General features: G+C 44.1%; 1 protein-coding gene across 3 annotated transcripts; it reads left to right on the top strand.

Moving 5' to 3' along the window:
- The first annotated feature begins 107,305 nt into the window (after nt 1-107,305).
- Nucleotides 107,306-262,762, top strand: TJP2 (tight junction protein 2). Of its 3 annotated transcripts, XM_077249082.1 has the most exons (24): nt 107,306-107,506; nt 145,059-145,179; nt 190,096-190,149; nt 191,952-192,076; nt 193,585-193,687; nt 196,909-197,509; nt 198,268-198,371; nt 202,421-202,574; nt 204,104-204,209; nt 217,040-217,191; nt 217,828-217,894; nt 218,527-218,677; nt 219,008-219,116; nt 232,207-232,417; nt 238,271-238,461; nt 240,141-240,236; nt 240,316-240,395; nt 247,313-247,523; nt 251,639-251,739; nt 252,916-253,125; nt 254,886-254,993; nt 256,908-257,240; nt 261,432-261,517; nt 261,615-262,762. In XM_077249082.1, the coding sequence occupies exons 3-24, from the start codon at nt 190,105-190,107 to the stop codon at nt 261,778-261,780; spliced, it is 3,510 nt and encodes a 1,169-aa protein (XP_077105197.1). In that variant the 5' UTR covers nt 107,306-107,506; nt 145,059-145,179; nt 190,096-190,104; the 3' UTR covers nt 261,781-262,762. The 3 variants fall into 3 exon arrangements, with proteins under 3 accessions (XP_077105197.1, XP_077105198.1, XP_077105199.1); XM_077249083.1 differs by lacking the exons at nt 107,306-107,506; nt 145,059-145,179 and adding an exon at nt 153,876-154,112; XM_077249084.1 differs by lacking the exons at nt 107,306-107,506; nt 145,059-145,179 and adding an exon at nt 154,445-154,528.
- The last annotated feature ends 526 nt before the right edge of the window (nt 262,763-263,288 follow it).

The raw sequence follows: 263,288 nt of genomic DNA, 5'->3' as shown, positions 1-263,288 counted from the left end.
AGACTTATAGTTGCATCTAAGGTGGGCTTCCTCTGTTTGCTGCGGGCTCCGGCGATGAGCCTGCAACTTTTGCGACACATGTCAGCTGATTTGAACAGCCCCTAACAGCTGCTTGTGGAATCTCGATCCACCCGCAGCTGTTGACATGTTAAATGCCCCCGTCCGTCTCTGACAGCGGCATTTAACATGCTCTCGCCCGAAGTGCGTTCCTAATCCCTCCCATCGGCGCTCGTGTCTTATGACTACTGGTCGCTGATGGGTTGGCATGACAACCCGTGGTCTGCACCAGATCCCTGTGATTGTCATTGCCAGATAGCTATCAGCGCTGCCCAGTGATCAGCCCTCATAGCAAGTGAGCATTTTAGCTTCATAGAGCAGAGCTGAAGCCCTACTGTGCGTAGCACAGGTGATCAGATGATCAGTTTCTAGTCTCCCATGAAGACTATTGAAGCAAGTAAAGTTTTTAAAAATAATAAGTAAAATAAGTTGCCCTCCATTCGCCCCATTCAAAACAAAACAATAAAGAAAAAAGAAAACACACATTAGATATCGCCAAATTTAGAATGGCTCAATCTATCAATATAAAAAGATCGGTAAACGGTGTAACAAGAACATGACGCCTGAATTACGTTTTTTGTGGTCGCCGCAACATTGCATTAAAATGCAATAACGGGTGATCAAAAGATCGTGTCTACACCAAAATGGTATCAATTAAAATAACAGCTCGGCATGCAAAAAATAAGCCCTCACCCTGATCATGAAACATGGAGATGCTATGGGTCTCGGAAAATGCAGACTTTTTTTTTTTTTTAAAGAAATTTTGGATTTTGTTTTCACCACTTAAAGAAAAAATAACCTAGACATGTTTGGTATCTACGGCCTCGTAATGACCTGGAGAATCATAATGGCAGATCAGTTTTAACATTTAGTGAACATGGTAAAATAGCAAAACAAAATAAAATTGTGGAATTGCACTTTTTTTGCCATTTCACCGCAATTTGATTTTTTTCTCCAATACAATATATGTCAAAACCAATGCTGGTATTCAAAAGTACAACTTGTCCCACAAGAAAAACAAGCCCTCACTTGGCCATATTGATGGAAAAATATAAAGTTATGGCTCTGGAAAGAAGGGAAGCAAATAAACGCAAACGGAAAAACCCAAGGTGGTAAAAGAGTTAAAGGGGTTGAACAAAAATATCCTGTGAAACGTTTAGGAATTGTAATTATTTCTCTACAAAGCCTCCTCATTTCAGTGGCTCAAAATTAGTTTGATAAATTAACTTTATTAATTAAAACTGAACATTTTATTTATGGTACTTTTGTAGAGAATCCTTTGCAGGCAATGTTTGCCAGAGGTCTGGAAGCCATGGACATCACAAAATGCTGGGTTTCCTCCTTTGGGATGCTTGCCAGGTCGTTACCACAGCTGACCTCAGTTGTTTGCTTGTTTGTGGGTCTTTCTGCCTAAAGTTTTGTCTAAAAAAAATAAATAAATCTTGGCACTCAACTCCAAGGAATTTGTTAAAAGAAAATTTTAATACAGTCACAAATCAGGTACAGACGTTTCGGTCATAAATGGACCTTCATCAGTAAACTTCAAAGTAAACATTACAAACTTATTTTAAATCATGATTAGATATAAGGAAAGAATACTAATAAAAAAGTTAAGGAAACATTATTTACTCTAATGTCTATCTACAAGAAAAAAACTGAACTGATTAATCACCATAATTGTGAGGGAGGTGGTTAAATGAGGAAAAAGAAAAAAAAGAATAAAGGGTTACCTACCCGACTGCTCAAATTCGGTATATAGAGAACACTAAATGGATATAAACCTACAAAAGTTAGAATGGTACTGTAAGTGTTGGGTCCAACAATACAAAGAGTAATTAGAAGTTTCTTATGTGAATAATGACTTATATTACTTATAAAGGTGATACCTGTTAGAGGTAGATAGTACCATTATAAGAGAAATGTACGTATTTGAGAACACAGGTATATACCGTATTTTTCGCTTTGTAAGATGCTCTGGATTATAAGACGCACCCCAAATTTTGAGGAGAAAAATAGGAAAAAACTTTTTTTAATAAATTGGTGGGGCGTCTTATAATCCATGCATCTTATTACTTACCAGGGGTTGTGGCTGCGGTGGATCAGGGTCCCAGGGTCGTTGCTGGAGGCAGGAGTGGAGCATTGCTGCAGGCTGGGATGAGGGGGTCTGCAGGGGGGCTCCTGTGCTGCAGGGGGGGGCGCCTGTGCTGCAGGCTGGGATGAGGGGGTCTGCAGGGGGGGCTCCTGTGCTGCAGGGGGGGCTCCTGTGAGGCAGGCTGGGATGAGGGGGTCTGCAGGGGGGCTCCTGTGAGGCAGGCTGGGATGAGGGGGTCTGCAGGGGGGCTTCTGTGCTGCAGGGGGGCTCCTGTGAGGCAGGCTGGGATGAGGGGGTCTGCAGGGGGGCTCCTGTGAGGCAGGCTGGGATGAGGGGGTCTGCAGGGGGGCTCTGGTGCTGCAGGGCTGTCTCCAGTGCTGCAGGGCTGTCTCCGGTGCTGCGGGGGGCTCTGCCGACATTTTGTGAAAGGCCAGAGCCCCCGGCAGTTCGTCCATGCGTTCCTGTATGACTGACTTCGGGAAAATGGCCGCCGGAATCTCGAGAGATGAGATCTCAGCGCTGAAATCTCATCTCCCGAGATTCCGGCGGCCATTTTCCCGGAGTCAGTCACACAGGAACGCATGGACGAACTGCCGGGGGGCTCTGGTCTTTCACAAAATGTCGCCAGAGCCCCCCGCAGCGCCGGAGCCTCCAGCATCACCCGGGGCAGCAGCGGACAACTGCGGCAGCGGTGGCGGCTGACATTGGTGGTGGGCGGCAGCGGACACCCCCTCATCCCAGCCAGTAACGATAAGCGGTATATCCGCTTTGTAAGACGCACCCCCATTTCCCCCCCAAATTTGGGGGAAATAAAGTGCGCCTCACAAAGCGGAAAATACGGTAAGTGCTGGAGACAATAAAAATGAAATTGGCATTATACGAAAGCGGTATATAAGGAAGCTAAGAAAAAAAGTCATTGATCCTACTTACCAAAGAATGGCAGGAAATATACCAATGGAAGAGGGGACAAAAAAATTCGGGGATGGCAGGAATAATAACTTTAAAATGTGTAAAACGAGTATGTCAGTAATGGACCATGGTAAAATCAATTACATATTGTGCTCACCTGTACTGTGGGTTCATAAGAAAGTTATTGAAGATGTGGGGTATCAGCCAGAAAGAAGGGTAATCTATAATGTAAAAATATGGGTATAAAGAATGATCAGAGGATAATAATGAGGTACGGGGTTAAGGGGTAAGAATACAGAGTAAAATATTGCCGATAGTGGCTATATGCCCATATGCTATAGAATATACGTTGTTATAAGAGATGTTAAAAAGTGTCACCACAGTTGGATTATAGATTAAACAATAGTGTGGGGATTATAAAAAGAATTCTTACCGATGGCGGGTGGTGGCTATTGTGCCCCTGTCCAACACAGTATCCGCCGCTGGTTGGATGGAGGGCAGCGTGTGTGAGAGCAGCTGAAATGATCGAGAGTCGGGATTAGCGTCCGCGCCAAGACTGGAAATGCGACACTGGAAGTGACGCGGCTATGTGTTCCACTGGGCAGCGATGTATGCGTTCCACTGATAGGAAGTATACGTTATGTAATACTAATGATATAAAAGGACGTGTAAAAGAAAGAAAAATGTTTGGCTGCGGACTGCTATTAGAATCCTATGGCAGTCGAGCAGGAGGGAGGATATAGGACAAACCTACAACCTGCAGTAACCACCGATCTACCAAACCGCTGCACGACCAGCTCTACCCTCGCCTACTGTATTCTCACCCATCCCTTGTAGATTGTGAGCCCTCGCGGGCAGGGTCCTCTCTCCTCATGTACCAGTTGTGACTTGAATTGTTCAAGATTATTGTACTTGTTTTTATGTATTCCCCTCCTCACATGTAAAGCGCCATGGAATAAATGGTACTATAATAATAAATAAAATAATCCAAGGGGAAAATTCGAGTAGTGAATTGCGAGACTTAATCAGTATAAACTGCTCTGTGGGGAAAAAGACAAATTGATTAATAAAAGTGTAATGCTTGAAATACAGGTCCTTCTCAAAAAATTAGCATATAGTGTTAAATTTCATTATTTACCATAATGTAATGATTACAATTAAACTTTCATATATTAGAGATTCCTTATCCACCAACTGAAATTTGTCAGGTCTTTTATTGTTTTAATACTGATGATTTTGGCATACAACTCCTGATAACCCAAAAAACCTGTCTCAATAAATTAGCATATTTCACCCGTCCAATCAAATAAAAGTGTTTTTGAATAACAAACAAAAAAACCATCAAATAATAATGTTCAGTTATGCACTCAATACTTGGTCGGGAATCCTTTGGCAGAAATGACTGCTTCAATGCGGCGTGGCATGGAGGCAATCAGCCTGTGACACTGCTGAGATGTTATGGAGGCCCAGGATGCTTCAATAGTGGCCTTAAGCTCATCCAGAGTGTTGGGTCTTGCGCGTCTCAACTTTCTCTTCACAATATCCCACAGATTCTCTATGGGGTTCAGGTCAGGAGAGTTGGCAGGCCAATTGAGCACAGTAATACCATGGTCAGTAAACCATTTACCAGTGGTTTTGGCACTGTGAGCAGGTGCCAGGTCGTGCTGAAAAATGAAATCTTCATCTCCATAAAGCATTTCAGCCGATGGAAGCATGAAGTGCTCCAAAATCTCCTGATAGCTAGCTGCATTGACCCTGCCCTTGATGAAACACAGTGGACCAACACCAGCAGCTGACATGGCACCCCACACCATCACTGACTGTGGGTACTTGACACTGGACTTCAGGCATTTTGGCATTTCCTTCTCCCCAGTCTTCCTCCAGACTCTGGCACCTTGATTTCCGAATGACATGCAAAATTTGCTTTCATCAGAAAAAAGTACTTGGGACCACTTAGCAACAGTCCAGTGCTGCTTCTCTGTAGCCCAGGTCAGGCGCTTCTGCCGCTGTTTATGGTTCAAAAGTGGCTTTACCTGGGGAATGCGGCACCTGTAGCCCATTTCCTGCACACGCCTGTGCACGGTGGCTCTGGATGTTTCCACACCAGACTCAGTCCACTGCTTCCTCAGGTTCCCCAAGGTCTGGAATCGGTCCTTCTCCACAATCTTCCTCAGGGTCCGGTCACCTCTTCTCGTTGTACAGCGTTTTCTGCCACATTTTTGCCTTCCAACAGACTTACCATTGAGGTGCCTTGATACAGCACTCTGGGAACAGCCTAATTGTTGAGAAATTTCTTTCTGGGTCTTACCCTCTTGCTTGAGGGTGTCAATGATGGCCTTCTTGACATCTGTCAGGTCGCTAGTCTTACCCATGATGGGGGGTTTGAGTAATGAACCAGGCAGGGAGTTTTTAAAAGCCTCAGGTATCTTTTGCATGTGTTTAGAGTTAATTAGTTGATTCAGAAGATTAGGGTAATAGGTCGTTTAGAGAACCTTTTCTTGATATGCTAATTTATTGAGACAGGTTTTTTGGGTTATCAGGAGTTGTATGCCAAAATCATCAGTATTAAAACAATAAAAGACCTGACAAATTTCAGTTGGTGGATAATGAATCTATAATATATGAAAGTTTAATTGTAATCATTACATTATGGTAAATAATGAAATTTAACACTATATGCTAATTTTTTTAGAAGGACCTGTAGATGTCTGAGATACAACTCTATGAGAAATAGCCAACAACACATGGTCAACATAAAACAAAATAAGTCAAGCCGAATGAATGGAATGTATAAATCATATTTATACACACATGTACACATAGTTAACCCTCCTGTGGAACCATGGGGTCATATAGACCCCAGCGCTGAATAAATTGAAATATTTCTAAAACTGGTCAATCTCAAACATTGACTTTCTATGTATTTAAGTAACATATTTCTGCTTATGTTGATGATATTTTGAATTTGTTTTTCAGTTTTGATCCAAAGTTATTTTCAGTTTTCTGTGTTTGGGACTCTCCTGACCCCATAGTACCTTTATTGTCTGACATTTTTTCTTAATATATTGTTTATTCACAAGTTTTGTAATATAATTGTAAATAAACAATGGCTAGTTCCAAGAGACACCAGCAGTGTTACAGGACAGCGCAAACAGCGTTATGTTTGTCCTCGGTCGAAGGACAAAAAGACGAGATTTGTTTGCAATTACTGCAAGAAGTTCATTTGTGAAGAACATGGCACTATGACGTGCAGGGAATACAAGGGCTAAATCTATTGCCAGATCATTTGTTGTCATTATATTTTTACTAAAATCCACACCATTGCAGTTTTTGTGCATTTTTTTTTTTAAATTGAATTTGAAAACTTTTAATTAGTAAAGCATTTGCGTATAAATTTCAGTTTGTGTTCAATGATGACAAATCACTTCAAAGTTACGTTTGATTTCATAACCGTGTTCTGAAATGATGACAGAATAAAACTTGATTATTCTGAACAGCCAGCATGTTCATTTTAATGAAATATGACAATTTTGAGCCTGGGGTCATATAGACCCCATGGTACCAAAGCAGTGATTTTTTTTTTTTTTCATGGTTCCACTGCAGGGTTATTACATAAGCACCATGTAGATTTTTGATATTACGAAAAAACAGAAACAGTGGTTCATAAGTCAGAGGGAATGTATGTTATAAAGTAAGATGGTGAAAGATAATATCAGAATGAAGTGACATCAAATAAAATTAAATAAATGATATCAAGTTGTATTCCCTATTAAGACCCCTTGGTGATAGTGTAGTGACCCATTCCTTCCTAGTCCTTCCCTTTAAGTAATTCTGCATTGGGAGTAGCTCCAAGAACTATTATTTGCATTATTTTCTTATGCAGCCATGGATTTATTATGGACGGTTTGGTGCCATTAATTCGGCTTGACTTATTTTGTTTTATTTTGACCATATGTTGTTGGCTATTTCTCACAGAGTTGTATCTGAGACATCTATTTGTCATTACACTTTTATTAATCAATTTGTCTTTTTCTCCACAGAGCCATTTATACTGATCAAGTCTCGCAATTCACTACCCAAATTTTCCCCTTGGATTTCCCTATATCCTCCCTCCTGCTCGACTGCTATAGGATTCTAACAGCTGTCCGCAGCCAAACATTTTTCTTTCTTTTATACATCCTTTTATATCATTAGTACGACATAACGTATACTTCAGTGGAACTCATACATCGCTGCCCGGTGGAACACATAGCCGCGTCACTTCCGGTGCCGCATTTCCAGTCTCGGCGCGGACGCTAATCCCGGCTCTTGATCATTTCAGGCGCTTACACACACGCTGCCCTCCATCCAGCCAGCGGCGGATACTGCGTTGGGCAGGGGCACAATAGCCACCACCCACCATCGGTAAGAATTCTTTTTATAATCCCCACACTATTGTTTAACCTATAATCCAACTGTGGTGACACTTTTTTTACATCTTATAGACATATTCTTATAACAAGATTCTATATCGTATGGGCATATAGCCACTATCCACCACCAGCAATATTTTACTCCGTATTCTTACCCCTTAACCCCATACCTCATTATTATCCCCTGATCATTCTTTATACCCATATTTTTACATTATAGACTACTCTTCTTTCTGGCTGATACCCCGCGTCTTCAATAACTTTTTTATGAACCCACAGTATAGGTGAGTATAATATGTAATTGATTTTAGCATGGTCCATTACTGACTTACTTACCCACTCGTTTTACACATTAAAAGGTTATTATTCTGGCCGTCCCCGGATTTTTTGTCCCCTCTTCCATTGGTATATTTCCTGCCATTCTTTGGTAAGTGGGATCAATGACTTTTTCTTAGCTTCCTTACATACCGCTTTCGTATAATGCTAATTTCATTTTTATTGTATCCAGCACTTCTATATCTGTGTTCTCAAATATGGACATTTTCCTTATACTGGTACTATTTACCTCTAACAGGTAGCACTCAGGCACGATTTCTCACAAAAACAGTCTATTTGGTTTATTTAAACCACACCGTAGGCCATGTTGCACGTCACAGGCCTATACATATTCCATAGCACTTTAACTCGGCGAATAGTTTATTAACGTCAAAGGAACACATAAACCACTGACAGTCTGTTCCAATGGCAGATACTTCTCTGCCCGTAACCCCCTTTATCTGGAGTCATCTAAGGGTATGTGCACACGTTACGGATTTTGCTGCGGATTCGATGCTGCAGATTCGCAACTGTTTTCCATGAGTTTACAGTACCATGTAAACCTATGGAAAACAAAATCCGCAGTGCACATGCTGCAGAAAAAAAACGCGTGGAAACGTAGCGTTTATTCCGCAGCATGTCATTTCTTTGTGCGGATTCCGCAGCGGTTTACACCTGCTCCAAAATAGGAATCCGCATGTGAAATCCACGCAAAAAAGCAGTAATTCCACCGGTAATCCACAGTGCTGTTTACCTGCAGATTTACCAAAATCAGTCTGCAAAAATCCGCAGGACTTTCCGCAACGTGTGCACGTAGCTTTACAGGAGCTCAAGCTCCACACGTTGACTCTTGTCAGTCCTGGTTCCCAGGGAAGCTGCCAAACTGGGATCACAGTCTTTGTGACCAGGGCACTTCAGATAGTCCAGACCCGCAGACGGAACTGTAGCTTCCCCAACACAGTAGCCATCACAGTCTCTGCAGATACGGCCTCTCTGTGTGCTGTTCAGGAAGTCCAGTCCCAGGCACTTCCAACACACATGCCTTCAGTCCATAGCCTCACCAGGTGCTTCCAGGAATCCAGTCCACTCCAGGACATTTCAACACAGGCCATCCAGAACTTCACTCTGACCATTCAGGTCCATACACTCAACATGTGACCCAAACCCTGGTCACATTATGTACCTGTAACCATCCCCCATAGGTAGGAGGTGTGTGTGTGGTTAGCCAGTCCCGCCCAGCTCTCCGACTAACACTGCAAGCCTCCCTTTTAACTATACAAATACTTGTGGGACTACAGGTCCCAGAACAACAATACTATAGGCTTACAGCGCAGACTCCCTCTGTGACACATACCGGCCATTTACAATCAAGCCGGACACTGTTTCATTATCACCATTACAGATATGCCTCCATGCGTATCCTGAGGAGCACATACAGCGCCCCCTGCCTGTAACATGGGTCACTGCATCACAGTAATATAAGACATTATTCACATATGAAACTGCTAATAACTCTTTGTATTGTTGGACCCAACACTTAACAGTACCATTCTAACTTTTGTAGGTTTATATCCATTTAGTGTTCTCTATATACCGAATTTGAGCAGTCGGGTAGGTAACCCTTTTTCCTTTTTTTTCTTTTTCCTCATTTACCCACCTCCCTCACAATTATAATAATAATAATTAATAATAATAATTTTATTTATATAGCGCCAACATATTCCGCAGCGCTTTACAACTTATAGAGGGGACTTATACAGACAACAGACATTACAGCATAACAGAAATCACAGTTCAAAACAGATACCAGGAGGAATGAGGGCCCTGCTGCTCGCAAGCTTACAATCTATGAGGAAAAGGGGAGACACAAGAGGTGGATGGTAACAATTGCTTTAGTTATTTGGACCAGCCATAGTGTAAGGCTCGGGTGTTCATGTAAAGCTGCATGAACCAGTTAACTGCCTAAGTATGTAACAGTACAGACACAGAGGCTATTAACTGCATAAAGTGTATGAGAACATGATGGAGGAACGTGATTATGTTGTTGTTTTTTATTAATAGGCCACACAGGGATAATTAGGTTAATGCGTTGAGGCGGTAGGCCAATCTGAACAAATGAGTTTTTAGTGCACGCTTAAAACTGTGGGGATTGGGGATTAATTGTATTAACCTAGGTAGTGCATTCCAAAGAATCGGCGCCGCACGTGTAAAGTCTTGGAGACGGGAGTGGGAGGTTCTGATTATTGAGGATGCTAACCTGAGGTCATTAGCAGAGCGGAGGGCACGGGTAGGTTGGTAGACTGAGACTGGTGATTTCAGTTCAGTTTTTTCATGTAAGGAGACAATAGAGGATATAATTGTCTCGCTCGCGCCCAGACTGGTTGGCGCGGGCGTGTGGGGGGAGTGGCCCCACTGGACCACAGACCAAACTTCCCTGGAAGGGGCGTAACTAAGTAGCTTCCTAGGTGTTCGCTGGAGCCTCTGATGGTGAGGTCAGACTTGTGCAATAGGAAGCTACCAGGTACCACTCCAGGGTGGTGTCTGGCTGTGGCTGCTGATCCCACCGGGGAACGGAACATAAACAGGCAAGCGGGCATGGCTGGCACTCTGGCAGACAGGCGGGCATGGCTGGGACACAGGCAGGCAGACGGGTACAACAGAGACACAGGCATGCGGACACGGCTGGCTCTCAGGTAGGCAGGCAGGTACGGCTGGCTTTCTGGAAGGACAGGCGGACAAGACTGGTACACTGGAAGAAGGGACCGGTCTGCAGGCAGGTATGTAGAACAGGTAAGAACCTGTTCAGACAGGAGGACTAAATAATAGGTAGAGAAAGACCGCAAGAGCAGATGCAGAGCGAAAGCACAGGAACTAGATCCAAGAACAGAAACGCAGGAGGCAGAGCCAAGAACAGGAGGCGGAGCCAAGTGCAGAAACGCAGGAGGCGGAGCCAAGTGCAGAAACGCAGGAGGCAGAGCCAACTGCAGAAACGCAGGAGGCGGAGCCAAGAGCTGGAGGCGGAGCCAAGTGCAGAAACGCAGGAGACGGAGCCAAGAGCTGGAGGCGGAGCCAGGTAGAACCGCTAGGAGCGGAGCAAAGTAGAACCACAAGAAGCGGAGCGAGAGCTGAGCAGGGTCACAGAGTGCACAGCAAAGTCAGAGTACAGAACTAAGCTACAGAGAGCTGAGAGCAGAGCAAAGTCGGAGTGCAGAGCAAGACACAGTGCAGAGCCGAGAGCAAAACACAAAGTGCAGAGCAAGATCACAGAATGCAGAGCAAGGAGCAAAGCAAGGTTGCAGAGAGCAGAGCCAAAAGCAGGGCAAAGCAAGACACAGAGTACGCACAGCAGAAAAGGCAAACCAAGACAGGGATATAAACGGGGACAGGAACGGGACTAGACTAAGACAGAGTTAGGAACGAGACTAGGCATAGAGACATGGACACAAGCCAGGGTATGACGCCCCTCTGGGTGGCGGACATAGGCCAGGGTACGAAGCCCCGCTGGGTGGCTACACAGAAAACAGACCAGGGTACAACGCCCCCCTGGGTGGCGGACATGAGAGTAAGCAAGACAGGGCCTGGCAGCTAAGAACTGACTGAGGGAGTAAGTTGCACAGGCCCCCACCAATGGGTGGGGATGTCTTAAATACAGGAAGCCTCATGGCGATTGGCCAGGGACACCTTAGCAAGGTGCACAGAGTCTCTATAAGAAACAGGAGTTGCCACCCCCTATGCTCACAGACAGAGCATGCACAGATCAAACAGCAGACATGAGGCACACAGCATGGAGCTGGCAGCAGAGAGAAGTCACAACAAGGCCCAGAGAAGTAAGTGAGTTTGAGTGTAATGCAGGTGGGGGATGGGAGGCCATGCAGTGATGCCAGCAGAGTTGTTACAATAATGTTTCCTTAACTTTTTTATTAGTATTCTTTCCTTATATCTTGGTTGTATTGTTTACTTTGATTATGTACTTTGCAGTTTACCGATGAAGGTCCATTTATGACCGAAACGTCAGTACCTGATTTGTGACTGCATTAAAATTTTCTTTCAACGGATTCCTTCAAGTTGAGTGCCAAGCTTTATTTATTTATTAATTTATTGGTTTGGGATCCTACTTGAGCTGTGCCACGATATACTCTATTAAAGTTTTGTCTAAGGCTGGTTTCACACTTACGTACAGGAGGGCTGCGGATGGCAGCGTACTTCCTCCCTGAAACCCCACCTACGCTCCGCCTACTTCTCCTTGCGTCCTGCGTTGCCCTGCGTATCTATCATTAACATTGGGTACGCAGGGACGTGCGTTGTTTGCGGATGCCTCTGCATGCGGCAATTTGAGGTTTGCGGCGACCGCATGGAAACGCAAAATTTTGCTGGCCAGACACACCACCTATATAGCCTCTGTATGTATATCCGTAACCAATAGACTTTATTGTACTAATAATACAGGAAAGGGGCCATGCGGTAACCAACAAAAAGGAAATCGCTGCATGTGTTGCGGCTGTCGAACAGCTGCGAGACATGCAGCTGCCAGGACTCAAACATATTTTTCGAGCATAGCAAAGTCACTAGGTTAGCACCCGAGCATGTGCGGATAACACCTTGTCCGAGTACGTTTACTTATCACCAGTGGCGTAACTACAAAGTTATGGGCCCCGGTGCGACTTCCAAATGGGGCCCCCCCCCTGCAGCCCTGCCATACAACTCAATGTAACCCCCATAGAATACAACGCAGCCCCCCTCATAGTATAATGTAGCCCCTCCATACAGGGGCAGTGAGAAAGACACGAGCAAATGGTGACGAGGGGGCAGGGGAGAGGGCACAAGGGGGCTAGGGGAGACAGGCACAAGGGTAACATAGGGGGGCTAGGGAGCAAGGAAGACAGGCACAAGGGGACACATGGGGTCTAGGAGGCAGGGGAGAAGGTTACAACGGGACTAGTGGGCAAGGGAGACTGACACAAGGGGACAAGGGAGACTGACACAAGGGGACTAATGGGCAAGGGAGCCTGACACAAGGGGGACAAGTGGGCAAGGGAGACTGACACAAGGGGCACACGGGGACTAGTGGACAAGGGATACAAGCACAAGGGGACACGGACAAGTGGGAAAGGGAGACTGACACACAGGGACTAGTGGGCAAGGGAGACTGACACAAGCACAAGGGGACAAAGGAGACAGGCACATGGGGACACAGGGACTAATGGGCAAGGGAGACTGGCACACGGGGACAAGGGACACAAGCATAAGGGGACAAGGGAGACAGGCTCAAGGGGACACACGGGCCCCTGACCTGCCAGAGCCGCTTGCGACTGTGGTAATTACGCCCCTGCCACACACACACACACACACACACACACACACACACACACACAAACACACACTACAGATAACACACACACACACACACACACTACAGATATCACACACACACTACAGATATCACACACACACACACTACAGATATCACACACACACACTACAGATATCACACACACACACACTACAGATATCACACACACACACTACAGATATCACACACACACACTACAGATATCACTCACACACACTACAGATATCACACACACACACACTACAGATATCACACACACACACACACTACAGATATCACACACACACTACAGATATCACAGACACACACTACAGATATCACAGACACACACTACAGATATCACAGACACACACTACAGATATCACACACACACACTACAGATATCACTCACACACACACACACTACATATATCACACACACACACACTACAGATATCACACACACACTACAGATATCACACACACACACACACACACATACAGATATCACACACACTACAGATATCACACACACACACTACAGATATCACACACACACACACACACACACACACACACACACACACACACACACACACTACAGATATCACACACACACACACACACACACTACAGATATCACACACACACACACACTACAGATATCACACACACACACACACACACTACAGATATCACACACACACACACACACTACAGATATCACACACACACACACACACTACAGATATCACACACACACACTACAGATATCACACACACTACAGATATCACACACGCACACACACACTACAGATATCACACACACTACAGATATCACACACACGCACTACAGATATCACACACACACACTACAGATATCACACACACACTACAGATATCACACACACACACACACACACATACACACAACAGATATCACACACCAGATACCAGCTCATATACATAACTCACAATCAGGGGTGGCTGATGTAAATCGGCTGCAGCTTCTCCTGACTAAAGCGGCTCTGTCCCGCACCTCCCCCCTGTTCTCACCTTCTGTGTCCTGGGGCTGCAGAGCAGAAGCTGACAGTCTCACCATGATGACTGGAGCTGCTTCCTGTCTCTCACGTGCCCCGGCTGCCCCCTCCCCCTAGATATGCCTCGGACTGTTGCCGTGCAGGAGGAATCTCCTGCACTGCAACATGGTGTTGGGGGCCTCTGACCTGCCGGGCCCGGTCGCACTGGCGACCCCTGCGACCGCGGTAGTTACGCCCCTGCTTATCACTAATTGTGATTTTTCTGAAAGGAAACAGACATGTTTTTCTAGTTGGGGACAACACCATTAATTGTGCACAGTAAATGCTGTCAGAACACAGAGTGCACAACTGCCTGCTTTGTAATCACAGACCACTCATTGTCTTTGCTGACAGTTGTCCAGTACAGAAATCATCTATGAAGTGCTCATTGGCATCAAGGCTGGACCACAAAACAATGGAATAAGTGGTCCTGGTCTGACGAATCGTGCTTTTGATTACATTTTATGGACAGTTGGGTGTATGTACAATTCTTATATGGGTAAGATATGGAGTAAGATGTGCTATAGGAGGAACGAAAGATGACCGAGGCAGTATAATACCCTGCTGGAAAACCTTGGTATACATTGTAAAATGTATCTACACATTGTTGCAGAACCATTGACAAAAGGATTCCTTAGTATGCCATTTATAAGCAGTGCATTGTGCCCTACGAGCAACAATTGTTCATAAAGGATTTGGGAAACCTGTCGACAACATCAAAGTGCTAAATTGCCCTCTACATTCTCCAGATCTCAATTGAACATCAATAAGATATGCAGGGAAAATGCACTTCATCCATGGAGGCTTGATGCCACAACTTACAGGTTTTTAAGGAAATGCTACTACTATTTTGGTGCCAGATTCCACAAGACACCTTTTAGAGGTAGAATCCTTAGCCTCAATGAGTTATATCTGTCGTCGTGGCATGAGGATGGCCTACAAAGTATTTGGTAGGTGGCTGTAATGTTATGACTAGTTGGTTTTCATTTGCCTTTTTTTTCTGAAAGTAAACACCTAGCACATTGTAAAAATGCCAGCCAACTGTTTTGACCACTTCTATCTTATTTTGCATCAAGTCTTTTACAAAATCAAAACCGTAACTTCTTAATAAAAGCAGAATTTTTACATGCCTCTTAGGCCATATTCACGGATCTGTATATCAATGTGCGTTTCATGAACTAGCCACAGGTCTCCCAACCCAAACGCAACAGCCTCATAAGCATATACAAGTGTTTCTCACTAAATTAGAATATCATCAAAAAGTTAATTTATTTCAGTTCTTCAATACAAAAAGTGAAACTCATATTATATAGTTACTACAAACAGAGTGATCTGTTTCAAGAGTTTGTTGATGATTATGGTTAAAAACAATGAAAACCCAAAAGTCATCTCAGTAAATTAGAATACTTTATAACACCAGCATGAAGTGCTCTAAAATTTCCTGGTAGACTGCTGCGCTGACTTTGGTCTTGATAAAACAAATTGGACCTACACCAGCAGATGACATGGCACCCCTAACCATCACTGATTGTGGAAACTTCACACTAGACCTCAAGCAGCTTGGATTGTGTGCCTCTCCACTCTTCCTTCAGACTCTGGGACCTTTATTTCCAAATTAAATGCAAAATCTACTTTCATTTGAAAATTACAACTTGGACCTCTGTGCAACAGTCAAGTTCTTTTTCTACTTAGCCCAGGTAAGACGCTTCTGACGTCTATTGGTCGTGAGTGGCTTGACACAAGGAATGCGACCCTTGTAGCCCATGTCCTGGATACATCTGTGTGTGGTGGCTCTTGAAGCAATTACTTCAGTAGCAGTCCACTCCTTGTGAATCTCACCCAAATTTTTGAATGGCCTTTTCTTAACAATCCTTTCAAGGCTGCGGTTATTCCAGTTGCTTGTGCACCTTTTTCTACCACAATTTTTCCTTCCACTCAACTTTCCATTAACCCCTTCATGACCCAGCCTATTTTGGCCTTCATGACCTTGCCGTTTTTTGCAATTCTGACCAGTGTCCCTTTATGAGGTAATAACTCAGGAACGCTTCAACGGATCCTAGCGATTCTGAGATTGTTTTTTCGTGACATATTGGGCTTCATGTTAGTGGTAAATTTAGGCCGATAATTTTTGCATTTATTTCTAAAAAAATCAGAAATTTTGTGAAAATTTTGAAAATTTCGCAATTTTCAAATTTTTAATTTTTATTCCGTTAAACCAGAGAGTTATGTGACACAAAATAGTTAATAAATAACGTTTCCCACATGTCTACTTTACATCAGCACAATTTTGGAAACAAATTTTTTTTTTTCTAGGAAGTTATAAGGGTTAAAATTTGACCAACGATTTCTCATTTTTACAACAAAATTTACAAAACCATTTTTTTTAGGGACCACCTCACGTTTGAAGTCACTTTGAGGGGTCTATATGAGAGAAAATACCCAAAAGTGACACCATTCTAAAAACTGCACCCCTCAAGGTGCTCAAAACCACATTCAAGTAGTTTATTAACCCTTCAGGTGTTTCACAGCAGCAGAAGCAACATGGAAGGAAAAAATGAACATTTAACTTTTTAGTCACAAAAATGATCTTTTAGCAACAATTTTTTTATTTTCCCAAGGGTAAAAGGAGAAACTGGACCCCAAAAGTTGTTGTCCAATTTGTCCTGAGTACGCTGAAACCTCATATGTGGGGGGGAAACCACTGTTTGGGCGCATGGCAGGGCTCGGAAGGGAAGGAGCGCCATTTGACTTTTTGAATGAAAAATTAGCTCCAATCGTTAGCAGACACCATGTCATGTTTGGAGAGCCCCTGTGTGCCTAAAGATTGGAGCTCACCCACAAGTGACCCCATTTTGGAAACTAGACCCCCCAAGGAATTTATCTAGATGCATATTGAGCACTTTGAACCCCCAGGTGCTTCACAAATTGATCCATAAAAATGAAAAAGTACTTTTTTTTCACAAAAATTTTATTTTGCCTCAATTTTTTTTCATTTTCACATGGGCATCAGGATAAAATGGATGCTAAAATTTGTTGGGCAATTTCTCCTGAGTACACCGATACCTCACATGTAGGGGTAAACCACTGTTTGGGCGTACGGCAAGGCTCGGACGGGAAGGAGCGCCATTTCACTTTTAGAATGAAAAATTAGCTCCAATCTTTAGCGGACACCATGTCGCGTTTGGAGAGCCCCTGTGTGCCTAAACATTGGAGCTCCCCCACATGTGACCCCATTTTGGAAACTAGACCACCCAAGGAACTTATCTAGATGCATATTGAGCACTTTGAACCCCAAGGTGCTTCACAAATTGATCCATCAAAATGAAAAAGTACTTTTTTTTCACAAAATTTTTATTTTTGTCTCAATTTTTTTCATTTTCACATGGGCATCAGGGTAAAATGGATGCTAAAATTTATTGGGCAATATCTCCTGAGTACACCGATACCTCACATGTGGGGGTAAACCACTGTTTTGGCGCACGGCAAGGCTCGGAAGGGAAGGAGCGCCATTTGACTTTTTGAATGAAAAATTAGCTCCAATCGTTAGCGGACACCATGTTGTGTATGGAAGGTATGTAGTGTATGTCAGGTTGGTGTGTGTGGTGTAGTATTCACCACACACACACACCAACCTGATGTACACTATACCACACTACACACCAACCTGACGTACACTACGCCATACACACCAACCTGACACACTATGTCAGGTTGGTGTGTGTGGTGTAGTGTATGTCAGGTTGGGGTGTGGTGTAGTGTACGTCAGGTTGGGGTGTGTGGTGTAGTGTACACCACACACACCAACCTGACGTACATTATACCACACCACACACCAACCTGATGTACACTACGCCGCACACACCAACCTGACACACTACGTCAGGTTGGTGTGTGTGGTGTAGTGTATGTCAGGTTGGGGTGTGGTGTAGTGTACGTCAGGTTGGTGTGTGTGGTGTAGTGTACACCACACACACACACACACCAACCTGACGTACACTATACCACACCACACACCAACCTGATGTACACTACGCCGCACACACCAACCTGACACACTACGTCAGGTTGGTGTGTGTGGTGTAGTGTATGTCAGGTTGGGGTGTGGTGTAGTGTACGTCAGGTTGGTGTGTGTGGTGTAGTGTACACCACACACACACCAACCTGACGTACACTATACCACACCACACACCAACCTGATGTACACTACGCCGCACACACCAACCTGACACACTACGTCAGGTTGGTGTGTGTGGTGTAGTGTATGTCAGGTTGGGGTGTGGTGTAGTGTACGTCAGGTTGGTGTGTGGTGTAGTGTACACCACACACACACACCAACCTGACGTACACTATACCACACCACACACCAACCTGATGTACACCACGCCGCACACACCAACCTGACACACTACGTCAGGTTGGTGTGTGTGGTGTAGTGTATGTCAGGTTGGGATGTGGTGTAGTGTACGTCAGGTTGGGGTGTGTGTGTGTGTGGTGTTGTGTATATCAGCCTGGTGTGGGTGAGTTCTGTAGTGGAATATCAGGATGTGGCTAGTCCACGGACGTGTGATGAATTCTGAAGCATTCATTCAAACACAGTGCAGGTTTGTCGGGACACGTTTCACATTGGAAACGAGTTTCCCTTCTTATCCCCCTTTTATAGCACACCCGACACCTTTTTTTTGCTCTCCCCTCACAGGGAAAATGTTGCCCTGGTACCATACGGGATCCTTGAGTTCCAGGGGTGCTGGGGCCCGCTCCTTCCACGCCTCCAATCAGGGCCTTTATCACCGCCTCCTGGAACTGAAGGAAGGTGTTGTTGGTCTGACCTGCACATCGTGATAGCACGTATGCATTATACAGTGCCATTTGTACGATGTGCACAGCCAGTTTTTTATACCACACCTTCGTCTTCCGCATGGCACTATAGGGCTGGAGGACTTGATCAGAAAGATCAACTCCCCCCATGTGTTTGTTGTACCCCAGGGCACAGTCCGGTTTGTGGACCTGTGCTGGGGTACCTCGAACGGTGGTGGCCGTGGTGCCGGGACCATGGATTGTGGTCAAGAAAAAGACGTCCCTTTTGTCTTTGAACTTGACCGCAAGCATGTTGCCGCTACATTGGGCCCGGCTCTCACCCTTTGGGAGAGCCTGCTCAATTAGCGACAAAGGGAGACCCCTCTTGTTTCTGCGCACAGTACCGCAAGCGACGGTAGCTCTGGCAGAGAGGGATTGAAAGAGTGGGATGCTTGTATAAAAGTTATCAACGTACAGATGGTAACCTTTATCAAGCAGTGGGTGAACCAAATCCCACACTATTTTCCCACTCACCCCCAGAGCGGGTGGACATTCTGGGGGCTGGATACTGCTGTCCTTTCCTTGATAAACTCTAAAGCTGAGAGTGTACCCTGAGGTACTCTCACAGATCTTGTAGAGCTTTATCCCGTACCTCGCCCTTTTGCTTGGCAGGTACTGACGGAACTGAAGCCGCCCTTTGAAGTGGACGAGGGATTCATCCACACAAATTTCTCTTTGGGGAATGTACACTTCAGCAAACTTGTTGCTGAAGTGTTCGATGACCGGCCGAATTTTGAACAGTCTATCAAAATTCGGGTCACCGCGGGGAAGGATGTCAGTGTTGTCCCTAAAATGAAGAAATTTATGAATCGCCTCAAAACGTTTGCGATTCATAACCATGCCATATATTGGAGTTTGATATAAAATATCAGTACTGCAGTATTGGCGAATTTCTGGTTTCTTCACAATCCCCATGTGAAGGACCAGTCCCCAATATTTCATCATTTCTACGGAGTCAACGGGATTCCAAGTAGTAAATGATGAACTTGGGTTTTGGGCAAAAAATTGCAGGGCATATAAGTTTGTTTGCTCCACCATGAGACTGACAATTGACTCCGAAAAAAAGACTTTGAAAAAGTCTATTTCCCTGAGGTTGGCAGTCTCAAATTGGATTCCTGATTGGGGAATGAAATCAGGAATCCGTGGAGCAAAATTTTCAGGGACGGGGGTCCAGGTGGGGGCACTAGTGCTAGGTTGGGCGTGACTAGCACTAGGTTGGGGGATACTCACCCTTGGCTGTGTGTCTTCTCCCCTGGGCTCCGGCTCTCCTCCGCTGGGCTCCGGGCGATTTCTCGTCCTGCGACATCTTGGGGGTGGCGAGTCCGTGTCACTGGAGGAGGAAGAGGGGGAGGAATACAGAAAAGTGGGGTCCTCACCCTCACTATCAGCTTCGGAGGCAAGAAAGGAATATGCCTCCTCAGCTGAGTACAGCCTTTGTGACTGGGATGAGCGGGACATTGTGTGTGTGGTGTGTGTGCGTGTGTAAAAAAAATCTAAACTTTATTATAGTGTTGCGTGTGTATGTGCGAGTGTTTGGTGAAACTCTTCTGCAGGAGGCTGTCAGGCGCGCGGGGGGGGCTGTCAGGCGCGGGGGGGCTGTCAGGCGTGGGGGGACAGGAGGGGGCTGAGGAGATGCAGCATCAGATGGAGATGAAGCTGGCAGCAGCAGGTGATCAGGGGGGGCAGGGGGTGATCAGGGGGGGGCAGGGGGTGATCAGGGGGTGATCAGGGGAGGCAGGGGGTGATTAGTGGTGATCACTGAAGAGGGTGATCACCAGGGGAGGAGGGGCTGACAGACGCAGGGGGCGGTAGGAGAGATGAAAACGCAGCAGCAGGTGATAAAGGGGGGCAGAGGGGTGATCAGGTGGATGGGGGGCAAGGGGTGATCAGGGGGGCAGGGGGTGAACAGGGGGGGCAGGGGGTGATTAGCGGTGATCACTGAAGAGGGTGATCACCAGGGGAGGAGGGGCTGACAGACGCAGGGGGCGGTAGGAGAGATGAAAACGCAGCAGCAGGTGATAAAGGGGGGCAGAGGGGTGATCAGGTGGACGGGGGGGGGGGCAAGGGGTGATCAGGGGGGGCAGGGGGGGCAGGGGGTGATTAGCGGTGATCACTGAAGAGGGTGATCACCAGGGGAGGAGGGGCTGACAGACGCAGGGGGCGGTAGGAGAGATGAAAATGCAGCAGCAGCAGCAGGTGATAAAGGGGGGCAGAGGGGTGATCAGGTGGACAGGGGGGGGGCAAGGGGTGGACAGGGGGGGGGCAAGGGGTGATCAGGGGGGGCAGGGGGTGATTAGCGGTGATCACTGAAGAGGGTGATCACCAGGGGAGGAGGGGCTGACAGACGCAGGGGGCGGTAGGAGAGATGAAAACGCAGCAGCAGCAGCAGGTGATAAAGGGGGGCAGAGGGGTGATCAGGTGGACAGGGGGGGGGGCAGGGGGTGATCAGGGGGGTAGGGGGTGATTAGCGGTGATCACTGAAGAGGGTGATCACCAGGCGAGGAGGGGCTGACATGCAGGGGGCGGTAGGAAAGAAGAAAATGCAGCAGCAGGTGATAAAGGGGGGTGATCAGGTGGACAGGGGGGGCAGGGGGTGATCGGGGGGGTAGGGGGTGATCAGGGGGGCAGGGGGTGATTAGCGATGATCACTTTAGAGGGTGATCACCAGGGGAGGAGGGGCTGACAGACGCAGGGGGGCGGTAGGAGAAAAGAAAGTAGAGCAGCAGCAGGTGATAAAGGGGGGCAGGGGGGGTGATCACCGGAGCAGGGGGTGATCAGGGGGGCAGGGGGGAGGGAGCAGAGGTTGGGGGGAGTGGAGGTACCTGTCCTCAGCAGCAGCAGCGGTGGTGCTGGCGGTAGCAGTGGGGGAGGCGGCAGTAGCGGCAGTAGCGGCAGCGCTCTGAAGCGGTATGCAGCAGCGGCGGCAGCGATCGCGGTGTCTGGGGGGGCAGGTGAACAGTCGGGCACCTCGCTCCTCAGCTTCCACGGATGGGATGAAGCTGAGGAGCGAGGCAGACACTGTTTTTCTCCGCCCCTCCACATCTGATTGGAGTGCAAGCGTCACATGGACGCTAGCTCCAATCAGAGCTGGAGGGGGTTAAAAAAAGGTCGCCAGGAGCGATCGTAGACCCGAGGGGGCAAAGCCACCCCCCCCCGGGGTGAAGTACAGGTCCCCCTGCACCTGCGGGTACGGTGACATTTGAATGACCCCGGTCACCGGACCCGCAGGGAAGCATTCCCGCCATGACGCCACATAGGCGTCATGGGTCGGATTGGCACCGACTTTCATGACGCCTACGTGGCGTCATGGGTTGGGAAGGGGTTAATATGCTTGGATACAGCACTCTGTGAACAGCCAGCTTCTTTAGCAATGACCTTTTGTGGCTTACCATCCTTGAGGAGTGTGTCAATGACTGCCTTCTGGACATCTGTCAAGTCGGCAGTCTTCCCCATGATTGTGGAGCTTACTGAAACAGACTAACAGACATTTTTATGCTTTTGAAGTTGTTTTTTTAATTATTCTAATTTATTGAGATAATGACATTTGGATTTTTCCATTGGCTGTAAGTTATAATCATCAACCTTAACAGAAATAAACACTTGAAATAGATCACTCTGTTTGTAATGACTATATATAATATATGAGTTTCACTTTTTGTATTGAAGAACTGAAGTACATTTACTTTTTGATGATATTCTAATTTAGTGAGCAGGACTTGTAGGAGTCTGTCATGTTCATGTTCCTTCCCGGTGAAAGACCTGGCTATTCATTGCTTGCGTTGAGAAACACGTGATGGTGTCTCCGCGGCTTTTCTACATGCATTTGCATATTTCCCATTAGGGATGGGGGCATGTCATGAATCCCAATGGCTAGGGATAGCACAGGACAAGCAAAGTACAAATATATTACGGACGAGCTCTAGGGTGATGGAACCTGGGCTGACCGCTGCCCTACGCCTGACAAACGCAACTAGAGATAGCCAGGGAGCGTGCCTACGTTGGTTCTAGACGCCACGCACCAGCCTAAGAGCTAACTAGCACTGCAGAGAAAATAAAGACCTCACTTGCCTCCAGCGGAATGAACCCCAAAAGATATAGTTGCCCCCCACATGTATTGACGGTGAAATGAGAGGAAGGCACACACATAGAGATGATATATATAGTTTTAGCAAATTGAGGCCCGCTGTAAACTAGAAAGCAGAACGATACAAAAGGGGACTGAGCGGTCAGCAAAAAACCCTAATAAAAAAAAAACCATCCTGAGATTACAAGAACCCATGTGCCAACTCATGGCACATGGGGAGAACCTCAGTCCACTAGAGCTACCAGCTAGCATAGAGACATAACAAGCAAGCTGGACAAAAAAACCAAACAACTGAAAATCAGCACTTAGCTTATCCTGAAAGATCTGGGAGCAGGTAGGCAGGAACCAAACAGAGCACATCTGAATACATTGATAGCCGGCAAGGGAAATGACAGAAAGGCCAGGTAAAATAGGAAACACCCCGCCACTGATGGACAGGTGGAAACCAAAGGCCGCAACCCACCAAAGTCACCCAGTACCAGCAGTAACCACCAGAGGGAGCCCACAAACAGAATCCACAACAGTACCCCCCCCTTGAGGAGGGGTCACCGAACCCTCACGAGAACCCCCAGGGCGATCAGGGTGAGCTCTATGGAAGGCGCGGACCAAATCAGTCGCATGAACATCGGAGGCGACCACCCAGGAATTATCCTCCTGACCATAACCCTTCCACTTAACCAAATACTGGAGTTTGCGTCTGGAAACACGAGAATCCAAGATCTTCTCAACAACATACTCCAATTCTCCCTCCACCAGCACCGGAGCAGGAGGCTCAACCGAAGGAACAACGGGCACCTCATACCTCCGCAACAACGACCGATGGAACACATTATGAATAGCAAACGATGCTGGGAGATCCAAACGAAAAGATACAGGGTTAAGAATCTCCGAGATCCTATAAGGACCGATGAACCGAGGCTTGAACTTAGGAGAAGAGACCTTCATAGGGACAAAACGAGAAGACAACCACACCAAATCCCCAACAAGAAGTCGGGGACCCACGCGGCGACGGCGATTAGCAAACTGCTGAGTCTTCTCCTGAGATAACTTCAAATTGTCCACCACCTGATTCCAAATCTGATGTAGCCTGTCCACCACCACGTCCACTCCAGGACAATCCGAAGGCTCCACCTGACCAGAGGAAAAACGAGGATGAAACCCCGAATTACAAAAAAAAGGAGAGACCAACGTGGCAGAACTAGCCCGATTATTAAGAGCAAATTCGGCCAGTGGCAAAAAAGCAACCCAGTCATCTTGATCAGCAGAAACAAAACACCTCAAATAAGTTTCCAAGGTCTGATTAGTTCGCTCCGTCTGGCCATTCGTCTGAGGATGGAATGCAGACGAGAAAGACAAATCAATGCCCATCTTGGCACAAAACGTCCGCCAAAATCTAGACACAAACTGGGATCCCCTGTCAGAAACGATATTCTCCGGAATCCCATGCAAACGAACCACGTTCTGAAAAAATAAAGGGACCAACTCAGAGGAGGAAGGCAACTTAGGCAAGGGCACCAAATGAACCATCTTAGAAAAGCGGTCACACACAACCCAGATAACGGACATTTTCTGTGAAACCGGGAGATCAGAAATAAAATCCATGGAAATGTGCGTCCAAGGCCTCTTCGGGATGGGCAAGGATAACAACAACCCACTGGCCCGAGAACAGCAAGGCTTAGCTCGAGCACACACTTCACAAGACTGCACAAAGGTACGCACATCCCTAGACAAGGAAGGCCACCAAAAAGACCTGGCCACCAAGTCTCTAGTACCAAATATTCCAGGATGACCAGCCAACACAGAAGAATGGACCTCGGAGATGACTCTACTGGTCCAATCATCCGGAACAAACAGTCTTTCTGGTGGACAACGATCCGGTTTATCCACCTGAAACTCCTGCAATGCACGTCGCAAGTCTGGGGATACGGCGGACAATATTACCCCATCCCTAAGGATACCAGTAGGCCCAGAGTCTCCAGGAGAGTCAGGCACAAAACTCCTGGAAAGAGCATCTGCCTTCACATTCTTTGAACCTGGCAGGTATGAAACCACGAAATTGAAACGAGAAAAAAACAACGACCAACGAGCCTGTCTAGGATTCAAACGCCTGGCAGACTCAAGGTAAATGAGATTCTTGTGATCAGTCAAGACCACCACACGATGTTTAGCACCCTCAAGCCAATGACGCCACTCCTCAAATGCCCACTTCATGGCCAAAAGCTCCCAATTACCCACATCATAATTGCGCTCGGCGGGCGAGAATTTTCTAGAGAAGAATGCACATGGCTTCATCACCGAGCCATTAGAACTTCTCTGTGACAAAACCGCCCCCGCTCCAATCTCGGAAGCATCAACCTCAACCTGAAAAGGAAGTGAAACATCTGGTTGACACAACACAGGAGCAGAAGAAAACCGGCGCTTAAGTTCCTGAAAGGCCTCCACGGCCGCAGGAGACCAATCAGCAACATCAGCACCCTTTTTTGTCAAATCAGTCAAAGGTTTAACAATACTGGAAAAATTAGCAATGAACCGACGATAAAAATTAGCAAACCCCAAGAACTTCTGAAGGCTCTTAACAGATGTAGGTTGTGTCCAGTCACAAATCGCCTGAACCTTGACGGGATCCATCTCAATAGTAGAAGGAGAAAAAATGTACCCCAAAAAAGAAATCTTCTGGACTCCGAAGAGACACTTTGAGCCCTTCACAAACAGAGAATTGGCCCGCAGAACCTGAAACACCTTCCTGACCTGTAGAACATGAGACTCCCAGTCATCAGAAAACACCAAAATATCATCCAAATACACAATCATAAACTTATCCAGATATTCACGGAAAATATTGTGCATAAAGGACTGAAAGACTGACGGAGCATTGGAGAGTCCAAAAGGCATTACCAAATACTCAAAATGGCCCTCAGGCGTATTAAATGCGGTTTTCCACTCATCACCCTGTTTTATCCACACCAGATTATACGCACCGCGAAGATCTATCTTAGTGAACCACCTAGCCCCCTTAATGCGAGCAAACAAATCAGTCAATAATGGTAATGGATACTGATACTTGACTGTAATCTTATTCAGAAGGCGATAATCTATACAAGGCCTCAGGGAACCATCTTTTTTTGCCACAAAAAAAAAAACCTGCTCCCAGAGGGGACGAAGATGGACGAATATGTCCCTTTTCCAAGGACTCCTTAATATAATTCCGCATAGCAGTATGCTCTGGCAGTGACAGATTAAATAAACGACCCTTAGGGAACTTACTGCCAGGAATCAATTCTATAGCACAGTCACAATCTCTATGCGGAGGGAGCGAATTGAGCTTAGGCTCCTCAAAAACATCCCTATAGTCAGACAAAAACGCAGGGATCTCAGAAGGAGTAGATGAAGCGATAGAAATCGGAGGTGCATCATCATGAACCCCCTGACATCCCCAGCTTAACACAGACATTGTTTTCCAGTCCAGGACAGGATTATGAGTTTGTAACCATGGCAGACCAAGCACTAGTACATTATGTAAATTATAAAGTACAAGGAAGCGAATCACCTCCTGATGAACGGGAGTCATGCGCATGGTCACTTGTGTCCAACACTGCGGTTTATTCATAGCCAATGGTGTAGAGTCAATTCCCTTCAGAGGAATAGGAACTTCCAGAGGTTCCAGACTAAAACCGCAGCGTTTAGCAAATGACCAATCCATAAGACTCAGGGCAGCGCCCGAATCCACATAGGCATCGACGGAAATGGAAGACAGTGAAAAAATCAGAGTCACAGACAAAATGAACTTAGGCTGCAGAGTACCAATGGCAAAAGATTTATCAACCCTTTTTGTGCGTTTAGAGCATGCTGATATAACATGAGCTGAATCACCACAATAGAAACACAATCCATTTTTCCGCCTATAATTTTGCCGTTCACTTCTGGACTGAATTCTATCACATTGCATAGTCTCAGGTGCCTGTTCAGAAGACACCGCCAACTGGTGCACGGGTTTGCGCTCCCGTAAACGCCGATCAATCTGAATGGCCATAGCCATAGACTCATTCAGACCTGTAGGCGTAGGGAACCCCACCATAATATCCTTAATGGCCTCAGAAAGACCATTTCTGAAGTTTGCAGCCAGGGCGCACTCATTCCACTGAGTAAGCACCGACCATTTCCGAAACTTCTGACAATATATCTCCGCTTCATCATGCCCCTGAGAGAGGGCTAATAAAGCCTTTTCAGCCTGAATCTCCAGGTTAGGTTCCTCATAGAGCAATCCCAATGCCAGAAAAATGCCACACTGAGCAATGCAGGATCCCCTGGTGCCAATGCAAATGCCCAATTCTGAGGGTCGCCCCGCAGGAAAGATATTACAATCTTGACCTGTTGAGCAGGGTCTCCAGAGGAGCGAGATTTTAAAGAAAGAAACAATTTACAATTGTTCCTGAAATTCAGGAAGGTAGATCTATCTCCAGAAAAGAACTCTGGAATAGGAATTCTAGGTTCAGACATGGGAGTGTGAACAACAAAATCCTGTATGTTTTGAACTTTTGCCGCGAGATTACTCAGGCTGGAAGCCAAACTCTGGACATCCATGTTAAACAGCTAAGATCAGAGCCATTCAAGGGTTAAGAGGAGGTAAGAAGCAGCTAGACAGCAATTAAGGGCTAGGCAGCAAAACTCTGAAGGGAAAAAAAAAAAAAAAAAATTCCCTTAAACACTTCTCTTTCTCCTGCTTCAGCCCAAACAATTAACACTTTGTGGGCCGGCTATACTGTCATGAATCCCAATGGCTAGGGATAGCACAGGACAAGCAAAGTACAAATATATTACAGACGAGCTCTAGGGTGATGGAACCTGGGCTGACCGCTGCCCTACGCCTGACAAACGCAACTAGAGATAGCCAGGGAGCGTGCCTACGTTGGTTCTAGACGCCACGCACCAGCCTAAGAGCTAACTAGCACTGCAGAGAAAATAAAGACCTCACTTGCCTCCAGCGGAATGAACCCCAAAAGATATAGTTGCCCCCCACATGTATTGACGGTGAAATGAGAGGAAGGCACACACATAGAGATGATATATATAGTTTTAGCAAATTGAGGCCCGCTGTAAACTAGAAAGCAGAACGATACAAAAGGGGACTGAGCGGTCAGCAAAAAACCCTAATAAAAAAAAAAACCATCCTGAGATTACAAGAACCCATGTGCCAACTCATGGCACATGGGGAGAACCTCAGTCCACTAGAGCTACCAGCTAGCATAGAGACATAACAAGCAAGCTGGACAAAAAACCAAACAACTGAAAATCAGCACTTAGCTTATCCTGAAAGATCTGGGAGCAGGTAGGCAGGAACCAAACAGAGCACATCTGAATACATTGATAGCCGGCAAGGGAAATGACAGAAAGGCCAGGTAAAATAGGAAACACCCCGCCACTGATGGACAGGTGGAAACCAAAGGCCGCAACCCACCAAAGTCACCCAGTACCAGCAGTAACCACCAGAGGGAGCCCACAAACAGAATCCACAACAGGGGCAGTGTTCTGGATCACTGCGTTGAGAAACACGTGATGGTGTCTCCGCGGTGTTGGATGTTTTGATCTCCCCGAGGTCATTCACCCTTATGTTTATGTTCGGGTAGGGAGACCTGCTGCCAGTACGGACATCACCGCCTGTACTCGGACCATGTGAGAGATGGTGGGGAATATGCTGCTGATCATCACCTACGATTACCCATTTGCATGTAATTTGCAACTGCTGTTCTATTTTATTAGTAATATATATGGACATTGAGAGTATTCTTGCCTGCAGTACTAATCACCGGCCATAGGAGGCCAATGTTTCTCCTGTAACTCCACTATGACCGCGGCTTAAAGGGAATTTGTCACCCCCTGGAACGTATATGACCTATTAAAATGGGCATACAGGTGATAGAAATGTTAAAATAGTCCTACCTGTATGCCTCATTTTTTTAATGCTTATTATTTCTTCCAGGCTCTAGGGCGTAAGGTGCCTGGAAGAAATCCCTGCCTCCTGTCTTCATTATAATATCACTCCCTTCCTATGCACATCACATTCTGTGCAGAGAAATGATGGCAGTATCCTCTCTTCAAGGAGGGGCTACTGGACCCCAAGGTTTCCCAGGAAACTCACGATGAAAAGATACGTCAACCGAGCATGTCAATCAAAGCACTGGCAGCTCAGCATGCCCCAGCACAGGATAGGATGACAAAGCTGTCCATCACTGAGTCCCAGACATATTGAGCAGATGAATTGTGACCGTACCCCTTCTTCAAGAATGGGCCAAAGGACCCCCAGGTTTCCCAGGAAACCCAAGAAGAAAAGCGAAATGATCAGCCTTCACTGAATGAGCCAGAACCCAGGATCTCTCCTTGTGTCCGTATCCCCTCCAGTGCCAAGATATAGGAAGGATTTTTGGACCCTCCAAGAATCCAAAATCCTTTGCACCTCGTACTCCAAATTTTCAAAAATAGAGACTGGGGGAGGAGGAGAAGAAACCGAGAACACAGAAGGAACAAACTTCTTTAATAGGGATTTGTGAAAAACATTGGGGACATGAGGGACTGTGTAAGCTTTAATCTAAAGGCAACTGGATTTACTACCTCCAGAATTTCATACAGGCTAATGAATTTCAGACCCAACTTTGCCAAAGGTACTTTTAACCTTATATTCTTGGACGATAACCAAACTTAATCCCCAACTTTAACCCCTTAATCCCGTATGATGTACTATCCCGTCAAGGTGACCTGGGACTTAATTCCCGGTGACGGGATAGTACGTCATACGCGATCGGCCGCGCTCACGGGGGGAGCGCGGCCGATCGCGGCCGGGTGTCAGCTGCCTATCGCAGCTGACATCCGGCACTATGTGCCAGGAGCGGTCACGGACCGCCCCCGGCACATTAACCCCCGGCACACCGCGATCAAACATGATCGCGATGTGCCGGCGGTATAGGGAAGCATAGCGCAGGGAGGGGGCTCCCTGCGGGCTTCCCTGAGACCCCCGGAGCAACGCGATGTGATCCTCCTTCCTCCCTACAGGTCCCGGATCCAAGATGGCCGCGGCATCCGGGTCCTGCAGGGAGAAAGGTGGCTTACCGAGCGCCTGCTCAGCAGACGCTGGTAAGCCTGCACCGATGTAAGTGAGATCGGTGATCTGACAGAGTGCTGTGCACACTATCAGATCATCGATCTGTGATGTCCCCCCCTGGGACAAAGTAAAAAAAAAAATTTTCCACATGTGTGTAAAAAAAAAAAAAAAAAAAATTCCTAAATAAATAATAATAAAAAAATATATATTATTCCCATAAATACATTTCTTTATCTAAATAAAAAAAACAAAACAATAAAAGTACACATATTTAGTATCGCCGCGTCCGTAACGACCCAACCTATAAAACTTCCCCACTAGTTAACCCCTTCAGTAAACACCGTAAGAAAAAAAAAAAAAAGGCAAAAAACAACGCTTTATTACCATACCGCCGAACAAAAAGTGGAATAACACACGATCAAAAAGACTGATATAAATAATCATGGTACCGCTGAAAATGACATCTTGTCCCGCAAAAAACATGCCGCCATACAGCATCATCAGCAAAAAAATAAAAAAGTTATAGTCCTGAGAATAAAGCGATACCAAAATAATTATTTTTTCTATAAAATAGTTTTTGTCGTATAAAAGCGCCAAAACATAAAAAAATGATATAAATGAGATATCACTGTAATTGTACTGACCCGAAGAATAAAACTGCTTTATCAATTTTACCAAACGTGGAACGGTATAAACGCCTCTCCCAAAAGAAATTCATGAATAGCAGGTTTTTGGTCATTCTGCCTCACAAAAATCGGAATAAAAAGTGATCAAAAACGGTCACGTGTCCGAAAATGTTACCAATAAAAACGTCAACTCTTCCCGCAAAAAACAAGACCTCACATGACTCTGTGGAGCAAAATGTGGAAAAATTATAGGTCTCAAAATGTGGAGACGCAAAAACTTTTTTGCTATAAAAAGCGTCTTTTAGTGTGTGACAGCTGCCAATCATAAAAATCCGATATAAAAAACGCTATAAAAGTAAATCAAACCCTCCTTCATCACCCCATTAGTTAGGGAAAAATAATAAAATTAAAAAAATGTATTTATTTCCATTTTCCCATTAGGGCTAGGGTTAGGGTTAGGGTTAGGGCTAGGGTTAGGGCTAGGGTTCGGGTTGGGGCTAAAGTTAGGGTTAGGGCTAGGGTTAGGGTTAGGGCTAGGGTTGGAGGTAAAGTTAGGATTAGGGTTGGGGCTAAAGTTAGGGTTAGGGTTTGAATTACATTTACGGTTTGGATTAGTGTTATGATCCTTAGTGGTTGAGGATCACGAATTACTCCAGCTAAGTAACAAACATAGGACAAGCTCTAGGGAGGTGGCAAACTGGACTAACCGCAAATCTGAACCTATCCAAACACACTAGAAGTAGCCGGTGAACGTGCCTAAAAAATCCTAGACGTCTCGAGCCAGCCTGAGGAACTAACTACCCCTAGAGAGAAAGAAAGACCTCTCTTGCCTCCAGAGAAATAATCCCCAAAGATATAGAAGCCCCCAACAAATAATAACGGTGAGGTAAGAGGAAGGCACATACACAGGGGTGAAAACAGATTCAGCAAATGAGGCCCACTAATACTAGATAGCAGAAAATAGTAAGGGGTCTGTGCGGTCAGTAAAAAACCCTAACAAAATATCCACACTGAGATTTCAAGAACCCCCGCACCAACTAACGGTGTGGGGGGAGAAACTCAGTCCCCTAGAGCAACCAGCAAGCGAGGAGATCACATCTTAGCAAGCTGGACAAGAAACATGATGAATGCTGATAATCAAAAAATGAACGGACAAAAACTTAGCTTGTCTTGGAGAGGCTGGGAGCAAGGTAATCACAAGGAATCTGAAGAGCACTGAATACATTGATAGCAGGCAAGGAACTGAGTATCCAGGTGAGTTAAATAGGAAACGAACCAAGGATAACGAACCAGCTGATGCAGCCAACCTGCAGAAGACAACACTACACAGTACCGCTTGTGACCACTAGAGGGAGCCTAAAAATAGAGTTCACAACAGATTAGGGTTGGGATTAGAATTATGGGTGTGTCAGGGCTAGGGGTGTGGTTAGGGTTACCGTTGGGATTAGGGTTAGGGGTGTGTTTGGGTTAGGGTTTCAGGTAGAATTGGGGAGTTTCCACTGTCCAGGCACATCAGGGGCTCTCCAAACGCGACATGGCGTCCAATCTCAATTCCAGCCAATTCTGCGTTGAAAAAGTAAAACAGTGCTCCTTCCCTTCCGAGCTCTCCCGTGTGCCCAAAAAGGGGTTTACCCCAACATATGGGTTATCAGCGTACTCGGGACAAATTGAACAACAACTTCTGGGGTCCAAGTTCTCTTGTTATCCTTGGGAAAATTAAACATTTTGGGGGCTAAAAATCATTTTTGTGAGAAAAAAAAGATGTTTTATTTTCACGGCTCTGCATTATAAACTGTAGTGAAACACTTGGGGGTTCAAAGTTCTCACAATACATCTAGATAAGTTCCTTTGGAGGTCTAGTTTCCAATATGGGGTCACTTGTGGGGGGTTTGTACTGTTTGGGTACATCAGGGGCTCTGCAAATGCAACGTGACGGCTGCTGACCAATCCATTTAAGTCTGCATTCCAAATGGCGCTCCTTCCCTTCTGAGCTCTGTCATGCGCCCAAACAGTGGTTCCCCCCCACATATGGGGTATCAGCGTACTCAGGACAAATTTGACAACAAATTTTGGGGTCCAATTTATTCTGTTACCCTTGTAAAAATACAAAGCTGGGGGCTAAAAATCATTTTTGTGAAAAAAAATATATATATATTTTCACGGCTCTGCGTTATAATCTGTAGTGAAACACTTGGGGGTTCAAAGCTCTCAAAACACATCTAGATAAGTTCCTTAGTGGGTCTACTTTCCAAAATGGTGTCACTTGTGGGGGGTTTCAATGTTTAGGCACATCAGGGGCTCTCCAAACGCAACATGGCGTCTCATCTCAATTCCAGTCAATTTTGCATTGAAAAGTCAAATGGCGCTCCTTCCCTTCTAAGCTCTGCTATGCGCCCAAACAATGGTTTACACCCACATATGGGGTATCAGCGTACTCAGGACAAATTGCACAACATTTTTTGGGGTCCAATTTCTTCTCTTACCCTTGGGAAAATAAAAAATTGGGGGTGAAAAGATAATTTTTGTGAAAAAATATGATTTTTTATTTTTACGGCTCTGCATTATAAACTTCTGTGAAGCACTTGGTGGGTCAAAGTGCTCACCACACATCTAGATAAGTTCCTTAGGGGGTCTACTTTCCAAAATGGTGTCACTTGTAGGGGGTTTCAATGTTTAGGCACATCAGGGGCTCTCCAAACGCAACATGGCGTCCCATCTCAATTCCAGTCAATTTTGCATTGAAAAGTCAAATGGCGCTCCTTTCCTTCCAAACAGTGGTTTACCCCCACATATGGGGTATCAGCGTACTCAGGACAAATTGTACAACAACTTTTGGGGTCCATTTTCTCCTGTTACCCTTGGTAAAATAAAACAAATTGGAGTTGAAATAAATTTTGTGTGAAAAAAAGTTAAATGTTCATTTTTATTTAAACATTCCAAAAATTCCTGTGAAACACCTGAAGGGTTAATAAACTTCTTGAATGTGGTTTTGAGCACCTTGAGAGGTGCAGTTTTTAGAATGGTGTCACACTTGGGTATTTTCTATCATATAGACCCCTCAAAATGACTTCAAATGAGATGTGGTCCCTAAAAAAAAATGGTGTTGTAAAAATGAGAAATTGCTGGTCAACTTTTAACCCTTATAACTCCGTCACAAAAAAAAATTTTGGTTCCAAAATTGTGCTGATGTAAAGTAGACATGTGGGAAATGTTACTTATTAAGTACTTTGCGTGACATATGTCTGTGATTTAAGGGCATAAAAATTCAAAGTTGGAAAATTGCGACATTTTCAAAATTTTCGCCAAATTTCCATATTTTTCACAAATAAACGCAAGTTATATCGAATAAATTTTACCACTAACATGAAGTACAATATGTCACGAGAAAACAATGTCAGAATCGCCAAGATCCGTCAAAGCGTTCCAGAGTTATAGCCTCATAAAGGGACAGTGGTCAGAATTGTAAAAATTGGCCCGGTCATTAACGTGCAAACCACCCTCGGGGCTTAAGGGGTTAAAGTGGAACCCGCCGAATATTTCCTATCGGCCTTACGTTTTTGCCGAAATTGAGTCACCCAAATAATCCTCTGAACCTCCCTCCAGACATCCCCAAGTTTCTGAATGGTCACCTCCACTCCAGAGCATTCAGAACTCCTAGAGAATTCACCAAAACGAGGATGAAAACCATAATTACAAAAGAAAGGGTAGGTTGCAGTGGACTGATTGACCTGACTGTTAAAGGCAAACTCAGCAAGAGGTAAAAATGAGGACCAGTCTTTCTGCTGAGCCACAAAACATCTTAAAATTTGTTCTAGCAATTTGATTCGTTTTCTCTGACCGTTTGTTTCAGGGTGATTAGCAGAAGAAAACAACAAATCAATCCCTAACGTCCTACAAAATGTCCTAAAGAATTTAGAGACAAATTGCACCCCCTATTAAATACAATGTTTAAAGGAATACCCTGCAATCTCACCACATGACTGATAAATATTCTGGAAAATGTTTCAGCATTAAGTAATTCAGATAATGGAACTAAGTGAGCTTGTTTAGTGAATTGGTCAGCCACCACCTAAATAATCATTTTTCCACCAGATAAAGGCAAATCCGTAATGAAATCCATGGACAAATGAGTCCATGGTCTTTCTGGAATAGGCATTGGAGCCAATTTCCCAGCCAGCCGGTTATGACAGACTTAGCGCGTACGCAAATCTCACAAGCGGATACAAATTACTTAATATTGTTAAACATAGATGGCCACTAAAAGACTCAAGCAACAGCTTTCTGTATAGCAGTGACTCCCGGGTGACCACTTAAGATGGAGTCATGAAATTCCTGCAGTAGATGTAATCTAAGATACACCGGCACAAATAATTTAAATTCAGGAGTAGCGGATGGGGCCAACGACTGGACCTCATGAATTTTGGCTTAGAATTCTGGGGATATCCTACAGATCACAACTCGTAAAGGAAGGATGGACGTTCTGGAGGAGAAACGGAATCAAGGCTGCGTGACAAAGTGTCAACCCTAACAGTCTTAGACTTCGGTCTGAATGTGATGGAAAAATTAAGTCTAGAGAAAAATAAGGACCATCTGGTGTGTCTAGGGGTTAAACATTTAGCAGATTTAATATAAACTAAATTTTTATGATCTGTCACCACAGTAAAAGGATGAATAGCGCCCTAATAGAAGCTGGACTCTATATAGTACAAGAACCAAGGTATTATCTCAAACAAAAAAGCAAGTTCCTGAATATTAAATCTTAATTAAGCTTTTAATATGTTTCTAAAAAAAGTGCGAACATATAGTGCTGACACAAAGTGCTAGGTGCATACAGACAAACACAAACGCATAAAACAAAGAGAGAATGTCACCGCCAGAGGGTAATCTCCAATTTGAAGTCTGACAATTGGTCTCTCTTAAATGTCGAACCAATACTTCTGGATGAATAACCCCAATAGTAATGCTTCTGGGTCAGTAAACACAATAACCGATCTGTCATCTTCCGAGACCGATTTTTCGGATTCGGAAGTTAGGTTTAAAAACCAAAGGGGCAAATCAAAAGGAAGAGGAGGTACACAAGGAGGAAGAGGGGCTAATAGAGGTTCACCTCAAGGGGATCGTTTTTTAGACCTCAGTTATCCCCTGAGGAACAGGTTTAATCCTCGAAACCCCATTTAGATAAAAACGTGATTAATCTGTCCTCCAAACCTCTTAGTAGTGAACAAATGTCGGTTTTAAGCAAAGGCCTGTCTTTCGTCCCCACAACAGACTATGAAAGTTTTGAGGCAGTAAAAGACCTTAACCTCTTCGTCCGACGGTTAAAATGGAAAACATTTTTCATTAGTGAAGACAAAAAATGGTGTACTGAGCTAGGTATAGATGAAGATCTCCTAAGCGATGTGAGATTTCTATTACATTTGGGAGACATCGACCCGAATGATATGGGAGAGGGACCATTTACAAATCTCAAAAATAAAAGTAAACGTATGCCCCCTGTTTCAGGGGATTTGGGCCCTATCGATGTGTTCCTAAACGTGGTAACTAATGAATTAATTGAACTTGAATCGAAAAACCGTAAGAGACGCCCATACAATCTGACCAAAAAAGAGATGGAGGGTCTGTGCGACCTGGAGAATGATCATGAAAGGGTAATAAAACCCTCAGACAAAGGGGGTAACGTGGTGGTCATGGACGTCACACAGTACAGGGCCCTATGTTACTCCTCTCTTCATAAAGAGATGGACTATGAGTCACTCGAGTCGAACCCCACCATGATGTATCTCGATCAGCTCAAAAAAATGGTAATGGAAGCTTTCCATAAGAAACTCATTGATGTAAATGAGAGAGATTTCCTTATACCTTCCCATCCGGTAGTCGCTACATTCTACTGTCTACCGAAAATACATAAGGGGACCAACCCGCTTAAGGGAAGACCTATAGTTTCTGGAATTGGGAGTCTTACCCAAAATTTGGGCCTTTATGTAGATCGTATTTTGAGACCTTTTGTGGTCTCTTTAAGTTCCTACACACGTGACACAGCGGATCTTCTTTTGAAATTAGAAAACGTTGAACTGGATGCTGATATGTTGCTATGTTCTATAGATGTAGAAGCTCTCTGCTCTTCTATCCCGCACAGTAAAGGTATCATGGCTGTGGACTATTACCTGGGGATGAGAGGGTGTCAATATATAGAACACAATAGCTTTGTGAAATAAGCTTTAGAATTTTGCCTTACCAAAAACTATTTCCTGTATGACGGGAAATACTTCCACCAGCTCAGGGGCACCGCGATGGGGAGCCCTTGTGCCCCCTTGTATGCAAATCTGCTCCTGGGCTGGTGGGAGGAGAACGTCGTTTTTGGGGATACTCCAAGATTTAATATTCAGGAACTTGCTTTTTTGTTTGAGATGAATAGCGCCCTCCAAAAAATGTCTCTATTCTTCAAAAGCTAACTTGACAGTGAGCAGTGATTCCCAACATCATAATTTCTTTCAGCAGATGAAAATTTCCTGGAGAAAAATGCACATGGACACAAGTTGATCAGAGTTTTGGAACTTTGAGACAAAATAGCCCCTACTGTCCCTAATCTTAATTTAACAACCAGTCCAGAATCAATTAAATTGGCGGCAGATCCACAGTCAATGAAAGCAAGGGCAGATAACCACAGGTTCTGAAAACAAAGTTCCATGTTCAGCAATACTTTATCTGAGTAATAGGGTACCTGGAAGTCTGGGTGACCTCCTTGAATATCACCCAGACTTCGACGTTTCCCAATGGCTTGGGGGCTTGAGGTGTATGGAGCAGTCTTTGAGAAAATGTCCTGCACAACCACCAATAAAGGCAAAGTCCAAGACCACGCCAACGCCTCCTCTCCACAACCCGAGAGTGGGCTGCTCCCACCTCCATTGGTTTTGTCTCTGGCAAGTGAACAGACTTGGACAAGATGACTGAAACCTGCTGTTCACCACGTCTCACACAAATTCAGAGATCCATTCGAATGGCCTGGGTCATGGCCTCCCCCAGGGAACAGGGTGGAGTATGCAAAGCCAGAGCATCCTTTAGAATATCAGAAAGGCCACATTGAAACTTACATCTGAGACCTGCAACATTTCACAAAACCTCATAGGAACATTGCCAGAACTCAGAGCTATAGTCCTCTTGCGGTGTGGCCCCCCTGCGTCCGGTTCATGACCTTAGCTTTTGCGACCTGGGCCTTCTCAGGTTCGTCATAGATCATCCCTAAGGCATCAAAAAATACATCAACGGAAAATTGTTCTTGGGCTAGTGGGGACAAAGAAAATGCCCAAGTTTAATTATCCCCTCGCAACAGGGACAAGATTATTCCCACCCACTGGGACTCATCCCCTGAATACAGGGGTCTTAAGGTAAAAAAAAAAAATTGCAGCTCCCCCAAAACAACCTAAACTGATCCTTCTCCCCCAGAAAATTTGTCAGGAAGTGCCACTACATGTTCAGGAAATACCAACTGCACATCAGAAGGTACAGGAGTCATTGCTACAGTCGATTGTGGAAAGCTTTGGGAAGTATTGTTGAGGGAGGATCTAAAGTGACCCTTCACGGTTGACCTTAGTGATTTTCAAATTAATTAACAGGGTGTTGCCGGCAACTGACAATGACCAGACGGAGACGTAGCTCTGTTTGGGAGAATCAAAGGAGATTCCTAGCCCCCGTTTATTGTGTTGTACTTTTATCATGTTAGCAAATTCTACTTCAACCAATAGTATAAAAACACACTTTCAGCACTTAACCTATAAAAATGCAGGAAAAACTTAACCTATGAGGATACAGAAAAAACAGAAACTACATATATGGTCGTGTCTTTTTGACATAAAACAACATGTTAACAGGTGCCTCAAAGTCTTATCTAGCGGTACACCCCCCAGTCCCTTCCCTGGTCGAGTTAGAACACTCAAGGTCTTTACACCAATTATAAACCATAGCCTAATTAAGTAACAAAATGTTATCTTTGTGAGAAACAGGACAGAGTTTCAAGCAAAAAAATGAAGCCTTTAGTTTTGATCTTAGTTTAACCCTTCACAATCCCCCCTAGATAAATTTTGTTAATTAATGTCCAGCATCAGAGGTACTATCCCAAGCTATAAGCTCGAGGGGTACTGGTCTTCACATGACTGGTGCCATGTTACCAGCCATGGCTGTTGCGGCGTACCCGTCCCCCCTGTATGCTAGAATTTACGAATAGCAATTGTTGATGACAATGGTGGGGATCTTTTGAAAGTAGCCATGTGCTTGGCTTCAACATCTTCATCAGATAACTTTGTGAAATCGGTGTAGAGAAGAGCAGGGGTGGCAGCGCTTTTGGTATCATCATTAGCTGTCCTAGTGCAGAATTTCCTAATACATACAGGAATACACCAAAAAACAAGTTTTAGTATTACATACATAACAAGGATAAAGGCAGCAATGTGTATCAAACTTTGCAAGATTCCAGCTATCCAGCCCCCAAGTCCCTTAAACCAATTGGCTGGATTAAGAAAGGAGAAGGTGTCTGTCCACCAACTGTCCTTATTACGGTCATTGTCTTTATCATATTGATCTCTAAGTCTTTGAATGTCCTCTAACTTTAACTTTAACTTCATAGTACTATTGGGATCTATATAATGACAGCATGCGGGTCCAAAAACCTGACACATACCACCCTGTGCTGCTGTTAAGTAATCCAGTACTACAGTATGTTGATTAGTGACTATAATAAGTTGGTTTTGGACAGCAACAGTAGTATTAAGTATATCCAATATATCCCAAATTTGATCATCTAGATAGTCTGTGGCCCTAACCAATTTATCCCACATTTGTGTAATCATAGGGTAAATGAAAATAGAACTGACAATTTTATTGGCTATACCCATCTGTACTACATGTGGTCTTCCCGAAGGGCGGGGTGAGTTATCTGCAGCTCTTTTATACAATGTATGTTTGGGTATAGCCTGTGTATCCAACTGTTTACTTGAGAGGACAAAGGTGGCCGGGGTCAATCAACCTATAGTACAAGTGCCCTTTACCCCTACTGGCAACCATTTATAAGCATTGTCTCCACACACCCAGAACATATCAACAGGTAAATCCCATAAGGCTGAATGTTGCAGTACCAATCTATGCACTAAGTCTATGAAGGCTGAGACATTCTGGAGCATGCACCAAGGTGGAGACTGTCCTAGAGGACTACAATAACCTACATTAGGATTCCCACAAGTGGGGGTTCCTGGCACATATCCAGAGGACTCATTGCAAGGTATATTGCCAGGAATGCTAGCGCAGATATCTTTAGAACCTTGTAAAAACAGACTAGAAAATTTCCATGACGTATTATGTATCATTCTTTCTAACATTATTGGTTTGAAAGCATCAGTAGAGTATGAGGTCACATCAAAATTAATTTGTAAACCATACGTTGGAACTTGCCCTAGATTGGTTAGGCTAGTCTTATTCTTAGGTACCCAAGTCGCTCCTTTATAGGCTAGATATTGAAGGTGTGTATCGCTTCCTGAAAGGTTACCTTGCCACCAGGGGTACCCCACCCATCCCACAATAGGTATACCGACAGTAGTATTCCATAATTTAGCATTATCTGTGGCATTGTTAGCGAATGTGTCAGAACAGTTAGTCCAGGCAAACAACTCCTCAGGTGGGACGGGAATAGCCAAAAAAGGGATACTTGTGGCTGACACTGGTGAATGAGTGCAAATCCAGCAATCTGCCAGAGACTGGGAATTATTCAACAAATGTCTCAGTAATCTTTCATGATGTTGTACAAACTTATTATTCAAGGAAGTTGGGGAATTTAGGCTGTCCCATGCGGTTACCAATAATAATATGGAAAATGCGAAAAAACCAAAACATTATGTTCTCTTATTTGCTACTAGTCTGTTTGACCAGCTTGCAGTGCGATGCGTGGATCCACGTCGGCCTCCCTTCCAGTTTCACTGACGTAGGGGTGATGAGGAGGACTTGGTAGGGACCGTCATACAAGGGTTCTAGTCCGTGTTTTATGACATGCCTTTTCACGACCACAAAATCACCAGGCTTCAAGTTGTGACAAGTGTCCATTTCTGCTGAATCTGGAAGGGAAGAAGAAACTAGAGCATGGGTGTTAGCAAGATTTCTACTGAGCTGAATAACATATTGAACAGTACGGTCAGTTTCCTCTGACAACTGCTGAGGCTGGAAATTTGCAACTGGGGGCCTAGCACCAAACAATATCTCATATGGGGACAGGCCATGTTTTGCAATAGGGGTAGAGCGAATGTGGTACGTACTGGGTAGGAGCTCTGGCCATGGAGCCGTAGTCTCCTGCATCATTTTGGTCAATTGTCCCTTCAGTGTGCCGTTCAACCTCTCAACCTTCCCACTGGATTGTGGATGGTACGGAGTATGGAGGGCTACAGTGGATCCAAGCATTGTCAGAACCTCCTGATACACATGAGAAGAAAAGGCCGGGCCTTGGTCACTTTCGACGACTTCTGGAACACCATATCTGCATATAACTTCCATCACCAGTTTCTTCGCTGTGGTCTTTGCAGTCATGTTGGTAACAGGGAATGCTTCTGGCCAACTGGAGAACATGTCGACAACTACCAGACAATATTCATACCTTCCAGACTTAGGCAACGTGATGTGGTCCACCTGGAGCCTTTGGAAAGGATAGTCGGGCTTAGCAAGGTGTTTCGGGGGTACACGTTGAAGTTGACTGGGATTGCAGGTCTGACTGATATTACATGCACGGTTGAGTGCTGTCAAGTCTGTAGAAATACCTGGAGCCCAGTAGAATTTTTGTATCAGGGCAAGGGCCTGGTTTTTTCCTCGATGTGTGGGCCCATATGCCCATGTGGCAATAGCAGGGTACATCCGCTTAGGGAGACACACAAGTTGGTCCTTTTTCCAGAGACCATTGTCCATACATGCTCCATCAGCCTTCCACTGCTTCACTTCTTCCTTTGGAGACATTCTCTGCATCGTCAGTAAGCGGTCTCGTGGGGTCCGGCAGAAAACCTCAGTCTGTCGTGGATCATCAGGTTCCTGTAAAGTCAGTGTTTCTTGTAACTGTTTACGCTGAGAGCGTGTGGTCACCATAGTTGGTATGGTCAGTTCAACAGGCAGAAGAGCAGCGGCTTTTGCTTGCATATCCGCAAAAGCGTTACCAACACTCTGTGGACTGTTCCTAGGACCGTGTGTGTTATGATCCCAATGGCAGAGGATCTCAGAGATTACAGCAAAGTCTGCAAACATAAATACCAGCTCATAGGGAAGTGGTAACTAGGCTGACCATATACCTGATCCTAGCACAAACAACTAACAGCAGCCGGGGAACGTGCCTACGTTGATTCTAGAAGTCTCGCGCCAGCCGGAGAACTAACTAACCCTATCAGGGAAAATAAGACCTCTCTTGCCTCCAGAGAAAAGACCGCAAAGTTATAATACAAGCCCCCAACAAATAATAACGGTGAGGTAAGAAGAAAAGACAAACGTAAGAATGAACTAGATTTTAGCAAAGAGAGGCCCACTGACTAATAGCAGAAGATAGTAAGATGACTTATATGGTCAGCAAAAAACCCTGCAAAATATCCACGCTGAATATCCAAGAACCCCCGAACCGACTAACGGTGAGGGGGGAGAATATCAGCCCCCTAGAGCTTCCAGCGATATCAGGAATCACATTTTGTACAAGCTGGACAAAAATATGAACAATGCAAATAAACAAAAATAAGAAAGCAGGACTTAGCTTATCTTGCAAAGAACCAGGACCTGAAGACAGGAGCAAACAGAAATGAACTGATTACAACGATGCCAGGCACTGGACTGAGAATCCAGGAAGTTTAAATAGCAACACCCCAGGCCTAACGAACCAGGTGAGTACCAACCTGGGAAAAGACAATCCAAGTGCCAAACCACTAGTGACCACAAGAGGGAGCCAAGAAGTATAGTTCACAACAGTACCCCCCCTTTAAGGAGGGGTCACCGAACCCTCACCAAGACCACCAGGGTGATCAGGATGAGCAGCGTGGAAGGCACAAACCAAATCGGCCGCATGAACATCAGAGGCGACCACCCAGGAAATATCCTCCTGACCATAGCCCTTCCATTTGACCAAATACTGAAGCCTCCGTCTAGAGAGACGAGAATCCAAGATCTTCTCCACCACGTACTCCAACTCGCCCTCAACCAACACCGGAGCAGGAGGCTCAACAGCAGGAACCACAGGCACAACGTACCGCCGCAACAAAGACCTATGGAACACGTTGTGAATGGCAAACGACACCGGAAGATCCAAACGAAAAGAATCCCGCACCAAGAGGGGAAGAGGATGGACGAATATGCCCCTTCTCCAAAGACTCCTTGACATAAGAACGCATCGCGGCATGCTCGGGTACAGACAAATTAAATAATCGTCCCTTAGGAAATTTACTGCCAGGAATCAAATCTATAGCGCAGTCACAGTCCCTATGAGGAGGAAGAGCACTGGACCTGGACTCACTGAATACATCCTGATAGTCACACAAATACTCAGGAACTTCTGAAGGAGTAGAAGAAGCAATAGACACCGGCGGAGAATCGCAATGAATTCCTTGACAACCCCAACTCGACACAGACATAGCCTTCCAATCCAAAACTGGATTATGGGTCTGTAACCATGGCAGACCTAAAAAGACCAAATCATTCATTTTATGCAGAACAAGAAAACGAATCACCTCCCGATGTTCAGGAGTCATGCACATGGTCACTTGTGTCCAATACTGCGGTTTATTTTCCGCCAGTGGCGTAGCATCAATTCCTCTGAGAGGAATAGGAACTTTTAAAGGCTCCAGGACAAAACCACAGCGCTTGGCAAACGACAAGTCCATAAGACTCAGGGCAGCACCTGAATCCACAAACGCCATAACAGGGTAGGAAGACAATGAGCAAATTAAAGTCACAGACAAAATAAATTTAGGCTGCAAATTACCAATGGTGACAGGACTGACAACCTTGGTTAGGCGTTTAGAGCATGCTGATATAACATGTGTAGAATCACCACAGTAAAAACACAGCCCATTCTGACGTCTATGATTTTGTTGTTCGGTTCTAGTCAGGATTCTATCACATTGCATTGAGACAGGTGTCCGTTCAGACAACACCGCCAGAGGATTAGCGGATTTGCGCTCCCGCAACCGCCGATCAATCTGAATAGCCAGCGCCATAGAATCATTCAGACTTGTAGGAATTGTGAAACCCACCATCACATTCTTAATGGCTTCAGAAAGGCCATTTCTGAAATTTGCGGCCAGAGCACATTCATTCCATTGAGTAAGCACGGACCATTTCCGAAATTTTTGGCAATACACTTCAGCTTCATCCTGGCCCTGAGAGATAGCCAGTAGGGCTTTTTCTGCCTGAATTTCAAGATTAGGCTCCTCATAAAGCAATCCGAGCGCCAGAAAAAACGCATCAACATCCGCCAATGCCGGATCTCCTGGCGCCAACGAGAAAGCCCAATCCTGAGGGTCGCCACGCAAGAAGGAGATAACAATTTTAACTTGCTGAGCTGAATCTCCAGACGAACGAGGTTTCAAAGATAGAAACAATTTACAATTATTCCTAAAATTCCTAAATTTAAATCGATCTCCAGAGAACAGCTCAGGAATAGGTATCTTAGGCTCTGACATAGGACTGCTAACAACAAAATCCTGAATGCCCTGCACTCGTGTAGCAAGCTGATCCACACTAGTAATCAAGGTCTGAACATTCATGTCTGCAGCACAGCTTCAAGCCACTCAGAGAAAAAGGGGAAGGAAGAAAGAGAAGAAAAAAAAACAAAAAAAAAAACTCAGAACTTCTTTTCTTTTAATCCCGCTTCTGCAATGCATTAACTATTCACTTGGCCTGGCATACTGTTATGATCCCAATGGCAGAGGATCTCAGAGATTACAGCAAAGTCTGCAAACATAAATACCAGCTCATAGGGAAGTGGCAACTAGGCTGACCATATACCTGATCCTAGCACAAACAACTAACAGCAGCCGGGGAACGTGCCTACGTTGATTCTAGACGTCTCGCGCCAGCCGGAGAACTAACTAACCCTATCAGGGAAAATAAGACCTCTCTTGCCTCCAGAGAAAAGACCCCAAAGTTATAATACAAGCCCCCAACAAATAATAACGGTGAGGTAAGAAGAAAAGACAAACATAAGAATGAACTAGATTTTAGCAAAGAGAGGCCCACTGACTAATAGCAGAAGATAGTAAGATGACTTATATGGTCAGCAAAAAACCCTGCAAAATATCCACGCTGAATATCCAAGAACCCCCGAACCGACTAACGGTGAGGGGGGAGAATATCAGCCCCCTAGAGCTTCCAGCGATATCAGGAATCACATTTTGTACAAGCTGGACAAAAATATGAACAATGCAAATAAACAAAAATAAGAAAGCAGGACTTAGCTTATCTTGCAAAGAACCAGGACCTGAAGACAGGAGCAAACAGAAATGAACTGATTACAACGATGCCAGGCACTGGACTGAGAATCCAGGAAGTTTAAATAGCAACACCCCAGGCCTAACGAACCAGGTGAGTACCAACCTGGGAAAAGACAATCCAAGTGCCAAACCACTAGTGACCACAAGAGGGAGCCAAGAAGTATAGTTCACAACACGTGTGCCTTGACCTTGATAATGGCCACCTGGGTAGGTAATTTGATTGAGTCCATGAGGGTTTTAACAGCTTCAGCATTCTTCACTGGAGTTCCGGCAGTAGTAATAAACCCTCGATTGGCCCATAGAGCCCCAAAATCGTGAGCAATACCAAATGCATACTGTGAGTCCGTGTATATATTAGCCCGCCTGTCTTTGGCCAAAACACATGCAGTAGACAGAGCCTGAAGTTCTGCTTCTTGTGCTGACTGTGAGGGAGGGAGTGCAGCTGCGTGCACCACAGTGTCTTCTGTAGTAACAGCGTATCCGGTGTGGAATCTGCCAAACTCATCAGCATATCTTGAACCATCCGTGTATAACACCAGATCAGGATTTGGAAGTGGATTTTCACTGACATTTAGCAGAGTAGCTGTTTCTTCAGTCAGAAGTTGGGAACAGTCATGTTGGAGGTAATCCTCATCACTGCCATCCTTCTTGGGGACCGGCAGTAAAGTAGCAGGGTTGATTGTAGTACAGCGATGCAATTTGACATAGTCAGGCAGAAGGAGTGAACACTGCAGCCATAAGTGTCGTTGTACGGTCAAATGTCTTGGCTGTTGGAGTGTCAGTATTGCTGCGATATTATGCGGGGCAAAAATGTGCGTCTCATGTCCAAGAATTATGTCTGCAATCTTGTCAAGCAACGAGTGAGTGGCGTGAACTGCCCTCATGCAACTTGGTGATGCTCGGGCCACGGGGTCGAGGTGGGCCGAATAATAGCCCACTGGTCGTTGCCTATTGCCATGCGACTGTGTGAGTACCCCTGCTGCGTGTCCTTCATTCTCAGACACATACAAATGGAACGGTCGAGTATAGTCCGGGATGCCCAAGGCAGGGGTGGAGGCAATAAGTCGCTTTAATTCAGAGAAGGCACGATAAAGGCTTTCCATACAAACCGGTGATCTTTCCTTATAGTTCATTATACCGTCTTTTAAGGCATTGTAGAGAGGTTGCATTATGCGGGATGCATCCAGTATCCACTGACGACAATAAGTACATAGTCCAAGAAAACGCTGGAGTTCAGTCTCATCTTTTGGGAAAGGAAGGGAGCTGACGGCTATTTTTCTTTCTTCTGTAAGGTGTCTGGCACCCTGAAGGAGACAGTGACCCAAAAATATCACTTGACCAAGGCAAAACTGAAGTTTCGAGGCCGAAACCCGACAGTTCAGATCTGCCAGATACCTGAGGAGGCTAACAGTGGCAGCAATGGCTTCCTGCTCTGTTCGTGCACACAACAAAAGATCATCCACATGCTGAAGCAGCGTGACATAGGGGTGATCTAACTGCCAGGGTAAAAGACACTCGCCCATATTTTTTGTAAACTGATTGGGACTGTTTTGGGCCCCTTGTGGCATAACTGTCCATGTCAATTGTCGTCCCTGATAAGTGAATGCAAACAGAAACTGGCAATCTAGGTGTAATGGAATGCTGAAGAAGGCATTGGCAAGGTCGATGACTGTGAACCAAGCAGCATCCTGAGGTATCTGGGACAAGAGAGTATGTGGATTAGGCACATCCGGAGTTTCTAGAACAGTAACTGCATTAACTGCCCGTAGATCTTGTACCAGCCGGTACACAGGGGGTTGGCCGGGTAGGGTCTTTTTCTTAACGGGAAACAAGGGCATGTTACATGGGGAAACACAGGGTACCAGGGCACCATTATCGAGTAATGTTTGTATTTGCCCCTTGAGGCCCTGCTCCTGATCATGTTTCAAAGGGTACTGATGAACTTTGGGAAAAGGGGCACCAGGTTTGAGAAACACTTTTACTGGTTCTACAGGCATTTTTCCTATATCATCTGGCCCTTTTGACCAAAGTTTAGGTGGTATCTCTGAGAGATAGGGGGCGAGTCGCTGGTCCTCAGGCATGATTGGGGGTGGATCTGGGCCTATCAGGGCCATCATAACCGTAGGAAGGGCATGTAGGATACAGATCTCCTCACTATCTTTATCTGCATAGGGGTTATATAATGTGAGGACCATCTGACCATCATCTTGGAATTGTATTCTGGAGCGGAACTGTGATAATAAATCTGCCCCCAGTAAATTTACAGGACATGTGGGAGAGATTACAAACTGAGCAGTAACTTCAGGGAAAGGCCCCACAGGAATGGGTTTTGTAAGAGTATGTTTATTGGGTCTGCCATCTACTCCAATTAAAACAAGCTCTTGGTCTGAGAATTGAATAGGGATATCCGTAGGTACATCTGATGACTTGATTATAGAGTTGGCCGCCCCAGTGTCTACCATGAACTTAACAAGGGTGTCCCCGACAGGAAGCGTGACAGATGAGCATGCCCCAGGTTTGGTGGAGGACATTGTGATGGCAGACCCTGGTTGGCCACCCCTTCAGTATGGGCGATTATCAGGATTTTGAGGCTGTCTGTCTCTGGGGTTCCCTGTATTCAGGTTGTGACTGGAAGGGGGAACTTGAGGGTAGCATCTGTCAGCAGGGGTGTGACAATCTCTCTGAAAGTGACCGGGTCGGCCACAGCGCCAACACTGCAAGCGAGAACTGGTGCGGCGGGGCTGGGGAGCGATACTTCCAGACATAGGGTTAAAAGGGATATTTGAGTAGGGGACTGAATTCGTATAAGGCGGGAGGGCTGGAACTGGAGTTTGCTGCTGGGCAGGCCACTGATAAGGAGCCAGCTGCGTGCTTGTACCTGGGGTGGGGGCTGGAATTGGAGCAGAGATTGCTGCAGCTACAGTTTTAACCTTTGATTTTCCTGTTGATGCAGAACGTGCTAAATTTTTCAGAAAACTTTTAATTACTTTTAATGCATCATCCGGAGTGGAATTCTCGATGTCAGGTCTAACTAACATTATTGCCTCTTTCAATTCAGATTTAAGGCCAGACATCAAAGCTGCCACAAAAAGGTGTGAATGGGCTTTATTATACAATGAGAATCCCAAATCTTTAAACACTACCATAAGACGTCCATAGAACTTCTCGGCACTCTCCCCCTTGTCCTGTGTGACATCTGTGAGGGAGGTAGCTTGGTCCGCTAGTCTATCTTGTGCCCAAACCTTTAAAGCATTACAGAAATCAACACCACTCTCATAGGTTCCCCCATCCAGGTTCACATTATACATTATGCCACCCTCAATAATTGGAAAATACCCCTCTCCAGCCTTCACCTGGAGTAAGTGTAACAGATCTCTTCGGGGAGTGGAATAAATCTCTCGATTCGCTGCTATTTGTCTATAGAAGGCCATGGGGGATGTTTCTGGATCGGGTAACTGGTTACAAAGGGTGTCTATCTGGGATGGAGAAAAGGGGGTATACTTTGGCCTGTCAGGAGTAGTTTCCACATCATCCTCTCCAAACTCTGATATTACTGACTCGGAGGCGGGAGGAGGTGGCGGCAGTACGGGTACAAGAGGCATCTGCTGCGGAAGCGGGGCAGGAGGCTCTGTTACAGTTAGAGATTGTATTGCCTGATGGGCCGTTAGGCGGCTGTCAAGGACAAATCGGACCTCCTCCAATTTTATGTGGTTTTCCTGTATACAGCGCTCTATTGCTGATACTATGATCATGGCAGCATCCTTCCTGGAATATTGAAAGATACCGGCAGAGATTAATGGTATGGCCATTGTACGTTGAGGCATCGTACTGGGGGGGACAGAGGAGGCATACAAGATTGCATTCTGGATAGCCTCAGTAAGTAATTGTTGGCATCTTGGGATATTGGTAGGATCATATCGTGGTCCCACTGCATGTATCACATATTGGCACGGCAGCTGTCCTGCTCTGGTTGCTGCGACCTGTCCTGTTTCTACCTGGCCATAAGTTTGTATATATGAATTAGATTCTTCCTGTATCATGGGTCCGCCTTTCTGTGAAATTGTTGCGGCCAGTCCTCCAGCATGGTGGAGTTGATTATTTGCGGCATTTACTATGGCCCCAACGTGCTGCTTCGTAAGATCCCCTGTCCCTATCCTAAAGAGCACATCATGATGGTGGGGTCCAGGAAATTGGAATACATTTCCTGGAAATCTTCTGTCTCCTCTGTATATCCGGTCTCCGAGCGGGTGACCAAAGTAGGAGGGGGTGGAAACTCATAACCACTAGCAATACTAGGCATAGCAGGGACCGGTGCTGGCGGTGGCTGATAATAAGTGCCGTCAGCGTTTAGCAAGGGAAAGGTGAGGGCTACAACTCCGGGTCTTCTTGCTTCACAATTGTAACAGACCTGTCTCCACTGAGAATTAGTAACTCTGCATACATCACAAATCCACCCAGCAGGATCATAGGGTGGGGGCGCACTGAGTTTTGACAACCCAGGATATATTGGAGCTTTGGGGTTAAGGGGCACAGAGCTTACAGTCGGGAGAAGAGGCTTGATTTCCTGGGGAGGGACCATATCATCTAGCAGGGAGACCCCCTGTTCCAGATCATCATTTTTAATTGTTTGTCTTTCTGACACATTATTCTCAATCGCTTTCTCAATACCTTCCTGCACCACAAAACATCCAGACTTTATCATAGGAGTAGACAGCTTTCCTTTTTCAATGTAGCAATAACAGAGACAATCAGAACTCACTTCCTCTTCTACCTCCACATACCCTTCGTCACATAATTCATGTGCCAGACCACGGAATTCCACAGCATCTTTAAACAAACCATTATCAATCAACCTTCCCTTGTTCTTTCTGATACCTTCGTCCCATAACATAGGCTGTAACCTCCCGCCCTTAGGAAAACCCATAATTGAGAATATTTTTCCTGCATTCCTGACAGATTTCTTTCCCCGTCTTTGAATCATAAGACTAACGGTATCAGATCCATCACGCAAATTCAAAGTCTTCTTTTTGTTCCACGGAAACATGATTCACCTTTTGAGCTAAATATCCTGACTTTACTTGTGCACAATACCGAGTGGCCTTACGGTTGTTCCACGGGTCTCTCTGTCCCCCACTGGGACAACCCAAAAACGCGGTACTCAGTGAAAAGAGGAGGGCGTCTTAGACTTCCCTCCGGACACCTCCTGGATATATACTGTATACTTCTATATATTCCTGAGTTACGTATCCTACCCAATCTTCGATCACCTCACCACGCCTGATTCTAACAATGATCAGGAATTCAGGATATTTTTACTAAAAAGAGAATTACAATCACTGGTCAATCCGGGGTGTCCGTCCCTTATGAGGTACGGTTCGAGCACTGGGCCCCCAAAGGAACTACACCTCTATATGATTCCACCCAAGAATCACCCCACCATAGGGGACAACCTCAGATCCTCTTTGCAGCAACAAACACAGGAAAACCACACCAAACGGTCAGTCTGAACAGTATAACTGCCAACTTACTGTGGTTGTCGTGGGGGATGATCAGTCCCAATTTTCCAGTGCCTGTGTCCGGTCCGAGGGTCCTTTGTCTTGTTGTCCTCCGGGGAAGAGGAGTCCCTAATTGGGAGCCCCACGTATGGGCACCAAGCTGTTGAGGGAGGATCTAAAGTGACCCTTCACGGTTGACCTTAGTGATTTTCAAATTAATTAACAGGGTGTTGCCGGCAACTGAGAATGACCAGACGGAGACGTAGCTCTGTTTGGGAGAATCAAAGGAGATTCCTAGCCCCCGTTTATTGTGTTGTACTTTTATCATGTTAGCAAATTCTACTTCAACCAATAGTATAAAAACACACTTTCAGCACTTAACCTATAAAAATGCAGGAAAGACTTAACCTATGAGGATACAGAAAAAAACGGAAACTACATATATGGTCGTGTCTTTTTGGCATAAAACAACATGTTAACAGGTGCCTCAAAGTCTTATCTAGCGGTACACCCCCCAGTCCCTTCCCTGGTCGAGTTAGAACACTCAAGGTCTTTACACCAATTATAAACCATAGCCTAATTAAGTAACAAAATGTTATCTTTGTGAGAAACAGGACAGAGTTTCAAGCAAAAAAATGAAGCCTTTAGTTTTGATCTTAGTTTAACCCTTCACAGTATCTATAGTTCTAGAAAATTGACCCTGCAGCTGGGATTGTGAAGATTCTAGTTTTTGGTGTTCCCTTGCCAGATCCTGAATCATCTGGGTCAAATTCCCCACCTGATCACAGAGTGCACGAATGGGTTGCATAGGTGAAGAGAGAAAAAAGGGCACTTTTGTGGCCAGTCAAAATGTGACCCTAGTCACAACCCACGGCCAGGCCATGAGTCAGCAAAGTCAGACGTTCCGGGGTCAATACCAAAAGAGCATGTAGTAAACTAAGGGAACATACAAAGTTGTAAGTCAGGTCACATGCCATGGTCAGAATACCAGAGATATAGGGGATAAGCAAAGGGGCAATAACAAACGGGTAGTCAGAACACGGTGCAAAGGTCAGCAGCAGAATATCAAATGCAAAGGGGCAATAACAAATGGGTAGTCAAAACATGATCTAAAGGTCAGCAGCAGAAGAACAGAACTTACAGCACAGGGAACAGGCAAACACACACCAGAGAGAACAAGCTTTTAACTGGCAGTGATATGGGACAGACAGCTCACCTACATAGCACTGCAATTAAAAAGTGAGTAACTGTGGAAATCTCTGCACCTCCCAGTCAGATCGGTCAACCAAGCTGTGCAGGGCTGACCGCCTGATGGCCGTGCACAGCAAACTGCATTCGGCCGTGTCTGCTGTGCTGTGATGTGGCCGGCAGCAGACATGGCCACACGCATCAGTCTGTCTCATAAGCTGCAGACTGCGGCTATTGAGACCTCAGTATGCTCATACAGGGTGTGCAATGACATCATCGTCTCGCGCCGCTCTTCAGGCTGGAAGAGAAGACTGAGGCTGCCTGATGTGTCTGGGGGCTGCCTACTGCATTGTGTGTAGGGGGTTTTCACCTTCTTTCCCCGATATCACAACTGGCAATGGCTGGACTGTGCCAGGGACATTGAAGGGGAACCTTGTGCTATAAGCACCACATTGTTTGAATTGGGCATTGGCCCAGCCGGCAACTAAGAAGAAGGAAGAAGGAGGAGGGGTTGATGAAAAGAGTATAGGATGAGGAGTGAGGAACAGAGGGAGGAGAAGATGGCAGGTGTGGAAGAGAGATAAAAGGAGGAGAAGAGCAGGAGGAGATAGGTGTGGTGGGGGAGTGAAGAAGGAGGAGAGATGGAGGGTTAGTGAAGGAGGAAAGAGGTGGAGAAGTAGGAGAAGGAGGTGTAGAGGAGAGAGAGAGAGAGAAGGAAAAAAGGTGTGGAGAAAGAGGAGAGGAAAGAGTGAGAGAGAAGGAGGAAAGAAAGAGTGACAGAGAAAGAGGAGGATAGAGAAAAGAATCCCCCCCTCCCCCTCTGTGCAGTCCAAGATGGCTTGGTTGGAATAATAATGCCCTCTCCCTGTAGGGAGGGACGGGACGTGCCACATACTGTACAAAAAAAAAAAACTCCCTATACCATGGATTCTGTTGAGAGCAGACTGCACATGCCCAATATATGGGGAGGCGCTGATGGCTTAATACCTTTCCCCATATTATACACACAAAAATCACTTCCTGGTTTGCTCACATATCTTTCTGTACCACCTAAATGATGTAAGCTCTGCTGCTACTTCATACCATGTATTAGTATTCAGCAATTTAACATCAGCTAACTTCCCTTATTTTCCTTTCTACGTCATGCCATTCCGCAGCTTGAAGTCTGCCATTCTTATGGATTTCACATACTTTATACCTTCTAAAATTTTTCACATACTTAACACCTTCGTGTTCTGCCACTATCTGGGGGGCTGTTTGCTCTCCAGGAAGTAAAAGACCCTCCTGCTGCTTGGCCACCTTATATATATATATATATATATATATATATATATATATATATATATATATATATATATATATATATATGTATATAAAAACACAAAAACCAAAAGGAAAAGAAAACTGTCAAAAACTTGGTACACAACCAAAAACTTAAAATTTTGATACAGAAGGAAAAACTTTGGAAAACTTAAAAAAAAAAAAAAAAAACTTAAAAAAACTTAAAAAAACTTTAAAATGTAAAAACACAGAAGGAAAACCTTCAAAAGAGTAAAAAGTTAAAACGGCTTTTTTTTTTTTCCCTCCTTCCCTCTCTGTGCTCAAACGCAGTCATACACACACTTCCTCTTTTCTTATGCTGCTGTATCCAATGTCACTAAAATCACGTATCTGAAAACACGTATGTCACATCAAAAATGATAGATACCATTTAGTTTCACTTCTTCAAAAATTGCTACACCATAGCCAGCATTGCAGAAACAGGAAACTTAGCAAAAAAAGAAAAAAACAGATGTGACAGTGTGATTTACAATGCATATATCTCTGCTAGCAGCGTGGAGAAGGGGAAAGGAAAAAAAAAACTTCTCTATACAGTTGTATGCACTTAAAGCAGCAATATGTGACACAAACAGAACAGATACAGATGTCCGGGAGAACCAACCGATGCCCTTTTATTATTCTGTGGCAGGTGCTAACTGCTCTGGGAAACAGACTACTGCCAATCGCACTGGGCACACATATGCCCGGGCCGCCTGAGTGAGGAGCACAACAAGCGGGAATTCTACCACCCTCTGGCCCGGTCGTCCTGACTGGCTCGCCGGCTAAGGGAATCTGTGGCAGCCCTCTAAGCTATCACCATCCAAGCCTGGAACATGGGACTACCTGTCCCGGGACCACCTGTCCCTCCTGCTGCATGGGAATCTGTGATAGCTTATCAAGCGATTTGACTTCCTGCCGTCTGTTACCCAGCCACCACAAACAATCCAACTGTCTCCCGGATCTACACAAACACAGAACACATACACAGCACACAGCAGACACCTTGACTTATATCCCAGGATTTGGATACAGGCTCGGACTTTTTACACTACCTGGGAAAGCGGTGGTGACCACACCTGACCTGCAAGAGGTATAGACCCAGACTGGGCACAGGGGACTTTCAGGTAAGGTGATAACATTTTCTTACCTTACTTATGGAGCTGCGCAGTCTCCGTCCCATGAACCAAGGCCGTGGCCAACACCTCCGTCTCTCCGGTCAGCAGGGTCCCCTGTGTGTTTTGTCCACGCCTCGTGGTAGGCGCCAGTTATTATGGAAATTTGGTTTGGATAAATTTATCCCTGTGTGCTGCGGCCGTTCCCAATAAGACTGAGTATTTTGAGCGCTCATCAAGAATGGACTGTACACCATTGTGACAGAAAAACATTCCATCAATACTGATGATTTATTGTACATACATAGTTTTATAATTGCATATAGAAAGGAGTGGTTAGGGGTGGTTAGTTAATTACCATATTGTCTAGCTACTCTGTTATTGGTTATCTAAATATATATGGAATATTGTGATTAATGCACATATGAATGCAGATTAAGCAACTAAAATGTAGCTCTTCGCATCTAGGACAAAGTTGAGACATCTGATCATCACTTAATACATCTGGCATTGTTCTGCTTTTGCCTGGAAAACCCCCATACAGTCTGTCTGGCTTATATCAGTTTATGTCAGCCATTCTAAGCCATTGATTATAATGTATATATTAGCTATGAATATATATGATTATAGAGGAGTATACATGCAAGTGAGATCTACATGATATATGGGGCCATAATGCTATATATATATGGAGGAACTGGGGCCATAATGCTATATATATGGAGGAACTGGGGCCATCATAATATATATAGGGAGAACTAGGGCCATCATACTATATATATAGGGGAACTGGGGACATCATACCATATATATGAGGAGAACTAGGGCCATCATAATATATATATATATATATATATATATATATATATGGGGGTACTGGGGGCCATCATACTATATACATGGGGGAACTGGAGCCATCCTACTGTATACATGAGGGGAACTGGAGCCATCCTACTATATACATTGGGGAACAGGAGCCATCCTACTATATACATGGGGGGAACTGGGGCCATCATACTTTAATAATGGGAGAACTAGGGCTGAAGTTCTATATTTCTATGCAGCCACACACTCCGGTCCGAGTGCCGGTGGCAGTGCCGGGTATTAATGTGGATTAAAGAGACTCACGCAAGTTTCTTGCATTACACTCGCAAGTGTGACCCCGGCCTAACTGAAAAAGTGACTGAAACAACGAGAACTAGTCTGAATAGGTGCACTCCGCCCTTCATCATGCGGTGATTTTAATTACATCTGATCACATCAGGTTCTGACCAACCCATAAATTTAGGCTTTACCAAGAGAGGTCTTTATATTCACCCATACATTCAGAGATTAGTGATAGGTAAGTGTTCACACTAGGCAGTTAGGTCGGGGACCCATCCAATTCATGAGATTACCTTGACGATGGTGGATGGGCTCACATTATTTGGGCAAATTTTGTGCTAAGCATCTCATGTGTACTTTTCCTAAATTTCAAAAGCCATATTGCTATTCACACTTTATGTATTTCACGTTGACATGCTTTAACACTATTGAGTGCAACCATTTTTCGTATTTTGATATACAAGTCGTTTTTTGGTATGCACCTGTTCAGACTAGTTCTCATTGTTTTAGTCAGTTTTTCTGTTACTTTTATCCCTCCCAGTGGATGGCCATGTAGCAAGGAGGTGGAATAAGATTCTGCAGGTGAACAACTGGCTACGTCGATGGTGCCATCAGCAAGGATTTGGATTTCTGGATCACGGAGCGAATTACCTATAAGATGGACTGCTTGCAAGAGATGGGGTCCACCTTATGAAGACTGGAAAACATGTATTTGGAAGTTGCCTTGCTACACTCATCAGGAGAGCTTTAAACTAGAACAATGTGGGAAGGGAAGCAAAAGGCCAGAAAAAGCCATACACCTGGTAAATACTATTGAGAACTCTGCTAATAGAAGTGGAAAGGAAGAACAAAGACAAAAAAAATCTAAATAGTAAAAATATTGGAGGAAAAGAAACCAATCACAAACTAAAATGTTTCTATACAAATGCACAAAGCATGGGCAACAAACAAGGAGAATTGGAATTACTAACACAAGAGAAGAAATATGATGTCATTGGAATCAATGAAACTTGGTGGGACGATACACATGATTGAAATACAAGGCTAGAAGGATACAACTTATTTGCAAGAAACAGACTTGATAAATGAGGAGTAGGTGTCCCATTGTATGTTAGAAAAGTGTATATCTGCACAGAGACTGGGAGTTCTGTGGAAACTGGGTAAGAATACAAGGAGAGAACAACGGAAAGGACACCATTGTAGGCATTTACTACAGGCCACCTGTGCAAGCTTAAGATATGGATGAACTCTTTATGCATCAAATGTCCAAGTTCTCCAAAAAATATGACATAGTGGTCATGGGAGATTTCAACTATCCAGACATTTGTTGGGAATCTCTCTCAGTTAAAACTAACAGGTCAAGCAAATTCTTATCCTCTCTTGCTGAAAACTTTATCTTCCTAAAAGTAGGGGAGAAAACAAGGGTTTCTGCTACCTTGTATCTAATCCTTATAAACAGGGAGGAAATGGTTGAGGAGGTAAGAGTGGCTTGGACCCTAGGAGGTGGCGACCATGCTATTTTAGAAAAATATTTAGAATTGAGAGTCCTCAGTGGTTGATACCTTTTATTGGCTTACTAAAAAGATAGTAACAAATTGCAAGCTTTCGAGACTACTCAGTTCTCTTCATCAGGCATGCTATTTTAGAATTTTGGAAAACTAGAGGAGGAAGACCTGTGAAGACTCAGACTTCAAGGTTAGATTTCAGATAGGCAGATTTTAATGGACTCAGAAAGAGAATCAGAGGGATCCAATGGCTGGATAACCTTAAAGACAAAAATGTCCAGGAAGGTTGAGAAATCTTGAAAAATGAGATTCTCAAAGCACAATCGTTAACAATTCCAAAAAGAGGGAAGAATACAAAGCATTTAAGGAAACCAGGATGGATGAACACGGAACTTAAACACATGCTAAAAAGAAAGAAATGTTTATCAAATGGAAAGAGGGAGGCATATTTACACTGTGTTCCAAATTAATTATGCAAATAATATTTCCTCATATTTTCTCTAAATTACCTATCTGAATTGCAGTCATTGTTATTTTCCAGTCATCTACTATTCTAGTATAATTGCAATGTTTTGGAACAAACTGCCTATGAAAACAGTATCTTTTAAAAAAAAAATAAACACTCAAAATGCATGTTCCAAATTATTATGCACAGCAGAGTTTTCAACCTTTTTTTTTATTTTGACCAAAAAAATGATCAATTGTGAAGTTATAAGCATTATCAGCTTATTACAAATGAAATCAAACAGTTTTCAAGTGAAAACTTTATTCTAGGTGATGTTACATTTGCACATAGGACCCCTTGTTCGAAAGAAGCTTCTGAACTCTCTCGTCCATTGAATTTGTCAGTTTTTGGATGGTTTCTGCTTCAATTGTTTTTCATGTGGACAGAATACCCTCCCAGAGCTGTTGCTTAGATGTGAACTGCCTCCCGCCATCATAGACACTTCTTTTGATGATGCTCCAGAGGTTCTCAATGGGGTTGAGGTCAGGGGAGGATGGTGGCCACACCATAAGTTTGTCCTCTTTTATGCCCATAGCAGCCAGAGATGCAGATGTGTTTTTTGCAGCATGAGACGGTGCATTATCATGCATGAAAATGATATTGCTGCGGAAAGCACGGTTCTTCCTCTTGAACCATGGCAGGAAGTGTTGTTTTAGAAACTCCACATAGATTATGCAGTTCATCTTTACCCCTTCAGGGATCATAAAGGGGCCGAAAATCTCTCTCCCCATGATTCCAGCCCAAAACATTACTCCACCTCCTCCTTGTTGGCGCCTTAGCCGTGTTTTCATGGGGTGTCCATCAACCAGCCATCTTCCACTCCATCCATCTGGACCATCGAGCGTTGCACGGCACTCATCGGTGAACAAAACAGTTTGGAAGTCAGTCTTCATGTATCGTTTGGCCCACTGGAGCCATTTCTGCTTGTGTGCAGTGGATAGAGGTGGTCGACAGGATGGCTTACGCACCTCTGAAGGACCCTGCATCTTGTTGTTCTGGGGACGTTGGAGGCACCAGCAGCTTCAAAAACTTGTCTGCTGCTATGACAAGGCATTTTTGCAGCTGCTCTTTTAACCTTACGCAATTGCCTGTTGGAAAGAGTCCTCAATTTTTCCTTATCAGCACGCACACGTGTGTGCTGGAAATCAGCTACATATTTCTTGATTGTGCGATGATCACGATGAAGTGTCTTGGCAATGTTGATTGTAGTCATGCCTTGACCTAAATACTTCACAATTTGTTGCTTCTCAGCCGCCAACACATCCTTTTTCTTTCCCATTTTGGCAAAAAATGTAGGCTGCTTAATAATATGGAACAGCCTTCTTAAGTAGTCTTGCCTTTATTTGGACACACCTGCCAAACTAATTTGCACAGGTATCTGCAATTGCTTTCAGTGATATAAAGAGCCCTGACACACATCACCATCAATGAGTTTAAATGACAAACAAAAAAATTCTAACCTTATCACTCCTAAACTCTCTGTGCATAATAATTTGGAACACAGTGTAGAAGAAGAATATAATGCTAATCCAACTCAAAAGAACAGTGCTCCAGCCGGGTGTAGTAATCAAGTAGAAAAGGTCTTTATTCAGCCATGGTATAACGACGTTTCAACCATAGATCGGTCTTTTTCAAGCATACAAAATGGTGTCATGGGCTGTCTTAAATAGTGTGGATACCACGCAGGGCAGAAATATAACAAATAACAAACATCAGACACTTGTGTATAAGCAAATCTCATATGGACATGCCACCACCGCATAGATCAATATAATAATCAATATACAAATATAAACCAATGCTTTGTTTTATCATATAGTCCGCAATCCACTGGATGCATCTTCGTTCCCATAGAGATCTTCCACCAATGGGTTTCATCCTGTTGTGAACCTCCTATTTAGTTAGATCCAATAGAGACTAACGGCGCCAAAAAGACAAACAGCCTATCCAACATCTTCATATAACTTGGGGCTTCTCTAATAACCAATCCAGCATATTTACTTATAATTAGCATGCTTACATCATTGCCAAGTTCCCTCTCTCCAGCATCACCGCTGCGCCGCAGATCATCATATAGACCATAGAGTGTGAGCGTAGCCGCACCACGTCCCAGCCACGCTCCATCACATGATCAAAATGGAGCCACGCCCAGATGTGACGCCTATCTGCACCACCCAACAGCGGTCACATGTGACCGCCACTCAAACCGGATACCCGGGGAACGCAAGTAAACAACATGGCGCTTCCCTAGTGACCAATCCGGTACACCTACTTACATTTAGCTTGCCTATATGGCTTAATAAAGACCTTTTCTACTTGATTACTACACCCGGCTGGAGCGCTGTTCTTTTGAGTTGGATTATCTAGATTACCCAGGAGGGTTCCCTGGACATGAAACGGGCGCCCCAATAAGTGAGTGCTGTCAGCCACCTTTCTATTTTGCATATGTGTGACTGAACCCAGACTGACGTGCACCTAAACCATAAGGATGGATGTTACTACTAATATAGAGATGGGTGACTCTGATATTGCCATGACTTTTTCATATACCGATGACGACGCAACACGAATACTATCTGGCTCTAATATGGATATTACATTTCTGAGTAAACCAACGAGTGATATGTTGAGGAGGAAATGGGAGAATGAAAAGAGGAGATTTCTCATTTGAACTCCATACCATGACCTTGACAGAATATTTCAAGGCTAGAAGGATCCCACGTGGGTTGCGGCCACATTTAAGGCCAACCCTTTTTCCTGACGGCACACAATTCTGTACGAAATTTGAGGCCATCTCTAATAAATTTGCATTTGATATTATGTTGCTCAATATTGAGTTTTTGAATAAAGAATTGGACATAATATAAAGAAATATCACTGAATGGGAAGATCAGTTGAAGACAGCTGACAGCATGGGATTGGGGTTCCCTTAAAATTAAGACTGATGAAAATTTGGATAAATTTAGAACTGACATTGAAACCACTAAAAGAACTAAGTGGTTTAGAGACATGGAGGACTACAAGGTGGGCCGTGTTTTCTCCTGGCACATGGGGCCCAACCAATTCTCCAGTAATACCAGTAGAGGTAAATCCATGACGTCCAGGAGGCGTAAGAAACCACAGGAGAGGAAATATTCTAATTTTGGGTTTACCACAGCCGAATCTGACTCCACAGATGATTCCAATTTGGGAGGAACGAAATTTGGGAGGAACGAAGGGAGCTCATTTTTTAGAGCCAGAAAGGATGGACAAAACTACCCCAGGAAACGTGGTCGGAGAGGCGGCCGTAAGCACAGGAACCAAGGGACATCCCAGAGAACAGAGAAGGGAGAACAGCCACAATGAAAACGAGGATTCCAAAGAACAATAACAGAGAATTGGTGGTAAATATTTCTTCTGTTACGTTGTCTGAGATTGAACTTAAGATATTATCTAAGGGACTGTCTTTTTGCCCATCAAATAACCCGGATTGGTTTGGAATAGAGATTGACTTACAAGCTTTCTTTAGGAGGTTGAGATTGTCATCCTATTTCTCTGATAAAACCAATATTACAAATGTTGATGACAGTAATTCTACACAAGGTTTTTCTTTAAAGGAACTAGGATTATATAACAGGAGTAAGTTTCAGCCACCTATTAGAAATCATTTTATTGAGTCGTATATTGAATTGGTACATAGTGAAGTTGAAAAACTAAAAAATACCTATAAACCTCCAGTGTATCAAATATGACATTGGCTGAAAGGAAGGCTGTGGGTAGTTTGGCAGACAACACTGCGTTAACCATCAAAAGAGCCGATAAAGGTGGGGCAGTGGTTATTATGGATAGTTCCAAATATAAAGCTGAGATACTTATTCACGTTTCCAAAAGGAATTACAGCTTGAGATCAGTGACTCCCTAGCCATGGGACTCATTGACCACAAGCTGTCTGAGTTCTTGATTGTGGATGCACCAGTTATACTAGTGCTATATGTGTTACCTAAAATCCACAAGGATTTATTCAACCCTCCTGGTAGACCGATCGTTTTGGGTAGGGGTTCATTGTTTAATAAGACCGCCATCTTTCTGGATCGAGTGTTACGCCCCTTTGCTGTGTCAGCGCGGTCTTACATCAGAGACACAAATTATTTTCTTGATAAAATTGATGAGGTGACAATTTCAGATACTTCCATTCTGGTATAGTTCGATGTGACATTGTTGTACACATCGATAGAACATGATAAAGGCCTTGAGGCTGTCTGTTGTGTGCTATCGAGCTCTGACGTGGCCCCAGAGTGTGCACAGCTTGTCCTCACACTGTTGGAGCTCATCCTCAGGAGGAATTATTTCCTCTTTGGGGATGAGTATTACCTTCAGTTGAGAGGTACCGCCATGGGGTCCAATGTGGCCCCAACTTATGTTAACATCTACATTGCGGTATTTGAGGACAGGTTTGTGTACCAATCCAACCTCTGGCACCACGTCAGAACCTGGTGGCGCTATATTGATGATATCTTTGTGATATGGGATGGTAGTTTGATGGAATTTGGGGCCTTCCATGATAGCCTTAATGGAGTTTATTCAGAATTACAGTTTGCGTTAGCACACTCAACAGTCCAAATGCAATTTTTGGACACACTGGTTTACAAAGATGGAGATAGATTGAAAACCGATATTTTCGTGAAAGAGACGGATAGGAACAGTCTGTTGTTTTTTGACAGTAATCATCCAAGGAGGATGGTGGATTCACTTCCTTGGAGTCAACTATTGAGAGTACATAGGATAGTGTCCGATGAGAATATGGTTGACCAACTGTTAAATGATATGTGCTCTAAATTTATAACAAGAGGGTATCCTAAAGAAGGAGTGGATAAGTTCAAAATAAAGGCACAAAACTCTTCACGAGAAAGTGTCTGAAAGAAAACCCCATGAAACGCTCTTGTGAATGTATCCCGTTTGTATCTACGTATAGTTCGGTCAGTAACCATATTATTAGTTGGATCATAAAAAAACATTGGGCACTTTTGCAACGTGGCTTACCCCAGGTCTCAGGTTTTAAACCATTTCCCATGATGTCCTATAGGAGGGGAAGGAATCTGGGTGACAAATTGGTTAGATCAGATTTTGGTACATCAAAGGTGTCATATCAACAGACCTTAAGCGCGCCAAGAAATGGGAATTTCCCATGTCTTGGCTGCGCCTGCTGTAACAATATGTTGAAAGGAGAGTTTTTTTCCCATCCCCATACTGGGAAAAAGATTTATTTAAAGGAAAGATATACCTGTACATCGAGCTATGTCATCTATATGATTACCTGCCCCTGTGGCCTTATGTATTTTGGGGAGACCACTATGGAAGTGAGGGCCCGCATCAGTAAACATAAAAGTACCATCAGGACGGGACTTACTGAATTGCCGGTCCTTAAGTATTTCTTGGAGAGTAAGCACTCGGTAAATCAACTAAGATTTAGAGTCATAAATAGAGCTGACAATAAATTAATGCTTGCAAGAGATGTCAAAAGCCGTAAAAAAGGATTTTGTGGATATATCAAAAGTAAAAGAAAAGTCAAAGATGCTATAGGATGTTCACAGGATGAAAATGATGAAATGGTAAGAAAGGATGTTGAGAAGGCCGAACTTTTAAATTCCTATTTTGCATCTGTTTTCTCTCAGGAAATGTACCATCAACTGATCTTCACTGTCCCATTAAAAGAGAAGAAGAATCCAATATATCTATAAACAGAAAGATAGTGAGGAAACACTTAGCTGACATAAATGAATTCAAGTCTCCAGGTCCAGATGAATTACACCCCAGGGTACTGAAGGAGATAGCAGAAGAAATTTTTGAACCACTTTCCATAATATTTGAAAATTCTTGGAGAACAGGAGAAGTCCCAGAAGACTAGAGAAGAGCAAATGTTCCTATCTTCAAAAAGGGGAAGAAAATGGACACAGGGAACTATAGGCCGGTGAATCTGACTTCCATACCAGGAAAGATATTTGAACAAATTATGTATGTAAGTACCTGGATAAGAATGAAGTGATTAACCAGAGTCAGCATGGGTTTGTAACTAATAAGTCATGTCAGACTAACTTAATTTCCTTCTATGACAGAATCACTGACTGAGTGGATAAGGGAAATGCTGTAGATATAGTATATCTTGACTTCAGCAAAGCATTTGACAAAGTATCTCACACCATCCTTATTGAAAAAATTACTAAGTATGGAATGGACACGGCAATTGTTAGGTGGATTCATAACTGGCTTAGTGATCGGACCCAAAGAGTGGTTGTAAATGGCTGCACATCCAGTTGGAACAATGTCTCAAGTGGAGTACCACAGGGTTCTGTCCTGGGCTATGTATTGTTCAACATCTTTATCAATGATTTAGATGAAGAAATTGAGGGTACACTAATTAAATTTGCTGATGACACAAAGCTAGGAGGGATAGCTAATACTAGAGAAGAGAGAGGATTCAAAAAGATATAAATAAACTGGAGCTGTGGGCAGCAACTAACAGAATGTTTTTTAACAAGTAAAAATGCAAAGTACTACATCTGGGCAATAAAACTGAAAAAAGCATATATGAAATGGGAGGAATAGGGCTAAGCAACAGCACATGTGAAAAAGACTTGGGTATAGTAATAGATCATAAACTGAACATGAGTCAACAGTTTGATGCAGCAGCAAAAAAGGCAAATTCAATTCTGGGATGTATTAACAGAAGCATACAGTCTAGATCACGCAAAGTCATTATTGCCCTCTACTCCTCTTTGGTCAGACCTCACCTGGAATACTGTATCCAGTTTTGGGCACCACATTTTAAAAAAGACATCAACAAACTGGAGCAAGTTCAGAGAAGAGTGACAAGAATAGTGACCGGTCTACAAACCATGTCCTATGAGGAACGGTTACAGGATTTGGGAATGTTTAGCTTGCATAAAAGAAGACTGAGAGGAGACTTAATAGCTGTCTACAAATATCTCAAGGGCTGTAACATTGCAGAAGGATCATCTTTATTTTCCTTTGCACAAGGAAAGACTAGAAGCAATGGGATGAAACTGAATGGGAGGAGACAGATTAGATATTAGAAAAAACTTTTTGACAATTAGGGTGATCAATGAGTAGAACAGGCTGCCACGAGACGTGGTGAGTTCTCCTTCAATGGAAGTCTTCAAACAGAGGCTGGACAGGCATCTGTCTGGGATGATTTAGTGAATCCTGCTTTGAGCAGGGGGTTGGACCAGATGACCCAGGAGGTCCCATCCAACTCTAACATTCTATGATTCTATGACTGTTGCAATTTAAATGTTGTTTAGTGAAAAAATGCTTGGATGCATCAGCATCCTGCATCGGTTCTCTCCACATCTAAAAAATCCCTTATCTTCAAGTCAAGTGTGCCTGTCATGTTTTATAGTACGTGGGTTAGATAAAATATTACCCATAGTCCGGGCTCTTTTAGCAACAACCGCACGACCTGAGCTTAAAATTTTAGACAGAACATTATCCTCTTCCAAAATAGGGAGATATATATAGATATATATATATATATATATATATATATATATATATATATATATATATATATATATATATACATATTCTATAAGGGATTTTTTAGATGTGGAGAGAACTGATGTAGGATGTGTAAATTTGTATAATTGGTAAAAACCTTCAGTAACTCTGATGCATCCAAGCATTTTTTCATTAAAGGGAACCTGTCACCATTTTTTTTGTCTATCAACTAAAAATATCATCTAATAGAGTGTGAGCTATACATTCCCCAACTACTTGAGAACCCCCCCGACTCCTCATGAATCCCCCATAAGAACCTTTTATATTGCTCCCGTGCTGTATGGAAATATCCTCGGTCCGGTCCGATGGGCGTTGGTTCTGACCCCTCTCCCCACCCCAAATTGGCATGCTGTATGCATTCCGTTATGTACAGGTCCCGCGCGTGTGCCTTCAAATTGCCTCTTGCGCGTGCGCAGTATGCTTTGCCCAACTGCGGGCAAAGCCGAAAAGCATTAGTGCGCATGCTCCGGAAGTACTATGTCCCTGAAGTCTTTTGCTGTGTTCCGGGACGTAGTTTACCGGTGCATGTGTACTAATCCTTTTCGGCTTTGCCCGCAGTTGGGCAAAGCATGCTGTGCACTCGCAGGAGGCAATTTGAAGGCGCACGCGCGGGACCTGTACATGAACAACGCTATTCACAGAACGGAATGCGTACAGCACGCCGATTTGGGGTGGGGAGAGGGGCCAGAACCAACGCCCATCAGACCGGACCGAGGAGAATTTCCATAAAGCGCGGAAGCAATATAAAAGGTTCTTATTGGGGGATTCATGGGGAGTCAGGGGGTTTCACAAGTAGTTGGGGAATGTATAGCTCACACTCTATTAGATGATATTTTTAGTTGATAGGCAAAAAAACTGGTGACAGGTTCCCTTTAAACATTTAGATTGCAACAGTGATAATGTATATATTATTCATTGTTCTATCTGTCATAAAATGTATGTTGGATGCAGAAATCTTAAAAAACACATTTCGGAGCATTTGACTGACATCTATAGTAATTCTGAATCATTTCATGCAATGTCATAGGCTTCCAGACATTTTATACATGTGCATGGACGAAGTACATCATTTTTTCATGTATATGCCATAGAGAAGATCCATTTGATATGAAGGGGAGGTGATATTAGGAAACACCTCTGTGACCGGGAAGCATATTGGATGTTTTACCTTAACACTTGCAATCCTGCAGGATTGAATCTCCGCAAGGAATTATTTCATTATTAATTCGCCATTGTTCTTGTTTCTTGTTTGTGATCAATTGTAATGTTGCGATTTTACAATCTTTTTGTCAGTTTTATATCACATGACTTTTTTGGTAGGTGTGGTTTATGCACCAGTGTATAAATTGTTGGTCAGTGGTGTGCTTTGAAGCTTTGACAGAACACAGCCTGTGTTTGAAACGCGTAGCTGCGCTATCTTGGTGCCATGTAACCATTTTTACTATTTTGGAATAAAGAATAGCCTTTTTTATAAGCTGGACTCATCTTCGCTAATTTCATTCATTACTCAAGTGGTCCGCTTGTAGTCCGTGCTGTAACACATCAGCTTGGTAAGCTGGCATTTTCTCTTTTGTCATCAGTATTCTATGCCTCAGGTGCATACAGATTGGGGAGTTTTTGTAGGTTGGGAATAGATGTGAGAAGTCAGATGTGTTTTTGTTGTAATCTGTGCAGACGAGTTGTGGCTGGAGAAGTGGTAATTAGTGTTGAGCATTCCGATGCTGCAAGTATCGGGTATCGGCCGATACTTGCTGTATCGGAATTCCGATACCGGGATTCCGATACTCTTGTGGTATCGGGTATCGGGTATCGGAACAACATTAATGTTAAAATGTGTAAAATAGAGAATTAAAATAAAAAATATCGCTATACTCACCTGTCCGACGCAGCCGGGACCTCAGCGCAGGAACCGGCAGCGTTGTTTGTTTAAAATTCCCGCTTTTACATGGTTACGCGAAGTCCCGGCTTGTGATTGGTCAGGGCGGCCATGTTGCCGGGCCGCGGACCAATCACAGCAAGCCGTGACGAAAATACGTCACGGCTTGCTGTGATTGGTCCGCGTCCCGGCAACATGGCCGCCATTAACCAATCACAAGCCGTGACGTCACGGGAGGCTGGAAACGCGCTCATTTTAAAAAGGGCGCGTGTCCAGCCTCCCGTGACGTCACGGCTTGTGATTGGTTGCGTCGCGGTCAACCAATCACAAGCCGGGAGGCTGGACACGCGCCCATTTCAAAATGAGCGCGTCCAGCCTCCCGGCTTGTGATTGGTTGATCGCGGCGCAACCAATCACAAGCCGTGACGTCACGGGAGGCTGGACACGCGCCCATTTCAAAATGAGCGCGTCCAGCCTCCCGGCTTGTGATTGGTTGATCGCGGCGCAACCAATCACAAGCCGTGACGTCACGGGAGGCTGGACACGCGCCCATTTCAAAATGAGCGCGTCCAGCCTCCCGGCTTGTGATTGGTTGATCGCGGCGCAACCAATCACAAGCCGTGACGTCACGGGAGGCTGGACACGCGCCCATTTCAAAATGAGCGCGTCCAGCCTCCCGGCTTGTGATTGGTTGATCGCGGCGCAACCAATCACAAGCCGTGACGTCACGGGAGGCTGGACACGCGCCCATTTTAAAATGAGCGCGTGTCCAGCCTCCCGTGACGTCCCGGCTTGTGATTGGTCAGGGCGGCCATGTTGCCGGGACGCGGACCAATCACAGCAAGCCGTGACGTAATTTCGTCACGGCTTGCTGTGATTGGTCCGCGTCCCGGCAACATGGCCGACCTGACCAATCACAAGCCGGGAATTCACGTAACCAAGTAATAGCGCGATTTTTAAACAAACAACGCTGCCGGTTCCCTCGCTGAAGTCCCGGCTGCGTCGGACAGGTGAGTATAGCGATATTTTTTATTTTAATTCTTTCTTTTACACATTTATATGGTTCCCAGGGCCTGAAGGAGAGTTTCCTCTCCTTCAGACCCTGGGAACCATCAGGGATACCGTCCGATACATGAGTCCCATTGACTTGTATTGGTATCGGGTATCGGTATCGGATTGGATTCCGATACTGTGACGGTATCGGCCGATACTTTCCGATACCGATACTTTCAAGTATCGGACGGTATCGCTCAACACTAGTGGTAATGGAGGTATGGGTGAGATGGAAAAGATGGGAAAAGTGAGCAACCCAAATCAGAAAGATCGTCAGCTGTAAGTCACTATATATATATAAAAGTACTGTACTCATGTGTATGTTCTACTGGACTGGTATCTACCAATATATGGTGACAGTAAGGTGGGAATATTGCTTTTTTTTAGTAGTCTTTTTTTGTTTTATTTAGTAACAGCTAATTTTGTTTGTCATTATGTAGTAGAAGGTGTATGGTGATGTCATTGGTCTCTGGTCATATTATATTATGTATTCACTGTGTAGTGGTAATGGTGGTGGAGATTGAGTAGTTTTATTGTTTTGGTCTTTTATAGTAGTAATTTTGATAATATTGGTCTTTGCATTGTATGTTTTTGGTTAACAACAGTGGTATACTGTAATTATATATGTAAAGATGCTCTTTTAATTGGCTATAGGGGAGACATGCACTTTGGGGCTTAGACCCCTGATCTTTTAGAACCCTAACAATGTCCCTTCCGTACTGTTTGTTTACTTGTCAGTGTTTCTATAGATATATGTATGTTTGTAAGTAAGCTCCGTTATAGTACCATACTTAAGCAGTAAGCTTGATTCTGGTACTGTATTGATGTAGTAATCTAGATTCTGGTACAATATGCATGCTGTATGCTTTGTTCTGTTCCGTATCTATGTAGTAGACTTAGGGTACCGTCACACAGTGCCATTTTCATCGCTACGACGGCACGATTCGTGACGTTCTAGCGATATCGTTACGATATCGTAGTGTCTGACACGCTACTGCGATCCGGAACCCCGCTGAGAATCGTACGTCGTAGCAGATCGTTTGAAACTTTCTTTCGTCGTCTAGTGTCCCGCTGTGGCGGCATGATTGCATCGTGTGACACAGGTTGTATACGATGTGCGCACAGTAACCAACGGCTTCTACATCGCAAATACGTCATGAAATTATCGCTCCAGCGCCGTGTATTGCAACGTGTGACCGCAGTCTACGACGCTGGAGCGATAATCATACGACGCTGCAACGTCACGAATCGTGCCGTCGTAGCGATGAAAATGGCACTGTGTGACGGTACCCTTAGTAAGCTTGGTTCTGCCCCCTTATCTCTGTAGTAAACTCGGTTCTTCTCCCACAGCTCTGTAGTAAGCTCTGTTCTGCTCCAATATTTCTGTAGCAAGCTCAGTTCTGCTCCCATATCTCTGTAGTAAGCTTGGTTCTGCTCCAATATCTCTGTAGTAAGCTCTGTTCTGCTCCCTTATCTCTGCAGTAAGCTCTGTTCTGCTTCCTTATCTCTGTAGTAAGCTCAGTTCTGCTCCCTTATCTCTGTAGTAAGCTTGGTTCTGCTCCCATATGTCTGTAGTAAGCTCCGTTCTGCTCCCATATCTCTGTAGTAAACTCCGTTCTGCTCCATTATCTCTGTAGTAAGCTCTGGCTCTGCTCCCATTTCTCTGTAGTAAGCTCGGTTCTGCTCCCTTATCTCAGTAATAAGCTCGGTTCTTCTCCCACCGCTCTGTAGTAAGCCCTGTTCTGCTCCCTTATCTCTGTAGTAAGCTCTGTTCTGCTCCCTTATTGCTGTAGTAAACTCCATTCTGCTCCATTATCTCTGTAGTAAGCTTGGTTCTGCTCCCTTATCTCCTGTAGTAAGCTCGGTTCTGCTCCCTTATCTCAGTAGTAAGCTCGGTTCTGCTCCCATATCTCTGTAGTAAGCTCTGTTCTGCTCCCTTATCTCTGTAATAAGCTTGGCTCTTCTCCCATATCTCTGTAGTAAGCTCTGTTCTGCTCCCTTACATCTGTAGTAAGCTCGGTTCTGCTCCCTTATTGCTGTAGTAAACTCCATTCTGCTCCATTGTCTCTGTAGTAAGCTTTGTTCTGCTCCCTTATCTCTGTAGTAAGCTCAGTTCTGCTCCCTTATCTCTGTGGTAAACTCCGGTCTGCTCCCTTATCTCTGTAGTAAACTCTGTTCTGCTCCATTATCTCTGTAGTAAGCTTGGTTCTACTCCAATATCACTGCAGTAAGCTCTGTTCTGCTCCCATATCTCTAGTAAGCTCGGTTCTGCTCCCATATATCTGTAGTAAGGTCGGTTTTACTCCCTTATCTACGTAGTAATCCATCCTTCTCATGTCTATGTAGTCAGCTTGCTTCTGTTACAGTATCTATGTAGGCAGTAAGTTGGTTCTGCTCCCATATCTATGCAGCAAGCTCCTTTCTATTTATATATCCATGTACAAGCCTGTTTTTAAAGCCTCTTATCTCCAGCAATAAGTAGGGCAAAAGTGTGGGTGACTGCAACTCGAGGGCCACTGCCTTGTGATTGCCCCCCAGGCTGAAAAGTGCCAGCCAGCACCTGGTCCAGACTCTTTACTGTACCCCCTTCTCACACTTTCCCCCCTCTGCACGCTGTCCCACACACTGTACCCTGGCAGAGTGCTCAACAGCACCCCTCTGCTTTCTGCACCAAGAGCAAATGCCCTGCCTGACTCCCCTAGTTTAGCATCTGACCAAGGTACTCTTTGTCATTTTCTTAAATTTGTCCAGTGTGGAAAATTAATTCTGCCAAAACACAAAATAAGTGTAGGGCTACACAGCGACATGGAACATTGCATCTAACAATTTTTTAGGATTTTGTTTAGTGACCTGTTACTTACAACTGTGGCACAGAGTCGTAATGGTGTTTCGGAGCAAAGCCACAGCACTAAAATAAAATAACCGCAAAACAGCAAGTAGCAAACAAGTTGCACAAATGTCCTTGGTTGAACTTGTCCGAGTATAAGGCTGTGTGCCCACGTTGCATTTTTTATGCATTTCTGCTGCATTTTTTTCCGCAGCGGTAACGCAGAAAAACACTTAAAAACGCATTCCCATGCAATCCTATGGGATTCTGCAGTTGCTGTGCCCATGCTGCGGATTTTCCCACTGCGGAATCGCATAGCTGTAAAATCTGCAGCATGTTCATTATTTCTGCGGAATCGCGGCGATTCCGCAGCCATAGGATTGCATTGAAATGCTCACTTTATGCATGTGGCTATGCCCAACATGCGTAAAGTGAGCGCTTCATGTGTGGATGGTACCCAGTCTGGAGGAGAGGAGTCTCTCCTTCAGGCCCTTGGGAACCATATTTCTGTAAAAAAAAAAAAGAACTAAAATGAAAAATAAGGATATACTTACCTTCTGATGGCCCCCGGCGTCCTCCCGCCTCTCAGCGGTGCACGCAGCGGCTTCCGTTCCCAGGGATGCATTGCGCGAATCACCTGGGATTACGTCGCGGTCACACAGCTGTGACGTCACAAAGGTCCTTCGCACAAAGCATCCCTGGGAACGGAACATACCGGGAGCACCGCTGAGGAGATGGGGGGGCCGTCGGAAGGTGAGAATAACCATATTTTTTATTTTTTTTATTACTTTTACTATTCTATCTTTTACTATTGATGCTGCATAGGCAGCATCAATAGTAAAAAGTTGGTCACACTTGTCAAGCACTATGCTTGTGTGACCAACCTTTCAATCACTTTTCCAAGCGATGCTTCAAATTGCTTGGAAAACGCTAGCATTCTGCAAGCTAAAAACGCTTGCAAACCGCTTGCGTTTTACCCGTGGCAGAGAGTTGCGGAAATGCTGCGGACATTTCCGCAGCATTTCTGCAACGTGGGCACATAGCCTTAATGTCATCTGACACATGAGCTCTGTGTAGCCCTAGCCGAAATGGTACATCTAAACATACCATACTTCTTTTCCTGTGATATCCTTTACTTTCCTCATCATCCAAGTACAATACTGTTATACTGCGCCCTCTTGTGGTTATACATCTGTACAGCTCACTGTTGCAAGTGTTGTGTTGGTGAATATTAGAATATATACAATGCCTTGAAAACATATTCATATTAGCATTCATAGTATTCAAGTATTTTATCACATGACACTCACAAACTTAAATGTATTTTATTTGGTTTTATGTGATTTACCAACACAACATAGCAAGAATTTGTAAAGTGTAACGTAAATGATACATGGTTTTCTAATTATTTTAAAAATATAAATCTGAAAATTGTTACGTGCATTTGTATTCAGCCCCCTGAGTCAATACTTTGTAGGATCATCTTTCACTGCAATTACTGCTGCAAGTCTTTCAAGATCTGTCTCTACCAGCTTTGCATTTCTAGAGGCTGAAATTTTTGCCCATTCTTTACAAATTAGCTCTTTTAAAAACTGCATCCCTGGAAGTATTAAAAATTGCATTCAGGAAGTTTACTAACCCTTCAGTTGATTCACAGAAACTATTGCAAAGTGTAAAAATTAAAAATTACATTCTTTCAAATAAAATGTAGCTTTTACCTCAATTTTCTTCAAGTTCACGTGCTGTAACAAATGAAAATGGATAGAAAAAATTGTTAAGCAATATATTTTAACCCCTTCCCGACATGCACCTTACATATACTGCTCTGCGGTAGCTGCGTTCCCGCAAAGAGAAGTATAAATATGGCGATCGGGTGCAGGTGTCAGCTGTACGTGAGACCTGACACTGTGCAGCAAAGCCCATGATCAGTGCTAGCACCGATCGTGGGCATTTAACCCCTCTGATGCCTCTGTCAATAGTGATAGTGATATCGAGGAGCATAGCACAGGGAGTGGGCTCTCTGTGTGCTCTCATTAGCGCAACTCGATGCGATCGCATTTTGCTGATGGTCTCCAAGACTAAGATGGCCATGGGGTCCTTCAGGGAAGATGGCTTGTCAATGCCTGCTAAGAGCTGATCTTATGCTCTGCAATGCAGAAGCATTGCAGAGTATCAGACCAGTGATCTGTTAAAACATAGTGATGTCCCATAGTGGGACAATGTATAAAAAGTAAAAATCCCCAAATAAAGAAAAAAATACTAATTAAAAAAAATAGTTTTTAATGTGTGAAAGTGACAAAATATGAAAAAAAAACAATATAAATGGAGCATCGATGTAATCGTACTGACCCGAAGAAAAAAAGCTGCTTTATCAATTTTACCACACAAGGAGCGGTATTAAAAAAAAAAAAAAAAGAAAAACAATAACTGACTTGGTATTTTTTTTAGTCCTACCTCCCAAAAATCAGAATAGAAAGAGATCAAAAAATGTCATGTTCCTGAAAATGGTACCAATAAAAACGACAACTCGTCCGGCAAAAAATAAGCCCTCACATGACTCTTTCAGCCGAAATATGGAAAAATTATAGCTGTCTAAATATAGCAATGCAGAAAGAGGGATTTTTGATACTCACTGTGAAATCTTTCTTGGAGCCTTCATTGGGGAACACAGGTAACCATGGGGTGTATGCTGTTGTCGCTAGGAGGCTGACACTAGGCAAAAAAGGAAAATAGCTCCTCCTCAGCAGTATACATCCACTGACTGGCACAAAGAACCTCAGTTAGTGTTAAAGCAGTAGGAGAAGCAACCAAAAAGCTCAAAATATTTACCAACCCAACCATAAAGGCACATAGGCCCAAAAGTGGTACAAACAGTTAGGGAGGGTGCTGTCCCCCAGTGAAGGCTCAAAGAAAGAGATTTTATGGTGAGTGCAAAAAATCCCTCTTTCTTTATTGCTTCATTGGGAGACACAGGTAACCATGGGACATCCCAAAGGTATGAACAGAAACAATGCAAAAAAAACAGACTTTGGTCGGCCGATGCGCAACCGCCGCCTGCAGCACCTTCCTAACCAGGCCGGCATCAGATGAGGCATGGGTATGAACCCTGTAAAACCTCGCAAAGGTGTGCAAGGATGACCAGGTCACAACCTTACAAATCTGTAAAGCTGAGGCCGGTGACGAACAGCCCAGGAAGCACCCACGGGCAGAGTGGAGTGAGCCTTCACCCCTGGAGGAGGCTGTTTGTCCTTAACGCGGTATGCCTCCAATATTGCCGAATGAATTCAACAGAAAATAGTGGACTCAGAAGCTGGGAGCCCCTTACAATGACCTTCAGAGATGAAGAATAGGGCATCGGATTGAGGAAAGGAAGCAGTCCTTGAAAGGTAGACACGGATAGCTCTGACCAGATCCAGCTTTTGGAGGGAATTCTCCAGGGAATGGACCAGAGAGGGACATAGAGAAAGAAGGCCAATGTCTTCATTGATGTGAAATAAAGAGACCAACTTAGGTAGGAAGGAACAGGTCTGAGAACTACCTTGTTCTGATGTAGAATCAGGAAGAGGAACGGCAGGATAATGCCGCTAACTCAGACACTCTCCTGGTGGACGTAATGGCAACTAAGGCAACTTTCCATGACAGGAGAGAAACCAAAAATCTTGAATGAGATCAAAGGGAGCGTGCTGGAGAGCGCCATGGACAAGGTTAAGATCCCATGGGTCTATCAGAGGACGAAAAGAAGGTGCCAGGTGGGCGACTCCTTGAAAAAAGGTCTTTACCTGAGAAAGAGAAGCCAGATTTTGCTGGAAAAGAATTGACAGAGCGGAAACCTGCCCCTTAAGAGTACCCGAGTCAAGACCCACTGTAGAAAACCAAGGATGGAAGGAAGAGAAAAGGACATAGGGACCAAAGTGTTGTTATCACTCCATCGGTAGAAGGCCTTCCAGTATCTGTGGGAGACACACAAAGATGCTCGTTTTCTCGCCTGAATCATGGTCTGAATGACCTGGTGGGAAAAACCAGCCTCCCTCAGGACTACGGCCTCAACGGCTATGCTGTTAAACTCAGAGAATGAGAACTATGGTGGAAGAGGGAGCCTTGTGAGAGAAGATCTACACGGTCTGGAAGACTCCAGAGGGCATCCATGAGCATGTTCACCAGCTCCGTGTACCAGGCCCGTGTTGGCCAGTCCAGAGCTATCAGGATTACTGATGATCCCTTCTGCCTTTATCTTTTTCATGACTTTAGGAATCAAGGGGAGAGGCGGAAAAAGAAAACAGTCGTAATTGTGACCGATAAGTCCAGAACTCGTCGGTGACTCCTGTTATGATCCGGTGACCTTGGAGCCGCATGAGAGACTTTCTCAGGAGTAGGTGGTACCTGTACTGACCGCAAACCCTAAACTAACACCGCAACTAGAAGTAGCCGTGGGATGTACCTAACACATCCTAGACACCTCGACACAGCCGGAGGACTAAATACCCCTATAGATGGAAATGGGAATTCTATCTTGCCTCAGAGCAGAACCCCAAAGGATAGGCAGCCCCCCACAAATATTGACTGTGAGTATAAGAGGAAAGACACACGCAGGCAGAAAAACAGGATTTAGCAAAAGAGGCACTTCTAGCTAAATAGAAAAGGATAGGACAGAATTCTAAGCGGTCAGTATTAAAATCCTAAAAATATCCACAGCAGATAATACAAATATTCTACATCTAACTAAAGACATAGAAAGTGTATCTGCATCTCCTGAGAATCCAGCATGACCGAAAAATCCAAACAAAGTCTAAGCTGGACAAAAACACAATGAATTGCACTGAATTGCAAAGCACACTGCATGTGTGCACAGAGACAAAAAACCAGACACTTATCTTAGCTGAATTGGCAGCAGGGCATGAGGAACCAGAGAGAGATGCAATCCCTCCCAGAACAATGGACAACTGGCAAGTAATCATGGATCCTGCACACCTAAATACCTAGTAGAGCTGCAATCAGCAGAAACACCTGCCCTGGATTACAACCCCAAGACAACTGCACTACCACCAACAACCACCGGAGGGAGCCCAAGAGCAGAATTCACAACAGTACCCCCCCCTTGAAGAGGGGTCACCGAACCCTCACCAGAGCCCCCAGGCCGATCAGGACGAGCCAGATGAAAGGCACGGACCAAATCAGCAGCATGGACATCAGAGGCAAAAACCCAAGAATTATCCTCCTGGCCATAACCCTTCCATTTGACAAGGTACTGAAGCCTCCGCCTCGAAAAGCGAGAATCCAAAATCTTCTCAACCACATACTCCAACTCCCCATCAACCAACACAGGAGCAGGAGGATCAACAGAGGGAACAACGGGCACCACATATTTCCGCAATAAAGATCTATGGAAAACATTATGGATGGCAAAAGAGGCCGGAAGGGCCAAACGAAAAGACACCGGATTGATAATCTCAGAAATCCTATAAGGACCAATAAACCGAGGCTTAAACTTAGGGGAAGAAACCTTCATAGGAACATGACGGGAAGACAGCCAGACCAAATCCCCAACCCGAAGCCGGGAACCAACACACCGACGACGGTTAGCAAAACGCTGAGCCTCCTCCTGAGACAACACCAAATTGTCCACCACATGAGCCCAAATCTGCTGCAACCTGTCAACCACAGAATCCACACCAGGACAATCAGAAGGTTCAACTTGCCCCGAAGAAAAACGAGGATGAAAACCAAAATTACAAAAGAAGGGCGAAACCAAAGTAGCCGAACTAGCCCGATTATTAAGGGCAAACTCAGCCAATGGCAAAAAGGCCACCCAATCATCCTGATCAGCAGACACAAAGCATCTCAAATAAGTTTCCAAAGTCTGATTAGTTCGCTCGGTCTGGCCATTTGTCTGAGGATGAAATGCGGAAGAAAAAGACAAATCAATGCCCAGCCTAGCACAAAAGGCCCGCCAAAACCTAGAAACAAACTGGGAACCTCTGTCGGACACAATATTCTCTGGAATACCATGCAAACGAACCACATGCTGAAAAACAATGGAACCAAATCAGAAGAGGAAGGCAATTTAGGCAAAGGCACCAAATGGACCATCTTAGAAAACCGGTCACAAACCACCCAGATAACCGACATCCTCTGGGAAACCGGAAGATCTGAAATAAAATCCATAGAAATATGCGTCCAGGGCCTCTCAGGGACCGGCAAAGGCAAAAGCAACCCACTAGCACGGGAACAACAAGAATTGGCCCGCGCACAAGTCCCACAGGACTGCACAAAAGAGCGCACATCACGCGACAAAGAAGGCCACCAAAAGGACCTACCAACCAAATCTCTGGTACCAAAAATACCAGGATGGCCAGCCAACCCAGAACACTGAACCTCAGAAATCACTCTACTAGTCCATCTATCAGGAACAAACAGTTTCCCCACTGGACAGCGGTCAGGTTTGTCAGCCTGAAATTCCTGCAGAACCCGTCGCAAAATAAGGGGAAATGGCAGAAAGGACCACCCCTTCCTTCAGAATGCCGACCGGCTCAAGTACCTCAGGAGAATCAGGCAAAAAACTCCTAGAGAGGGCATCAGCCTTAATATTTTTAGAACCCGGAAGATATGAGACCACGAAATCAAAACGGGAGAAAAACAGGGACCATCGAGCCTGTCTAGGATTCAGCCATTTGGCAGATTCGAGGTAAATCAGATTTTTATGATCGGTCAAGACCACAATACGGTGCTTGGCTCCCTCAAGCCAATGTCGCCATTCCTCAAACGCCCACTTCATAGCCAACAACTCCCGATTGCCGACATCATAATTGCATTCAGCAGGCGAAAACTTACGGGAAAAGAAGGCACATGGTTTCATCAAGGAACCATCAGAATTCCTCTGAGACAAAACGACCCCTGCCCCAATCTCAGAAGCGTCAACCTCAACCTGAAACGGAAGAGAAACATCTGGCTGACGCAACACCGGGGCAGAAGTAAATCGGCGTTTAAGCTCCTGAAAGGCAGAGACAGCCACAGAGGACCAATTCGTTACATCAGCACCTTTCTTCGTCAAATCGGTCAGGGGTTTAACCACACTGGAGAAGTTAGCAATGAAACGGCGATAAAAATTAGCAAAGCCCAAAAATTTCTGAAGGCTCTTCACGGATGTGGGCTGAATCCAATCATGAATGGCCTGAACCTTAACCAGATCCATCTCTATAGATGAGGGAGAAAAAATGAAGCCCAAAAAAGAAACCTTCTGCACTCCAAAGAGACACTTAGACCCCTTCACAAACAAAGCATTATCACGAAGGATCTGAAATACCATCCTGACCTGTTTCGCATGAGACTCCCAATCATCGGAAAAAATTAAGATGTCATCAAAATATACAATCATGAATTTATCAAGATAATTCCGGAAGATATCATGCATGAAGGACTGAAAAACAGATGGAGCATTAGAGAGCCCGAATGGCATCACAAGGTATTCAAAATGGCCTTCGGGCGTATTAAACGCAGTTTTCCATTCGTCACCCTGCTTAATACGAACAAGATTATATGCCCCCCGAAGGTCAATTTTAGTAAACCAACTAGCCCCCTTAATCCTAGCAAAGAAATCGGAAAGCAAAGGTAAAGGGTATTGAAACTTGACTGTGATCTTATTCAAGAGGCGATAATCAATACAGGGTCTCAAGGAGCCATCCTTCTTAGCAACAAAAAAAATCCCGCTCCCAACGGTGAAGAAGATGGCCGAATATGCCCTTTCTCCAAAGACTCCTGAACATAACTCCGCATGGCATTATGTTCAGGCACAGACAGTTTGAAAAGTCGGCCCTTAGGAAACTTACAGCCTGGAATCAAGTCAATCGCACAATCACAGTCCCTATGTGGTGGAAGGGAACTGGACTTGGGCTCATCGAATACATCCTGAAAATCAGACAAAAAATCTGGAACTTCGGAAGAGGAGATTGACATCACAGGAACGTCATTATGAACCCCCTGACAACCTCAACTAGTCACAGACATAGACTTCCAATCCAACACAGGATTATGTATCTGCAACCATGGAAAACCCAGCACAATAGCATCATGCAAATTATGCAACACTAGAAAACAACAATCTTCCTGATGGGCTGGCGCCATGCACATGGTCACCTGTGTCCAAAACTGGGGTTTATTTTTAGCCAAAGGTGTAGCATCAATGCCCCTTAAAGGAATAGGGTTCTGCAAAGACTGCAAGGGGAAACCACAACGCCTGGCAAATTCAAAGTCCATTAAGTTCAAAGCGGCGCCTGAATCCACAAACGCCATGACAGAAAATGACGACAATGTGCAGATCAAGGTCACAGATAACAGAAATTTAGGTTGTTCCGATGGTAACTGAACTAGCGATTCTCTTTGTACGCTTTGGGCAGACTGAAATGACATGAACCAGAAACACATGGGCTACTTGCACACTGAACAAGTCTGTAGGAACCTGTTCACACCACCAGAAAACTTGAAGACACAAAAAAGCACAGTGAGGTCAAAAATACTCTGTTGTAAAAAAATCACAGTAATAAGCAAGTGCTAGTCAAAAGATGTAAAGAAAACAGGGTATTTAGTTGATACGTTTTTTTGCAAAAAAATGAAATGACATGAGAAGCATCGCCACAATAAAAACACAACCTATTCTGATGTCTGAATCCTTGTTGTTCCGTTCTAGACAGAACCCTATCACACTGCATAGGCTCAGGCATCTGCTCTGAGGACAACGCCACAGCGCACACAATTCTGCGCTCCCGCAAGCGCCGATCAATCTGAATGGCCAGAGACATAGAATCACTCAGACCAACAGGCGTGGGAAACCCCACCATAACATTTTTAACAGATTTAGAAAGACCCTTTCTGAAAATTGCCGCCAAAGCATCCTCATTCTATTTAGTCAGCACAGACCATTTTCTAAAGCGGAGAAGGCCAACAAGGTCTTCTCCGCTTGATCCACAGAATTTGGTTCATCATATAATAATCCTAGAGCCTGAAAAAAGGCATCTACATTAAGCAAGGCCGGATTCCCAGATTCCAGGGAAAATGCCCAATCCTGAGGGTTGCCACGCAGCAGGGAGATGACAATTTTAACCTGCTGAATGGGATCACCAGAAGAACGAGGCTTCAGAGCAAAAAACAGTTTACAGTTGTTTTTAAAACTCAAAAATTTGGACCTGTCCCCAAAAAACAAATCAGGAGTAGGAATCCTAGGCTCTAAAAGCGGAGTCTGAACAATATAATCAGAAATACCCTGTACCCTAGCAGCAAACTGGTCTACACGAGAAACTAATCCCTGAACATCCATGCTAGCACAAGACTCCTCAGTCACCCAGCGGAAAAGAGGGAAGAAAAGACAAAGCAGGCTACAGAAAAAAAAATGGCTCTTTCTTCCCTTCTTCTGAGACGCATTTAACTCATTGTTCGCCAGTTGTACTGTTATGATCCGGTGACCTTGGAGCCGCATGAGAGACTTTCTCAGGAGTAGGTGGCACCTGTACTGACCGCAAACCCTAAACTAACACCGCAACTAGAAGTAGCCTTGGGATGTACCTAACATGTCCTAGACACCTCGACACAGCCGGAGGACTAAATACCCCTATAGATGGAAATGGGAATTCTATCTTGCCTCAGAGCAGAACCCCAAAGGATAGGCAGCCCCCCACAAATATTGACTGTGAGTATAAGAGGAAAGACACAAGCAGGCAGAAAAACAGGATTTAGCAAAAGAGGCACTTCTAGCTAAATAGAAAAGGATAGGACAGAATTCTAAGCGGTCAGTATTAAAATCCTAAAAATATCCACAGCAGATAATACAAATATTCTACATCTAACTAAAGACATAGAAAGTGTATCTGCATCTCCTGAGAATCCAGCATGACTGAAAAATCCAAACAAAGTCTAAGCTGGACAAAAACACAATGAATTGCACTGAATTGCAAAGCACACTGCATGTGTGCACAGAGACAAAAAAACAGACACTTATCTTAGCTGAATTGGCAGCAGGGCATGAGGAATCAGAGAGAGATGCAATCCCTCCCAGAACAATGGACAACTGGCAAGGACTCATAGATCCTGCACACCTAAATACCTAGTAGAGCTGCAATCAGCAGAAACACCTGCCCTGGATTACAACCCCAAGACAACTGCACTACCACCAACAACCACCGGAGGGAGCCCAAGAGCAGAATTCACAACAGACTCCCCTCTGTTATCCAGGTCGGGTCTTCTCTTCTTGTCTCCATTTCCTCTAGACGCAGACTATACCGCCGCAGCTGTACACAGGGTTTTCTTCTGGGCCCCACCCATTCCAGGGTGGGATCGCTTCCAGCTGCTCCACCCATCTTGCAGAATTCGATGAAGGAGGATGAGGTCTCTAACTTCTCTGGCATGCCCACCATGGGCGGACCGGGGGATGTCGCCAGACAACTTTTCTCGCCATTTCAGGGCTGTAACTCCCACGAAGGGTGGGATCACTGTCATCATTCTCCTTCTTGGCGCCATCCTCCGCCATCTTCACAGCTGCCTTCTGTGTCATCACTGTGTCAGTCACATTTAAGGTTTAAGACATATCCATAATATCAGTCACACCAAGCATTTTGGCAACATTCACAATTTCTTCATCTTCACTCTTTCTGGTCACGTCAATAACATCTTCCACGGCATTCCCATGCTGCACGGTTGTGGGATCCTGCTGACTACGCCAAGTGTGAGAGAGAATACAAATTTCAAAAAACTGACCGTCACATCCAAACATAGACTAAGTGTGAACAGGTGCTGAACCTAGAGTCACCAACTCATATATAATCAAACAAATATGGCAGCACTCTGTAGCGCCACAGCTTGGAAACATGAAATATGAAAATTGAATTGCATTACTACACTGGAAATATGAAAAATTTTGAAAGCTTAGTGCATAAATTGGCCAATTTATATCGTGGCTACCAGGTACACATGAATTGGCCAATTTATGCACTAAACTTTCTCAATTTTTCATATTTCTAGTGGAGTAATGCAATTCAATTTTCATATTTCATGTTTGCAAGTTTTGGCGCTACAGAGTGCTGCCTTACTTAAGTGTGAGAAAGAGTCAGGGCCATAGTCATAGCCGAGGATTGCAGTATATCAGTGCCATGACCTCCCCCCATCACACCATCACATATACAGTGGGGCAAAAAAGTATTTAGTCAGTCAGCAATAGTGCAAGTTCCACCACTTAAAAAGATGAGAGGTGTCTGTAATTTACATCATAGGTAGACCTCAACTATGGGAGACAAACTGAGAAAAAAAAATCCAGAAAATCACATTGTCTGTTTTTTTATCATTGAATTTGCATATTCTGGTGGAAAATAAGTATTTGGTCAGAAACAAACAATCAAGATTTCTGGCTCTCACAGACCTGTAACTTCTTCTTTAAGAGTCTCCTCTTTCCTCCACTCATTACCTGTAGTAATGGCACCTGTTTAAACTTGTTATCAGTATAAAAAGACACCTGTACACACCCTCAAACAGTCTGACTCCAAACTCCACTATGGTGAAGACCAAAGAGCTGTCAAAGGACACCAGAAACAAAATTGTAGCCCTGCACCAGGCTGGGAAGACTGAATCTGCAATAGCCAACCAGATTGGAGTGAAGAAATCAACAGTGGGAGCAATAATTAGAAAATGGAAGACATTCAAGACCACTGATAATCTCCCTCGATCTGGGGCTCCACGCAAAATCCCACCCCGTGGGGTCAGAATGATCACAAGAACAGTGAGCAAAAATCCCAGAATCACGCGGGGGGACCTAGTGAATGAACTGCAGAGAGCTGGGACCAATGTAACAAGGCCTACCATAAGTATCACACTACGCCACTATAGACTCAGATCCTGCAGTGCCAGACGTGTCCCAAGCCAGTACATGTCCGGGCCCGTCTGAAGTTTGCTAGAGAGCATTTGGATGATCCAGAGGAGTTTTGGGAGAATGTCCTATGGTCTGATGAAACCAAACTGGAACTGTTTGGTAGAAACACAACTTGTCATGTTTGGAGGAAAAAGAATACTGAGTTGCATCCATCAAACACCATACCTACTGTAAAGCATGGTGGTGGAAACATCATGCTTTGGGGCTGTTTCTCTGCAAAGGGGCCAGGACGACTGATCCGGGTACATGAAAGAATGAATGGGGCCATGTATCATGAGATTTTGAGTGCAAACCTCCTTCCATCAGCAAGGGCATTGAAGATGAAACGTGGCTGGGTCTGTCAACATGACAATGATCCAAAGCACACCGCCAGGGCAACGAAGGAGTGGCTTCGTAAGAAGCATTTCAAGGTCCTGGAGTGGCCTAGCCAGTCTCCAGATCTCAACCCTATAGAAAACCTTTGGAGGGAGTTGAAAGTCCATGTTGCCAAGCGAAAAGCCAAAAACATCACTGCTCTAGAGGAGATCTGCATGGAGGAATGGGCCAACATACCAACAACAGTGTGTGGCAACCTTGTGAAGACTTACAGAAAATGTTTGACCTCTGTCATTGCCAACAAAGGATATATTACAAAGTATTGAGATGAAATTTTGTTTCTGACCAAATACTTATTTTCCACCAGAATATGCAAATAAAATGATAAAAAAACAGACAATGTGATTTTCTGGATTTTTTTTCTCAGTTTGTCTCCCATAGTTGAGGTCTACCTATGATGTAAATTACAGACGCCTCTCATCTTTGTAAGTGGTGGAACTTGCACTATTGCTGACTGACTAAATACTTTTTTGCCCCACTGTATACAGTGTCCATTGCTCATCATATCTGTGACTCCAGGTGCAGAACCATCAGGATGTCTTCTCTGTTGCAAGAGATGCTTTGCAATCGGTTTCACATGAATTGAGACACAGTTCATTGCAACTTTCAACTGAACAACTTTACTGACTTTAGGACACAGCACAGTCAGTTCTGTTTTAGCATTGACATCACGTTTCAAGCGGCACACGTCTTTATCTTTCCCTGTACTCTTACCTTTGTCACATAGCACGTTTCCGGGTCAGACCGTATCATACGGTTCCTCAGCGTCCTCCCTGTTTAGCTCTACCTCATTTGGGGGTTCCCTCATCTGTTTCGCACAGACACGAGCGCATCAGGTCATGAATCAATACTTCACATGCTGAGCGACCTGCCCGTCTGTACTGCCGTGTTATTCCTTTCAGATCCAGTTCTCACTAAACGCTGTCTCTGCTGCTGTTCTGCTTTTCTCTGGCCTGCTGCTGGTCTAGTCTGCTGGCCGTGAATTCCTGGGGTTCTTTCTTGGCAATGTTACGTGGCCACTGTGTTGTCCTGGGCATTAAGCCCGTCTGGACTGTCAGGGCACTCAGTGTCATGAATCCCAATGGCTAGGGATAGCAAGGGACAAGCAAAGTAATAAAAAATATCGGACGAGCTCTAGGGTGATGGAACCTGGGCTGACCGCTGCCCTACGCCTGACAAACGCAACTAGAGATAGCCAGGGAGCGTGCCTACGTTGGTTCTAGACGCCACGCACCAGCCTAAGAGCTAACTAGTACTGCAGAGAAAATAAAGACCTCACTTGCCTCCAGAGGAATGAACCCCAAAAGGTATAGTTGCCCCCCACATGTATTGACGGTGAAATGAGAGGAAGGCACACACATAGAGATGATATATATAGGTTCAGCAAATTGAGGCCCGCTGTAAACTAGAAAGCAGAATGATACAAAAGGGGTCTGAGCGGTCAGCAGAAAACCCTAATCAAAAAACCATCCTGAGATTACAAGAACCCATGTGCCAACTCATGGCACATGGGGAGAACCTCAGTCCACTAGAGCTACCAGCTAGCATAGAGACATAATAAGCAAGCTGGACAAAAAACCAAACAACTGAAAATCAGCACTTAGCTTATCCTGAAAGATCTGGGAGCAGGTAGGCAGGAACCAAACAGAGCACATCTGAATACATTGATAGCCGGCAAGGGAATGACAGAAAGGCCAGGTAAAATAGGAAACACCCAGCCTCTGATGGACAGGTGGAAACCAAAGGCCGCAACCCACCAAAGTCACCCAGTACCAGCAGTAACCACCAGAGGGAGCCCACAAACAGAATCCACAACAGTACCCCCCCCTTGAGGAGGGGTCACCGAACCCTCACGAGAACCCCCAGGGCGATCAGGGTGAGCTCTATGGAAGGTGCGGACCAAATCAGTCGATGGACATCGGAGGCGACCACCCAGGAATTATCCTCCTGACCATAACCCTTCCACTTAACCAAATACTGGAGTTTGCGTCTGGAAACACGAGAATCCAAGATCTTCTCAACAACATACTCCAATTCTCCCTCCACCAGCACCGGAGCAGGAGGCTCAACCGAAGGAACAACGGGCACCTCATACCTCCGCAACAACGACCGATGGAACACATTATGAATAGCAAACGATGCTGGGAGATCCAAACGAAAAGATACAGGGTTAAGAATCTCCGAGATCCTATAAGGACCGATGAACCGAGGCTTGAACTTAGGAGAAGAGACCTTCATAGGGACAAAACGAGAAGACAACCACACCAAATCCCCAACAAGAAGTCGGGGACCCACGCGGCGACGGCGATTAGCAAACTGCTGAGTCTTCTCCTGAGATAACTTCAAATTGTCCACCACCTGGTTCCAAATCTGATGCAGCCTGTCCACCACCACGTCCACTCCAGGACAATCCGAAGACTCCACCTGACCAGAGGAAAAACGAGGATGAAACCCCGAATTACAAAAAAAAGGAGAGACCAACGTGGCAGAACTAGCCCGATTATTAAGAGCAAATTCGGCCAGTGGCAAAAAAGCAACCCAGTCATCTTGATCAGCAGAAACAAAACACCTCAAATAAGTTTCCAAGGTCTGATTAGTTCGCTCCGTCTGGCCATTCGTCTGAGGATGGAATGCAGACGAGAAAGACAAATCAATGCCCATCTTGGCACAAAACGTCCGCCAAAATCTAGACACAAACTGGGATCCCCTGTCAGAAACGATATTCTCCGGAATCCCATGCAAACGAACCACGTTCTGAAAAAATAAAGGGACCAACTCAGAGGAGGAAGGCAACTTAGGCAAGGGCACCAAATGAACCATCTTAGAAAAGCGGTCACACACAACCCAGATAACGGACATTTTCTGTGAAACCGGGAGATCAGAAATAAAATCCATGGAAATGTGCGTCCAAGGCCTCTTCGGGATGGGCAAGGATAACAACAACCCACTGGCCCGAGAACAGCAAGGCTTAGCTCGAGCACACACTTCACAAGACTGCACAAAGGTACGCACATCCCTAGACAAGGAAGGCCACCAAAAAGACCTGGCCACCAAGTCTCTAGTACCAAATATTCCAGGATGACCAGCCAACACAGAAGAATGGACCTCGGAGATGACTCTACTGGTCCAATCATCCGGAACAAACAGTCTTTCTGGTGGACAACGATCCGGTTTATCCACCTGAAACTCCTGCAATGCACGTCGCAAGTCTGGGGATACGGCGGACAATATTACCCCATCCCTAAGGATACCAGTAGGCCCAGAGTCTCCAGGAGAGTCAGGCACAAAACTCCTGGAAAGAGCATCTGCCTTCACATTCTTTGAACCTGGCAGGTATGAAACCACGAAATTGAAACGAGAAAAAAACAACGACCAACGAGCCTGTCTAGGATTCAAACGCCTGGCAGACTCAAGGTAAATGAGATTCTTGTGATCAGTCAAGACCACCACACGATGTTTAGCACCCTCAAGCCAATGACGCCACTCCTCAAATGCCCACTTCATGGCCAAAAGCTCCCGATTACCCACATCATAATTGCGCTCGGCGGGCGAGAATTTTCTAGAGAAGAATGCACATGGCTTCATCACCGAGCCATTAGAACTTCTCTGTGACAAAACCGCCCCCGCTCCAATCTCGGAAGCATCAACCTCAACCTGAAAAGGAAGTGAAACATCTGGTTGACACAACACAGGAGCAGAAGAAAACCGGCGCTTAAGTTCCTGAAAGGCCTCCACGGCCGCAGGAGACCAATCAGCAACATCAGCACCCTTTTTAGTCAAATCAGTCAAAGGTTTAACAATACTGGAAAAATTAGCAATGAACCGACGATAAAAATTAGCAAACCCCAAGAACTTCTGAAGGCTCTTAACAGATGTAGGTTGTGTCCAGTCACAAATCGCCTGAACCTTGACGGGATCCATCTCAATAGTAGAAGGAGAAAAAATGTACCCCAAAAAAGAAATCTTCTGGACTCCGAAGAGACACTTTGAGCTCTTCACAAACAGAGAATTGGCCCGCAGAACCTGAAACACCTTCCTGACCTGTAGAACATGAGACTCCCAGTCATCAGAAAACACCAAAATATCATCCAAATACACAATCATAAACTTATCCAGATATTCACGGAAAATATTGTGCATAAAGGACTGAAAGACTGACGGAGCATTGGAGAGTCCAAAAGGCATTACCAAATACTCAAAATGGCCCTCGGGCGTATTAAATGCAGTTTTCCACTCATCACCCTGTTTTATCCGCACCAGATTATACGCACCGCGAAGATCTATCTTAGTGAACCACCTAGCCCCCTTAATGCGAGCAAACAAATCAGTCAATAATGGCAATGGATACTGATACTTGACTGTAATCTTATTCAGAAGGCGATAATCTATACAAGGCCTCAGGGAACCATCTTTTTTTGCCACGAAAAAAAAACCTGCTCCCAGAGGGGACGAAGATGGACGAATATGTCCCTTTTCCAAGGACTCCTTAATATAATTCCGCATAGCAGTATGCTCTGGCAGTGACAGATTAAATAAACGACCCTTAGGGAACTTACTGCCAGGAATCAATTCTATAGCACAGTCACACTCTCTATGAGGAGGGAGTGAATTGAGCTTAGGCTCCTCAAAAACATCCCTATAGTCAGACAAAAACGCAGGGATCTCAGAAGGAGTAGATGAAGCGATTGAAATCGGAGGTGCATAATCATGAACCCCCTGACATCCCCAGCTTAACACAGACATTGTTTTCCAGTCCAGGACAGGATTATGAGTTTGTAACCATGGCAGACCAAGCACTAGTACATCATGTAAATTATACAGTACAAGGAAGCGAATCACCTCCTGATGAACGGGAGTCATGCGCATGGTCACTTGTGTCCAATACTGCGGTTTATTCATAGCCAATGGTGTAGAGTCAATTCCCTTCAGAGGAATAGGAACTTCCAGAGGTTCCAGACTAAAACCGCAGCGTTTAGCAAATGACCAATCCATAAGACTCAGGGCAGCGCCCGAATCCACATAGGCATCAACGGAAATGGAAGACAGTGAAAAAATCAGAGTCACAGACAAAATGAACTTAGGCTGCAGAGTACCAATGGCAAAAGATTTATCAACCCTTTTTGTGCGTTTAGAGCATGCTGATATAACATGAGCTGAATCACCACAATAAAAACACAATCCATTTTTCCGCCTATAATTTTGCCGTTCACTTCTGGACTGAATTCTATCACATTGCATAGTCTCAGGTGCCTGTTCAAAAGACACCGCCAACTGGTGCACGGGTTTGCGCTCCTGTAAACGCCGATCAATCTGAATGGCCATAGCCATCGACTCATTCAGACCTGTAGGCGTAGGGAACCCCACCATAATATCCTTAATGGCCTCAGAAAGACCATTTCTGAAGTTTGCAGCCAGGGCGCACTCATTCCACTGAGTAAGCACCGACCATTTCCGAAATTTTTGACAATATATTTCCGCTTCATCATACCCCTGAGAGAGGGCTAATAAAGCCTGTTCAGCCTGAATCTCCAGGTTGGGTTCCTCATAGAGCAATCCCAATGCCAGAAAAAACGCATCCACACTGAGCAATGCAGGATCCCCTGGTGCCAATGCAAATGCCCAATTCTGAGGTTCGCCTCGCAGGAAAGATATTACAATCTTGACCTGTTGAGCAGGGTCTCCAGAGGAGCGAGATTTTAAAGAAAGAAACAATTTACAATTGTTCCTGAAATTCAGGAAGGTAGATCTGTCTCCAGAAAAGAACTCTGGAATAGGAATTCTAGGTTCAGACATGGGAGTGTGAACAACAAAATCCTGTATGTTTTGAACTTTTGCCGCGAGATTACTCAGGCTGGAAGCCAAACTCTGGACATCCATGTTAAACAGCTAATATCAGAGCCATTCAAGGGTTAAGAGGAGGTAAGAAGCAGCTAGACAGCAATTAAGGGCTAGGCAGCAAAACTCTGAAGGAAAAAAAAAAATAAATAAATAAATTTCCCTTAAACACTTCTTTTTCTCCTGCTTCAGCCCAAACAATTAACACTTTGTGGGCCGGCTATACTGTCATGAATCCCAATGGCTAGGGATAGCAAGGGACAAGCAAAGTAACAAAAAATATCGGACGAGCTCTAGGGTGATGGAACCTGGGCTGACCGCTGCCCTACGCCTGACAAACGCAACTAGAGATAGCCAGGGAGCGTGCCTACGTTGGTTCTAGACGCCACGCACCAGCCTAAGAGCTAACTAGTACTGCAGAGAAAATAAAGACCTCACTTGCCTCCAGAGGAATGAACCCCAAAAGGTATAGTTGCCCCCCACATGTATTGACGGTGAAATGAGAGGAAGGCACACACATAGAGATGATATATATAGGTTCAGCAAATTGAGGCCCGCTGTAAACTAGAAAGCAGAACGATACAAAAGGGGTCTGAGCGGTCAGCAAAAAACCCTAATCAAAAAACCATCCTGAGATTACAAGAACCCATGTGCCAACTCATGGCACATGGGGAGAACCTCAGTCCACTAGAGCTACCAGCTAGCATAGAGACATAATAAGCAAGCTGGACAAAAAACCAAACAACTGAAAATCAGCACTTAGCTTATCCTGAAAGATCTGGGAGCAGGTAGGCAGGAACCAAACAGAGCACATCTGAATACATTGATAGCCGGCAAGGGAATGACAGAAAGGCCAGGTAAAATAGGAAACACCCAGCCTCTGATGGACAGGTGGAAACCAAAGGCCGCAACCCACCAAAGTCACCCAGTACCAGCAGTAACCACCAGAGGGAGCCCACAAACAGAATCCACAACAACTCAGGCCCTCCTATGCTGTTCAGCTCCCAGGCTACTCTGAGCTAAAAACAGGAAGCTCCCTGCCTTATCCCACGGTGGCCCCTCCTATAGTAAACTATGTACAGTGTATGAACTAACTAGAGTCTGTCAGCACTCAATCTTGAGGACTACAGGGGTACTGCACTTTCCCTATGTAAAAACTATTATATATAGCAAGACAAGTATGAACATTTATACAAATATAGGCAAAGGAGATATTAACACTAAAGAAGGGAGTGGTCCTGGTACACCCCTTACAAGCTGACTTCTCCCGTTCCCTATTCCCCTTTTTTCATATATTAAGTGCGACATATGGTATTTGTTCAAACCATGACCCCAGACTGTTCCAGGTTGGTCTTCAGGTCTGTGGATGTTTGACATGGTGTTTTTTCCACAATTTGCACCAACCTTCGACGACATCTCTTGTCAATTTTCATCTTTCCACCACAACCAGGGAGGTTCTTGATGGTTCCATACTTCTTAATAAAATTGTGCATGTTGAAACTGGGATACCAGGGTCTTTGGAGATGGCCTTATACTCTTTGGAAGTCTTGTGTTTGCTAATAATAGCAGTTCTGATGTCCTCAGACAGCTCCTTTGTCTTCACCATTGTGGCAAAGGAACAGGGCTTACCATGCGGCTTTTTAAAACACTGAAGTCATCATTCTTTGGCTAATTCATGTCACATGGGCATCGACAATTAATCAAAGGTGATTCTCATTTGTGATTTACCACAGGCGAGACAAAATGTTTTTCCATATTAATTTAATGTAAAGATTGCCAATACCAGTGTCACAGCAAGCTTTAGGTTTTTCTGTTTTTCCCTCCCATTGTTTTTGTTTAAAATTATTGTTTGTCATTTGCTCTTTTGTATTTAAATTGAAATTTGTATTTGTATTGAAAAAATATTTCACTTGATTCATTTTTTTCAGGAGATATTCCATATTATGTACTTATACTTCATGGGTGCCAATAACGATAAGCAGGACTGTATATACTGTGAGCCCTCACATAGCCCCTATAAACAGTACAAGCCTTCATAAAGCCTCTCTATATACAGTGTGAGCCCTACTGTATACAGTATGAGCCCCCACAACTTGTCTATATACAGTATGAGCCTCCACATATCCCCCTATATACAGAGTGAGCTCTCACATAGCCTCCTACATGTCATGCGCAACTTCTACCAGGGGGAGCCTGAGAGGGAAGTGAGGCTGAACACACAGAGCAGCAGCACAGATGCCACCAAGTGTGAGAGAGTGGTCAGACAAGCCGAGTCAAAAAAACATTAGACGCAGAAGTACCAATAGTAGCAGCAGTACACGTGGTCAAAAACAAGTCAGGGGGTTCAGCAGCGGTCAGAAGTGGATAAGACAAAGACAGAAGGCAGAAGCGAGTCCGAATACGAGTCAAGGCAAAAACCAGAAAATCAAGCCAACAAACAGGGAGACACAGGGAAAAGGGCAGACAGAGGGAGACAAAAGACACAGGGCAAGTCAGGGATCACAGCAGGACATATCAAGAGCTACCAGAGTTAGGTTTACATGCTGAAGGCAGAACTATAGCTGACACCACTAGCAGGATGCATCGGAGCTAAATAGCACACCTGAACCCAGAATGAGGCAGAGCAAAGTTAACCGTTGGCATGATCTGCCCGGAAAAAGGGCAGACAGGATTAAACCCTGTAACAGATCATGACAGTACCCTCCTCTCAAGGAGGGCCACCGGACCCCCAGGTTTCCCAGGATAACGTGCGTAAAATGCCCGAACCAATCGATCAGCATGGACAGATTGCGCCAGGACCCAAGATCGATCCTCAGGACCATAACCCCTCCAATGGACCAAATACTGAAATGAACTATGGACCATGCGAAAATCCACAATCCGTTCCACTTGATACTCAATCTGACCATCCACAGAGACAGGAGATGGAGGGGATGGAGGCCCAGCAAAGGATGGTACAAATGACTTAAGAAAGGACTTATAGAACACATTGCGGATCCGAACCGACGGAGGAAGCCGCAAGCAAAAGGCAACTGGATTGACCACTTCAGTGATCTCATAAGAACCAATAAACCTGGGACTACAGTAGCTTAACAGAAGGAACCTTAAGACAAATGTTCTTGGTAGACAACCACACTTTATCTCCTACCAGGAATATAGGTCCTTTGTTTGCCCTGAGCCTCCCCAATGTTTTTCTGAACCTCCCTCCACACCTCCCCAAATCATTGCACTGCCGTATCAGCCCCTGGACATCCTGAATCCAGCCTAGAAAATTCACCAAAATGGGGTTGAAAACCATAGTTACAGAAGAATGGAGAGGTGCCCTGTTGTGAACTATATTTCTTGGCTCCCTCTTGTGGTCACTAGCGGTATTTCACTTGGATCATCTTTCTCCAGATTGGTACCCACCTGGTTCGTTAGGCCTTGGGTGTTCCTATTTAGACTTCCTGGAAACTCAGTCTAGTGCCTGGAATCGATGTAGTCAGTCTATGTCTGTTTGCTCCTGACTCCTGGTCTCCTGTTCTTTGCATGATAAGCTAAGTCCTGCTTTCTTATTTTTGTTTATTCGCTTTGCTTCTATTTTGTTCCAGCTTGTTCATAATGTGATTCCTGATTTTTGCTGGAAGCTCTAGGGGGCTGAGATTCTCCCCCCACACCGTTAGTCGGTGCGGGGGTTCTTGAATATTCAGCGTGGATATTTTTGTAGGGTTTTTGCTGACCGTATAAGTCTCCTTCCTATTTTCTGCTATTAATTAGTGGGCCTCTCTTTGCTAAATCTAGTTCATTCTTACGTTTGTCTTTTCTTCTTACCTCACCGTTATTATTTGTTGGGGGCTTGTATTATAACTTTGGGGTCCTTTCTCTTGAGGCAAGTGAGGTCTTATTTTCTCTGAAAGGGTTAGTTAGTTCTCCGGCTGGTGCGAGACGTCTAGAATCAACGTAGGTACGTTCCCCGGCTACTTCTAGTTGTTGTGCTAGGATTAGATATACGGTCAGCCAAGTTACCACCTCCCTATGAGCTGGTTTTTGTGTTTGCGGACTTAGCTGGAACTTCTGAGATCCTCTACCACTAGGATCATAACAGTATTCCAGGCCAAAAGTGAATATTTATTGCATTGCAGAAGCGGGATTAAAAGAAAAGAAGTTCTGAGTTGTTTTTTTTTTTTTTTCTTCTTCCCCTTTTTCCTCTGAGTGGCTTGAAGCTCTGCTGCAGACATGAATGTTCAGACTGATTACTAGTGTGGATCAGCTTGCTGCACGAGTGCAGGGCATTCAGGATTTTGTTATTAGTAGTCCTATGTCAGAGCCTAAGATACCTATTCCTGAGCTTTTCTCTGGTGATCGATTTAAATTTGGGAATTTTAGGAATAATTGTAAATTGTTTCTATCTTTGAGACCGCGTTCGTCTGGAGACTCAGCTCAGCAAGTTAAAATTGTTATCTCTTTTTTGCGTGGCGACCCTCAGGATTGGGCTTTTTCATTGGCGCCAGGAGATCCGGCATTGGCAAATATTGATGCGTTTTTTCTGGCGCTCGGATTGCTTTATGAGGAGCCCAATCTTGAATTTCAGGCAGAAAAAGCGTTGCTGGCTATCTCTCAGGGCCAAGATGAGGCTGAAGTGTATTGCCAAAAATTTCGGAAATGGTCCGTGCTTACTCAATGGAATGAGTGTGCTCTGGCCGCAAATTTCAGAAATGGCCTTTCTGAAGCCATTAAGAATGTGATGGTGGGTTTTCCCATTCCTACAAGTCTGAGTGATTCTATGACTCTGGCCATTCAGATAGATCGGCGTTTGCGGGAGCGTAAATCTGCTAATCCTCTGGCAGTGTTGTCTGAACGGACACCTGACTCAATGCTATGTGATAGAATTCAGACTAGAACTGAACAACAAAATCATAGATGTCAGAATGGGTTGTGTTTTTACTGTGGTGATTGACATGTTATCTCAGCATGCTCTAAACGCCTAACAAAGATGGTTAGTCCTGTCGCCATTGGTAATTTGCATCCTAAGTTTATTTTGTCTGTAACTCTAATTTGCTCATTGTCTTCCTACCCTGTTATGGCATTTGTGGATTCAGGTGCTGCCCTGAGTCTTATGGACTTGTCATTTGCCAAGCGCTGTGGTTTTGTCCTGGAGCCTTTGAAAGATCCTATTCCTCTTAGAGGAATTGATGCTACGCCATTGGCGGAGAATAAACCGCAGTATTGGACACAAGTGACCATGTGTATGACTCCTGAACATCGGGAGGTGATTCGTTTTCTTGTTCTGCATAAAATGCATGATTTGGTCGTTTTAGGTCTGCCATGGTTACAGACCCATAATCCAGTTTTGGATTGGAAGGCAATGTCTGTGTCAAGTTGGGGTTGTCAGGGAATTCATTGCGATTCCCCGTCGGTGTCTATTGCTTCTACTCCTTCTGAAGTTCCGGAGTATTTGTTGGACTACCAGGATGTATTCAGTGAGTCCAGGTCCAGTGCCCTTCCTCCTCATAGGGACTGTGACTGCGCTATAGATTTGATTCCTGGTAGTAAATTTCCTAAGGGACAATTTTTTAATTTATCTGTACCTGAGCATGCCGCAATGCGTTCTTATATAAAGGAGTCTTTGGAGATGGGACATATTCGTCCATCCTCTTCCCCTCTTGGTGCGGGATTCTTTTTTGTAGCCAAGAAAGACGGGTCTTTGAGACCTTGTATAGACTATCGGCTTCTGAATAAAATCACGGTCAAATTTCAGTATCCTTTGCCACTATTGTCGGACTTGTTTGCTCGGATTAAGGGTGCCAAGTGGTTCACCAAGATAGATCTTCGTGGTGCGTACAACCTTGTGCGCATTAAGCAGGGAGATGAATGGAAAACTGCGTTTAATACGCCCGAAGGTCATTTTGAGTACTTGGTGATGCCTTTTGAGCTTTCTAATGCTCCTTCAGTGTTTCAGTCTTTTATGCATGACATCTTTCGGAAGTATCTAGATAAATTTATGATTGTTTATCTAGATGATATTCTGTTTTTTTCTGATGATTGGGATTCTCATGTAAAGCAGGTCAGGATGGTGTTTCAGGTTTTGCGTGATAATGCTTTGTTTGTGAAGGGCTCAAAGTGTCTCTTTGGAGTGCAGAAGGTTTCCTTTCTGGGTTTCATTTTCTCCCCTTCTACAGTAGAGATGGACCCAGTCAAGGTCCGAGCTATTCATGATTGGACTCAACCCACGTCTGTTAAGAGTCTTCAGAAGTTCTTGGGTTTTGCTAATTTCTACCGCCGTTTTATTGCTAATTTCTCTAGCGTTGTTAAACCTTTGACGGATATGACCAAGAAAGGTTCTGATGTGGCTAATTGGGCTCCGGCAGCCGTGGAGGCTTTCCGGGAGCTGAAGCGCTGGTTTACTTCGGCGCCTGTTTTGTGCCAGCCTGATGTCTCACTTCCCTTTCAGGTTGAAGTGGACGCTTCTGAGATCGGTGCAGGGGCTGTTTTGTCGCAGAAAGGCTCTGGTTGCTCTGTGATGAGACCTTGTGCTTTTTTTTCTAGGAAATTTTCGCCTGTGGAGCGGAACTATGATGTTGGTAATCGGGAGTTGTTGGCCATGAAGTGGGCATTTGAGGAGTGGCGTCATTGGCTCGAGGGAGCTAAGCATCGTGTGGTGGTCTTGACGGATCACAAAAATTTGATGTATCTCGAGTCTGCTAAGCGCCTGAATCCTAGACAGGCTCGTTGGTCGTTGTTTTTCTCCCGTTTTGACTTTGTGGTCTCGTACCTGCCTGGTTCGAAGAATGTGAAGGCTGATGCTCTTTCTAGGAGTTTTGTGCCTGACTCTCCGGGAGTCTCAGAGCCAGCTGGTATTCTTAAAGAGGGAGTTATCTTGTCGGCCATTTCTCCTGATTTGCGTCGTGTGTTGCAGAGATTTCAGGCTGGTGGACCTGACCCTTGCCCACTTGATAGACTGTTTGTTCCTGATAAATGGACCAGCAGAGTTATCTCCGAGGTTCATTCCTCAGTGTTGGCGGGGCATCCTGGGATTTTTGGTACCAGAGATTTGGTGGCTAGGTCCTTTTGGTGGCCTTCCTTGTTGCGGGATGTGCGTTCTTTTGTGCAGTCCTGTGGGATTTGTGCTCGGGCTAAGCCTTGCTGTTCTCGTGCCAGCGGGTTGCTTTTGCCCTTGCCCGTCCCGAAGAGGCCCTGGACACACATTTCCATGGATTTCATTTCAGATCTTCCGGTGTCTCAAGGTATGTCTGTCATCTGGGTGGTGTGTGATCGCTTTTCCAAGATGGTCCATTTGGTGCCCTTGCCTAAGTTGCCTTCCTCTTCTGATCTGGTTCCTTTGTTCTTTCAGAATGTGGTTCGCTTGCATGGCATTCCTGAGAATATCGTGTCTGACAGAGGATCCCAGTTTGTGTCCAGATTCTGGCGATCTTTTTGTGCTAAGATGGGCATTGATTTGTCGTTTTTATCTGCCTTTCATCCTCAGACTAATGGCCAAACAGAGCGAACCAATCAGACGCTGGAGGCTTATTTGAGATGTTTTGTTTCTGCGGATCAGGATGATTGGGTGACCTTCTTGCCATTGGCTGAGTTTGCCCTCAATAATCGGGCTAGTTCCGCTACTTTGGTTTCGCCATTTTTCTGCAACTCTGGTTTTCATCCTCGTTTTTCCTCGGGTCATGTTGAACCTTCTGACTGTCCTGGGGTGGATTCCGTGGTGAATAGGTTGCAGCGGATTTGGAATCATGTGGTGGACAACTTGAAGTTGTCACAGGAGAAGGCTCAGCGTTTTGCCAACCGCCGCCGCGGTGTGGGTCCCCGACTTCGAGTTGGGGATTTGGTTTGGTTATCTTCTCGGTATGTCCCTCTGAAGGTTTCCTCTCCTAAGTTTAAGCCTCGCTTTATTGGTCCTTATAAAATTTTGGAAGTCCTTAATCCGGTGTCTTTTCGTTTGGATCTTCCGGTGTCATTTGCCATTCACAATGTGTTCCATAGGTCTTTGTTACGGCGGTAAGTTGTGCCTGTGGTTCCTGCTGTTGACCCTCCGGCTCCGGTCTTGGTTGAGGGCGATTTGGAGTACGTGGTGGAGAAGATCTTGGATTCTCGTCTCTCTAGACGGAGGCTTCAGTATCTGGTCAAATGGAAGGGCTATGGTCAGGAGGATAATTCCTGGGTGGTCGCCTCTGATGTTCATGCGGCCGATTTGGTGCGTGCCTTTCACGCTGCTCATCCTGATCGCCCTGGTGGTCTTGGTGAGGGTTCGGTGACTCCTCCTTAAAGGGGGGGTACTGTTGTGAACTATATTTCTTGGCTCGCTCTTGTGGTCACTAGCGGTATTTCACTTGGATCATCTTTCTCCAGGTTGGTACCCACCTGGTTCGTTAGGCCTTGGGTGTTCCTATTTAGACTTCCTGGAAACTCAGTCTAGTGCCTGGAATCGATGTAGTCAGTCTATGTCTGTTTGCTCCTGACTCCTGGTCTCCTGTTCTTTGCATGATAAGCTAAGTCCTGCTTTCTTATTTTTGTTTATTCGCTTTGCTTCTATTTTGTTCCAGCTTGTTCATAATGTGATTCCTGATTTTTGCTGGAAGCTCTAGGGGGCTGAGATTCTCCCCCCACACCGTTAGTCGGTGCGGGGGTTCTTGGATATTCAGCGTGGATATTTTTGTAGGGTTTTTGCTGACCGTATAAGTCTCCTTCCTATTTTCTGCTATTAATTAGTGGGCCTCTCTTTGCTAAATCTAGTTCATTCTTACGTTTGTCTTTTCTTCTTACCTCACCGTTATTATTTGTTGGGGGCTTGTATTATAACTTTGGGGTCCTTTCTCTTGAGGCAAGTGAGGTCTTATTTTCTCTGAAAGGGTTAGTTAGTTCTCCGGCTGGTGCGAGACGTCTAGAATCAACGTAGGTACGTTCCCCGGCTACTTCTAGTTGTTGTGCTAGGATTAGATATACGGTCAGCCAAGTTACCACCTCCCTATGAGCTGGTTTTTGTGTTTGCGGACTTAGCTGGAACTTCTGAGATCCTCTAACACTAGGATCATAACAGTGCCCGTGGACTGGTTAATCCGATTGTTAAATGCAAACTCAGCCACGGGCAACAAAGAACACCAATCATCCTGCTGAGACATAGCGAGACACCTCAAAATCTGTTCAAGTGACTGATTGATCCTCTCCGTCTGACTGTTGGTCTCAGGATGGTAAGCAGAGGAAAAGGTCAAGCAAATACCCAATCTTTTACAAAATGCCCTCCAAAATTTGGACACAAATTGTACCCCTCTATCAGAAACCACATTCAAAGGCACGACATGCAGCCGTACAACATGCTCAACAAAGAGCTTATATAGTGTTTCAGCATTAGGCAATCCTGCCAGAGGTACAAAATGCGCTTGTTTACAGAATCTGTCAACCACTACCCAGATAACAGTTTTGCCAATAAAAGGAGGGAGATCAGTGATAAAATCCATGGACAAATGGATCCAAGGTCTATCTGGAATTGGCAATGGCACCAATTCCCCGGCCGGCCGGTTATGGGACCTCTTAGCATGGGCATAGGTATCACAAGCAGACACAAACACAGTGATATCAAAGGTCATGGAAGGCAACCAAAACAGCCTAGCAAAGGCTTTCCGGGTGGCTGAGATCCCCGGGTGTCCACTGAGAGCAGAATCGTGGATCTCCCAGAGAACCCTCAACCGGTACTGAACCGAGACAAAGAGCTTATTGTCAGGCAAAGAGGGAGGAGTAAGAGACTGAGCCTTCCAAATCTCCTGCTCCAATTCAGGGGATACCCCCGCAACAACCACCCCGTGCTGAAGAATGGAGAAAGGAGGTTCGGGGGGTGATATCGGATCAAAACTGTGAGATAAGGCATCCGCCTTGACATTCTTGGAACCAGGCCGAAAAGTGATTGAAAAATGAAAACGAGAAAAAAAAAAAGCAACCACCTAGCCTGCCTAGGAGTTAACCGTTTGGCAGATTCAATGTTATTATTATTTTATTATTATACATTTTTATAGCGCCATTTATTCCATGGCCCTTTACATGTGATAAAGGGGGCATATACATAGACAAGTACAATAAACATGAGCAAAAACAAGGTACACAGGTACATAAGGAGGGAGGACCCTGCCCGCGAGGGCTCACAGTCTGCATGGGATGGGTGAGGATACACTAGGAGAGGGTAGAGCTGGTTGTGTGGCGGTTCAGTAGGTTGAGGATCACTGCAGGCTGTAGGCTTGTCGGAAGAGGTGAGTCTTCAGGTTCTTTTTGAAGGTTTCAATGGTAGGTGAGAGTCTGATATGATGGGGTAGAGAGTTCCAGAGTATGGGGGAAGCACGGGAGAAGTCTTGGATGCGGTTGTGGGAAGAAGAGATGAGGGGAGTAGAGAAGGAGATCTTGAGAGGATCGGAGGTTGCGTGCAGGTAAGTACCGGGAGACGAGGTCACAGATGTATGGAGGAGACAGGTTGTGGATGGCTTTGTATGTCATTGTAAGGGTTTTGAACTGGAGTCTCTGGGCGATAGGAAGCCAGTGAAGGGCTTAGCATAGGAGAGAGGCTGGGGAATAGCGGGGAGATAGGTAGATTAGTCGGGCAGCAGAGTGTAGGATGGATTGGAGTGGTGCCAGAGTGCTAGAGGGGTGGGCAAAGAGTAGGTTGCAGTAGTCAAGGTGGGAGATGATAAGGGCATGCACTAGTGTTTTTGTGGTGTTGCGGTCAAGGAAGGAGTAGTAGTGAGATGGGGGAAAGACGATTAATTCTGTTTTGTCCATGTTCAGATTTCGAAAGCGAGCAGAAAAGAAGGCTGAGATAGCAGACAGACATTGTGGGATTTTGGCGAGTAAGGAGGTGAGGTCAGGTCCGGATAGGTAGATCTGCGTGTCATCGGCGTAGAGATGATACTGCATCCAGTGGGATTCTATGAGCTGTCCCAGGCCGAAGGTGTAGATGGAGAAGAGTAGGGGTCCTAGAACAGAGCCTTGAGGAACACCGACAGGCAGGGGGCGAAGTGAGGAGGTGGCTTGGGGGAGGGAGACACTGAATGTTCGGTCTGTCAGATATGACAAGATCCAGGATAGGGCCAAGTCTGTGATGCCAAGAGATGAGAGGATCTGTAGCAGAAGGGAGTGGTCCACAGTGTCAAAGGCAGAAGACAGGTCCAGGAGAAGGAGGACAGAGTAGTGTCGCTTGCTCTTGGCAGTTAGTAGGTCGTTGGTGACTTTAGTTAGGGCAGTTTCAGTTGAGTGATGGGGTCGGAAGCCAGATTGTAACTGGTCAAAGAGGGAGCAGGAGGAGAGGTGGGAGGACAGTTCAAGATGGACGTGTTGTTCCAGTAATTTTGAGGCATAAGCGAGAACAGATATTGCGGGATAGCTAGACACAGAGGATGGGTCGAGGGAGGGCTTTTTGATGGTGGGTGTGATCTTGGCATGTTTGAAGGCTGACTGGAAGACACCTGTTGTGAGTGAGAGGTTGAAGAGGTGTGTTAGGGTTGGGATGAAGACCGTGGCAAAGTTATGGATGAGGTGGGACGGGAGCGGGTCAAGCGTGCAGGTGGTGAGGTGTGATCTTGACAGGAGGGTGGAGAGTTGATCTTCTGCCATGATGGAGAAGCTGGTTTTGGAGGAACAGGGTTGAGCAGCTAAGAGGGGCTTTGGGCGCTGTGGGCCAAAGCTTTCTCTGATCGTATCGATCTTCTGTGTAAAGAAGGAGGCAAAGTCTTCAGCAGAAATGAGAGGAGAGGTAGGGGGTATGGGGGGACGGAGTAGAGAATTGAAAGTGTTGAAAAGCTGTTTAGGGTTGTGAGACAGGGAGGATATGAAAGATGAGAAGTAAGTTTGTTTTGCGGCATTGAACGTGGACTTGAAGATGGCAAGGGACTGCTTGTATGCACTGAAGTGGTCGGCAGAGCGGGATCGCTTCCATCTCCGCTCAGCGATTCTGGAGGCCCTTCTCAGTTCTTTGGTCAGGCTGGTCAGCCAGGGCTGCCTGTTGAGTGTACGAGTTTTGCTATGCATGAGCGGGGAGGCCGAATCAAGTGTTGCTGTTATTGTTGTGTTATAAAATGTGACAGCAGCATCTGTGTCATGAAGGGAGGCTATGTCTGTAAGAGGGAGAAGGGACTCAGAGAGTGATTGTAAGTTGAGGTGTTTGAGATTTCTGCGAGGGTGAGTGAGTTTGTGGAGCGGGGGTTGCACACTAGGAGAGGAGAGGGAAGAGAATGTCAGTAGGTTGTGGTCAGACGGGGAGGGGTGAGTTAGTGAGATTAGTAAGGGAGCAGAGGAGGGTGAAAATGAGGTCCAACTTGTGGCCATCTTTGCAAGTGGCATCAGAGGACCATTGACTGAGGCCGAAGAAGGCAGTGAGCGATAAAAGTTGAGGCAGCTGAGGTGGAAGTGTCAATGGGAATATTGAAGTCACCCATGATGATAGTGGGGATGTCAGCAGAGAGGAAATCAAGTAGCCAGGTGGTGAAGTGGTCTAGAAAGGTGGTGATGGCTAGTTCTGGGGGGCGGTAGATAACAGCCAGCTGGAGGTTGGAGGGGGAATAGATGCGGACGGAGTGCACCTCAATCGAGGGAAGAGTAGCGGAGGGTGATAGCGGGATTGGAGTAAAGGAGCAGGTGTCAGACAGGAGCAAGAAACCCCTCCACCACATTTGTTGCTTGGGTGAGGGGTGTGAGAGAGGTGGAATCGCCATAGGAAAGTGCAGCTGCAGAGGCTGAGTCAGAGGGGGTGAGCCAGGTTTCAGTGATGTCAAGGAAGGAGAGTTTGTTGGTGATGAAGAGGTCATGGAATAATGGCAGTTTGTTGCAGACATAGCGTGCGTTCCATAGCGCTCCAGGTAGGGGGGACGGGGGAGTGGGGGCTGGATGAATGGGTATGAGGTTATCATGGTTGGGGGAACATGTAGAGGATCGTGGCAGGGGGTTAGAAATGAGTGTGGGGATGTGTTGAGGAGGACCAGGATTTGGGGATACATCACCAGAGATGAGGAGTAGCAGTCAGAGCGTTGGAAGGTGGGAGCAGGATAGGACATGATGGGGCCATGTGTGTTTGGAGAAAAAGGATTGAATGTGGAGGAACAGTTCATATAAGATAAGTTATTGTGGTCAGTAATCACCATGATCCGATGAACTGCCCCCTCCAAAAAATGCTTCCATTCTTCAAAAGCCAATTTTATGGCCAATAACTCCCGGTTACCAATGTCATAGTTCCTCTCTGCAGAAGAAAACTCCTGGGAGAAAAAGGCACATGGTCTTAAATTGGTCAAAGTAACGGGCCCCTACTCCCCCCTCTGATGCGTCCACCTCTACAATGAACGGTTCAGATGGATCGGGCTGAACCAATACAGGAGCTGACATAAAACACTTATTAAAGTAACAAATGCTTCAACTGCCAAGGGTGACCAAACTTTGAGATCAGCCCCCTTGCAAGTGAGATTGGTGAGTGGCTTGACCACCTGAGAAAACCCCTTGATGAATTTTCGATAATAATTGGCGAAACCCAGAAAACGCAGCAACTGCTAGAGGTCTCTGGGTTGCACTCAGTCAACAATGGACTGTACCTTTCCGGGCTCCATCCGAAACCCATTGGCAGAAAGGATGATCCCCAGAAAGGAAAGCTCCTGGACACAAAACAAACATTTCTCGAGTTTAGCGAACAGAGAATTTCCCCGTAACCTGTGAAGAACAGCATGCAAATGACAAATGTGGGATTTCTTGTCAAGCGAGAAAAAACAAGGATATCATCCAGGTATACATCTATAAAACACCCGATAAAATCAGAAAAAACATCATTCATGAAGTTCTGAAACACCGCGGGCGCGTTCGTGAGACCGAAGGGCATGACCAAATTTTCAAAAAGACCCTCGGGGTGAGAAATGCCATTTTCCACTCATCCCCTTCCTGAATGTGGGTAAGGTTATATGCTCCCCTGAGATCAAGTTTGAAAAGCCACTTAGCCCCAGACAATTGGTTATAGAGATCAGGAATGAGTGGGAGAGGGTAGGTATTTCTCACTGTAATTTTATTTAGTTACCGGAAATCGAGGCACGGGCGTAAACCACCATCTTTTTTCTTGACAAAAAAGAATCCCGCAGCCACAGGTGAGACAGAGGGACGGATGTGACCTTTGCGTAGACTAGCAGAGATATAAATTTTCACAGCAGTATGTTCCAGGCCAGAAAGATTGTACAAACGGGCTTTGGGCAATTTAGAACCCGGAATAAGATTAATGGTACAATCATAAGGACGATGGGGTGGTAAGACCTCAGCTTCTTTTTCGGAGAACACATCCCCAAAGTCCTTTAGGTACTTCAGATTACCCTCCGGACTAATGGCTGACACAAAAACAGCAGAAAGACAACCATTGGAACAATTAGGACCCCATTTAACAATATCACGAAATCCCCAGTCTATAACAGGACTATGCCTTTGCAACCATGGGAACCCCAACACCAGTCCCACAGGAAGATTATACATAACATAACATGAAATTCGTTCCTGGTGCAAGGAACCCACCTTGAAGAAGAACTCCTCAGAGACAAACTTAAGGACATTTTGAGCCAACGGTATCTTATCAATGGCAACGATATGGATGGGAGTCTCTAGCCTAACTGTCCCTAACTGTAACTTGGACACCAGACTAGAATCAATGAAGTTCATGGAAGATCCACAGTCCACAAACGCTGAAGTGGATGCAAAACCACCTCCATAATACAGTTCCACCTCTAACAAAACTTTTTGAAATGATGAAAATGGTACCTGAGAGTCTGGATGACCTCCTAGACCATCACCCAGACTCGGCAGCTTGTTACTCGATGGACAAGAGGGACAGTCATTCTTCCAATGTCCCGGATCTCCACAATAAAAACATAATTTACCATCGCGTCGTCGTTTCCTCTCTTTCTCCTTAAAGTTGGTGGCACTAACTTCCATACTCTCCTTGAATGACATTACCTTAGATTTGGCAGGTAATACAGGAATCTCACACTGGATAATTCCTCTCTCCCGTAACCTCCGGTCCATACGAATGGCCTGGGTCATGGCCTCCTCCAGGGAACTGGGTGGTGTATGAAGGGCCAGCGCATCCTTGAGATGATCAGAAAGTCCTCTCTCAAACAGGCATCTCAGAGCAGAGTCACCCCAAGACACCTCAACAGACCACCGCATAAACTCAGAACAATACTGTTCAGCAGTGAGTTCATTCTGGGAGAGACCCATGATCATGTCCTCTACTGCCCTGACCCGGTCTGGTTCGTCATAAATCAGTCCCAAAGCCTCAAAGAATTTGTCCACAGACACACATTCAGAGGCAGAAGCAGCTAAAGAGAAAGCCCACGACTGAGGTCCCTCCCACAGTAAGGAAATAATTATCCCCACCCGCTGACTCTCATCTCCAGAAGATTGGGGTCTAAGAGAAAAAAAAAGATTGCAACTCTTCTTAAAAGTATGGAATCTCTCTCTCTCCCTGGAGAAGGTATCTGGGAGCTTGACTGTAGGTTCAGGATAGTACAATGAGACATCAACAGTGTTAGAGTGCTTACAGTCAGTCTGCAACGATTTTACTGTGTCAGAAAGCTCCCTTTGCAGATGGTTATGAGACTAAGCCAAGGCACTCTGTTCCACAAACAGGTCTTGTATCAACACTGTCAAACTGTCCATTTGATCCGCTAAGGTATGGAGCGGATCCATAGCAAGCAGAGCAGATAAAAAAAATGCAGAAATCCCTTTAAATGTATGGGTCAGCTGTAATGTCATGCTGCTGCAATGCAGTGTAGTGCAACCTTCACCAGGGAGAGCTTGAGAGGGAAGTGAGACTGCACACACAGAGCAGCAGCACAGACGCCACCAAGTAGCAAGAGAGTGGCAAGCTAAGTAAAAAAAACGTTAGAAGCAAAAGTACCAATAGTAGCAGCAGTGTACATGGTCAAGAACAAGCCAGGGGGTTCAGCAACAGTCAGAAGCGGATAAGACAAAGACAGAAGGCAGAAGCAAGTCCAAATACGAGCCAAGTCAAAAACCAGAGAATCAAGCCAACAAACAGGGAAACACTGAGAAAAGGGCAGACAGAGAGAGACAACAGACACAATGCAAGTCAGGGATCACAGCAGGACATATCAAGAGCTACCAGAGTCAGGTTAACATGCCGAAAGCAGAACTATAGCTGACACCGCTAGCAGGATGCATCAGAGCTAAATAGCACACCTGAACCCAGAATGAGGCAGAGCAAAGTTAACCGTTGGCATGATCTGCCCGGAAAAAGGGCAGACAGGATTAAACCCTGAAACGGATCATGACACTACATATATTGTGAGACCCAACATATCCCCCAACATAGTGTGAGCCCTCACATAGCCCCTATATGAGCCATCACATAGACCCTATGAGCCCCCACATAGCTTCTCTATATACAGTGTGAGCCCCCACATAGGACCCTATGTACAGTGTGAACCCTAAAAAAGCCTCCTATATACAGTATGAATCCCCACAAAGCCGACTATATATATGCAAACATCCCATAAACATGAAAAAAACAGCACATACTCACATCGCTCCAGTTCCCCCAGAGCTCTGCTCCTGTCTCCAGTGCACTGACTCTCTGTACAACAGACGCAATGAAGTGACGTCATCGCAACTGCTGGTTCAGTTGCACACACCAATTGGTGGAAGAATTACCACTGTATTCACTGCGGTCGGCAGATGCAGATAATAGCAGTAACAGTTGGTGATTGAGAGCAAAGTCAGACATGTGGACCACCGTTTTGCAGCTCTGGTTTAGACTGTCAGTTTGGGCTGACAGACTACCTTTAAAAATTCAAGGCAACCTTAAATTAATCATATACATTAAATGGATGTCAAACAACTGTTTGGCCAACTGTTATCGCTCTCCCCACCCACAGGACAACTCAGCCAAGCGTTCCTGTGTTCTGTATGACATGTGTCTAACAAAAGGATCGGACGATTGAATTCCAGCTGCCCTATATTTATGACCCTCAAAATAATGTCGGGGGGCAGTCAGGCTATGTGCCCAGGTAACAGAATCTAAGCAGAATTTTCCTCATCAAAACCGGATTTCCTTGCCAGGAAATCCCCTCACGTTTTTCTTGCGGTTTTCTAGCGCATTCGTGGCGTTTTTCATGCGGTTTTTTTTCATCCGTCCCAATACAATTCTATAGCAGCGAAATCGCAGCGATTCCGCAAAATTAATTAACATGCTGCATTTTTTTCTGCTATGCGTTTCCACTGTGGAAAAAAATGCAGCATGGGCACAACAATTGCGGAATGCCATTAAAAATAATGAGATGCATTTTGTAAGCATTTTTTAAGCGTTTCCGCAGCGGAAAAGGCAGAAAAAATGCTTAAAAAACGCAACATGGGCACATATCCTCAGGAAGCCCCCATATGCAATAGATGGACAGTCAATGCAACTGAAATCAACGGGTTTGGCTCACTTATGTAATGTTTATGAGAAGCATTACACAGCCCCCTGATCCTCACAGAAATAGGGTCCTAGAAAATGCTAATTCTGAAAAGGTCTTTGAAGAAATTAAGAAATTCTATTATTTAGTCATGCTTGTAACCATATTATCTCTAACAATGTTGGATCTAAATACTGGCAGACACAGACAGTAAAAGGGCCCATGTGGAAGAACAATATATGGGCCCTTTGCAGCCTTAGGGTATGTGTCCACGTTCAGGATTGCATCAGGATTTGGTCAGGATTTTACATCAGTATTTGTAAGCCAAAACCAGGAGTGGAACAATTAGAGGAAAAGTATAACAGAAACATATGCACCACTTCTGCATTTATCACCCACTCCTGGTTTTGGCTTACAAATACTGATGAAAAATCCTGACCAAATCCTGATGCAATCCTGAACGTGGACACATACCCTTAGAGCTCCTAAAAATGCAAAATTGCACTTACGTTCGAGGTAGAAATGGGCCTCGTTACCTTGTGGGCCTCTGTGTGGCCGCACAGGTTGCACCAATGAAATGTTTGCCCCTGGATCTAAGCATTTTTGCCATTATGACACGAATAGATGGCACCCATGTGCAGGAAAATGAGGTAAGGGAGTCGTCCGGTTTATGCTCATTACTCTCCCTGTGAGTTACTTAGTGATTGCTACAAACCGGAACAGTATATTTATTGTGTGTGGTACAGAACAAGATTTGACTCAGCCTTTTGTTATGAAGTTAACTAATTACCCAGCGCTTGCCTGACTGCAGGGCTCAGTGATACCTATGACCCATAAACACCTCCCCTTTACACAAGCTGTGGGCTCACTCTTATACACTGTTCTGCAAACAGGAAGCTTCCTGACTCTTATTCTCCACCCTGGCAGCCACAGCCAGCACACACCCTTTCCAGTCTAACCTTAAATCACAAGGTTCCCTAAGGAAACTTTTCCAGAGGAAAAAAAAATTCTTTGGACATTCCTCAGTCTTTGCTCTCTGTCCATCCCTTGTACTTTGGATTGTGTATTTCATGCTATAACATAGACCGCAAACACTTTCAGGAACTGCAAGGTGAGTACATACCTGTCAACATGGCTTCAGGTTCGAACAGGATCCCTGCTGCTGGCCACTGATGTGACATTGGCATTGGATCGGTAAATTATTGCACCGGGTGATCATTTATAACATGTAATATCACAAGTGAGTGTTATCGTCAGCTTTCTTTGGAACGTATGAAATGCTATAATCTATAGGATAAATCCAATTAATAACAGGAAGTTACAATGACTTTTGCTTTTCATAGATAATTTAAGTCACTGTTTTCTGGTCCGTACTTTTATATTTTTTAATATTATTAATTATTATTTTGTGTTATTAAAATTTATGTAGTTTAGAATGTGCTGCACACAACTGGTCTAGCTACATAACTGAACAGGTTGCAGCATGCAGTCTCCTTTGCTTCCCTGAGGGATATGCCACGGTTGGAACAGGAACTTTTAAGAACAAGCCTATCTGACTTACATTAATTACACATTGGGCTTAGTATTGATGAACGTTGATGGCTAAACAGATATACAGTAGCATTTATGAGAACAGCTGCGTACAATTTGGTATATAGCATTATATGATCACTTCCGTACCTAAATGTTACATATTTGCCTTCACTAAACAATGCCAGTAAAGTCTCGCGATAAAGCTTTTGCCTTGTCTTCCTTTAACTTCCAATGTCTTAAAGCTCATTCATTCATGTCCGTGCAAATTGGTCCAAGATCAGACAGCAATCCACGGACTGGCCGACCCGAGCAGGACAGCCTCAGAGAAATACATGAAGCTATCACGCTCGGGTCAGGAGATCGTGTGTTAGCGGTATAGATTTTCTCTATATAATATTTAAAAATAGACAAAACTGTTGCCATTCAAATTAATAGTATACAAGAATATATCAATACATCAGAGCTAGGTGTTTGTTACAACCCCCCCTCTTCCTCTCCAAAATTGAAGACATTTAATGGATGGATTCTATAGAAATTGCACATACTCTTTCCAGCTCCTTCTCTAGTACACTCCAAGAGTTTACTGATAGGAAAATAACAAGACAAACTTTGTGTTAAAAAAAAGTCACCCAGCCATTCCCTCTGAGCCATTGTTTAAAGGAAATCTGTCACCAGGTTTTTGATACCTAATCTGAGAGCAGCATAATGTAGACATAGAGACCCCGATTCCAGCCATGTCTCACTTACTGGGCTTCTTAAGGTACCTTCACACTGAACAACTTAACAACGATAACGATAGCGATCCGTGACGTTGCAGCGTCCTGGATAGCGATATCGTTGTGTTTGACACGCAGCAGAGATCAGGATCCCGCTGTGATATCGTTGGTCGGAGCTAGAAGGCCAGAACTTTATTTGGTTGTCAGATCAAATAATCGTTGTGTTTGACAGCAAAAGCAACGATGCCAGCAATGTTTTACAATGGTAACCAGGGTAAATATTGGGTTACTAAGCGCAGGGTCGTGCTTAGTAACCCGATATTTACCCTGGTTACCATTGTAAAAGTAAAAAAAACCCACTACATACTCACCTTCTGATGTGTGTCACGTCCCCCGGCGTCCGCGCTGCTGCTCAGAGCTTCCTGCACTGAATATGTCAGTGCCGGCCGTAACGCAGAGCACAGCGGTGACGTCACCGCTCTGCTTTAGGGCCGGCGCTTACACAGTGCAGGGAAGCAGACGCCGGGGGACCCGACAGACACCGGAATGTGAGTATGTAGTGTTTGGTTTTTTTTACATTTACAATGGTAACCAGGGTAAACCGGGTTACTAAGCGCGGCCCTGCGCTTAGTAACCCGATGTTTACCCTGGTTACCCGTGGACTTCGGCATCGTTGGTCGCTGGAGAGCTGTCTGTGTGACAGCTCTCCAGCGACCACACATCGACGAAACAGCGACGCTGCAGCGATCGGCATCGTTGACTATATCGCTGCAGCGTCGCTTAATGTGACGGTACCTTTAGTGTAGTTTTGATAAAATCACTGTTCTATCAGCAGGAACAGGAGATTATCACTGGAGGACTAATACATCTGGTTGCCAGGTATCCAAGTATACAGTGGCTTGCGAAAGTATTCACCCCCGTGGCTTGTTACCTCTTTTGATACATTACACCCTGGGTTCAATATTTTTATAATCTGATTTGTGTGTGACTCATCAGCACTAAATAGTCTAAGTTGGTGAAGTGAAGTGAGAAAAATATAGGCATAAATTAAATTTATGGGATCAAATAACTAAAATATGTAGTCACCCCTTTTGCAATGAAGCCCCTAAAAATTTCTGGTGCAAGCAATTACCTTCATAAGTCTCATGCTTAGTCAAAGGAAGTCCCCCTGTGCACAATCTAAGTGTCACATGGTCTGTCAGTATATACACACCTTTTCTGAAAAGCCACAGAGGCTACAGCATCATTAAGTAAGAGGCACCACTAACCAAACACCATGAAGACCAAGGAGATCTTCTAACAAGTCAGGAACAAAGTTGTTGAGAAGTACAAGTCAGGGTTGGGTACTAATAAAACATCCCAATCTCTGATGATCCTCCAGATCACCATCAAATCCATTGTCATCAAATGGAAAGAACATGGTACCACAATAAACATGCCAAGAGGGGGCCACCCACCAAAACTCTCAGCCCGGGCAAGGAGGTCATTAATCAGAGAGGCAGCACAGAGACCAAAGATAGCCCTGAATAGCTGATGAGTTCCCAAGCAGGGACTGGAGTATCTGTCCATACAACCCTTATTAGCTGTACACTCCATAGAGGTGGCCTTTAAAAAAATAATTTACTTACACACAAAAATTGTAAGGCTGGTTTTGAGTTTGCCAAAAAACACGTGGGAAACTCCTCAAATGTATGGAGGAAGGTGCTGTGCTCAGATGAGACCAAAATTGAACTTTTTGGCCACCAAGGTAAACACTATGTCTGGCGCCAAACCAACACAGTGCAATTTAATTTATACCTACCTATTCCCCCTCTCTGTGACTAAGATAGAATAGCTTTTTTCAAGGAAGGAGTGATATAAAAATATCTCCGTTAGATAATTGATATCCATCTTTTCTTTATACACCAGTATTTTTTCATTTATTTTTAGTATCCACTATTGGATCTATCTCTGGTTGTGAGGACCAAATGTGGATAGACTGCACACAATATACGGTGGTCACATAGCTTAAAAGATTTATTTTTCTTTTTATTAGAATATCATTAAATGCTATATTTTATTTATTATTTTGTCCACCGAAGTCAGTGATTTTTGCCAAACCAACACAGCTCATCACGTCAAGAACACCATCTCCACAGTGAAACATAGTAGTGGCATCATCATGCTGTGGGTATTTATTTCGGCAGCAGGGACAGGGAATATGGTACAAGTTGAGGGAAGTTGGATGGTGCGAAATACAGGGATATTCTTGGGCAAAACCTGTTGTTTCAGTCTGTCAGTGATTTGAGACTGGGACAGAGGTTCACCTTACAACAAGAAAATGAACCAAAGCAAACTGCTAAAGCAACACTCGCATGGTTTAAGAGGAAACATGCAAATGTTTTGGAGTGACCTAGTCAAAGCCCAGACCTTAATTCAATTGAGAATCTGTGGTCAGTATTAAAGATTGCTGTTCACCAGAGGAAACCATCTAACTTGAAGGAGTGGAGTAGTTTTGCCTTGAGCAATGGGCAAAAATCCCAGTGGCAAGATGTGGAAAGCTCATAGAGATTTATCCAAAGTGACTTGCAGCTGTAATTGCTGCAAAAGGAGGTTCTACAAAGTACTGACTTAAGGGGGTGAATAGTTATGCCATTGAAGTTTTCAGTTATTTTGGCCTATTTGTTGTTTGTTTTACAATAAAATGTAAACCAAATGTTCACAGTTGTGGGCATGAAAAATACCAAGGGGGAGAATACTTTTGCAAACCACTGTACTCATGAGCTGTGTATAACCCCACCCACACCACTGATTGGCAGCTTTCAGCCTCTGTACAGTGTACATGAAAGCTGCCAATCAGTGGTGTGTGCAGGGTTATAAAGAGCTCAAAATTCAGAGAACTGCTAGATGTGCAACAGACAAAAGAAGCCCAATAAGTGACAGATCGCTGTAATCAGGGTCTCTGCCCTACATTATGCTGCTCTCAAACGAGGTAGCAAAAACCTGGTGACAAATTCCCTTTAAAGGGGTTGTCCACTGCCGGCTCAGTTCCAGCAGTGAGGCACTCGCTGTCTCGGGGCTATGATGCAGTGGAATGACAAGTGATGCCTGGTGCCCAATCAGTGCTGGCGTGAATGTCTCCGCCTTCGGACAAACTGAACATGAAGAAGAAGTCCAGGCTGCAGCTGGTCCCTGGCTTCCTCCTTATGTTCAGTTTGTCTGAAGGTAGAGACAGTGACGGCAGCACTGATTGGGCGCTGGTGTCACATGTGACAACACTGAATCACAGCCCCGGGGAGAGCGAGTGCCGACACCGTGGGATGGCGCCAGCACGGGAGGTAAGTAGAAGCTTCTTAAAAAAAACAAAAAAACAGTTCTTTTAGTGTCTGCACAAACATTGACATTTGCTTTCTCAATAATTTTAAGATTTCTTTTTTGAAACACCTTTTTATTGGGTTCTTGTCTTTTTAATTTTTTTCTTGGATAAATCAAAATGATGTATTTGTGTATATAATTTCATATAGAGATTTTGTATGTCATTGTTTTAAAGATTAAAATATGTACTGGCTTTCTAAGAGGCTTAAAGGGGTTGTCTGGTCTTCTGATAAAAGTCTGCAGTCGCTGTGTGTCTACAGACTCCTGAATCCTTACAGTGTACAATGCGTACACTGTCAGGATGCTCCAGTTTTGCCAGAAAGCGGGCAGTTACATGGGCACAACTATATTCTATTTGAATACATATTTTCATGTGCCCTCTAGAGAGGCTGATCACATCTAATTGGACTGTGACAGAAAGTATGCAACATACCTTTACAGAGGTTGTCCACTACTTTTACATTGATGACCTATCTGTAGAATAGGTCATCAATGTTTGATCATCAGGAGGTATGACACTGAGTACACCCTCCGATCAGCTGTTATCCGTGTTGGCGGCCGCCGGACAAAACTCACTTGTGGAGCTGGCCATCCTCTGATAGTGGTTGTCACAGGGTACTGCACATCCACCTCCTATTGCTTTGAATACGAGATGGATGTGCAGAATCAGGTATCGGTCATGACCAGAAGACGGAGAAGCTCGGCAAGTGAATACTTTCGGCTGCCCCCAACACGGTACCAGCTGATTTGTGGGGGTGCTGGGTGTCGGACCCCAGCCGATCAGACAGTTGACAACCTCTTTAATTAACAAACAATTAGCATAAAAAAAGCTTTTTCGAATAAAAAGCTAGTTTTCAAAGGCTTAAAGATGCACTCCCATCAAAGTTTTTATCCTCTTAATATATTGCAGTCATCATATTATACAGTATAGCTGTCACGGTACTGTTGCAGGGTTATTCAGAGAAAAGGGCTTCTTCCCTATCCCTCACTCTAGGGGGTGCCCTAGTCTATCCCTGTCCCCCAGATTTCCCTGGGAAGTGGAGATGCTGGTTGGTGAAGCAGTTCTAACCAGTGCAGGAGTTTGGGTAATCAGACGCCACTATCTCCTGGCCCCTCTCTGTCGTAGTATTCCCGTGACAGTAGCCCCCTTCTAAATGGGACCTTTGAAATCTCAGGGCCAGGTTTATCTGGGTATCAGCATGAAAAGACCAGACCAACTTGATCGCATGGTATCCACATTCTTTTAGGACTGTAACCTTTCCAGTCTACCAGATACTGAAGAGACTGGCGTACCAAGCGAAAATTGCTAATCTTAGCAATCTGGAGTTCCAGATTTTTAGCAATGACTGGAGAAGGTGGGGGTGGGGATGGTTCAGAGGAAGCAAAGTATTTTTGAGAAGAGATATTTGAAATACACTATGAATCTTAAAAGTGTGTGACAAAGCAAGGCAAAATGCTACTGGATTGATGAAGGCCACTATCTTATATGGACAGATTAACATGGGTCTCAATTTCCAAGAAGGGAACTTCAACTCAATGTCTTTTGAGGACAGCTACACCAGATCACCAACATACAGGTGTGGACCCACAAAAAGTCTCCGATCAGCCATACTCTTATATTTGAACCTCATCTTCTTCAAATTATGAAGAACATCTTGCCACACTTATGTAAAACCATTCCTCCTCAGGTACTCGTGAAGAAAAATTCCTATTGAAGGAGCAGAATTGGGGATGAAATCTGTATGTCTTGAAGAATGGGGATTTCCCAGTAGATTCATGACAACGGTTATTTACAGTGATTATTGGACACAAAACACCTACGATATGTATCAAGATTCTGGTTCACACCTTCAGTTTACCCATTAGACTGTGTATGAAAGGCAGAAGAAAATGAAATATGAATCCCCAAAGTGATCACAAAATGCTTTCTAAGATTTGGAAATAAATTGCACCCCTCGGTCCGAAACAATAGCAAATGGAATCCCATATAATTTCACGATTTATTTAATAAAAATTTGCGCCAAGGTCTTGGCATTAGGTAAAGCAAGTAGCGCATTGAAATGAGTCATCTTGCTGAATCTGTCCACCACCACCAATATTACAGTATTACCTGCAAATACGGGTAGATCAGTGATGAAATCTACTGACAAATGAGTCCAAGGTCTTAAGGGAATTGCCAAAGGTTGAGGAGCCCCAGAGAGCTACCTACTCCCGAATATCCTGGTGAACCCCAGCCCACCAAAGACGACGAGTAAGAAGATATGTGGCAGCTTTACTACCAGGATGTTCAGCCAAGACTGAATCAAGATGTAAACTCAAAATTTCAATTCGGAGAGTCACAGGAGCAAACAGTTTACCTGAAGGACAGGCAGCAGGGTCATCCCTCTGAGCCTCTACGACCTCCCTCTCCAGATCAGAACTTATAGTTCCAATAATTACCCCTTTCTGTAATGTTCTTATTCCCGACCTATGCTTCACAAAAAAGTTTAATCTTGCAAAGAACAATGACCATCTTGCCTGTCTAGGTGTCAGACGTTTTGCAAAATACAATTTTTTTTATGATTGGCAGTTACCATGATCAGATGAACTGCCCCCTCTAAAAAGTGTTGCCACTCCTCAAATGCCCACTTAATTGTCAAGAGTTCCCTATTATCAGTGTCATAGTTTCTTTGAAAAGTGTTGTCTTCCAAGAAAACTGTCATGTCAGGTGTCCCGGGACCAGGGGCTCCTTCCCTGTCCCAGTTGCTAGGGGCGCCCTAACTCACCCTGTTCCCCAGATTCTGATAGTGAAGATGCCGGGGATACAGACCTTGCCTTAGCTCCTTAATCTGCCCTCAGTCTGTACCTTTCCCCCACCCAGGGGAAGAGGGGGGTAGTAGTGTACCATAATAAACCAACCAGACTAACAAGGTAATATGAACAGGGATAAAGGAAAATACCAATCATACATATATATTCACACAAACAACAGGTGTATACACCGGGGAGTGGAGGAGGATGGGGTAAAACCAAAGAAGGAGAAGAAGGGGAATTAGCACACACCAAAAACCTAGCAACAGTCACAGATAAATCCATGAAATAAAAATAAATGAATCCATGCAAAAGCAAAACATTTCTTTAAAGTAGCAAATGCCTCACTGGCCGGACTGGACTATTTAGAAAAGTCTGCCCCTTTCCTGGTTATGTCCTTCAGAGGTTTGGCCACTACCAAAAAGTTTTTGATGAACTTACGGTAGTAATTGGTGAACCCTAAAAACCTTTGTAAAGCTTTTAAGTCTTCACAACTATCCCAATCCAGCACCGCCCAAACTTTTGCTAGATCCATGCAAAAACCAGTGGATGATAACCCAGAAAAGGGATCTCCTGAACCAAAAAACATACATTTCCCTGGTTTAACATATAATTTATTGTCCCTGAATATTTATAAGACCTGCCTGACATGTACCTGATGTGACCAAAGGTCTGGCGAATAAATCAATATATGATCATGATAGACTACAACAAATCTACCTGTCTGGTGACAAAAAATGTAATTTACAAAGTACTGAAAGAAGGCAGGAGCATTAGTCAACCCAAATCGCATTGCAAGGTTTTCATAGTGTCCCTCAGGTGTAATAAAAGAAGTCTTCCACTCATCCTCATCTTTAATACGGATTAAATTATATGCCAACTGAAGTCCAGTTTAGAAAACCTTTTTGCCCCAACGATCTGGTTAAAGAGGTCTGAATGAGAGAGAGAGGCTATGGATCCTGGACAGTGATCCAATTTAGTTCACCAGTTTTTAACAAAAGAAAAAACCTGCTATAACTTGAGATGAGAAAGATCTGATATGACCCTCAGCTAGACTTTCTGCGATATAGTCCTTCATAGCCTGCCTCTTCTGACCTGACATATTGTACAACTTGCCCTTAGGCAATTTGGCGCCAGCAATTAGATTAACAGCGCAATCATAAGGACAGTGAAGTTCTTGACACCTGTATTCTGAAAACGCATGCCCAAAGTCAGACAAGTATTCTGGCAGAGACCGGGTATCAACCCTGGCTAACCTGGTGCCCAAGCAATATCCTTGACAGTACTTGCTCCACCTTACTACCTACTGAGTCTGCCAGTCCCATATGGGATTGTGCAACGTAAGTCAAGTGAGTCCAAGAACCACAGGAGAGAGAAATCCCTCTAGCACTTAACAATTGATTGCTCGTTCGAGAGATACATCTGCAGTTATGGGCCATGCACTCAGAATCAGAGTAAAATACCCCTGGCTCAAGGGTGCAGAGTTTTTAGTGATTATGGGTATTGGTCTAGACAGTTTATGTGGATTGAGACCATTGTGCTGGAATAACCGGACATCAATCAAATTAAACCCTGCCCCACTGTCTAAACAGGTTGAAATAACCTCCTTACTTTTGCCAAAATGGATCTTGACCGATAAAAATAATTGTGACCTACCCACAGAGGAAATATGTACACCCTTGTTGCTAACCTTCCTGCAACCCGGACTCATTAGTTTTATGGCGGCTTGTTTGCAGTTATTGATTTATGGACAAGTTCCCACAAAATGACCCTTCACACCACAGAAAAAGAACACTCTCTCATTGCGCCAAACTGCAGGAGAATCAATAAAACAAATCATCCCCCCAACCGCATGGGTTCCTTGGTTGACTCAGCCCTAGGTTCCGTTGACCCCAGACGCCCCCAAAATTGGCACCTCTCTATATCGCTGATGAAGACGGTAGTCCACATGGATAGCTAGAGACATGGGAAACTGGGGTCTCATACAGGGAAAATGAATCCTTTACTCTCACAGAAAGCCCCTGACAGAACTGACTTTGGATAGCTGGGTCAATCCACTTAGTATCTGTAGACCACCTACGGAACTCAGAGCCATACTCTTGTGCTGTTCGGTCTTCCTGCTGAAACCGACATAATTTAGACTCGGCCAGAGAGACACGGTCTGAGCCATCATTGATATGGTCTGAAAAAATCAACAACTGTCTGAAGCGACTGAGAGTCAGATGGGAGAGAAAATGCCCAGGCTTGGGGGTGGGGTCACCCTGGAGGAGAAAAATTACAATCCCCACCTGTTGCTCTATGGCACCTGAGGAGTGAGGGCGTAACTTAAAACAGACTTTGCAGGCCTCTCTGAAAACAATGAAATTATCCCAAACCCCAGAGAACCTGTCTGGTAGGGCGATCTTGGACTCCACCAAGTGTATGGGCGCTGCAAAGCATCTGCGCGCAAGTCTGACACATCTTGATGATCCCCAAGACTTTTGGGAGAATACTCTGTGGACTGGCAAGACAAAAGTTGAATTTTTTGGAGGGTGTATGTCCCATTACATCTAACGTAGAAGTAACACTGCATTTCAGGAAAGGAACATCATACCAAAAGTAAAATATGGTGGTGGTAGTGCGGTGGTCTGTGTCTGTTTCGCTATTTCAGGACCTGGAAGACTTGCTGTGGTAAATGTATCAAAGAATTCTACTGTCTACCAAAAATCCTGAAGGAGAATGTCTGGCCATCTGTTTGTGACCTCAAGCTGAAGCGCACTTGGGTTCTGTAGCAAGACAATGATCCAAAACACACCAGCAAGTCCACCTCTGAATGGCTTAAGAAAAGCTAAAATAATACTTTGGAGTGGCCTAGTCAAAGTCCTGACCTTAACCTATTCACATGCTGTGGCTTGACCTTAAAAAGGTGGTTCATGCTTGGAAACCCTCCAATGTGGCTGAATTACAACAATTCTGGATAGATGAGTGGGCCAAATTCCCTCCGGAGCATTGTGAAAGACTCATTACCAGTAATCGTAAATGCTGGATTGCAGTTGTTGATGCTAAGGGTGTGTGATGCAGTGACCCCTATTACATCTAAGGGGCGCTAAATGTGCTCAGGATATGCTTTTAGGCGTAATGGTGATAATGAGATGGTGACCAGCATCATTGTGAATGGCCGGTATGTGTTGCAGAGAAGATCCTCTGCTCTGTAAGCCAGTAGTGTTGCTCTGGGACTTGTAGTTCCACAAATGTTTTGTGTAGTTTATAATAAGGGAAGTTTACAGGGTTAGTCAGAGAGCTGGACGGGTCTGACTAACCACACACACCTCTCACCTATGGGAGTGGCTACTGTGATATAATGTGGCTGAGGTCTGGTCACATGGTTGTTGTGTAAGGTCCTGAAAGGCTTGTGTGTTGGACGGTCCTGTCTGTGGACCGGATCCCTGAATAGTACACTGAGAGGCTTGGACCTGAAGGCCTGTGTGTTGGGAGGTCCTGTGTGTGGACCGGATCCCTGAATAGCACACTGAGAGGCCATGGACCTCGATGGCCTCTGTGTTGGAAGGTCCTGGGAGTAGGACCGGAGTCCTGAAGAGCACAGGGTGAGGCCATGGTCCTGCCGAGCCTGTGACGGGGAAGCTACCGTCCTTCTGTGGGTCTGAGACTGCCGGGTCGCCTGGTGAGCAAGGCATCGTCCAGGATGGTGATCCCAGTTAGGCAGCTTCCCTGGGAACAATAATAATAATAATAATAATAATAATAATTTTATTTATATAGCGCCAACATATTCCGCAGCGCTTTACAACTTATAGAGGGGACTTATACAGACAACAGACATTACAGCATAACAGAAATCACAGTTCAAAACAGATACCAGGAGGAATGAGGGCCCTGCTGCTCGCAAGCTTACAATCTATGAGGAAAAGGGGAGACACAAGAGGTGGATGGTAACAATTGCTTTAGTTATTTGGACCAGCCATAGTGTAAGGCTCGGGTGTTCATGTAAAGCTGCATGAACCAGTTAACTGCCTAAGTATGTAACAGTACAGACACAGAGGCTATTAACTGCATAAAGTGTATGAGAACATGATGGAGGAACGTGATTATGTTGTTGTTTTTTATTAATAGGCCACACAGGGATAATTAGGTTAATGCGTTGAGGCGGTAGGCCAATCTGAACAAATGAGTTTTTAGTGCACGCTTAAAACTGTGGGGATTGGGGATTAATTGTATTAACCTAGGTAGTGCATTCCAAAGAATCGGCGCCGCACGTGTAAAGTCTTGGAGACGGGAGTGGGAGGTTCTGATTATTGAGGATGCTAACCTGAGGTCATTAGCAGAGCGGAGGGCACGGGTAGGTTGGTAGACTGAGACCAGAGAGGAGATGTAGGGTGGTGCTGAGCCATGGAGTGCTTTGTGGATGAGGGTAGTAGTTTTGTACTGGATTCTGGATTGGATGGGTAGCCAGTGTAATGACTGGCACAAGGTAGAGGCATCGGTGTAACGGTTGGCGAGGAATATGATCCTGGCAGCAGCATTCAGGACAGATTGGAGCGGGGAGAGTCTGGTAAAAGGTAGGCCAATTAGTAGAGAGTTACAATAGTCCAGACGAGAATGAATAAGTGAGACAGTAAGAGTTTTTGCAGAGTCGAAAGTAAGAAAAGGGCGAATTCTGGAAATGTTTTTGAGATGCAGATAAGAAGAGCGAGCCAGTGATCGGATGTGGGGGGTGAATGAAAGCTCGGAATCAAGGATGACTCCAAGGCAGCGGGCATGTTGCTTTGGAGTAATGGTGGAACCGCACACAGAGATGGCAATGTCGGGCAAAGGTAGGTTTGTAGAGGGAGAGAACACGAGGAGTTCAGTTTTTGACAGGTTCAGTTTCAGATAGAGGGAGGACATGATGTTAGAGACAGCGGTAAGACAAGAACTGACAAGGAGTCAGCGTGTGGAGCAGGAGCTCCAGGAAGGTAACCCTGAGTTGGGGAACTGTGTGCACTGACAAGGGTCAGTTAATGAACTGTGTGGTCTCCCACGGTAACTGGACAAAGTGAGGTCCAGCGTGTTTAGAGACTGCAACTTAATGTGAAGTGCTATGAACTATGTGTTAGGTCTGTTATGTGCAACATGGCCTACGGTGCGGTTTATGATGCCTAAATAAACCGCATGGACTGTTTTTGTGAGAAAAAAGTGCCTGTGTGACTGAATCCTATTGCTAAGCGAGTGCCCCTCAACACATACTGTAAGCGCTATCTTACAGGTGGCCCAACCAGTTATTAGGTTAAGGGGGCAATCATTTTTTCACACAGGCCCTTTAGGTTTTCATTTAAAAAATAAATTTTGTGTTTACTTGTGTTATCTTTATTATTATTTAAATTTGTTGGTGATCTGAAACATTTAAGTGTGACAAACATGCAAAAGAATAGGAAATCAGGAAGGGGCAAACACTTTTTCACACAACTGTATTTCCTGTTTCTACATACAGTAGAGAAAAGAGAATAGTTAACTGAGTAAAAGGGTAAGATTCAATTAATAATAATGGATACTATGTATACAGAATTCTAGGTTGTTTTCGTTTTCTTTACTTTAGGATAATTACATGAAACTCTTAAAGCATTATTAAAATTTATTCTGACCTTTGAGCAATGAGACATTATGAAAAGTCAAGGTGAAAAGAGAAGGTGGCTGATTACAGCTGGGCATTGTTCCAGTTGTAGTGTTGCTTTTATTACTACAAAATTATTATCAATCTTTTACTGAACACATCTACGCCAATTATCCAAATGATAGGATTCCAATACTTAAAGGGGTAGTCTGGGATAAAATGAAAAGTCTACAGTCACTCTGTGCGACTGCAAACTTGTGAATCCTCACAATCCTTGTATTGAGTGAGGCCGCTCACACTAGACATGTTTTGCCCAGTTGCTAACTACCTGCCTGTTCTGCCTGATGCCGATCTTTGTTGGCCCAGAGTGGCCGGGCAGTAGACGCAGGTAGGTAGTAACTACCTGCCTGTACAGTAAGTTCCTGGTCCCACAGCAAAAATAAGCGAAGTCACGGATAACACCTTTAAGGCTGCTGTGTTCCTGTGATGAGCTTCTAACCCTGCATTTTATAGTTCCTGCAAAGTGGATGGGATTTATAGAAATCTCATGCCCACGGTGCCATTTTTTAATTCCGTATAAACTGACCAGTGGTGCATGTTTCAAATTCGCAACATGTCAATTTCTCCTGTGAAATAGCTGAGTTGTGTGTGTATATTTTTCCCACAGACTTGCATTAGATATCGAACGCACCAGGGCATCAGGAAGAGCAAAGGTAAAGTGCCAGAATTGTAATGCTCCACTTCTGGGGCAGCTGCAGGCTGGTATTTATAGGCTGGGAAGGGGCAAATAACCAGAGACTTTCCAACCTAATAATGTCAGCTCTCAGCTGCCTGCTTTACTTTTGCTGGTTTAAAAAAATGTTGGGGACCCAAAGTCGTTTTTTTCAATTATTTCTTAGGTTAATAGATATACAGTGAGTTACACTTGCAAGGCACAAATTATATATGTGACAGATATTTATCTGTCTTTGACACATCTTTAACACATAAAAATCTGTAATTTCTATTCTGCATTCTATTCCAGTACGTGTCACACAGACGACACATGGATGGTACACATGGGCAGCCAACAGAAAACCACACGGATAGTTAAATGGACTGTCTCACTTATATGTTTTTAAGCATATATGTGAAGGGGGCCTAACACTGTGCCATTAAACCAGAGCCGATTCTAGCTTTCTTGCTGTTTGAGGCACAAATTGAAATTGTGACCCTTACTGCAATGTTTTAGTTTTTGGAGTTTTGAATTCACGACAATCTTTGTATTGTAAAAGTAACATGGAGACCTAATTCTCCTGGTCAGTATTACTACAGCGATACCAAACTTGGATAGTTTTGTTTTTTATTTTAGTAATGAAAAAAAAAATTGTAAAAAATGATGAAGCCTCTGTGCTCTGGAAATATTATTTTTCCGGTTAGCCAATAAAGATATAATTCCTAGAATACTCATGTCTTTTTTGGGCATAAAAGTATTTGCATTATATAAGCAAACAAAATAATAGTTTGTATAACCATTCTCCAAGACGTTTTTATTATGCCGTCTATGGGACTGTGTGAAGGCTTGTGTTTTATCTGGTGAGCTGACGTTTTTGACAGATATTGGAGGTACTTATGACATTTTGCTCACTCTTTTTTGCATTTTTTTTAGGGAGGTGAGATAACAAAGAAAAAGTAATTTTGTTGGTTAATTTTATTCCCCATTACAGCACTTACCATATGGCTTAATTTTGTATTTTGATATAACTGAATCTGTTAAAGTATAGTCTATTTTTTTTATTTATTTTTAAACAAGGAAAAAAAGGGGATGTTACAAATTTGCATATTTTTTTTTTACATATTTACATCCCCTTAAGGGACTAATTGTCTGATCGCTTTTATCATATATTGCAATATAATGGTATTGCCCGAGGCTGAGCTTCAATGGAGGACCAAAATAACATCGATGAAGATGTTCAGCAGAATGCGTTTGGCTGCCATGTTAACAATGTTATACCCCACGATTGCATTACAGGAGGTCAGTGTAAACTAATGCAGGCACCAATGATAACGCCATTTAAATTGCCATTGACAGAGATTGGCATCGTAACCTAAATGGTTTACAGCAGTAATCGGAGCTCAGCTCCAGTTACTACTGTTAAACTCAGATGCTGGCTACGTAATACAGCCGGAATCTACAGGGTTTGAATCGGGCTCGGCTCTTGAGCCTGCTCCACACACCTAGGTCCACTCAATTATGGATGTATCCATCATGCGATGATACTTAGGATGAATTAAAGGCAGGAATCTTAGGTGGCGGCAAAATTTATGTTAAACCATTGACTGAGGCAAGATCCTGATCTCGTCTCTTGGCAAAGGGAACCTACATACAACCTAATAAGAAAAAGTTGTAGAGATGATGGAACAAATAGATTTTTATGCTAAAGATAATAAATTTTAACTTAATAGTATGGAGCAATGTGCCAATTCAACATGTTATAAATATCATATAGTTTACTATAAGTTAAAAGAGGAAAGTATGCAAATTCATACTATATGCTATACAATAGTAATAATATGCACCCTTTCTTAAATTGTAGTGGATTCAGAGCTACAAAGCTCAGTACGTCTGTATAATGTGACACATGCTGCTGCTTCTGTCTGGTCTGCATGCTGTAGAGAAAGAAGTATAGGAAACATTGCATTCACAGAAAAATCCACAATAATGGTTCAATCCCACAAAAAAGGAGTAAAAGACATAATATTATTCTGAAGCTGTGCGGCGGCTGCACTGAAAGCCCAGCTACCGGGAGAAAATTAACTTTATTCCTCCCAGCTGTCTTTATGGCTGAAAGTTGGCGGCTGCTGGGAGGAACAAAAATCATTTTCTCCCAGCAGCTGGGCTATCATTGTGGCAGCTGGGCAGCTTTAGGATGCTATTAACCTGCATATTAACCCCACATGTACAGATTAACAGTGATTGCGGACATGACAGGTTCCCTTTAAGCAGTCCCTTACAGAGCCATCAGAGAGGAAAACAAGTAATGATATTATTTCCCATTTACACACATGACAGCTTATGCTAATCAGTTACCTGAAAAGCTTTATTGCTTGTGATGCTTTCACGTGGACCTCCTATTCGTAAACTTCTTTCCTAGGAGGCAGATGTATGATTAATGTTTAATTAATAAGGTAATCCTATCAAACACATATAATTGTGTAAGTCTACATTTCCTTTATTTGTGTTTTACCTTGAACTTGCTGTCTTATGAGGTCATTGTCAAGGCAATTACCTTCCCTTTCCATCATTTGATGACCGTACTCTATAATTACACTAAGAGTGAACTATAAGAACAATGTTCGTTGTGCAATTATTGTGTAAGTTTGGTGTTGTGCAGTGATTATGCATTATGCCTCATTTAGACATCAGTGTTTTTTCACGTATGCAGAAAACGGTCCAAGTGTCATCCATGTTTTTCACTCGAGTTTCCTCAGCGTTCGGTCAGTGTGTCAGATTTTCCCCGTCAGTATTTCATCAGTGATTTTCTCGTATGGAAAATTAAATAAATTGCAACGCTTCAACCAATATATTGAAATGTTAATCACGTACGGCACACAGACGGCAAACTGATGCTATCCGTGATTTTCACTTCCTTATAAACTTGTATGGGCAATTTTCCCCCACACATATGAACAACGCCCCTTCACATGTCCGGTACGGTAAAAAACGGTGCTGATGTCATCAATGCACCATCCATTTTTTCCAGTATGGCTTAAGAAAAATCTATTCCAAGGCATCTACTATCCTTTGCAATGTTAAACATGGACAGCACATGTATGCCATCCGTGTGATGTACATGTTTTACACGGACTTATAGGCTTGTATTGGCCTTTGTCATCCGTGCTGCTGGTAAAAAACAGATATCTTTCTTGTGTGATTTGCAAGGATACATAGTCCATGTAAAAACACAAACGTGTGTGGTGCGCCATAGATTATAATGGCACACGTACCTCAAACATGGCCATGTGAAGCAGGCCTAACCTATAAGGGTATGTTTCCACGTGCCGGATTACATCCGGATTAGCTGCAGATTGAACGCTGCGTACAGCTGCAGCGTTCAGATGTTACAACATAGTGAAGTAAAAAAATCCCGGCGGCCCTGCGTTTACGGACATGTGGGGCGTCTTTTTAGATCGCAGCATGTCTGTTAACCTTGCGGTGACGCTCCGTCGCCGCAAGGTAAATAACAGGGTCCTATGTATGGGGTGCGGAGATTCCGGATGTGTGCAATGAACACATCCTGAATCACCGCGCATACAGAAGGGGGCAGCACTTTGGGCGGAGCGGGTTTTCCGCTCTGTCCAAAGCGCCGTCATTACAGACCATGGACACGCACCCCAAAGGATACGTTTTCTATTGGTGAAAAACATACATAGAACATGTACATGGTTCATGGATATCTGGATGAGGCCTTGGATATATCGAAGAGAATTATTTCAGTCGCACTATTTGTGAAATTCGGTGCTTCTGAAACAGAGATGCACAGAGGTGGCATCCGGGTACAAATTTAGAGCAGCATGAAATACCTGTGCCGCGGAAATATTACTAAAACACAACTTTTACTCAGAATGATGCAGAATAGTTTTGCACTTGAAGCGTCCACACTAATACAAATGTTAGTTACTTTCATGCATTTCAGATTTAGGCGACAGCCTTCGTAGCTCTGTCAATAGTCTGATTATGCACTTAGTGTAAGTAGAAGAGAAAAACATAAAATTCGAAACAGCAGATTATCAGATTATATGAGATGGCTATGGTTTACTGTACTGTCAATAAGCAGAAAATCCAGTTCTGCCTTACTAAAGTGGTTGCATTTTGTGTCAATATCATACAATGTCATTCTGGCCTTTCAATTACACTTGAAGGGAACTTTCATTTATGTGGCATGGGTATCCTGGTCCAGCTACATCAGTAAGAGGGCATTGATGACACTGCGCCGATATTGTCTGTGGGAGACTTTGTGTCTGAAATTTTGAGGCCTTGAGGTTTGTCTGGGAGCAATACATAAGTCCCCTGTAAAAATCTTAGATGTTCCCTGTTAAATTGAAAATGATGTAGTAATATACAGTACATAGTAACATAGCTAGCAAGGCCGAAAAAAGACATTTGTCCATCCAGTTCAGCCTATATTCCGTCAGAATAAATCCCCAGATCTACGTCCTTTATTATCTTACACGGCAATTAAAGAAAACTGTCAAGGAACATTAGGATAGTCAAAATAAAATTAGGTTCGTCAGAGAATATTTTCACTCATTTCTGTTTTTGTTGAAATTGATCCAATTGAGGGCGATTCAATGTCTCACTGCTGAGCATGTACATAAAGTGCAGCACAAATTCATCTCAACTAAAAGTCGAGATCCTTAGATCAGGAAGAGAACAGACATTTATAGGACATTTCACAACTTTCCCAAATTATTATGAAAACATATCCTGCATTATACAACTGTACCCAATGTATTGTATATTTTAGGAGTCGGAGTCGGTCCATTGTATACAGATTCCACCAAACTGGACACCGACTCCGACTCCACAGTCCTGCCAGCATGTCAAATTTCAGACTGACAATCCTTTTGTTCTTGGTGAGATAAGCTGCCTAGTAAATCATTAAAATCACCAGAGATGTCTGGCAGTAGCTCTGTCAGAGAGCACAGGAAGGGTCGACAGTATGGGAAAGTTGAGCAAGATAGCTGCTAGCTAAACGATTGGCTGAACCATTATTTGGCCAACAACTATCAGGAATGTATGGTGGGCTTAACTTCTTAACGACTGCCGATACGCATGTGAGATACCTAAGTGGGTTGGGGGACACTGGCTTGGCAACGGGATTAAAGCACTCAGGCACGGTTTCTCACAAAAACAGTCTATTCGGTTTATTAAATGTCATAAACCGCATCGTAGGCCATGTTGCACATCACAGACCTACGCAAAGTCAATAGCACTTTAACTCGGCGAACAGTTCATTAACATCAAAGGAACACATAAACCACCGACAGTCTGTTCCAATGGCAGATACTTCTCTGCCCGTAACACCCTTTATCTGGAGTTACCTTACAGGAGCTCCTGCTCCACACACTGACTCCTGTCAGTTCTGGTTTCCAGGGAAGCTGCCGAACTGCAGTCACTGTCCTTGTGAACAGGGCACTTCAGATAGTCCAGACAAGCAGACGGAACTGTAGCTTCCCCAACACAGTAGCCATCACAGGCTCTGCAGATACGGCCTCTCCATGCGCTATTCAGGAAGTCCAGTCCCAGGCACTTCCAAAACACAGGCCTTCAGTCCATAGCCTCACCAGCTGCTTCCAGGAATCCAGTCCACTCCAGGACATTCCAACACACAGGCCATTCACAGGACCTCACACTCTGACCATTCAGGGCCATACACTCTCAACCATGTGAGCACACCATGGTCACATTATGTACCTGTAACCAGTGGCGTACCTAGGGGGGGGCAGCCGGGGCATGTGCCCCGGGTGCAGCCGGCAGGGGGGCACAGTTGGGCCGCCTAATTCGGCAGTCCGCAGTGTCTCCCCCGGCGGCTGCATTCTGCCGCCCCCGGTCTGGGAGTCAGCTGTTCTCTGTGCCGACTGTCAAGCTGACAGCCGGCACAGAGAAGCTGCAGAGTGCCGGCTCCCAATGTGTGCAGAGGGGGAGGAGAGCCCCTGCAGAGTGGCTGACATGGGCAGGGAGAAATCCCTGCAGCTCTGCTGCCCAGCGATCTGTCTTCCTGCTTCCTCTTGCTTCCTCTCACACAGACGCGCCGCTGGATGACGTCATCATTCAGCGGCCGGCTGTGTCAGAGGAAGGCAATGGAGCTGCTGCGGCAGAGCGCGAGGAGAGGTGAGAGGTGTGTGTGAATGTGTGTGAATGTGTGTGTGTGTGTGTGTGCGCGAATGTGTGTGTGTGAATGTGTGTGAATATGTTGTGTGTGTGTATGTGAGTGTGTGTGTGTGGCTCAGTATTGGGTGTGTGTGTGTGTATCGTGCTGCAGGGGAATGTGCAGAGAAGTGAATGGTGTGTGTGTGGGGGGAGGAGAGGGCAATGATGGGGCTGACGGGGAGAGAGCAATGATGGGGATGGTGGAGGAGGAGAGGACAATGATGGGGCTGACGGGGGGCATATGTCCTTGGGGGGGCGCCAAAATGAATTCTTGCCCCAGGTGCCAGAAACGCTAGATACACCTCTGCCTGCAACCCCTCCCCTGGATGGGAGGTGTGTGTGGTTGGCCAGACCCGCCCAGCTCTCCGACCAACCCTGCAAGCCTCCCTTTACAACTATACAAATACTTGTGGGACTACAGGTCCCAGAACAACAACATTTCTTCAGGCTTACAGCGCAGACACCCTCTGAGACACATACCGGCCATTTACAATCATGCCGGACACATTTTCATTACCACCTTTACAGATACGCCTCCATGCGTATCCTGAGGAGCATATACAGCGCCCCCTGGTTGTAACATGTAACTGCACCACAGCATTAAAACGGCGGCTGCTAAGGGGCCTTATTCTCTCATCGCCGTTTTAAAATTGCGATTGAGAATAAGCCTAAAGCACCCCACAGAGTCCAAAAATCTCCTGGGTCTCAAGTCCCTGGGGTAGCTGAGACCCTGGAGAACATGATTAGGGCTGGTTGTTCAGCTCCCCGATCATGTGATCTTTGTTATTCAATGAATAACGGCAATCACGCAAAAAAGTGTGTCCGCTATAAAAATAATTTCTCTTCTGACATGATATAACATGCCAGAGGAGAGAGAAATGGTGTCCCTAAGCCCCCACTGTACCTTTGCCATCCCCCGAGCCTCCATTTCCTGTTCATTAAGAAAAATGGCTCTTGAGCAGGGTGTCCGTCACCCAGGTGTCGGGTGTCTAACAGCCACGAAACAAGCGGTGCGGTGACTTGAGCATGTCACTTGAGCACCTGTGATACTCAATGCGTACTCATGCACCTGATGCAAACATGAGTAGTGAGCACTTGCGCTCAACACGAATGATGAAATATTCAATATGACGGCCTAATGTTATCAAAATGTCTGTAGTAATAATACTAATACTAATAATAATTTTATTTCTATAGCGCCAACAAATTCCTCAGCACTTTGCATTTTAGAGGGGACTTGTACAGACAATAGACATTACAGCATAACAATGAACACATAGATCAAAACAGATACCAAGAGGTATGAGGGCCCTGCTCGCAAGCTTACAAACTATGAGGAAAAAGGGGAGACACGAAAGGTGGATGGTAACAATTGATTTAGTTGTTCGAACCAGCCATAGTGTAAGATTCGGGTGTTCATTTAAAGCTGCATGAACTGGTTATTGGCCTAAGTACGTAACAGTGTAGTACCTTTAAGTTGAAAATGCTCACTACACTTGTAGGGGGCATTCAGAGTAGAATTTCAATATTTGCAGATGACACTAAACTCTGTAGGGTAATCAATACAGGGGAGGACAATTTTATATTACAGGATGATTTATGTAAACTAGAAGCTTGGGCTGATAAATGGCAAATGAGCTTTAATGGGGATAAATGTAAGGTCATGCACTTGGGTAGAAGTAATAAGATGTATAACTATGTGCTTAATTCTAAAACTCTGGGCAAAACCGTCAATGAAAAAGACCTGGGTGTATGGGTGGATGACAAACTCATATTCAGTGGCCAGTGTCAGGCAGCTGCTACAAAGGCAAATAAAATAATGGGATGTATTAAAAGAGGCATAGATGCTCATGAGGAGAACATAATTTTACCTCTATACAAGTCACTAGTTCGACCACACTTAGAATACTGTGCACAGTTCTGGTCTCCGGTGTATAAGAAAGACATAGCTGAACTGGAGCGGGTGCAGAGAAGAGCGACCAAGGTTATTAGAGGACTGGGGGGTCTGCAATACCAAGATAGGTTATTACACTTGGGGCTATTTAGTTTGGAAAAACGAAGACTAAGGGGTGATCTTATGTTAATGTATAAATATATGAGGGGACAGTACAAAGACCTTTCTGATGATCTTTTTAATCATAGACCGGTGACAGGGACAAGGGGGCATCCTCTACGTCTGGAGGAAAAAAGGTTTAAGCATAATAACAGACGCGGATTCTTTACTGTAAGAGCAGTGAGACTATGGAACTCTCTGCCGTATGATGTTGTAATGAGTGATTCATTAATTAAATTTAAGAGGGGACTGGATACATTTCTGGAAAAGTATAATGTTACAGGGTATATACACTAGATTCCTTGATAGGGCGTTGATCCAGGGAACTAGTCTGATTGCCGTATGTGGAGTCGGGAAGGAATTTTTTTCCCCATGGTGGAGTTACTCTTTGCCACATGGTTTTTTTTTGCCTTCCCCTGGATCAACATGTTAGGGCATGTTAGGTTAGGCTATGGGTTGAACTAGATGGACTTACAGTCTTCCTTCAACCTTAATAACTATGTAACTATGTAACTATGTACACCCCTGGATAAAATTATTGACAGGGGTAGTTTCCACTATGGGGACACTTGTTGGGGTTTCGGCACATTAGGGGCCCTGCAAATGTGACTTGATGCCCGCAATCTCTTTCAGTTAATTTTGGTTCAAAAAATTCAAATATTGCTCCTTCTGCTCCAAGCTCTGCCGTTTGTCCAAACAGAACTTTTTGACTACATGTGGGGTATCGTCGCGCTTGTAAGAAAGTGGGTAAAAAACTGTGGGTCCACTTTTCTGTGTTACGCCTTGCAAAAGTGAAAAAATTAGGGCTAAAATAAAATTTTAAAGGTAAGATTTAATTTATTTTTTTCATTCCACTTTGCATTAATTCCTGTGCAGCATGTGAAGGGTTAACAAATCAAATCCTAACAACAGTTTTGAAGTATTTGAGGGGTGCGGTTTTTAAAATGATATCACTTTTGGGGAGTTTCCAATTGGAGTATATCGTCTCACTCGACTGCACACGGAGATAGTCATGAGAACACTGTGTCTTTAAGGATGCACTTGGTTTATTGGATACAGCATAAACCAAGTTCTAAGCCCAAAATAAACATGGCCCTCTGGGCAAAACAGCAAAACAAGAACCGGCAGCACTTCCTGCAGTCCTTGCATTAGAGGAGATCAGCCCACCCAGAGTTAGCAATGTCCTTTAACAGGCACAAACACTTTCCTGAAGTCTTCCTCTCCAGGCACTCAACAACCATCACCAGGGCCGGACTGGCCATCGGGCAGTTCTGGCAAATGCCAGAAGGGCCGGTGGCAGTAGTGGGCTGCTCGAGTGTGCCGCTGTCGGCACACTCTCCCCGCTGTCGGCGCACTCCCGGCCCCGCATTCAACTATACCGGCGTCATAGACGCCGGTACAATTGAATGCAATGATGGAGGAGAGAGCGTCTGCTGACGCTTCCTCTCCCATCATTCCCCGCTCTGCCTGCCGCTGACACTGCGGGTGCGCGATGACGTCATATCATCGCGCACCTGCTGTGTGACCGGGCGGGCAGACTGTGACTGCTGAGACCAGAGCCAGAGCAGCGCGGGGCAGGAGGAAAGGTGAGTAGAGTGTTTTTTTGTTTTTTTTTTATCAATGAGTGATGACTGGATTGTGGAGCTATTTGGGGGGGGGGGGGGGGGCTGTGCTGCATTCCATTCTATGGGCCTCTGCTGCATTATATTCTATGGGGCTGGCTGCATTCCATTCTATGGGACTCTGCTGCATTATATTCTATGGGGCTGGCTGCATTCCATTCTATGGGCCTCTGCTGCATTATATTTTATGGGGCTGGCTGCATTCCATTCTATGGGCCTCTGCTGCATTATATTCTATGGGGCTGTGCTGCATTCCATTCTATGGGCCTGTGCTGCATTATATTCTATGGGCCTGTGCTGCATTATATTCTATGGGCATGTGCTGCATTATATTCTATGGGGCTGTGCTGCATTCCATTCTATGGGCCTGTGCTGCATTATATTCTATGGGCCTGTGCTGCATTGTATTCTATGGGCCTGTGCTGCATTCCATTCTATTGGCCTGTGCTGCATTCCATTCTATGGGCCTGTGCTGCATTCCATTCTATGGGCCTGTGCTGCATTCCATTCTATGGGCCTGTGCTGCATTCCATTCTATGGGCCTGTGCTGCATTATATTCTATAGGCCTGTGCTGCATTGTATTCTATGGGCCTGTGCTGCATTCCATTCTATGGGCCTGTGCTGCATTCCATTCTATGGGCCTGTGCTGCATTATATTCTATGGGCCTGTGCTGCATTCCATTCTATGGGCCTGTGCTTCATTATATTCTATGGGCCTGTGCTGCATTGTATTCTATGGGCCTGTGCTGCATTCCATTATATGGGCCTGTGCTGCATTCCATTCTATGGGCCTGTGCTGCATTCCATTCTATGGGCCTGTGCTGCATTCCATTCTATGGGCCTGTGCTGCATTCCATTCTATGGGCCTGTGCTGCATTCCATTCTATGGGCCTGTGCTGCATTATATTCTATGGGCCTGTGCTGCATTGTATTCTATGGGCCTGTGCTGCATTCCATTCTATGGGCCTGTGCTGCATTCCATTCTATGGGCCTGTGCTGCATTATATTCTATGGGCCTGTGCTGCATTATATTCTGTGGGGCTGTGCTGCATTCCATTCTATGGGCCTGTGCTGCATTATATTCTATGGGCCTGTGCTGTATTATATTCTATGGGACTGTGCTGCATTATATTCTATGGGGCTGTGCTGCATTATATTCTATGGGGCTGTGCTGCATTCCATTCTATGGGCCTGTGCTGCATTATATTGTATGGGGGCTGTGCTGCATTACATTCTATGGGGCTGTGCTGCATTACATTCTATGGGGCTGTGCTGCATTATATTGTATGGGGGCTGTGCTGCATTACATTCTATGGGCCTGTGCTGCATTATATTCTATGGGCCTGTGCTGCATTGTATTTTATGGGCCTGTGCTGCATTCCATTCTATGGGCCTGTGCTGCATTCCATTCTATGGGCCTGTGCTGCATTCCATTCTATGGGCCTGTGCTGCATTCCATTCTATGGGCCTGTGCTGCATTCCATTCTATGGGCCTGTGCTGCATTCCATTCTATGGGCCTGTGCTGCATTATATTCTATGGGCCTGTGCTGCATTGTATTCTATGGGCCTGTGCTGCATTCCATTCTATGGGCCTGTGCTGCATTCCATTCTATGGGCCTGTGCTGCATTATATTCTATGGGCCTGTGCTGCATTATATTCTGTGGGGCTGTGCTGCATTCCATTCTATGGGCCTGTGCTGCATTATATTCTATGTTATGATCCCAGTGGCTTAGGATCACAAATCTAACCAGCTAAGTCAGAGACAATAAGACGAGCTCTGGGGATGTGGTAACTGGACTGACCGCAAAGCTGATCCTAACCAAACACACTAAAGGTAGCCGTGGAACGTTTCCTGAAATCCTAGACGTCTCTTCACGGCCTGAGAAACTGACTACCCCTAGAGATAAAGTAAGACCTCACTTGCCTCAGAGAAATAACCCCAAAGAAATAGAACAGCCCCCCACAAATAATAACGGTGAGTTAAGAGGAAAAGACAAACGCAGAGATGAAACAGGTTAAGCAAATGAGGCCCGCTAACACTTGATAGCAGAAAATAGCAAGGGATCTGTGCGGTCAGTAAAAAACCCTATACAAAAATATCCACGCAGAGAATGCAAGAACCCCCACACCAACTAACGATGTGGGGGGAGCAACTCAGCACCCCAGAGCTACCAGCAAGCAGAGAAATCAAATATTAGCAAGCTGGACAAAACTCATAATATTCTAGGAACATATTGAACACAGATGAGCAAGAATAAGCAAACAGAACTTAGCTTCTCTTGAAGAGACTGGTAACAGATGTAGACAGGAGCAAACAGAATAGCACTGAATACAACGACAGCAGACATAGACTGAGATTCCAAGTGAGCTTAAATAGAAAACCAGCCAACAGATAACGAGACAGCTGATGCCAGTCACAAACCTGCAGAAAGACAGCACTCACACAGTACCACTTGTGACCACAAGAGGGAGCCCAGAAATAGAGTTCACAACAATTCTATGGGCCTGTGCTGCATTATATTCTATGGGGCTGTGCTGCATTATATTCTATGGGGCTGTGCTGCATTATATTCTATGGGGCTGTGCTGCATTCCATTCTATGGGGCTGTGCTACATTATATTGTATGGTGGCTGGCTGCATTACATTCTATGGGGGCTGTGCTGCATTACATTCTATGGGGGCTGTGCTGCATTACATTCTATGGGGGCTGGCTGTATTACATTCTATGGGGGCTGGCTGTATTACATTCTATGGGGCTGTGCTGCATTACATTCTATGGGGGCTGTGCTGCATTACATTCTATGGGGGCTGTGCTGCATTACATTCTATGGGGGCTGTGCAGCATTACATTCTATGGGGCTGTGCTGTATTATAGTCTATGGGGGCTGGCTGTATTACATTCTATGGGGGCTGTGCTGTATTACATTCTATGGGGGCTGTGCTGCAGTACATTCTATGGGGGCTGTGCTGCATTACATTCTATGGGGCTGTGCTGTATTATAGTCTATGGGGGCTGGCTGTATTACATTCTATGGGGGCTGTGCTGTATTACATTCTATGGGGGCTGAGCTGTAATGCTGGATACAGCTGTAATTATATGTTATATAGTCGTGTTACACTACCCTCACTTCTTGTAGCCTACAAGTGTACAAAGATATTATACAGTCACCATGTGACAAGTGGGCCTGTGTGACTTCAAATGCCAGGGCTGAATTTTAGTCCCAGTCCGGCCCTGACCATCACTGCCCCTGGAGCTCAGCTATTTAAGTTCAGACCATGTGACTCCTCACCCATGTGACTGATCACATGACTGTGACATCACACAGGTCCTGACAGAACACGGCGGTGCTGGCTCTGCAGGTGGAGATAAAATGGACAACCTTCCACCCACTCTATGGTTGTCCACATAAAAACCAGCCCATTATGCAACTTATCTTAGGCCTCACAACAGTTAATGTACTAGAGGAAAAAACTCTGGATTTTATATCACTGACGCCATTAAGAGTAATGAAACATATCTCCCCTCCAGCACTTTACCAGTGACTTTGTCACACAATATATAGGCCCCTCAAGGTCCATTGAAATCTGAATAGGTCCCTAAAGAAATAGGTTTTGTAAATATGTTGGAAAAATGAGAAATTGCTGCTAAACTTTTATCCCCTCTATCATTCTAACAAAATAAAATGGCGTTTGAAAAATAATGCAGATGTAAAGTATATATGGGAAATGTTATTATTTATTAATTATTTTGTACAGCATGACTAAATAGTTTAAGGACATAAAGATTGAAAGTTTTAAAATTGCAATATTTTTAAAAAATTTTCTCCTATATATATATATATATATATATATATATATATATATATATATATATATATATATATATACAGTATATATATATATATATATATATAAATACAAATAAATGCATGTCATATCGAAAAAGTTGTATCACTGTCATGAAGTACAAGCAACCTTAGAATCAGTGGGATCCGTTGAAGCATTCCAGAGTTATTACCACATAAAGTGACAGTGGATTTCTAAAATTTGGCCTGGTCATTAAGGTCAAAATTTGCTTGGTCACTAAGGGCTTAAAGGTCGTCTGTCAGCACAAAATTACTGTTGAAAACAAACACAGTACATTGAAAAGCCTTTTTTTACGTCAGTACTGACCAGTTTTGTCAACTTTTTGAAATGTGGGAGGAGCAGGGGCAGAATGGGCATGGCCAAATGTTCCTGACCAATCATTAAAGCTTGCACAAAACAAAAGCAGGGCTGTGGAGTCGGTAAGCCAAACCTCCGACTCCGACTCCTCAATTTCTATGACACTGACTCTGACTCCACCAAAATGGGCTCCGACTCAGTCTCCACAGCCCTGACAGGACTGTGGAGTCAGTAAGCCTAACCTCCAACTCAGACTCCTTAATTTCCATGACACCGACTCCGACTCCACCAAAATGGGCTCCGACTCCACGACTCCGACTCCACTGCCCTGAACAAAAGTGTTGTAAATCCTGCCAGAAATGTGCCAGGCTGACTGATATAAGATTTCTTGAATAGGAATAGGACAGTTATAACCAAATTCATTAATAGGTGCACCTTCAATGATTTTTTACATCCTACTCAAGCATTCCCTTTATTAGCATTTGGTTTACAAAATGCCAACCTCAAGGGGGTATTTTCAAGTTTGGAAGTTATCCCCTATCCAATCCCAAGAATCAGGGATTTAAAGAGCCCCATGGGAATGGATCGGTGGTTGAACATATGCTCTGCCACTCCACTCATTCTTACGGGGGTGCCAAAAACTTGTCGAGCTCAGCGCTTTGCTATCTCCAGTGGTCTTATTATGAATGAATGGAGAGGCAGTGCATGTGACCAACCATCACTCCATTCATACGGAGCTATTGAGATCCTCGGTTTTTGAGATTGGTGGGGATCCCATCAGTCGAAATCCAGCAATCAGGAAGTTATCCCCTATCCAACAGAGAAAAACAAATCTGACTGCAATTGTGCAGTCAGACTCTGCTTCAGGCTGACTGTGGTATGGGCAGCATGAATCAAGTGACAGGTTCCCTTTAAACAGCTCTTCTAAATATGGAAGTTAGAGCATCAGTAGTAGACAATGCAAGGCCAATAGCTAGATGGTCTGCAGAGGTCGCAATTGTTCTCAGGCCTTTTTGCCCAGGTGGGGTCAAAGTCTCTTTTCCTCATAGTAGGACACCAATAATATAAATGATGTTTGGTTAGAGGAAGAATCTGTTATAGGTTTTGTATAGGGACTCAGGAGCTTCAAGTTATGCCTCTGAAACCATAGTTTAGGGTCATTTACTATGTAAAATGACTTGTAATAAGTCAGTATCAATAGGACAAAATCCACATATCTTTTTTTTTAATTATTTTTAGGGATTTAAGGGATTTGTTTTAGAGACTTAATCACTATTTGTTAGAATAATACATTACTTTTTTTTTTAATCTATTATCAGTTAGAAAATTTGCAAAGTGCTCTTTTGCCAGAAACACTTTGCACTTGGTTGATTGCTGACCTAAAAGATTTATCTAGGGATTAGTGAACCGGAGTTCGATTCTGCCCGTAAAGGCTTACAACGCGATTGTAACTGCAGAGAATTTTCATTACGGCTTTATTACAAGATCACTGGAATTATATAAGAGTGAGGCTACAGACAACCCACTCAATGCATTGATTTGATTTCTGGCGTGTGCATGGCGCGGTAACGTTAGAGCCAGATTTTACTGTCATGTATGGCATGGCTATTCAATGACAAGATCACATAACTGCTGGAAGACGAAAGGTTACACCACTACGTGACACAGGCAGCATGAGGTACAAGAAATATTTCACTATTCTAGAGGCGGCCATTGGCATCACCCCACTGAACAAAAGAGAACTCCTGCCAGGGGGAAGACATGCAAACTTGTGGCAGTTTTCAGGGTAAGATGACTGTGGCAGAACAGAACTGCCCTCTTGTGTTTGCACTTTGTCCATTTCACTTTGCCCCAAATCCCTCATTTATTTCTGTGTTTTTATATCATTGTCTACGGGACAACATTGATGCCCAACAGACTAACTGCTTTAGACAAAAGCAATTTGTAGAACTTTTTAAATCCTTATGTATATTTCACACGTTATCAAATTATTCAATGCAAAAAAAAAGATAATTCACTATCACCACATCTATAAAGAAAAATCTGTGAGTTGTTGAACCCCTAGAGCGATTTTATTTTTCATTTTGCGCTTTCATTTTTTCCTTCCCTTATCCCAAGAACCATAACTTTATTTTTTAGTCAATATAGCCATGTGACGGTTGAAAAAAAAATTCTAAGTGTAGCAGAGTAGCAAAAAAAATGCAATTTTGCAATTGTTTTTTTGTTCACCAGCTTTGATTTTATGGTAAAAAAATTACCTGTTTATATGATTCTCCAGGTCAGTGCAATTATGCGGATACCATGTATAGTTTTATTTATTTATGTGGTGATTTTTGTTGTTAGAAATTTGAAAAAATAAAACCAGTTTTGCTTGCGGTGCCATTTTCTGAGAGCCATAACATTTTTAATTTTCCAGATATGGGGCCGTGTGAGGGCTTGTTTTTTGTGCTCAGAGCTGATGTTTTTATTCACATTTTGGGGTACGGTATATATGATGTTTTGATCATTACCTGTTATTACATTTTTTTTTCTGTTCCAGTTGCCGCAAAACTGCAATTATGCGTTTAGACATTTTTTTCATTACAACATTTTATATTTTAATAGGTGAAACTTTTGCTAACCAAATAAGTATATTCATTTTATTTCTTAATTTTTAATTAATACACATGGATAATGGATGAGAAGAGGGGTGATTTGAACTTTTAAAATCGTTTTTCGTGTTTTAACATTTTTTTTTAACAAATTTTTTCAATGTAATGTATTTGTTAGTCTCCTTTAGGGGACTTGAACCTGCGATTATCTGGTCAGTTGTGCTATGTACAGCAATGCCACAATATTCCTGCATATAGCAGAAATCACGGTCTCCTATGAACGCCAGGCAGACATCGGCGTCTCGGGTGCATTAAATGCTCCTGTCACAGATTGACAGTAGCATTTTACAGGTTAACAGCCGCGGATGGAGCTCCACCCACGGACATTAGAGGCAGAAGGTGGCTGTATATCATCTGACTGGAAGGATGCAAACTAATTAATTGTATATGGATAGCTTTAATATATGATCTATATTGGCACTGTCAAGGGTACACTAGGTGAGGTAGATTCCCCAAGCCCACGGTCCGCCCTAAGCCAATGTTCAGACAGTAATTTTTAACGTACGTGTAGAAAAACCATGTAGGAAACGGTTAAAACTTGGTACATGAGGTAGCACTGACTATCATGCAAGTCAGTGCTACCTGGCAGCTTGACGGGAGGCCTGCAAATCTCTAACCTTCCGACGTTCCCGACGCGGCTTTTGATGATTAGCCAGAGCTGGCGGGACATCATCTGAGCGTCCTGCTCATCTCTAGATGGGACCGGTGGATTTATTTTTTGTTCCTTCATTCACAGTCAGAGCCGCCAGAACTTTCTCATCTTTATGCAGCTTCATTACACGACATCCAGCTTTTTTGCATCTCTAAGGCCGTGTTCATACATTGCAGAAATACTGTGTTTTTTGTTTTCTGCAGGTGTCCACACCAAACTACACAATAACAATCTTCTCCCCCTTATTTGAAGCATGTCTGGTGAACATGTGAAGCCACGTTTTTAATATATATTTTTTTTATAATTCAGAAAAGCTTTGATTCTGCATTTAAAAAAGTAACTGCAGTTTTTTACATCATGACTTTGTTTTCACATCATTTTAAAAATTGCACCCCTCAAAGTGCTCGAAACCACATTCAATAAGTGTATTAACTCTTCAGGTGCTTTACAGGAATTAAAGCAATTTGGAAATAAAAAAAATAAAATGTTACTTTTTCCCACAAAAATGTTACTTTAGCCCCAAATTTTGCATTTTCACAAGGGTAACAGAAAAAATGGACCCAAAAATTTGTTGAGTAATTTCTTCTGAGCACACCGATACCCCATATGTGGTGGAAAACAACTGTTTGGGTGGACGGCAGGCCTCGTAAGGGAAGTAGCACCATTTGTCTTTTTGAGTACAAAATTGGCTGCAATTTTTTACCTGATGTGCCTAAACAGGGAACACCCCATCAGTGACCCCATTTTGGAAACAGAAATGTTGTTCCGTGAAAATGAAACTGTACATTTTTCCCACTAAAGTGTTGTCTTTGCCCCAAATATTTCATTTTTCACAAGTGTAGTAGGTGAAAATGGACCATACAATTTGTTGTGCTATTTCTCCTGAGTACACTGATACCCCATTTGTAATGGAAAACTATGGTTTGGGCGCACAGCAGGGCTCGGAAGGGAAGGCGTGCATTTTTCATTTTAGGCTGGAATAGATTGTGTACACCAGAGGTGTCAAACTGCATTCCTCGAGGGTCGCCAACAGGTCATGTTTTCAGGATTTCCTTAGCATTCCACAAGGTGCTGGAATCATTCTGTGCAGGTGATTAAACTATCACCTGTGCAATACAAGGAAATACTGAAAACATGACCTGTTGGCGGCCCTCGAGGAATGCAGTTTGACACCTCTGGTGTACACCATGTCACATTTGAAGAGACCCAGAGATGCCAAAACAGCAGAAATCCTCACATGTGACCCAGTTTTGGAAACTACACCCCTCAAGAAATGTAATCTACATTAAAGTGTGTAGTGAGCATGTTTAAACCTCAGGCGGGTCACAGAATTGTGTAATATTGAGTTGAGTAAATGGAAAATTACAATTTTTTTTCACTAAAATGTTGCTTTGGCCCCAATTCTTTAATTTTCTCAAGGGGCAATAGGAGAAAACAAATTCTACACCAAAGCCAATAATGTGGTTGAAAACTACTTTTGAGGCACAGTGCAAAGCTCAGAAGGGAAGGAGCTCCATATTGGAGTGCACATTTTGCTGGAATCATTTGAGGTTCCATGTCACATTGGCAGAGCCCCTGAGCTGCCAGAAAAGCAGAATCCCCATAAGTGACCCCACTTTACAAACTACACCCCTCATTGAATTCATCTAGGGGAGCAGTGAGCATACTGATACCACATGTGCCTCACAGAATTTTATACAATTAGGTGATGAAGAAAGAATAATTACATTTTTACCACTAAAATGTAGTTTTAGCCTCAAGTTTTTAATTGCTATAAAGGCCAATAGGAAAAAATGGACCTCAGTTTGTTGAGCAATTTGTCCTGAGGTTGCCAATACGTGTAATCGGGAAATACTTTTCAGACACAGTGGAAAGCTCAGAAGGGAAGGAGCGCCATATTATAATGCACATTTTGCTCTTATGGTTTGTGGGTGCCATGTCACATTGGCAGAGTCCCTGAAGTGCTTTAACAGCAACCCCCCCCCATAAGTGACCCCATTTTATAAACTACACCCCCTAATTAAATCATCTAGGGGTGCAGTGAGCATGTTGACACCACATGTGCCTCACAGAATTTTATACCATTGGGTGTCGAAGAAAGAATAATTACAATTTTACCACTAAAAGGTTTTAGTCACAGGTTTTTTTTATTTTTAAGGGTTAACAGGAAAAAATGGACCTCACAATTTCTCCTGAGTGTGCCAATACCTACATGTTGTGAGGAAATACTTTTCAGGCATGGTCGAAAGCTCAAAAGGAAAGCAAAGTCATATTGTAGAGCAGATTTTGCCGTTATGACTTGCAGGTGCCATGATCCACTGGAAGAGCCTCGGAGGTGCAGCCAGTTAGATTCTTATCTGGGATTGGTTGTGTCTGAGTGTTGTAAACACACATCTAGGGCTGTATAGAGCAGTAAGGGACAGCCGTCGTTGAGCGGGGGCGCCAGTTACGCTAGCAAAGGGTAGCAGGCAGCAGTATAGGCATTGATCTACAGGGTTACCTAGTGTGCACCCTTTTGTTTGTTGTCTGTGTGTGTTTATTATTGTTGATACTCTTTTTAAATTATTTAAAGTTAATTTTTAATAATTTATCCTTTTTTGGGGGGTTTTCTTATGTTAGTCTCAAGAGCCTCTGAAGTGCTAGAACAGCAGAATTCCCCCATAAGGGAACCCATTTTGCTCAGTAGCAAAGCATTTTTGAAAAAATAGACCTCAATTTGTTGTGCAATTTTTATCGTGTCAATACCCTACATGTAATCGGGAAATACTATTCATGCACAGTGGAAAGCTCAGACACAGAATTTTGTACCATTGTGCAGTGAAGAAAAAACAATTACATTTTTACCACAAAAAATTAGTTTTAGCCCCAGATTTTACATTTTTACATGGGGAAATGGGGAAAGAGGCATCAAAATTTGTCACATCATTTCTGCTGAACAAAGCAGTGCCATATATGTGGCTGTAAAGTATTGCTTGGCCAGAGGGTGAGACTTGGGAGGGAAGGAGCTCCATTTGACTATTAGAGAACAAATTATCATAGGTAGAATAGACTCCATATATAGAGCCCCTAAGTGCAAGAAGAGCAGGATCCCCCCACATTTTGGAAATTATACCCGTTTGGGAATTTATCAACAATAGTGACAATTTTGACCGCATGGGTGTTTTATAGAAACAAGCTACAATGGATATTGCTGAATGAAAACTACAAATTTGCCATTGTAATGTCCAATACGTCGTAGTGCCCATACATTGTGCCAAGCTCATGCTTCTGGAGACACGGACCCCATAATTAAGCAGATTCTCAGTGCCTGCTCTGCACTCACCCTTCAGGGCACAACAGACATATGTGTGATTACTGTCACCTTTGAGTTCTTATCTCAGGACAGGCAGTTTGTGTGTGGGAGGTGGGCAATACAGCAGAGCGGATAGATGGGTTTGTAATGTGACATAGCTAAACTCAGCTGTGCTTCCCCTCCTTCCACACTCACTACCCTGACTTTATCTGAAAGGTGTTATCATCTGTGCTTTACTCCCAGCAATTTCTAATCATAGGCTAGTTAAGACCAAGAGATCAGGGCTGTCATTAGATCCCACAACCTGAGAAACATGTTTATGGGATGCTTCTGATTGGGCAAAGTCTTAGAGTGGGAAGATGTATGAGCCCCCAGTGAACTCGCTCTCTAATAACGCCCACTTAAATTTAGCAGAAATTAACTCCTTAGGTGCCAAATACTCTGATTGTTAATATCTCCACAGAGAGGCAAAAAAAAATTTTGGTCAGAAGGTCCTCTTTAAAGAGAATCTGACAACTGATACATGCTGCCTGCGTATAGGCAGGGACCTGTCACTGCAGGTAAACGGGTGGGAAGAAGTGATTAGGGACGCACCTGTCATGATATGTACTTTTTTCCCTGTCCTGTATTTTGTATAATATGTCATGATGTGGTGCGACTTCTCTTTGGTTGTATTTACTGTACACTTTGCAATGTCATGGCATGTATGTAACTTAACCTGTCTCCTTCCCCCAATACTTGCAGCCCTAAGCTATAATGTAATTAAGCTTTGCCAACACCACTAGTGAAGGAATAGCCATTCTTCCTCACAGCAGGTGGCTAGTCAAATGCACATACTGGATAGACTAAGCGGAGCCGACCAGTCTAGAATCTTCTAGTGGACTGAACCATTGAATAGAAGGTGTGACCCCTACCCCCTTCATAGGCTGATCCCAGGAGCTCAGACAATCCATTCTTATTTTTGAGATCAGATGTGAGTTGGCCCTTGAAGGAGAAGGAGTGGGGATTCTTAGCCGAGGCAAGACCCCACGTCCATCTGTGACTGTGGAAGCGAACGGGGCGAGACTTGAGCTGAGGACATAGCTCATCGTTCGTGGGATTGTTTTGGGATCCCTTGGACTCGTGTGGACTATTGCTTTGTTAGCTGGCACAAGGATTATCGGGAAGTGCCCCCGAATCTGTTCCGTTGGACTCGTGTGGACTATTGCTTTGTTAGCTGGCACAAGGATTATCGGGAGGTGCCCCCGAACCTGTTCCGTTGGACTAATTGTGGACTCTGTAGATCTACCTGCATGTGTTGTTCCAGCGTTCTTGATAATAAATCTGTTGAATCATCCCTTGGCCTGTTGTCCCTTCTTGCTCTGCCGTACACCCCGTCACAGCACCTTTCTGACTAGTTTCCCAGTGGCCCTGAAAGTATGTTTCTCTGTGAATCACTGCAGTGTTTCACAGTCTAACATACCTGGCTGAGTTCATACAGCCAATTCCTGATATATACTGCCTGTGGATCGGGCAGCATGTATCAGTTGTCAAGTTCTCTTTAACTCCCATAAAAGTTAATGGCCGTTAGGGCAACGCTGTTGTACAACGAGGTATGCTGTCTCCGCAACTCTGGCGTAACGCCCACAGCGCAGCTCACTTAGTTATATGGATGCTTGTTCCTGAATACACCTTTAATAGCTTTCCACAAATGGTTCAGCTGACCGTTTGGCCGGCAGCTATGTTGCTGGATTCTCCTATACACAGAAGCACTCACTTCATGAAGGACTTCTGTGCCCTCAATGAGAGAGCCGCTATCAGACGTCTCTGGCAGTGGCTCTCTCTTATGCTGCCGTCACACTAGCAGTATTTGGTCAGTATTTTACATCAGTATTTGTAAGCCAAAACCAGGAGTGGGTGATAAATACAGAAGTGGTGCATATGTTTCTATTATACTTTTCCTCTAATTGTTCCCCTCCTGGATTTGGCTTACAAATATTGATGTAAAATACTGACCAAATACTGCTAGTGTGACGGCAGCCTTAGGAACAATAGGATCAGCTCAGCAGTTTGAAATAGACATGCCGAATCCTTCTGTTGGGGGAGAGTCGAGGGTCCTTACACCATTTTACTGTTGGCTGAAGCTATTGGGATTGGCTGCTTCAGCTGATGTTAGTCTTATGCGTATGAGGGCCTTAACTCTCATTAATTTCTATGGGAGTTATGCAAACAGTTGTGCTCGGCTGCTTTCACAACCCTCGCCTTTTGTGACGGGGACATAACAGCACTTGCGGTTTCGGCCATGAAACTCAGATATGAGAATAACCTTTTCCAACAATGGCACTATTATTGTTTCCTCATTTATGAGACTACTATATAAAATGGATGAAACAGAATACAAATATTTTATAGCTTTAAAGTGCTGCGTAATATGTTGTCGCTATAGAAGTAAAAAATATTATAGCTACTTTAGAAAAACATAAAATGTTAAAATTGGGTGATTTTGATTGATCAACAAATTAAATGGTTTCAATATGTCATCAAATGTATTTTTTGGGGCTGGGCACACTTTTCATATTTTTACATAGTTATAGCTCAATGGTTAGCACTATAGTCTTGCAGCCCTAAGGTCCTGGGTTCAAATCCCACCATCCCCGTGTTTGTCTGGGTTTCCTCCCACTCTCTTTAGACATACTGATAGGGAATTTAGATTATGAGCCCCAATGGGGACAGTGATCATAATTAGTGATGAGCGAATATACTCGTTGCTCGGGGGGTCCTCCGAGTATTTTTTAGTGCTCGGACATTTAGATTTCATCACCGCAGCTGGATGATTTACAGCTACTAGCCAGGTTGAGTACATGTGGGGGTTGCCTGGTTGCTAGGGAATCCCCACATGTAATCAAGCTGGCTAGTAGCTGTAAATCATTCAGCTGTGGTGATGAAAACTAAATCTCCGAGCACTAAAAAATACTCGGGAAATCTCGAGTAACGAGTATATTCGCTCATCACTAATCATAATGTCTGTAAAGAGCTGTGGGATTAATGGTGCTATATAAGTAAATTAATATAGTACATTTATTTAAAATAGTGTAAAATATATTTAATGCCTGCAATGGTTTCTAGTATGTTTTCGATTGACCTTCATGTAATTGAATCCTAAGAATATTTCCTTATCACTCCAAATCAGTCAGCAATGTGCATTTTGGCGTCAATGTCAGACACAAAAATAAATCTAATGTGACAATAATTTCATTAACGAGATGCTACAATGCATCTTACAAGAAAAATGACTCCACTTCATCCAATAATGGGTTGTACTTTTATAAATAGACACATTTCTTTCTCTGCAGGCAAAGAAGCACTGTACTACCTAGTGCTTGTGAGTGGTACGCAAACCCACACTGGAACCCTCCACCAAAGAAGGCCGCTAGGTCAAGGCACAAGATATTGCACAGTAGATCACTTCACCAGGTATGTGACAGCTTGGAAATTGGGCTGAAAATGGTGTAGTAATTAGTGATGACCGAACGTGCTTGGAAAAGGTGTTATCTAAGCATGCTCTGTGACTTGGGCAAAGGTCAGAGAACAGGAAGGGGAGGAGGTGAGCTGTGACAACTGACACTGCTACAGTCCTGTATTATCTGTATAAAGATGCTGTGTCTTATTCTATTCTCACAGGTCATAATAATAATGACTACTATTGAAAAGTGTTCTTTATTAAACAGGAAGTATGAGGATGCATTCATACATATCAGAATTCTTGCTCGTTTTCAAAAGGAAAATCCACAGTGGCATACAGCAGCAACAAATTGGATGACATTTGAATAAAGCTCATCCATGTCCTCCGGAAATTTTTCACTCAGAAATTGACCTGCATTGCACTTTTTTCAAATCAGCAGGATATGTATTTTTATAGCAGATATACCAGCAATAAAAATGACCAAAGACTAAGTAGACAGCAACAAATAATCTTTATTGAAACATATATCGCAAACGTAAAAACATGTAAAAAATGAGGCAGCAAACAGTAAGGCCGGAGACACACTGGTGCGAGAGACGGCCGAGTCTCGCTGGTTAAAAGCAAGCTGTGGCACCTGCACTCCGGAGCGGAGCGTGCGGCTCCATAGCAATACATGGAGCTGCACGCTCAGCTCCGGAATGCAGGTGCCACAGCTTGCTTTTAACCAGCGAGACTCGGCCGTCTCTCGCACCAGTGTGTCTCCGGCCTAAGGCAGAAGGTGGGAACACCTGGACATCTATATGTACAGTCATCGCCGAAAGTGTTGGCACCCTTGAAATTATTCCAGAAAATGAAGTACTTCTCACAGAAAATTATTACATTTACACGTTTTGTTATACACGTTTATTTCCTTTGTTTGTATTGGAACAACAACAAAAAGAGAAAAAAAAAAGGCAAATTGGACATAATTTCACATCAAACCCCCAAAATGGTCCAGACAAAATAAATTGTTGGCACCCTCAACTTAATATTTGGTTGCACACCCTTTGGAATAAATATCTGCAATCAATCGCTTCCTACAACCATAAACAAGCTTCTTACACCTCGAACCTGGAATTTAGGACTATTCTTCTTTTGCAAACTGCTCCAGGTCTCTCATATTTGAAGGGTGCCTTCTCCCATCAGCAATTCTAAGATCTCTCCACAGGTGTTCAATGGGATTTAGAACTGCAGTCATTGCTGACCACCTCAGAACTCTCCAATGCTTTGTTTCCATCCATTTCTGAGTGCTTCTTGAAGTATAATATGGGGTCATTATCCTGCTGGAAGACCCATAACCTAGGATGCAACACCAACTTTCTGACATTGGTCACTACATTGCGACCCCAAATCCTTTGGTAATTTTCAGATTTCATGATGCCTTGTAGACAGTCAAGTCACCCAGCGCCAGAGACAGCAAGACAAACTCCAAAATATCTCTGAACCTCCACCATATTTGTCTGTAGGTTCTGTGTTTTTTTCTTTGTAGGCCTCATTCTGTTTTCGGTATTCAATAGAATAATGTGCTTTACCAAAATGCTTTACCTTAGTCTCATCTATCCACAAGACGCTTTCCTATTAGGCTACTTTCACACTAGCGTTTTTTGCAATACGTCGCAATGCGTCGTTTTGGCAAAAAAGCGCATCCTGCAAAGTTGTCTGCAGGATGCGTTTTTCCCCATTGACTAACATTAGTGACGCATTGCGACGCATTGACACACGTCGCAACCGTCGTGCGACGGATGCGTCGTGCTTTGGCGGACCGTCGGCACAAAAAAACGCTACATGTAACGTTTTTTTGTGCGACGTGTCCGCTATTTCCGACCGTGCATGCGCGGCCGGAACTCCGCCCCCACCTCCCCGCACCTCACAATGGGGCGGCGGATGCGCTGGAAAAATGCATCCGCTGCCCCCGTTGTGTGGCGTATACAACGCTAGCGTCGGTAACCTCGGCCCGACGCACTACGACGGGCCGAGCCCGACGCTAGTGTGAAAGAAGCCTAAGGATTCTGGCTTACACACGTATATTTTGGCAAACTTCAGTCTAGCTTTTTTATGTCTCTGTGTCAGAAGTGGTGTCCTCCTGGGTCTTCTGCCATAGTGTTTCATTTCATTCAAATGTCGAATGATAGTTCACTTGGATTTTGGTTCTCAAGTCCTCAGACATTTATCTTCTCTTTCTTTTCTCCATGCTTAGTGAGGCACACACAATGCAAACATTGAGTCGACTTCTCCCCTTTTTTTATCTAGCTCCAGATGTGATTTTCATATTGTCCACAACTGTTACTTGCCACATGTGAGTTTGAAAAAGCATCACATGCTTCAAGTAAAATTGTTTACCCACAATTTTGGAAAGGTGGCGACAATTTTTCCAGACCATTTTTGGGGTTTTGTGTGAAATTATGTCCAATTTGCCTTTTTTTTTCTGTTTTTTTTGTGTTGTTCCAATACACACAAAATAATTTAACGTGTGTAACAAAACATGTGTAATTGCAATAATTTCTGGGGAAATACTTAATTTTCTGGAACAATTTCGAGGGTGCCAACACTTTTGGTCATGATTGTATATTTATCAGGCGATGGACGCTGCGGGGAGTGAGTGCAGCCCTATCTTCCGGTGATGTCACTTATGAGACTTCTCTCAAATGAAACGTCACAGGAAGTACAGTAAAAAAAACACATTTAGAGATTAGGAAACAGGGAGAAGTGTAGGGTGCTGTGTAATAAACATGGTTATGATGCAAGTATAGATAGTATGAAAATAAAGTTTAGGTGCTGGACCACCCCTTTATCATAGACTAAACAGGCTGGCAATCATCCAAAGAACAAGCTAAACACTAGTTTGTTTAGTGAAATGGTCTTTTGGTTTGGATTAAAAGGAATCTGACATCAAGTTTTTTTCTACTTTCATCTGAGAGAATCATAATGTAGGAAAAAATTACACTGATTCCAACGATCTATCACTTAATTTACTGGGTGCAGCAGTAGTGACACAATCGGAGTTTTTAGATGAAGCATGCAGCAGAGCTCAGAAAGCTAACCCCGCCCACACCACCGCTTTCTGTGTACATTGTCTATTGACAGTAAGCTGCTTATCAGACTAGGGGGGAGTGGTTGGACCAGGTTACAGAAGAGCATCAGTTTAGGCAGTGATAATCTCCTGGTGATAAAACATTCATTATATGGAAACAACAGCACACAGCCTAATAAGTGACGCATCCCTGAAATCTGAGTATCAGCCCCTACCTCATGCTGCCCTCAGATTACATAGCAAAAACCTGCTGACATAATCCCTTTAAAGATCATTATTTTCAGCAGCGCATCATTGTGTATAAACAGGACCCGTGTGCTGCTAAGAGAGAACAGAATGATCTATTACTGATAGTTCAGTGCACATCTGAAACAGGGTCTGCCTGCAAACATGAGGGCGATTGATGGTCATTTAACACTTCATAACATAATCACATCACGGAAATGAGCCTCTCAACTTTTTTGCAGATTTTCACCATTGGGCTAAAGTTAAAATCTGCAAAAAAGACAAAACAAAACTCATTTGTTGCTTATTTGGCTGCAGAATGTTCATGGATCTACAGCACAATCCACAAGTCCAAAGAATGTTAAAATTAAAATTCAACAATACCCAAAGTTATAAAAACAAACAAAAAAAAAAAAAAAACTCAGGGCCTGATTCGTCATTTGTGTTTTTTTTTTCTAAATCACTTTTTTTGTTTGTTTTGTGATATTCACTTTTTTTTGTGCAAAAATCTTCAAAATGGCACACACGGCTCATGAAAGTGAAAGAAATGCTTTGATGTTTTTTGAGACTTTTTAACACAAAATGATGCAAAATTTGGGTAACATTTTCTCCATGGGCCTGTGAGCTCAGAGGCGATGTCGCTGAAATCCGATGCATTCTCTGTTGCTGGATTTGGGCGAAACGCCACTTGCGTGCGCAGTAAGCGTCTGAAGGCCGAGGTGTGTAAAAGTATACACCTGTGGCTCCAGCGACACAGCATGCACGGGATTTCAACAGGATGACCATAAGGAAAGCTGTTACGCCCAGATGACTATTGACAATGTATTTTCATACAATTATGCTCTTTTTATATGTTTTTATAAATTAAAAACGTATTTATTATGGACATTACATTGATAACAGGACACTAGGGGTCAGCTTAATATGCGAAATTCTGATGTCAGACTCCCGTTGATGCTAAATACAGCGCCTCTCGGGGGCACCATATGGCTTTCCAATGTGAATGAGGCTTTAGTCTACTTTCTTAACACTACAGCCCGAGGGTTGTGAAATGTTCGTACATATTTTAACATAAGAGGTTAAGAGTACTGAGGCTCAAACTGCAAATTCCCTAAATGCAATAGTAATCCCATCACTGTATTTGAAATGAATGACCATCCCTTCTGATATTTTGATAGTAGTTCAATTAACATTATAAAGCTAAGACAAGCATTAATAAAAATCCAGAAGTGCTTCATCCACTGTAAAGCATAGCCTTACACACAGGAAACCTCTGGATTTTAAATGGAATCTAAAGCATAATCTAGAGATCTGTGAAGATTAATGCCGATGTAGGCCATGTAGGGTGGGCTTACTTAATCTGCACATTGGCACGCACTGATTAAATCAATAGACTTTCAAAACTGATTACTGTCTGACTGCTTGGAACTAAAGAATCGTAAAATATCTTATTTTCCACACAGTTGGATAGCTTGGGGTTAGTAGGTCATGCTTCATTCTCCACCTGATCCACCTCTCAGTAAGAAAACAGGCTACCTCTATTATAGTATTTTCATGCTAAAGGGAATGTGTCATCAGAAAATGAGCCATTGTTTATATTAGTTTTATGTTAGTGACGGTCGCCAGGTTTTTGATATTTAATTTGAGCGCAGCATGATGTAGGAGAAGAGCCCCTTATTCCATTGATATGTCACTTACTAGGCTGCTTGCTGCAGTTTTGATAAAAATCACTTTTATCAGCAGGAGATTATCACTAGCTGTCCCATGCCATGTAGACCTCCTGCTCAGTGGAACCTCATCCCCACCACTGATTAGCAGCTTTCTGCCAATGTACAGTGTGCGTGGAGTTTTACAGCGATCAGCATTCAAAGACCTGCTAAATCTGCAGCAGAGAATACCACTATTTTATCAAAAGAACAGCAAGCAGCCCAGTATGTGATACATTGCTGGAATCAGGGTCTCTGTCACTACATCATGGTACTCCCAGATAACAACCCGGTGACAGATTCCCTTTAAATATATATTTTTAATAGATAATGGCCACTGGTCCCTATGCTAGACTCACACTTAGGCCGGGGTCACACTCACATGAGTCTCTCGCATCAATACCCGGCACTCAGGACCGGAGCGTTGAGCTGCATAGAAATACATGCCGCCGCACACTCCGGTCCCAGTGCCGGCGGCAGTGCCGGGTATTGATATACGAGTTTCTCGCATTGCACACGTAAGTGTGACCCCGGCCTTACTGTTGTACATGAAACTTTTCAGCAGTCTCATTATCGTCACAGAGATTACAATGAGAGGTAATAAATCTATATACAGTAGACAAGATCCACCAGTCACAATAGTTGATGATCACAGGTCACTTCCTCCCTTGCCTTCACAATGTTGTTTTGCTAAACTAAAGCATCCTAAGAATACGCTTATATACAAACAAATAGGGTGTGAGTCAGTCTATTGCTGCTAATGTCCATGTGCCCTACAGGAAGTAGGAGACTGATAGAATATATCACAGTCCATATTACACCTAGTATGCAAGGATATGTCTTATACTGTCTAGGCAGTTTACAGTGCATCATTATTAAAACCATTGAAATATAGGGTATCACGACACACTCAGACCTCCAGACTGGCAACCCCTGCCAGCGACTTCCAGAAAATTATTTTACTTTCCCTCTTTGCTTGACTGTAGCGTTTACATGTTGATACATCGTAGTCGTATCTATTCTAACATAAAATACAAGACAAACCAAACATTCACACATTCTGGAGCCTGGAGGGTTATTAACACTCACTGATTACAGCCATGCCACCACCACACTTGATGGTTTCTGCCTAAGGCCGGTTTCACACGTCAGTGGCTCCGGTACGTGAGGTGACAGTTTCCTCCCGTACCGGAGACACTGACACACGTAGACCCATAAAAATCAATGCATCTGTTCAGATGTCATTGATTTTGTGCGGACCGTGTGCGGACCGTGTCTCCGTGTGCCAAACACGGAGACATGTCAGTGTTCGTGGGAGCGCACGTTTTACACGGACCCAATAGAGTCAATGGGTCCGCGTAAAACACGGACCTCACACGGACATTCTCCGTCTGGGGTCCGTGTGGCGTGCCGGAGACAGCGCTACAGTAAGCGCTGTCCCCCCCACATGGTGCTGAAGCCGGTATTCATATCTTCCCTGTAGCAGCGTTTGCTATAGAGAAAATATGAAGAATAGTGTTAAAAATAAAGATTTAGGTGTCCGCCGCCCCCCCACCCCCTGTGCGCCCCCCCGCTGGTCAGAAAATACTTACACGCTCCTTCCTGGTCTGGCCGCGCCTCCTACTGTATGCGGTCACGTGGGGCCGATCAATTACAATCATGAATAGTCGGCTCCGCCCCTATGGAGGTGGAGCCACATATTCATGAGTGTAAATGATCGGGCCCACGTGACCGCATGCAGGAGAAGCCGCGGCCAGACCAGGAAGGAGCGACAGCCGACGGGGGACCCGGGTAAGTATTTTCTGACCAGCGGGGGGGCGCACAGGGGGTGGGGGGGCGGCGGACACCTAAATCTTTATTTTTAACACTATTCTTCATATTTTCTCTGCAGCAAACGTTACTGCAGAGAGGATATGAATCGCAGCTTCAGCAGCTTCAGCACCATGCAGAGTGGGTACCACACGCTCCGTGTGGTACCCACTCGCCATACGGGCGGCACACGTGTGCCGCAGGTATGGCCTCCGTGAGTTCCCAGGCACACGGACACGGATAACTCCGGTACCGATTTATTCCGGTACCGGAATTATCTGGACGTGTGGGACAGCCCTAAGGCCGGTTTCACACGTCAGTGGCTCCGGTACGTGAGGTGACAGTTTCCTCCCGTACCGGAGACACTGACACACGTAGACCCATAAAAATCAATGCATCTGTTCAGATGTCATTGATTTTGTGCGGACCGTGTGCGGACCGTGTCTCCGTGTGCCAAACACGGAGACATGTCAGTGTTCGTGGGAGCGCACGGATTACACGGACCCAATAGAGTCAATGGGTCCGTGTAAAACACGCACCTCACACGGACATTCTCCGTCTGGGGTCCGTGTGGCGTGCCGGAGACAGCGCTACAGTAAGCGCTGTCCCCCCCACATGGTGCTGAAGCCGCCATTCATATGTTCCCTGTAGCAGCGTTTGCTATAGAGAAAATATGAATGATAGTGTTTAAAATAAAGATCCATGTGTCCGCCGCCCCCCCACCCCCTGTGCGCCCCCCCCGCTGGTCAGAAAATACTTATCCGGGTCCCCCGTCGGCAGTCGCTCCTTCCTGGTCTGGCCGCGGCTTCTCTACTGTATGCGGCCGATTACACTCATGAATATGTGGCTCCACCTCCAATAGGGGCGGAGCCGCCTATTCATGAGTGTAAATGAGCGGCCCCACGTGACCGCATACAGTAAGCCACGGCCAGACCAGGAAGGAGCGACTGCCGACGGGGGATCCGGGTGAGTATTTTCTGACCAGCGGGGGGGCGCACAGGGGGTGGGGGGGCGGCGGACACATGGATCTTTATTTTAAACACTATTCTTCATATTTTCCCTGCAGCAAACGTTGCTGCAGGGATGATATGAATCGCAGCTTCAGCACCATGCAGAGTGGGTACCACACGCTCCGTGTGGTACCCACTCGCCATACGGGCGGCACACGTGTGCCGCAGGTATGGCCTCCGTGAGTTCCCAGGCACACGGACACGGATAACTCCGGTACCGATTTATTCCGGTACCGGAATTATCTGGACGTGTGGGACAGCCCTTAAAGGGCTTGTCCACCACTGTTATATTTTTTTTCCTAAGGCTGTATTCACACGTTGCGTTTTTGCTGCTTTTTTTTCTGCAGGCAAAACCTGATCTCTTGGCGGGAAAGAAGCTGCAGAAATAAAATCCGATTTTTCTTGCGGTTTTGGCACGCTAGATTTGTCTCTTGTGCATGCTGATAAAGTTTAGTGTTTTATAAAATAAAAAAAAAGTCCTATTCTATAGCATCAGGTTTCGCTGTATTTTTTGTGCTAAAACCTGATACCTGCGTTTTTACATCAGCCATTCAAGTCAATGGGTGAAAAATGCTGGAAAAAAAAAACTGCTGAAAGAAGTGACCTCCTCCATTGTGCAAAAAACATCCAATACATAAAATACTGCTGACACAAAAACCCAATGTGTGTGCATGCGAGTTCTGACATCTCATAGACTTTGCTGGCACTGTAAAAAGCAGCTGGAAATTAGTACAACCCCCCAAGAAAAAAGCAGCAAAAACGCCCAGTGTGAACTTAACCTGTAAGTGAAAACCCAAAAAAGAAATACCGTAATAGCCACTTTTCATTGGGGGAAGAAAAAAACAATCAAAATGCCGCATATACCCCAACATGACAGCTCGCCAGGCAGAGAACAAGCCCTGGCACGACTAGCCCCGTCACAGTGTGGCCCAGTTCTGATGACTGAAGCTGCAGAATGGGCTCAGCTCGCTGTGGGGGCTGGTGCTGCTGATGAATAGACCCCCGGCCGGACCCTTCCCCTGTGCCCAGGACACTGCACGGTGTAATCTCCCCTCCCTCCTTGTTTGCTTTGAAACTTCCAGCTTGTAGTTGCAGCACTTCGAATAAACCATTACTCCGGACAGGTGAGCACACTTTGGATGGTCCTCACACGTTTCCTATAGTTTGCCTCCAGCGCATGCAGCCCCAGCCTGAGCTCAGGTGTAGCTTGTAGCGCTGGAGTGGCGGTGTGAGCCGAGAGCTCCACCGCAAGCAGCGCTCATACCATGCGCAGTGGCGGCGACCTTTCCCCCCTGTAAGTAATGGTAGGGGCCACTGGCAGCTTGCCCCAGGGGAGTCTACACTTGGCTGCGAGGGATCGCGCTAGTCCTGTGTGTGCAGTGCACGGGGACAGGTTGTGCTGTGAGGAGGACTGCGGCGGAGCTCGGCACACGCAGCACTGAAGATGAGAGGAGACCGGTTCCTTCAGCAGCCGCCACAGAGCCACAGCAAGAACCTGTCCGCATGGCTGGGAGTGAGTACCCGGATGGCCAGGAGTGAGGTGAGCAGCCCGTGCCCGCAGGTGTCAGCCGGCAGGAGGGGGGTGGGGGCTGAAACTTGGCTAAACTTTCCAGCCCTCCGCAGGGAGCCAGCTCTGGAAACTGCTGATCCCAGGTGACCTGGTGGAAGGATGGCTGGAGGTGCTGGCAGCCGCTCAGATCAGAGGTTCTGCTGTAGGGTAGGTGCTGGCAGCCGCCGCTCTGGTCAGAGGTTCTGCTGTAGGGTAGGTGCTGGCAGCCGCTCAGGGCAGAGGTTCTGCTGTAGGGTAGGTGCTGGCTGCTGCCGCTCAGGGCAGAGGTTCTGCTGTAGGGTAGGTGCTGGCAGCCGCCGCTCATGGTAGAGGTTCTGCTGTAGGGTAGGTGCTGGCAGCCGCTGCTCAGATCAGAGGTTCTGCTGTAGGGTAGGTGCTGGCAGCCGCCGCTCTGGTCAGAGGTTCTGCTGTATGGTGGGTGCTGGCTGCTGCCGCTCAGGGCAGAGGTTCTGCTGTAGGGTAGGTGCTGGCAGCCGCCGCTCATGGTAGAGGTTCTGCTGTAGGGTAGGTGCTGGCAGCCGCTGCTCAGATCAGAGGTTCTGCTGTAGGGTAGGTGCTGGTAGTCGCCGCTCAGGGCAGAGGTTCTGCTGTATGGTAGGTGCTGGCTGCTGCCACTCAGGTCAGAGGTTCTGCTGTAGGGTAGGTGCTGGCTGCTGCCGCTCAGGTCAGAGGTTCTGCTGTAGGGTAGGTGCTGGCTGCTGCCGTTCAGGGCAGAGGTTCTGCTGTAGGGTAGGTGCTGGCTGCTGCCGTTCAGGGCAGAGGTTCTGCTGTAGGGTAGGTGCTGGTAGCCACCGCTCAGGGCAGTGGTTCTGCTGTAGGGTAGGTGCTGGCAGCCTCCTGTCAGGTCGGAGGTTCTGTTGTAGGGTAGGTGCTGGCAGCCTCCTGTCAGGTCGGAGGTTCTGTTGTAGGGTAGGTGCTGGCAGCCACCGCTCAGGGCAGTGGTTCTGCTGTAGGGTAGGTGCTGGCAGCCTCCTGTCAGGTCGGAGGTTCTGTTGTAGGGTAGGTGCTGGCAGCCTCCTGTCAGGGCAGAGGTTCTGCTGTAGGGTAGGTGCTGGTAGCCGCCGCTCATGGCAGAGGTTTTGCTTTATTCTAGGTGCTGGTACCACATGGTCTAGATGTTCCTGGGATTCTCATAAATGGCGCAATCTAGCGGATAAGTATAGGTTTCATTCCAACCCAGAAATGTCAAATCTGCAGCCATTGTGTTCCTCTGGAGACTGTAATTCCTTGTGGACATTCTGCTTGCCAACTAGGATGATAAATTTATAACATATGCACTAAATGCTAGTGATGAGCGAATGTGCTCAGATAAGGTGTTATCCGAGCATGCTCGTGTGCTAACCGAGTGACTTCAGTGTGCTTGAAAACTATGTTCGAGTCCCCGTGGCTGCATGTCTCCCGGCTGTTCGACAGCCGCAACACATGCAGCAAGACATGCTGCCCCAGGGACTTGAACATATTTTTAGAGCACACTGAAGACTCTCGGTTAGCACACGCGCATGCTCGGATAAAGGGGTTGTTCACTTCTAGGACAACCCCTTCTTAAACTAAATGTTCAGCCCCGATTAAAATAATAAACCCTATGTTCCCCTCCCATGCGGCACCATTTCCGTGGTGTCGGCACTCACTCTCCACGGGACTTTGTCTCAATCAGCGCTGGTGTCACTGTCTCGGCCTTCGGACAAACTGAACATGAAGAGGAAGCTGGGGCTGCAGCTGTTCCCGGACTTCCTCTTCGTGTTCAGTTTGTCGGAAGGCAGAAACAGTGATGCCAGCGCCGATTTACCGGACATCAGGTGTCACAACTCCACATCACTGCCCCGGGACCGCAAGTATCGACACCGCTGGAACTGAGGTGACTCGGGAGGTGAGTATAGGCTTTATTATTTGAATGAGGCCGAACATTTCGTTTAAGAAGGGGTTGTCCTAGTAGTGGACAACCCCTTTAAATATCCTTAAAAGAAAAAAGTACAGAGAAATGGTCACCCAAAATACAGCTCTGTATTTTGAGAATGTAAACTTTGAATTTGATTTAAATGGGTTTTCCAGGGTCAGAATAAAAGTTTGCAGTCACTCTATGTGACTGCTGACTTGGCCATTCCTCACAGCGAGCGGTGAACACACTGTCGGGATTCCCCAGTATTCCTGGTAGGAACAGGATGGCTATGTTTTCGCATAAATGCGATTTGTACACTTGCAGACAAGTACCGACTAGACTAGTCTTCTCTCAATTCACTAGTCAGCATGTGATGGCAAGTATGCAAATCAGTTATGCAGTCACTTAGCCATCCTGCTCGTACAATTTTCTGTGCGGATTCTGCATCTCTTGGCAGAAAACGCAGGTCAAAATCTGCGTGTTTTTTTGTTGCGGATTTACTGCGGATTCTGTGTGGATTTCATGCGTTTTTATCCCTGCGGATTTCTATTATGGAATGGGGGCAGAAACGCTGCAGATCCGCATAACGAATTAACATGGTCCTTCTTTTAATCCGCAGCGTTTTCCGCACCATTCAACAGCATTTTATTTTTTTGCCATTGATTTACATTGTACTGTATCACTTGCGGATCTGCAGCGTTTCTCCACGGATAAAAAATGCTGCGGATCCGCAGGAAATCTGCAATGTGTGCACATATCCTAATATTGGGGAATCGCGATGGTGTGCCCTACAGCAGGTGCTACAGAGTGCACGGCCATAGATCCGATGCTACATCTTCATCCAGGTAAATGGAATCCCATTGTGACTCACGAGGTGTTGGGACCGCGACAAGCAAGTTGTGAAAAATCCAACTGGTTCTAGAGTTTTGTGACTCACTTTCTGCAACGGCGGCCTCATTCACTCGCATCACGTTACAATGTAGCAGTGGCGTAGAGCAATTTAATTGTATATGAACCTAGCAGGAGGAGGTAAATATTATCTGTCCTTGCCAGTGGTGGATGGAGCCATTTATGACACTATTAGATGGTGGCCCGATTCTAACGCATCGGGTATTCTAGAATATGTATGTATGTATATAGCAGCCACATAGTATATAGCACAGGCCACGTAGTATATAGGAGCCATGTAGTATATAGCAGACAGGCAGTATATAACACTGCCACGTAATATAGCACAGGCCACGCAGTATATAACAGTGGCCACACAGTATATAACAGTGGCCACGCAGTAAATAACAGTGGCCACGCAGTATATAGCAGGGTGGGCACCATATCCCTGTTAAAAAAATAAAAAATAAATAAAATAAAATAAATAGTTATATACTCACCTGCCGGCGTCCAGCGAAGCTGTCCCTATGCGTGCTCTGCTGCAGCCAGCTTCTGTTCCCAGCGATGCATTGCGAAATTACCCAGATGACTTAGCGGTCTCGTGAGACCGCTTAGTCTTCTGGGTAATTTCGCAATGCATCTCTGGGAACGGAAGCTGGTTGCAGCCGCGCGCGCATCAGTGGACGACGGAAGGTGAGAATAGCAGGTTTTTTGTTTTTTTATTACTTTTAACATTAGATCTTAGTAAAAAGTTGGTCACACAGGGTTAATAGCAGCGTTAACGGAGTGCGTTACCAGCGGCATAGCAGGGTTAACGCTGCCATTAACCCTGTGTCAGCGCTGACTGGAGGGGAGTATGGAGCGGGCGCCGGGCACTGACTGGACGGAAGTTGGTGAGGGACTAAATCTCGGCCTGGCGGCCGCGACCATTCTGTGACGCAGGATTTCCATGACAGACGGACAGACAGACGGAAGTACCCCTTAGACAATTATATATATAGATATCATGGTTATTTAGTGTGGTATGTACGAAAAAGAATGAAGAAAAGGACTAAAAAGAAAGCATAATTAGTCCATAAATATGGAGATGTATAATAGGTTTCTTGGGCCCCATTGTGTACACTTGTGTCCGAGCCTGTGTTTACCAGCCGGATTAGGAGATGTGTCGGCTGCTATCAGAATGTGCCGCCCTATGGACTGAATGAGGAGACCAGAAACCAACATGTGCAGTAGTACAAGTAATTGCCAAGTAATCTGTGATCCTGCTTAGGTTTCTGTCCCCAGCTCTTTTCTCTGACAGCTAGTAGCGTGTCTTCTCTGTGAGTCCCAACACCAGATCCCTACAGTCATTTCACCCATTAGCTACGTGCTTTGTATTTGGGCAGCAGCCACCATATGCTAGCAAGTATTACCGTATGTCTATTTCCCATTAGGCTATGTTCACATTGCAGAATGGTTTGTGGCTGTCTCACTCATTGGAATGGAGTTTCCACAACTTAGCGAGTTTTATAGAAGTTAGCTGGAAGTCAAAGGGGAAACATGATACCCACTACTGACAGTGCATATTGTCTATTGTACTTTTTTTTTTTTTTTTCTCTTGCTTTTGATACGTTTCTTTGGGTCCATAATGACTTATCTTTTTTTTTTTCAAAATTCTGCATGCTCTGAGTGTGGTTTGTTTTAGGACAGTTCCCATAGGCTTCTTTATAGGAAGAAATTGCCTAAAGTAAAAAATAGAGAATAACAAAAAGGTGTCTTTTTTTTTTTTTTTTTTTGTCTTGTTTTTCTTTATCAAAAAAAAAAAAAAAAGCCACACTTTTTTTAACAAGCCAACAAAAACTTGGAAAAAAACTTACATTCTTAGAGTGGTCAGGTCCGGAGATACAGTTCTGTGTACTCATCCACTTCATTGCCCAGTGCTTACTCGAATATTGTTTCGGCTGCAAAATGGACATGGCTAGTGAATGCTGTAATTCCCCCCCCACACCCCATTTTGGATAATCACTCGTTCACCACCATATTGACTTACATTGGTCAGTGTGGAGTCCATCCTGGATACAGACCTCTCACTGACAGTATATGCATTCTTCTAAAAGCTGATAAATTCAGATAAACTGAGTTAATTCTAAATCGCACAAATTTAAACAAACCTGGCTTGTGTGAACACGCTCCAAAGCTTGTAGTTAAGTTTAAGGATACTTTTGGACATTTAGCCATTGCCTAACTGAATAAAACCTGTATTTATTTAAAAGTAGCTCTTATATACTGTCATGTTTTTGCCAGATGTTTACCATTTTTAATAAATTTCAAAATAAGTGTCAGGAAAGTGAACTCAAATGATGCTATGCTTTTTTTTTTTTTTTCCAGCTAGTGTTGATTGCTTACAGTTTTCAAGCAGCTTTGCTGTACGCTCGCGCCTCTTGTGTGGTCGAATTTCTATCATTGCATTAATCGCATTATGGACATGGGCTCGGTTAAAGTCTGAGTGGAGAATTAGTATTTCTCTGTACAACAGGAGAGAACTTCAAAACTGGTGCAAATTAAAAGTGTATCCTCAACATCAGAGGTGTCAAACTGCATTCCTGGAGGGCCGCCAACAGGTCATGTTTTCAGGATTTCCTTGTATTGCACAGGTGATATTTTAATCACCTGCACAGAATGATTCCAGCACCTTGTGGAATGCTAAGGAAATCCTGAAAACATGACCTGTTGGCGGCCCTCGAGGAATGCAGTTTGACACCTCTGCTCTACACACAGCTACTAACTATCATTCATTACATGATACCAATGTCTGATTGGGAATGGTCCAACCACACAAACAGCTGTATCTGTGGCTGTTGCTTTCGCCATTCATTTCTACAGGTGCTTCTCACAAAATTAGAATATCATCAAAAAGTTAATTTCAGTTGTTCAATACAAAAAGTGAAACTCATATATTATCAGTCAGTACAAAGAGTGATCTATTTCAAGTGTTTATTTCTGTTAATGTTGATAATTATGGCTTACAGCCAATGAAAACTCAAAAGTCATTATCTCAGTAAATTAGAATACTTTAACACTAGCTTGAAAAATAATTTTAAAATCTGAAATGTATGTTCTGTAAAAGCACTCAATACTTGCTCAGGGCTCATTTTGCATCAATTACTGCATCAATGCGGTATGGCATGGAGGCGATCAGCCTGTGGCACTGCTGAGCTGTTATGGAAGCCCAGGTTACTTTGATAGCAGCCTTCAACTCGCTTGCATTGTTGGGTCTGGTGTCTCATCTTCCTCTTGACCATACCCTATAGATTCTCTATGGCAGGGGTCCCCAACCTTGCTTACCTTGAGAGCCACATTCCGCTATGAAAGTTGGTCGAGCGCCACAATGCAGATAATCATAGAAAAACTTAGAGAAGGCACAAATAATAACATGCAGATTTTCACTTTCACTCTATCCTTATGTATTTTACATTATTGTTATGCAAATTGCTTAGTCAAAGAGGACTTGAACTAGTGCCACCTATTGGAAGTAGCAATCTTAACAGTCCCATAAGATGCTTCATATATTATTGGCCCCATATACTGCTCCATATATGGGCCCCTTCTGATGGTCCCCATATATTGCTCCAAATATTAAAAAAAATGAAATGCTCACCTCTCGTTGCTTGTCGCTGCTCTGCTCTGGACTCCTCAGTGTCTTCCTCCTCTCTGTGCTGTGACTGCTCAGGCAGAGGGCGCGCATTGGTGACGTCATCGCGCCCTCTGACCTGAACGTCACAGTCAGAGGATGGAAGACGCTGCAGCGCTGGAACCAGGAGAGGTACCGTATATACCCGAGTATAAGCCGACCCGAGTATAAGCCGACCCCCCTAATTTTGCTAAAAAAACTGGGAAAACTTATTGACTCGAGTATAAGCTTAGGGTGGGAAATGCAGCAGCTACCGGTGAATTTCAAAATTAAAAATAGATGATCCATACTTTTCATTATGGCCCCATAGATGCTCCACATAAAGCTGTGCCACATATAATGCTTTGCACCGTTCAGTATAGCCCCATAGATGCTCCATAGAAAGCTGTGCCATATACAATGCTCTGCACCTTTGATTATGGCCCCATAGATAGCTGTGCCATATATAATGCCCTGCACCTTTGATTATGGCCCCATAGATAGCTGTGCCATATAGAATGCTCTGCACCTTTGATTATGGCTCCATAGAAAGCTGTGCCATATACAATGCTCTACACCTTTGATTATGGCCCCATAGATAGCTGTGCCATATATAATGCCCTGCACCTTTGATTATGGCCCCATAGATAGCTATGCCATATATAATGCCCTGCACCTTTGATTATGGCCCCATAGATAGCTGTGCCATATATAATGCCCTGCACCTTTGATTATGGCCCCATAGATAGCTGTGCCATATATAATGCCCTGCACCTTTGATTATGGCCCCATAGATAGCTGTGCCATATACAATGCTCTGCACCTTTGATTATGGCCCCATAGATAGCTGTGCCATATACAATGCCCTGCACCTTTGATTATGGCCCCATAGATAGCTGTGCCATATACAATGCTCTGCACCTTTGATTATGGCCCCATAGATAGCTGTGCCATATATAATGCCCTGCACCTTTGATTATGGCCCCATAGATAGCTGTGCCATATATAATGCTCTGCACCTTTGATTATGGCCCCATAGATGCTCCACATAAAGCTGTGCCATATATATAATGCTCTGCACCGTTGCCCCATAGATACTCCACATAAATCTGTGCAATATACAATGCTGCTGCAATAAATAAAAAAAAAAAAAACATACTCGCCTCTCTTGCTTGCAGCTCCCCAGCGTCCGGTCCCGGCATCTCTCTGCACTGACTGATCAGGCAGAGGGCGGCGTGCACACTATATGCGTCATCGCACCCTCTGACCTGAACAGTCAGAACAAGAGGATGCGAAGACAGAGCGGCGCCCGGCGTATGGAACGCGGACAGGTAACTACTATGAGATACTTACCTGCTCCCGGCGTCCCTGGCTCCTTCTCCCGGACAGCTGGTCTCCGGGTGCCGCAGCCTCTTCCTCTGTCAGCGGTCACCGTTACCGCTGATTAGAGGAATGAATTTGCGGCTCCACCCCTATGCGAGTGGAGTCCATATTCATTTCTCTAATGAGCGGTACCATGTGACCGCTGAACAGGGAACGAGCTGCGGCACCGAAGACCGTGGGACGGGCAGGGGGAGCGCCAGGAGCGCCGGGACTAGGTGAGTATGCGACACACTCTCTCCCCCTCACCCGCCGACCGTGACTCGAGTATAAGCCGAGAGGGGCACTTTCAGCCCAAAAATTTGGGCTGAAAATCTCGGCTTATACTCGAGTATATACGGTAAGTATCGCAAGTACCGGGGTCCGGAGCAGGCTGGGGCTGGCACCATAGCACGCCAGTGTCCCCGACGGTGAGTGGGCACCCTGCCTGCTCAGGGCCCCGGTACTTGCCTGGGTGCTGACGCCTGTCCTGGGCGGGTATTACAGGCAGCGGCGCGGCTCCCTGGGGACTTTTTTTCTGTGACCGTCGGCGAGCCACATGTCAGGAGCAGGCGAGCCACATGTGGCTCGCAAGCTTTGGGTTGGGGACCCCTGCTCTATGGGGTTAAGGTCAGGCAAGTTTTGCTGGCCAATCAAGCACGGTGATACTGTTGTTTTTAAACCAGGTATTGGTACTTTTAGCAGTGTGGACAGGTGCCAAGTTCTGAAGGAGAATTAAATTTCCATTTCCAAAAAGCTTATCTGCAGAGGAAAGCATGAAGTGCTCTAAAATTATCTGGTAGACGGCTGCGCTGACTGTGGTCTTGATAAAACACAGTGGACCTACACCAGCAGATGATATGGCTCCCCAAACTATCACTGATTGTGGAAACTTCACGCTAGACCTCAAGCAGCTTGGATTGTGTGCCTCTCCACTCTTCCACCAGACTCTGGGACCTTGATTTCCAAATGAAATGCAAAATGTACTTCCATCTGTAAACAACACCTTGGACCACTGAGCAACAGTCCAGTTCTTTTTCTCCTTGGCCCAGGTAAGACACTTCTGGTGTTGTCTTTTGGTCATGAGTGGCTTGACACAAGGAATGCGACACTTTTAGCCCATGTCCTGGATACGTCTGTGTGGTGGCTCTTGAAGCAATGACTCCAGCAGCAGTCCACTCCTTGTGAATCTCCCCAAAAGTTTGGAATGGCCTTTTCTTAACAATCCTTTTAAGGCTGCGGTTTTCCCAGTTGCTTGTGCACCTTTTTCTGCCACACTTTTTCCTTCCACTCAACTTTCCATTAATATGCTTGGATACAGCACTCTGTGAACAGCCAGCTTTTTTAGCAATGACCTTTTGTGGCTTACCCTCCTTGTAGAGTGTGTCAATGACTGCCTTCTGGACATCTGTCAAGTCAGCAGTCTTCGCCATGATTGTGGAGCCTACTTAAGCAGACTAAGGCTATGTTTCTACGTTCAGTGTTTGCAGCGCTTTGGATGCAGCTCCGCCCAGAGCGCCGCCGACTTTTGTACGTGTGGAATCGCCTCATCCTATACATAGACTGTGTAATTTATCTTGCGGAGACCGAGCGTCTCCGCAAGATAAATAGACATGCTGTGGTCTATAAAGACGCGCCGCATGTGTGTATACGCAGATTTGCCACCTGCGTCTTTGAACGCATAGTGGAGATGGGATTTCATAAAATCCCATCCACTATGCAGTAAGATATGGCCGCTGCGGTTTGGACGCTGTGGCTGTGCGCAGGGTCCTATCAACAGCAAATACTGACTGTGTAAACCTAGCCGAAGGGACCTTTTTAAACGCTTAGGAAGCCTTTGCAGGTGTTTTTTTGTTCATTACTGTGATTTACTGAGATAATGACTTTTGGGTTTTCATTGACTGTAAGCCATAAATCATCAACATTAACAGAAATAAACACTTGAAATAGATCACTCTGTTTGTAATCACTCTATATAATATCGGTTTCACTTTTTGTCTTGAAGAACTGAAATAAATTAACTTTTTGATGATATTCTAATTTTGTGAGAAGCACCTGTAAGTATCTTTTTACTTAGGCCAGATTCACACACACAGAGCAGCCATGGGCATCCTGACAGTCTATGTAGGTGTACATGAGACTTTTAAGGAAAGGTTGGGATATCGCAAAGCACGGGTGCGTGAATCCGGCCAAGGCCTTCACTTACACATCCATTTCTCTCACCGATGTGCTGTCTGTTTTTAAAACTGACAAAAATCAATGACGCACTCGAAAAAACAAAAACGAAACAAAACTAATTTTTGACAGATGTATAAATGTAGCCGTAACAGATTCTAATGCAGAAAAATCTTAAACCTCTTCCATGGTTTGTTATATTTAAAATATATGGAGATGGTCAAGATCTTGCAGTGCCTCATAGGGGAGGGAAAGAAAGGAATTAATTTGTGTATTTTTATTTTGTGGTCGTACTGTAATTCCTGATTAATATTCTGAGGAAGGCAACTAAACCATAAAAGTTTGCAAGGTCCCCGCGTTAGGCTAATAGGAGGCCCCTTTATATTAGATGCTCTGCTTTTATATTTGTTATTGTGCTAATGCAATCACTGAACACTATTGTATTGTAGTACTAACCAGGTGATAAGCATACAGTGCAAGCTGTTCAGTCCCCTCTGCCCAAATGGGAAAAGGTACCTTCACACTAAACGACTTTGCAACGAGAACGACAACGATCCGTGACGTTGCAGCGTCCTGGATAGCGATATCGTTGTGTTTGACACGCAGCAGCGATCTGGATCCCGCTGTGATATCGCTGGTCGTTGCTGAAAGTCCAGAACTTTATTTGGTCGTCAGATCGGCGTGTATCGTCGTGTTTGACATCAAAAGCAACGATGCCAGCAATGTTTTACAATGGTAACCAGGGTAAATATCGGGTTACTAAGCGCAGGGCCGCGCTTAGTAACCCGATATTTACCCTGGTTACCATTGTAAAAGTAAAAAAAAAAACACTACATACTCACCCTCTGATGTCTGTCACGTCCCCCGGCGTCCGCGCTGCTGTTCAGAGCTTCCTGCACTGAATGTGTCAGTGCCGGCCGTAAAGCAAAGCACAGCGGTGACGTCACCGCTCTGCTTTAGGGCCGGCGCTTACACAGTGCAGGGAAGCGGACGCCGGGGGACGCGACAGACACGGCAATGTAAGTATGTAGTGTTTGTTTTTTTTTACATTTACACTGGTAACCAGGGTAAACATCGGGTTACTAAGCGCGGCCCTGCGCTTAGTAACTCGATGTTTACCCTGGTTATCCGGGGACTTCGGCATCGTTGGTCGCTGGAGAGCTGTCTGTGTGACAGCTCTCCAGCGACCACACAGCGACACTGCAGCGATCGGCATCGTTGTCGATATCGCTGCAGCGTCGCTTAATGTGACGGTACCTAAAGTATTATTGTCTCACATAAACTGTTCCATGAAAAATCCACTTTAAAGGGAATCTGTCAGTATGACAACCCTCCTAAGCCTTCTGTAAGGGCATGTAGGTCATAGGAAGCTGAATAAAATGAAATTTTGATATCTTTGATCCAATGTTTTACTCCAGACAAATCCACATTTTTCTCAATATGTAAATGATCAGTTAAGATCTATGGGCAGGACACAGATCTCCCTGACTTATTTTAAATGAAAAGGGGAGTTATCAGTGTGAGACATGTAATGACTGACAGATCTACATGTCTCACACTGGTAACACTCTCTCTCATTTAATATAAGCTCTGGAGGCAGATTCTTGGGGAAATCAGTGTCTGGCCCATATATGTAATTGAGCAGTAATGATCTAAGAAAAACATGCATTTCTTTGGAATAACACATGGAATCGCAGATATCAAGGTATCATTGTATTCAACTTTCTATGAATTGCATGTTCAAGTAGATGGTTTAGGAGGGTTGATCCATATGACAAGATTCCCTTTAGATCTACCCATATAGCATAAATAGCTGTTTGCCGAACCATAGTTTACCTGACAGCTATCTCTATCTACTTCTCTTGTGTTCTCTGAGAGCGTTGCTGCCTGACATCTCACCAAGAACAAAATGATAGGCAGTCTGATATTGGACATTCGGATATGCTGTATCCTTCTCTCACTGGTCAGCATTTGTCAGGAAGAGTTGGTAGGCTGCCACACACATTTTTGACTTTTCTCTAGCCCATCGATATCAGCAGATGATACTCTAAAGCCCCTGAAGAGGACCTATTGCAAGGTTAAAAATGTCCAGCTTTTCCTCATTTTATTACTGCTGCTCCTGGCTAATTTTATTTTGTTTTTTTAATTCAACATATGGTACCAGAGGTATTGGCCTTTTTCTATACTATTGCTTTTTATGGCCTTTTCCAAGGGGGGTGTTACTCCCAGGATCATTATGCAGAGTAGCCTAAAAACACTTGCAGCGCCCCAGAGTCCTGGTCGTTGCAGTAATGTCGCTCTGCCACTAAGGGGAGTGATGTTACGTCTGATTGCACTAAAGGAGTTCACCTGACCAGGTAACACACACACTATACTTCACACTCCGGCCACCAGGGGGAGTGGTTCTATCTAGTAGGCCACTCCTCACACTCTGGTAAAACTGGGGGTTGGACAGGAAGACAGAGAGAAGTAACTGGGAAGAGCTAGAGAGGACCTGTCAGGGATGGGATCCTGACAGATTCCTAAGAGCAGAACTAACCAGTGAACAACGGGAATACAGAAAAGAGGCATTAGGACCAGAAGGAGTCGTGCTGTTAGACCGAGGCAACATCCTTCTGAGGCGCAAACAGTCGGTGGCCGGAACGACGAGTAAGTAAGAGACTTTAAGCATTACTTCAAACCACGGCAGGATAGCCAATTATAGGTTGGCTGTCTCACTAAAACACCTAAGACAACGGAGGCAGCTGTGGGAGAGGGGCGACTCTAGGGTCCCGGAAGAACTCCAGGCCTACCCCGTCATACGGGTGCGTCCTAACCATATCATCTGGGGGACGGAGAGAACGAACATCAGAGACAGCCAGAATCAGTTGTGAGGACTATCCTGGGGTACTCAGCAGGGAAGGACTACAACACACAGGCGCAAGAAGGTAGACAGTGATTCCCACCTGCAAAGGGAACTCCGGATGTGCCGTCGGACCGGCCGGTCTCAGCCAGCCCTGTTAACAGTGCTCTGGATTGGACACCTCGAGACCTTCAGTAAAAAGGTAGAGACTGCAACCTGGTGTCCTTGTTATTTACTGCGACCGGCACCACCCACAACAGCATCACTCTCCACCTTCATTGGACGCCCCTCAGCAGGGTCACGGGCTGGGTCTAGCCACCGTGACAACCCCAGAACTGAGACAGAGAGGCCCGGTACCGGGTACCCCTCGGCCCTGCGGCAGTGGGGGCGCTCCACACTCACCTAAAGAACCTTGTGTGCAACGTCCCTTCGGTAAAGACAATAAAAATCGTCAGTAAATAAAAAGGGACCAGGTCTCTAGAAACATACGGCAGATGTAAAATAAAATGGAAAACTCAGGAGAGCATCAGGAGTAAAATAACAGCTGGCCACTTTTTAAATTGGTGAGTCCTCTTTAAGCCTTATTCAGACATCTGTGTTTTTCTCACAACCATCCATTATAACCTATGGGCATTCATTTACGTGGCTTCAGGCCAGTCAGCAGCATCTCAGCTGGCCCGGTAGAAGGTCCATGCTACAGCCTAGCCCACATATTAGCTGCCTGCAAGTATCTATCTTCTGATCTGCAGTTATTTGCTGTATAGCTGAGTGCTACAGGGTAGATTCGATACATCCGTGTTTCATCGTCAGAGTTTGGACCACAATGCACGGGCCAGATGTATGTCTTCTGACCTGAACTCAACACACTATGTGAATCTGGCCTTAGGCTTTGGGCACTAATTTAATGCCACATTGCTGTGTTTCTGACATTGACCAATTTGTATGTGTTGCCTGCTCCAAAACATTTAGAAGACTTCTTGCTGAAATTTGTTGCTACTGGCAACAAGGACACTTTTTTATTTTCTGAGTTTTGATACTTAACGGGGTTGTCCCAGGAACAAAATACATTTTAATCATTATATATTGGATTTACACTAATTTCCACAATTGAAGGTGTTAAATTTGAAAGGTTCATGTGCTGAGATAAATCTTATATGCACTGTGTAATAGAGGTGTCTGACCGTGCAGGAGCCATACCATAGCTTTTGTCTGTATACTCTCATCATACCGTATCTTTCGTGCTAGAAGACGCACTTTTTTCCTAAAATTTTTTTTGGGGGAAATGGGGGTGCGTCTTATGGTCGGAATATACTTACAGGTAGTGTGGCAGCAGCAGGAGTCGGGCAATTCTGTGGGGGTCCCCGTCCGACGCTGCAGGGTGATGATCACACCCCCTTCCCAGACTGATGCGGCAGGTTCGGCGGTGCTCTGGTGGGGGGGGGGGGCTCAGCCAGTATTTTGTGAAAGTCCGTCGCCAAGATCTCAATCTGAGCATGCGCCGCCTCCGGGGGCCATTTTCCCGGAGGCCACCGCATCGCAGCAGTGGATGTGCGGGGCCTTCGGGCTTTCACAAAATGCCGGTGGTGCCCCAGCACCACTGAGCACTGCCGCACCAGCCTGGTATGGGATTTCCCGGAGGCCACCGCATCACCGCAATGGATGTGCAGGGGCTGTGGGGTTTCAAAAAATGTCGGAGGAGCCCCGCACCACTAGCACCGTCGAACATGCCGGACCACCGAACACTCCCTGTGACCACGCTCCACCAGCACTTTAGATTCCCTCTCCTCCTGTAAGCTGAATTGAAAATTGAGGAGCTGAATTCAGACTGTAAGACGGACCCCCCCATTTGACGCATTAATTTTTTTCCCCCTATTTTCCTTCTGAAAATTTGGGGTGCATCTCATGGTCTGGTGTGTCTTTATAGTCCAAAAAATATGGGAAGTGATTTATGCTCGCTCCCCAAACCAGCAGTTTTGGTATGTGCTGACCATGAACTGGAGCAGCTGTGCACGACTGGACACAGCCATTACACAGTACACAGCAGGGGCATATTTATGAGACTATCTCGGCATGGGAACATTTGTTTTTAAACACATCCAATTGTGCAACAATAATAATAATATTGTTATTAATATTAGGTCTATTGATGATGTACTTTGTTCGTGGGACAACACCTTTAAGGCCCCAGATTTCAGGTTCTGGATCCTATAGAATATTTTTGGAATCCTATAATAATTATTAACTGAAGACATTCAGTACCTACTCATGGCAGAAACATGGGTAAATGCATATTATCTATATATGCCAGTGATGACTTCCTGTTATAATTGCCTGTCAGCATTATTGGCATGGTTGAAGCTGTAGGAGGCTCTTTAAATTTCAATTTAGTTTTGCAATAAATTATATTTGTTTTGTTTCCCCTTTTTATACGTTATGTGAATGTAAGTGCTTACTTTTCGTTAGTGTATATACTTAGACATGTAACATGAATTATGCAGAGTCTGTGAGACTGCAGGGGGAGATTCTTTTCACGGCATTGCAGTATCAGGGATCAGTCTGTTGTCAGTCGTTACTTGGCCTCTGTTTTGTTTCCTGAAGCATTTTTGGAATTATCATAGTTACGTGCTTTCACACAATGGAGGCAGACTGAAGCCGATATAAAAATGATGAACTGGGAGCTCAGTTTACACAACAGGGATTATCTTTAACTTGTACAGGTAATTTTTTACATTACCTGACCTGTTGCTTTGTCGAAATCTAATGTATAAAGCTGAATGTGTGTGTGTGTGTCGGGGATTGGCATCTGCACCGTCGCAGCTACAACCACAAAATTTTGCGCAGTCACACATCTGGACCCCGAGAGCGTCATAGGCTATGTTATGAGGTGAAATTTTAATCCTACGCGTTCCAATTCACCAAACAATTTTGCCCCTATCTACATAATGGGGAAAAAGTGAAAGGAAAAGTGTTGGAGGCAAATTGACAGCTGCCAGATGTGAACAAGGGAGACTTAAAGAATGAGAGCGATGGCGCCAAAGAGTATATACCGTACAGTTGCTAAGGTGGGGCCCCGACATGGGATACTCACCACACACGGGGATATGAACACACACACAAAATGCGCCACACATTACCACGTGCTTGAACACATATACCACCCTCAGCCCACATTTCACCACACATACACCAACCTCACCACATAAAAATCGAAACACAAAAGTCGCCACTCAAAACTTGCCATGCGCAAAACTCGCCACATGCAGAACTAGGCTCACGCAAAACTCGCCACACGTGCAAAACTCACATCATGGAAAACTCGCCACACGTAAAACTTGCACACGCGGAAAAATTGCCACATGCACAAAAGTTGCAACGCATGCAAAAGTTCAAACAAACAAATGGTCGGGCACCATCCACTAACAATAATATATAATGCAAATTCAATACTTATAATGGGGATCGCCTAGTGCATGTCAACAACATAAGCTAAAGAATTAGGAAAAGATACATGCACATAGCAGGGAGCACCCAAAACAATCAAAATTTCAAAAAGCTTTATTGTAGAACCAGAGAAAACACATAAAAACAATTAAAAATCCTTTAAGGGTAATGCACGTAGATACAGATCCATAATAAAGGGTAAAATACCCCCAAAAGGGGGTAACCCCCTAGGCTGGAGATATCCATATGTACACGAGGTCAAAGTAACACAACACACCTGTGGATTAGGGGTATCTGCTATAAAACGGATCCCAGCACAATCGGAGCAGTTGGACAAGAAGTATATGAAAGAATAAGTAATGTCTTTCCTAAACCTATATGATTGGACAATGTGTCCTGTCCAGTAGTCCCAATGAGAAAGGAAATACAGCAGCTGTCAGTCACATGACCTGTCTATTATGTGTATGTGTGAGCTAATATATACTGCCAGGGAGGAGGGCTTCCTGTTGGCTGGGGATTTATCAGGCTGACAATTTAGCTTACAAATACTGAGGTAAAAATACTGAGCAAATAACGTGTGGACGAAGTCTAATACAGGAGGAGATGACATACAGGTACATACTATATACAGGGGAGATGACACACAGGTATATAATAAATACAGGAGGAGATGACTTACAGGTATATACTATATACAGGAGGAGATGACTTACAGGTATATACTATATACAGGAGGAGATGACTTACAGCAGGTATATACTATATACAGGAGGAGATGACTTACAGCAGGTATATACTATATACAGGGGAGATGACATACAGGTATATACTATATACAGGAGGAGATGACACACAGGTATATACAGGAGGAGATGACACACAGGTATATACTATATACAGGAGCCGATAACACCCAGGTATATACTATATACAGGAGCAGATGACACACATGTATATACTATATACAGAAGGAGATGACACACAGGTATATACTATATACAGGAGCAGACACACATGTATATACTATATACAGGGGAGATGACACACAGGTATATACTATATACAGGAGCAGATGACGGGTATATACTATATATAGGAGGAGATGACATACAGGTATATACTATACACAGAAGAGATGACCTACAGGTATATACTATATACAGGAGGAGATGACACACAGGTATATACTATATAAAATAGGAGATGACACATGGGTATGTACAGGAGGAGATGACATACTGCAGGTATATACTATTTCCAGGGGAGATGACATACAGGTATATAATATATACAGGGGAGATGACATACAGGTATATACTATACACAGAAGAGATGACATACAGGTATATACAATATACAGGAGGAGATGACACACAGGTATATACTATATAAAAGAGGAGATGACACATGGGTATATACAGGAGGAGATGACATACAGGTATATACTATATACAGGAGATGACATACAGGTGTATACTATATATAAGGGAGATGACAAACCTGTATATACTGAGGGGAAAGTGTGAGGTGAAAATTAAAAGGTGTGAGTCCAAAATGAGGAGTGAGGGAAAATAGTGGAGTGATCGGAAAATGACAGATGTGAGGTCGAAATGACAAGTGTTAGGGGGGAAAATGAGAGGAATGAGGAGTAAAATGAGAGGTGTGAGGGAGAAAATGAGAGATGTGAGGGAGAAAATGAGAGGCGTGATGGGAAAATAAGAGAAGTGAGGTGCTATAACTAACCACAGCTATTTACTATGCCCATGCAACGCCCGGCTCTTCAGCTAGTTAAATATATGGCAGCTGTATGGTGTTTTCTGAACTCACAAGTCTCTTCTGCAAGTTTACCTTTCTGTCTGATCTAGTTTTACAATGTCTGTATTTAAAGCAGGAATAAAATTTGAGCGGACTAGTTCTTCTTGTTTATATCTATTCATTGTATAAGCCTCTGTTCTATGGAGGTGGCTATGTGCCTGGAAATTTGTCAGTGTTTTAATGATTTGTTTAGATGCCAGCCTTCATCATATGTGCATTGTTCCTATTTTCCACAGACAGCTGTGGACCCATTCGGGTATGTTCCCACGTTCCGTATACGGTTTCGATTTGAACGCAGCACCTATCCGCTCTGTCCAAATCGCTGCCGGCTTTTAACAGTGATTCAGCATGTGTTCATGGAACTGTGCAGAATTACCGCATCCTATACATTGGAACGGTGATATTTATCTTGCGGAGACGGAAATTTGACATGCTGCGGTCTGGAAAGACGTGCCGCATGTCCGTTTATGCAGGGAAGCCGCGGGTGTCCCTGCACGCATAGTGGAGATGGGATTTCATGAAATCCCATCCACTATGCTGTAACTTCTGGCCGCTGCGGATGTTCGCAGCTTCCAACCCGCATCGATTACTGACCGTGGGAACATACCCTTATAGTCTGTGGCACTAATCAGGTGTTTGATTTTCAGGATGTCTCCGAAAAAAATTGGAGACCTGTTCTCTTCATGGTCTCATTTGTGGTGCCAAAGTCGCCTATTTATGGTTATGACGAGTCCAGAATACCAATGACCAGCACATTGATGCTATCTCTCTGTCCTGACTGTTTTTTTTCAAGAACAAGTTGCTAGAAAACTTCTGGTAAAGCTCACACAAACCAAACTATATACAAGTACTCCTCACAAAATTAGAATATCATCAAAAAGTTAATTTATTTCAGTTCTTCAATACAAAAAGTGAAACTCATATATAGTCATTACAAACAGAGTGATCTATTTCAAGTGTTTATTTCTGTTGATGTTGACGCGGTGATTCCGCACAGTTCAATGAACACATGTGGAATCCGCTGCATTCAAAAGTAGACAGCACTTTGGATGCAGTGGACATGTGCTACGTCCAAAACCCTGCCAATTACTGACCGTTTGGACGTAGCCTCATTTAGTGAGAAGCACTTGTATGAATAGAAAATTGTGTCCATACAGTCAGGTGATCTTCCTGTGGATTTTTTTTTTTTGGGGGGGGGGGAAAGCGCCCTCTTTCAACTTCTTAGTGAACTTTAAAAATATTGGCTTACAGATGAAAAATGCTTTTTTCCAAGTGTATTTGTGCCTGTCTTCAGCTGCATTGGTACTCAAGCGTACTCATTTCAAGTACAGATGATGGCATTTAAAGGGTCAGCACTAGTGATGAGCAAGTATACTCGTTACTCGAAATTTCCCGAGCATGCTCAGGTGGTCTCTCGAGTATGTTTTTGTGGACACGGCTGCATGATTTGCGACTGCTTGACAGCTTGAATAAATGTGGGGGTTGCCTGTTTATTAGGCAATGTTTTGCCTCAAAGAAAAAATTGGCTGTGTTCCCGGCTGTCCTCCTTTTTGTATTCTTTCTTTTGTGTTCTCAACCTGCCCAGGAGCTGTGGTATGATCAGACCACAGGTACGGACTGGGGCTGAAATTCAGCCCTGGCATTTAAAATCAAACAGGCCCATGTTGTCCCCGTCCCCAAGCACCAGATGAAATATATTATTAATATTACTCTGGATGGAGGAAAGGAAGATTTTCTACAAGACCAATATTTCTAATGATACCCTTGCCCTGCTGGGGTAAGTGACTGAGTCAGCGACTTTGTGCTCCATCACAACTCTTAACAGTATGGGTGTCTTGAGAACACTGATTCTGTTAACAATGTAGCAGAGAATGCGGCCCATTACCACAAAGGCCCTTCTGGCATTTGCCAGAATTGCCAGATGGCCAGTCCGGCCCTGTCAGACCATGTTCCTGCACGGTCACAGCCTTTACACAGTACACAGCAGGTGCACATTTATAAGATTATCTCAGCACAGGAACATTTTTTTTTACGCCTCTAATTGTGTAATTTTAATAATATTCCAAAATGAACTTTGTGGGAAAGCCCTTTTTAATTTTTTTCCAACAAAAATGACAGGTTCCCTTTTAATTTGTTTATTTAATAGACATTGTTATATATACAGTACATTTATTATGTGTACTAGTGCTTCACAGTGCATTGCTAGAAATGCTGAACACTCTTGTCTAAATATATCTGGTGTGCGCGTTAAAAGCACCAGTTGCTTTGACATGCTAAGAGTTAATCCACACTAATCCGACTTTCACATGGCTATTGTTTTTAGATCTATATTCATACAGAGAAAAAGCACAATAGAAAGTTATTTTGTGTTTTTGACTCATTATATGTTTGGATTTATAAATGCTGATGTAAAATATTGGCCAGATTAGAGTCCAATTAAAATCATGATCTGAAAGTCTTTATATTAAACGTGTGTTCTCAAGTTTGAAAGTTATCTTCTATCCTAAAGAAAGGGCTTGGCTTCCGGATTGCTGGGCTTCCCACCACTGTGGCCCCTACCGATCCCAGGAATGGGCTTTGATGAGCCTCGGCTGAATGAAGTGGCAGTCAATTATAGGCACTTTCTGTCCATTCATTCTAATAGGAGTGCGGAATATCAGCCGAGCGCTGTGCTCCCATTAAGAATGAGTGAAGCGGTAGTTCGCATGATCAACCTCTACTCCAGCTCTTCAGAGACTCAGGTCTCAGGATCAATGGGAGCCGCTTCCAGCAATCGGAAAGTAGATAGCGGATAAAGTTGAAGAACACCCTTTGAAATTGGAGACATATGGAGGAGGTACACTAGAGGCCCCATATGCCTCATATGATATGGTGAAGTACATGAGGTATAGTGATCCTCTGACAGGTGTACCAATTGATTAAACTGTAGTAACTTCACATTTAGTATTTTTCTGCTAAAACACTTTTATTTTAAATAACAGGTAGATAGTAGTCATCTCCTCCAAGTAGAGCGCCGGCTCCTCACTGCTGCTCCATTCTCTGTGTTGGCTGCAGCAGTGATGTCATGACTACAGCGTACATCGACACGTCGGCCAATCAGAGCTCTGCTGATATATACGGGACGATCCACTTAGATCAATAATTGTCTGCAGCGGTAATGTGTGCTGTAGTTGTGACGTCGCCACTGCAGGCAAAATACAGACTGAAGCAGTGTGGGTGAGCAGGCAATGGACCCAGGAAGGGTGGATGAGGGCAGTCTGTTATTTTACATGACTACAGTTGTTTATGAACCTTAAGTTAGGGAAAATGACTAAAGAAAATAATTGTAAGTTGTCAGAACGGTCCAGCCTGATGAATGTTATTTTATATGAAAAAGACCGCTGTGTAATGGAGTGAAAATGTTAATTTGCCAGTAAAAACATTTATTTCTGTGTAGTTTGGAGACCTAACATTCTTTCAGTCACGCTTGCCATATTAATGAGATATCAGCTATGCCAGGAATGAATTGTGTCTTGGTCAAGAGCAGCAGTGTTTGTCTGGTAAGAATAGCTGTATTGTTTGGTGTACGATGGCGGGTGGGTAAATGCTGGGTAGACGTCCTATTCTGCTTGTCAGTTTTGTTAGTTGTGAACAGGCTTGTACGCTGGAAGATAGACAATGATCTTCGTATTTTATGCTGCTTCTGGTTATTGGTTCATGTTCTGAGTTTGCTGATTGAAGTTAACAGCCGTAGCCTAATTAGAATCCTTATAGAAGGAAAACGAATCGTAGATTCAGACCAGACAAAATATTAAGACCTTTCCGGAGTGAGCAGCGGATTTACCGTATGTATTATGGTAAAACGATCATATTACCGTGTTCTTAAATATTACTGCATTTATTATGGATTAGTTACATTATCTGATGAAAAAAATAAAGACTAAACGTTGAATAGGATAGTTGTGGAAGTTAAAGGGATTATCCAGGAATGTTATATTAAAGGAGTTGTCCAGGCTTGAGGTTAAAGTCCACAGTCACTTTATGTGACTGCTCACTTTCGAATCCTCGTAGCGTGCGTGCCATATGCTGTGGGGATTCTCTGGTGCCCGGCAGTCACTTGACCACAAGTATGAAGTATGCGATTTGCCTGTACGTGGTCACGTGCCGACTAGACGTGCACAGCCTCCCTCAGTTCAAGTAAATTGAGCTAGTCTGGGTATGTCAAGTGGGAATGTGGCCTGAAGTTTGCAAATCGCATACTTGTGGTCACGTGACTACTGGCACTGGAGAATCTCTACAGCTCGTGGTCGTGCTTTGTGCGTATTCAAGTCTCCAGTCTCATACGGTGACTGCAGAATTTAACCTCAAGCCTGGACAACCCCGTTAAAACCTATCCAAAGGATAGGTCATCAATATCAGATTTGTGGGTTGTCTGACACCCAGCACCCTCACTGATCATCTTTTTTTTTTTTTGGTGGCCGGATGTAAACGCTGAATGGAGCAGGACCGAACGGACCCTTTTTGGTGTATAGCGCCATAGCTGGGGATTGCAGCTCCTCTCCTATTCTCTAAAATAAGGGCTGATCCTCAGTAGCTGCTAAACATTGAGGAGCGTTGGACTGTACAGCTCCATTTGTGTTTTCATCAGGCCACAGCTGGAGTTTAAGGCTAAGTTCACACTGGGTGTTTTTGCTGCTTATTTTTTCTGCAGCAAAACTGGAGTGTTTGCAGAAAAAAAGCTGTGGCAAAAACACATGTTTTACAGTGTTTTTGCTGCGTTTTTTTCGTACGTTTTTTTTTTTCCATTCAGTGGGTGAAAATTGCTGAAAGTGGCCTGCTCTATGTCCAAAAAAAGAAACAAAGCACAAAATACTGATGACAAGCTGCGTGTATTTCTGAAATCTTAGACAAAGCTGGTACTGTCAAATGCCGCTGAAAACTAGCATAAAAAAGCAGCAAAAACGCCCAGTGTTAACTTGGTTTTAAAATAGCTGATTGGTGGGGGCTGGGTGTCAAAACCTCACCAATTTTATACTGATGACCCAAACTAAGGATAGGTCATCGATATTGCGTTCCTGGACAACCCCTTTTACTTATTCATTCCAGGAAAGTGCATGGGAATATAAGGACTTATTCTATTAAATCAGATACCGTAATTATTAAACAATTATACACATAAAGACTCAACAACTGTTTGGATAAACAAGGCTGCAGTGCTTTATTAAGGCTAATGATTAAATGGTAACCAATTAAACCAACAAAACTTAATAAAATAGAACAATAATAATGACTGTCCTTACTCGACTCGCGTTGCCATCAGTCCATCGTTAAATATTCCATACAAACCACCAAGCCAGAAGACTGTGTTACCTCCCTTCGATAAAGCAAAAGAGAATGGGCGGGTGGGAAAATTTTATTTGTGTCCTGTCAGAATGACAACATCTCTGTTGTGCCCAGGGTTAAGTACAGCCAGAAACCGCCTGGCAACTGTTTCCACCTATCCATAAGCTCCAGATTCAGGTGGGAAAACATCTCCAGGTAAGTATATTCTGGGCAGTTTTCTCCCGTCCTTTTCTTAAACCCTAACTCAGGAGAAGAAAACTATTGTTAACCTACTTTTATTAGAACAGGTTCTAAAAACAACACTCAGTCTTATATTCCCATGAGCCCCCTTTTAGCCAACTATCTGGGGCTTTCATTAGATAATCATTTGCCAGTAAACTAATTTCTATCTAATTCCAGTCTAACCCTAAATATGCACCCCCTTACACTACAATTGTGTAGAAGTTCTCTTTGAATTTATGACCGCATTCAGTCTTTTTGGGTTGGAGCCGATCAGCGTGGCACATCTAGAATTGGCAATCTTTAGCCATTCTTTTCAGTTTTTACTATCTACCATTGTAGAAGTGCTTCAGGTTTTAAAGCGGGTATAAACCACCCTATTGACCTGTCGGGCGGCAGTCAGATTACTAGCTGGAGTGCAGCATACCAGAGGCGGGGCGTCTAAGGCAATTATTAACATGAGCTCTTCTGACTTATGGGATGATGTTCTCCTTTACCACTGTCCACGACACACCATGCAATGCAGGTAGACAGCCAGCCTGGCCGCAAACTTTCCTCAGTGATCAAGCGAAACAGGGGCCGCACATACACATGGCCAGGGAAGCTGACGGTCAGATTTCAAGATCAGGTAACACAGGTAAAGGTAGAGCTCCATGAATCATTTGGGTGTATGTGTGGTAATAGGAGACATTGTCTGTTTCACCACAAGGTACACTGTACTGTATGTGTCACAGGCTTTCTAGCTGATTTCTTTTAGTAGTATGGTGAGTTTTCTCTGTTACTATTTAATCAGCTTGTTTGAGTATAGCACTTCGTAATCTATTCTTTTTCCTGCCCTCTGCTTTCATTGAGGCTCAGAATACAGCAGGAACGAAAATCAAGTGAGAAATTCTAGCGCGCTATAGTCTGCTATTTAAAGTGAAAATGCGATTTGCCTGATATTTAACACTCTGGGCACATTTTTGTCATCTGTTCCCCTTCTTTCCTCTAAATTGGGAGAGATTCTCAAATGAAAAAGCCAGCAGAGGAAATTTATAAGAGGGGTTCAGTAGTAATGCTAGGCTGCTATAGGTTCATGTCCAAATATCAATGTTAAAATACTTTTCTTTAACCCCTTGAAGACAGCAGGTTTTTTTCCATTTTCGTTATTTTCCTTTTTATTTTTCCATCAACATGGCCATCAAGAGCTTTTTTTTTTTTTTACACGTAAAGAGTTGTAGTTTTGAATGGCTCCTTTCGCTTTACCAAATAATATACTAAAGAAATGTAAAATTCGAAGTGAGGTGAAATGGAGAAAAAAAAAAAAACAATTCTGCCATTATTTTTTTAGTTTGATTTTTACAACATTCATTGTATGATGAAGTGACCTGGCAACCTGATTCTCCAATTCAGTCTAGTTGTGATGTAAACTTGTATAGGTTTTTATTATTTTAGAACCCCTATGAGACGGAGCTCTTTTTCATTTTTGCATTTGTTTTTCGCTCCCCTTCTTCCCAGAGCCATAACTTTATTAATATGGCCATGTGAGGGCTTGTTTTTTGCAGGACAAGTTGTACTTTTGACCAACACCATTGGTTTTACCATATCGTGTACTAGAAAACTTGAAAAAAATTTCAAGTGTGGTGAAATTGCCAAAAAAATTATAATTCCACAACTGTTTTTTGGATTTTCTTTTACCATGCTCACCAAATGTTAAAACTGACCTGCCATTATGATTTTCCAGGTCAATACGCGTTCAGACACCAAATGTCTAGGTTCTTTTTTGTCCAAGTGATAAAAAAAATCCAAAGTTTGTTATTGATTTTTTTTTTTTAAAAAGGGGAAAAAAAGCACCCATTTCCGATACCCGTAGCGTCTCCATTTTTCGATCTTGGGTTGGGTGAGGGCTTATTCTTAGCGTGCCGAGCTGACATTTTTAATTCTACAATTTTGGTGCAGATACGATCTTTTGATCGGCCGTTATTGCATTTTAATGCAATGTTGCGGCGACCAAAATAACGTAATTCTGATTTTTTTTTATTTTTTTTTTAATTTTCATAATGCCGTTTAGCAATTGGGTAAATTCTTTTTTTAATAGAACAGGAGATTCTGAATGTGCTGATACCAAGTATGTCTGATATATCATCAAAACTATGAATTAACACATGTGGAATTATATACTTAACAAAAAAGTGTGAAACAACTGAAAATATGTCTTAAGGTTCTTCAAAGTAGCCACCTTTTGCTTTGATAACTGCTTTGCACACTCTTGGCATTCTCTTGATGAGCTTCAAGAGGTAGTCACCGGGAATGGTCTCCCAACAATCTTGAAGGAGTTCCCAGAGATGCTTAGCACTTGCTGGCCCTTTTGCCTTCACTAGAATATAAGATATAATCTCAGTTGTTTCACACTTTTTTGTTAAGTATATAATTTCACACGTGTTAATTCATAGTTTTGATGCCTTCAGTGTGAATGTACAATTTTCATAGTCATGAAAATACAGAAAAATCTTTAAATGAGAAGGTGTGTCCAAACTTTTGGTCTGTACTATATATATATATATATATATATATATATATATATATATATATATATATATATATATATATATATATATATATATATATATATATAACATTTTTTTTTTTTTTTTTTAACTTTTGGCATGCTTCAATAATCTCCATGGCAGACTAGGAGCTGCCATGTCCCTGTTAGCTCTGCCACATACAGGCGATGATCAGATCACCTGTATGTTGCAGAATTGCTGACTTGCTTTGAGCGCCAACCACCTGGCGGCGCTCACAGCAATATGGCATTCACAACCACAGAGGTCTCCAGGAGACCTCTGGTTACCATGCCGACCCATCGGTGACCCGCGATCACGGGGGTCACCGATGGGGGGGATTTCCAGCACGATGGCCGGAAGTGCCTGTTAAATGCCGCGGTTAAAGTTTGACCACGGCATTTAACGGGTTAATAGCCGTGGGTGGATCGCGATTCCACCCGCGGTTGTTCCGGGCACGTCATCTGTTCAAAACAGCTGACGTGTCGGGAAAGATTTGGGCTCACTACTGGAGCCCACATCAAAGGGGGAGACACGACATGTTCAGTACTAGTATGGCGCATGTCGTGAAGGGGTTAAAAAAAAGTTTGTGCCTCTGTTTTCCAAGACTCGCACCTTTTTTGTTTTTCTGTTTGATGCTATGTGAGGGCTTGTTTTCTTATGTAACATACTGTAGTGAGTCTTTGATTTCTTGGTATTGCATTTTTTTCTGTAAGTTGGGCAACCGAAAAATGGCAATTTTTGCATTTAAATTTTTTTTTCCTTTTTTTTTTTTTTAATAAAGCCACGTTCACACTTTCAGTATTTTACATCAGTGTTTGTAAGCCAAAACCAGGAGTGGAACAAATAGAGGAAAAGTATAATAGAAACATATGCACCACTTCTGCATTTATCACCCACTCCTGGTTTTGGCTTACAAACACTGATGTAAAATACTGACCAACATATGAATGTGGCCTTATGCTTACCTTGGGAGGTAAATAAATGCTTTAGATCAGACTTTTATGGACGTGGCAATGCCAAATATGCTATTTCTTCACTTTAATTTTAAATGGGATTCACAGGAGTGCCCAGACTGTGGGGGCTTCACAGTGCTAATGGCAGTCAGCTCTGATCACAGCAGTTACTCTCCAGTGTGAGCTGTATAAGGGTACGTTTCCATGATTGGGCTTTTGGGGCATCTTAGGGCTTGTTCACACTTTGCAGATTTTGCTGTGGATTTTTCCGTAGCGGATTTGGAAAAACTGCAGTGCAAAACCGCTGCGGTTTTCACTGCGGATTTTCCTGCGGTTTCTTCTGCGGATTCCTCTGCGGGTTTTCAACAGCACTTTCCTATTGGTGCATGTTGAAAACCGCTGCGGAATCCGCAGAAAGAAGTGACATGCTCCTTCTTTTTTTCCGCAGCAATTCCGCGCGTTTTTTTCCGGGATTTTCCGCAATGTGGGCACAGCGGTTTTTGTTTTCCATAGGGTAACATTGTACTGTACCCTGCATGGAAAACTGCTGCGGATCCGCAGCGTCAAAACCGCTGCGGATCCGCAGCAAAAACCGCAAAGTGTGAACATAGCCTTACAGTTCCAGCAAAGTGGATGGGATCTATAGAAACCTCATGCCCACTGGTTTTAGCTTACTCAATGTAAACTGACTTGCAGTGCGTGTTTCCAGGCCGCAGCATGTCAATTTCTCTTGAGGGTTCGCTGTGTTTTATTTATGTGCATAATTTCCTCATAGACTTGCAGTAGATGTGGAGAATCCTCAGGTAAAAAACTCGTAGGTTTTAAGTGCATTTCTGCCGTGGAAACGTTTAAAAAAAACGCATGTAACCCAAGAAGCAGCTTTATTTAAAGCATGACACGAAACAAAAAAAATGCAAGTAACCTAATTTAAATAGGTTCAGAAATTCTGCAACATCAAAAACTCTGGGGAGTGTAACCTATCACGGCCAGCACTCTCACTGGGTAGAATGGGCTCAGCTGCTGAACCTGCTTCATATAGTAATGATGGGTGTCATCCTTACATGTTGGCCATACATCACTAGAAGGCATAAGGAGTATTCAAGCCTGAGGCATTTATTACCTGTGCACTGGACAGGTGATAAGTATTAAAGGTCAATCTCACTGATGGGACCCTTGATCACCAGAACGGGGAGTCCCAGAACCACAAATTATAAAACAATGACTAAATGTAGTGATGAGTGAACATGCTCGGATAACGTGTCATCAGAGTATCTTGGGCATGCTCAGATAATGTTCGAGTCCCTGCGTCTGCATGTCTCATGGCTGTTAGACAGCAGGGGTGCGGGGTTGCCTGTTTTTTAAGCAATCCTTCCATGTGTTCAGGCTCTCTAACAGCCGTGAGACATGCAGGCGCAGGGACTCGAACATATTATCTGAGCATGCCCAAGATACTCTGATGACATGTTATCCAAGCATGTTCGCTCATCACTGACTGGACGGCATTTGAATGGTACTGCATCGAACATGCACTGTGCTGTAGACTAGCATTTTCCAACAAGGGTTCTCAGGAATCCTGAGATGTACGTGTTAACACCACAACAACAATTCCTGTCTCTTACCACTAGATTTCAGCCTGCTTGATGATACTTTGCAGCAAGAATTATAATGTGCTTTTCCCATCCCAGGATCAATAACTCAGAAATAAACCGTTTTTAATGGTGTCCCTGCAGTAAATAAGGTTGGAATTTGCTGCTAATGTCTTTAAATGCAGGAGCAGGGCGCATTGTCATCTCTGCTCGGCTCAAACTTTTCGTAGTCGTGGCCTTATAGCTTTGGACCTCGGACCTCTTTCTGGTGATTAGTAGGAGGGTCTGAGCAGACAGTCTCCTCCAATTTATCACTGTTCAATCAATAGGTAAAATGCTTCTGGCTTGAATAGACCATTAAAACCCCAGTCCATTAATAATAAATGTTATTTGTTCATATCCAAGTTATTTTTGTTAGGCTTCTTTCACACTTCAGTTGTTTGGCGTCAGTCTGCTCCGACATTGTGACGGATCCGTCAAAATTGTTGAGAAAACGGTTCTAACGGATCTGTTTTTTTGACGGATCCGTTAAACGGATGCGTCAAAAAAACAGATCCGTTAGAACCGTTGCGACCGTTTTTTACATCCGTTGGAACCGTTTTTTGACGGATCCGTTTTTTAAAAACCGAGGATCTTAATGTGATTGGCTAATACAAAGTACTGGGAAATGTGACTGGCTACTGGAAACTACTGGGAAACTATATATACAGTATATTTACAGCACATCTTTGAAAGGTTGTAGAGAAAGTGGCAGAGATGGAAGGAGTACTGGCGAATATTTGAAGATATGTGCGGATTTCACTTTTGAGGCTAATCGGTCTGTCTTGCTGGCTGCTGGCAGGGTCTGTCTTGCTGGCTGGCACTGTGTTCTCTCTCTGCTTCTTCTCTGCTTGATGGCACATTGAGTAATGTAGCCCACCTGTATTGTTTATATAGTTTTGGGGTTGTCTGGGAAAAGTATCTACTTTTTGGAGCATGCTCAATTGAAAAAGCGGATTGGGGCGACGGATCCGCCAAATGACGGATCGTCACGGATCCGTCGCCCATAGGCGGCCATTCTAGGGAATCCGTCACGAACCGCCATTTCGGCGCAGACAAAAAATGTTGCAATGTCCGTTAATGTCTAGACGACGTCCGCCAAATCTCGACGGATCCGTCACATGGCGGATGGAACGGACGACCATGCGCCACAATCCGTCGCTAATGCAAGTCTATGGGAAAATAGTGGATCCGCCCAAAAAAAATGGCGGATCCGCTATTTGACGAAAACGGCGGATTCAAACTGACGCCAAAAGACTGAAGTGTGAAAGAGGCCTTAGGCACAACTTGATTCTGATCAGCAGACTGTAGTGTAGCGGAATATTAGTTACAGTGTAGCACTATTATTACTGAGCACTGCAGTTCCTCTGTTTAGTCACATGCCTTTTTGTATGGCTGCTGCACGTGTGTCTTATTTGTTTGTATCTTCTATTACATGTAGTTCTTGGGCTTTCCGGCTCTTGCATTCCGCTTTTAATTACATATTTCATCATCAATGAGGTTTTCAATGTAAAGCCATGTTGTACTAGCAGGAAACTTCAAAGATATACAGTAGATTAGATTGTTGTGATTTTCTAAAATGCTCTTGCAGTGGTACATTGTAAATGGCTTTTCTTTTTTAAATATATGCTATAGACATAACCACCATGAACTTCAAAGAAGCCTTCAATTATGTGCATGAAACATGCCATTGTGGAAGCTTTACAAGAGCCTGTTTAATGTGTATAAATTGTAGCTCTTAATAGTATTGAATGGACTCGTGTGTACAGTATATTGTGCATGCATTGTGATTTGATGTAGTAGTCAGATTATGCCTGTAGACATTAGTTTGGGTTGTTTTTAATCTTTTTTTTCTTTTCACCAAAATTATGCTGTACCTGCAAAGGTTTCCATCTCTGTTATACTGTATTATTAAAGGAACACCAAGCAAAGAAAATGTTTAAATAATAGAAAAAATACCAATTCTTTATTCTTGAAGTGCTTATTTAGGGATGTAAAAAAGGGACACAAAGCAGTTAAATGCCTTGTCAATACTATACCATTTCAGCACCCCCCACTCTGGCGGTCCTGCCTGTTCACTTCCCTGCAGTGAATACCTGATTAGCATGCGCATGTGACCACTGCTGGCAGTCACTGGCCTCAGTTGTCATGTGCCCGCCATACTATGAAGGGTCGGTTTACATTAGTCGTTGCACAGCACTTAACGATCGCCTTAGCAACTCGTTTGCTGATCAGCAGGGCTGCGGAGTCTCAGTATAAAATGGGCAGACTCCAACTCCTAAAATATATAATAAATTGCGTGCAGTAGCACAATGCAGGATGTGCTGTAAATGCTTTCATAAGAATTTGGGAAAGTTGTGCCATAAACATCTGTCTTATTCCTCATCCAAGGGTCTCGGCTTTTAGTTGAGCTGAGTTTGTGCTGCACTTTATGTACATGCTCAGTAGTGACCAGTGCTGTGGGGTCGGAGTTTGTCAGGGAAATTGAGGAGTCGGAGGTTTGGTTACTGACTCCACAACCCTGCTTATCAGCTGATGCTTAGTTGCCTATTTATTCAGCTAGACCGCACTTCCGATGTTCACTGAATGATTGTTCTCTGCAGCACAGGTCCTGTTTACACGGGAAGATGTGCTGCCGAGAAAATCATTTCGCCTAACAAATGAGTGTTTTTCTCATTCATTGGGTTATTGGCAGACTGTTTACACTACAAGATTATCGTGATATGAATATTCTTGTTCACCATAGTCTAACAGTGTAAATGCACCTTTACATCGCTAAGGCCAGTGATTGGCTGCAGCAGTCGCGCGTCAGACCAGCAGGAGCAACTGTGTCACAGCACTGGAGTTGCTTGGTATTTACAGGGCGCATAATAGTTATTTTCATATATATTGCATCTTTTGCTTTGTGACCATTTAAAGGAAAAAAACACGACTTGGTGTTTTTTGTTTTTTTTTGTTTTGCACTTTTTGTCTCAACATCAACTGAGAAAAATGTGAAGAAAGCCTGTTTTTGGCTCAGCTGTGCCAGTTTGGGAGGAAAATAGGGGTGCGTTCTAGTCTAATTGTAGCTTCTGTGATGGGGGAGCGGTGGAGTGGGGCCGCTGCTGCCGGAAATCGTTGGCGGCAGAAGTAGGACAATGCTGCCTTTCCTTGATTGGGTGGAGAGTGTGTCCCGGCAGGGCGGCTCATGAGCCATTCATCTCCTGGCGGTGGGCTTCAGGAAAATGGCCATCGGAGGCGGGGCCAGATTGGGATCTTGGCTCGTCTTCTTGCAGCGGCGACACTGCCCCCTGTGACCTCTCCTCCACCGCCACCCCCCCTCTCAGTAAGCGAAGTTTGAACTATAAGACAGACCCCTATTTTTACATTCAAAATTGTTTTCCCTATTTTTCTCCTCTAAATTTGGGGTGCGTCTTATGGTCCTATGCATCTTATAGTCCGAATAATACGGTGCATTGAGAACTAATGGCTGTTACCTCTGACTTCTGGTCCGAAATGGCGGTGACAAGAAGGCGGTGTGAGACCGGAGCAGCTTTAGGAACAGTTGAAGACGTTGGCTGATGAGTACAATACTAGAGGCAGGGAACGGAGATTAGTAGCACCACTCCAGCACTGAAATGAAAAACAAACAAAAACCTGCTGGAGTGGTGCTTTAATGATGTCTTCCCATTTTGCCATTCATGCCTAGGATGGAAGTGTCCGTCTTTGCATTGGCTAAAGGTGGTCATGATTAGGAGACAACTGAGCTGTTGCCATTACTCATGTACAAGGGAACTGGGAGTTAAGGAAACAGAGTAGCTACACATATGAATTCCCCTTTTTCATGGGTATTTCCATCTGAGCCATGCATGAATCAAGTTGCATACCCAGACTGATCAGCTTTTTTTCAGTTCAATCGTCAGCCGGATGGCAACAATGACAGAGCCAGAATAGCACGGTGCCTGTGTTGTAGCTATTGATAGCCAATCACTGGGCTTAAAGCGTATGCCATTTACAGCGGCAGAGCCTCTGACCTCAGTGATTAGTTGCACCAATCAAATGTGCTGTAGTTGTGATATCAGTCCTGCAACCTGTCAACAAAGCCATGGCACAGCGGTAGCGCTTGCTCTGGGGAGAGTGCGTATTGCTCTGTTATTTTCTATTATTATTATTATTTATTGTTATAGCGCCATTTATTCCATGGCGCTTTACATGTGAGGAGGGGTATACATAATAAAAACAAGTACAATAATGTTAAACAATACAAGTCATAACTGGTACAGGAGGAGAGAGGACCCTGCCCGCGAAGGCTCACAATCTACAAGGGATGGGTGAGAATACAGTAGGCGAGGGTAGAGCTGGTCATGCAGTGGTTTGGTCGATCGGTGGTTACTGCAGGTTGTAGGCTTGTCGGAAGAGGTGGGTCTTCAGGCTCTTTTTGAAGGTTTCGATGGTAGGCGAGAGTCTCATGTGTTGTGGTAGAGGGTTCCAGAGTAGGGGTGATACGCGAGAGAAATCTTGTATACGATTGTGGGAAGAGGAGATAAGAGGGGAGTAGAGAAGGAGATCTTGTGAAGATGGGAGGTTGCGTGCAGGAAAGTACCGGGAAACGAGGTCACAGATGTATGGAGGAGACAGGTTGTGGATGGCTTTGTACGTCATGGTTAGGGTTTTGTACTGGAGTCTCTGGGTAATGGGGAGCCAGTGCAGGGATTGACAGAGGGGAGAGGCCGGGGAATAGCGGGGGGACAGGTGGATTAGTTGAGCAGCTGAGTTTAGAATAGATTGGAGGGGTGCGACAGTGTTAGAGGGAAGGCCACAGAGCAGGGGGTTGCAGTAGTCAAGGCGAGAGATGATGTGGGCATGGACTAGGGTTTTTGCAAATTCTTGGTTGAGGAATGTACGGATTCGTGAAATATATTTGAGTTGAAGTCGGCAGGAAGTGGAAAGGGCTTGGATATGTGGTTTGAAGGAGAGATCAGCGTCAAGGATTACCCTGAGGCAGCAAGCTTGTGAGACTGGGGAGAGTGGGCAGCCATTTACTGTAATGGATAGGTTCGTTGGGGGGGGTTGCGTGAGATGGGGGAAAGATGATGAATTCTGTTTTGTCCATGTTAAGTTTCAGAAATCTAGCAGAGAAGAAGGATGAAATAGTGGACAGGCATTCAGGCATTCTGGTTAGTAGGGAGGTGATATCTGGTCCACAAATGTAGATCTGTGTGTCATCGGCATAGAGGTGATACTGAAAGCCATGAGATTCTATGAGCTGTCCCAGGCCAAAGGTGTAAATGGAGAATAGCAGGGGCCCTAGGACTGAACCTTGTGGAACTCCGACAGATAGGGGGCGAGGTGAGGAGGTGGTGTGTGAGTGGGAGACGCTGAATGTCCGGTCTGTTAGGTATGATGAGATCAAGGATAGGGCCAAGTCTGTGATGCCAAGGGATGAGAGGGTCTGTAATAGTAGGGAATGGTCCACTGTGTCAAAGGCAGCCGACAGGTCGAGGAGGAAGAGGACAGAGTAGTGTCGCTTGCTCTTGGCGGTAAAGAGGTAATTGGTGACCTTAGTTAGGGCAGTTTCAGTGGAATGGTGTGACCGGAAGCCAGATTGTAAGCGGTCAAAGAGGGAGCAAGAAGAGAGATGGGAGGACAGTTCAAGGTAGACGTGTTCCAGCAGTTTGGAGGCATAGGGGAGAAGTGATATAGGGCGATAGCTAGATACAGAGGATGGGTCAAGAGAGGGCTTTTTGAGGATAGGCGTGATGGAGGCATATTTAAAGCTTGAGGGGAAAACACCAGTTGTTAGTGATAGGTTGAAGAGATGGGTTAGGGTTGGGATGAAGACTGTGGTGAGGTTTGGGATGAAGTGGGATGGGAGTGGGTCAAGTGCACAGGTGGTGAGATGCGATCCTGAGAGTAGAGTGGAGAGTTGATCTTCTGTAATGGTGGAGAAGTTGGTTTTGGAGGTGGAGGGCTGGGAAGTCGGGAGGAAGGGCTCTGGGGGTCGTTGACCAAAACTGTCTCTGATGTTATCAATCTTCTGCTTGAAAAATGAGGCAAAGTCTTTAGCTGAGATGAGTGGGGAGGGAGGAGGTGCTGGGGGACGGAGGAGAGAGTTGAAGGTGTTGAATAACTGTTTAGGGTTGTGAGACAGGGAGGATATTAGAGATGAGAAGTAGGTTTGTTTAGCTGTGGTTAGTGTGGTCTTGAAAGTAGTGAGGGACAGTTTGAATGCGATGAAGTGCTCGTTGGAGTGGGATCTTTTCCATCTGCGCTCAGCAGCCCTGGAAGCTCGCCTCAGTTCTTTGGTCAGGCTGGTGTGCCAGGGCTGTCTGATTGTGCGAGCTTTGGTATGTGTAAGTGGGGCAGCAGATTCCAAGGCTACAGCTATTGTGGTGTTATATAGAGCGGCAGCGTCATCCGCATTGTGTAAGGAACTTATATCTGTGAGACATTTTCTATGTCTTCAATCGTATAGTAGTAATAATAATATTAATAACAAAAAGATGGAGAATCCCCTTACAAATCACATTTCTCTAATTGTTGAAAAAATGTACAGTTCAACAATAACCCCTATTTACTTTTACGCTATACCTGTAATATGCTCTTGTATAGGATGGCCGACAATGTGGTTACTGGTAGGGCCCGTGTTTATCAGTGATGCTTACAGTATGAATGACCTGTTTAGCTTCTGGTTTCCTATGCACTGCATTTTGCCTCTGAACAGCTGTTCTTTGCAGTAAACCCCAAATCCTCCAGCCCGTAATAGTCCATTACCATGTAATATTATTATTTGTGTACACACAGATAAAATTAGCACTAATAATTGTTCACTTTCTGCTTTGATTTAGGCTTCCAGCATGGAAGAGCTCATATGGGAGCAATACACTGTGACCTTGCAAAAGGTAGGTACCTAAAAGTCTGTTCTGTAGAGCACTCCAAAATGTCCATTTAGAGGCCAATTACTGTTTTTTTTTCCTGGGCTAGTGAAATGTTCAGTAAGCTGCAGATTCAACTAGGGAGCTTCTCGATTAGTAAGTGACATGCTCTATGTAAAAAAAAAAAAAACGCAGCAAAGCACAAAATACTGATCAAACAAAAACCCAATGTGTGTGCATGAGATTTCTGAAATCTCATAGGCTTTGCTGATACTGTAAAAAGCAGCTGAAAATTAGCATAAAAAAGCAGCAAAAAACACCCTGTGTGAACTTACCCTAAATATTTTTTTTAAGAAAATCTCCAAATAAAGAACAAAATAAGCAAAAAAAAATTTCCAATAAAAATGTATTATGTAAATACAAAAATTAAAACCATAAATTACACATATTTGGAATCGCCATGTCCGGAACGAAGGGCCGAGCAAAGCGCCAGAATTGGCGCATCTAATAGATGTTCCTTTTCTGGGCAGCTGTGGGCTGCTATTTTTAGACTTGGGGGCAGTATCCATGGCCCCTTACCAGCCTCCAGCTAGCTGCTTTAGCAAGGTTGGTTGTCAGAAAATGGAGGGGACCCACACCATTGTTTTAAAATTTATTTTTTTAAATAATTAAAAAATACAGCATGAGGACCCCTCTATTCTTCATAGCTAGCCTTGTTGACAGCTGAGAATTGCAGCCCCCAGTTGTGAGTTTTGCCTGGCTGGTTAACAAAAATACAGGGGAACCTATGCCTGCTTTTTCATTTATTTATAGTGCAGGAGCTGCTGCTGAATACTCCATCCGCCGCTCCTGCTCTTGCTGTTATTAGCGGCAGCAGGTGTCAGATGCTGGGAGCAGTAGTCCCATCAGCTGATACCAGTGACTGGAGGTAAGCTTTACACCTCTGATAACAGCTGAGCGCTCCCTGTTGTCTTCTGACAGCGTGGGATCTGCGGCTCTCTGACCGGCGGGGATGATGTCACCGCCGATTAGAAGTGGTGTTTGCCGCGCTGTCTTGCACATTACAGCGCAGCAAACTCTGTATGCTCGGGCCCCCCATTCAAGTGAATGAGGTTTGGGATCGGGTCCTGTTCTGGTACCGAAGCCCGAACTTTTTGTAACTCTTCGGCCGGACCCGAACATCCCGGTGTCCGCCCATCTCTATTCCCCACCCCCAGTCAAGTAAATAATTTGCGCTCCCCCATTTCACCCTCGTTACATTGTGTCCCTCACCCTCAATACAGTATCATTCACTGTCCCCCATCCTCAATACGGCATCATTTGCTCTACACACCTATTTAATTCATTTCACTTTAAAAAAAAAAAAAATAATTCATACTTTCCTCTCATACAATCCCCTGCAGCTTCACTTCCGGTGTCCAGCGCATGTTTAAGCCGGCGAGGCGCCGTGGCCTGACACCAGTATGTCATAGTCAGAGGGAGCTCCCTTGGAGCTGCGTGGCTGTTCTGACAGCCATAGAGCTCCAGGAAAGCTCAATTCGCCAAGCACCGCAGCCCACCCCTGCCCCTGGGTCCTGGTGAGCAGAACCATGTTGCTGCTTTCAGTTCTGTTGTATGAAGTGAGAAGTCCACATGCATCGGGAATACAGTGGAATTGTGACACTGTGCACATCGCACATGATCCGGAAGTCTGTAATCACATAAAGTAACTGCGGAATGTTTGTTTCAGCCCCCTTTAACTCGCCTGTTATATCTTTTGTTTTCTTACTTATTCACATAAGTGCTCTCAGAACCCAACAATTCAAGTAATGTAAATTTGTGCTTTACAGGATAGCAAAAAAGGTTTTGGCATAGCAGTGTCTGGAGGAAAAGATAATCCACATTTTGATAATGGGGAACCATCCATCGCCATCTCTGATGTCCTTCCTGGTGGTCCTGCTGATGGCTTCTTACAGTAAGTACTGCACTATGAAAGTAAACCAACTAAAGTAAAATTGTGTTTACTGATTTTATTTTTTATTTTTTTTTCCTTTTCGATTTTTTTAGTCTTTAATAAATTTTATTTTTGCTGCTTTCATAATCCCATCAGAACATAATTTGTGTTGTGCGCTTTCAGTCTTCTTTATTTTTGTTTTGTTTAATAAGCAGTACACAACTGAACATGTAGAAATTAAGTAGCCAACAATTTCACAGTTGTAAGTCTCTTGATTCACACCCCAATTTCCGTACATTTATGTCCTTATTCATATCACATTTTTGTCCTACACCTAGCATGTGTGACCTCTGACTGGCGTAACATTTCTGGTGTAAGAAACTCTCTCACTTTTAATGAATTTGACTAGTGGATGTAGCAATGCCCCATCTCGACCCCTCCCCAGCTCTGCCCATTTTGGCAGAGTTGTCCAAAAGTGGCGTGAAACATTACTATAGTATCCAAAAAATGTGACTACTTTTCGATCTGTTTAACACCACTTTTCTGACCTAAGCGCTTTGATGAAACGGGGCCAAACTTTTTTTTTTGTGTGTCTGTGTGTGCACGTCTGTATGTTTCATCCTTTGAAATATAGTAAGAGTGAATACGCTGAAACTAATACTTTTTTAACCTATTGGTTTGTGATTCCACTGGAAAGCATCCATCACAGGCTAAAAGTGGCATCTCTCACCAATAGACTATATAGTATTCATTTAATTGATACATCACAAGCTTTTCAATATCTTTTTATAACTTCTTCATTAAATGAGTGCCATTATAGTCTGTGGCTGACTAATGCCATTGTTGGGCATCTGTCAAACACCTCTGAAGAGGGCATGATGCTGATTATTTTTTTTTTTTTTGTTTCTTTGTATTTGCAGCAAACAAAAGCATTACGTTGCCATGGTTTTGTCTTGATGATGATTTTTTTTTTTTTTTTTTTGGTTTGTTTCTTTTGTACGGCAGAAAAGTCTAGCTTGCTACATTTTTTTGCCCTGACAGAATACAGTATTCAAATGTTTTATTCTTTTTTTTTTTTTTTTTTTTTAAATGTAACTCCATAAAAAATAGAATTGTATATTGCCAAACAATCAGTACAAACATGGCATGAGGTACAGTCAAGATATCAATGATAACGGCCTGCCACCAGTTATTTCCATAAAGCTATGCACTCAGCTGTGATTGCATTTCTCAATGAGGAGAGGGCGGCTGGCAGCGACTTCTCTTCTGCTGGAACAAATGATTAGGCATATTGAACATATGGGGCCAGCCTGCCCAATACCAGTTTTCCCAACATTTACTCCTAGAGGAAATACTGACAAGATCGCCCGTCATGTTAGGGGACGTCTACAATGTTTTGTTAAAGCTCAACCATATGGTAAGATATTATCTGCTAAATAATTCTCCGGTATGCAACTTTTGTGTTGGATGTACATTGTTTGCCGTATGCTATACCTCTAAGTAATGATCTTTCTGCTTTTGTTTTGCAGAGAAAATGATCGTGTGGTCATGGTTAATGGAACATCTATGGATAACGTTTTGCATTCATTTGCAGTGCAACAGTTACGGAAGTGTGGAAAAACTGCTGTGATTGTAAGATTACAAAGCTAGATTAATTTCTTTTTAACCTCTTCCCCTTGACGTAATAGTAGGTAAATGTCCCCCTGCCCATACTACCATGTCACCATGACCATACAAGCTTAGAAGCTGTGCCCATGTGGTCATTACTACAGCCTGGCGATTGACAGCCAGGCTTGTGTTGTAATGTCCGAGGTCAGAAATAACGGATACCTGCTGTTTAACCCCTAGATGCATTGGTCAGCATGAACTCCAGAAACTAGGAAGTCAGATAATAGGCAGGGGTTGGATCTATGACCTAATTGGCTCCTTGCAGTTCCGTGATGGACTGCCATGCCACTATGCCATTCCAAAGGCTTACTTCTAGGGAATTTAGATTGTGAGCCCCATTGGGGACAGCGATGATGATGTCGGTAAAGCGCTGCAGAATATGTTAGCGCTATATAAAATTAAAGATTATTATTGTTTCTTGCCAAAGATACAACCTACTCAGTTTAAAACTGATAGAGAAAAAGAATTTGGTATACTTTTAAAAGGAATAATATTTTTATACCCCCTGCATTGTACTGGGTGAAGGTAATAAACTCTGCTGTTACTCAACTATGCCAGCAACATGTCTTTGCAAGCAGGCACAGTAGTGACATCACTACTGAAGCACATGTGAACGCTGCAGACAATCACTGGGCTCAAGGCTTGTGTCATCTAAATCAGCGTGGCTTTTGAAATATTTCAGTTATAAAAATGACTTATTTTCAGGAATGGCAATATTGATGGCATATCCTTATGATAGTCTGCCAACTGCACATTCGTGGGTATCTAGTGCAGGGTATTGCAGTATTGACCATGAATCTTGTGAATGTTCTCAGGAGCAATGTACAGCAAATACACAAACATCTCAGTCTTTACAAGCAGCAGATCGGCGTGGGTATTGATCTGATATTGATGTCCTATCTCAGAGATAAGCCATCAATCTAGTGATGCTGACAATGCCCTTCAAATCCAAAAATAGGTTGGCCCTGGTTCAGTTTTCCCTTTCTTCCTATAAGACAGACAGTGGATTTCAGACATTTCTTCTGAGAAGTTTGTTTTATAATCGACTTAAAATTCATCACAACATTTAAGACATTTAGTTTTTAATCAAAGAAGTATTTTAACTGAAGTTTTTTTTTTTTTTGGGGGGTGGGGGGAGGGGGCACTGCAAAAAAAAAAAATCCTGCTCTAGACTTTCAAAGTGAACTTTTGAAGGATCAGAAAATGAAATCCTGTCTTTGAGGCTTGTTTCTCATGAGTAACAAAGGGACCTCTTGTGGGTTGTTAAAGATCACTTTGAAAAGGCTTAGGTTGTTAAGCAGTGTTTGTCCTATGTCGTCCTCTGAAAGGTTGGTAACTAGCCTAGCTCTAAGATGGGGATTGGGCTTTTGTGTATACAGCTGAGGAAGCTTCATTAGTTACATTCTTACTAATAAAAATCGAAGAACCCCTGTTAATTATGTAAGTCTGGAGAAAACAGCCCGATTACTTTTTTTTTTAAAGGGTCTTTCCCTGAATTGAAAATTATTTGCGATCTAAGGATAGATGAAAAATTGCTGATCTTCAGAAGTCCAGCTGCTGCCTCTGCTCACTTTTGCCTAAGTCTCTTGATCAATGGGGTCCCACTAATCGGGCTCCCAGCGATCCATATGCGGTCAGGCTCCCAGCGATCCATATGCGGTCAGGCTCCCAGCGATCCGTACGTGTTCAGGCTCCCAGCGATCCGTACGTGTTCAGGCTCCCAGCGATCCATATGCGGTCAGGCTCCCAACGATCCATATGCGGTCAGGCTCCCAGCGATCCATACGTGATCAGGCTCCCAGCGATCCATACGTGATCAGGCTCCCAGCGATCCGTACGTGTTCAGGCTCCCAGCGATCCGTACGTGTTCAGGCTCCCAGCGATCCATATGCGGTCAGGCTCCCAGCGATCCATATGCGGTCAGGCTCCCAGCGATCCATATGCGGTCAGGCTCCCAGCGATCCATATGCGGTCAGGCTCCCAGCGATCCATATGCGGTCAGGCTCCCAGCGATCCATATGCGGTCAGGCTCCCAGCGATCCATATGCGGTCAGGCTCCCAGCGATCCATATGCGGTCAGGCTCCCAGCGATCCATATGCGGTCAGGCTCCCAGCGATCCATATGCGGTCAGGCTCCCAGCGATCCATATGTGGTCAGGCTCCCAGCGATCCGTACGCGGTCAGGCTCCCAGCGATCCATATGCGGTCAGGCTCCCAGCGATCCATATGCGGTCAGGCTCCCAGCGATCCATATGCGGTCAGGCTCCCAGCGATCCATGTGCGGTCAGGCTCCCAGCGATCCGTACGTGTTCAGGCTCCCAGCGATCCGTACGTGATCAGGCTCCCAGCGATCCATATGCGGTCAGGCTCCCAGCGATCCATATGCGGTCAGGCTCCCAGCGATCCATATGCGGTCAGGCTCCCAGCGATCCATATGCGGTCAGGCTCCCAGCGATCCATATGCGGTCAGGCTCCCAGCGATCCATATGCGGTCAGGCTCCCAGCGATCCATATGCGGTCAGGCTCCCAGCGATCCATATGCGGTCAGGCTCCCAGCGATCCATATGCGGTCAGGCTCCCAGCGATCCATGTGCGGTCAGGCTCCCAGCGATCCGTACGTGTTCAGGCTCCCAGCGATCCGTACGTGATCAGGCTCCCAGCGATCCATATGCGGTCAGGCTCCCAGCGATCCATATGCGGTCAGGCTCCCAGCGATCCATATGCGGTCAGGCTCCCAGCGATCCATATGCGGTCAGGCTCCCAGCGATCCATATGCGGTCAGGCTCCCAGCGATCCATATGCGGTCAGGCTCCCAGCGATCCATATGCGGTCAGGCTCCCAGCGATCCATATGCGGTCAGGCTCCCAGCGATCCATATGCGGTCAGGCTCCCAGCGATCCATATGCGGTCAGGCTCCCAGCGATCCGTACGTGATCAGGCTCCCAGCGATCCGTACGTGATCAGGCTCCCAGCGATCCGTACGTGATGAGACTCCCAGCGATAAGTTGTAATTCCGGGAATCCCCCTTTAATTTGATTTGGTCATTTATATAGCACATTCCACTGCACAGTAAAGAAAATCTTATCAAGCACATCAGTCCCTGTCTCCAGTATTGCTTTGAAAGAGATGTGTAAAGTTTTTCACTTTCTATTTTCCTTTTTTTTTTTTTTCTGTTGTGGAAATAGGTGGTGAAAAGACCTCGTAAAGTGCAGGTATCAGCACTAAGGCAAACTCCATCTCCTGAACTTGACTCTAGGGTATTTGATATCATGGATGATGATGGACATCTTGATAACAGAAGTGCATACAGCGGTTACAGTGAAAGCTTGCAGGGTGGCATTGGTCGACGCAGTAGAGATTCTAGTCCGGACAGGGGCTATAGCAAGGAGCAAGAAAGAGGTCGCTCAAATGACCGAGACCCAGGTCACGTTCGTGGAAGGAGTAAAGAACGAAACCTAGATGATGACCGAGAATACAAGAGAGAGAGAAGCCAAGGCAGAAGCATTGACCAAGATTTGAGTGAAGAACGGAAATATAGGAGAGATCGAGGAAAAAGTGTGGACAGGGAAGAGTCCTTTGAACGGAGCTACAGTGGAGATTATAGTCCGGACCGAGGTGGTAACCGAAGATCTCAACTCGATTACAGGAGTGAAAAAGAAGTGCTTCACCATAGTCGAGATAGGCTTCAGTCCCATAGCCCAACTCCTGAACCAGTACGATATTCTGCCCGAAAGGGCCAAGAGAAGCCCATTAGTGTCTTACTTTCTAAAAAGAAGCAAAGTGAAGGTAGGACTGTTCTGCAAATGACCTTGCATATTGTAGTTTGTAGATTATTTCTATTATTTTGATACAATCATTGGTAAATTACAACTTCCAACAGGATTTTTTTCCATTGATTTAAAATTGTGACAGCTTTGTGCTTGTTTTACAATGAATAACATGTATATAACTTTACATAGAAGATGCCTTGACTTCTGTGCATGTATCCGTTTCTTGTATCCATACTTTAACATTAGACAAATGTATGGTTAAAAAAAAATATATATATAAAAAAAAAAAAAAACTACCTATTTTTCAACAAAATATTTTTCTTGTAAAACTTGATTTTAAATTGTCTGGGTGGTATAGTCCCATCCAAGTATCTATTTAAAATATTTTGAAATGTAACTGTTTTCACACTGGATGCTGGGCCCCTGAATAGGCTGATTCTTGCTGTTTTATCCAGAATATTTTTGCTGGAGATGGTATAGTAGTTCACAAACTGACAATTGGTGGATAGTGGTTTGAGTGTGCGGATATATATATATATAATTTTTTTTTTCTTGTACTCACACTACTATCCACCAATTGTCAGTTAGCTGGAGATTATGAACTACTGTACTAATATAATATATGAAAAGGTGGTGCATTCGTGATTCACCTTTGTTGTGTTGGCACACACTCTTGGGTTCCTTTCACGTTTTAGGTCTACACCTGACGGGTATTATCAGTGTTAATTTTATTTAGAAATATTTATCCTGTTTTATGTCTTTTATTTATCACAGAGTATGGATTACGACTGGGTAGCCAAATATTTATTAAAGAGATGACAGACATTGGATTGGCAATGAGAGATGGCAATTTACACGAAGGAGACATTGTTCTTAAGGTAAATAGTTTTATTCTTTTTAGCCCTCTGGTTTATGGATAGTGCCCATATACAGTACCCTCAATGAACGTCTCATAGTTGTCACAGCTGCCCATGTTTGGAGGAATAACTATAGTTCACTGATGGCTGTCTAAGCTGTAAAACCACCTATGACTCATGCATAAGTACATAAGAAGGGGCATTTACACTGCAAGATACCGTATATACTAGAGTATAAGCCGACCCGAGTATAAGCCGACCCCCCTAATTTTGCCACAAAAAGCTGGGAAAACTTATTGACTCGAGTATAAGCCTAGGGTGGAAAATGCAGCAGCTACCGGTGAATTTCAAAAATAAAAATAGATGCTCCATACCGTTCATTTTGGCCCCATAGCTGTGCCATATAGTGCTCTGCACCGTTCATTATTGCCCCATAGCTGTACCATAGAAAGCTGTGCCATTTAGTGCTCTGCACCGTTCATTATTGCCCCATAGCTGTGCCATATAGTGCTCTGCACCGTTCATTATTGCCCCATAGCTGTGCCATATAGTGCTCTGCACCGTTCATTATTGCCCCATAGCTGTGCCATATAGTGCTCCGCACCGTTCATTATTGCCCCATAGCTGTGCCATATAGTGCTCTGCACCGTTCATTATTGCCCCATAGCTGTGCCATATAGTGCTCTGCACCGTTCATTATTGTCCCATAGCTGTGCCATATAGTGCTCTGCACCATTCATTATTGCCCCATAGATGTACCATAGAAAGCTGTGCCATTGCTGCTGCTACTGCAATAAAAAAAAAAATGACATACTCACCTCTCTTGCTTGCAGCTCCTCAGCGTCCTGTCCCGGCGTCTCTCTGCACTGACTGATCAGGCAGAGGGCGGCGCGCACACTATATGCGTCATTGCGCCCTCTGACCTGCACAGTCAGTGCGGAGAGACGCCGGGAAGATGGAGCGGCGCCCGGCGTGTGGAACGCGGACAGGTGAATATGTAATACTTACCTGCTCCCGGCGTCCCGCTCCTTCCCCCAGACAGCTGGTCTTCGGTGCCGCAGGCTCTTCCTCTATCAGCGGTCACCGTTACTGCTCATTAGAGAAATGAATATGCAGCTCCACCCCTATGGGAGTGGAGTCCATATTCATTTCTCTAATGAGCGGTCCCACGTGACCGCTGAACAGGGGAAGAGCTGCGGCACCCGGAGACCGTGGGACTGCAGGGACAGCGCCAGGAGCCCCGGAAGCAGGTAAGTATGCCTCAGTGCCCTCTCCCCCTCACCCACCGACCCTGCCGCCGACCGTGACTCGAGTATAAGCCGAGAGGGGCACTTTCAGCCCAAAAATTTGGGCTGAAAATCTTGAGTATATACGGTAAGTGAATGAGCCGTATAGACAGGCTGTCGATCACCCGTTGACTTGGGTGAAATGAATTTTTATGCAGCATAAAATATATTGCTAGTGGGTAGTATGGCTTTATAGGATTTCCATCCCAGGTAAACTGTAAGCAAGCAGTGCAGCTTGCCGAATACTAACAAATTACTGTACACACTAGTAGCATTTGGCTCTGTTGGTCTGGTTATCGCATGACCACAGGTATAAATGTTTTATTGAGAACTGAAAGTTGGCACATTTTTGAACTTGCGGTCAATAATGACCACTGAAGCTGGCTATAGAGCCAAATCCTAAGTATTGTATATATTAGACACTGTTAGAACTCAGCAAGTTGCACTGGTTGAAGAAAGTTTGCCCTGGGGCAGAAAACACCTTTAAGGCTACGTTCACATTTGCGTTGTGCGCAGCGCACAACGCAAACAAAAACGCAGCAAAACACATGCACAACGCTGCGTTTTGCGCCGCATGCGTCTTTATTTTAATTGATTTTGGACGCAGCAACTTGCTGCGTCCTCTGCGCCCAGACGCGGGCGCCGCAGCGACGCATGCGGCGCAAGACGCAAGTGCGACGCATGTCCATGCGCCCCCATGTTAAATATAGGGGCGCATGCGGCGACGCTGCGGCGCCTGACGCTGCGGCGCCGACCGCAAATGTGAACGTAGCCTAACTCCTTCACGCCGCAGCCCTTTTTTGTTCTTGCATTTTTTTTTTTCGTTCCCCTTCTTCCAAGAGCTTTATCTTTTTATTTTTCAGTCAATATGGCCATTTGAGGGCTTTTTTTTTATGGGATGAATTGTACTTTTGAACGACACCATTGGTTTTACCATGTCTTGTACTTGAAAAAGAGAGAAAAATTCCTAGTGCAGTGAAATTGCAAAAAAGTGCAACTCCACAACGGTTTTTTGGATTTTTTTTTTTACCATGTTCACCAAATGCTAAAACTGACCTGCCATTATGATTTTTTTTCCACTCATTACAAGTTTGTAGATACCAAACATGTATAGGTATTTTTTTTTTCACCATTTAAATAAAAAAAATCCAAAGTTTCCAAGACCCGTAGAGTCTCCATTTTTCATGATCTGGGGCTGGGTAAGAGCTTGTTTTTTTGCCCTCCGAGCTGACATTTTTATTGATACCATTTTGGTGTGGTTACAATCTTTTTTGATCACCCATTATTGCATTTTAATGCATTGTTGCAGCAACCAAAAAAGCGTAATTATGGTATTTAGACTTTCTTTCGCTATTCCGTTTACCAATCGGATTCATTCTTTTTATAGCTTGATAGATCGGGCGATCCTGAATGCAGCGATACAAAATGTTTTTTTTTGTTTTGTTTTTGAATGGGGAGGTGATTTGAACTTTTTTTATATATAGATATATATTTTTTTTATTTTTAAAAACATTTTTTCTTACTTTTTGCATGCTTCAATAGTCTTCATGGGAGACTAGAAGCTACAGTTGTCTGATCACCTCTGCTACACAAGAGGCGATGATCAGATCTCCTGTGTGTAGCATAAATGCTCACTTGCTATGAGCGCTGTCCACTGGGCGGCGCTTATAGCAGTCTGGCAATGATAATCACGGGCGGTGACACTGACGCGCATGGGCGGGATTAGTGACGTGCTTCCAGCACGATCACATTAAATGCTGCTGTCAGAGATTGACAGCGGCATTTAACAGGTTAACAGCTGTGGGTGGATCGTGATTCCACCCGCGGCTGTTAGAGGCACATGTCAGCTGTTCAAAACAGCTGATATGTGCTGTGAGCGCTGGAGCCCACATCAAAGGGGAGACACAACCTGGGCAGTACATGTATGGTGCATGTCGCAAAGGATTTAATATGTAAAACCACCTATTGAGTCTGGTAATGTGGTGTTTGTGGCAAAAGCTATGTATATGGAAAACTGCAAAATGAGTTGAGTTGTCTGGCCCCGAAAACAAATGCAATGATCCGATGTGTTTAAAAATAGTAAAATCGAACATTCTTACCTGTTGACCCCGTTTTGGATTCAAAGAATGTCCGGTGGTCTACCAGCACTGAGCGCGATGACTTGTCAATCTTTGGTCATTTGACTGCTGAGTACTGTGATTGGCTGCAGCAGTCATGTGACTGGAACAGCATGTTGTCAGAGGTATGTTCTAATGCAGAACAACAGTTTGATAAGGCTATACAATAAATACTGTTGTTTGCTATAGATTGCAATAACCTTGGGATTAATAGATGTCCTCTGTTACAAAACTTTCTATAGTATGCTGAAATAGTTATAAAAAGTAAACAGACTCGAGTGTAACTCGCCCTTCCCAGGTCCAGTGTGGACTCTCCATTGATGCCCCTGTTTTTGTTGTTTGGATGCAGTGGTGATGTCATGTTGACAGCGCTGCAGCCAACCACTGAACTCAGGTGCTTGTGTCGTCTATTGCTGCAGCCAAACAAAGACTGGGACACTGGGACAGCGTCGGAGAGCCAGCGTCGGAGAGCCTGCGCCGAACCCGAGGAGGGTTAGTATTACTCAGTTTCTGTCTATGGCAGAAAGTTTTCCAGCAAAGGAAAACCTCTGTTAGGTAACATGCAATTTCTATTGCCTTTTTTTTTTTTTCATTTTTACAGTGTTAATGGAATAGAATTGTTTAGTAATTTCGTTCTCTAACCCTTTACACTCCCTCTTTGCCACAGATAAATGGTACAGTAACAGAAAACATGTCCTTAGGTGATGCCCGGAAACTAATTGAGAGGTCCCGAGGGAAACTGCAATTGGTTGTGCAGAGAGATGCCAGCCAGACACTCATCAATGTTCCGTCCTTGCACGACAGTGACTCCGATATTGGAGGTGAGTTTATATAGCACATTTTCTCTTCTGAGTTTTTTTTAATAAAGGGAACCTGTTGTGTCCCAAAACACTTAACCACTTAGTGACCAAACAAAATTTTTCAAGTCTGACATGTCACTTTTTGGCAATAACTCTGGAAGGTGTCAATATATCCCAGCAATTGCTTCTGGGTGTCAGCTGAGTCTGGCCGCTGACACCCGTCACTCAGTGCCAGGAGTTCCCAGCACTTTAACCCCCCTAAATGCTGAGATCACAACATTTAGAAGGCAGGCCAGGGGGAAGGGACCTTCTCTGCCCTCCAATCGCCGACTGCACGATGTTCTTGTGTGGGGGGTCCAATCGTTGCCATGGTGACATGACATCCGGGTCACCAGGCTCTAAAACTTGTATGATCATGATCCTTGTGTGATCTAACAAGTTTATGTGAGTGCAGACTCACTTCTGGTGTATTGCAATGCATTAGAAGTGCGGTCAGATTGCTGAAAGTGTAAGTCCAATAGTAGGACTAAGTAAAAACGTTAAAAATATAAAAAGTAAAAATATTTTTAGAAAATCACAAAATTAAAAAAAAATACATTTATATTGTACCCATGCAATATTTTTATACAAAAACAAGCAGTCTGTCTGAATTTGTCCTTTCTGAACCCTTGTTTCTGAAGTACAAGTTGTAGTTACATAAAAAATACAACATCGTGATAGTGTGAAAAAACAAGAACCAGTGTGGACTTAAAGAGGTTGTCCACTATTTTTACATTGATGCCCTAATCTTAGGATTGGTCAATGCGCCACCGCCAATAAGCTGTTAACTGGGTCGGTGGCCGCCGACTGGAAGTACTCACTTGCAGAACTGCTTCATCTGTTTGTAGTGGTCGACACTTAGTACCAGGGCTGTAGAGTCAGTCATTGAGTTGGAATCCATTTTATCTAAGTTGGAGTTGGTTTGAAATATATAATAAATTGAGTACAGTAGTACAATGTAGGATGTGCTGTAAGTGTTTTCATATTCATAATAATTTGGTAAAGTTATGAAATGTCCTATAAATGTTTGTTCTGTTCCTGATCTAAGAATCTTGGCTTTTAGTGGAGATGAATCTGTTCTGCACTTTATGTACATGCTCAGTAGCGAGGCAAGGCTATGGATTCGAAGTTGGAGGTCAATGAAATTGAGGAGTTGGTGGTTGGGCTTACTGACTCCACAGCTCTGCTTGGTACTGCACATCTGCCTCCTGTTTAAATTAATAGGAGGCGGATATGCAGTACCCTACGGCATGAACTACAAGAATACGGAGCAGCTCAGTGAGTACTTCCGTATACCGATAGCAGCTGATCGACGGGCCTGCCGGATGTCTGACTTTGACCTTTCCTAAGGATAGGCCATCAATGTAAAAGTAGTGGGCAACCTCTTTAAAATTGACAATCGAAGATGGCTATTTTATTTTTTTCATTGACTTGCTTAAAATTTTTTGCCTCATTTTAAAAAGTTATTTACAATCTTTACATTTAAAAATGTTTTGTGTTTCGTTATACAGATATATCTGAAATTGAATCTAACCGTTCCAGCTCCCCTCAGGATGACAGGAGATTACAGCTTTCGGACTCTCATTCATCCACTGAGAAATTGAAAGAAAAGCCAATGTAAGAGACAAAGCTATAATATATTACATGGAGAATTGGCTTTTGTTGTGGAAAGCTCAAATAGACCATTCTGAAAAAAAACTCTCTTCCAAGAGATAGTGTGTGTGTGTGTGGAGATATAGATATATATATATATATATATATATATATATATATATATATATATATATATATATATATATATATATATATATATATATATATATATATATATTATTGTCCCCCTCTCGGCTTTATACTCGAGTCATACCCAGGGGTCGGCAGGGGAGGGGGAGCGGGGGATGTATAATTATACTCACCTGCTCCTGGCGCGGTCCCTGGCTTCCCCGGCGCCTTCATCTTCTTCCTGTACTGAGCGGTCACATGGTACCGCTCATTACAGTATTGAATATGCTGCTCCGCCTCCCATAGGGGTGGAGCTGCACATTCATTACTGTAATGAGCGGTAACGGTGACCGCTCAGTACAGGAAGAAGCTGCGGCGCCTGGGAACCAGGGACTGCACAGCGCCAGGAGCAGGTGAGTATAATGGGGAGGGGAGCGCTGCGCGATATTCACCTGCTCCCCGTTCCGGGCGCCGCTCCGTCTTCAGCGTCTTCTGCGGTGACGCTCAGGTCAGGGGGCGCGATGACCTGGTTAGTGCGCGCCCTCTGCCTGAACGTCAGAGCAGAAGACGCTGAAGATGGAGCGGCGCCGGAACGAAGTCAGGTGAATATTGAAAGTACCGGGGGCCTGAGCGACGGAGAGGTGAGTATGTTAATTTTTTTTTTTTTTTTTTATTGCAGCAACAGCAAATGGGGCAAGTGTCTGTATGGAGCATCTTATGGGGCCATAACGTTCGTGCAGCATTATATGGGGCAAATATCTTTATGGAGCATCTTATGGGGCCATCATCAACATTTCTGCAGCATTATATTGGGCAAATGTGTCTATGGAGCATCTTATGGGGCCATTATTAACCTTTATGCAGGATTATATGGGGCATATTTTAATATGGAGCATCTTATGGGGCCATCATAAACTGTATGGAGCATTATATGGGGCTCCTGATTCAATATGGGTATTCAAAAACACTTAACCTACTGATGTCTCAATTAGTTTTACTTTTATTGGTATCTATTTTTACTTTTGACATTCACCGGTAGCTGCTGCATTTCCCACCCTAGGCTTATACTCGAGTCATTAAATTTTCCCAGTCTTTTGTGTCAAAATCAGGGGGGTCGGTTTACACTCGAGTATATACGGTGCGTGTGTGTAATATATATATATATATATATATATATATATATATATATATATATATATATATATATATATATATATATATGTGTGTGTATATATAATGTGTATGTATATGTGTATATATATATTAGTACAGACCATCAGTTTGGACACACCTCATTTAAAGATTTTTCTGTATTTTCATGACTATGAAAATTGTACATTCACACTGAAGGCATCAAAACTATGAATTAACACATGTGGAATTAAATGCTAAACAAAAAAGTGTGAAACAACTGAAAATATGTCTTATATTCTAGGTTCTTCAAAGTAGCCACCTTTTGCTTTGATGACTGCTTTGCACACTCTTGGCATTCTCTTGATGAGCTTCAAGATGTAGTCACCGGGAATGGTCTTCCAACAATCTTGAAGTAATTCCCAGAGATACTTAGCACTTCTTGGCCCTTTTGCCTTCACTCTGCGGTCCAGCTCACCCCTAACCATCTCGATTGGGTTCAGGTCTGGTGACTGTGGAGGCCAGGTCCTCTGGCGTAGCACCCCATCACTCTCCTTCTTGGTCAAATAGCCCTTACACAGCCTGGAGGTGTGTTTGGGGTCATTGTCCTGTTGAAAAATAAATGATGGACCAACTAAACGCAAACCGGATGGAATAGCATGCCGCTGCAAGATGCTGTGGTAGCCATGCTGATTCATAATGCCTTCAATTTTGAATAAATCCCCAACAGTGTCACCAGCAAAGCACCCCCACACCATCACACCTCCTCTATGCTTCATGGTGGGAACCAGGCATGTAGAGTCCATCCGTTCACCTTTTCTGCGTCGCACAAAGACACAGTGGTTGGAACCAAAGATCTCAAATTTGGACTCATCAGACCAAAGCACATATTTCCACTGGTCTAATGTCCATTCCTTGTGTTCTTTAGCCCAAACAAGTCTCTTCTGCTTGTTGCCTGTCCTTAGCAGTGGTTTCCTAGCAGCTATTTTACCATGAAGACCTGCTGCACAAAGTCTCCTCTTAACAGTTGTTGTAGAGATGTGTCTGCTGCTAGAACTCTGTGTGGCATTGACCTGGTCTCTAATCTGAGTTGCTGCTAACCTGCGATTTCTGAGGCTGGTGACTTGGATAAACTTATCCTCAGAAGCAGAGGTGACTCTTGGTCTTCCTTCCTGGGGCGGTCCTAATGTGAGCTAGTTTCTTTGTAGTGCTTGATGGTTTTTGCCACTGCACTTGGGGACAGTTTCAAAGTTTGCCCAATTTTTCGGACTGACTGACCTTTATTTCTTAAGGTACCTTCACACTGAACAACTTTCCAACGAGAATGACAACGATCCGTGACGTTGCAGCGTCCTGGATAGCGATATCGTTGTGTTTGACACGCAGCAGCGATCTGGATCCCGCTGTGATATCGTTGGTCGGAGCTAGAAGGCCAGCACCTTATTTCGTCATTAGGTCGGTGTGTATCGTCGTGTTTGACAGCAAAAGCAACGATGCCAGCAATGTTTTACAATGGTAACCAGGGTAAATATCGGGTTACTAAGCGCAGGGCCGCGCTTAGTAACCTGATATTTACCCTGGTTACCATTGTAAAAGTAAAAAAAAAAACACTACATACTCACCTTCTGATGTCTGTCACGTCCCCCGGCGTCCGCGCTGCTGCTCAGAGCTTCCTTCACTGAATGTGTCAGTGCCGGCCGTAAAGCCGAGCACAGCGGTGACGTCACCGCTGTGCTCTGCCGGCCCTGACACATTCAGTGAAGGAAGCTCTGAGCAGCAGCGCGGACGCCGTGGGACGTGACAGACATCAGAAGGTGAGTATGTAGTGGTTTTTTTTAACTTTTACATTGGTAACCAGGGTAAATATCGGGTTACTAAGTGCGGCCCTGCACTTAGTAACCCGATGTTTACCCGGGTGCTGCAGGGGGACTTCGGCATCGTTGAAGACAGTTTCAACGATGCCGAAGTCGTTCCCCTGATCGTTGGTCGCTAGAGAGAGCTGTCTGTGTGACAGCTCCCCAGCGACCTAAACAGCGACGCTGCAGCGATCGGCTCGTTGTCTATATCGCTGCAGCGTCGCTGAGTGTGACTGTACCTTTAAGGTAATGATGACCACTCGTTTTTCTTTACTTGGCTGCTTTTTTCTTGCCATAATACAAATTCTAACAGTCTATTCAGTAGGACTATCAGCTGTGTATCCACCAGACTTCTGCACAACACAACTGATGGTCCCAACCCCATTTATAAGGCAAGAAATCTCACTTATTAAACCTGATAGGGCACACCTGTGAAGTGAAAGCCATTCCCGGTGATTACCTCTTGAAGCTCATGAAGAGAATGCTATGAGTGTGCAAAGCAGTCATCAAAGCAAAAGGTGGCTACTTTGAAGAACCTAGAACATAAGACATAATTTCAGTTGTTTCATACTTTTTTGTTAAGTATGTAATTCCACATGTGTTAATTCATAGTTTTGACGCCTTCAGTGTGATTGTACAATTTTCATAGTCAAGAAAATACAGGAAAATTTTTAAGTGTCCAAACTTGTGTATATATGTGTATATATAATATATTTCTCAAAATAAAGGCAACACTTAAACTACAGAACATGACTCCAAGTGAATCAAACTTATGTGAAATCAAACTAATATCAAACTTTGACAGTCAATTTCACATGCTACTGTGCAAATGGAATAGACAACAGATTATTGGCAATTGCACAGCCTTTGTGGAAGGAGGAACAGGAGGAGCACTGCCAGAGCCCTGCAAAACGACCTCCAGCAGGCCACAAATGTGCATGTGTCTGCACAAACACTTAGAAACCGACTCCATGAGGATGGTTTGAGTGCCCAACGTACACAGATGGGGGTTGTGCTCACAGCCCAACACCATGCAGGATGCTTGGCATTTGCCACAGAACACCAGGATTGGCAAATTAACCACTGGCGCCTTGTGCTCTTCACAGATGAAAGCAGGTTCCCACTGAGCACATGTACCAGAAGTGACAGAGTCTGGAGACTCCATGGAAAGCGATCTGCTGCTGCAACATCCTCCAGCATGACCGGTTTGGCAGTGGGTCAGTAATGGTGTGGGGTGACATGTCTTTGGAAGGCCACACAGCCCTCCATGTGCTCACCAGAGGAAACCTGACTGTCATTAGGTACCGAGATGAGATCCTCAGACCCCTTGTGAGATCATATAATGGTGCGGTTGGCCCTGGGTTCCTCCTAATGCAGGACAATGCCAGACCTCATGTGGCTGGAGTGTGTCAACAGTTCCTGCAAGATGAAGGCATTGAAGCTATGGATTGGACCGCCCGTTCCCCAGACGTGAATCCGATTGAACAGATCTGGGACATCATGTCTCTCACCATCCACCAACGTCACTTTGCACCAAAGACTGTCCAGGAGTTGGTGGATGCTTTAGTCCTGGTCTGGGAGGAGATCCCTCAGGAGATCATCCGCCGCCTCATCAGGAGCATGCCCGGGCATTGTAGGGAGGTCATAAAGGCACGTGGAGGCCACACACTACTGAGCATCATTTCCATGTCTTGAGGAATTTGCACTGAAGTTGGATCAGCCTGTAACTTAATTTTCCACTTTGATTTTGAGCATCATTCTAACTCCAGACCTCCGTGGGATATTAGTTGTGATTTACGTTGATAATTTTTAGGTTTTATTGTTCTCATCCAGCAGGCCACAAATGTGCATGTGTCTGCACAAACACTTAGAAACCGACTCCATGAGGATGGTTTGAGTGCCCAACGTACACAGATGGGGGTTGTGCTCACAGCCCAACACCATGCAGGATGCTTGGCATTTGCCACAGAACACCAGGATTGGCAAATTAACCACTGGCGCCTTGTGCTCTTCACAGATGAAAGCAGGTTCCCACTGTTTATTGTTCTCAACACATTCCACTATGTAATGAATAAAGATTTACAACTGGAATACTTCATTCAGTGATATCTAGGATGTGGGATTTTAGTGTGTATATATGTATGTATGTACAGTTATATGAAAAAGTTTGGGCACCCCTATTAATCTTAAGCCTAATGTTTTATAAAAATTGTTTTTTTTGCAACCGCTATTTCAGTTTCATATATCTAATAACTGTTGGACACAGTAATGTTTCTGCCTTGAAATGAGGTTTATTGTACTAACAGAAAATGTGCAATCTGCATTCAAACAAAATTTGACGGGTGCATAAGTATGGGCACCCTTATCATTTTCTTGTTTTAAATACTCCTACCTACTTTTTACTGACTTACTAAAGCACTTTTTTTGGTTTTGTAACCTCATTGAGCTTAGGCAAGTGTATGCAATCATACTTAAAGTGGCCACTTGCAAGTTGAGTGGCATCATGGGCTCCTCAAAACAACTGTCAAATGATCTGAAAACAAAGATTATTCAACATATTTGTTCAGGGGAAGGATACAAAAAGCTGTCTCAGAGATTTAACCTGTCAATTTCCACTGTGAGGAACATAGTAAGGAAATGGAAGAACACAGGTACAGTTCTTGTTAAGGCCAGAAGTGGCAGGCCAAGAAAAACATCAGAAAGGCAGAGAAGAAGAATGGTGAGATCAGTCAAGGACAATCCTCAGACCACCTCCAGAGAGCTGCAGCATCAACTTGCTGCAGATGGGGTCACTGTGCATCGGTCAACTATACAACGCACTTTGCACAAGGAGAAGCTGTATGGGAGAGTGATGCGGAAGAAGCCGTTTCTGCAAGCATGCCACAAACAGTCGGCTGAGGTACGCAAAAGCACATTTGGAGAAGCCAATTTGTTTTTGGAAGAAGGTCCTGTGGACTGATGAAACCAAGATTGAGTTGTTTGGTCATACAAAAAGGCGTTATGCATGGCGGCAAAAAAACACAGCATTCCAAGAAAAACACTTGCTACTCACAGTAAAATTTGGTGGAGGTTCCATCATGCTTTGGGGCTGTGTGGCCAATGCCGGCACCGGGAATCTTGTTAAAGTTGAGGGACGCATGGATTCCTCTCAGTATCAGCAGATTCTTGACAATAATGTTCATGATTCAGTGACAAAGTTGAAGTTACGCAGGGGATGGATCTTTCAGCAAGACAATGATCCAAAACACCGCTCCAAATCTACTCAGGCATTCATGCAGAGGAACAATTACACTGTTCTGGAATGGCCATCCCAGTCCCCAGACCTGAATATCATTGAACATCTGTGGGATCATTTGAAGAGGGCTGTCCATGCTCGGCAATCATCAAACTTAACTGAACTGGAATTGTTTTGTAAAGAGGAATGGTCAAAAATACCTTCATCCAGGATCCAGGAACTCATTAAAAGCTATAGGAAGCGACTAGAGGCTGTTATTTTTGCAAAAGGAGGACCTACTAAATATTAATGTCACTTTTCTGGTGAGGTGCCCATACTTATGCACCTTTCAAATTTTGTTTGAATGCAGATTGCACATTTTCAGTTAGTACAATAAACCTCATTTCAAGGCAGAAACATTACTGTGTCCAACAGTTATTAGATATATGAAACTGAAATAGCTGTTGCAAAAAAAAAAACAATTTTTATAAAATATTAAGCTTAAGATTAATAGGTCCTTGCCACCGGAACCTGCCGCTTGCATGGAGCGGTCACCGGAGCGGGAAAGGCGGCATAGGTGAGTATATAATGATTTTTTATTTTTTTATTATTTGTAACATTAGATGTTTTTACTATTGACGCTGCATAGGCAGCATCAATAGTAAAAACTTGGTCACACAGGGTTAATAGCGGCGGTAACGAAGTGAGTTACCTGCGGCATAGCGCGGTCCGTTACCGCTGCCATTAACCCTGTGTGAGCGCTGAGTGGAGGGGATTATGGAGAGGGCGCTGACTGCGGGGAGTAAGTAGCGGCCATTTTGCATTGCATGTGCAATGCGAGAAACTTGCATCAATACCCGGCACTGCCTTCGGCGCTCGGGACCGGAGCTTTCTGCTGCATGTATTTCTATGCAGCCGCATGCTCGAGTCCCGAGTGTCGGCGGCAGTGCCGGGTATTGATGCGAGAGACTCTCGCAAGTTTCTCGCATTGCACACGCAAGTGTGACCCCGGCCTTATACCCGATCTCCAGGTTTAAGCTGCCTCAGCCTTGCCGACCGATTAGAGACTCTTGCCTGAGCTTGCTGTGCTTGAAGGAAGCTCTCTCACAATAGGCATCTCCCCTGCAATCCTTTCCTTCATCTGGGCCACATACTTGATGATGCTCCAGTGGGGTGTAACCTCCTGCTTCCTAGATCTCCTTTGCAATATCCAGAAATCCCCAAGGGTGCTGGCCGTACAACAGCTCGAATGGAGAAAACCCCTTAGAAGGTTATGGAACTTCCCAAGTGGAAAAATTCAAATAGGGGCGTAAGCAATCCCAGTCGCTGCCATCCTTCTCCATGACCACCTTCTTTAATGTTTTGTTGAACCTCTCCATCAGGATGTCCATCTTTGGATGGTAGACCGATGTCCTGAGTTGCGTAATTTGGAGGGATTTACTCAACTCTCTCATTACAGTGGAGATGAAAGGAGTTCCTTGGTTCATCAGAATCTCCTTAGGCAGGCCTGTCCGGGAATAAATATGGACCCGTTCTCGGGCTATACTTCTGGTGGAGGAGTTTCTCAGTGGTACTGCCTCCAGGTACTATGTTGCATAGTTCATGACCAGCAAGATGAATTGGTGCCCTCTGGTGGACTTGACTAGTGGTCCAACAAGATCCATTGCAATGCGGTCAAATCTATAATGGGTAATGGCTCTAGTGGACTACGGAAGTGAGAGATTGGAGCAGTTAACTGACTGGTGGGACAGGACCCGCAATGGTTAACGATCAGTGACATCCAGACCATTAGAACCTCTGAAGGATCTGCTCTTGGGTTTTGTCTATGCCCAGCTAAAACATGAAAGTGCCAGGTCTAGCACCTTACACCTATAGGGCCCCGGTACTAACAGTTGCTCTTTTACTGCAAAGTATGGAAATCTGGTCTTGACCCCCAGCTCTTGAGCAACCTCATTTAGAACAGTAACATTATTAGATACCACTTTTAATGTAAGGTCCTTCATTTGAGCAGTCCCAAAATTCCCCCCAGAAAGTCCAACTTATGAATGTCTGTCTCAAAGGTCGCTGTCTATTCCTCGTCGCCTTCAAAGTTACAAAGGGGGAACTCCTCCACCTCCGACTGCGATGTGAATTCTTTATGATCGAACCTGCTCTTATCTGAGTAACTTGGCACTACCACCTTTCACCTTTAATTCCAAGGATAAGTCTATTATATCTGAGTGTAGCAGGTCTTCAACTGCTGTGGTCTCCTATAACTTCGTTCCACAGTTCGTTTCTGTGGTCACTCTGGCGACATGGTAGTCCTTGGCGTCCCTATGAATGCAGCAGACGCCCACAAGCTTTCCGAGGATCAACTTGTTGGGGAGTGTGGCCCTTACTAGGGTCACCAAACTTTCCAAGTCCAAGAGTCCAGACACGAGTACTCCTTTTATTGTCATGGCACATGCCTGCATCCCCTTGCCGGGCTGACCGTTAACACTCCAGGTGAGATAGACATAATATGAACAGTGCCTCCCTACACTACAGTCCATCTGTTCAGAGGACATGGGTCAATGGATTGCTATGTGCCCAGGACCGTGACACCTCCAACAAATTAAGTCCTTCGGCAACCCCTCAGCAGCCCCTTGGGACCTTGGACTCCTTCAGTTGTGGCTCTGTTATCATCTTTTGAGAGCCAACTCGTTTTGGGTACCCCCCAGTACAGGGATGTGACCTCTCTGTTTACTTAAGGACTTCTCGACCAACTCGTACCTTTCAACTAGGCCAACCAGTTCATCTGCATTCCAGGGGTCTCCCAGGGCAACCCAGGTCTGCACCAACCTAGAAATGGAATGGAATGGAGGACTCCAGCCGCAGCCACTTCTGTACAAGATGTGACAGGTCGAACATTTGGGAGCAAGGGTATTTGTCACTGCAATATGCCCAGTGGTGGACCATGTCTGCTCTGACAGACCTAGTCACTCCTGAGTGTTACAATATTTCAGTTTGGCATATTACTGTGTGTCCTGTAAGGCCGGTCATAATAAGCCTTTTGGGACTCACTAGTTAGATAGGGGGTCAGCACTTGTTCCTGTTGCCACCATTGTTTTTCCTGTTGTCATTGCTGCTGGAGATTAGCCTGCAGTAGCTGATTTAACTTATCATTGTTGTCTGCTTTTAATCTTGCATCCGCCTTCACCCAAGACATGCAGTTGTCCACATCCAGTAGTTACAGGAGCACTTTCCTTTTAAGTCTTCCACTGGTTTATTAAAGAACGTGCTGCATAAACCAGTCCAAAATTTAAGTAAACATACATGGCCCTTCTAGCATAACAGGAAAAACAAATGGCATACAGCACAGTCTGTGTTGCTATGGGGTTTTCCCCCTCAGGGAAAAAAAGGTTCAGCTCTCTTTAAAACGAGTACATCTCTGGAGATTTAATCTCCAGACTCACCGAACACTGAATTAGTCCAAAGGTTCAGGACTACACCCTGGAGTGGAGATATGGTGAACAGCCTCCCACCCAACTCTTCAGCTATTCACAAAAAACCTAGCCCTATTATGGCCGACTAACCCCTCTCAGCACATAACATGCTGGAGCATACTTCCGGGTTCATATCACTGAGGCTAGCTTACATCCTCAGTGACGCATATATCCTCTCCTGTATTTTCATAGTGACCTTCACACAAATATATTTTATTCTTTTTTTACTGTATTATTTAGTCACTTTTAGGGGTTGATTGCTTATACTACATACTAATACGTTTCTTATTTCTATAGCGCAAACCTGTCCCACAGCACTTAAGTTTACCGTATTGCAGTATATAGTAAAAATCAAATACTCCTATGAACACAATCTGCAGGCTGATCTCCATAGGGGCAGCATCATGACAGGCACAAGTGTCATCAGCAGATCTCATCTGCCGTGCCAACCCATCACAAGTTCAAAAGGCATATGGAATGGTACCATGGAACCAGCTCTTTAAATAGTGCATTCAGGTGTATTTCAGGAGTTAACAGAAGGTGGAGCCGACATCCCGCCCACTGCTGTTAAGATGTGCACCTAATGTCTTTTCTTGAAGCGTCTTTGTTGGTGTTTATTCCATCACTTCCACCTAAGGCGTAATATTTTTTAAATTGAAACTTTAATAAACTACCTGAAGTGGTTAAAAGATGTGACAAAAGATGGAACATGAGCACCGTAAGTGGTTTTGACATCGCTGTCAATATGCTCATTCTTTCCAAAGTAGATCAAAAATGATATGGCACTCTTGAATCTGTAAGAAATTTCTTCCTTAATTCAAAAAAGTGTAAATCCATGGGAAAGGGTATGAAGCAGGGGGCTGAAACAGAGCAACGTCCGTTTTGCGTCTTATCGACTATGTGCCTTCTTTTTACCAGTATTTTTTTTGTGCGTGTTTTTACTGGTGGGTTCCAAGTGGAATCCACCTGAAAAAGCCGTCATTTGCACATACCTTTTTGAGGCAGGTGATGGCAAAACAAGTAATCCTGTGCTGACAATGATGTTAGTTCTACTCCTGAGCCTGCATCTAAGACATGGACCTGATCTATGACGTAAGGATATGTCATATGTTGAATGGGGGTAAAACCATACTTTTGAGGAAAATTTTTTTTTTTTTTTGGCTATTTTTCTTCTACTGTTAACTAACAAAAACCCCTTTCTAAAATATAGCTTTTATTAAGTTTGAAATAAAACAACATAAATACCCACTAAGTGAAGGTGAAAAGGTGTGTATAAAAAGAAAAATGTAAAAGGTTATTTTAAGGGGGTAGTTCCTGGCCTAGGAAGTAATAAAAATGATAAATAATTTATTTCCTTGGGCTACCAGTCTTGCCAGTATACTATTCTTCTGGCTGATAACCAAATCTCTGCTTAAACAATGCCATGCAGAGTCTAACCCCCAAACACCATGCCTCAGAAATGTAGCCCTATAGCCCTGGGTACTAATTAGAGAACTCCTTCCCTATACTTGAAATATATCATAGTGGTAACACAAAATTGTGCTACAAACGCCACATTCTCACTCAGCCGATGTGCAGAAATGAGTGATCCAACCCTGCATATGCATCTGTCTGAGCACCTACCTAGGTGCGGAGGTTGGCACCCTAAGATAACGAGAAATGGCGCCCCCGCTCGTACGTCGGCGGTCCATCTGCTCCTATCTGTGACCCTATGAGACGTACAGTCAGAAAAAGAGAGCCTGATGGCCTGTGCATGGTTGGATCACTCATTTCTGCACATCGGCTGGGTGAGAATGTGGTGTTTGCAGCACAAATTAATGTTACCACTATGATACATTTCTTTGGTTATCAGCCAGAAGAATAGTATACTGGCAAGACTGGAAGCCCAAGGAAGTAAATTATTTATCATTTTTATTACTTCCTAGGCCGGGAACTACCCCCTTATAATAACCTTTGAAATAACATAGCCTAAATACCCACTAAGTGAAGGTGAAAAGGTGTGTACAAAAAGAAAAATTTTAAAGTGAATAAACGTTATATTTTTAGAAAGGGGTTTTTGTTAGTTAGCAGTTGTCTTGGACCCTTTAGTATATCATATACATGTAAGACTATTTTTCTTCTACATGTTACTATACACTATAGAAATATTGAATATTTAAAATATTTTAGTTTTCGATCTAGCTACAGGGATATAAAAACGAGAACAAAATACCTGTATTAGGTAGGAAATTTTTTTTTTTACCTGTGCTGTGCAGACTAGCGCAAACTGAGTCGCCTTCTTATCATTTAGACGGGTGTGAGTTACAATGACTGTTCCATGACCAGCCTATATAGCTTAGATTTAGTTTTTAACATTCCCTACGCAATTTCAATTTTTTGTTTTTTTTCTCCTCCTCTTTCATATTTTTGATTTGTCTGTCCACATAGACCTATGAAGACTTGTTTTCTTGAGGGAACAAGTTATACACTTAAATGACACCATTCATTTTGCCATATAGTGTATGGGAAAGAAATTCCAATTGTGGTAAATTTGTGAATTTTCTGGGGGAATTGTTTTTGCGGCATACAATACATGTATTGTGCACTATGCATATAGTAAAATTCACCATCTCCATTTGAAGCACAGTTTCAAGGGAACTCTGTAATTACAGGCACAGAGGTTTTCCAGATATCACATCACGGGCACACTAATGGGCAATTACAATGACGCACCACCATGTTGGCACACTGTTAATGCCACTGTCAGATTGATTTTTGGCTATATAATAAAGTCGTATCTACTGCATGTAGAGGGAGCTCGGCCCCCCTATAAATACCTCCACTTGTGTACCCCTGCCAAGGACATAAATTCACGTTTTATTGCAGGAATGGTTTAAGATGCAATTACCGTAAATATCACTAACACACCTTAGGTTAAAGTTGATGTATTTTTTTCTTTTTCCCAGTTATCGTCACTATTAAAATTGGTTAATGCAAATTTAGGTTCTTGTGTTTTCTATTTCCATAACCGTAATATAATTAACCAAATTGATTTTTTTTTTTCTTCTTGCTTCCATTTAGCACCAAAGAAGAGCCGCCCAACAGACTTGCTAAAATGGGGGCCATGCCCACTCCTTTTAAGGTGTTGAATACCGCTGAAACGCCAGCTCCGGTTTCTGTAAGCCCAGTCCCAGATCCCATCACAGAGGCTGTATATTTACAAGAAGTTCCAGGTTAGCCCAATTTAATTAGATGCTTTGTCTTCATTTCTATCAAATGTAAAATTTGTATTTATTTTTTTTTGTAATTGATCTTTGCAGTTTACATCTATTTAGAGCGACTTTAGCTTTTAGTGCACAGAAATTATTGCTTTATGCAATGATTTTTGACCAACACGTTTGAACATGCAACTTATTTTTCATTTTTAAAGAAGCACCCTCAAAGTTTTTATCCACTTAATATATTGTAGTCATTCTATCATACAGCAGCACTGTGTACTTACAATTGCTCATTTTGCCTTTCTACCCATCTAATTCTTCTCTTTTCCAATATATGCTTATAGCATCACCTGATTAAAAACTGACTGTCTGAAACCTTCTAAGCTCTATGTAGAAACAGGTATATTATCTCTGCATGAATCATCCGCCCCTCTTCCACTCCTGACCCAGCTGCTCCGCTCTTTCCTCCTGACAGGGAGGTAGAATTGAAGTTCTGATTATGACTCATGCAGGGAAAAGAGACTTCCTGTTTCTAAGTAGAGCTTAGAAGGATTCAGAAGTAGCTTAGTTGTTAGATTTATTTGACAGCCTCTTTAGAGGTTTTTGACTGAACACTGACTGATAATTTGTAAATGTTTATAATCCCTACAGAAGAAAAACCAATAGTAGTCCCCAAGATTATTTTGCAACCAAGTCCTGAAGATCTAGAGACTTATGGGTAAGTAGAAAAAAAAATCTTAGGACTATGAGTAGACCTAGCAATAGCATAACACTTGATAGTATGATGTCCTCATATTATTGCCATGCAAAAGACCATAGTGTTAAACTTAACATCTTCACCCCCGGGTGATTTTCCATTTTTGTTTTAGTTTTTGAGCTATAACTATTTTATTTTACAGCCGTATGAGGGCTTGTTTTTTGATGGATGAATTGTACTTTTGAGTGACATCATTCATTCTGCCACATAGTGTACTGGAAAACGGTAAAAAAAACTCCCAAGTGCAGTAAAATAGCAAAAAAAAAGTGTAATACTACAGTGTTTTTTTTTTTTGTTTTTTTTTTTATTTACCATGTTCAATATATGGTAAAACTGACCTGGCAATATGATTCCCCACATCAATACGAGTGTGCAGAATCCAAACGTATAGTTTTTGTTGTTGCTCAAGTGGTGTAAAAAAAATAAATAAATAAATGTACTTGTAATTTATTGGCCTTGAAGCGGTTAACTTTTATAATTGATTACTTCACAATGGTAAATTGACATTTCTAACTTTTTTATAGGATCTGTAGAAAGAGAATCTATTATTTACTTTCACCCTAACCATACACAATGCATTTTCTTTTTCTCAGACCCAATACAAAAATGATCAGGTTTCATAAAGGCGATAGTGTTGGCATGCGTCTTGCAGGTGGCAATGACGTAGGTATATTTATTGCTGGTGTGCAGGAGGGAACTGCTGCTGAGCAGGAAGGCCTTAAAGAGGGTGATCAACTGCTTAAGGTATGTACAGTCAGTGGGCTCAGGTGTTCTTGTGTAGGGAACCTTATGGTTAGCACAGACCAAATCTTACACACAAGATTTCTCTTGGATGAATTGACCAATTTATCATGTAGTGTATGAGGAAAGATTAAAAGGTGGAGACATTATTACATTTTGGTGTTAAGGCTTTATGTGAAGTTCAGAGGGGCACAAACAAAGGTAACTTCAAATTTTAAAGCGTGCCTGGGATTAACATTTAATCATTGTAGTACAAAGAAGGGACATCTGGATAGATCGCTTGGTTTTGTTCATAATCTTTGGCATTTTTGCTGTACTTTTCATAACTGTTAGGTAAACGCACAAGATTTCCGTTGCATTGTTCGAGAAGATGCTGTTCTTTATTTGTTGGAAATCCCTAAAGGCGAAGAAGTGACCATTTTAGTCCAGAGTAAATATGATGGTAAGTGTATCATTAAATACAGCTTATAAAAACCTAAACCTGTCTAAGTAACACTAGTCTTTTATATTTAAAAAGTCCACACACCCCTGTTAAAATGTCAGGTTTTTGTCATGTAAAAAAAAAAAAAAACCTAGAATAACTTTCAGAACTTTTTCCACAGTTACCACCTATAATCTGCAAAATTTAATTGGAAAAACAAACTTTTTGGGTGGAAAAATAAAGAATGAAAACGGGTGCATGAATAGGCACACCCTTAAACTAATACTTTGTTGTAGTACAATTCGAATTTGTAAAGGCAGTCTATCAGCACGGCACATCTAGAATGGGCATTTTTTTGCCAACTCTTCTTTGCAGTACTGCTCCAAATCTGTCAGATTATGAGGGATAGCTCTCGTGTACAGCCCTCTTCAGGTCAACCCACAGATTTTCAGTTAGATTCAGGTCTGGGCTCTGGATGAGCCATTCCAAAACTTTAGATTTTTTTGGGGGCAAAGCCTTTTGTTGACTGAGAAGTATGCATAGGGTCTTTCTTGTGCTGAAATGTGAAATCCCTCTACATCTTTTTAGCAGAGACCTGAAGGTTTTGTTGAAAAATTGATGGAAATGTTGAACTGGTAGTAATTCCCCTCCACTTTGACTACGGTAATTCCATAATATGGAGAATGCCCCAGTTCCAGCTGCCAAAAAACAGCCCCAAAGCATAATGTTTGTTTTACCATGCTTCACTGTGGGTATGGTATTCTTGGCAATGCACATTGTTGGATTTGTTATAAACATACCTTTTTGGAATTTGTTCAGAAAGTTCAACCTTGGTCCCTTCAGTTTTCTCACATGGTTTTGGCATACTTGATATATAGAATCTACAAGGGTATGGAAGCTAGCCAAAGGGCCAGTGTAATCATAGTAATAAGAAAGGAGAAAGCCCAGTAACTTATATAGCATTTAAATACAAAACCTAGAGAAGAATTGACTGTGCTGTACTTAAAATATTATCTTTATTGAAAAAACAAACAGACTGGTGAAATAGCATGATAATAGGTGATGACATGGAAACAAATTACCAATAAAGAAGTATAGCCAAATGATGTATATAAATACACAGAACCTGGGAGGATAAACCAGAGTAGGGGGAAGCTCATTAACAATACAAGTAGGATTTTATAGCGTAGTGTATCAATAGCAGTAATTGCATGACAAAACCATTGTCAATTAAAAGTGGTCAAAATACATACATGTGAATAAAGACCTATAGAATAAAACACTAGTGATAATGACTAATGTTCAACAACCACAGGTTTAATCAAAGGTATCACTAAAAGTGCATAATGGTCATGATAGGTGTTTACCTTGAAAAACGACCGACGCGCGTTTCTCCGAGGCATCTTCTATGGGGCGATACTGAAGCTTTCTTGGCTTGCAGGTCTAAATTTACAAACTCTGATTTATGTCTGGATGGCTGCACCCAGTAAACTAAGTGATAAAGCATTGGATGCAGGGTCTTTTTTCCTACATCGTGCTTCAGATTCCCTTTAACACATACAGTATATCCATCGGGATGTATTTTGTGCAAGTCTTTTTCCAAATCCCATCACTTTGACTTACCAGAAAGTCAATACTCTCTCGTCTAGTAGGTAAGTTTAAGGTTTAATTTGTTCTGGTTAAGTGACATCATGAAGATATGGAGATTTTCCATGCTATCCTGACGTATAAATATGACATCATCAATATATCTGGCTGATAGGTGGACCTTGTCGGCCAGATGTGTGTGTGATCCGTCAGGAACACTTGTCTCTCCCACAGCCCCATGAAAAAATTGGCATAAGAAGCTGTATAAGTGGTTACCATTGCAGTTCTCTGGCGCTCTACGTAGTGTTTTCCCGAGCAAGAAAAAAGTCAATAGGAAGTCAAGAAGTTGTAAAATTAACGAGCTAATTGCCTGTAGTCCGTCCTCATGGCGTATTGGTGTATATAGGGATTCTACATTAACAAAATGATGTCTGATTCTAGGTGGGGTTCTTTCATTTTCCTAAGGATGTCTTTAGTGTCCTGTAAGTATGAAGGGAGTCTCTCAGCAATCTGTTGTATAAAACGATCTACGAATTTGCATATTGGTTCACACGTTACCCATTTGTGATGCAATTGGTCATCCTGGTGAAGAATTATGCACTTTTAGTATTACTTCTGATTTTACATGTGATTGCTGAACTTCTGTCATTATCACTAATGTTTTTTCTCATTTGGTCTTTCTCCACATGTATTTTGGCTGACTATTTTTGTCATGTAATTACCGTTATTGACACCACATAATATATTTACGTTATAAAATCCTACTTGTATTGTTGATGAACTTCCCCTACTTTGGTTCACCCTTACAGGTTCTTTGTGTTTTATATACATCATTTGAATATATTTCTCTCTTTGGCACTTTTTCCTTGATGTGATCACCTAGTATCATGATATTTTAGCCATGTTTTTTTTTTTTTTTCAATATTGATAATATTTCATGTACAGCCCCATCAATTCCACTGTAGGTTTTATAGTTGATATATGTTTTTGTCAATGCACAGCTGTGCTTGGATATTTTTCTTTGTCAGAAAAGGCTTCTGTCTTGGCACCTTACCCCACAGGCCAGACATATATGAATAATAGGAGAGATTGTTGTCACACGCAGTAAACGACCAGTATTTGCCAGAATTTCCTGCAGCTCTTGTTGGCCTCTTGGCAGCCTCCAGGACCAATTTTCTGTTTGTCTTTTCAACAATTTTTGAGGGACGTCCTCTTCTAGGTAATGTCACAGTTGTGCCAAATTTTAGCCACTTCTTGAAAACCGTCACGGTATTTCATGGTATATATAATGAATTGGAACAATTTTTGTACCCTTCTCCTGACTCCTCACGTTCAACTGTGAGATCTCTTTGCTGTGTTTGTTGTAAGATGTTTACGGCTCATGTTATTTGCTGTAAATTGCAACTAAGAGGATGTCAGGGAAATCCGACTAGATATTTCAGGAATCAGTCCAGAACTTTTTCAGAATCCTCCTTTTGCCCATGAGACGAGATTTGCAGGGAGTACCAGACCAAGGAAGATTGACTGTCATCTTGTATTTCTTCCATTTTCTAATAATTTTGCCAACAGTTGTTGCCTTCCTACCAAGCTGCTTGCCTATTGTTTGGTAGCCCATCCCAGTCTTGTGCAGGTCTACAGTTTTTGTCCTTGGTGTCCTTAGAGATCTCTTTGGTCTTGGCCATGGTGGAGAGGTTGATGTGGGACTGATTGTGTGGACAGGAGTCTTTTATACAGGTAACGAGTTCCAACAGGTGCAAGTAATACAGGTAATGAGTGCAGAGTAGGAGAGCTTCTTAACCAAAAATTAACATGTCTGTGAGAGACAGAATTCTTGCTCGTTGGTAGGTGATCAAATACTTATTTCATGCAATTTAATTATTAACCCCTTTCTGCCAGCTGACGGAATAGTACGTCAGCTGGCAGTATCCCCAGCTTTGAGGTGGGCTCCGGCGGTGAGCCCACTTCATTCCGCAACATGTTGAAAACAGCTGACATGAGGCCGAAATGGGCGCGAGCGGAATAGTGATTCCCCCCCCCCCCCGCACCCATTAACTAGTTAAATGCCGCTGTCAAATGCTGACAGCGGCACTTAACAAGCGCTGCCGGCCGGAAGTGCGCTCACAGCTGACCCCCTTCACATGATCGGGGTCATCGGTGCGTTGCCATCACAACCAGAGGTCTCCTCGAGACCTCTATGGTTGTTGATGGCAGATTGCTATGAGCGCCACCCTATGGTCGGCGCTCATAGCAAGCCTGTAATTCTGCTGCATAGAGGTGATCTGAGCATCACTTCTATGTAGCAGAGGCGATCGAGTAGTGGATGCTTCTAGCCTCCTATGGAGACTATTGAAGCATGCCAAAATAAAAAAAAAAAAATAAATTAAAAAAATAAAAGTTCAAATCACCCTCCTTTCGCCCCAATGAAAATCAAACAATAAAAAAAATCAAACCTACACATATTTAGTATCGCCGCGTTGAGAATCGCCCGATCTATCTATAATAAAAAAAAGGATTAACCTGATCACTAAACGGCGTAGCGAGAAAAAAAAATCAAAACGCCAAAATTATGTTTTCTCTATCGCCTCTCATTGGGGGACACAGGAACCATGGGTGTATGCTGCTGCCACTAGGAGGCTGACACTATGCAAATAAAGTTAGCTCCTCCTCTGCAGTATACACCCTACCGACAGGAAGTAGGATATTCAGTTTAGCTTAGTGTCAGTAGGAGGTGGACACGGGTCTTTAATTAGACCCTTATCTACCTCAATGTGCGTCGTTTTCTTTCAGGTTTTCTGGAGGGATACAGGGTGAACAGTCACACCTGTAATCCCACAATGCGGACTCAGAGTACGGCGTGTACTGCCACCCCGTATCCTCATAGATCCCCCAGCAGGACCATGATCCTAGCACACAAGCGTGCTCAGAAGTCCGGTCCTAGCTCCGTCCCCCACCCACTCGCCCACCAGAGCCTGTCGGTTGGAGGAGACGAGGACGTCCACCAGCAAGTTCAGGATGTCTTTTTGCATCCGGAATAATGAGGTATATTTCTCCTTTTCCTCAGGTTTTTTTTCCGGAAGAAGATATACAGATTAAGAAGGTGAGTATTTAGAAGGTGTCCCATCTATTTCCTTCAGGACCTTTAAGTTAGGGATTCCCTTTAGGGAGGTGGGGGGCCTTTTCCTAGGGGAAACACCAGGGCTTTCAGCAGCACTTTTAGCCCTGCTCAGGCCCCCTTAACTCTCCACGAACCCCCCCCCCCCCACCAGTCTGGGCGCGGGCTCCGACGCTATTTGAGGGGCTACCTTTTTCAGTGGCACAGGCGAGATGTTCGCTGCGGCGATGGCTTATTCGCCTCCTCCTCTCATTCAGGCGGTCGCCGGCGTCTAATCTAGGCCCCGGCTTCTCAGGCCTACTGCGGCGCGAGGGCCGCCGGTCTCCAATCTAGGCCCCGGCTTCTCGGGCCTACTCCGGCGCGACGGCCGCCAGGTTCCAATTTAGGCCCTGGCTTCTCGGGCCTACTTCGGCGCGGCGGTCGCCGGTTTCTAATTTAGGCCCCGGCTTCTTGGGCCTACTCTATCGCAGTAACTCCACCCCCCATTTGCTCTCCTTCGGGCGGGCTTTCTCCCGCCTGTACCTTCTTCCTGCAGGGCGCCTAGCTCCGCCCCCCATAGCAGTGCCCGCAACTGGTGCCATATTGGTTACCCTGGTGTGTGCGCTTGTCTCCGCCCACTTCTTCCCAGCCACCGCTCTACAGCCGGCGCCATCTTCCTGCCCCAGGCTTGCGCTGTCGGCCCCGCTCCTCTTCCAGTTTTAATAGCTGGCCTTTTGCCCTTCTTTTCCTGGTGCAGCATCCAGCATGTCTTTTATGGTTCCTCTGGCGTCCCCATGGGTCGTCGCATCCAGCGGTGCATCTGTCTGCAGGACCTGCTCCTCTACAGCCTGGAAGCTACAGGACATCTGTGAGTATCTCTATACAGCAGACTGACACTTCCCTCTCCCTCCGTCCCCTAACCCTCTGGCACCATGTCTAATTCTAAGGGAGAACGCTCCAGTCCTCCTGCTACTTCTGCTATTTTGGTCCGTCACTTTGTATGTTCACCCTACATATGCAGATTTCCCTCCCTCTGTCAGGACTGCAACAGCTCCGCGTTGCCCACCGCCCTGGACACCCCTACTGTCCGAGAGAGTGAGTTCCCTATCCTAGGGTGGGACTCCTCTCTGTCCTAATCCCTGCGATCTCACCAAGTGTCTCAGACCCTAGTGTCTGTGCTTGATAGGGTGCCCCTGATGTCTTCCGCTGTGGCCAGCGGGTCACAGGAGGCTCTGTCCGAGTCTACCAAGATTGGCCGCAAAGGATCTAGACTGGAACGCCGGTCTGAGGGGTTTTTTTCCCGGTCTTCCTCCGAGTCAGGCGAAGCGTTCTCGGATGCACCTTCGGAAGATGTGTTGAAGCTGGATTCTAACCAAATCGTTAGCATGAGGGATATGGTTCAGAACCTCATTGCTGCAGTTAACCAGACTTGTGGCATCAAAGACTCCGCTACGGAACCTGCAGTTCAGGCGGTTTCGTTTAGATGGTCCAAACCACCTTCCAAAGTTTTCGCCCCTCATTCTGAGTTCGAGGAGCTGATGGCCAGAGAGAGAGAGAATCCGGCCAGACGCTTTCAAAGAGGACAGCGCCTCGGCGTGTTATATCCTTTTTCCCCGGAGCACCGCCAACTGGACAGCTTCTCCCTCCGTGGGCCCGCCAGTCTCCGACTACACAGTCCGGCCCTTTTCCTGGTGCAGCATCTTTGAAGGAATCTAATGGTAGACATTTAGAATCCTTTGCGAAGTCAGCCTTCAAAGCGGCTGCGTCCACTCTTTGCCCGGCTTTTGCCGCCTCATGGGTTTCAAAGTCTGTGGCTCAATCATCCAGCAATGTCGTGGCCATCCGCCGGACAGGTTGGCTTAAGGCCTGGCAAGCGGACCTGTTTTCTAAGAAGGCACTTACCACCTTGCCCTTTCAGCGATCACGTTTTTGGTTCCAGACCGGTCCGAATTAAGGACACGCCGACCTCTTCCTCTACAGCAGAGGTGGCAAGCGCACCAAGATAGGAAGAAGTTTTCCTTTAGGTCCACTTGTTCCTGGCTCTCCTGCTAATTCTCAGGGAAGATCCACCAGGTCTAGACCTGGAAGATGTACCTCGGCATGATTCTCACTGAAATCCCGGCGCATCTCCCAAGCTAGGCGGTCGCCTTCCTTTGTTCAAAGACAAACGTCTTGGCTTATGGCGATGGAGGATGCATGGGTCAGGGAAGCAATATTCTTGGGATACAAAATTGATTTAGCTTCTTAGCCCTGGGATCGTTTCTTCGAATTTTGCCCTCCAAAAGACCCGACTTTGGTTCCGGGTTTCCTTGCAGCCATCGCCTGTCTCCTCAGCACGGAGGTAATCGTTCCCGTTCCAGAAAGAGAAGGAGTAACAGGCTTCTACTCGAACCAATCCCGGTTCTCAAGTTACTAAATAAAAGGGTTCGTCTGCAACTTTCGGAATGGAATCCCTTCGTTCAGTAATCACTTCCATGGAGGCATAGGAATTTCTGTACTCCATAGACGTTCTGGCGCCTAATTTCATGTCCCTATATTTCCAGGACATCACAGGAAACTGCGCTTTACGGTACATCAGGAGCATTCCCAGTTGGTCGCCCTGCTTTTCGGTCTCGCAACCGCTCCCAGGGTTTTCACAAAGATCACGGGGGCGCTGATAGCCATCTTGAGAGTCAGGGGAATGGTACTTTTCTGTAACTCGACGACATCCTCATCAAGGCTCCGTCCCCTTTTCTCTGGCTCACGAGAGCCCGTCCATTGTCCTCGACACTCTAGCCCGTTTCAGGTGGCTTGTCAACAGGAAGAAATCCTGTCTTGTTCCCTCCCAGCACCTCGTCCTTCTGAGCATGCTCTTCGACACTCGTCAGACCAAAGTCTTCCTCCCGAAGATAAGAGATCCATCCTTCGACGGGACGTACACTTGCTCCAGGGTCCTCGGATTCTCTCCTTTCGATCGGCCATGAAGGTTCTGGGGAGGATGGTAGCAACATTGGAAGCGATTCCCTTCCCCCAATTTCACTCTCGACCTCTTCAGTAGGCCATTCCGTCACAGTGGGACAGGTCTGTCTTCTCTCTGGATCGTCCGATCCGACTCTCTTCCTGGGTCAAGCGGTCCCTCAACTGGTGGCTGACGTCACCTCTCATCCCCCAGGGCAGGTCCTTCCTTCCAGTTCACTGGTGGGTGGTGATGACGGACGTCAGCCTGCTCGTCTGGGGTGCGGTGTTTTGCCACCTGACTGTTCAGGGTCGTTGGTCGGTGCAGGAGTCTTCTCTACCGATCAACGTCCTCGAGATTCGTGCCATCCTTCTTTCTTCGTCACTGGGAAAGGATTCTCAGGGGTCTTCCTATCCGAATCCAGCGGACAATGCCACAGCGGTGGCATATATCAACCTTCAAGGGGGGACTCGGAGCTCCTTGGCCGAGGTATCCAAGATCCTCCTCTGGACAGAGGCAATGGTTCCGGTGATATCCGCGGTGTATATCCCCGACGTGGACAATTGGGCTGCCGGCTTCCTCAGCCACGAGGGTCTCGCGGCAGGGGAATGGCCCTTGCATCCGGAGGTTTTCCATAAGATTTGTCTTCGATAGGGGACTCCGGACGTGGACCTCACGGCGTCCTGAATGAACAGGAAGGTTCCTCGGTTCGTCTCCAGGTCTCGCGACCCCCTCGCAGGGGGCGTCGACGCTCTGGCCATTCATTGGTTGCAGTTCGTGCTGCCGTATCTATTCCCACTCCTGCCCTTACTTCCCAAGCTGTTGAAAAAGTTCAAAGCGGAAGGGGTGCCGGTTATTCTGATGGCCCCTGACTGGCCCAGGAGAGCTTGGCTTGCGGAGATCGTCATTCTTCTCGCGGACGCCCCTTGGCGCCTTCCAGACAGGCCGGACCTGCTTTCTCAGGGTACGATTTGCCACCCGAATTCTCGGTCGCTCAGTGTAACGGCGTGGCTGATGAAACCGCAGTTCTAAGAGCGTCCGGCCTTTCGGACCGGGTAATTCACACCATGATCCAGGCTAGGAAGCCTTCGTCTTCCAGGATTTACTATCGTACCTGGAAGGCTTATTTCCGTTGGTGCGACTCCAACTGTGTTTTACCTAGGTCCCTTTCCTTGCCTTCCATTTTGGCTTTCCTTCGGGCAGGACTGGATTCGGGCCTTGCTCTTAGTTCCCTGAAGGGCCATGTTACTGCGCTCTCTATCCTTTTTCAGAAGACAGTATCTTCTCGGCCACAGGTTAAGACCTTCCTTCAAGGAGTGGCCCGTGCTGTCCCTCCGTTCAGGGCCCCTGTGGATTCATGGGATATAAATCTGGTACTGGACGTTCTGAGGGTTTACTCCTTTGAGCCTCTCAGGGAGGTTTCCCTGTCACTTCTATCTTGGAAGGTGGCCTTCCTTGTGGCTATCACTTCTATCCGCCGCGTTTCCAAGTTGGCAGCCCTCTCTTGCCGACCTCCTTTCTTGGTCATCCACCAGGACAAGGTGGTCCTCAGGCCTCCGCCTTCCTTCCTTACTAAGGTGGTTTCCACCTTCCACCTCAACGAGGGCATCGTTCTACCTTCCTTTTGCCCAGCTCCGACTCATCCTCTGGAGCGATCGTTGACCAAGCTGGACCTCGTCAGGGCAGTGAGGATCTACCTGGATAGAACGTCCGTTTTCCGGAAGACGGATTCTCTTTTCGTCATTCCTGATGGCACGCGCAGAGGCCTGCCGGCTTCCAAGGCGACAATTGCTCGCTGGATCAGAACGGCAATTTTGGAGGCTTACCGGGTCAAGAACAGAGTGCCCCCTCCGGGGATAAAGGCTAACTCGACCTGGGCAGTCTGCGCCTCCTGGGCGGTGCACCACAGGGCTTCCACCCTACGGCTCTGCAAAGCGGCAACCTGGTCTTCCATCCACACGTTTGCCAAATTTTACAAGGTCCATACCTACGCTTTGGCAGATGCCAGCCTAGACAGAAGGATTCTGCAGTCGGCAGTGGTGAGTCCTTTGACCTGATGGAAGTCTGTTTTTCCCACCCCAGGGACTGCTTTTGGACGTCCCATGGTTCCTGTGTCCCCCAATGAGAGGCAATAGAGAAAACAGGATTTTTGGTTGCTTACCGTAAAATGTGTTTCTCGGAGCCTTCATTGGGGGACACAGCACCCTCCCAAGTTGAACAGCTCTGTTTATTGTGTTATACTGTTAACGTTCGAGTTCTTTGAACACTCTTTGAGTGTTTGAAACTGTTAAACTGTAAAGTGCTGCGGAATTTGTTGGCGCCTTATAAATAAAGATTTTTATTATATTATTATTCTTTCTTTTACACGTTGCTTCTCCTACTGCTTTCTCACTAACTGAATATCCTACTTCCTGTCGGTAGGGTGTATAAGGCAGAGGAGGAGCTAACTTTTTTATTTGCATAGTGTCAGCCTCCTAGTGGCAGCAGCATACACCCATGGTTCCTGTGTCCCCCAGTGAAGGCTCCAAGAAACAGACGTTGCATTAAAATGCAATAACGAGCGATCAAAAGATTGTATCTGCACAAAAGTGGTGTAATTAAAACAGTCAGCTCGGCACACAAAAAATAAGCCATCACCCAACCACAGACGCTACGGGTACCAGAAAATGGCGCTTTTTTTTTTTTTAAGCAAACTTTGGAATTTTTTCTTACCACTTAATAAAAAAGAACCTAGACATGTTTGGTGTCTATGAACTCGTAATGACCTGGAGAATCATAATGGCAGGTCAGTTTTAGCATTTAGTAAACTTGGCGAAAAACCAGTGTGGGATTGCACTTTTTATTTCAATTTCACTGCATTTGGAATTTTTTTTTCTGGTTTTCTAGTACATGACAGGCTAAAACCAATGGTATCTTTCAAAAATACAACTCGTCCCACAAAAAATAAGCCCTCACATTGCCATACTGCCGAAAAACTAAAAAAAGTTATGGCTCTGGAAAAAAGTGGAGCAAAACAAGGAAAAAAAAAAAAGCTCAGGGGGTGAAGGGGTTAAATAATCGTACAATGTGATTTTCTGTTTTCTTTGTTTGTTTTTTTTTGTTTATTTTTAGATTGTCTCACAGTTGAAGTGTACCTATGATAAAAATTACAGACCGCTCCATTTTTTTGTAGGTGATAGAGCTTGCAATATCAGCAGTGTATCAAATACTTATTTTCCCCACTGTAGATCGGATGAGTGTTATCCGATGTTTTATTGTTTAGCACTTGGAGCGATAGTATTCTATGGGTCAGTGCTGATCCGCATTTTTTGTCTTTTTCTTATACTGATTTGGCATGAGAAAAAAAAAAAATTGCAGCATGTTGCAAGTAGATATGCTAATTGGATGACCCGCACCCACACAAGTAGTCTATGGGGGCGTGCTAAACATGGAACTGTACTCGGATGTCGTATCCGATTGCTGCAGACGCGGACAAAGAAGATGGAGAAATTAAGTTCTCGAACTTCTCCGCAACTGTGCTCGGCTCACACTAAGCTGACGCTGCTAAGACTGTGAGCAGTGTGTGAGCAGAGTGTCATTAACATAATCCATCCAATTCTCGCGAGAGAGAATATATGATCGTGTGATCCTGGCCTAAATGTGATAGGCTCATTCTGAACTCAGCCATGTCCCAGTTTACAAGAAGGAGGTGTTCACACTTATGCAACCACATTAGTTTTGTTTTTATCTGCTCAAAATTAATTTTCTCAATTATTTGAACAGATTATGGGTGGTGATAAAGGTGGAAAAAGTTCTGAAATGATTCTTGTTCATAGGATATTTATTTTTTTTTTTACATAACAAAAAACTACAATTTTAACAGGTGTGTTGACTTGTTGTATCCCCACTGTATATTGTATAGATACCATGCAGTAGGTTTTTTTTTTTCTCTTAAAATCCACATGGAGTACTTAAGAAGAAAAAAATATATATACACTCACTGGCCACTTTATTAGGTACACCTGTCCAACTTCTTGTTAACACTTAATTTCTAATCAGCCAATCACATGGCGGCAACTCAGTGCATTTAGGCATGTAGACATGGTCAAGACAATCTCCTGCAGTTCAAACCGAGCATCAGTATGGGGAAGAAAGGTGATTTGAGTGCCTTTGAACGTGGCATGGTTGTTGGTGCCAGAAGGGCTGGTCTGAGTCTTTCAGAAACTGCTGATCTACTGGGATTTTCACGCACAACCATCTCTAGGGTTTACAGAGAATGGTCCGAAAAAGAAAAAAAATCCAGTGAGCGGCAGTTCTGTGGGCGGAAATGCCTTGTTGATGCCAGAGGTCAGAGGAGAATGGGCAGACTGGTTCGAGCTGATAGAAAGGCAACAGTGACTCAAATCGCCACCCGTTACAACCAAGGTAGGCCTAAGAGCATCTCTGAACGCACAGTGCGTCGAACTTTGAGGCAGATGGGCTACAGCAGCAGAAGACCACACCGGGTACCACTCCTTTCAGCTAAGAACAGGAAACTGAGGCTACAATTTGTACAAGCTCATCGAAATTGGACAGTAGAAGATTGGAAAAACGTTGCTTGGTCTGAGTCTCGATTTCTGCTGCGACATTCGGATGGTAGGGTCAGAATTTGGCGTAAACAACATGAAAGCATGGATCCATCCTGCCTTGTATGGAGCATCTTTGGGATGTGCAGCCGACAAATCTGCGGCAACTGTGTGATGCCATCATGTCAATATGGACCAAAATCTCTGAGGAATGCTTCCAGCACCTTGTTGAATCTATGCCACGAAGAATTGAGGCAGTTCTGAAGGCAAAAGGGGTCCAACCCGTTACTAGCATGGTGTACCTAATAAAGTCGCCGGTGAGTGTATATTGGCACCGCTTTCCACGGGGTGCCATAATATGGAAAGAACATTGGTGCTGGAATAAACCTGCCATTTTCGAGAAAAGGAAGGAAAGGCATAAAGGAATGACTGAAACTTCCTTCTTTTATATACACATCTGTGTTTGGCATTGCCGTTCATTATTGTAGGTGCACCTTATTTGGAGTCTGTTTTACATGTGCTTTTTGTTTTTTCCCTGCTTTGTGGACAGAGTTAGTGAATCCCAGATGGTTTCACTTGATTTATGAATTGTGACTTTTTAAAAAGTTGCTAAGTTTGGCGCAACTCAACTCCAGAGTTTCCCTGAGTATTTTATGCATTTTTTTTTTAAATGCAACATTTTGCTCAAAAAGTCTCAAAAATGGTTAGAATGGTATTTAAACAAAAAAAAAAAAACAACTTTGCACCAATTTCATGAACTACATGCAACATTTTGATGAATTTGGTGTAATAAATGTCAGTGAATACCTAAAGACCAGTATAGTGACTTAAAAGCCCCCGCAAACGATGAATCTGGGACTGTCTATGTCTTTCTTACACAAGTCTTGACATCCTCAATTACGGTAGTTTTTTTTTGTTTGCTACTATTTTAATTTCTGTACTTTTTTTTTTCAGTATATAAAAACATACTTGCCTGTGGTCGAGGGGATTCATTCTTCATACGAACTCACTTTGAATATGAAAAGGAAGGGCCACAGTTCCTGGCATTCACAAGAGGCGAGATTTTTAGGGTGGTTGACACACTGTACGACGGGAAACTGGGCAGCTGGCTGTCTGTTAGGATTGCGAATGAGCTGGAGAAAGGCCTTATACCAAGTAAAAGCAGGTATTTTCCATTTCCTAAATGTGTTTGACTTTTGAATCTTTGTTGTATTTTTAGCTACACCACATCTTTGATTTCTTTTGTTAAGCTTATTTTAAGTCATTTGAGTCTCTGTCTCACCTATGACATTGATGTTTGATTTAGGCAGGAAGGGAAGCCAAATGTATGTACATCTCACTCAACTTCCGACAGTAGGACATAATTGGGGATCCTGGGTAGGTAGATTAAACAACAAATCATTAAGTAGTAACTTAACATTTAAATTTAGTACATTTTCATAAAGCAAAGCTAACCACATATACACAGAGATTGTCCTTTTATACCTTGGATGACAGTTGATAGTGTTAGCTCTGCATTCTTTTAGGGCCTCACATTGATTTGTGTTGGTTAGAAAGCTATATTAAAGACACTTTTAATTCATAGAAAAGCTAAAACTATAATTGGGATGATACATTGTTTCTGTCATGTGGAGCTTTTTTTTTTTTTTCTTTAAACAAGTGGGATTGACTACATGTACTTAGATCACTTACTAACTACACTTGTTCCCAGTATTTATTTCTGCTCTTTCTCCAGGGTTTACCGATGTAAAGATTTTGCAAGTGATCTCCAGTGGCTGTGAGATCCAGGGATGAGTCTGTGAGACAGGGTTGGCAACTAGACATACCATATACAGTATACTCGTGTATAAGCAGAGTTTTTAAGCACACTTTTTTGTGCTGAAAATGTCCCCCCTTGGCTTATACACGAGTCATTGTCTCAATTTATGGCAGGGGAGGGGGAGCCGGGGGTCACAGGAGGCAGGAGCCGGCGGCTGCGGCTAAAGCTTGTGCCCACTGCTAAAGAGAAATGAATATTCACTGCACTGGCAATGAATATTAATTTCTTATAGCGCGCGCACAGTTACAGCTGCAGCCGCCGGCTTCCAGCAGCTGCTGGGCTCTAACGGGGCCCGATCATTACGGTAATGAATATTCACCTCTCTCCACTCCCATAGGCTGGAGAGAGGTGAATATTCATTACGTTAATGAGCAGGGACACGTGATCATCCGGCCGCAGGAGCTGCTGGAAGCCGGAACGAGATGCTGCGAGGGTGCGCAGGGACGATAAGTAGGATGTTTTTTTTTTGTTTGTTTTTTTTTAAATGCTTTTCTCATGGTGTCCATAAATACAAGGATGGGGATGAGGAACCATGCATACAAGAATGGGAATAAGGAGCCATGAATACAAGGATGGGAATAAGGAGCCATGCAGACAAGGATGGGAATAAGGAGCCATGCAGACAAGGATGGGAATAAGGAGCCATGCAGACAAGGATGGGAATAAGGAGCCATGCAGACAAGGATGGGAATAAGGAGCCATGCAGACAAGGATGGGAATAAGGAGCCATGCAGACAAGGATGGGAATAAGGAGCCATGCAGACAAAGATGGGAATAAGGAGCCATGCAGCCAAGGATGAGGAACCATGCATACCAGAATAGGGATTAGGGGACAATGCATACCCGGCTTATACTCGAGTCAATACGTTTTCCCAGTTTTTCAAGGCAAAATTAGGTGTCTCAGCTTATACTCTGGTCGACTTACACACGAGTATATATGGTATATATTTTTTAATATATGTAGAGTCTTCTCAAAAAATTATAGACATGTTTTACCGTCACACTAAATTAGGATTATACATGATGCATAACTATATACCACAAATTATATAAGAAGACATTAGCGGCATTCACTGTGAACTGTAAAAGGGTTATAAATGGTCCAAAAAATGTGTAGAAGTCTCCCTAGCTTAACCCCTTAAAGACTACCGATACGCCTTTTAACGGCGGCAGTTAAGGGTACTTATGTCTCCGCGCCGCTTTTTAACGGCGCTGAGAAATAAGTGTATAGTGTAGCGCCCCCACTGCCGCAGGGCCGAGGGGTACCCGGTACCGGGCCTCTGAGTCTCTGCTCTGGGGTTGTCACGGTGGCTAGACCCGGTCCGTGACCCTGCTGAGGGGCGCACAGTGAAAGGTGGTGGTATGGTGTTGATGTTATCGTGCGGTGTAGTGCCGGTCGCGGTCAATAACGAGGACACCAGGTTGCAGTCTCTTTACCTCTTTACTGAAGGCTTCTGAGTCCTCAATCCGGAATACGGATAACAGGGCTGCGCAAGTCCAGCCGGTCCGATGGCACCTCCAGAGTTCCCTTTGCAGGTGGAAATCTGTGCCTACCTGCCTGCGCTTGTGTGTTGTGGTCCTCCCCTGCTGTGCTTACGGGATAGCACCCACAACTGTTGTGTCTGTTTCTCGCGTTCCTTCACAACTCGATTCTGATGTTCTCCCTCTACGTCCCCCTGATCTTACGGTTAGGACGCACCCGTATGACGGGGAGGCTCGGAGCTCTTCCGGGACTCCAGCGTCACCCCACTCCTGTTGTTACCCCCCTGTGTCTTCCTGGGTCTGGGTGAGACAGCCCGCCTGTAACTGACTGTCCTGCCGTAGGTTTGAAGTTTGGCTTGGAGCTCTATACTTCCTCGGCGTTCCGGCCACCGGTTATGCGCCTCAATAGGATGTTGCCTCGTCTTACAGCACGACTCCTACTGGTATTCTCCTTGTCGCGTTGATCTCGTTTCTCACTCAGCACAATAAATCTCGCTTCTTATCCTTTCTTGGGGTACCGCCGCTATATCGTGCAGGCGCGGTCCCGTAACGTTCTCTCTGGTTGCTAGGCCTCTGTCAGGATCCCACCCCTGACAGGGACCCCTCTGAATCTTCCCCCTACAACACCCTCTGCCACAAGGTGTTGCCTGGTTCCAACCCAGTCAGCTTTCTCTCTAACTTCCTGCCTAACCCCCAGTTTTACCAGACTGTGAGGAGTGGCCTAATGAATAGTGCCCTTAGCTCCCCCTGGAGGCCAGACTGTGAAATGTATTGGTGTCTGTGATACCTTGTCAGATGAACCCCTTCAGTGCCATCAGACGTACCATAGCCCCCCTTAGCGGCGGAGCCATAGTACTGCAACGACCAGGACTCTAGGGCGCTGCAATAGGGCCCCCCAGAGTTGGAATTTCTCCAGAGAACATGATTCGGGTTGGTAACGGAAAAACGGCGACTGCAGAAAGAGTCCGATCTCTCAATTAAATGATCTCTCCTCTGATGTGATCGCACATCAGAAGAGAGAGAAATGGGGTCCCCCGATTCCCCCCGCGTCGTCTTCTGGGAGAAAATGGCGGGCGCATGTGCATTGCGCCCGGCGAGATCTGCCGGCCAGCATCTGGCAACAATGGGAAATTTTTCCTATTGGTTCATTTTGATCAGTGATCAAAAAAAAAAAAAAAAAAAGTAAAGCAAACCCCACTTTTCACCCCCTTAGTTAGGTAAAAATAATAAAATAAAAAAATATATATTTCTATTAGGGTTGGGCTAAAGTTAGGGTTGGGTTAGGGTTGTGGTTATGGTTCGGATTAGGGGTGTGGTTAGGGTTATGACTAGGGGTGTGTTGGGGTTAGCGTTGTGGTTAGGGTTGGGATTAGAGTTAGGGGTGTGTTGGGGTTTGAGTTAGAAGTGGGGAGGTTCCACTGGTTAGGTACATCAGGGGGTCCCCAAACGCGACATGGCGACACCACCATTGATTCCAGGCAATTTTTCGGTTAAAAAGTCAATCGGTGCACCCTCCCTTCTGAGCCCTGCTATGCGCCCAGTGGCTTTCCCCCACATATGGGGTATTGCCATACTCAGGAGGAATTGCACAACAAATTTTGTGGTCCATTTTCTCCTGTTAGCCTTGTGAAAATAAAAAAAAAATTGGTTCTAAAGTAAATTTTTTGTCAAAGTAAAAATGTTTCTTTCCACATTGCTTTAGTTCTCGTGAAGCACCTGAAGGGTTAATACATTTCTTGAATGTGATTTTGCACACCTTGAGGGGTGCAGTTTTTTGGAATGGTGTCACTTTTGGGTATTTTCTGTTATATTGATCCCCCAAACTCACTACAAATGTGAGGTGGTCTCTAAAAAATGTTTTTTTAAATTCTGTTGGAAAAATTAGAAGTCGCAGGTGAACTTTTAACCCATATAATGTCCTAACAAAAAAAAATTGTCTCCAAAATTGTGCTGATGTACACATGTGGGAAATGTTATTTATCAAGAATTGTGTGCGACATGACTTTGATTTAAGGGTACAAAAATTAAAAGTTGTGAAATTGCAAAATTTTCTAATTTTTGCCAAATTTCCATTGTTTTCATTAATAAACGCAAGTTATAGCGCAGAAATTCTACCACTAACGTGAAGTACAATATGTCACAAATAAACGGTCTCCGAATTGGTAGGATACGTTGAAGCATTCTAGAGCTATAACCTCATAAATTGACAGTGGTCAGAACTGTAAAATTTGGCCTGGTAATTAAGCACAAAATTCACTGTCATACGGAGATAAAAAAAATCCCGGACTCCTCAAATGTCTTTTTTTACGTGCAGAGGAAAAAAAAGTGCTCAAGCCTACTGTGAGAGTGGGTGCCATTAATGATGCTGTCAGGTCGTGGCAATTTCCTTACATTGATTTAGAGCTGTGGAATACCAGATATAAACACAAGATGCTTAGAAAATGTCGATCCCTATTAACAATTGGACCCACAAGTGGGAATTAAATCTATATTTTGTATGTACTTAAATATTCATGACGAAAGGAGGAATAGATCCTGCAGCTCGTCAATACATACTCGATTTTTCTTACATTTTTGAATACAATAAGTTTTATATGTTTATTGTGGGAGCTTATTTTACCTCACATACTTTTTACCATAAGGTACGGTAGGGTAATTACCCCATTATGAAAATTAATGTATAAAACTTTTTACAAACTGTTTTTTGGAGAACTATTTTTAGGGAAAAACTATGAATAATTTGTGAGACTTCCTTGCACAACACAATTTAACAAGAATAAATGAGTGAGAAAGTGCAAGTCACAACTTGGTGAGACTCTGGAGCTCTTAAGCCCAGGAATACCGTAATTACTCTGTAGCGACTCGCATCAACCAATTAAAAGCACAGTCACACTGTCTGCGCAAGCCACCACTGCTAGGCAAGTCCTTTAGAGCCGGAATATTCTTCACCCACTTCCACAGGGTATGAGGGCTTTACAGAGCCCTTCATAGACTGCTCTCGTAGGATAGCTGGCATCTGGTGGCGCGGACGACGTGAAGTCGGGTACAAGAGTAAATCCAAAGGTAGCAGCATAAAACCCAAATGAAAACTCTGGGACAGTAGTTAATAAAGAAGAACCAATAACGGCAATAGCAACTACTGAGAAGCACGCAGAACCCAACCAGGAAGCTCTCACCATACCACTATACACGGGATCTGAATAAACAGCACGGAACTGGATTGAAGCAGGACTTAAATAGCCAGCGCAAACCTAAGGATAACAATCAGGTGATGTCTTCCTCGCAGTTATGTCCAGGGAGCCACTCCCTACTCACCTGTACAGCAGGGTGCCCACATTCCCACCATTGGTAAACACCTCGCAAGGCAGGGTCCTGCTTTACCTGGGTACTGGGTGTTAGTGTCCCAAGTTCCCTGGGCTGTGAAGTAAGTGGGAAGCACGTCATCCCTTGTTTCCATACCGCTCACTACGTCCACACATGAGGCAGCATCATGTGTGGTCACACCACCAAAGTGCACGATAGCTCTGCTTCCAGTGCAGACAGACCGGTGGAGCAGTCTAGAAACCGGAGGAGGACAAGTGAGTCCACAGCAGGTCTTTTTATCAGGAGCACAACCTTTCATAAAACTGTAAATATGGCTCCAAGTGACTCAAATTTGTTGTTTGCAAATAAGATGTTTGAAATTTTTTGATTGTGTGAATATAAATATTATTTCAGAGCGGATCAGTTGGCCAGTGTACAGAATGCACAAAGAACAGGAGCGGCTGGAGACCGTGCAGATTTTTGGAAGAACCGGGCCCAAAGGGCTGGTGCGAAGAAGAATGCCAAGAAGGGTCGTGATGATCTAAGCTCAGTGTCATGGACAAGTACCAGGTTTCCTTCCTATGAAAAGGTTATGTTGAGGGAAGGTAAAAACTGTATTCTTTAGTTCGTCATCCTTCATCTTTGCATATAAATTTGTCAATCATTATTGAAGCATAGTTTGTATTTTAAATAGAATTTACTAAATGCTATTTTTCAAGATTTTATATTGAAAAAAAAAAAACACTTTAAAGATTAAACCGGTCGTCAGGTTTTCCCCATATAAAGTACGGCCACCACCATTAGGTCCTCTTTTACAGCATATTGGAATGATGTAAAAATAAAAAGTCCACAATCCCCTCTGCAGAGCTGAAAAAAGACCTTTTATGATACTCACTGTCTTATCCGATGAGCGTCTCTGGTCTGGATCTGGTGCATCCTCTCTTCTTATGATCACTGTCCTGCTTCCCTGCTTTGTGTGTATGACTAGTCCTAAATCATCCACACAGTGTCCCCATGGCATTCCTGCACAGGCGCAGTTCTCTGTTCTGCCGAGGGCTGACCAAAGTACTGTAGTGTGCATGCATAGGGAAAGGCCAAAGAGAGCTGATGACCCCGAAATGAAGACTGCACATACATGTTAAAATACCGTATTTTTCGGACTATAAGACACACTGGACCATAAGACGTACCCTAAATTTTGGGGTGGAAAATAGCAAAGAAACTGTTTTATAATATGGGTCTGTCTTATCGTCCGAATTTTAAGGTCTGTTACCTGAGGGCTGGCGGTGGTAGATTGGGGTCACAGGAGGCATGGTGCCTTCCTCAGGAAGCCAGCGGCGGCCGAAGTGGGGCAGTGCTGCAGCCCCGAGGTATCCCAGCGGTGTGATGCTGCAGGTCCCGTGTCAGCTGTGAGGCAGAACAGAGTGCGTCACATGGAGCAGGGTCCTTTCCTCAGGATCCTGGTGGCAGAAATGTGGCGATGCTGTGGCTCGGTGCCAATGGTGAGCAGAGCCGAGTGAATCATTGGTTTCTCGGCATCCATTTTCCTGAAGCCGAGGGCTGCCGAGATCGTAATCTGCACAGGCGCGGCCTTCGGAGGTCATTTTCCTGAAGCCCACCGCCTCAGAAAAATGGCACGCGAGAGGCCCAGCCGAGTTCTCAATCCGCGCACGCGCCACCTCCGGCAGCCCACGACTTCAGGAAGGTGGGTGCAGGTAAACCAATGAGGCGTTCCGCACTGCCCACCGCTGACACCGAGCTTCAGCACCGCCACACTCTGCCGTCTGGTCCCTGAGGAAGGGACGCTACTACAGCACTGCTGCATCCCCTCAGTAGGCCTGCGTTCGGACTATAAAACACCAATAACCCCCACCCCCCCACATTTTCCTCCCAAATTTTTTTGGAAAGAAGTGCGTCTTATAGTCTGAAAAATACAGTACTTTGGTCTGCCGTCGGCGGGGCAGAGAGAAGTGTGCCTGCACAGGAATGTGATGTGGACACTGTGTGGATAACTTAGGACGCATCATACACGTGATTACATACACATTCCAGTATGCTGTAAAATTGGTGGCATAGTTTCTATGGCGAAAACCTGATGACTGGTTAAGCAGAAATGGCTGGATAGTAATTTGCTTATATTCCTAGCAGGCTGTGACTTTGGGAAGGAAACAGTATAGCACATTAGGAGTTGTTCATCAGATACCTTTTCAGTTGGTGAAGGTAACTGCTCTAGAAGTGTGAATTTTACTGGGGCATTGCTAATATTGTTTTCTTCTTGTTACAGCTGGCTTTAAAAGACCTGTTGTGGTATTTGGTCCAATAGCCGATGTAGCCATGGAAAAATTGGCAGCAGATATGCCAGACTTATTTCACATAGCCAGTAAGTTAGTTTGTTTGGGGAGCCATGTGTGTATGTTACCAATGTTTAGAACATCGTAACATACTCTTAACTTTTACAGAGACTGAACCTAAAGATGCTGGCTCTGAGAAGTCAAATGGAATAGTGCGATTAAACACAGTTCGACAGATAATCGAACAGGTGAGTACACAAGCAAGCTCGTCAGTACATAACATTACTCCTCAATTATATTAACCTACATAGATAAGGGGTTATTCCAGTCTCGACCATTCATAGCTGAGGTAGGAATTCTAGCGTCCAAGTACAAGTCACATGAAGCCACACTCTTGCCTAACCGGATTTTGGATGCAGTTTATTCCCTTTTTAGTCATTAGAATGGCTGAGATTAGACTAACACTTTAATAATTTATATAAATCAAAAAAATAGACGGGAAGCTATATGCCATAAAATTACATGAAAATTTTTATTAATACAATATTGAAAGATTCAACATAAAACCAGTTAGTATGGGGACAGCAATATGCAAAAAAACCAGCAAAAAAAAGGGTACACAAATTACTGGTGAATCATCACCTTTTAAGAATGGAGCTGCTATTAGAATTGGAGTGAAGATTAAATATTTATAAATTTGTGGAGCAATGAAGCTTCCAAAAATCTTTTTTATATATCATACATAGTGAAGTAGTCCAAATATAACAAGCCCCATGACAGTGTTTGTAATATCCTTAGATATATTCCATTGTCAATCCCTATAATGGTAACTGCCTCCACGTGATTCAGCCACAGAAAAAGTATGAAAACATTTTCAATTAGTGCCTAATTATGGTGTATACAGCAAAGGGGGCATGATAGTAAGGAACAGGGATAGGAAACCTTAGGGATGGAATTAAAGATAGTGAGTACTGTACCTTTAAATGACTGTGGCACCCCTGATGCGCGTTTAAGCTTTTACCAAGGGAGTGTGCACAACCATAGGGACCCTTTCTGGAGGGGTCTGTTATAAACTGGTGGCCTAGGAACAGCATGGACGAGCTCTGGAGTAGGTGGCCTCTATACTGACCGCAGACCCTGAACTTAACACATCAACTAGAAGTAGCCGTGGGATGTTCCTGTCACTCCCTAGACACCTCGTCACGGCCGGAGGACTAATTACACCTAAAGGAAGAAACAGGAATACTATCTTGCCTCAGAGAAAATTCCCAAAGGAAAGGCAGCCCCCCACAAATATTGACTGTGAGAGGAGAGGGAAATTACAAACGCAGACTGAAAACAGAATTTAGCAAAGGAGGCCACGCTACCTAGAAAGAAAAGACAGGAAAGAGTACTGTGTGGTCAGTATAAAAAATACTACAAAATCCACCACAGAGAATACAAAAATCTCCACACCTAACTAAAGGCATGGAGGGTAACTCTGTGACTCCAGAGCTTCCAACTTGGCTGAGTAAATCTTAACACAGACAAAGCTGGACAAGAAAAAACATAGCAATTCACAGAACTATTAAGTCCACCGCATGTGGACTGCAAAAACAGAGCCAGGACTTATCTTTGATGATTTGGACAATCCAGAAGGAGAAACCAAGCAGAGATGTGGATCGCTAGAAAACAATGGACAACTGGCACTCAATAAAGGAAGGAGCCAGACTAAATAGCCCCGTCCAAAGTGGAAGCAGCTGATGACTGTTGTGAAGGACAAACAGCAGCACTACCACTTATAACCACCGGAGGGAGCCTAAGAGCAGAACCCACAAAAGAATTCACAACAGTACCCCCCCCTTGAGGGGTCACCGAACCCTCACCAGAGCCCCCAGGCCGATCCGGATGAGCCAAATGGAAGGCACGAACCAAATCGTCAGCATGAACATCGGAGGCAACAACCCAAGAATTATCCTCCTGGCCATAACCCTTCCACTTGACAAGATACTGAAGCCTCCGTCTTGAAAAACGAGAATCCAAGATCTTCTCCACAACATACTCCAACTCCCCATCAATCAACACCGGGGCAGGAGGATCAACAGAGGGAACCACGGGCACCACATATTTCCGCAACAAAGATCTATGAAAAACATTATGGATGGAAAAAGAGGCTGGAAGGGCCAAACGAAAAGACACTGGATTGATAATCTCAGAAATCCTATAAGGACCAATAAACCGAGCCTTGAACTTCGGGGAAGAAACCTTCATAGGAACATGACGAGAAGACAACCAGACCAAATCCCCAACCCGAAGCCGGGAACCCACACGCCAACGACTGTTGGCAAAACGCTGAGCCTCCTCCTGAGACAACACCAAATTGTCCACAACATGAGCCCAAATCTGCTGCAACCTGTCAACCACAGAATCCACCCCAGGACAATCAGAAGACGCAACCTGCCCTGAAGAAAAACGAGGATGAAACCCAGAATTACAAAAGAATGGTGACACCAAAGTAGCAGAACTAGCCCGATTATTAAGGGCAAACTCGGCCAATGGCAAGAAAGCCACCCAATCATCCTGATCGGCAGACACAAAGCATCTCAAATAAGTTTCCAAAGTCTGGTTAGTTCGCTCGGTTTGGCCGTTTGTCTGAGGATGAAATGCGGAAGAAAAAGACAAATCAATGCCCAGCTTAGCACAAAAGGACTGCCAAAACCTAGAAACAAACTGGGAACCTCTATCGGACACAATATTCTCCGGAATGCCATGCAAACGAACCACAAGCTGAAAAAACAACGGAACCAACTCAGAAGAGGAAGGCAACTTAGGCAAAGTTACCAAATGAACCATCTTAGAAAACAGGTCACAGACCACCCAGATAACAGACATCCTCTGGGAAACAGGAAGATCCGAAATAAAATCCATAGAAATATGCGTCCAAGGCCTCTCAGGGACCGGCAAAGGCAAAAGCAACCCACTGGCGCGGGAGCAGCAAGGTTTGGCCCGCGCACAAGTCCCACAAGACTGCACAAAAGAACGCACATCCCGTGACAAAGAAGGCCACCAAAAGGACCTACTAACCAAATCTCTGGTACCAAAAATCCCAGGATGGCCAGCCAACACAGAACAGTGAACCTCAGAAATCACTTTACTAGTCCATCTGTCAGGAACAAACAGTTTCCCCGCTGGACAGCGATCAGGTTTATCAGCCTGAAACTCCTGAAGAGCCCGTCGCAAATCAGGGGAGATGGCAGAAAGAATCACCCCCTCCTTAAGAATACCAACCGGCTCAAGAATCCCAGGGGAATCAGGCAAGAAACTCCTAGAGAGGGCATCAGCCTTAACATTCTTAGAACCTGGAAGACATGAGACAACAAAATCAAAACGGGAGAAAAACAGGGACCATCGGGCCTGTCTAGGATTCAGCCGTTTGGCAGACTCGAGGTAAATCAGATTCTTATGATCGGTCAAGACCACAATACGGTGCTTGGCCCCCTCAAGCCAATGTTGCCACTCCTCAAATGCCCACTTCATAGCCAACAACTCACGATTGCTGACATCATAATTGCATTCCGCAGGCGAAAACTTTCGAGAAAAGGCACACGGTTTCATCAAGGAACAATCAGAATTCCTCTGAGACAAAACGGCCCCTGCCCCAATCTCAGAAGCGTCAACCTCCACCTGAAAAGGAAGAGAAACATCCGGCTGACGCAACACAGTGGCAGAAGTAAATCGGCGCTTAAGCTCCTGAAAGGCAGAAACAGCCTCAGAGGACCAATTAGCTACATCAGCGCCCTTCCTCGTCAAATCGGTCAGGGATTTAACCACACTGGAGAAGTTGGCAATGAAACGGCGACAAAAATTAGCAAAGCCCAAAAATTTCTGAAGGCTCTTCATGGATGTGGGCTGGATCCAATCATGAATGGCCTGAACCTTAGCCGGATCCATTTCTATAGATGATGGAGAAAAAATGAAGCCCAAAAAAGAAACCTTCTGTACACCAAAGAGGCACTTAGACCCCTTCACAAACAAGGCATTGTCACGAAGGACCTGAAATACCATCCTGACTTGTTTCACATGAGACTCCCAATCATCTGAAAAAATCAAAATATCATCCAAATATACAATCATGAATTTATCAAGATAATTCTGAAAAATATCATGCATGAAGGACTGAAACACAGATGGGGCATTAGAGAGTCCGAATGGCATCACAAGATACTCAAAATGGCCCTCGGGCGTATTAAACGCAGTTTTCCATTCGTCACCCTGCTTAATACGAACCAGATTATATGCCCCTCGAAGGTCAATCTTAGTAAACCAACTAGCCCCCTTAATTCTGGCAAACAAATCAGAAAGCAAAGGCAAAGGGTATTGGAATTTGACCGTGATCTTACTCAAGAGGCGATAATCAATACAGGGTCTCAAGGAGCCATCCTTCTTGGCAACAAAAAAAAAACCTGCTCTTAATGGAGAAGAAGATGGCCGAATATGCCCCTTCTCCAAAGACTCCCTTACATAGCTCCGCATGGCGGCATGTTCAGGCACAGACAGGTTGAAAAGTCGGCCCTTAGGAAACTTACAGCCTGGAATCAAATCAATAGCACAATCACAGTCCCTATGCGGTGGAAGGGAACTGGACTTGGGCTCATCGAAAACATCCTGCAAATCTGACAAACTCAGGAATTTCAGAAGAGGGGGAGGAGGAAATTGACATCAGAGGAACGTCATCGTGAACCCCCTGACAACCCCAACTAGTCACAGACATAGATTTCCAATCCAACACCGGATTATGTACCTGTAACCATGGAAACCCCAGCACAATAGCATCATGCAAATTATGCAACACCAGGAAACGACAATCTTCCTGATGGGCTGGCGCCATGCACATGGTTAACTGTGTCCAAAACTGAGGTTTAGTTTTAGCCAATGGTGTAGCATCAATCCCCCTCAAAGGGATAGGACTCCGCAAAGGCTGTAAGGAAAAACCACAACGTTTGGCAAATTCTAAGTCCATTAAATTTAAAGCGGCGCCTGAATCCACAAATGCCATGACCGAGAATGACGATAATGAGCAGATCAGGGTCACAGATAACAGAAATTTAGGTTGTACAGTACTGATAGTAACGGAATTAGCGATTCTCTTGGCACGCTTAGGGCAATCAGAAATAACATGAGCAGAATCGCCGCAGTAAAAGCACAACCTATTCTGACGTCTGAATCCTTGGCGTTCAGCTCTAGACAATCCTATCACACTGCATAGGCTCAGGACTCCGCTCGGAAGACAACGCCATAGTGTGCACACTCTGCGCTCACGCAAGCGCCGATCAATTTGAATGGCCAGAGACATAGAATCACTCAGACCAGCAGGCGTGGGGAGCCCCACCATAACATCTTTAACAGATTCAGAAAGACCCTTTCTGAAAATTGCCGCCAAAGCATCCTCATTCCACTTAGTAAGCACAGACCATTTTCTGAATTTCTGGCAATATGACTCTGCCGCTTCTTGACCCTGACACAGGGCCAAAAGTGTTTTCTCAGCATGCTCTACAGAGTTAGGTTCATCATACAATAACCCAAGCGCCTGAAAAAAGGTGTCTACATTAAGCAAGGCCGGATTCCCAGATTCCAGGGAAAATGCCCAATCCTGCGGGTCACCACGCAACAGAGAAATGACAATTTTTACCTGCTGGTTGGGATCACCAGAGGAACGGGGCTTAAGAGCAAAAAACAGTTTACAGTTATTTTTAAAGCTCAAAAATTTGGACCTGTCCCCGAAGAACAGATCGGGGGTAGGAATTCTGGGCTCTAAAACAGGAGTCTGCACGATATAATCAGAAATACCCGGTACTCTAGCAGCAAGTTGATCCACCCGAGAAGCAAGTCCCTGAACATCCATGTCAACGCCTAACTCCTGAGCCACCCAGAAGTGAAGAGGGAAAAAAAAACACAACAGAGTACAGAAAAAAAAATGGCTCAGCACTTTCTTTCCCTTCTTTTGAGATGCGGTTAACTCATTGTTGGCCAGTTGTACTGTTATGAACTGGTGGCCTAGGAGCAGCATGGACGAGCTCTGGAGTAGGTGGCCTCTATACTGACCGCAGACCCTGAACTTAACACATCAACTAGAAGTAGCCGTGGGATGTTCCTGTCACTCCCTAGACACCTCGTCACGGCCGGAGGACTAATTACACCTAAAGGAAGAAACAGGAATACTATCTTGCCTCAGAGAAAATTCCCAAAGGAAAGGCAGCCCCCCACAAATATTGACTGTGAGAGGAGAGGGAAATTACAAACGCAGACTGAAAACAGAATTTAGCAAAGGAGGCCACGCTACCTAGAAAGAAAAGACAGGAAAGAGTACTGTGCGGTCAGTATAAAAAATACTACAAAATCCACCACAGAGAATACAAAAATCTCCACACCTAACTAAAGGCATGGAGGGTAACTCTGTGACTCCAGAGCTTCCAACTTGGCTGAGTAAATCTTAACACAGACAAAGCTGGACAAGAAAAAACATAGCAATTCACAGAACTATTAAGTCCACCGCATGTGGACTGCAAAAACAGAGCCAGGACTTATCTTTGATTTGGACAATCCAGAAGGAGAAACCAAGCAGAGATGTGGATCCCTAGAAAACAATGGACAACTGGCACTCAATAAAGGAAGGAGCCAGACTAAATAGCCCCGTCCAAAGTGGAAGCAGCTGATGACTGTTGTGAAGGACTTGATTTGCATACAGAAGCTAAACTGTAAAACTCAATATTTCCGTGGTCCCCCAGTGGTGAAGTCTCCACCAATCAACCGGCGCCCGCACATAGACCCACGCAGTCACGAGCAAATTAACTTTATCCCCCCAGGCCTCCTACACTGACTGAGAGCTGGCTCTAATCCTGAGCTGCTGTCAGTCAAGGCAGAGGGTGAGGTTACCATGTGACTAAAACCGGAACGCTGCAAGAGGAGAGTGGGAGGGATAAAGTTAGTTTCCTCCCCTGCATAGTGGGTCTGAATTCAGGTGCCGGGTGGGTTCACAACGCTGTTAACCTGCAGATAAACCCCATATCTGCAGTTTAATATAGTTTATTCAGGTGAAAGTTTCCTTTAACGGACAGACAAGTAAATGAACCATTTTTTTCTGTGCCTAGTTATAACTCTCTTGCTTGTGCTCTTCACTTTTGTTTAGGATAAACATGCTCTTATGGATGTTACTCCTAAAGCAGTGGACTTGCTCAACTACACTCAGTGGTTTCCTATAGTGGTGTTGTTTAATCCAGACAGCAAGCAAGGTGTAAAAACTATGAGGCAAAGATTGTGCCCAACATCAAACAAAAGTTCTCGAAAGCTATATGACCAGGCAAATAAGCTGAAGAAGACCTGTGGTCATCTCATTACAGGTAAGTAGGACATTATCGCATTTTATATCATGTATCCTAGTTTTAGAAGTTGACAACACAACTCTATCTATCTATCTGTCTGTCTGTCTGTCTGTCTATCTATATACACTCAAAAGTTTACATACCCCGGCAGAATTTTTGCTTTCTTGGCCTTTTCTCAGAGAATATGAATGATAACACCAAACATTTTTCTCCACTCAAGATTAGTGGTTGCGTGAAGCCATTTATTGCCAAACTACTGTGTTTTGTCTTTTTAAATCATAATAACAACCCAAAACATCCAAATGACCCTGATCAAAAGTTCACATACCCCATTTCTTAATACTTTGTATTGCCCCCTCTAATATCAATGATGGCTTGAAGTCTTTTGTGGTAGTTGTGGATGAGGTTCTTTATTTTCTCAGATGGTAAAGCTTCTAGCAAAAGGCCTCAAGTTCCTGTAAATTTCTGGGCTGTCTAGCATGAACTGCGCTCTTGAGATCTCCCCAGAGTGGCTCAATGATGTTGAGGTCAGGAGACTGAGATGGCTACTCCAGAACCTTCACTTTGTTCTGCTGTAGCCAATGACAGGTCTACTTGGGCTTGTGTTTTGGATCGTTGTCACATTGGATCATCCAAGTACGTTGCATGCGCAGATTGTGATCTGATGATTGCAAATTTGCCTCTAGTATTTGCTGATAACGTGCTGCATTCATCATCTTTCCTTCAACTTTGACCAAGTTTCCTGTGCCTTTGTAGCTCACACATCCCCAAAACATCAGCGATCCACCTCTGTGCTTTACATTAGGAATGGTATTCCTTTCATCTTAGGCCTTCTTGACCTCTCTCAAAATGTAGTGTTTATGGTTGTGGCCAAAAAATTCTATTTTGGTCTCATCACTCCAAATTACCTTGTTCCAGAAGTTTTGAGGCTTGTCTCTGGGCTGTTTTGCGTATTGTAGGCGAGATACTTTGTGGCATTTGCGCAGTAATGGCTTTCTTCTGGCGACTCCACCATACAGCCCATTTATCTTTTAAGTACCTCCTAATTTCCTTATTGTGCTTCTTGAAACAGCCACACAGCTAGTTTTCAGAGAGTCCTATATTTCAGCTGATGTTATTTGTGGGTTTTTCTTTGTATCCCAAACAATTTTCCTGGCAGTTGTGGATTAAATTTTTGTTGGTCTACCTGACTATGGTTTTGTTTTTACCGGCCCCCTGATTTTCTATTTGTTAATCACAGTTTGAATGCTGATGACTGGCATTATCAATTCCTTGGATATCTTTTTGTATTCCTTAACTGTTTTATACAGTTCAACTACCCTTTCCCGTAGATGCGTTGACAATTATTTTGCTTTCCCCATGACTCACAACTTTTCAGTGGCTGGATGAAAGATGCAAGAGTCTGTCTGGATCCCAGAAATTCACTCAGCTTTTATGCACACACACTGATTACAAGCAAACAGGTTACAGGTGAGGATGTTGCCTTTAGTAGCCATTCAAGCCCATTTGTGTCAACTTCTGTACGTTATCAGGTCAAAATCACTAGGGTATGTGAACTGTTGTTCATGGTTATTTGGATGTTTTGGGTTGTCATTCTGATTTAAAAAGAGAAAACACAGTAGTTTGACAATAAATTGCTTCACCCAACCACTAATCATGACTGGAGAAAAAGTTTTGGTGTTATTCATATTCTCTGAAAAAAGGCCAAGAAAACAAAAATTCTGCCTGGGTATGTAAACTTTTGAGCACAACTGTGTGTGTATACATATATATATATGTGTGTGTGTATCGAAAGATGAGAATCCATCTGTGCGGAGACTTATAGTCCTATGGACTCCGATTTTTTTTTTTAGTTGTAGTTGTTTGAAGCTAGCATATGGTTGTCACAGTGAGGAGCTGAATCTGGGAGCTTCGCCCTCTGTTTCTTCGTGTTACTCTTCCTCGACATATGGTTTGATCTGTTGATTTCACCATAAGAATAACTGACCACAGTGCATCTGACTGCTGAGTCCCCCATCAATCCCAAGAACACTGTGCTCATCATTCTCCGGCAGTCCCATACACAGTGATTTGAGTGACATTCGAGAGCCACGTTCTCTGGGATTCCCAGCAGTGGAGCCACCAGTGATCACTAAGCAATCACCCATTCTACACTATGGTGGAACCAATCCTTTAATATACCTAATATATACTGTGTGTGTGTGTGTATGTATATATGTATAGTATAGAATTAAAGATGATGCTGAAATAACCATGGCATTGCCGTGATCAATATATGTGAATTATGATTACTTTGTTTAAAGGGATCCTGTCACCTCCCAGGGCCTATTAAAGTAAAAGAGCCACCTTCTGCAGCACTAAGGCTAGGTTCACATTGCGTTAGGGCAATCCGTTTAGCGCTAGCGGATTGCGCTAACGCAATGTTTATTTAGGGGCCGCAAGCAGCGTCCGAGGCGCGCCACAGAAGAACGGCACATCGCTAGCGCGAGCCGAAAAGGGCACGCGCTTGCGATGCGCTAGAGGGAAACTTCACATTGCTGTAAATGGGTGCGCTAACGGACCCGTTGCACGGCGTTAATTGCGACATTTTCGCCGTGCAACGCTGTCCGTTAGCGTGCACACATTAACGCAATGTGAACCTAGCCTAAGGCTGCGTTCTGTGAAGGTGGCTGTTATGTTTTTTTTATCCCTATTACCGCAGAAATAATGACTTTTATAAATTTGGCACCATACCTGTATTGAGTCCGAGGGGTATGTTTTCTCCCCCTGACTCAAGCGCCTCGCATCCATCAATCATTCCCTGTCTTGCCTCCGGGCGCCGCCTCCTCTGTGGCTCCTCATGTCACTGGCGCCTGAGCTGTGTAATCATTTTTTGGGCATGCGCTGTGCGCGCTGCCCTGGAACTTACATCAAGTGATGTACGGAGATTGCGCCTGCGTGTAGCACAGGCCCCAGATCCCGCCCTGCAAAGTGTTATGATTTATTCACACTGTGGGACTGAGAATCTGAGATTACCAGCCCCGCAGTAGGGAGATAGGGACAGCCACAGAGACTCACTACGCAGGCGCCAGATTCTCAGCCCCGCAGTGTGAATAAATCATAACACACTGCAGGGCGGGATCTGGGGCGTCCGCTACACGCAGGCGCAATCTCCGTACATCAGTTGATGCAAGTTCCACGGCAGCGCTCACAGCGCATGCCCGAAAAATTATTGCACAGCGCCGGTGATGTGAGGAGCCACAGAGGAGGCGGTTCTTGGAGGCAAGATGGGGGATGATGGACGGACGCAAGGCGCTTGAGTCAGGGGGAGAAAACTTACCCCCCCGGACTCAATAAAGGTATGGTGCCAAATTTAAAAAAGTCATTATTTCTGCGATAATAGGGATAAACATAACATAACAGCCACCTTCACGGAATGCAGCCTTAGTGCTGCAGAAGGTGGCTCTGTTACCTTAATAGACCCTGGGGGGTGACAGGTTCCCTTTAATTGAAAAGTGTTTCATAAAAATTATTTTAATGGGTGCTGCTGGAGAAAATAGCGCAAATAGGGTCTTATCCGGGTTACAAATGGTGTAATATGATTGAATTGTACTCACCAGATGGAGCTAAAATTTAGCTTATAGAAGTATTCACTGCAGCAGATCTACAGGTCCCCAATGGTGACCAACTGAAGGGGGAAAGAAATGGGGAAACGTGGATTCACTCTGCGCTGCTGAATAACTGGAAGTCCCGGCGTATTATCAATATAAATTGTGGGTTTTATTCATTCAACGTTCTAAGACTTCTGATATACTCCGGCCTGTACTTCGTTCTCCAGTTTACTTTGCAGTCCTGCTAGCTGATTTTTGAGAAACACAAGGTCCTTTAGTTTTGGGGAATCCTTGTCATCTGCCAAAATGATTTTGATTTTTTTCATTTGTACTTGTGGGTTTTGAAATATCAAAAGTATTCATGTGAATATTAGAGACAGAAAAATAAAACCTTTACTTCAGCCTTCATTCAAACCTATTTCCAAACTGTTAATGTCTCCCCAACAGGTCTTTTAAATGTATAATGTTCTTCCTTATAAAAGCTTTTTTTTTTGTTTTGTTTTATTACTTTTTTGCTTACTGTTTGCTTGGATTTCCACGCAGCCACTATTAATTTAAATTCCGCAAATGACAGCTGGTATGGAAGCATAAAGGATGTGATCAAAGGCCAACAGACCGAGGCAGTTTGGGTATCGGAAGGAAAGGTACTTATTTTAAGTATTTTTTGGTGGTATTCTGTATAGGAGATTTAATTAATGGGGACTATACCCTTTACAGGTCCTTCTCAAAAAATTAGCATATAGTGTTAAATTTCATTATTTACCATAATGTAATGATTACAATTAAACTTTCATATATTATAGATTCATTATCCACCAACTGAAATTTGTCAGGTCTTTTATTGTTTTAATACTGATGATTTTGGCATACAACTCCTGATAACCCAAAAAACCTGTCTCAATAAATTAGCATATTTCACCCGTCCAATCAAATAAAAGTGTTTTTTAATAACAAACAAAAAAAACATCAAATAATAATGTTCAGTTATGCACTCAATACTTGGTCGGGAATCCTTTGGCAGAAATGACTGCTTCAATGCGGCGTGGCATGGAGGCAATCAGCCTGTGACACTGCTGAGATGTTATGGAGGCCCAGGATGCTTCAATAGCGGCCTTAAGCTCATCCAGAGTGTTGGGTCTTGCGTCTCTCAACTTTCTCTTCACAATATCCCACAGATTCTCTATGGGGTTCAGGTCAGGAGAGTTGGCAGGCCAATTGAGCACAGTAATACCATGGTCAGTAAACCATTTACCAGTGGTTTTGGCACTGTGAGCAGGTGCCAGGTCGTGCTGAAAAATGAAATCTTCATCTACAGGTGCCGCATTCCCCAGGTAAAGCCACTTTTGAACCATAAACAGCGGCAGAAGCGCCTGACCTGGGCTACAGAGAAGCAGCACTGGACTGTTGCTAAGTGGTCCCAAGTACTTTTTTCTGATGAAAGCAAATTTTGCATGTCATTCGGAAATCAAGGTGCCAGAGTCTGGAGGAAGACTGGGGAGAAGGAAATGCCAAAATGCCTGAAGTCCAGTGTCAAGTACCCACAGTCAGTGATGGTGTGGGGTGCCATGTCAGCTGCTGGTGTTGGTCCACTGTGTTTCATCAAGGGCAGGGTCAATGCAGCTAGCTATCAGGAGATTTTGGAGCACTTCATGCTTCCATCGGCTGAAATGCTTTATGGAGATGAAGATTTCATAACTCATGCACAGTGGCTCTCTGTTATGGCTTAAACTCTGCTCTTAATATTTAAGTTGTAGACTGTACAAAGTTTTTCTCTTCGTATAACCGTAAATTTAATTTTGAACTTTCTATGAAACCCATAGACAGATGGAATTGATGAAGACGACGACCGAATGTCCTATCTGACCGCAATGGGAGCTGACTACTTGAGTTGCGACAGCAGATTAATAAGTGACTTTGAAGACACAGACGGTGAAGGTGGGGCCTATACTGACAATGAGCTGGATGAGATTCCAGATGATCCAGTACCAGTTTCAGCCATCAGCCGGTCTTCTGAGCCTGTGCAAGAAGAGGTACATTTGTAAATGGAAACAGACATATTAGTACCCTTTTGGAAACATTTGTATTTTATATCTTCCACGTATTTTTATTTTTTTTTTCTACAAATGTGTCAAAAGGGAATCGGTCCAGTTACCCAGAAGAGAGCAATTTAAGCTATTGTAGGTTTTTACTCTTAAAAAATGTAACGGACAATTATGTATAGAAAACATGACAACTTTATATTTGTGAAGATATTTTAACTGTATTATTAACTGGCATACTAATGTACGTATAGATAATGGTTTTATTGCCACTGTTCAATTATGCTCTAATATTTACTGCAGCATTCCGATAATCATCCATACTATTAAGGAGTGCACCATACACGACAATCTGTATTTGCATACCTCGTTTGTTGGTCTGGCTGCACATGATTACATTTCTACTCAGATTTTACTCTTTAATGGTTAATTTTACATAGAGAGTCGGGATATAAGGTTTCTAAGCTATAATGCAATTACGATAGCGTCATTTGTAGTCTTAACCCCTTCAACCACAGCCATTTCCGGTTTTGTTTTTCGTTTTTCCCTCCCCTTTTTCCAAGGGCCATAACATTTTTTCTTTTTCTTTCAATATAGTCATGAGAGCTTGTTTTTTCTGAAGAACGAGCTGTAATTTTGAATGACACCATTCAGTTTACCCAATAGTGTACTGGAAAATGGGGAAAAAAATTTCAAGTACAGTGAAAATGAAAAAAAAAAAGTGCAATTCCACAATCTTTTTTTAATTTTATTTACCATGTTCACTATATTTGAAAACTGACTTGGTAATGTGATTCTCCTGGTTAGTATGAGTACGCAGATACCAAACATGCATAGGTTTTTTTTTTTTTGTTGAAATTTTTTTTGCTTTTGTCCCCATTTTCCGAGACTCTTCGCATTTTCATTTTTCGGGATCTAGGGATGTGTGAGGACTTATTTTTTGAGCCCTGAGCTCACATTTTTCTTCATACCATTTTGGACTATATACAATACATTGTGACCAAAAAAACGTTCTTTTGGCTTTTCCATTTTTTATTTATTTTTTTGCTTGTTTTGCTGTCTTTTTCCTTTTTGGTTATATTTTTTAACTTTTTTTTTTATTCTTTTAACTTTTTACTGTATTTAATAGTTCCCTTAGGGGACTTAAATCTGTGATCGTCCGATCACTTGTGCTATACATAGCAGGGCATCAGCACTGCAATGTATAGCAGAAATCACATGGTGGTCGTAATGACAGGCATGAGCGTCATCGGCACCCCACGAACATGTCACATGGAATGACACACATGCCCCTGTCGGCTTGTGTCAGAGATTGACAGCGGCATTTAACAGGCTAACAGCTGCAGGCAGCGCACCGCTCCACCCATGGCTGTTAAAGCCACATGATGGCTGATTACATCAGCCATCTTGTGCGGAGAAAGATGCGGGCTCAGCTTGTGAGTCCGCATCAAAGTCAGGGAAACATATGATGTAAATATATACGTCATATGTCGTGAAGAGGTTAAAGTGTACTGTAGAGTACAGCAGAAGACGGTTCCATTGAATTCATGTGTGTGAAGTGTGTTGGTGTGTGGCTTGGCTAATTTTGCTTGATGCTGAGGAAGGCAAAATCTTCATAAGACCAAAGATCACAATGACTTAATATAGCCTTGGGGTAATGTACTTTGAGTAGGGGGATACTTGGCTTAGAATGTTAAGAAACACTGCTTAGTTTTCAACAAATAACAGTTTTGTTGTAAATCACTTTTTAGCCTCTAGTTAAACCAGTTCCTGAACCAAGAAGTCAAATGAAAACGGCTGGAAGCAGAGAAGTTCAACGAGAGCCAAGTCCACCTCCATTTAAACCAGAACCTCCAAAGGTATATTCAGCCAGATATTCAGGTTATCTAAATATTTTTAAATCTTAATTTTCTCCTGAGCCAGGTTTCGTTTACAAGTAAAATGTTCTATGACACAGAAGCAAATATTTACAGTGTAGCCTTCCCTTTATGTTCAATAGGCATTCAGCTGTAGCCTCTCTCTTCCCCCCCCCCCCCCATCCTATAACCTTGAGAATGAAAGGACCGCAGCACTAGTTAGTGGCTTGTGGCCACTTGTTGCATCGGGAAATACAGCATTGCTCTGTTCACTTTAGTAGCCAGGAGTGCCGCATTGTAGAGCGAAATGTCAAGTGGACCTCCACTAATTTTGTTTACAAAAATTAAAGAGGTTGCAAAGGTTCCCGCCGCCCCCTTTTCTTGAATAATAAAGGAAATTTGTCTCCAGGTTTTTGCAAGAAGGAGCATTCTATAGGGACAGACAGGCACTCTGATTCCATTGATGCACCACTTCCTTTACTGGGTGCTGCAGTCTTGATAAAATCACTGTTTTATCTGCTGCAGCCCTACCAGTTCCTTGAATGCCAAATTCTTTATAACCATTCCCACACCACTGATTGACAACTTTCTGTGTACACTGTGTATAGGCAGAAAGTTGTCAATAAGTGGTGTGGGCCATGATATGCAGAATTCCACTTCCAGGGAACTGGTAGGTCTGCAGCAGAGAAAACTGTGATTTGTATCAAAACTTCAGCAAGCAGCTCAGTAAGGTTATATGTACAAGGCTTTTTCAGGCGGATTCTGCCTAGAGAACAACGCAAAAGCTGCAAGCTGTAGAGCTGCCGCAAGAATGACGGCAAAGCCACTGGTGAAGCCACTTCCAGAAAATTACCATTTATGTGTTCCTTAAGCAGCTTCGTCTGGGACAATTCTGTGTGCTCATACCCTAAGTCAGGGGTCCCCAACCTGTAGCTCGTGGGCCACATGTGGCTTGTTGTCCCATGAATTGTGGCTCGCGGCTGTCTGCCAGTTTGCTGCATTAGCTCCAGATTTAGTAAACTGGTAAGAAGAGCACATCTCAAAATGGTGAACTTTGTGAGAAGCCCTGCACAGAAGAGCAGATTTGGGTACACATCTTCTGGTCTTGGGGGATTAGAGATAATTTAAGCATTATACACTGGAGATAGGATGATACTACCAGTCAGAGGAGGTGCTTGAAGCTGGATGTGACTGTGTTGGGAGTGCGTGATGGAAGAATACTGAATAGGGGGTATTGTGGGAACCCCTGGATCTTGGTATACTGCTTCGGGGTGATTTGTGTGGAAAAGCTTTGGTTATCATTATACTCGAAATGGGAGCTATGGTTGCCACTACTGTGAGGGGGGCAGGAGCTGGATGTGGCATGCAAACCTCTTGCAGAGCTGAATGTGGCTCTCAAGGTCAGAAAGGCTGAGGACCACTGCCCTAAGTGATACGTCACTGGAATCAGGGGGGTCTGTCACCAGGGTTTTATTATCCCATCCGAGAGCAGCATGATGTAGGGGCAGATTCCTCCTCAAATCGGATCTTTCTAATATGTCACCACATTACATTGTGGAAACAATTCTTTATACCTCTTATCTACTTTCCATACAGAATTCTGAAGCTTGTTCATTTGAGGAGTTGGTGCAGGTATGACATAATGGACCTCATGGGATTGCCTAACAAACACTGGCAGTCCCCATATGTCTTGTGGCTAACAGCTGCAAAACATGTGGGCGCAGGAACTAGAGCATGTCACCCGAGCACTCTCGATACTCAGTGCATAAGAGTACCTTAGGCAAACTCGAGTAACGAGCACTTGCGCTCATCACTAATTGTCATCTAACATGTATTCGATCATAGACCTGCACTGACAGTCTTCTAACAATGTATGAGGTAATGTAATAGCCCACACTTTAACATTGTTGCTTCCAGGTTAAGCCACAAGGGAAGGATGAGCTTTACGACTCTCCTCGCTATTATGATGCTAAGCGAAGCAGTTCCAGTGTAGCCAGCAGTGAAACTTCAGGTGGATCAGCCAAGGCTGTTCCTCCCCCTGTTGCTGTAAAGCCTGTAATTGGTGGGAAGCCCATACTGAAACCTCCTGTTACAGTTACCACTTCAGCTGGCATTGAAGATGATGCGCAAGAAAATGAAATTTTAAATCCGCCCAAGTCTGTTTTGGGAAAAGTGAAAATATTTGAAAAAATGGATCACTCCGCAAGGCAGCAAAGAATACAAGAACTACATGAGGCACAAAATGCACGAGTAAGTAATGCCTATCACAAGCACATAATTAAATATAGTATTTTTATGACCACATTCACAGTTATTCCATATATAATTAATATATTAATATTAGTTATGTGTATATATACAGCTCTGGCAAAAATTAAGAGACCACCACATCAAGACCCTGTCATGGGCAGCCCAATCTCCAGACCTGAACCCTGATTGAAAACCTCTGGAATGTAATCAAGAGGATGATGGATAGTCACAAGCCATCAACCAAAGAAGAACTGCTTAAAGTTTTGCGCCAGGAGCAGTGTGAAAGACTGGTGGAAAGCATGCCAAGACGCATGAAAGCTGTGATTAAAAATCATGGTTATTCCACAAAATATTGATTTCTGAACTCTTCCTGAGTTAAAACATTAATATTGTTGTTTCTAAATTATGAACTTGTTTTCTTAGCATTATTTGAGGTCTGAAAGCACTGGGGTTTGTTTTTTAAATTTTGACCATTTTTCTTACTCAGAAACAAAATACAAAATGTATTGCCTGAAAATGGTCTCTTAATTTTTGCCAGAGCTTTATATTATTATTAATACATAATTAAATCTATACTTTTTTGACCATATTCACAGTTATTTCATACTTTAATGGCTTATTTTCACAAATCATTCGGTGTAAAAAATTTTTTAAGGCATTCTGTATAAGGTGTAAGTTTTTGCCCAGTGTCAGCTACTCAAAGAGGACATCCACCTTAAAACAGCTTGACATTTGGAGTCTAAGCCGATCAGTTTCGTAAAATCCCATTCTATTATTTGTCACAGTATATTGCAGTAAAAATGAAAGACTTTTTAAGCTTTAATACTATGCAAATTTACATTAAAATTGGATGAAGAGTATGAGAAAATTTGTTTTCCCAGAATACGTTTTTTTTGCAGTTCACTATGCACAAATTGCTGCGGCTACCATTTTGCTGTACTGTAGAATGCCAAGCAAATGGTTAAATAAAAAAAAATGACTTGCCTGTCCTGCAGTCCGCTGAACTCTTCATACCCTCTTCTTCCCTCTTATGTTCATACTCTTTGACCTATTTACTCCGGACCACTGATGTCACTCTGCGCCTTGCCATCACTCGCGTGATTCAGTGTCACTGAGCCAGAAGCAACTGCATGGAGTGAAGGGGCCAAAGAGTATCCTTGGGAAGGAGAAAATAAGAGGTGCAGAAGACCGGATGGTGGGCTACCAGGACAGTGGGACAAGTTACCGTATGTATTTATTTTTTTAACATTTTTTATTTTTATTATACTCTGACGCCAAAGCATAATGAGGAACATTGAATTTGCATAAAATAACTTCCCTGCGAATTGAATTTCCCTTTAAAATGTGCACAATATGGCATATTTGAATCTTGGCACATTTGGTCATCTCTATTCAGTTGTCTTAATTAATTAATATGTTTGACACCCTGATATTTGCAAGACACTACTAGATTCTTTATTTTTCTTTGTGGGGCCAAAGCATGTATGTGTGATATACATACCTACCTGACATAGCCTTCTAGTAGTGGCAGCTCCTGTTAATAATTGACACTATTTAAAGCTACCTTCCAGTTTTACATTAACCCCCGGAGCGTTTTCTGTTTTCGTTTCTCGCTCCCCTTCTTCCCAGAGCTATAACTTTATTATTTTTCTGTCAATATGGCCATGTGAGCCTTCGTGAGGGCTTATTTTTTGCAGGATGAGTTGTACTTTTGAACGATACCATTGGTTTCACCATGTCGTGTACTAGAAAATGGGAAAAAATTCCAAGTTCGGTGAAATTGCAAAAAGTGCAATCCCACACTTGTTTTTTGTTTTGCTTTTTTGCTGGGTTTACTAAATGCTAAAACTGACCTGCTATTTTGATTCTCCAGGTCATTACGAATTCATAGACATCAAACATGTCTTGGTTCTTTTTATCGAAGTAGAAAAAAAAATTGTGCAATTTTCCGATACCCTTAGCATCTCCATTTTTCGTGTTCTGGGGTTGGGTGGGGGCTTATTTTTTACGTGCCAAGCTGACGTTTTTAATGATACCATTTTAGTGCAAATCCAGTTTTTTGATCGCACGTTATTGTATTTTAATGCCATGTCACGGCGCCAAAAAAAACACGTAATTCTGGCGTTTTGAATTTTTTTCTCGCTACGCCACTTAGTGATCAGGTTAATCCTTTTTTTTATTGATCGTGCGATTCTGAATACCTCGATACCAAATATGTGTGTTTGATTTTTTTTAAAATTGTTTTATTTTGAATGGGGCGAAAGGGGGGTGATTTGAACGTTTATTTTTTATTTATTTTTTTAACCCCTTCACCCCCGGAGCTTTTTCCGTGTTTTCGTTTTTCGCTCCCCTCCTTCCCAAACCCAGAACTTTTTTATTTTTCCATCAATATGGCCATGTGAGGGTTTATTTTTTGCGGGACGAGATGTACTTTTGAACGATACCATTGGTTTTACCATGCCGTGTAACAGAAAACGGGAAAAAAATTCCAAGTGTGATGAAATTGCAAAAAAAGTGCAATCTCACACTTGTTTTTTGCTTGGCTTTTTTGCTAGGTTCACCAAATGCTAAAACTAACCTGCCATTATGATTCTCCAGGTCATTACGAGTTCATAGACACCTAACATGTCTAGGTTATTTTTTATCTAAGTGGTGAAAAAAAAATTCCAAAGTTTGCTAAAAAAAAAAAATAAAATTGCGCGATTTTCCGATACCCCTAGTGTCTCCAATTTTCATGATCTGGGGTCGGTTGAGGGCTTATTTTTTGCGTGCCGAGCTGGCGTTTTTAATGATACCATTTTGGTGTAGATACATTCTTTTGATTGCCCGTTATTGCATTTTAATTCAATGTCGCGGCGACCAAAAAAACTTAATTTTGGCGTTTTGATTTTTTTTCTCGCTACGCCATTTAGCAGACAGGTTAATCCTTTATTTTTATTGATAGATCGGGCGATTCTGAACGCGGCGATACCAAATATGTGTATGTTTAATTTTTTTTTAATTGTTTTATTTTAATTGGGGCGAAAGGGGGGTGATTTGAACTTTTATATATTCTTTATTTTTTTTATATTTTTAAACACTTTTTTTTTGTAATTTTGGCATGCTTCAATAGCCTCCATAGGAGGCTAGAAGCATGCACTACACGATCGGCTCTGCTACATAGAGGTGAAGTACAGATCACCTCTATGTAGTAGAAAGGCAGGTGTACTTTGAGCGCCGACCACAGGGTGGCGCTCAAAGCAATCGGCCATCAACAACCATAGAGGTCTCAAGGAGACCTCTGGTTGTTATGGCAATGCACCGCTGACCCCCGATCATGTGACGGGGGTCAGCAGTGTGAGCACTTCCGGCCGCGCGGTAGGGAGCGCTAGTTAAATGCCGCTGTCAGCGCTTGACGGCGGCATTTAACTAGTTAATGGGCGCGGGCGGATCGCGATTCCGCTCGCGTTCATTGCGTGCACATGTCAGCTGTACAAAACAGCTGACATGTCGCGGCTTTAAGGTGGGCTCACCGCCGGAGCCCACCTTAAAGCAGGGGATCTGCCAGCTGACGTACTATTCCGTCAGCTGGCAGAAAGGGGTTAAACATTTTTTTTTTTTACTTTTGCCATGCCTCAATAGCCTCCATGGGAGGCTAGAAGCTGGCATAGCCTGATCGGCTCTGCTACATAGGAGCGATGCTCAGATCGCTCCTATGTAGCTGAATTACAGCATTGCTTTGAGGGCCGACCACAGGGTGGCGCTCACAGCAATCTGGCATCAACAACCATAGAGGTCGTTAGGTGACCTATAGTCCGTGTTTGACAGCGGCATTTAACTAGTTAATAGCAGCGGGTGGATCGCGATTCCACTGTCCGCTATTGCGGGCACATGTCAGCTGTACAAAACAGCTGACATGTCCCGGCTTTGACGCGGGCTCATCGCCGGATCTCACATCAAAGCGGGAATTCGGTCCTCGGACGTACTATTCCTTCCAAGCACAGAAAGGGGTTAAAATTTTAGGTGGGCAATGCAGAGCATATATACCTGGTGGCCTCCCTGTACATTCTTTCGCAGGTTTTATAGATAAATGCATGTCTTTTAATCAGTGTCATTGTTTCCATTACTGGTACTTTAACCACCTTTTGCGCAGACTTTGTAATAGTTCCATTCTTGTGTGAAAGCTAAAACATTGTTTTTCTGGTCCTGCAGCTGGAACTGGCACAGAAACTTCCCGATATCTATGCTGTGCCTATAAAGCCGCAGAAACCTGAACAGAATCGACCTCAACCAACGAGGTAACGGAGACTTAATTCAATGCAAAACAGATGCATTTAGTATCAAGTCTGTTCGGTATTTTAGTAGAAGATCAATATATGTTTTTTTTCCTTAAAGTTCCCGTACTCCAGAGCCCCAGAAACCACCTGCTTGGTCATACTTGGACAAGAAAGGAAGTTATGGCAGTGACGAAGAGGAAGAAGAATATCGACGCCAGTTGTCCGACCAGTCAAGGCGAGGGTTTTATGCCCAGCCAACAAAATACAGAGATACTGAATTGTGAACTTCTTCTCCAAAACTAGCGATACAGTGTATCCATCGGGTTAATGTACAGTCCTTTTTAAGTAAATAGAAGAATATAGATATCTTTTTACATTAAATTTGATGGGTTTTTTTTAGTAGAAACATGTTTGATTTTTTGCACTCTTTGTTCTACTTGGTTTCTATGTTTGTCATATATTCAAGACCCTTTCATTTGCAGACTGTTGTATTAGTGAACCACAATCAACTATATTGTGTGTTTTTGGTCCAGTGCAAATATCAGAGAATGTTATTTTATGGTGCAAAGTTTCGTTTTTTTGTTAATTTGTACTAATTTGCATTCGTAAAACTAAATATATATGACAGGCATTGTCAGACTTGCTGTCCTTGTGAGGGATGACCACAAATATCCTGCTTTATAACAACATTTCAACAAAGAATTTTAACAAGTGCCTTTTTTGAGAATGTCTTTTGTTACATTAATTTAAAATCACCTTAAAATTCGGACTTAAAAAAAAAAATAAAAATAAAAAAAAGTTACTTTTCTCAACTGATTGGGCTTCTAAGGCTATTTGCCCACGATCAGGATATAGCAGCGTTTTGGACGCAGCGTATTTTCACTGCTTTCAAAAAGCGCTCTAATCCCGCAGGTACATCCGCATGCGTTTATTGAACAGTCTAATCAATGGCTATGGGTGAGACTATGCAGTGTCTTTGCTGCGAATAATTGGCATGCTGCAGCTTGTAAACAAACACAGTGGGTGAGTTTACACTGCGTCAAATAGAAGCACAGTGGGCACGGAATTTCTATAAATCCCATCCACTGTGCTTGTAACCTAGAAGGCAGCGTTTTGTCATCTGAGTCCAAAGCGCTGCTGTTCCGGATCGTGGGCACATACCCTTAAAGCAATTTTGCCTGTTACATCCAGGTTGGACATGCTTAGCCTGTTTATTGTTTTTCCTTATTTCTCTCTTATTGTCATTAATAAACTATTTAAATTGCAGCTGTCTGACTTGTAAACTCATGAACAGAGTGTAATTTTTCCAATTCAATTATTTTACATGTTTTTCTTTTACTGATCTTCTCTTATATACACAATGGTAATAGATGCACCTACCTACAAGTCGTCCATTCGAACTGGGTCGCACAACTTTCAAATATATCCTGAATTTTATTTGATCACACCAGTTTTTCATAATTGTGATTATGGAAATGTAGTCTATAATGTACTTTATTTGTACAGTGGCACTTGGGCATTGGCAAGGCTTAGTAACAATTCATTTTTGAAATTAGTTCATTGCCCATAGACTAGAAATTTTAGTTGGATGAATGTACAGTTACGAAACTAGGATAGAACTCCCTGATTTGAGACATTTAATCAACATAACATTTCAATAGGAAACTTGTTTTCCCAATATGCCACTTATAAATAGCTGGGTACAAACTTGGTTCCCATATTGGGGCCAGATTTTTGGTGGTAGAAGTCTGAATTGAGAAAAAATTGATTGTATGGGAACAACTGAAATGAA

This window comes from Ranitomeya variabilis, chromosome 1 (genome assembly GCF_051348905.1).
Source record: "Ranitomeya variabilis isolate aRanVar5 chromosome 1, aRanVar5.hap1, whole genome shotgun sequence".
NCBI lineage: Eukaryota > Metazoa > Chordata > Amphibia > Anura > Dendrobatidae > Ranitomeya > Ranitomeya variabilis.
The sequence above is the reverse complement of the archived record's forward strand: the minus strand, read 5'-3'. Positions and strand labels throughout refer to the sequence as shown.

Coding starts and splice junctions, on each gene's coding strand:
- TJP2 (XM_077249084.1), top strand. Junction 217,895..218,526: donor GAAGATCTAGAGACTTATGG/GTAAGTAGAAAA, acceptor TCTTTTTCTCAG/ACCCAATACAAAAATGATCA. Junction 240,237..240,315: donor AGACTTATTTCACATAGCCA/GTAAGTTAGTTT, acceptor TAACTTTTACAG/AGACTGAACCTAAAGATGCT.